The 243972-nt window shown below is 41.8% G+C and overlaps 5 protein-coding genes and 1 pseudogene across 16 annotated transcripts; 3 read left to right on the top strand and 3 right to left on the bottom strand.

Annotated features, from left to right (window-relative positions):
• Positions 1 to 27508: 27508 nt before the first annotated feature.
• Positions 27509 to 41771, bottom strand: Dr1 (down-regulator of transcription 1). Its single transcript, XM_070007691.1, has 3 exons — positions 41472 to 41771; positions 34670 to 34833; positions 27509 to 29523 (listed from the first exon to the last, which is right to left on the bottom strand). Exons 1-3 carry the CDS (start codon positions 41689 to 41691, stop codon positions 29377 to 29379), a joined length of 531 nt encoding a protein of 176 aa, XP_069863792.1. The 5' UTR covers positions 41692 to 41771; the 3' UTR covers positions 27509 to 29376.
• Positions 41772 to 60895: 19124 nt separating this feature from the next.
• On the bottom strand, positions 60896 to 143734 carry Ccdc18 (coiled-coil domain containing 18). Of its 5 annotated transcripts, none has more exons than XM_070007673.1 (30): positions 143645 to 143734; positions 140535 to 140710; positions 138905 to 139040; positions 135938 to 136109; positions 132791 to 132946; positions 128513 to 128619; positions 124138 to 124266; positions 123651 to 123747; positions 118972 to 119093; positions 114645 to 114936; positions 111122 to 111246; positions 109701 to 109861; positions 108221 to 108441; positions 105472 to 105582; positions 104615 to 104746; positions 104307 to 104441; positions 104102 to 104179; positions 103360 to 103476; positions 91535 to 91702; positions 88548 to 88690; positions 85658 to 85821; positions 84313 to 84526; positions 82594 to 82693; positions 82015 to 82131; positions 78074 to 78217; positions 75760 to 75963; positions 72651 to 72788; positions 69447 to 69647; positions 65414 to 65881; positions 60896 to 61054 (listed from the first exon to the last, which is right to left on the bottom strand). In XM_070007673.1, exons 3-30 carry the CDS (start codon positions 139036 to 139038, stop codon positions 61040 to 61042), a joined length of 4365 nt encoding a protein of 1454 aa, XP_069863774.1. In that variant the 5' UTR covers positions 139039 to 139040; positions 140535 to 140710; positions 143645 to 143734; the 3' UTR covers positions 60896 to 61039. The 5 variants fall into 5 exon arrangements, with proteins under 5 accessions (XP_069863774.1, XP_069863772.1, XP_069863776.1 ...); XM_070007671.1 differs by lacking the exon at positions 143645 to 143734 and adding an exon at positions 142582 to 142713; XM_070007675.1 differs by lacking the exon at positions 143645 to 143734 and adding an exon at positions 142582 to 142713 and having other exon boundaries at positions 108221 to 108438.
• On the top strand, positions 68239 to 68604 carry LOC138816981 (large ribosomal subunit protein eL39-like). The gene has a single exon (XM_070007296.1). It carries the CDS (start codon positions 68263 to 68265, stop codon positions 68416 to 68418), a length of 156 nt encoding a protein of 51 aa, XP_069863397.1. The 5' UTR covers positions 68239 to 68262; the 3' UTR covers positions 68419 to 68604.
• On the top strand, positions 142929 to 159408 carry Tmed5 (transmembrane p24 trafficking protein 5). The gene is made up of 4 exons (XM_070007685.1): positions 142929 to 143382; positions 149291 to 149388; positions 154753 to 154933; positions 156595 to 159408. Exons 1-4 carry the CDS (start codon positions 142960 to 142962, stop codon positions 156811 to 156813), a joined length of 921 nt encoding a protein of 306 aa, XP_069863786.1. The 5' UTR covers positions 142929 to 142959; the 3' UTR covers positions 156814 to 159408.
• Positions 146305 to 232827, bottom strand: Mtf2 (metal response element binding transcription factor 2). 8 transcript variants are annotated; one of them, XM_070007678.1, is made up of 17 exons: positions 232561 to 232827; positions 220792 to 220990; positions 220607 to 220688; positions 212565 to 212660; positions 211277 to 211377; positions 210790 to 210938; positions 207265 to 207360; positions 204244 to 204312; positions 203358 to 203481; positions 193053 to 193120; positions 189657 to 189827; positions 175525 to 175630; positions 175354 to 175406; positions 175139 to 175243; positions 173473 to 173788; positions 171853 to 171904; positions 146305 to 146764 (listed from the first exon to the last, which is right to left on the bottom strand). In XM_070007678.1, the coding sequence occupies exons 1-16, from the start codon at positions 232563 to 232565 to the stop codon at positions 171857 to 171859; spliced, it is 1788 nt and encodes a 595-aa protein (XP_069863779.1). In that variant the 5' UTR covers positions 232566 to 232827; the 3' UTR covers positions 146305 to 146764; positions 171853 to 171856. The 8 variants fall into 8 exon arrangements, 7 of the variants coding, with proteins under 7 accessions (XP_069863779.1, XP_069863778.1, XP_069863784.1 ...); XR_011368784.1 differs by lacking the exon at positions 146305 to 146764 and having other exon boundaries at positions 171391 to 171904; positions 172452 to 173788; positions 232561 to 232826; XM_070007677.1 differs by lacking the exon at positions 146305 to 146764 and having other exon boundaries at positions 171391 to 171904.
• Positions 159276 to 163757, top strand: LOC138816919 (endoplasmic reticulum resident protein 29 pseudogene; annotated as a pseudogene).
• Positions 232828 to 243972: the final 11145 nt, after the last annotated feature.

Here is a 243972-nt window from a genome sequence, read left to right as displayed (position 1 = left end):
GGTTTGAACTCAGGTTTGTGTTTGCAAGGCAGGCAATCCACTATTTGAGCTACACCCTAGCCTTTTCTTTTTCTTTTTCTTTTTTTTTTTTTTTTTTTTTGGTCTTTTTTTGTCAGTTGTAGGGCTTGATCTCAGGGCCTTGGCAGTGTCCCTGAGCTCTTTTGCTTCAGACTAGTGCTCTAACACTTTGAGTCACAACACCACTTCCAGTTTTCTGGGGCTTAAGTGAATGTAAGAGTCACACACTTTCCTGTCTGAACCGGTTTTGACCTGTGATCCTCAGAGCTCAGCCTCCTGAGCAACTAGGGTTACAGGCATGAGCCACCAGAGCCCGGCATAATTTTTTTTTCCAGTCCTGGGGATTGAGCTCAGCGCCTAGGTGCTGTCTGTGAGCCTCTTTGTGCTCAAGGATAACTCTCTACCACTTGAGCTACCTTTTCAATTTTTTTTAAGTCAAGATATGAAACAAATCTGGCAATCTAGAATTTGTAATAATTTATTTGTCCATATACAGCAATGTCTAATCATAAATCAATGCCTTGGGTTCGAGGAGACAAAATAAAGCTTTAGAAAAATTTAGTACCCACTAAATAAAATTCTCAGTACCTAAAGATCACAATCTCTCACATAAATAACATTTTCCTTACTCTCATTTTTGGGCCTGGATGCTGTCCCTCAGCTCTTCAGCTCAGTGCTCTACCACTTAAGCCACAGCGCCACTTCTGGCTTTTTCTGTTTATGTGGTGCTGAGGAATGGGACCCAGGGCCTCATGCATGCAAGGCAAGCACTCTACCACTGAGCTACTTTTTTTCCAACTCTTCTTATTCTCATTTAAAAGTCTTAAGACTATCCAGGCTCTGTAATCCTAATACTCAGGAAGCTGAGACCTGAGGATTGTGGTTCAAAGCCAGCCCAGGTAGAAAAGTCCCCCAGAGACTCTTTTTTTTTTGCGGGGGGGGGGGAGGGTCCGGTCGTGGGGCCTGAACTCTGTGCCTGGGCGCTGTCCCTCAGCTCTTCAGCTCAAGGCTAGCGCTCTTCAAAGTGTCACTTCCAGCTTTTTTCTTTTTGCTTATGTGGTGCTGAGGAATCGAACCCAGGGCCTCATGCATGCAAGGCAAGCGCTCTACCACTGAGCCACCTTCCCAGCCCCCCTCCTGAGACTCTTATCGCAATAAATTACTCAAAAAAGACAACAGTGGTGCTGTGGCTCAAATGGTAGAGCACTGGCCTTGAGCACAAAGAGGCTCAGATCACTGCCCAGGCCTTGAGTTTAAGCGCCAGAACTAGCAAAAAAAAAAAAAAAGTTTTTTTAAATTTTTTTTTTTTTTTTTTTGTCGGTTGTGGGCTTGAACTCTGGGCCTGGGCGCTGTCCCTCAGCTCTTCAGCTCAAGGGGAGCGCTCTGCCACTTGAGCTACAGCGCCACTTCCGGTTTTCTAGTGGTTTATTGCAGATAGGAGTCTCAAGGTCTCTCCTGCCCGGGCTGGCTTTGAACCGCGATCCTCAGATCTCAGCCTCCTGAGTAGCTAGGATTACAGGCGTGAGCCACCAGCGCCCGGCTGTTTTTTTAAATTTTTAAGTCTTAAGACTATTAAAATTGTGGAGTCAGTGTCTCAGTAGCAAAGCCAGAAAATCAAGCTAACATTAGGTTGGGAAAACTAACAAAGTGAGTTAGGCATATCCACTTTAGTGGTCCAGTGAAGCCCCACACAAGAAATGGAATCAAAATGGCATACTGATTCCATACCAGCCAAACGAAGACTGGTCTGGGCTACTTCATACTCATCTCTGCATCCTGTACTGCCAGATTTTCTAACCAAGAACTAGGAGAAATCCAGACTTCAAGGACATAGTTTAAGGTGGCTCACCCAAGAAAATTGAGAAATAGGAAGAAAGAGCCTCATAGCTTTTGAGATTCTATTTTTGAATCCAGTTAAAGTATCTTGTGTAATTACTCTAATGAGACTAGCCACTACATTAATGTTTACACTTACTATACATATGAAATTTGCTGGAGTCATTATATACTTGAAATCTGCTAATAGATAAGATTCTCACAAAAAAAATAAGTGTCTGGGGCTGGGAAGGTGGCTCAGTGGTAGAGCACTTGCCTTGCATGCATGAGGCCCTGGGTTCGATTCCTCAGCACCACATAAGTAGAAAAGCCAAACATAGTGCTGTGGTTCAAGTGGTAGAACACTTGCCTTGAGCTGAAGAACTGAGGGACAGCGCCCAGGCTCAGAGTTCAAGCCCCATCACTGACAAAAAAATAAAAATAAGTGACTGTGTGAGATGGTATGTTCAATGATTGTAGTAATCATTTACAATGTATATGGATCTCAGTTCATATTGTATAATATATACATAATTTTATTTGCCAATTATTAAAAAATTGATTAGTAAAAAAATGTGTTAAACTTGAAAAAATGTATGTAAATCATTTTCCACAAGATGATAATAGAGTTATACATACTTTCTGTGTGTGTGCCAATTTTGGGGCTTGAACTCAGGGCCTGAGTGCTGCCTGGATGCTGAGCTTTTTTGCTCAAGGCTAGCACTCTACCACTTGAGCTACAAGTCCACTCCTGGCTTTTTTAGGGATAGTTTATTGGAGATGATGGTCTCATGGACTTTCCTACCCAGGCTGGCTTCAAACCACCATCATCAGATCTTATATGTAGCTAAGATTACAAGGCATAAGCCACCACCACCTGGCCTAGAACTGTGCAGTTTTTAAATGCTTATCTTCAAAGCAGAACAAAAGTTAGAGATTTCTTTAGATGTCCATTGCACCTTCTTACAACTTATTCAGATTTTTCACTAGCTGTGTTCTTAAAGTATTCCTGTTTTTTCTAGTTTCTTTGTTTTATTGGCCTGTGTTGAAATTTTTTAAGGTATCCAAATTAACAAAGAGAACACAATTTAAAACATAGTTTTGCTGGGCACTGGTGGCTCATGCCTTAATCTCTGTAATCTTAGCTACTCAGGAGGCTGAAATCTAAAGATTATGGTTCAGAGAGTCCGTGAGACTCTTCAATTAATCACAGAAAAAGTCAGAAGTGGCCGGGCGCTGGTGGCTCACGCCTGTAATCCTAGCTACTCAGGAGGCTGAGATCTGAGGATCGCGGTTCAAAGCCAGCCTGGGCAGGAGAGACCGTGAAACTTTATCTCCAATATACTACCAGAAAACCAGAAGTGGCGCTGTAGCTCAAGTGGTAGAGCGCTCGCCTTGAGCAGAAGAGCTGAGGGACAGCGCCCAGGCCCAGAGTTCAAGCCCCACGACCGACAAAAAAAAAGTCAGAAGTGGTGCTGTGGCACAAGTGATAGAGTGCTAGTTTTGGGCCAAAGAGTTCAGGGATAACACCCAGGCCTGGAATTCAAGCCCTGGGACCAGCAAAAAAGCAAAACACTGTTTTCTGTTCTTATGAAATCCAATCAGGTATGTCATATAAATTTGGAAATAAAATCTGTATACAGGCTCACACAATCTAATTGTTAAATTTTTAGGAGTTTTGCAAATATATTGTTTAAAATGTTAATTTAGTACAGTTAGGATGAGAGTATCCCGCGGTGGTGACAAATGCCACAAGTCAGACTGTTTTTCCCCTTAGACAGCTGATGTTAAACATTGACATACCACTATATATTAATCTGTCATAGATTAACAATGAAGAAAATAAGCTACCACTGATGACTCACACTTGTAATTCTAGCTACTAAAGAGGCTGATATCTAGAGTATTGAAAATGTGAAGCCACCACAGGTGGAAAACTCCACTGGATTCCATCTCCAAACTAATTAACAAAATGCCAGGCTGGAGGTGTGGCTCAAGTGATAGTAATGAAGCTGAGTAAGCAAGCTGAACTGGAGGCCTGAGTTCAAATGTCATCTGCTGAGAGAGAGAGAACTAATGAAGGAAATAAAAGTGTACCATAGCTACTGTGTTAGTCTATTTCATGCTATAACAAAATGCCACAGAGTGGTAATCTACAAAAACACAAGAAGACTTTTTATCAGTTCTGGAGACTAGGAATTCTGTGGAAAGGTGGGCATCTGGTGAGGATCTCTGTACTGTATCAACACATGGAGAACAGTAGAGAAACAAGAAGCACAAACGAACAAGGAGGAGCCAATTTTTATTTTATAATAAACCTGCTCTTGCCAGGCGCCGGTGGCTCACGCCTGTAATCCTAGCTACTCGGGAGGCTGAGATCTGAGGATTGAGGTTCAAAGTCAGCCCAGGCAGGAAAGACTGTGAGACTCCTCTCTCCAATAAACCACTAGAAAACCGGAAGTGGCACTGTGGCTCAAGTGGTAGAGGGCTCACCTTGAGCTGAAGAACGCAGGGATACCGCCCAGGCCCAGAGTTCAAGCCCCACAGCTGACAAAAAATAATAATAATAAATAAACCTGCTCTGGTGAAAACAAAGCAAATCTCACAACATTTGTGCAAGCGGAATTCTTCTAAACACCTCCTAAAGATTCCTCTTAAGTTTAACTCTCAGTGCCGTTTCACTGGTGATTCAGATTCCAACACAAGCTGGATGCCAGTGGCTCACCTTTATAATCCTAGCTACTTAGGAGGCTGAGATCGGAGGAACTAGGTTCAAAACCAACTTACACAGGAAAGTCCACAAGACTCTTATCTCCCATTAACCACCAAAAAGTTAGCAGTGGAGACATGGCTCAAGTGGTACAGAGCAAATGAGCTAAGGGAGTGACTTCCAGCCCCAGTGCTGGCACAGCTAAAAAATTAATAATATTCCAACACCAAGAACTTAGAAGCAAATCACAGCAGTCTATCTCTGCTCCCCCAAATTTGTGTCCTCACATGTAACATCATCATCCCAACCTCAACAGTCTCGAAAGGCTTAACTCCTGCCCACATCAATTCCAAAGTGAAAGTCCATAGTCTAGAGTGTCCTCCCTATCAGATGTTAGAATCTAGGTGTGTCTTATCCTGAAGCAAACCCTCCCCGCAGCTGCAAGCCTGGGATATCAAAACAAATTATGTGCTTCCAAAATAAAATGTTGGGACAGGCAGGAGCCAGCCAGACATCCACATTACAGCAAGCAAGCCTAAAATCCAACAGGGAAAACAGAAGCAAGTCTTACAACTAGAGGATCATCTCCTCTGCTCACATTCGAGCAAAATAGGGTAGGACTTGGCTGCTAAGAACTCCGGCAGCCCAGCCTTGCTGGGCTCAGCCTATCCATCAAAGCTGAGGGGGTTGGTGGCTCTAGCCTGCGGCATCATGCTGCTAGTGGCCCTATGTGGGTCATCTTTCCACTGGGCATTGCCCTCACTGGGGGCTTTCAGTGGTGTCTGCATTCAAGCACCAAGCCCGTTTAAACCCTTAGACTGTCGTCAACATCCTGTAAGATCCAAACAGATGCCATCATAACCCCACAGCTTGAGCATTTTGCAGGTCTACAAATTCAATATTACCCAGGGCTGTTTGAGCCACAGCTGGGGCAGAGAAATGCTGGAAATCCAGTCCCCAGGCAGCCCTGGGGAACAAGCCCTTAGAGAGTACCCCAAGATCATCCACCAAAACCCTTCTGCCCTCCACCCTCCACTCCTACAAGAGAAAGAGCAGCCTGAAAGATCTTATATGCCTCTGAGCGGAAGTCATCCTCTCACTGTCTTGAATAGGTTCTGCGTCTCTTCTGATCCATGCTACCAACACTTGGCTACAGACTTGATGTTTTCCCCTAAATATGCCTTTTTATTCTTTACATGATGCTGAGCTGAGTGATCCACCAAAATTCATTCTCCCAAATGGGAGATATTAAGAGTGGAACCTAGCTAGGTGCCAGTGGCTCACACCTGTAAACTTAACTACTCAGAAGACTGAGGTCTGAGAATCACGGCTCAAAACCAGCCCAGGCAGGAAGGTCCATGAGACTCTTATCTTCAGTTCATCACCAGAAAACTCAAAGTGACACTGTGGCTCAAAGTGGTAGTGAGCTAGCCTTGAGTGAAAAAGTTCAGAGACAGTGCCCAGACCCATGACAGACCAAAAAAAAAAAAAAAGTGGAAACTTAATGATTATATTTGTTGTGTTTGTTTTTTTTTGTCGGTCATGGGGCCTGAACTCTGGGCCTGGGCGCTGTCCCTCAGCTCTTCAGCTCAAGGATAGTGCTCTACCACTTGAGCCACAGCACCACTTCCAGCTTTTTCTGCTTATGTGGTGCTGAGGAATTGAACCCAGGGCCTCATGCATGCAAGGCAAGCACTCTACCACTGAGCCACCTTCCCAGCCCCTTAATGATTATATTTGGAGGTTAGAACTCTGGGGTGTCATTAGGATTAGAGGATGCTAGAAGGATAGAACTGGCATGAAGACATTGGTGTGTTTGTGTGTGTGTTAAGATTTTAAGACTCACTGAAAAGAATAAGCATAGTTCACATTTTAGAAGGTTTTCTTTTTTTTTTTCTTTTTCTTTGTTGTTGTTGTTGTTACTATTGTAGGGCCTGCACTCAGGACCTGGATCCTGGCCCTGAGCTTTTTTTGCTCAAGGCTATCTCTACCACTTTGAACTACAATGCCACTTCTACTTTTCTGGTGGTTAACTGAAGAGTCTCATGGACTTTCCTGCCCAGGCTGGCTTTAAACCATGATCCCCAGATTCCTGAGTAGCTAGAATTACAGATGTGAGCCACCAACCAGCACCTGGCTGATTTTTGAGATTTTTGAGGAGTTCTTAACAAAGAGTTTATAGCAAAATCTCTTGGGATTATTTTTTCTGCCATTCCTGGGGCCTGAACTCAAGGCCTGGGCATTGTCCTTGAGCTCTTTTTGCTTGAGGCTAGAGTTCCATAGCTTGAGCCACAGCTCCACTTCTAGCTGTTTGGGTGGATAATTGGAGAAAAGAGTCTCAGGGACTGGACTTCCTGCCTGGGGCTAGCTTCCAACAGCAATCCTCAGATCTCAGCCTCTAGGGTAGCTATGATTACAGGTATGAGCCACCAGCACCTGGCTTAGGAAACTTTTAAAGGAAATTTGGTCTGAGGAGGCTCAGAGCAGTAGAGTGACCATCAGTTCTGTGCTTGTCTTCTTAGAATAGCTCCAAGACCCACAAGAAACTGGAAGTAGCACATAACTCTGATCAGAGCCTCTTGGAGATTGGAGTGAGCAGAATCCTCCTTTCTACTATTACTCCTTTGTACTACTTTCCTTACAATGCCCACAACTTTGTTTATTTATTTATTATTTTGTTGGTCTTGGGGTTTGAACTCAAGGCCTGGGCACTGTCCCTAAGTTTTTTCACTTAAGGCTAGTGCTCTGCCACTTTGAGCCACAACACCACTTTCACTTTTCTGGTGGTTAATAAGAGTCTCACAAACTTTCCTTCCCCGGGATGGCTTTGAACCTTGATCCTCAGATCTCACCCTTCCGAGTACCTAGGATTACAGGCGTGAGCCACTGGTGCCTGGTTGCTTTGTGTATTTAGTTTACAATTATAAAACAAACAGCGAAACCAACAGTGTCCAGGTCTCACTCTAGGCCTATCAAGTCAGAAATTTAAAATTCCCAGTGGTTAGAGCATAATGTTTATGAGTGAGCTTTGCTTACACATTAAAATCACACACATTTCTCTGTGGTATTTGCAAAACAAGCAACCCCCCCTCCCAAATACGCACAGCTCATACTCACACATACTGCTCTCTGAATCTCCCAGGATGGGTGGATAGATAGATAGATAGATAGATAGATAGATAGATAGATAGATAGATAGATAGATAGATAGATAGATAGATGTGTGTGTGTGTGTGTGTGTGTGTGTGTGTGTGTGTGTGTGAAAACAGTGAGTCACTCCAGGCGAGGCTAGAGTGATTGTGTTTAGAACTCAAAAGCTTCATCAACCCATTTGTATTCAGCGGTGGTGGAGACAGGAAACTGGTCCATGTTTGAGTTTAGGACTCAAAATATTAGTGTTTTCTGCCACTAGATTAAGCCATGGGGTAACTGAGCCTTTATTTATCCCCAAGTAACCTGCCTTGTCTACACTTTTAGTGGGTGAGGCCAAGGGTAACAAGGACCTGCCACTCCTGGCACCTTCTACTGTTCTGGTATCACAGGAATTTGCCCAGCCTGCTTCAAGGTGACAACCTGTTCACAATTAACTAAATCTATTCCCCAGGAAAGATCCTTGAATAGTCAAGGAAGGACAACAGTACTTCAGGATGGAACCCTCAATGCAGTCTATCATCAGCTGGACCATGTTCCAAGATTCCACTGAACAAGGACAGTCCCTTCATTACCTACCACCAAAGTAAAACTGGCCACAAAGAAGTTCTTTACTGGCAGACGCAATCTAAGAAAAAAGTACCTGTTTATTCCCTTGTCTTGGTGTTCTATTTCTGGCCCTTTGTGTCCAGAGGGAAAGAATGTCACAAATTACAGGCTTTCACCAGTTTATGCAATGCATTTTATGTTGTTCACAAAATGACCCTCGTCAATGAACCCATGTCCTAGAAAACAGTGCCTGCTATTTAACCTCTGACAATAGTTCTGGGGTTTTTGGAGACTTTTTTTTAGTACTTATCTTTATATTGTTATTATAAAGGTGATGCACAGCAGGGTTTTTTTTGCCAATTATCATTTTTTTATTTTTTATTTTTATTTTATTTGTGAACATACTGTATAGAGGGGTTACAATTACATGGGCAGGATAATGCATACATTTCTTACCAAGCATTGCAGCCTCCTCCTTTGTTTACCCTTCACCTCCCTTCCCAGCCTCCCCCCTGCACAGCAGGGTTATAGTTACTTAAGTCAGGTAATGAGTACATTCTTTTTCTTGGAGACTCTTCTTCAGACTCTGTATTGACTAATTCTGAAGTCATTATTCTTTGGCAGATAGTAATCTATCTTCCTGAGTAATAAAATATTTCGATTAAAAGGATTATCCAAACACTGGTTGCTGGTGGCTCACACCTGTAATCCTAGCTATTCAGGAGACTCAGATCTGAGGATTGGGATTTAAAGCCAGCCCAATTAACCACCAGAAACCAGAAGTGGAGCTGTGGCTTAAAGTGGAAGAACACTAGTCTTGGGCAAAAAAAACCTCAGGGACAGCCCCAGGCCCTGAGTTCAAGCCCCACAACTACCACTAACACCAAAATGATTATCTAATATGATCTCCCTAAAATCCTTAAGATGGGCTTTATTTTGTGTATTTGAGTTGGTTTTTAATTTTTTTTTAACTGTTTGGTTGTATTGATTTGGTATCAGTACTGAGGCTTGAACTCAGGGCCTTACATCTTGCTTAGCTTTTTCATTCAAAGCTGGCACTCTACCACATCTCCATTCCTGGCTTTTTGGTGGTTAACAGGAGACAAGAGTCTCACAGACTTTCCTGCCTGGACACACGCCAGTTCTGAGGCTTGAACTCAGGCTTGGGTGCTCTGGGTGCTGTCTCTGAGCTTTTTCATTCAAGGCTACCTATCTACCATATGAGCCACTATACCACTTTTAGCTTTTGGGTGGTTAATTGGAGATAAAAGTTCTCATGAACTGGGGCTGAGAAGGTGGCTCAGTGGTAGAGTGCTTGCCTTGCATGCCTGAGGCCCTGGGTTCGATTCCTCAGCACCACATAAGCAAAAAGAAAAAAGCTGGAAGTGGCACTGTGGCTCAAGTGGTAGAGCGCTAGCCTTGAGCTGAAGAGCTGAGGGACAGAGCCCAGGCCCAGAGTTCAGGCCCCACAACCGGACCCAAAAAAAAAAAAAAGTCTCATGAACTTTCCTGCCCCAGCAGACTTTGAAACTTGATCCTCAAATCTCAGCCTCCTGAGTAGTGAGGAATACAGATTTTTGTAACTACAAACCTTGCTTTTTAACTGTGGAGTCAGGACTGAGAATCTGTTTATTTTCATTCTCTCACTATGAGTTACTGGGAATGAAAATACATGATTTTCTGCTATTGTGATTTGATTATTTTCTAAAAACTTACCATATGGATATTTCCCCACTTAGATGAGAACACCTGCAAAGGTTTGGGTCAGGTCAGGCATGAGAATTAATATTGTCTTTGAGAATGAGTAATTGATCCTAAAGTGTATACAGGATCATCTCTAAGCTACATAAATCTGCTTCACTTCAAACAGCTTGTTTATCCTACTTAGATTCCCTCAAGAAAAAGTTTTAAATTCCCCAGAAGATAATACATCTGAATAGTGAAAAAGTATTCCTTATAACCAAATGTGTTCAGATTTTGTCAAAAACATATGATTATCTAAATATTTACAGTTCAATGGGATTTTTTTGGGGGGGGAGGGGTCTGGTCGTGGGGCCTGAACTCTGGGTCTGGGCACTGTCCCTGAGCTCTTCAGCTCAAGGCTAGCACTCTACCACTTGAGCCATAGCGCCACTTCCGGCTTTTTTTTTCTGCTTATGTAGTACTGAGGAATCGAACCCAGGGCCTCAGGCATGCTCTACCACTGAACCACCTTCCCAGACCTCAATGGGAGTTTATGGCACATTTTTTTTTTTTACTTCAGAAAAGCTCTACCAAATTACGAACTTAGTTAAATGTGAATATGTCCTATTTTATTCAAATCAGATATAGTTTACAAAAAATTTAAATGTAAAATGCTCATGTTCACCTTGCAGCTTAAGATGCCGTCTCTTTGCCGGACACCAGTGGCTCACACCTGTAATCCTAGCTACTCAGGAGGCTGAGATCTGAGGATCACGGTTCAAAGCCAACCGAGGCAGGAAAGACCGTGAGACTCCTATCTCCAATAAACCACCAGAAAACCGGAAGTGGCACTGTAGCTCAAGTGGTAGAGCGCTCGCCTTGAGCTGAAGAGCTGAGGGACAGCGCCCAGGCCCAGAGTTCAAGCCCCACGACCGACCAAAAAAAAAAAAAAAAGATGCCATCTCTTTAATAAATAATGTTTTTTTTTTTTTTCATGGAAACAATTATTCCTCACCCTACTTTTTTTTTTTTTTTTTTTGTCGGTCGTGGGGCTTGAACTCTGGGCCTGGGCATTGTCCCTCAGCTCTTCAGCTCAAGGCTAGCGCTCTACCACTTGAGCTACAGCGCCACTTCTGGTTTTCTGGTGGTTTATTGGAGATAGGAGTCTCACGGTCTTTCCTGCTTGGGCTGGCTTTGAACCGTGATCCTCAGATCTCAGCCTCCTGAGTAGCTAGGATTACAGGCGTGAGCCACCAGCGCCCAGCTTTCACCCTACCTTTTATAAAACACAAAAGTTCATTCCAAGTAGATTTTAATTCAAACTGTGAATGGATGAATACAGTGAATGAATATAGTGAAGCTTCTAGAACAATTATATGAGAAAATGACTAGTGTAGGCAGAGATTTTTAAGACAAAATATAAAAAGCACTAACTAATGATAAATTTAAATGATCAGAACTGGCTTTTAAGAGAATGAATATCTAGAGTATGTAATGAACTACAAAAATTAAGGGAAAGCCAGGCGCTGGTAGCTCACGCCTGTAATTCTAGCTACTCAGGAAGCTGAGATCTGAGGATCACAGTTCAAAGCCAGCCTGGACAGGGAAAGTCTATGAAACTCTTTTTTTTTTTTTTTTGTCGGTCATGAGGCTTGAACTCTGGGCCTGGACGCTGTCCCTCAGCTCTTCAGCTCAAGGAGAGCGCTCTACCACTTGAGCTACAGCGCCACTTCCGGTTTTCTGGTGGTTTATTGGAGATAGGAGTCTCACGGTCTCTCCTGCCCGGGCTGGCTTTGAACCGCGATCCTCAGATCTCAGCCTCCTGAGTAGCTAGGATTACAGGCGTGAGCCACCAGCGCCCGGCTTCTATGAAACTCTTATATCCAGTAAACCACTAGAAAACTGGAAGTAAGCTGTAGCTCAAGTGGTAGAGTGCTCGCCTTAAGCTGAAGAGCACAGGGACAGCATCAAGCACAGAGTTCAAGCCCTACGACCAACAACAACAACAACAACAACAACAACAAAGTTAAAGGCAGAAGAGAGGGAAATGGCAATATAGTGTGTGGAGGTGAATTATTAGCCTTTCTTTCTTTCTTTCTTTCTTCTTTCTTTCTTTCTTTCTTTCTTTCTTTCTCTCTTTCTTTCTCTCTTTCTTTCTCTCTTTCTTTCTCTCTTTCTTTCTTTCTTTCTTTCTTTCTTTCTTTCTTTCTTTCTTTCTTTCTTTCTTTCTTTTGCCAGTCCTGGGGCTTGAACTCAGGGCCTGGGCTCTGTCCCTGAGCCTCTCTGTGCTCAAGACTAGTGCTATACCACTTGAGCCCCAGCTCTACTTCTGAGTAGTTTATTGGAGATAAGATTTTCACAGGGCTCAGAAGGAGGCTCAGTGGTAGAGTGTTTGCCTTGCATGCATGAGGCCCTAGGTTCGATTCCTCAGCACCACATAAGCAGAAAAAGCTGGAAGTGGCGCTGTGGCTCAAGTGGTAGAGTGCTAGCCTTGAGCTGAAGAACTGAGGGACAGTGCCCAGGCCTAGAGTTCAAGCCTCATGACCGACAAAAAAAAAAAAAAAGATTCTCATGGATTTTCCTGCTGGGCTGGCTTTGAACCTCAATCTTCAGATTTCAGTCTCCTGAGTAGTTAGGATTGTAGGCATGAGCCACCATGCCCAGGTTTTTGTGTGTGTGTGTGTGTGTTTTTCCTCTGTCTCTCAAGACTAGGACTCTACAACTTAAGCCACAGCTCTACTTCTTGCTTTTTACTGGTTAATTGGAGATGAGAGTCTCATAGACTTTGCTACTCTGGCTGGCTTTGAACTGAGATCCTCTGATCTCAGCCTCCTGAGTAAACTGCGATTACAGGTGTGAGCTGCTGGCGCTTGGCTTACTTTAACTTTAGCTTTCTTTAAATGTTTATGTATGTAGATAAATAGCTATAGATATGAAGACTTGATCTTTTTAGGAAATTTACTTACCTTGTAAAATAAACCTGGTTTCAAAAAAGAATGTTAGATACTTTACAATTAGTTTGACTCTCATGGAAATTTTCAAGAATATTTCCATGGCATAAGTTGCACCTATGTAAAGCATAAATTGGGAATTTACTCATTGTCTTAGTTTTGACTGCCATCTAATGGTAGAAATGCCATACTGTGCAGAAGAAACCACACAAGCACCTTCACTTTGCCGGCAAATTTGTAGGACTGCTTTTTTCTATTCTCTGCACACAGTGTAAATATAAAGAGATTAATTTATGGCTTTTAAATCTGAAGTAACATAGAATATCCCATTTCCTTGCGTAAGAAGTTCATGACCCTACTTTGTCTTGACCACTTTATACTACTTTCAGGTCAAAGTCTACTTAGTACAAGCAAATATTTGAGTGCAACACAAAGCTTGGTATGTGTAACTCAGTCCTTAATAAAGCAATGCTCAGCATTGGATGAGGGTGCTACTGACCCTAGACTTTCAGCAGGATTTCTAAAGATATCACTGAAGTCTGACCTAAAAATTCTGGGCATTGTGATGAAATCTACATTTACAACCAAAGGAAAAAAAGAAAATTCTTAGGTAAGAGAATAGGCACTTTTTTAAGGGGGGGGGTCTGGTCGTGGGGCCTGAACTCTGGGCCTGGGCGCTGTCCCTCAGCTCTTCAGCTCAAGGCTAGTGCTCTACCACTTGAGCCACAGCGCCACTTCCAGCTTGTTTCTTTTTGCTTATGTGGTACTGAGGAATCGAACCTAGGGCTTCAGGCATGCAAAGCAAGCACTCTACCACTGAGCCACCTTCCCAGCCCCCTAGAATAAGCACTTTTTCTTTGTCAGTCATGGGGCTTGAACATTGGGCAGGGGTGCTGTCCCTGAGCTCTCCAGCTCAAGGCTAGCGCTCTACCATTTGCGCTACAGTGCCATTTCTGGTTTTCTGGTGGTTAATTGGACATGAGAGTCTCACAGACTTTTCTACCCTGGCTGGCTTTGAACCACGCTCCTCAGTCCTCAGATCTCAGCCTCCTGAATAGCTAGGACTACAGGCGTGAGCCACCGATGCCCAGCAAGAGGATAAGCACTTTTGAGCTTCAAGTTTTTGTGTTTTTTTTGTTTGTTTGTTTTTGGCCAGTCGTGGGGCCTGAACTCTGGGCCTGGGCGCTGTCCCTCAGCTCTTCAGCTCAAGGTTAGTGCTCTATCACTTGAGCCACAGAGCCAGTTCTGGCTTTTTCTGCTTATGTGGTGCTGAGGAATTGAACCCAGGGCCTCATGCATGCAAGGCAAGAACTCTACCACTGAGCCACCTTCCCAGCCCCGTGTTTTTTTTTTTGTTTTATTGTTTTTTTGGGGGGTCCGGTCGTGGGGCCTGAACTCTGGGCCTGGGCAATGTCCCTCAGCTCTTCAGCTCAAGGATAGCGCTCTACCACTTGAGCCACAGCGCCACTTCTGGCTTTTTTCTTTTTGCTTATGTGGTGCTGAGAAATCGAATCCAGGGCCTCAGGCATGCAAGGCAAGCGCTCTACCACTGAGCCACCTTCCCAGCTCCCCCCGTGTATTTTTTCTAGTGCTTTTCCTGGGAGTCAGGGCCTGAGTGCTGTCCTTGAGCCTTTTACTTAAGGCTAGCACTCTACCACTTGAGCCACAGATGCTCTACTGCCAGCATGTTCATGTGTGTGTGTGTGTGTGTGTGTGTGTGTGTGTGTGTATGGGGGAGGGGGGTGAATTGTAAATAAGTCTCACAGACTTTCCTGCCCAGGCTGGCTTCAAACCACAAGCCTCAGATCTCAGATTCCTGGGCAGCTAGGATTACAGGCATAAGCCACTGGCGCCTGGCATCGAGTATTTTTTTTTTAAACAAGAGGAATTTCCTTGGGCAAAGTCACTGGAAAGAAGCATTAAAGCAGCTAGTAATGTTTTTTGTCTGTTTTTGTGGGGTTCAGAAAATTTTATGGGGGAAAAAACCCGGAAGATGGAAAAGAAGAAGCCTTGGGAAGTCTTCTAGCACCCACCAAACTCAGTGTGCATACCAAATAGCCAAGATGAATATAGCTTCATCCTCCAGCAAAATAATCCAAACATAACCATTTGTTTTTTGTTTGTATCAAGAGCTTTCCAGAAGCCTGGCATTTAACAAGTACACAGTATTTAAGATTTTTTGTTGTTGTTGTTGTTTTTGTCTGTCATGGGGCTTGAACTCTGGTCCTGGGCACTGTCCCTGAGCTCTTCAGCTCAAGGCTAGCACTCTACCACTTGAGCCACATCACCACTGCCAGTTGTTGTTTTTTGTTTTTGGGGGGAGGGGGGGAAGGGAGGTCCGGTCATGGGGCCTGAACTCTGGGCCTGGGCGCTGTCCCTGAGCTCTTCAGCTCAAGGCTAGCACTCTACCACTTGAGCCACAGCGCCACTTCCAGCTTTTTTCTTTTTACTTATGTGGTGCTGAGGAATCGAATCCAGGGCCTCATGCATGCAAGGCAAGCACTCTACCACTGAGCCTCCTTCCCAGCCCATAGTATGTAAGTTTTTAAACTGTACATATTTACAAATATATCTAGCCAGGTGCTTGATGATTCACACTAGCTTCTCAGGAGGCTGAGATCAGATGATTATAGTTCAAAGCCTTCAGTGAAGAAACTGAGGGACAATGACCATGTCCTGAGTTCAAGTGTATACACACACACACACACACAGAGTTCCTCAAGAAGAGGGAAGGTTTGATTTTTCTGACACTCATTCTAAGAAATTACCATGCAGGTTTCAATTTAGACAGGTTTTCCTCTTAAGAAATTCTTCCTGATAACTCCTACCCACCCCTCCCTTCACATTAGATGTACTCCCTACATGCTTGCCATCATTAGTAAGATCTCTAGGAAAATGTTAAGGTCTTTGAGGAGTTGTGATTAACTTACCTTATATCCATAGAACTATTCCAGTGTTTGGCACATTGTAAGATTCATTCTAAGACCAAAATGAGATCCAAGCTACAGGCTGGGAATGTGGCTTAGTAGTAGAGTGCTTGCCTAGCATGCATGAAGCTCTGGGTTCAAATCCTCAGTACCACATAAACAGAAAAGAAAGAAAGAAAGAAAAGCAGGAAGTGGTGCTGTGACAAGTGGTCAAGTGTTATTCTTGAGCAAAAGAAGCTCAGGGACAGAGCCCAGGCATTAGTTCAAGTCCCAGGACTGGCAAGAAAATAAAAAGATCCAAGAAACTTCAGAAAGATGAGAATTTTCCTTAGAAAATATCTTGGGGTCTATTCCTGGATATGGTACTTCATGTCTTCAGACTTTAAGGTATTTTTGGAGGGGGGGTGGTGGTTCTGGGGTTTGAACTCAGGACCTGGGTGCTGTCCCTTAGCTTCATTGCTTGACTAGCATCCTACCACTTAAGCCACAGCTCCATTTCCAACTTTTTGGTGGTGAATTGGAGGTAAGTTTCTTGGACTTATCTGTCTGGGCTTTCAACTGCAATGGGGGAAGAGGGGAAGGGGCAGTCCTGGGGCTTGAACTCAGGGCCTGGGCACTGTCCCAGAGCTGCTGCTTCTTCTTTTCTTCTTCTTCTTCTTCTCTTCTTCTTCTTCTTCTTCTTCTTCTTCTTCTTCTTCTTCTTCTTCTTCTTCTTCTTCTTCTTCTTCTTCTTCTTCTTCTTCTTCTTCTTCTTCTTCTTCTTCTTCTTCTTCTTCTTCTTCTTCTTCTTCTTCTTCTTCTTCTTCTTCTTCTTCTTCTTCTTCTTCTTCTTCTTCTTCTTCTTCTTCTTCTTCTTCTTCTTCTTCTTTTTCTTCTTCTTCTTCTTCTTCTTCTTCTTTTCTTCTTCTTCTTCTTCTTCTTCTTCTTCTTCTTCTTCTCCTCCTCCTCCTCCTCCTCCTCCTCCTCCTCCTCCTCCTCCTCCTCCTCCTCCTCCTCCTCCTCCTCCTCCTCCTCCTCTTCTTCTTCTTCTTCTTCTTCTTCTTCTTCTTCTTCTTCTTCTTCTTCTCTTCTTCTCTTCTTCTTCTTCTTCCTCTTCCTCTTCCTCTTCCTCTTCCTCTTCTTCTTCTTCTTCTTCCTCTTCCTCTTCCTCTTCCTCTTCTTCTTCTTCTTCTTCCTCTTCCTCCTCCTCCTCCTCCTGTCCCCCCCTCCTCCTCCTCCTCCCCCTCCTCCTCCCCCTCCTCCTCCCCCTCCTCCTCCCCCTCCTCCTCCCCCTCCTCCTCCCCCTCCTCCTCCCCCCCCTCCTCCTCCCCCTCCTCCTCCTCCCCCTCCTCCTCCTCCCCCCCCTCCTCCTCCTCTTCCTCCTCCTCCTCCTCCTCCTTCTTTTTTGTCAGTCATGGGGCCTGAACTCTGGGTCTGGGCAAGTCCCTCAGCAATTCAGCTCAAGGCGAGCGCTCTACCGCTTGAGCCACAGCGCCACTTCCAGTTTTCTAGTGGTTTATTGGAAATGAGTCTCACAGACTTTCCTGCCCGGGATGGCTTTGAACCTCAATCCTCAGATCTCAGCCTCCTGAGTAGCTAGGATTACAGGCATGAGCCACCGGTGCCTGGCCCAGCGCTTCTTTTTTTTTTTTTTTTTTTTTTGTCGGTCGTGGGGCCTGAACTCTGGGCCTGGGCGCTGTCCCTCAGCTCTTCAGCTCAAGGCGAGCACTCTACCACTTGAGCTACAGCGCCACTTCCCCCAGCGCTTCTTTTGCTCAAGACTAACACTCTACCACTTGAGCCACAGCACTTCTGCCCTTTTCTGTTTATGTGGTACTGAGGAGTCAAACCCAGGGCTTCATGCATGCTAGACAAGCACTGTACCACTAAGCTACATTCCAAGCCCTAGTTTTTAATTTTAATAAGTCCAACTTACCAATAACTTCTTTCATAGATCCTGCCTTTTGTTGTTGTTGTTGCTCTGTGACAGCGCTCAAGGCCTGAGCACGGCCCTTAAGCATTTGTGTTCAAGGCAGTGCTCTACAATGAGAGCCACTGCTCCACTTCCGACTTATTCTGGTAGTTAATTGGAGATAGTCTCATGGACTTTCTTGCCTGGGCTGGCTTTGAACTGCGATCCTCAGATCTCTGCCTCCTGGGTAGTTAGGATTACAGGCGGGAGCCATGGGTGGCTGCCTGGCAGATCCTGCCTTTTGTATCTAAAAAGTCATCATACTCAAGGTCATCTAGATTTTCTTTCTACAAGTTGGTTTTTCTTTGAGACAGGGTCTTGCTATGTAGTTCATGCTGGCATTGAATTTACAGATCCTCCTGCCTCAATTTCCAGAATGCTGGGTTTCCAGATGTGTACCATCATCCTTATACACGTTTTGTGTGTAGGGGGGGTGCTTTTTATATTTTGTCAGTTGTGGGGCTTGCTCAGGGCCTAGGTATGTCCTTGAGCTTCTGTACTCAAGGTTAGTACTACACCACTTTGAGCCACAGCACCACTTCCTGCATTTAATATTTTAAGACTTCATTCTGAGTTAATTTTTGGAATAGGTGTTAAGTCTGTGTCTAGTTTGTTTGCTTTTTTTAAACTAGCTCTGGGCTTGGCACTCACTCAGAGTGCTCACAGCTGGTACTCTTACCAGCTGAGCCATACTCCCAGGCCTTGCTTGAGATGGAGATGGAGTCTCAAGGACTTTGAACTTCAATCCTTCAGATCCCAATCACTTCCCTCTTTCCCTTCTGTCAAGCTAGCTTTACAGGCATAAAGCCTTCTTTTCTAGAATGTGATGTCCAAATGTTTGAACATTGTCTGTCAGCTTTCCATTAGAGTAATAAAAAGTCTGAGATAGCTTACTTAAGTTTCAGAGGTTTTAGTTCATGGCTAGTTGGCTGTGTTGCCTGGGCTGGAAAGCAAGGAGTATCTAGCGCAGAACAGAGCATGTGAAGAAAGCTTATACACCTCCAAAGGACAGGCCTAATGAGCCTGGATATCTCTTTCAAGGTCATGCCCCATTGACCTGAAGACCACTAGGCTTCACCTCAAGTTTCCACCACCTCGCAATAGCACCACAGATCACCATTTTTGTTCCATTAATTATTTATATGGATCTATTTCTAGGCTCTAACCAGTCTACCGATCTGTCTATTCCTTTATAAATAACCACACTAGCTTGGTTATTGTAGCTTGCTGTTAAATATTCAAATGTGGTAGTGTCAGTCCTCTCACTTTGTTCTTCAATATTATAATGGCTATCTTGGTCTTTTGCCTCTCCAGATATATTTAATTTAATTAATTAATTTATTTTTTGGGTCCGGTCGTGGGGCCTGAACTCTGGGCCTGGGCGCTGTCCCTCAGCTCTTCAGCTCAAGGCTAGCACTCTACCACTTGAGCCACAGTGCCACTTCCGGCTTTTTTTTTCATTTTGCTTTTGTGGTGCTAGGGAATCGAACCCAGGGCCTCAGGCATGCAAGGCAGGCGCTCTACCACTGAGCCACCTTCCCAGCCCCTCCAGAAATATTTTAGAACCAGTCTACAATCCTATTCACAGGAAGCTGAGAGCTAATGATTGAGGTTCAGAGCCAGACTAGGTGGGTAAATTTGTGAGACTCATCTCCAATTCACCAGCAAAAGCTGTCACTGGAGATGTGGCTCCAGTGGTTGAGCACTAGTTGTGATTCAAAAAAAAAAAAAAAAAAACGGCAGGCAGGCAAACACTGATGCAATGTTAAAAATATGACTGAAATAAGGAAGGATTACCAGCAAGGCTAGTTAGGAGGCTCACAGAAGAAGCAGTCTCGGCTGTGAAACAAGGATTTGTAGTTTTTCAGTTTCCCAGGCAGTATGACCAATATTGTAAAAATAAATTCTATAGTAGAGATAGAAGCAGAGATCTGAATGTGATCCTTAATTTCAAAATTCTAAATAATGAGCCATGGCTATTAGATCAGGTTTTGTATTTATATAATAGAAAGCTTATTACTAGGATGAAAAATAGGGTATTATGTCAAGGGACTGGAAGGATCACTATGTGAAGACAGCCCAGGCACAAACAAATGTGAAACGCCCTCATTTCAGCAAATAAGCTAGGCATGGAGACACAGAGAGGTGATTCCAGATAATTGTGAGACCATAGGCCTACACTGGCCAAATTGGAGACCCTATTTGAAATATAGGTAAATTTAAACCCTTGTACCTCCCTCCCCAAAAAAGGAAAGAAAAAAAATGAAGGGATAGTAAGAGAAAAACAAAGGAGGGGGTAACAATGTTTGACAATAAATGTACTCATTACCTTATTCATGTAACTGCAACCCCTCTGTACAACATCTTTACAATTAAAAAAAAAAAAGGAGGTGCTGGGAAGGTGGCTCAGTGGTAGAGCACTTGCCTTGCATGCATGAGGATCTGGGTTCAATTCCCCAGCACCGCATAAGCAAAAAGAAAAAAAGCCGGAAGTGGCGCTTCGGTTCAAGTGGTAGAACGCTAGCCTTGAGCTGAAGAGCTGAGGGACAGCGCCCAGGCCCAGAGTTCAGGCCCCACGACTGGACCCAAACAAAAAACAAACAAACAAACAAATAAAAAGGATGGGAGGGGATGGGGAGAAATTCTAACAACTTAATGCCAGGTCACCCTTTCCTATAAGCTTTAAGGATGTGTGTGTGTGTGTGTGTGTGTGTGTGTGTGTGTGTGTGTGTGTGTGGTATGTGTGTGTGTGTGTGTGTGTGTGTGTGTGTGGTGTGTGTGTGTGTGTGTGTGTGTGTGTGTGTGTGTGTGTGTGTGCGCGTGCATGCGCACGCTGCTCCTGGACTTAAAGTTAGTGCTCCACCACTTGAGCCATAACTCTCCATCTGGCTTTTCTGGTAGTTAACTGGAGGCAAGAATATCACAGACTTTCTTGCCTGGGATGGCTTTGAAAGGAGATTCTCCCTTCTCAGTCGCCTGAGTAGCTAGGATTATAGGATTACAGTATGAGCCACCAGCACTCAGCTCTCTTCTATTTTGACCAGAGGATTATACAAATAAACTTTCTGAAACAGCTTCTCAAACAATATTTGGCATTCTGTATAACCCTAAATGAATCATTTAGTGGGCAGAAAAGAGAAGCTAGAAATATTACCAGACATTAGCTCTGCTTCCTTAGACTGAGCTCTACAATTATCTTGAAACAGTATACAATTTTACTATGTTCAGGCAGGATTATAATGCTTTAGCTGACCTTCAAACAAAAGCATAAAGATTTATTCCAAGCCAGGTGCCGGTGGCTCACGCCTGTAATCCTAGCTACAGAGGAAGCTGAGATCTGAGGATCAAGGTTCAAAGCCAGCCCGGGCAAGAAAGTCCATGAAACTCTTATCTCCAATAAACCACTTGAAAACCGGAAGTGGCACTGTGGCTCAAGCGGTATAGCACTCATTTTGAGCTGAAGGGTTGAGGGACAGCAGCCAAGCCCAGAGTTCAAGCCCTACGACCTACCAAACAAAAACAAAAACAAAAAACATTATTTCAGGGCTGGGAAGGTGCCTCAGTGGTAGAGCACTTGCCTTGCATGCATGAGGCCCTGGGTTTGATTCCTCAGCACCACATAAGCAAAAAGAAAAAAGCCGGAAGTGGCGCTGTGGCTCAAGTGGTAGAGCGCTAGCCTTAAGCTGAAGAGCTGAGGGACAGCGCCCAGGCCCAGAGTTCAGGCCCCACGACCGGACCCAAAAAAAAACAAAAACAAAAAAACCCCACATTTATTTCAATGTGCTTTGGAAAAAAATAATTTAGTGAAGAAAAAAATAGAACTTATAACTACTTAAACTGAGGTTCAAGCTTGATATTTCTTGTCAGATACAATTGTATTACTTAATTTCTTTGAATCTTAGTTTGCTCATTTATGTTTACCATACAGAATTAATTTGGTACATCTACTATTATATACACAACTATATATGCAAACCTAACTTAGAAAACATACCCTGTCCAGAGTAATAAATATTTCTGAAATCAATACCACTGTAAGTTCATTTAACTACATTACTCACAGAAGCTTATTAGCAATACAAGTGTTAAATGGCATCTTCTATGAAGAATAAAAAAAAAAAAACAGGCCATATTGAGACAAGTGTTTTCCCTCAGTAGTCAGGGACTCTTTAGAGGCCTTAGTGGCAGGCATGTGATTTCTTCCACGGGTAGGTGTATTATTTCTGATGTTACCTGGCTCCCCTCCACTTCCAATTCCTAACAAAAAACCACCCAGTCACGCTAAAACTTATTATACTTCTACTTGTATCTATCTATCTATCTATCTATCTCTCTTTTTTTTTTTTTTTTGGTCGGTTGCGGGGCCCGAACTCTGGGCCTGGGCTCTGTCCCTCAGCTTTTCAGCTCAAGTCTAGTGCTCTACCACTTGAGCCACAGCGCCACTTCCGGCTTTTTCTGCTTATGTGGTGCTGAGGAATCAAACCCAGGGCCTCATGCATGCAAGGCCAGCACTCTACCACTCAGCCACCTTCCCAGCCCCTCTATTTATATTTAAATAGTACTATTTATATAAATTACAGAGGCAAGAAATACATTAAGATAGGAAATTATAAAGGAAACATCAGGGCTGAACACTGGTAGCTCATGCCTATAGTCTTATCTGCTGAGATCTGGAAGATTGAGGTTCAAAGCCAGCCCAGAAAGAAAAGTCTGAGACTACATATCTAGCTAACTAGCAAATTGCCAAACTGGAGGCATAGCTTAAGTGGTAGAATGTAAGATGAACAAACTGTGCACCAGCTGAGCAACAAGCTGAGAGTGAGGTTCTGAGTTCAAAGCCTTTACATTATGCTGCTTTCCCTTTTCAGTTCTTGAGATATAGAACTGTACACTCAAAACTAATATATCAGGCTGGGTGCCAATGGCTCATGCAATTCTAGCTAATCAGATCTGAGGATTGCAGTTTGAAGTCAGCCCAAGGAGTAACCTGAGAGTAAAGTCCATGGAGACTGCTATCTCCAATTAACGATCAGAAAACTGGAAGTAGCTGTGGCTCGGTGGTAGAATGCTATCCTTGAGTGAAAAAAACTCAGGGACAGCTCACAGGCCCTGAGTTCAAGCCTCACAATCAAAAGAAGAAAAGAACATATTTCAGAAAACAAGCTGCATGGCTGGAATGTGGCTTAGAGATAGAGTGCTTGCTTGCCTAGCATGCATGAAGCCCTGGGTTTGATTCTGCAGTACCACATACACAGAAATAGTACCATGAATCAAGTGGTAGAGTGCTAGCCTTGAGCTGAAGAGCTCAGGGACAGGCCCAAGCCTAAAAAGTTCAAGCCCCTCACAACTGGCGGGGGGGGGGGGGAGGGAGGAAAGAGTACTGCTGGGCTGGGAAGGTGGCTCAGTGGTAGAGTGCTTGCTTTGCACACATGCCCCTGGGTTTGATTCCTCAGCACCATATAAGCAGAAAAAAACTGGAAGTGGCGCGCTGTGGTTCAACTGGTAGAGCACTGGCCTTGAGCTGAAGAGCTGAGGGGCAGCGCCCAGGGCCAGAGTTCAGGCCTCACAACCGACCAAAAAAAAAAAAAAAAAAAAAAAAGTGCTGGTGGGATAGTGAGTGGGATGTAATGGTTCTAAGGCAAAGAATCTTTTTTTGTTTTTTTTGGGTCCGGTCGTGAGGCCTGAACTCTGGGCCTGGGCGCTGTCCCTCAGCTCCTCAGCTCAAGGCTAGCACTCTACCACTTAAGCCACAGCACCACTTCCGGTTTTTTTCTTTATGCTTATGTGGTGCTGAGGAATCGAACCCAGGGCCTCAGGCATGCAAGGCAAGCGCTCTACCACTGAGCCACCTTCCCAGCCCCTCCCTGAGCTCTTTTGCTCAAGGCTAGTGCTCTACTACTTTGAGCCACAGCTCCACTTCCAGTTTTTGAGTAATTTATTGGAGATAAAGAGTCTCACCGGAACTTTTCTGATTGGGCTGGCTTTGAACTGTGATCCTAAGATTTCAACCTGCTGGATTACAGGCATGAGCCACCAGTATGCACCAGCTCTAAGCATTCTTTCTTTTTGGCCAGTCCTGGGGCTTGAACTCAGGGCCTGGGCACTGTCTCTGCGACTCTCTTGTGCTCAAAGTTAGCACTCTACCACTTGAGCCACAGCACGTCTGGCTTTTTCTATTTATGTGATACTGAGGAATGGAAGCCAAGGTTTCATGCATGCTAGGTAAGCAATCTACCATGAAGCCACATTCCGAGCCTTCTAAGTGTTCTTATTTTGAGGAAATAGGATGAGGACAAGTAGTTGGGTGCTGATGACTCATGCCCATAATCCTAGCTGCTCAAGAGGCTGCAAAAGGCTGAGATTGGAGTTAAGGTTCAAAGACAGTCTGGGAAAACAAATCCAGTTAACCAGCAAAGAGCCAGAAGTAGAAAGGTAGCTGAAGTGGGAGAACACCAGCTTTGAGCAAAACAGCTAAGCAAGAGGGCTGGGAAGGTGGCTCAGTGGTAGAGTGCTTACCTTGCATGCATGAGGCCCCGGGTTCCATTCCTCAGTACCACATAAGCAGAAAAAAAAAACCGGAAGTGACACTGTGGTTCATGTGGTAGAGTGCTAGCCTTGAGGTGAAGAGCTGAGGGACAGCGCCCAGGCCGAGTTTAGGCCCACAACCGGACACCCCCCCCCAAAAAAAAATAAGCTAAGCAAGAGCATGCAGCCCTGAGGTCAGGCTGGGTGACATTTTAAGTGAAAGAGCACTTGTACCATTATTCTTCTCTTCATTCCAGACAAGCTTACTGATGAAACTCTCTGGGCCAGAGCCAGGCACCAAGGAGAGTGGGGTAGGAGTTGTGACCAAGTGGCTGGGAACAAAGACTCCAGGTAGAGCAGAAGGCAGTTCCTGGGCTACCTAGCTTGAATAATTCTTCCTAATGGACATTTGGATATAAATGTATTTAAATAAGGCTCATATATTTTAATTATTAAGTTGTCACTTTTGTCGGTCATGGGGTCATGACAGCCTGGGCACTGTCCCTCAGCTCAAGGCTAGCGCTCTACCACTTGAGCCACAGGGCCACTTCCGGCTTTTTTCTTTTTGCTTATGTGGTTCTGAGGAATCAAACCCAGACCTCATGCATGCAAGGCAAGCGCTCTACCACTGAGCCAACTTCCCAGCCCCTAAATTAAAAATCTTGAGACTGAGTGGGGGATTACCCTGCAATAGTTAAAGGGCTGTATGTAGAGTCTAAAGAAGATCTGAATGTACAAGAGAAGATGATGTGTTAACAGTAGGTTTTGATTATGGAGGAATGGGTCCTTAAGCTCAAGAAGAGACAGGGCTGGGAAGGTGGCTCAGTGGTAGAGTGCTTGCCTTGCATGCATGAGGCCCTGGGTTTGATTCCTCCGTACCGCATAAGCAGAAAAAGCCAGAAGTGGCACTGTGCCTTAAGTGGTAGAGCGCTGGCCTTGAGCTTAAGAGCTGCCAGAGTTCAGGCCCCACGACTGACTAAATAAATAAAAAATAAATAAATAGAGGCAGTCATTTGAAGCTGAAAAAGATATCAAAACAGATTCTCCCCTCACTACCTTTATTTTTATTTTGCCAGTCCTGGGGCTTGACCTCAGGGCCTGGGCACTGCCTCTGAGCTTCTTTTGCTCAAGGCTAGCACTCTATCACTTGAGCTACAGTGCCACTTGTGGCTTTTTCTCTTTATGTGGTACTGAGGAATCGAATCCAGGGCTTCATGCATGCTAGGCAAACAATCTACCACTAAGCCACATTCCCAGCCTCCTCACCACCTTTAGAAAAAAAAAAAAAAAATCAATCCTTCCAATACCCTGATTTTGGCTCAATGAAATTGATTTTGAAGTTTTGATTTCTAGGGGTACAAGATGATTAATCTGTATCATTTTAAAGCACTAAGTTTGGTGATTTGTTACATATATCACAAAAATGATCAATGAAAGAGGCATATTGCTGGGTGCTGGTGGCTCATGCCTTTAATCCTAGCTACTCAGGAGGCTAAGATCTGAGGATCATGGTTCAAAGCCAGCCTGGTTTGAAGCTAGCCTGGGCAGGAAAGTCTGTGAGAGCCTTATCTCCAATTAATCACGGAAAAAGGTAGAAGTGGAGCTGTGGCTCAAGTGGTAGAGCACCAGCCTTGAGCAAAAGGAGCTCTGGGACAGTAAGTACCCAGGACCACAGGTCAAACCCCAGGACCAGCAAAAAAGAAAAAGACTTTTGGGAATGTTCATACCATTCTTTTTTTTTTTTTTTATGTTCATACCATTCTGTTTTCATCTAAAGACTAAAAACAGTAGTACATTTGATTTATTCAAACTTTATTTGTGTATGTTCTGTAGGTATGGCATATATAATTTTAAAAATTGTTTTTTTTTTTTTTTGGTCGGTCGTGGGCCTTGAACTCTGGGCCTGGGCGCTGTCCCTCAGCTCTTCAGCTCAAGGCTAGTGCTCTACCACTTGAGCCACAGTGCCACTTCCAGTTTTCTGGTGGTTTATTGGAGATAAAAGAGTTTCACGGACTGGACTTTCCTGCCCGGGCTTGACTTTGAACCGCAATCCTCAGATCTTAGCCTCCTGAGTAGCTAGGATTACAGGCATGAGCCACCAGCGCCCGGCTGGTACTTTAATACATTAATTTTATAATCTGCTGATAAAAGGTAATATTCAATGGGATGGGGAAAAATCATTAGAAAATAGAAATTATTTCTTCAAAACTACTGATTTTGCTTTTCTTTTCTTTTTTTTTTTTTTGTTGGCCGTGGGGCTTGAACTCTGGGCCTGGGCGCTATCCCTCAGCTCTTCAGCTCAAGGCGAGCGCTCTACCACTTGAGCTACAGCGCCACTTCCAGTTTTCTGGTGGTTTATTGGAGATAGGAGTCTCACAGTCTCTCCTGCCCGGGCTGGCTTTGAACCGCAATCCTCAGATCTCAGCCTCCTGAGTAGCTAGGATTACAGGCGTGAGCCACTAGCGCCAGGCTGCTTTTCTTTTCAAAAGACTAAAGTTCAGGGCTGGGAAGGTGGCTCAGTGGTAGAGTGCTTGCCTTGCATGCAAGAGGCCCTGGGTTCAATCCCTCAGCACCACATAAGCAGAAAAAGCCAGAAGTGGCACTGTGGCTCAAGTGGTAGAGTGCTAGCCTTGAGCTGAAGAGCTGAGGGACAGCACCCAGGCCCAGAGCTCAGGCCCCATGACTGGCAAAAATAAAAAAAATAAAAATAAAAAAATAAAAAAATAAAGTTCTGGGCTGGGAAGGTGGCTCAGTGGTAGAGTGCTTGCCTTGCATGCATGAGGCCCTGGGTTTGATTCCTCAGCACGACATAAGCAGAAAAAGCTGGAAGTGGCCCTGTGGCTTAAGTGGTAGAAAGCTAGCCAGGAGCTGAAGAGCTGAAGGGCAGTGCCCAAACCCAGAGTTAAGGCCCTATGAACAACAATAACAAAAAAAAAAGACTAAAGTTCTGATAACTAGTAACAAATAATTGTGATTTTAAAACCTAAAAATAAACTGTTGCTTACCTAGCTTTGTTATGCATTGGTCGTAGAATTATAAATTACAAAAAAAAAGGTGAAAAACACATTTTCTGAAATAACACTAAAGAAAGGAGAAAAGAGGTCAGTATATACTAAATGATCAAAATGTCTTTTGGTTTTAACATATCCAAAAGTAGTAAAAATGATAAGAATCTCCCGAAATAAGTAAATATAAGAACAATTTATAAAACACATCAGAATTTTATTGCTTGAAGAATACAGCATATGAAATCACAAGAATGTCAAAATGAAGTCACTAGACTTTAAACATATAATACATCATCAGATGCAGTAAAATATTAATTAACCTGAATCTGCATCAGAAAGAAAGAAGTATGGAAAAATATCTAAGTTGTTTACTTGAGAAATAGATACACTTAAAATAGAAAGTAGAAGGATGTTACAGTACAAATTAGAAAAGCCAACACTTTTTAACTTACTATTTTTCCTAGACTAGACTACCTTTGGTACTTAAAACTTTAAAAAAAAAAATTCCTTTTATCTTGTCCAAACATACTTCATGGAACTTCAGGAAGTAACTCAAAACAACTTCAACTTAAAAATATTCAGCAAAATTATTAACCTTTTTGTCATGTAGGGGAAACATATTTGATAAATGTATAACAATATTTCCCTTTATCTAAAACTGTAAAATGTGGTCATTAAGAAATCTAATACTTACAAACTTTACTTACTTAGCTCTCCAATTAAAATTGGAATCCTAGCAGCTAGAATCTATTTCTGGGCTTGTGAATATAGAAATTTAAATGACTTGGCAACTGACATAGGATTTAATTACTTCATATTATCTTAAGTGGCTTTTCTTTCTGTCTCTGACATACAAATAATATGCCATTTCTGCAATACACTGGATTCCTTTAACAATCACTACCAAACTTTATTACTGAAACCAAATTAAAGCTTCCTCCTTTAAGGAGCAGTTTGAAACTACTTAAGTTTCATACAGAGCTGATCAGTTATGACACACTTTCTTACACAACCAAACTTTTTAAAGCTATCATTCAATTAGGATGGAGAAAATAATGCCATGTCAAAAGATAGCGCTGGACTCTCTAAGCCATCTAGTCAAGAAAATGTATAGGTAGTGCTAAAAACAAACACTAGTAAACTACAACTACAAGTTAAATTAAAAAACAAACAAAAACCCTTTCTTATTAGCTTTCATTTCTTATTCCTAGCAAAGGTCTGAATATTCATGAATCTCAGTTAAACCAAAGGAACCCAAGCAATTGTTTCAAAGTCCCACCTATATACTTGAAAAATATAAACACAGATGGACTAAGTAAGCAAGTAATACTATTAACAAGCATTGAACTGGAGTGAAATATAAGAATCCTGGCAGTCCTCAAAACTGAGCAGTCTTTTTAAATATAATAGTGTAGCTCAAGATAAATTATACCATGATAGAACTAGCTTTTACCTCCACACAAAACAAAAACAAAATAAAAAAATGTAACTCACCAAATTTATGTTAACTACTATTGAAGACACTCCTTTCCAAGCTGAATGTCTTCTTTTGAGGTTTTTCTAAATAAGTATATTTATCTGAGCATATTCTTACTGCCTGCATATATATATACTCATTATTTAAAAATTCAGACACTACAGAAATGAACTCCTTTTTTCACCAACCTGATCCAATACACCACATCACACCTAATTTAAAATTCCCAATTTTAGTTTGGTTAAAAGGGTAGAGGAAATGTAAATGCAGATTAAGAGCTTTTGTATAAATTTCACTATATTTTATAAACTTGAAGTTTTCTGTTAACACTGTTTATTGATCAAAGAAAGGGCTCACTGCTATCCAAAATTTCATAAACACCATTAAAAATTCAAAATTGATATTATACTGAACCTTAAATTTTCAATAGTTCAAAGAGATAGTTTGTACATGTATAGCACACAATGTATGAAACTTAACAGCAGACACCCCTAGAATACCAATGGCAAGTCCACCAAGATGCATACAAAATTACAGATAAGCATTTCTTTCACTGTTTTCTTGTGCAAGGAAAAACATTTATAGAGGAAACAGAAACTCAGCTGGTGAATTTCAGATATCATCATCATCATCTTCGTCTTGGGAAGATCCTGCCTGATTGGATGCACTGGCTGAGGCAGCAGCAAGCTGGGCTTGTTGGGCAGCTTGCTGCATTTGAAGCCATTCCTGTTGGGCCAATTCTGCTTGTTGCTGTCTAGCCTAGATATTAAAAATACAAACACAAATAACTTTTTAAAGATATAAAAGCAGATTTAGCTTTGGTTAAATGTAAGTTAAGCCAATTAACATCCTTAATCCTTACCAAACTTGTATATTTCCAAACTACTATGTAGTTTAGCTCAATTAAAAAAACTGCAAGGCTGGGACTGTGGCTTAGTGGTAGAGTGCTTCCCTCACATTCATGAAGCTCTGGGTTCGATTCCTCAGTACCACATACACAGAAAAAGCTGGAAGTGGCTCTGTGGATTAAGTGGTAGAGTACTAGGTCTTGAGAAAAACAAGCTCAGGAACAGTGCCCAGGCGCTGAGTTTAAGCCCCAGGACCAGCAAAAACAAAGACAAAACAAAAACAAAACTGCAAAGGTTGACAAAAATCACAACAGTATCTCTTTCCATCTTCTTGTGTTTCTCTTTTTTCCTTTCTTCTGTCCACTCACATTACAATTCTGATGTAAATACTTAATATAAAATTTTTTCAGGCAGGGCTCCAGTGGCTCATGGGGCTGAGATCTGAGGATCATGGTTCAAAGCCAGCCCAGGCATGAAAGTCTGTGAGACTCTTCTCTCCAATAAACCACCAGGAAACCAGAAATGGCACTGTGGCTTAAGTGGAAGAGCATTAGCCTTGAGCTGAAGAGCTGAGGGACAGTGGCCAGGCCCAGAGTTCAAGCCCCATGACCGACCAAAAAAAAACCCAAAAACATTCTGTGGTTAAAGTTCTCCAGCACAATAGCTCCAAGTACTAGGGAAAGAGAATTGTACTTGAATGCAATAGCTACTCAAATATTTCTCAAAGAATCTTTATAGGGCTGGGAAGGTGGCTCAGTGGTAGAGTGCTTGCTTTGCATGCATGAGGCCCTGGGTTCAATTCCTCAGTACCACATAAGCAGAAAAAGCCAGAAGCTGAAAGCTGAGGGACAGTGCCCAGCCCAGAGTTCAGACCCCATAACCGACCAAAAAAAAAAAGAATCTTTATTTCTTACCTTTCATATCAAGAATATCTATAAAATCAAAGGAGGGGGTAGCAATGCTCAACAAGAAAGACACTCATTACTCATGTAATTGTAACCCCTCTGTACAGTTTCTTTACAATAAAATAAAATTAAAAAAAAAAAGAAAATCTAGAAAATAAAACTTTTCTCATCTGGGCACTAGTGGCTCACACCTGTAATCCTAACTACTCAGGAGATTGAGATCTAAGGATCACAGTTCAAAGCTAGCCTGGACAGTAAAGTCTCTAAGACTTATCTCCAGTAAATCACCAGAAAACTGGAAGAGGCACTATGACTTAGTCTTAGCAAAAAGAGCTCAATGCACCTAGGCTTTGAGTTCCCGCCCCATGACTGACAAAAAAGAAAAAAAATTATCAAACACACAGAACATTTTCTCATTCTTGGTATATTTATTCATTGACATTCCTTGAAATTTACTATTTTTTTTGGGGGGGGGGTCAGTTGTGGAGCTTGAACTCGGACTGGGCTGTCTCTTGAGCTTCTTTTTGCTTAAGGCTAGCCATAGCGCCACTCTTGGCTTTTTCTGAGTAGTTTATTAGAGATAAGAGTGTTACATAGAATCAGAGGGAAATGAGAAAACATATAACACAGGGGCCCATCAGCTGCACTGGACACTGATAAAAATGAACTAAGCAACTCAAAGGCAGCGATGCGAGGGAGGGAATGAGAGGTAATGAGGGAACAGCTTACACTAAGCAAAAGGAAAGAAATGTAAATATCACCTGATGTGGGAGAAATAGTTGTATTGTCAAAACTCAAACTTTATAGACCATGATAATGACAATTTGCCTTGTAAAGGTTAAAATGTGTTTGTGACTTTAACTAAGTATCACTATTCTACAATACTGTAATACGTGAAATTTATGTAATCACCTAATTTCAATAAAAAATTTTTTTAAAAAAGAACATTATAGACTTTCCTGCCTGAGCTGGCTTTAAACCTTTATCCTCAGATCTTAGCCTCCTGAGTAGCTAGGACTCTAACTGTGAGCCATCAGTACCTGGAGAAATTTACTGATTTTTGTCTACTGAAATTGTGTCCATAGAGCTGGAAGTGGGGCTTAGTAGTAGAGTGCTTGCCTAGAATACATGAGGCCCTGGGTTTGATTCCTCAGCAACACATAAACAAACAAACAAATAAATACCCTTCCTCAAAATCAAACTGAAATTATTTTCTACTCCCAGTATCAATCTCTATGTAATAAGCAGGCAGAAGTTATGCTAGTTATGGAAACGAGGAATTTAATGTAAAGGATTTTAAGTTAACCAAGTATAAAGCTAGTGACAGGCTGAGTGTCGGTGGCTAAAGCCTGTAATCCTAGATACTCAGGAGGCTGAGATCTGAGGATCACGGTTCAAAGCCAGCCTGGGCAGGAAGCTCTGTGAGACTCTTATCTACAATAAACAACTAGAAAACTGGAAGTGGCACTGTGGCTCAAGTGGTAGAGTGCTCGTCTTGAGCTGAAGAGCTGAGGGACAGCGCCCAGGCCCAGAGTTCAAGCCCCATGACAAACCTAAACCACCCCCCCTCCAAAAAAACCCCCAAAGCTAGTGAAAGGCAACTGGAAAAGCATGAAGAGAGCACTAAGATATTATAGAGGTGTCAACTACAGGGGACAGCCACCAATGCTATAACTGGAGAACAAAAGAAGAGGCTGGAATTTTGAAAGCTGTAAGTTTAAAGGAACAATCATATGGAACTGAGACTCATAACTCTCATTAAAGAGGCATAAATTAGCTGGTATTAATGACCTGAGTTTGGAGGACCCAAGGATTGGGATCCACACCCATAAGGGAGAGGGTACCAGGACAGGCGGGTTCTGTAAGTATTAAACAAAATTCTAACTGGATTCGTTTTCTGCTGCAGGACAAACTGGTGCAGCCAGACAAGTACTACTGGGGTGTGGTGGAAAACACAGGTAATCCTAGCATTTGAGAGGTGAAGGAAGGAGGATGTTGAGTTCTGGTCCAGCTTGGGCTACAGAGTAAGATCCTGTCTCTAAAATCAAAACCATGGAGCTTCATGGAACTCAGCTATGGTGCTAATTTAGAAGGGTTTACTTAAAATGATACTCCTCAGTTCTAATGGCTACTACAGTACCTTACAGGAATTCTGATTTTTTTTTTTTTTTTTGGATCCAGTCGTGGGGCCTGAACTCTGGGCCTGGGTGCTGTCCCTTAGCTCTTCAGCTCAAGGCTAGCGCTCTACCACTTGAGGAATCAAACCCAGGGCCTCAGGCATGCAAGGCAAGCACTCTACCACTGAGCCACCTTCCCAGCCCAGGAATTCTGATTTTTATTCTATCTAAAACACTTCCAACTAAGAGAACCTAGTGAAAGAGGCAAGAGGGAGCCAGGCATGGTGGTACTTGGCCATCATCATAGCACTAGAAGACTAAGGCAGGAGGACCTTAAATTCAAAGCCAACCAGGCCTGAATATGAAGCCAGCCTGAAGAAGTGGGACTGTGGCTCAGTGAAAGAGCTCTAACCTTGAGCAAAAGAGCTCGGGGACAGAGCCCAGGCTATGAGTTCAAGCCCCAGGTCCAGCAAAAAAAAAAAAAAAAAAAAGCCAACCTAAGCCAGTATTTCCTAACTAAAAACAAAACCAAGCCGGCACCAGTGGCTCATGCCTATAATCCTAGCTACTCAGGAGGTTGAGATCTGAGGATCATGGTTCAAAGCCAGCCCGGGCAGGAAAGTCCGTGAGACTCTTATCTCCAATAAACCACTCGGAAAACTGGAAGTGGGACTGTGGCTCAAGTGGTAGAGCATTCACCTTGAGCTGAAGAGCGCAGGGACAGAACCCAAGAACAGAGTTCAAGCCCCACGACCAAACAAAACAAAACAAAACAAAAAACAGCTGAAAATGTAGCTTAATGGTACTAGCAAGTGTGCGACTCTGAGTTCAACCCCTACCCCGCAAAATACAAAAATTACCTTGCCACCTTTTCTTGCTCTGATTATTTGAAATAGAGGAATATCACTAATGGTGCTAATCCTTCAGACTAGGTAGTAGAATTGTAACAAGAAAGTTTTCTTCCTTCTCTGCTTTATTATCCCTTTGAAAAATAATAAAGGTAACCACCCAATTTAACTGCAAAGTAAAAATGTTACCATATTTTCTTTATGCCATTAATCATAAAATCTGACTCAGGATTTTTCTTTTGTGTATATGCCAGTTCTAGGGCTTGAACTCAGGGCTTGGGAGCTGTCCCTGAGCTTTTGAGCTCAATGCTAACACTCTACCACTTGAGCTACAGCTCCACTTCTGGCTTTTATTTTGGTAGTTGATTGAAGGTTAAGAATGTCACCAATATTCTTGCCCATGTTGGCTTCAAACTATAAACATTAGATCTCAGTCTCCTGATAGCTAGGGTGAGCCACCAGTTCCTACTGACTCAGTATTCTTATTAGCCCAACATTTTAAACCTAAGGATGTTAGGTATAATATTTCTTCCCTTTTTTTTTTTTTTTTTTGTCGGTTGTGGGGCTTGAACTCTGAGCTTGGGCACTGTCCCTGCGCTCTTCAGCTCAAGGCGAGCGCTCTACCTCTTGAGCCACAGCACCACTTCCAGTTTTCTAGTGGTTTACTGGAGATTAGAGTCTCATGGACTTTCCTGCTCAGGCTGGCTTTGAACCACAATCCTCAGATCTCAGCCTCCTAAGTAGCTAGGATTACAGGCATAAGCCACCAGCGCCCAGCACTTTTTTCTTCTTTTAAATGATCATTCTGCCTGAGAAAATATCAAAGTAAAATCATAACAATTATTTCAAGAGGCTCTTTTTAATTTACTTTTATGTAAACCAGAGTCAAACTGGGAAGCTCTAAGTATCAGACTCTACAATCAAGTAATTATACAGAGACTATACTTTTTTTTCTTTTGTGCAGTCCTGTCAGACACTGGACACTGGCCTTGAGCTTTTTTGTTCAAGGTTAGCACTCTTCCACTTGAGCCACAGCTCCACTTCTGGATTTTTGGTGGTTAATTGGAAATAAGCATCTTATGGACTTTCCTGCCAGGGCTAGCTTCAAACCACAAACCTTAGACTTCACCCTCTTGAGTAGCTAAGATTATGGGCATGTCCACCAGTGTTCAGCATGTATTACTTACTTTTGCAAATAATTCCTGTTGCTGTCTTAACAACTCTTCTTCAGGAATGCCAAGGTTTTCCAAACGGGAACTAGCCTTTCTTCTTTTTAATGCAACTGTCTTGCATTCTTGTAAAACTTCTTTCACTTCACTGATGTATGAACCAAAGCCCAAACTTTCCAGTGCTAAAAAAAATGAAAGATAGTAAGATAACCAATGGAACATAAAGTTTTGTGCTATTTCACCCCCACCCTTCCATGTCGCTGTTTTCTAGTAATTTTTGTCTATTTTATAGTTAGACAGCAATTGTTTAGGTGGCTAAGATAAATTTTTATTAACTTCTTAAAGAGTAGATTGTAAATAAGTTAAAAGTAATGAAACATTTCAAAGAACAGACATTTACTTTTTCTTTCTTTCTTTTATGTGTCTATATTAGAACTGGAACTCAGAACCTTGGCACTGTCCCTTAGCTTCTTCTTTGCTCAAAGCTAGTGCACTACCACTTGATCCAGCTCCTAGCTTTTTGGTGGTTAAATGGAGTTGAGTCTCAAAAACTTTCCTGCTGGTATCAAACCACGATCCTCAAATCCTGCTGGTGTCACACCATGATCCTCAGATCTCAGTTTTCTGAGCAGCTAGGATTACAGGTAGAAGCCATCAGGCACCCAGCTCTTTCTTTCTTTTTTTTTTTTTGTTTGGTTGGTGGTGGGGCTTGAACTCAGGGCCTGGGTACTGTCCCTGAGCTATTTTGCTCAAGGTTAGCATTCTACCATTTTGAGCCACAGCTCCACTTCCAGCCTTTTGGTGGTTAATTGTAGATAAGAGTCTTAGATATTCCTTTCCCAGCTAGCTTTGAACCTCCATCCTCAGATCTCAGCTCCTGAGTAGCTAGGATTACAGGCATAAGCTACTGGCACCTGGCTCTCTAGTTTTTAGAAGACCACAGTATTGGGCTGGGAGGTGGCTCAGTGGTAGAGTGCTTGCCTTGCATGCATGAGGCCCTTGGTTCGATTCCTCGACACCACATAAATAGATAAAGCCGAAAGTGGCGCTGTGCCTCAAGTGGTAAAGAGCTACTAGCCTTGAACTGAAGAGCACAGGGAGGACAGAGTTCAAGACCCACAATAAAAAAAAAAATAGACCATCGTATTTCCTGTGAGGAAAAACAAGAGGTCCTGTAGTAACACATGGTTTTAAAGAAAATATCTTTTCTCTACCATTCAACTAAGTCAAGCATGAAGTCTTTAAAGAATTAAAAAAATTTAGCCAGGCATTAAAAAAATTCAAAAAATCTAATGTATTTGAATTTGTAATATATTTGTTAATAATGGCTTATGATTTAGCTTAGGGAACATAGGCTGCTAATAAAAGCTCTACTTAGCTTCAGTGGGATAAGAAGAAAGAATAATTTTTTTCCTTTGTTCAAGGTACCAACAGGTTATGCTGGTATAAGTATGTAACCCTAGTACTCAGGAGGCTGCGACAGGACCAGCCAAGTTAAAGGCCAGCCTGAGTCACACAGTTAGTCCTAGCTTAGAAAAAAAGTAAAAATTAGAAAAAAATAAAACAAAAATACATAACTCAGTATTCTCTATTGTCTTGTCCCCTTTATGGAAAGAATATAATATAGTTCTCTTAAAATACATTAAGAGGATGTAGCCAAAGTGGCTCTTGGCTCATCAGCTTGGTAAAGGATTCTGAAGACCTTTAGGAAGCATGCCCTCCATGGTTTCACTGCTCCCAGGTCAGCAGAGAATGAGTAATGGCAGAAAACAAACTCTACCACAATGTCACGTACTTAGCAGTATTCAGGAACAGCTGGGTGACAAAAGGAAAACATCATCCAGTGGCAGAGCACCTGGCAAGTATGCTTGAGGCCCTGGGTTCTAGCACAAACCCCACCAAGGTTAATAGGTCAATTTTAAGAAAAACTGATTATGTGTTAACTTACATAATGCAAATTAGACATATCCCTTTGGAAAAAATATCTGAATAACTATTTAAGCAACATAGAATCCTCCTTCTCCACTTTATTATGATTTCAATTTCTCTGCAATCACTCAGTTCCTCTAATTTCAAAATTACTTCACATTCACTTTCCAGACTAGATTGTGGTTTAGCTTCAGAGTAAGACTTCTTGAAGTGTGGTCCATGGACTTGTGCCAGATGGGTTTGTAATGGTTATTGCTTATAACAGTTGTGATAAGTTAAAAATCGAAATTCAAAGTAAGCATTTAAGAATCTTTATAAAAATTTGACAGTCTGGGCTGGGAAGGTAGCTCAATGGTAGAGCGCTTGCCTTGCATGCCTGAGGCCCTGGGTTCGATTCCTCAGCACCACATAAGCAAAAAGAAAAAAGCCGGAAGTGGCGCTGTGGCTCAAGTGGTAGAGTGCTAGCCTTAAGCTGAAGAGCTGAGGGACAGTGCCCAGGCCCAGAGTTCAAGCCCCACGACAGGACCCCCCCCAAAAAAAATGACAGTTTTATGTCTATTATTTTTCTTTTTTATTAAGTTTTTTATTGTGAAAATACCACACAGAGGGGTTACATTACATGAACAAGGTAATGAGTACATTTCTTTTTTTTTTTTTTTTGGTCCGGTCATGGGGCCTGGCCTATCTTTAAACTGCGATCCTCAGATCTCAGCCTCTTGAATAGCTAGGATTATGGGAGGTGTGAGCCACTGGTACCCAGCTAAAAAATATTTTTTGAGCGCCATATCTATCTTAATTTTACTAACTTCCCATATTTCTTGCAAGGCATGCACTCTACCGCTGAGCTACCTTCCCAGCCCCTAACTTCCCATATTTTTTTAAGTAGGTGCTCTACCATGTAAGCCACACAAAAGCATTTCTTTTTTTTTTTTCTTTGCCTGTAATGGGGCTTGAACTCTGGGCCTGGGCTCTGTCCCTCAGCTCTTCAGCTCAAGGCAAGCACTGTACCACCTGAGCCACAACGCCACTTCTGGTTTTCTGGTGGTTTATTGGAGATAAGAGTGTCATGGAGTTTCTTGCCCAGGCTGGCTTTGAACTGAGATCCTCAGATCTCAACCTCCAGAGTAGCTAGGATTACAGGCATGAGCCACTGGCACCCAGCTAAGCATTTCTTTAAAAACTTATAGTTTCGGAGCCGGGCGCTGGTGGCTCACGCCTGTAATCCTAGCTACTCAGGAGGCTGAGATCTGAGGATCGAGGTTCAAAGCCAGCCCGGGCAGGAGAGACCGTGAGACTCCTATCTCCAATAAAATCACCAGAAAACCGGAAGTGGCGCTGTAGCTCAAGTGGTAGAGCGCTCGCCTTGAGCTGAAGAGCTAAGGGACAGCGCCCAGGCCCAGAGTTCAAGCCCCACGACCGAAAAAAAAAAACAAAAAAAAAAAACTTATAGTTTCGGGCTGGGATGTAGCTCAGTGGCAAAGCGCTTGCCTAGCAAGTGCAACATCCTGGGTTCGATCCCCAGTACCAAAAAAGAAAAGACAAAAAAAATACAGTTAAAAAAAAAAAAAACCCAAACAAAAACTTACAGTTTCACAAAGCCAGACACTCCGTGAGACTCTCATCTTCAATAAACAACCAGAAAACCAGAAGTGGCACTATGGCTCAAGTGGTAGAGCACTAGCCTTGAGCTGAAGAGCTGAGGGACAGGGCCCAGGCTCAGAGTTTCAAATCATGACCCACAACTTCTCAAAACATCTTTTTCTTTTTTTTTTTTTGGCGGTTGTGGGGCTTGAACTCTGGGCCTGGGCGCTGTCCCTCAGCTCTTCAGCTCAAGGCGAGCGCTCTACCACTTGAGTTACAGCGCCACTTCCAGTTTTCTAGTGGTTTATTGGCGATAGGAGTCTCAGGGTATCTCCTGCCCGGGCTGGCTTTGAACCACGATCCTCAGATCTCAGCCTCCTGAGTAGCTAGGATTACAGGCGTGAACCAAAGGCGCCCAGCTTCAAAACATCTTTATAAATGAACTTATGCATAAAATCTACTTCAACTAGACTGGAACTTTCTGACTCATATTAAACTGAAGTTGGCATATACTAAAGTTGAACTATTAAATATACTGCTAGCTACAGCTGCACTTTTATTCCATCATGTCAATCAAAAATCTAAATATATGCTTGAAAAGAATAAGCTCTCCTCAAAAAAGACAGACTGTAATGTGTTATTAATTTTTGGAACCATCCCCACTAGTGTACAGTAAACAAATGTATTAGACAAATCCTTTGAAATCTTTTGCAATTTTCATTAAAAAGGCAACGCTGACTAAAGGTTCCTTTCTTTGTATGTTATAAAAGGAAATTATAGTAATTTATGTTGGAAAATACTGTGACCCATGAGAGTGATCATACACCAAATGTAAAAATAAAAACACAAAAGGAAAAATAGACAACTTGGTTTTCATTTTACTTGCTACTCAGCACACTAAACCAGCAGAAAACAATACTAATTTTAAGAATTAAATATGCAGCCAAGTATGGTGGTACATGTCTGTAATCTCAGCATGTAGGCACTGAGGCAGGAGCATCTCCAGGTATAGCCTGGGTTTAACAGCAAAATCCTTTTATTCCCACTCCTCTCTTCCTCCCACCCCACCCCCAAAAAACCAAATATACTTTGTCCTAGCAGTTTTTCTCCAATGTGCTGAAATGGCAGAGTACATACATCTTCCATTGTAGGAAAAAGGCTCAGAGTCTACACACACAGATAACAAACACCTATATATACATACACATATACATATACATATAATGTATATGCAGAGATCCTTGCAAGCAAGCATTTTATCACTGAGACATATACCCAGCCAGACAGGGTATATTTTAAATTTACTTTCAGGATACATAAAATATCAAAGTGAACCATTTGATCTTTTGTCCATATTGACAATAAAATATAGATAAGGTCAATATGAGCAGATGTGTTCTCCATTTAACAATAACTGCAAAAGTCAGAATATTATTACTATTAATATTATTGGTCTTGGGGCTTGAACTCAGGGTCTGGGGGCACTGTCCCTAAGTTCTTTTGTTCAAGGCTAGTGCTCTACCAGTTTGAGACAGAGTGCTACTTCTGGTTTTCTGGTGGTTAACTGGAGGTCAGAGTCTCATGGCCTTCCCTGCCCAGGCTGGCTTCAGAACTCAAAACCTCTGATCTTAGCCTCCTGAGTAGCTAGCATTACGGCATGAGGCACCAGCACCAGGCTCAAAGTCAGATTATTAAAAAGTAATAAAAATACCAGGAACCAGTGGCTCACGACAACACCCAGGCCCTGAGTTCAAGATCCTGGAGCAGTGCGTACACACACACAATAAAAATGATAGAGAAGGGTGTAAGGCACCAACTTTGATTCCTCCATCCATCTCTATCATAAAAATGATAGAGAACTGTTTATGAATGTGATTAAATTTGATGGATTCTTTTGTAACTCCAAAAGGAATAAAACTGTGATTTTAATTAAGATTATTACAAAAAAGTTATCACATCAAATTGAAGGCAACTTTAAAAAAAAAATCATTGTGACTAGTAATTATCCCTCACCAAAACCACATCAGAATAGTATCCCAAATCGTATTACTGAACTCATTCCTTTCCAAAATAAGAAGAAATGCACTCTTCAGAAGTACATTTCAATAGCTTAAGTGTGTGAATATATATGTAAATATATACACATTCACACACATATTATACAATACATATGCACATACACACACACACCCAAATTGGAATGGCTGCAGGAAAGGGAAAAGTTCCATTTTAAAAAATCATCTTTTGAGCAGCTATGGCAGTAGTATTCTTCTGTAATTCTTGCAATCTTGAGTAGGAGGATTGAGTTTGAAAGCAGAGTGGGCTACATAGTGAGACCCTGTACCATAAAGAAAAAACTCTTTCACATACGCTTTCAACCCAAGCTTTTAAGTCTTATCTCCAACGATCAAAAAACAAAAAGTTTTTACTTTTTTTTTTCCAGTCCTGGGGCTTGAACTCACGGCCTAAACTTATCCTTGAGCCTCTTTGTGCTCAGGACTGAAGCTCTACCACTTGAACCATAGTTTATTGGAGATAAGAATCTCACAGAATTTTCTCCCTGGGCTGGCTTTGAACCCTGATCCTTAGTTCTTAGCCTCCCGAATAGTAATCTTACCTAGGATTACAGACATGAGTCACCGGTGCCAGACTAGTTTTTACTTGTCTTTTTAAAAAAAAAAAAAAAAAAAGTAAAGAAAATGTGGAACATTCACTTTTTTCTTAAGACAAGAGGAGGACTTTGGTAACCTGTTGATGAAAGGTTCTCTGATCAAGTCATATTTTAGGCAGAAAATAGACTCCCTTCATTCAACAGCAATAAGAGTTATACTGAACTCAATCGTTAAGCCTCTCTCCCACCCACTTGCTGGGGTTGGAATCCAGAATCTTGTAGGCTAATCTAGCACTCTCCAATTGAGCTACACACAATCCCTGCCCCAGAATTTTTTTGTGTTCAAAAAGTGAAGTATTTCCTTAAAACTGGTGAAAAGGTCAGGTGAGGAAGGGATGCTCTGACTCCATTCATGCTTGAAGTTCAGTCTAAATTTTAACTACCACGGGAAAACATTCTCATGTTCAACTTTGTAAGCAGGCAATTCTGGTGGCTTTTAAGATCTGGTTGTAAACAGTATTTATTTTTATGTTTGGGTTGCCCTGCATTCACTGAATGAAAGGTGCGAAGAATGACACCAGTAGTTGTGATCTCCCTGTCCCTGTGGCTTCCTCATTAACAGAACTCAACAGTTAAAAGGAAAGAAGGTTTTTGACAGGCGACGGCCCATCTTCACCAAAACCCACCCAAGCCACTTACCTTGTATGACATGCTCTGGGGAGATGGTTTTCTTCTCCGATTTATTGCAGATCTCGTTGGCTTCGGAAGATATAAGGTGAATGAATTCAGTGCAGCAGTTCACCACCAGCTCGCGGGCATCGTTAGCCACACGGACATTAGGGAGAGTCTCTTTGATCATTTTATTTATAGCAGCTCTGGGGATAGTAAGGTCGTCATCGTTGCCAGAGGAGGAGGCCATCGTACCTTCCTGTCTGGTCGAGCCCAGACTTGAGACGCCCCCCTCCCCCGCCTTCCCCCTCCTCCGGTCCACTCCTCTGCCCGGACTTCTGCCCCGGCTGCCCAGAGAGCGATCCCGGGGAGGCCCCCGCTCGGAGGAGAGGGTGCCGAGACCAGGAAGGAGGCTCGGAGCTGTGGACAAGGCGGGGAGCACCCGACTGTGGGCGAGTTCCGCGAGGCCGAGGCGGAGGCGGGGGACCCCCGGTCGGGGGCGGGAAGCGCGGCGCTCGGAAAGCGGAGCGGCTACGAGGGGTCGTCCAAGCGGACCTCAACCGTGCCGGGGACAGAGGCAAGGTCCGGAGCTCCCGGCCTGGCCGCGGTACCGGGGGGACACCCAGTGGACTCGGCTCTACAGAACCGGAGTCGCCGCCGCCGCCGCCGCCGCCGCCAGCAGCCGTTGCCGCCGCCGCCGCCGCCAAACCATCCTCCAGACACCCGCGCCGCCGCCTCACAACATGTCGGCCGCGGCCGTCGCTAGAACCCCGGCGGCCGCGTGGGGACGAATACGGACAGAGCCAAGCCCGGAGGAACCGTAGTGTCGGTCGCTGCGGCCGTTTAGCCGAACGCACGTCGTGAAAGGCGAAGCAGCAGCAACGGCGGCCTCTCCGGAGACCGGAGAGGACAGGTTTGCTGGAAGCCGCTCCCGACACGCTTTGCGCCACCGGAAGTCTCGTCCCCTCCCTCCCGGACTGATTTCCGGGTGTGGCGGCGGCTCTGCCCCCACCCGCGCCGGCGGGAACCGCCCACACACGCCGGCCGCGGCCCCGCCCGATGTTCGGGGGCCTACGGCCCGGCCCGCGCCCCCGTCACGGAGCTGCTCTGCAGCTGGGCGCCAGGCCCAAGGAAAGGTGCGAAGGCCCGAGTGACTGGTCTCCGCCCTCCCGGGCCCGCGAGTGGGGACAAAGGCGCGGACGCGTGTCGCCAGATCCTTCTTGATGTCCCCTGACCGCCCCGACCGACGCTGGGCGGCCTGAGGCCCGCTCTCGCTTGTGGGGTGCAGCTTTGGAGGGGAAGAGCCAGGCGCGTGGGACCGGGCGGCGGCCCTCCGCCCACTTCCTCCGATGCACGGAGGGGTGGGAGGCCGGTCGCCGCCGCGGGCCGGGCCGGAAGCCGGAGCTCAGACCCCGCGGCGGGCCGGAGGTTCCCGCTCGGCCGCCCCGGGCGCCCCGTCCCGCCGCCTCGGGAGAGAGGAAACCCCGGGGTTCGTCGGGCCTCCGGCGACGAGGACCGGCAACGGTTTCCGGTTCCTTCCCTAGCTGCATTTTTCCACAAACGAAGTTTGTTCCGTGCTGCCACGTGGAAGCAGGGACTACGTGTCTGGATGGGGTGTTGTAAAAGGGTAAACCACTTCAATCCGTCGGGCACTCAAGTTCACCAGAGTCCTTTGGCCTTCATGTTGTAGATGCCACGCGGCTTATTTGGAGTGCTTTCCAAGACACAGCCTATCACGTTGTATTTTAGTTGCACTTGGAGAGCCAAGCGGGCCTAGCCCAGTCCTACATTATTTTTTCAGTTAACATTTTCTCCAGAATACTTGATGGCTACTTTTTCGTGGGGCTTGAACTCAGGGCCTGGGCACTGTCCTTGAACTCACCAGAACCACAGCGCTTCCGGCTTTTTCTGTGTATGTGGTACAGGGGAATCGAACCCAGGGATTCATGCATTCTAGGCAAGCATTATCACTAAACCACATTCCCACCCTGAGATCTTTTTTTATTTATTTATTTTTTTTATTGTGAAAATACTGTACAGAGGGGTTACAATTACATGGGCAAGATAATGAGTACATTTCTTATCAAGCATTGTAGCCTCCTCCTTTGTTTCCCCTTTCCATCCCATCCTCACCCCTCCCTTCCCCCCCCTCCCCAGATTTTTTTTTTTTTATTATTAGAAAGTACTATGTAGTGCTAGTGTTTGTCAGATCCGGGTCGTCTTCAGTAATAAAACACATGTAATATGGCTGAAATTTAATGTACCAATCCTTACAGGTATTTTAAATAGACTTAGTGTGCGTGTGAACTCAGGGTCTAGATTCTATCCTGTAGCTTCTTTTGCTTTAGGCTTGTGTCCTACCACATGAGCCATACCTCTGTAAGGTCGGTTCCTGGATGGTGAGCAGACTCCATCCTCCTAGCAGCAAAGTTTCCACCTAGTACCTGCATTACCTAGGCAACTGGCACACCTGAGAGAGGTCACATCTGCATCTGCTGAGGTCACATCTGAATTAGTTGTGGTCACACCTTTCTCCGCCCATACTCTAGATAAGGCTTAGCCCAGACCCTGACGCTCTCTTTCCCAGGTCTTTCCCCACAGCTTGGAGAGCCAACATGGCCTGGTGCTAGCCAGAACGATGAATAAACCTACCCTTACCTGAATACCACGTGCGTGGTGTGGTGAGTGGTGTGATTCTTACTGGGCAAGCTCTTTTTAAAAAACCTAACCTCCACTTTCAGCTTTTTGCTGCTTAATTAGAGAAAAGAATCTTGCCGGGCGCTGGTGGCTCACGCCTGTAATCCTAGCTACTCAGGAGGCTGAGATCTGAGGATCGCGGTTCAAAGCCAGCCCGGGCAGGAGAGACCGCGAGACTCCTATCTCCAATAAACCACCAGAAAACCGGAAGTGGCGCTGTAGCTCAAGTGGTAGAGCGCTCGCCTTGAGCTGAAGAGCTGAGGGACAACGCCCAGGCCCAGAGTTCAAGCCCCACGACCGACAAAAAAAAAAAAGAATCTTAATGGATTTTCCTACCCAGGCTGACTTTAAACCACAATTTCCAAACTCATCCTCCTCAGTAGCTAGGGTTAGACATAAGGCACTAGCTAGCACAGACTTGGTTTTTTGTTTTTTGGTTTTTTTTTAAGTCTTGCCATGCAGCTCAGGCTGGCCCCAAATGAATTCTCCTTCCTCTACCTCTCAAGTGCTGACATTACAGACATGCACTACCACACCTAGCATCCTTTTTAAAAAGGTTCATCTAGTTTTTAAAATGTTATACTAATTTTAGCACACTAGAGGCTATGAGAAAGATTACTTTTTCTAAGTTACAAATGTACTCATGTTCACAGTAGGGCTTGTAAAAAGAATCCTTGAGCAATACATCGAAGTTTTAGTTAGCAAAACTCTGGTAATCACTGACCCATAGATATTGTATCAGCTTTTTCTTGCCATTAAAACGCTGCTTCTGGGGCTGGGAAAGTAGCTCAGTGGTAGAGTGTTTGCCTTGCATGCATGAGGCCCTGGGTTTGATTCCTCAGCACCACATTAGCAGAAAAAAAGCTGCAAGTGGCAGTGTGGCTCAAGTGGTAAAACGTTTACCTTGAGCTGAGGGACAGCGCCCAGGGCCAGAGTTCAGGCCCCACGACCGGCAAAAATAAAAAGTAAAATGCTGCCTTGCCAGGTGCTGGTGGCTCAACCCTGTAATCCTACCTAAACACTCTGGAGGCTTGAGATGTGGGGATCATGGTTCAAAGCCGGTCCAGGCAGAAAAGTCTGAGACACCTATTTCTAGTTATACTCCAGAAAACCAGAAGTAGAGATGTGGCTCAAAGGGGTAGAGCACTAGCCTTGAGCAAAAGAACTCAGAGACAGCACCCAGGCCCTCAATTCAAGCCCCAAGACAAAAAAAAAAAAAATAGCTGTGTATTATTTCTTAGGAGTGTCTATATTAGTTGAGCAGCTCCTAAGTCAGCTGTGGATTGGGTAGGTGGCTTTATGGATTTGGGCTAGACTCACATAGTTTGGTAACCAACTGGCTGCCACCAGATTTAGAAAGGCCTTCTTTTCCATTCTCTGGCACTTTTCTCCAGCAGGTAAGCTTGGGCATGCTCTTGTGAGGAAGCGGGAACTGTTTACCTATTTATCTGTTTACTCAGCAGGTCTCCTATGTGCAGGGCACTGTGATGAGACTTGGCATCTAAACAGTAAGCTGAAGGGGACACAGTGTAGCAGGGCCATGATTGTGGTGTCACAGGCCCCCCAGCACAATGGAGGACCTTCCACATCAGAGCTGCTATTTGTTGTGGTTTGGATATGGTTTGAGGGTCCCCGATTCGGAGAGAGTGGAAACTCAATTCAGTTATGGTGTTCAGAAGTGGGGAGTTTGCCACAGGATAAGAATTAAAGCTGTTGGAGTAGAGTTGTCATGAGTGACTGCTGTGGCTTTATACAAAGGAAGGGAACTCAGGCACACACCCACTGCACAGGCGGTTTCCCTGTCTCTGGCAATGTGATGCTCTGCCCTACCTTGTGCTCTGCCAGCAAGGAGGCCATCACCACAAGAGGCCCCTAGACCTTGCAGCTCGAGAACTCTAAGCCCAGAAACCCTCTTCTTATTTTATTTTTGCCGTTCCCGGGGCTTGAACTCAGGGTCTAGTCTAGCACTCTACTACTTGAGTCACAGCGCCACTTCCAGCTTTTACTGTTTATGTGGTACTTAGGAATTGAATCCAGGGCTTCATGCATGCTGGATAAGCACTCTACTGCTAAGCCACATTCCCATCCCAAGGGTTGGTTTGTGTTTTCTTTTTTTCATCGGTTGTGGGGCTTGAACTCTGGGCCTGGGTGCTGTCCCTGTGCTCTTTAGCTCAAGGCGAGCTCTCTACCACTTGAGCCACAGCACCACTTCCTGTTTTCTGTAGTTTATTGGAGATGAGTCTCACAGATTTTCCTGCCCAGGCTGGCTTTGAACCGCAATTCTCAGATCTCAGCCTCCTGAGTAGCTAGGATTACAGGCATGAGCCATTGGCACCCGGCTCTGTTTTTTTTTTTTTTTTTTTATTGGTCGTAGGACTAAACTCTGGGCAGGTGCGTTGTCCCTCAGCTCTTCAGCTCAAGACTAGCGCTCTACCACTTGAGTCACAGCGCCACTTCCAGCCTTTTCTGCTTATGTGGTGCTAAGGAATCAAACCCAGGGCCTCAAGCATGCAAGGCAAGCATTCTACCACTGAGCCACCTTCCCAGCCCTCTGTTTTCTTTCTTTCTTTCTTTTTTTTTTTTTTTTGGGGTCCAGTCGTGGGGCCTGAACTCTGGGCCTGGGCGCTGTCCCTCAGCTCTTCAGCTCAAGGCTAGCGCTCTACCGCTTGAGCCACAGCGCCACTTCCGGCTTTTTCTTTTTGCTTATGTGGTGCTGAGGAATCGAACCCAGAGCCTCAGGCATGCAAGGCAAGCGCTCTACCACTGAGCCACCTTCCCAGCCCCTCTGTTTTCTTTTTAACTGCATTTGTCTTCTATTTTGGTATTTGGGATGGAACCAAGGATATTGTATACTTGCTAGACAAGCGCTTTGCTACTGAGCTACATCCCAGCCCAGCTGTAGAAGTTGCATCTTTAATAATGTACATATACAAAGTGGACATTTCTTTATCTCTAGTGAGGACATTTCAACATTTTAATGTCCATTCGCAGAGCTTTCATACAAAGCAACATGATAAGTCACTTTCATGGAATCAAATTTGCAAATGAGTTAGGCACTGGTGGCTCAAACCTGTAATCCTAACTACTCAGGAGGATCTGAGATCTCAGCTCAAAGCCAGCCCAGGGAAGGAAAGTCTGTGAGACTCTTATCTCCAATTAACCACCAGAAAACCAGTAGTGGCACTGTGGCTCAAGTGGTAGAGCGCTAGCCTTGAGCTGAAGAGCTCAGGGACAGCGCCCAGGCCTAGAGTTCAAGCCCTACAACTGACAAAAAAAAAAAAAAATTGCAAATGAATACTGTAAAATAAACTAGAACCTTGAAAGTTGTGTGTGCATGTGTGTGCACGTACCTGCGTGTGCATGCACATGTGCAGGTGAGTACTTAAACTCAGGGCCTGGGTATTATTCCTTAGCTTTTTCACTCAAAGTTGGTACTCTACCATTTGAGCCACAGCTCCAGTTCCAAATTTTTGGTCATTAATAGGAGATTAAAAGCCTCATGAAGGAAGCTGAGTGCCAGTGGCTCACACCTGTAATCTTAGCTACTCAGATGATTGAGATCTGAGAATTATGGTTCAAAGCCAGCCAGGGCGGGAACGTCTGTGAGACTCTTATCTCCAATTAACCACCAGAAAACTGGAAGTGGCGCTGTGGCTCAAGTGGTAGAGTGCGTGCCTTGGGCTGAAGAGCTCAGGGACAGGGTCCAGGCCCAGAATTCCAGCCCTAGGACCAGCAAAAAAAAGTCTTATGGAGGGAAAAAGTGGGAGAGTGCATGGGAAGGGGTGACATTGTCCAAAATGAAATGTACTCTGTACCTTACTTAATGTAACTGTAACCCCTCTATACATCACTTTTACAATAACAGCAATTTTTTTAAAGTCTCATTGACGTTCCTTCTCCAGGCTAGCTTTGAACCTCAAGCCTCAAATATCCCAAATAACTAGGATTACAGGCATGAGCCACCAGCGCCTGGCTCTTTTAAAAATATTTACACAATTTATACTTTCAGTATTAGAACTGGTGCTACAAAATAAAACACACGGCATAGTGAATTGTAAAAAGGCTGATCTTATTTTTTTATGTCAGTCATGGGGCCTGACCTCTGGGCCTGGCGACTGTCCCTCAGCTCGTCAGCTCAAGGCTAGCACTCTACCACTTGAGCTACAGGGCCACTTCTGCCTTTTTCTGCATATGTGGTGCTGAGGAATCAAACCCAAGGCCTCATGCATGCAAGGCAAGTACTCTACCATTGAGCCACCTTCCCAGCCCCACCTGACCTTATTTTCTTAAACCTAGCATATAAAGTTTGGATTTTAAGTGGAAAGAATTGATGAGAAGATTCCTGTTGCAGGAAGTTAGAGCAGGTGCAATGAGAAAGGATCTAGGAGGGGAAGAAGCCAGAGAGACATACTCCATGAAATGAAGAAAGCAGAATTATGGAGGAAAGTGAGAACCATTTTAAAGGAATTACCCTGAAGTACTGATTTGGAGCACAGCCATTATTTTATAATAGGAGACACAACATAAAATCAAATTTGTCCCTTGGGAGGGAAAAGCCTCTTTTCAGGCTGAATTCCCCAGCCACTTGGCTTGTTTTCATCACTGTAAATGAACACTGGGGAAAGAACAGGCTGAGTCTGCCAAGCAGTCCACCTGGCGTGTTCTGGTAACCACAGTGGAGCTCTTTTCCCAGTCAGGCTCACACACAGGACATGCTGGTTTTGATACCAACATTAATTTGTACCAAATGCAACAAAGTATGTCTGTCTCAAAGTATCTTATTAGAATATAAAGGGAAAAGTAAGTTACAGTTGTCAGTCTTTATAATGATCTAATAACAAATGAGATTTAACTTTATGAGATGGGTAGGACAGTACTGACCACAATGAGATTAATTGACCAATTATAGTATTTTTTTTTTGGAGTATCTCATAGTAAGTGGCTTAATTATGGCTAAATTTCAGGCAAAGTGGTAGAAACCTATATTGTTCTCAAATCTAGGTTACATTGTTCATCATTAACCTATCATCATCTTCACCAAAACTAAACTATGGCCATTGTAATAGATCAGAAATATAGAAGAATCCTTTTTTTTTTTTTTTTTTTTTGCCAGTCTTGGCATTTGAACTCAAAGTCTGGGCACCGTCTCTAATCTTTTGTGCTTCAGGCTTGTGCTTTACCACTTGAGCCACAGATCTGCTTCTTACTTTTTGGTGGTTAATTGGAGATAAGACTCTCACATGGAAGTGGCGCTGTAGCTCAAGTGGTAGAGCGCTCGCCTTGAGCTGAAGAGCTGAGGGACAACGCCTACGCCCTGAGTTCAAGCCCCATGACCGACAAAAAAAAAAACAACTATATAGAGCTGTCAGAACCTCGGCGATTGAAAACATTATTATGGGCTGGGAAGGTGGCTCAGTGGTAGAGCACTTGCCTTGCATGCTCGAGGCCCTGGGTTCGATTCCTCAGCACCACATAAGTAAAAAGCCGGAAGTGGCGCTGTAGCTCAAGTGGTAGAGCGCTCGCCTTGAGCTGAAGAGCTGAGGGACAGCGCCCAGGCCCAGAGTTCAAGCCCCACGACCTACCAAAAAAAAAAAAAATTCAGCCTCTTGAGTGTCTAGGAGGAGCCATCACACCTCTCTTTCCTGGCTGATAGGAAGTTTTTTATTCTACAATTACTATAGAATTGGCAGATCATTTTTCATGCATAAGGTACTACTTATATTCATTTTTCTTGTTGCTGTGGGAATGTTTTATACATAAAACATAACCGAGGTGATGAATTTATGCTCCAAAAAAACATATCAGAGCCAGGCACTGGTGGCTCAGACCTGTATCGTAGCTCAGGAGGCTGAGATCTGAGGATCCTGGTTCGAAGCCAGACAAGGCAGGAAAGTCTGTGAGACTTTTATCTCCAGTTAAATCACAGAAAAAGCTAGATGTGGCTCAAGTGGTAGAGTGCTAACCTTGAGCAAAAGAAATTCAGGGAAAGCACCCAGCCCAGAGTTCAAGCCTCAGGACCACCAAAAAAACAAAAGAGCAACAACAACAACAAAATATCAGAATATCAAATATGAAGTCAATAATGATGTCTTGCTTTAGATATAATGAAGATGTGGATATAATGAAGCTTATTCATATAATGAATAAGCTATAAGTGTTTATGTTATCATGAAGAAAATTAAGTTCCCCATGGTGCCAACCAATCTCACTCCAGCTTCAAGTCAATCACTCACTTGCTTAAAGGAAAATCAACAAATATGTAAGCAATATCTAATTTCTGTACAAAGTAATTATTACTGCTGAAAAACATTTGTTCAATTAAGGAAAACTAATCCAAATTAAAATTTTTGTGTGTGCTGGTCCTGGGGCTTGAACTCCAGGTTTGGACTCTATCCCTGAGGTTTTCTGCTCAAGGCTAAAACTCTAGCCACACTCCACTTCCAACTTTTTTTGTAGTATATTCGAGATGAGTCTCGAAGACATTCGTGCCAGGCTTTGAATTATGACCCTCAGATCTCAGCTTCTTAAGTAGCTAGGATTACAGTAAACCACCACCAGCACCTGCAAATTAATATATTAAGAATTTTTTTTGTTGTTGGTCATGGGGCTTGAACCCAGGCCTAGGCACTGTCCCTGATCTTTTCAGTTCAAGGCAAGTGCTCTACCACTTGAGCCATAGCGCCACTTCTGGTTTTCTGGTGTTTAATTGGAGATTAACTCATAGAATTTTTTCCTGCCCAGACCGGCTTTGAACTGCGCTCCTCAGATCACAACCTCCTGAGTAGCTAGGATTACAGGCAAGAGCCACCAGCACCAGGCTCAAATTACAGTTTGTTTGTTTTTTTTTTTTTTTTTGGGGGGGGTCCTGTCGTGGGCCTGAACTCTGGGCCTGGGCACTGTTTCTCAGCTCTTCAGCTCAAGGCTAGTGCTCTACCACTTGAGCCACAGTGCCACTTCCAGCTTTTTTCTTTTTACTTATGTGGTGCTGAGGAATCGAACCCAGGGTCTCATGCATGCAAGGCAAGCCCTCTACCACTGAGCCACCTTCCCAGCCCCAAATTACAGTTTTTTTTTGAATTACACTTTAATTTTGTCAGGAGCTTCATGCTTGCAGCAGGGATCCAAAGTGAGCTTCCAAGGGCTGGAGGGTCTTTACAATATCCTAGAAAAAAACTGAGGGGGGGAAAAAACTCAACCAACCAAACAAACCAAAAAAACCCTGAAGGGCCAGTCTCATAGCACAGATTTATTTTACCCTTCTAGAAGTGAGACTAAAAGCTGGAAGCACCTCACAATGGAGATCTCATCTCTCAGTTTCCCTAAAGCAGATCTCTCCAGGGCTTGAGTGTCCCTGGTAGTCTGACTTCGGAGCAGGTGTACCTGCCTTACTCATAGTGGAGGATACCAGAAACAAACAAACAGAAAAATCAAAAGCAATCTTCTGAGTGTTCCTCCACTTGTGATACCTCCATTGTGATAAACTCTAGCCCATTGGGGCTCACACCTTATTCATTAAAAATGGGGAACAGTGCAAATCTGTTACCAACTTTTTAGCCCAGACAGGGTCCTTTTCCTCCTCTTGGATTTGTGGAACCAGTAACACCTCTAAGCACCAATTGAATAGTAAAGGAGACTTTTATTCTTGCTGGAAAATAGAGGAAGTGGGAGGTAAACCCACAAATCTATTTCTCCTGATGGAGAGTTTAAAAAGCTTGCTCCAGCGGCTAAGGGGGCAGGGGAAGGGAAGTGAGGGCTGGAGAATGTAACAGGAAGGCTCCTAGGACATGGTGACAGCAACAGAGATGGAGGGAAGAGCCTAAACTCAAGGTAGATTTTGGAAGTTGGAACCTTCGAGACTTATCTGAGGTAGGTATTTATTGATGGACTGAATGTGCTATACAAGGAAAAGAGTCAACACCGGTGGCACATAAGCACATGTCCTGAGTGATGGAGTATGGATTTGTGTCATTTATTAAGATGAGGAAGGTTGGGAGTAATTAGATTTTGTGTGGAAGAGAAATATAATCGTGTGCTTTTGTTCATGTTATTTGTTTTTTAGCCAGTACTGGTACTTGAACTCAAGGCTTTAAGGATCAATTTTTTCACTCATGGCTAGTGCTAGCGCTCTACCACTCAAAGCCATGCTTCCCCTTCTGGCTTCTTGATTAGTTGGAGATAAGAGTCTTGTGGATTTTACTGTCTGGATTGACCCCAAACTTTTGATTCTCAGATCTCAGCTTCCTGAGTAACTAGGATTTATAGGAGTAAGCCACTAGCACCCTGCTGCTAATGTTAATTTTAGATGTTTATTATACACTGAAGTGGATATGATGAGTAGGCATTTCAGATATGTAAGTGTAGAATTCAGGCAAGAGACTGAAAAGCATGAAGGTATACAAAGTTCTTTGAGGCAATAGGACAGATGAGTTAATCTAGAAGACAAACTAGATAAGAGTTGAGGACAAAACTCTGTGTACTCCAGCATTTAGCATAGCAGAGGTGGTTTCTTTTCATGTTCCAAGCAAGCCTCCTGTATGTTCTCTGATCTTACCCAGCAGATAAGATCTGGAGCAGATTAACAATGAATGTAATCCTTTGATTCTCCTCTTGCCAATAAATGTGGTCTAATTCCCCCTCATGGAAATCTGGACTGGGTCACTGAGTTCACTTGTTTGATCATTAGAATTAATCAGAAGTGGCATTCTATGCCCTAAGAGACAAAGCCCTAAGAAGTCAGTTTCTGCCTATGGCCTTTGGAACATTTTTACTCTAGAAGCCTGAGTCACCATATAAGTAGGCCAGTCACCCTGAGGCTACCCTGGGAAAGGCCACTTAGGCTATTCTAGTTGACATTCTCAGATGAGCACAACTTTCCTGATACTCCTGCCAGCTATCAGACACGTGAATGAAGCAATCTTGGACTTTTTCCAGCTAAACCATCTTCTAACAAATGATCCCATATGGTATCACATGGGACAGAAGAATTGCCCACCAGGTCCTGTCCTAATTTCTGAGCCCCTGAATGGTTGAGAAGTCAGGGATAATTTGTTCTGCAATAACAGAAAACTGAAATACCTTTAGTTTTCTCTGGGATCTTATTTTATAGTATTCCTCTCTTATGACTTACCTTACCTTCTCAATACATACATTGTTACCAACGTTTTCCTTCTATACTGGTTGTTTCTCCTCAAACCTGTGAATATCCTTAGTCTTTTCTACCTTAATAAAAATCTTTTAACACTTGGCCAGGCACTAGCAGCTCATGCTTATAATCCTAGCTCCTTGGGATGTAGAGATTGGGAGGATTACTGTTTGAGGCTAACTAGAGCAAAAAGTTCACAAGACCCAATCCATTTCAATCAATAGCTGGGCATAGTAGCACATATTGGTTATCTGGTAGCCATACAGGAAGCTGCTTTCAGCAGCACTGGATTATGATTCTTTCAAACTATTGCAAAATTGTTTTACCATACTCCTAAAATTGATTTGAGTTCTCTAACAACCTCCAAACTGACAAAGCCATCAGTCTTAGGTCCCTGTATTTAATTATATAAATTTCTAAAGTTCTCATTGTGATCTGTTAAGGATGAGAGATGACATGGCTGGCCTACAGAACCGGAGAACTTGAATTAGTATAGCTAATAACTCTTCAGCTCAAGGCTAGTACTCTACCACTTGAGCCACAGCGCCACTTCCAGCTTTTTTCTTTTTGCTTATGTGGTGCTGAGGAATTGAACCCAGGGCCTCAGGCATGCAAGGCAAGCGCTCTGCCACTGAGCCACCTTCCCAGCTCCAGGCATGAGTTTCTTTATCTGGAACATAAGCACCTTACCACCAGAGACCCTAAAGATAAGGTAGATCTAAACTAGGTGGGACAGAATTGGATAGGTGAGGGGAAAAAAGTCTTTGATCTAGAATTTTGGTCCAGTATTTGAGCAACAGCAAGGTCAAACTCCCAGGAATAGGGCAGTGGTTTGTTAAAAAGGAGAATAGACCTGGGTGCCAGTGGCTCATGCCTGTAAACCTAGCTACTCAGTAGGTTGAGATCTGAGAATCACGGTTCAAAGCCAGCCTGGGCAGGAAAGTCTGTGATACTCTTTTTTTTTTTTTTTTTTTTTTGTCGGTCGTGGGGCTTGAACTCTGGGCCTGGGCGCTGTCCCTCAGCTCTTCAGCTCAAGGCGAGCCCTCTACCACTTGAGCTACAGCGCCACTTCCGGTTTTCTGGTGGTTTATTGGAGATAGGAGTCTCACAGTCTCTCCTGCCCGGGCTGGCTTTGAACCACGATCCTCAGATCTCAGCCTCCTGTGTAGCTAGGATTACAGGCGTGAGCCACCAGCGCCCGGCTTTGTGATACTCTTTATCTCCAATTAATCACTGGAAAACTGCAAGTGGTGCTGTGGTTCAAGTGGTAGAGCTCTGGCCTTGAGCTGAAGAGCTCAGGACAATGCCCAGGCCCAGAGTTCAAGCTCTACAACTGACAAAACCAAAAAGAAAACCCCTACTTTTTTTTTCTTTTTTTTTTTTTAGTTTTAGTTTTGTTTTTTATTTTTTAAAATTTCATTATACAGGGCTGGGAAGGTGGCTCAGTGGTAGAGTGCTTGCCTTGCATGCATGAGGCCCTGGTTTCAATTCCTCAGCACCACATAAGCAGAAAGAAAAAAGCCAGAAGTGGCACTGTGGCTCAAGTGGTAGAGTGCTAGCCTTGAGCTGAAGAGCTGAGGGCCAGCTCTCAGCGCCCAGGCCCAGAGTTCAGGCCCCACGGCCGGACCCCCCCCCCCAAAAAAAAATTTCATTGTACAGAGGGTTAAAGTTACATAAGTAAGGTAATGAGTATATATCTTTTTTTATTGTGAAAATATTGTACAGAGGGGTTACAATTATATGGGCAAGATAATGAGTTCATTTCTTATCAAGCATTGTAGCAGCATTGTAGCCTCCTCCTTTGTTTCCCCTTCCATCCCTTTGCATCCTCCCTCCTGTCCCCCCCGCCCCAAAGTTGTAAAGTTTATCAACATAACGACTTGTACATTTATTGTTGCAATGTCCTCCTGTATCCCTGTTTTAACGATTTGTTTTTTCCCTTCCTCTCCACATATACCAACATCATATATAGTGAAAGCAGGGGTTTTACCATGAGGGAGGGACATAAAAAACAACAAAGACATAATCTTATAAATATCAAAACCCCTACTTTTTGGAGCCTGTGTATCAACTGGGGAAGTTAAAGATGTTGATTTCCTGTATTTCCCTGGAGATTTGGGGGTTGGACTAAATGTTCTCATCCAAATAAACACACCAGGCTATTCTGATATAGGTGGTCTTCACGCCAGACCTTGAGAAACACCATCTTAAAGTGAGAGGAAGCTTGGATAGGGTATTCTGGGATATGATCATTCAATTATTTCATTTAATTAGCTTACTAATTTGTTCATAATTCTATCATCTTGACTCAACTGACATATTAGAACTGCTGGACTAAGTCTTTCTTTTTCAATCTCTTTTTTTCCTACTTCTCTTCTCCATGCAGCTTCAGGGCATTTCCTTTTCCATAGCCTTTATTTGTTGCTTTTTTTTTTTTTGTCAGTCATGGGGTTTGAATTCTGGACCTGGGTGCTGTCCTTCAGCTCTTCAGCTCAAGGCTAGCGCTCTACGACACTAGAGCAACAGTGCCACACTTCTGGCTTTTCCTGCTTATGTGGTGCTGAGGAATCGAACCCAGGGCCTCATGCATGCAAGGCAAATACTCTACCACTGAGCCACCTACTGAGCCACCTTCTCAGCCCCATTTGTTGCTCTTTTACGTGCGCACTGAAGTGGCAGAGCTCTTATATAGTTGTTCAGGGATCCCAATAGCACAAAAATATCTATAAAGCCTCCTTAAGGCTCTTTCAAATACCATGTCACTTAGCCAGGCACTGGTGGCTCACACCTGTAATCCTAGCTACTCAGGAGGCTGCGCTCTGAGGATCATGATTCAATGCCAGCCCGGGCAGGAAAGTCCATGAGACTCTTATCTCCAATAAACCACCAGAAAACCGGAAGTAGCGCTGTGGTTCAAGTGGTAGAGCACCAGCCATAAGCTGAAGAGCTGAGAGACAGTGCCCAGGCCCAGAGTTCAAGCCCCACAACTGACAAAAAACAAAATAAACAAAAAACCTGTCACTCTTGGTGCATGCTACTGGGAGACGAACGTTAAAGGCCTAGCCTAGATTTAAAGAAAAGGCACTGAGTGAGTTTGCCAACACTGAGAAATGTAGTTCACCATGGAGCCATAATGTAAGAGGTTAGCAGGGGAAATATGTAAGGAAAAAATGAGATAAGGCTGGGTTGTTGGCAGTAGGAATGTATAAGATTAGTATATAATTTACATACCACAAAGCATGTTCACTTCTTAAAGGTCAACTACAAATTAGGTCCTCAGTTTCCTGATAGGCAGAAAGACCTGACAGGATTAAAGAAGTTAATACAGAATTTCACATAGCCCTAATACACAGTAAAGTATCATTGTTAACATAATAAATCACAATTCCATTGTCCATGAATGTGGGATTGGGGCCTGAGAAATATCTGGGAGGGCTCAAATACACTATTCCTTTGGGTTGAAAAATGTTCTAATGGGGTTGGAGTTGTGGCTCAGGTAGTGGAGTACCAACCAGTGAATGAAAGTATCACATACCAAGTTTGAGTCCCAGTCTTGGGAGGAAAAAGTCTAAGCACAATATAGAAATTGGCCAGGAGGTGCTGAGAAGGTGGCTCAGTGGTAGAGCGCTTGCCTTGCATGCCTGAGACCCTGGGTTCGATTCCTCAGCACTACATAAGCAAAAAGAAAAAAGCCGGAAGTGGCACTGTGGCTCAAATGGTAGAGCGCTAGCCTTGATCTGAAGAGCTGAGGGACAGTGCCCAGGCCCAGAGTTCAGGCCCCATGACCGGACCCCAAAAAAAAGAAATTGGCCAGGATTCTTCTAAGATGAAATGCTTTTTATTATCATGAATTGACATAGGTCTGGGATTCTTCAGAAAGTTTAATTGGCTCACCAGTTAAACTTAATAAATGCCATTATTTATGGTTTAGTTGACCTACAGAAGGAAGATTTTTTTTTTTTTCTTTTGGTCAGTCATGGGGCTGAACTCTCGGCCGGGGTGTTGTTCCTGAGCTCTTCAGCTCAAGGCTAGCACTCTACCACTTGAACCACAGTGCAACATCCAGTTTTCTGGTGGTTAACTGGAGATGAGTCTCATGGACTTTCCTGCTCAGGCTGGCTTTGTTTCTTTTTTTTTTCTTTTTTGTCGGTCGTGGGGCCTGAACTCTGGGCCTGGGCGCTGTCCCTCAGCTCTTCAGCTCAAGGCTAGCGCTCTACCACTTGAGCCACAGCACCACTTCCAGCTTTTTTCTTTTTGCTTATGTGGTGCTGAGGAATCGAACCCAGAGCCTCAGGCATGCAAGGCAAGCGCTCTACCACTGAGCCACCTTCCCAGCCCTTACCAAGAACTCTTGACCAATTGAATAGTTAAGAGACATAAAGGAGCTTGTCATTATGTATGTGTCTGGTGCCCTCTAGTGGCTACTTATATTACCTGCAGGTGTATCCTAAAATGCACTCAGAAAATCAAAAACTGAGAGTAGAAAGCACCTAAAAGCAGAAGATGGATTCTAGGGGTTGGGAAAGCTGCTGGGGAAGGGTAACCTAGAGGGAAGGAGGCAGAAGAAGAATATATGGGCATCATGTACGATGTATGAAAATATCACAATGAATCCTATGAATACTGTTAATTATGATATACAATTTCTTATAATCAAATGATTTCTATAAAAAATTAGGAATTAAAAAATGTTAAACTCAATATAGATTTTTTTCAACATACTTTGGTAACAAAGATGGAGGAAAATGTAACATTTGTGTATAACGTAACTTTATGTAAAACTTTGTGCTGGGTTCTGGCATAGGCCTGTAATCCTAGCTACAGGCTCATGCCTATAATTAAAGCTACTCAAAAGGCTGAGGTCTGAAGACCACAGTTCAAAGACAGCCAGGTTATGAAAGTCTGTGAGACTCTTCTTATCTACAATTAAACTGCGTTTAAAAGCCAGAAGTAGAGATGTGGCTCAAGTGGTAAAGCGCTAGCCTTGAGCACAGAAGCTCAGGGACAGCACCTAAGCCCTGAGTTCAAATTCAAGGACTAAATAAATAAGTTCATGGACATCCAGGTGCTTGCTGGTGGCTCAAACCTATAATCCTTTTGACCAAAAAGGCTGAGTTTCACAGAAGCTTGTGGTTTAGAGTCAGCTCAGGCAAAATAGTCCATGAAACTCCATCTCCAAAATAACCATTAAAAATAGGACTGGCCAGACACCAGTGGCTCGTGCCTGTAAAATTAGCTACTTACGAGGCTAAATGGCTAGCTTAGTGGTAGAGTGCTTTCTATGAAGCCCTGAGTTCAATTAATTAGTACCACTAAACAGAAAAAGCCAAAGTGGCGCTGTAGCTCAAAAGGTGGAGTGCTAATCTTGAGCAAAAGAAGCGGTGTTCAAGCCCCAGGACTGGAGGAAAAAAAAAACAACAAAAAAACCAGGCTGAAACCTGCGGGTTGTGGTTCCAAGCCAGCCTAGGCAAGGAAGGTCCTTTAGACTCAAGTCCATGAGATTGTTTTCTCTGATTAACCACCAAAACGTTAGAAGTGGAGCTCTAGATCAAAAAAGCTCAGAGACAGTGCCCAGGCCCTGAGTTCAAACCTCGAGCAGGCTGTCTAAGTCTGCAGGAAGTAGCAAGAAACCCTTTTCCCTAACTGTAGTGCCAGTCTGTAGTCTTTTCATGCAATATTCTTATAAATTATCATGTAATAGTTATGTTGGCTCAATAAAATGAACTACTGGGTTTTCCTCCTTATTTTTTGAAAAAAATTCTTTAATTGATATTTCTTCCTCCAATATTTGCTAGCATGTACCAGTAAAACATCTGGCTGGGGCTGGGAAGGTGGCTCAGTGATAGAAGGCTTCCCTCACATGCATGAGGCCCTGAGTTCGATTCCTCAGCACCACATAAGCAGAAAAAAGCCAGAAGTAGTGCTATGGCTGTAGTGAAACAGCCAGCCTTGACAGTGCCCAGGGCTCAGAGTTCAAACCCCATGACCGCCACCCCCCAACAAAAATATCTGGCTGGCAGTATTCTTTGAAAGAATGTTTTAAACTGCAAACATAATTCCTCTCAGATTAGACTATTCACTTTTCCCACTCATTTGTGTTAGCTCTGATAAGGCGTACTGTTCAAGGAATTGTTCTGTATCATTTAAGTTACAAAATTACAGTATAAAGATATACTTAATATTTCCAAAATTAATGTCTGCAAGTATTCTATAATCTTCCCTTATTTCTTTTTTTGCTCTAAGACTAGAACTCAAATTCAGTACCTGATGCTTTTATTCACTGGCTGCCATTCTACCATGCCTTCAACCCTTCCTTTTTTTTTTTTTGTCGTCAGTCAAGGGCTAGAAAATGGGGACTGGACTGAACTTAGGGACTGTCCCTAAGTTCCTTTTGCTCAAGGCTAGTGCTCTACCTCTTTGAGCCACAGCTCTACTTCTGTTTTTCTGGTGGTTCATTGGAGATAAGAATCTCACAGACTTTCCTGCTTGGGCTGGTTTTGAACCATAATCCTCAGATCTCAGCCTCCTGAACTGCTAGGATTACAGGATTGAGATACCAGCCCACAGTTCCTTTTTTTTTTTTTTTTTTTTTTTTGATAGTCCTGGGGCTTGAACTCAGGGCCTAGGTACTGTCATCGAGCTTCTTGCACTCAAGGATAGCACTCTACCACTTGAGCCACAGCGCCACTTCTGGCTTTTTCTGTTTATGTGGTACTGAAGAATTGAACCCAGGGCTTCATGTATGCTAGGCAAGCATTGTACCACTAAGCCATTATTCTTAATAATGGTAATTGTAGTATCTCTTTCTTGACTAGTCTTGCTAGAGTTCAATCAATTTTATTAGTATTTTTAGTAAATCAACTTTTTTTTTTTTTTTTTTGCTGGTCGTGGGGCCTGAACTCTGGGCCTGGGCACTGTCCCTCAGCTCTTCAGCTCAAGGCTAGCACTCTACCACTTGAACCACAGCTCCACTTCCAGCTTTTTCTGCTTATGTGGTGCTGAGGAATCAAATCCAGGGCCTCATGCAAGGCAAGCACTCTACCACTGAGCCACCTCCCCAGCCCCAGTAAATCAACTTTTATCTGTGTTTTCTCTACTTTTTTTTTCTATCACTAATTTCTATTCTCAGTTTCTTCTTTATATTTACTCTGTGTGTGTGTGTATGTGTGTGTGTGTGTGTGCGCGTGCACGTGCGCGCGCATGCAGGTTATGGTGCCTGAACTCTGTGTCTGGGCGCTGTCCCTCAGCTCTTCAGCTCAAGGTGAGCACTCTACCACTTAAGCCACAGCACCACTTCTGGCTTGTTCTGCTTATGTGGTATTGAGGAATCAAATCCAGGGCCTCATGAATGCAAGGCAAGCACTCTACCACTGAGCCACCTTCCTAGCCCTTACTTTTTTGTTGTTGTTTGTTTTTGGTGGTTATGAAATTTGAACTCAGGACCTTGTACTTGCTAGGCAGGCAGATATTCTAAACCATGCCTCCAAAGCACTTAATTTGCTCCTTATTTGCCCTTTATTACTTAGTATGTTTAGTATGTCAACAATACATTAAGAAAAAAATAAAGAAATCACCAATTATAGACCAAATAAGATAAACTTCCACTAAGATACACTTAGCAAAAAATATTAAAATATAAAATTTATTCAAAGGCAATAAAATAACAGCTTGTATTGCAACATGTGCTACACATAATAATAAGTAAACACAGGACTGTACCAACAATTCCATTTCTTATCGAGTTGATATCTTCTTTTAATTATAAATTTTCTCCCTAGAAAAATGCAAATAATAGATTAATATTTAAAATATTTGAATATTGATTTAGTATTACAGTCCACTATAGTCAACAGACTATAAAGAGGGAAAAATATTAGTCAGTCAGCAAAACCAAGAATACAAAAGAAGTAAGGAGTTTTGGTTTGGATGGAAGGTAAGAATGAATACAAGGTTAAATTAAATTGACTTTAAAGCTCAAAATAGGGAACACTGCCCAGATCTGGTTACTCATGCCTATTCAGGAGGCTGATATCAGAAAATCAAAGTTTAAGCCAACTCAGGACAGAAATGTGAGACTCTATCTCCAAATAACCAGCAAAAAAGCCAGACTCAAGTGGCAGAACATCAGCCATGAGTAAGAAGCAAACCACCAAACTCAAAAAAGAAAACGAAAATAACAAGCAAAATGGGAATGTGAAAAATATTTAGACATTAGTGCCACAAAACAGTTTGACTAAAACACACAGCAAAAAGACAAATTGTCACATGAAATAAGGGAGTTAACACTAAATACTTCTCACAGCGGTTAAGAGCAGAACTCAAATTTCTCATCTATAAAATAGGGGCAATAATAATATCTAATGTAGTGACTCATATCTATAATCTCAGCACCTGGAAAGCTGAGGCAGGAGGATGGCGAATTTGAAGCCAGTCCAGGCTACAAAGAGAGTCTCAACAAACAACAAAAGACAGTAACGACTGCTCCAGTACAGTGCTGAGCCCATGACTGCCTGGAGGAGGCACCAGGGTTCAGGGCGAAGGATATGAAGGCTCCTCCTAGAGGCTCCTCCTTTTCTTAGGCTTAAGGGGAATCAATATTGGGAAGCAGTACTATCCCCAAGAGAACACTGTAGAGTTTGTGAGCATACATTTTAATTGTCATTATAAAGAGAAAGGATACCCTGCTTCCAGCATACAGTCAGTTGGGACAAATAAAGCCAGATGCCCTACATTTCGCAGGTAGATTCCACAGGACAAAACTAGCTGGCCATAATTTTATTAGATTTCCCTGGTCTGTTTATATTTTCCCACTCTCCATGTTAACTATTTCATATATGTTTCCTGCTCTTAAACTTGTAATACTTGACTGGGAATGTGGCTTAATGGTAGAGTGCTTGTTAAACATGCATAAAGACCTAGGTTCAATTCCTCAGTACCATATAAACAGAAAAAGCCATAACTGGAGCTGTGGCTCAAGTGGTAGAGCAAAAGAAGCTCAGGGCCAGTGCCCAGGCCCCGAGTTCAAGCCTCAGGACTGGCAAAAAGAAAAAAAATTACTATTTTGTTCAGCCTTATTGACATGTTTAAAACTAATATTTACTTCTCTAATTGTAGACAGTTTATTAGGTGAAGAGATATAGCAGCTACCTAGTTAGACATAGCCTTTAAGTACTAGGAGTTGGTACTGACTTGTTTGTACTTCTAGTTTTCACTTCTTAAATTCAACTAGATTAAAATTCCACTACAAAAAACATATGAAAGAGGAAGGCACCAGTGGCTCATGCCTGTAATCTTAGTACTCAAGAGGCTAAAATTTTATTTTATTTTTTTTGTTTTTGTTTTTGGGTGCGGTCGTGGGGCCTGAACTCTGGGCCTGGGCGCTGTCCCTCAGCTCTTCAGCTCAAGGCTAGCGCTCTACCACTTGAGCCACAGCGCCACTTCTGGCTTTTTTCTATTTGCTTATGTGGTACTGAGGAATTGAACCCAGGGCCTCATGAATGCAAGGCAAGCGCTCTACCACTGAGCCACCTTCCCAGCCCCATAAAATTTTAGAATTACAATTTGAAGTCAACCTAGGTAGAAAAGTCCCAAAGATCATTTGTCTCCCTGACTCCTCTTGCCTCTCTTTCTGCTATCTCCTATCACCATGTAAAAGTATATTTAGATTTAGTTAATTATACTTAACATGTAAAATCTGAATCCTTTTCTAAACATTAAAAAGGTTTTTTTTTTTTTTCTAGCTGTGCACCCAGTATCTCAGGCCTGTAATCCTAGCTACTCAGGAGAATGAGATCTGAGGATCACAGTTCAAAACCAGCCTGGGCAGGAAAGTCTGAGAGATTTCTTATCTTCAATTGATCACCAGAAAACTGGAAGTGGTGCTGTGGCTCAAGTGGTAGAGTACTGGCCTTGAGTTGAAGAGCTGAGGGACAGTGCCCAGGCCCAGAGTTCAACTCCATGACTGACCAAAAAAAAAAAAAAAAAATTCTAAGCTGGGTGTGAGTGGTTCATGCCTATAATCATACCTACTCAGGAGGCTGAGATCTGAGGATTGCAGTTCAAAGCCAACCCAGGCAGAAATGTCCCTGTAAGATTCTCTTTTTTCTTTTTTTGGTCGCTCATGGGTTGAACTCATGGCCTGGGTGCTGTCCCTGAGCTGTTTCATTTAAGGCTATCACTTTGAGCCACCAAACCATTTCAATTTTTTGGTGGTTTATTGGAGTTTCACAGACTTTTCTGCCCAGGCTGGCTCTGAATGGGACTCTTCAGATCTCAGCCTCCTGAGTAGCTAAGATTACAAGCATGAGTCACCAGTGCCCCTATTGGCTCCGTGAGACTCCTATCTCCAATTAACCATTCAAAATGCAAGTGAAGGTGTGGCTCAAAGTGGTAGAGTATTAGTCTTGAGCAAAAGATCTCAGGAACAGCACTTAGGCTCTGAGTTCAAGCCCCAGGATGGACAAAAAAAAAAAAGTGTTTTTTTTTTTTTTCTCTATACTTTCCAGTCACTTTTCTGTGAAATTTAGTTTCTCAAAGTTTTTCAGTTTCCCACTTTCTATTACTAAGGAAAAATGTATTTTCTTTCCTTCCTTCTTTCCTTCCTTCTTTCCTTCCTTCCTTCCTTCCCTCCCTCCCTCCTTTCTTTTCTTTCCTTCCCCTCCCTCCCTCTCTCTTCTTTCTTTTCTCTTTCTTTCCTTCCTTCCTTCGCCAGTCCTGGAGCTTGTACTCAGGGCCTGGGCACTGTCCCTGAGCTCTTTTTTTATTTTTTTTTTCAGGTAAGGGGTAGGTTTATTCATCATTCCAGCTGGCACCAGGCCATCTTGGTTCTCCACGTGGTGGGGAAAGGCCTGGGAAAGAGAGCTAGAAGAGCTGGGAAAGAGAGAGAGCTGCGAAAGAGAGAGAGAAGAGCTAGAAAAGAACAGAGAGAGAGAGAGAGAAAAAGCAGAGAGAGAGCTGAGAGCAGAGAGAGCAGAGAGCAGAGAGAGCTAGAAGAGAACAGAGAGTCCCTGAGCTCTTTTTGCTCAAGGCTAGCATTCTACTACTATGTGAACCACAGCGCCACTTCCAGCTTTTTCTGCTTATGTGGTACTGAGGAATTGAACCCAGGGCTTCATGCATGCAAGGCAAGCACTCTACCACTAAGCCACATTCCCAACCCTTTTCTTTATTCCTAACACTTTTACTGTATTTCTAATATTGACCTAAGGAAAGCACATACAAAATTTTCATAATATGGTATGCTTCATTCAAATACAGGTTGCCTTATTTCTAATACAGATCAATTTATCTCTAATCTGAAAATTAACTGTTCCAAACTTCAAAAGCTTTTGAGTATCAGTATGAGACTCTAAGTATAGAATTCCATAGCATACTAAAAATATTGTATGAAATTGCCTTTAGGTTATGTGTATACAATATACAAAATATACAAAACATAAATAATTCATGCTTAGGGGCTGGGAAGGTGGCTCAGTGGTAGAGCGCTTGCCTTGCATGCCTGAGGCCCTGGGTTCGATTCCTCAACACCACATAAGCAAAAAGAAAAAAGCCGGAAGTGGTGCTGTGGCTCAAATGGTAGAGCGCTAGCCTTGAGCTGAAGAGCTGAGGTATAATGCCCAAGCCCAGAGTTCAGGCCCCACGACCGGACCCCCCCCCAAAAAAATTCATGCTTAGACTGTGACCCCATGCCTATGATATCTGTGTGTGTGTGTGTGTGTGTGTGTGTGTGTGTGTGTGTGTGTGTGTGTGTGTGTGTGTGGTTGTATGCACCATGCACTGCTACTGGGACTTGAATTCAAGGATTGTTGCATAGCTGGAGCTCTACCACTTACTCACATCTCCACTTCTATCTCTTCACTGATTAACTAGAAATAAGAGGCTCTTCAATTTGTCTGTCTCAATTGGCTTTGAATCACAAACCTCAGATCTCAACCTCATGAGTAGGTAGGTAGTAATACAAGTGTGAACTATTGGAGACCTGCTCTATTATGTAAATATTACAAAATCTGGAGAAACCTGAAATGCTTCTGTTCTGGATAAGGAGTATTCAACCTATATTTGATTTTTCTTCATGTAATTAAAAAATATCCACTGAAGACAAATTTTCACATATTATACTGCATAAAATACATACCTGGGTTAAACCAGCACCTGTTTGCACAGAGGATTTTTTTAATAGTCTCACTTCTTTGTTTATATATCTTAGCATTCCACTAAGAGTACTAAAATCATTATTCTCAGAATTATCATCTTCTAGGTTACATGTGAGAGGCTTAAATGAATCTGCCTGAGTATAATTTCGATCTTTATGACTTTCATCTAATGTTGAAGGCTGTTGCAATTGCATTTTCTTTAAGTCCTGTAATAATTCTTCAGAAAGATCTTCATTACAATGACTTTTGAAACTGAGGTCACTGGCACTAATAGAACGACGTAGTTTTCTGCACTTGGAAAAAGATGACTGGGAATGTTTGATGAACTGTGAATCTTGAGTAACAGGTGTATTTTCTGATGGAAATGTGAATGCAGATGATAAAAACTTGATGTCTTCTGTCTTCTGATGTCCAGTGATTTTGGCTTGTAATCTGGTTAATTCTGATTCCTACAAAAAAAAAAAATAGCACATAGTCCATCGCATAATTTAGTTTGTTTAAAAAAATAACAACAAGCTGGGTGCCGGTGGCTCATGCCTATAATCCTAGCTACTCAGGAAGCTGAGATCTGAGGATTGAGGTTCAAAGTCAGCCCATCGAGGAAAGTCCATGAGACTCATATTCAGTTAACTACCAGAAAACTGGAAGTGGCACTGTAGCTCTGTAGAGCACTGGCCTTAAGCTGAAGAGCTCAGGAACAGCACTCAGCCCCAGAGTTCAAGCCTCACCACCAACAAAAAAACAACAAAACAACAACAGCTTATAAAATTTTAAGAGTTCTAGTCAGTCTGTACTTCTACAATAGATCTTGAGAGTTTTCCAAGTTCTATTTAAATCTCCTAATGTTTAAGATAGCCTCATTATGAGACATATGCTCATTTGAAATTTCTTTCAATATTCTAAGGAATTCTATAAATACTAGATTTGTTAGATAGATACTAGATTTTAAATGTTAATGATAATATCAATTTAAAAATTATTTTCTTATATAGATGCTGTGCAGAGAGATTCAGTTCCATCAGTAAGGTAATGAGTACATTTCTTGTCGAGCATGGTTACCCCCTCCTTTGTTTTTCTCCTACTATCTGTTCCCTCCCCCACTTCCTCTACTCCTCTTCTCCACAAAGTTGTAAAGTTCATTTCCAATGTAGTGTCTTGTGAGTATCATTGTTGCAATAGATAATATCATTTCTATTCAAGATTAAAATCTCACACTTAACCAAATGCTAGTGGTTCACACCTACAATCCAAACTACTCAGGAGGCTGAGACATTAGGATTATGGTTTGAAGCCAAGCTGGGCAGAAAGCTTGGTGAGATTCTTATATACAATTAACAAGCAAAAAGCAGTAAGTGGAGGTGTAGCTCAAGTGGCAGAATGCCAGCCTTGAGCAAAAAACAGTCAAGCAAGAATGCTAGGCTCAGCCAGCATGGTGGCTCATGCCTGTAATCCTAGCTACTCAGAAGGCTGAGATCTGAGGATTGAGGTTCAAAGCCAGCCCAGGGAGGAAACTCTGTGAGCCTCTTTTAAACCACTCAGAAAACCAGAAGTAGTGCTGTGGCTCAAGTGGTAGAGCACTAGTCTTGAGCTAAAGAACTAAGGGATAGCACCTAGGCCCAGAGTTCAAGCTCCATGACCAACCAAAAAAAAAAAAAAGGAATGCTAGGCCCTGAGAGTTCAAGACCTAGTACCACACCAAAGAAACAATCAAACAAGAACCGATCTAAAAGACCCTCACACCTAAAAATTTCTCAGTGGAAGTGTGAAGATTCACTATTTCTGATACTCTAATCTGAACACATACATGCAAAAAAAGAAAAAAAAAGATGCCTTTCAAACTTTCTAGTAGGAAATAAATAAATATATATTAGCTAATCTGTGTTTGTCTTCAATTCAAGAAGACCCTTTTATTATTTTCCTATGTCTTTTGTTTGGGTTCTCTGATCAAACTTCGGAATCAAAGGAAAGAAGCATACAATGACAAAACATAAAGCCTAGCCAGGTACTGGTGACTCATGCCTATGATCCTAGCTACTCAGGAGGATGAGATCTGAGTTTGAAGCCAGCCCAGGCAGAAAACTCCATCAGACTTTTATCTCCAATTAACCACTCAAAAACAAAGTGGTGCTGTGGCTCAAGAGGTAGAGCACTAGCCTTGAGCAAAAGAGCTTAGAGACAGCACTCAGGCCCTTAGTTCAACCCCAGAACCAGCAAAACAAACATCCTCATAAAGCCTAAAAAAATAATGAAGATATGACATTAAAATTTTACCCCCAAACATCTTGCTACGTATCTTAGACTGGTTTCAAACTCATCATCCACCCTCATAGCTTCCAGAGTGTTGGAATTATAGGCTTGTACTAACCATGAGCAGCTCTAATTTTTTGCTTTTTTGGTTGGTCATAGGACCTAAACTAGGGGCCTAGGTGCTGTCTCAGAGTTCTTTTGCTCAAGGTTAGCACTCAACCACTTTGAGCCAGTGTCACTTCTAGTTTTCTGGTGGTTAATTCAAGATAAGTCTCACAGACTTTCCTGCCTGGCTGGCTTTGAACCAGGATCCTCAGATCTCAGCCTCCTGAGTAGCTAGAATTATAGGAGTGACCTACCAGGGCCCAACTCAATCAATCACTTTTAATTGGATAGCTTATTTTTAGGTTTAGTTTCTAAAGTCATTATGCTAATAACTAAAACTATTTTAACTACAGTATACATTATCAAATAAAAGTTTAACACAAATATTTCAGCTCTTCAGGTCTTATATAAATCATCTTATAAGCTCTTCAGCTTTTGTTCACCATCCTGGTTACTGTGCCTTCCAGAGCTTCTCATCATGTCTTCTCACAAGACTTTCAGAATCAAGCAGTTTCTGGCCAAGAAACAAAAGCAAAATCGCCCCATTCCCCAGTGGATTCGGATGAAAACTGGTAACAAAATCAGGTACAACTCCAAGAGAAGACACTGGAGAAGAACCAAGCTGGGTCTGTAAGGAATTGCTTCAGATGCCCACATATTTATGCTCTACCATGAACCAGTCAAGCTGAAATGTCAATACTGCCTGGACTGACAGTTGGGCATTTTTTAAATTGATTTTTCTTTGGTTATTTTAATAATGGGCACAGTAATAAACATGTAATAAACATTACATTTGAATCATCAAAAAAAAAAAAATAAATCTTTTTTTTTTTTTTGGGTCCGGTCGTGGGGCTTGAACTCTGGGCCTGGGCACTGTCCCTCAGCTCTTCAGCTTAAGGCTAGCGCTCTACCACTTGAGCACAGCGCCACTTCCGGCTTTTTTCTTTTTGCTTATGTGGTGCTGAGGAATCGAACCCAGGGCCTCAGGCTTGCAAGGCAAGCGCTCTACCACTGAGCCACCTTCCCAGCCCCATAAAGCATCTTATAAGTGGTTAAAGTAGCAATTTTTTGTAGTAAATCTTACACTCACATTCTTTTGTTTTTGTTTTTTTTTGGCCAGCTGGGGGGCTTGAACTCAAGGCCTGGGCACTGTTCCTGAGCCTCTTTGTGCTCAAGGCTATCACTCACCCACCTGGGCCACAGCACCACTTCCAGTTTTTGTTTTTGTTTTGTTTTTTGTCAGTCGTGGGGCCTGAACTCTGGGCCTGGGTGCTATCCCTCAGCTCTTCAGCTCAAGGCTAGCGCTCTACCACTAGAGCTAAAGAGCCACTTTCGGCTTTTTTCTTTTTTGCTTATGTGGTGCTGAGGAATCGAACCCAGGGCCTCATGCATGCAAGGCAAGCACTCTACCACTGAACCACCTTCCCAGCCCCATTTCCAGTTTTTGAGTGGATTTTTCTGCTTAGCCTGGGTTGAACTGCTATCTTCAGATTTCAGCCTCCTGAGAGGCTAGGATTATAAGCATGAGCCACTGGTGCCCAGCCAAATTCAACTTTTAATAAGATAATTCTTATTTAAGCAATCCAATAATTGGCCATAAAGTGCTCTATAAACTACAAGATCAAGAAAAACTAATCAAGTGCTTTCATTATTTTTATCTACCTTAATAAGTAAGGCTTCATTTGCAGCTTCAATTACTTCATTCCTGTCTTGAACTTGTTGATGTAAATTGCTTACAGTGTCCTGAGCTTCTTCTAATTCCTGTTTTGCCTTCTCTAATTGTTCATTTAGCTGCTGAACAGAAGTCTTTTGAGAGTCAGCAGATATCTTCCATTTTGCATGGTTCTCTTGATGTGAAAGCATCTATAGTAATAAAATTGTAAACAGAAAAAAAGAAAATAGGATAAAGTTGGTTTAAAAGCTTGCTCTAGCCAGGCGCTGGTGGATCACACCTGTAATCCTAGCTACTCGGGAGGCTGAGATCTGAGGATCGAGGTTCAAAGCCAGCCAAGCAGGAAAGTCCATGAGATTTATCTCCAATTAACCACCAGAAAACTGGGAGTGGTGCTGTGGCTCAAGTGGTACAGCGCTAGAGTTCAGGGACAGTGACCACGCCCAGAGTTCAAGCCCCATGACTGACCAAAAAACCAAAACCAAATCAACAAAAAACTTGCTGTAGCCGGGCGCTGGTGGCTCACGCCTGTAATCCTAGCTACTCAGGAGGCTGAGATCTGAGGATCGCGGTTCAAAGCCAGCCCGGGCAGGAGAGACCGTGAGACTCCTATCTCCAATAAACCACCAGAAAACCGGAAGTGGCGCTGTAGCTCAAGTGGTAGAGCGCTCGCCTTGAGCTGAAGAGCTGAGGGACAGCGCCCAGGCCCAGAGTTCAAGCCCCACGACCGACAAAAAAAAAAAAAAAAAAAAAAAACTTGCTGTAATACTTGCTACTGTTACTTATTCTTAGAAAAAAGTAAATTCTAGCCCAGCGCTGGGGGCTTATTCCTGGAATCCTAGCTACTCAGGAGACTGGGATCTTAGGATCCTGGTTCAAAGCTAACCCGGGCAGGAAAGTCCAGGAAACTCTTATCTCCAATAAACCACCAGAAAAATGGAAGTGGCGCTGTGGCTCAAGTGGTAGAGTTTTTGCCTTGAGATAAAGAGTGCAGGGACAGCGCCCAGGCCTAGAGTTCAAGCCCCACAACAACAACAACAACAACAACAAAAAGAGGGGCTGGGAAGGTAGCTCAGTGGTAGAGTGCTTGCCTTGCATGCATGAGGCCCTGGGTTTGATTCCTCAGCACCACATAAGCAAAAAGAAAAAAGCCAGAAGTGGCGCTGTGGCTCAAGTGGTAGAGTGCTAGCCTTGAGCTGAAGAGCTGAGGGACAGAAGTGGCGCTGTGGCTCAAGTGGTAGAGTGCTAGCCTTGAGCTGAAGAGCTGAGGGACAGCGCCCAGGCCCAGAGTTCAGGCCCACAAATGGACCCCCCCCCCAAAAAAAAAGAGGGGCTGGGAAGGTGGCTCAGTGGTAGTGCTTGCCTTGCATGCCTGAACCCCTGGGTTCCATTCCTCAGCACCACATAAGCAGCGCCCAGGCCCAGAGTGCAGGCCCTACAACCCGACCCCCCCCCCAAAAAAAGAAATGTGAACTGGATACTTGATGAGATTAAGGAATTGCTCTAAATTTTTAGGTGCGGTGATGCTGTTGTGATTAATTTTTTAAAAAATTCCTTACAATGATATTTTACTGACCGGTTTGTTTATTTATTTATTTATTTATTTATTTATTTTTGGGTCCGGTTGTGGGGCCTGAACTCTGGGCCTGGGCGCTGTCCCTCAGCTCTTCAGCTCAAGGCTAGCGCTCTACCACTTGAGCCACAGCGCCACTTCCGGCTTTTTTCTTTTTGCTTATGTAGTGCTGAGGAATCGAACCCAGGGCCTCATGCATGCAATGCAAGTGCTCTACTACTGAGCCACCTTCCCAGTCCCTACTGACCAGTTTATAGATGAAATAAAGATAATTAGAATTTGTATGAAAATAGTATGTAGTTACTGTGGGAACTGGGGAATAGAAAGTGAGTGAGGTTAAATATATGTTGACAACACTTCTCAATATGCCTATAAGTGTCTGAATTTTATGCATGGTGTCCTGATATAATTACTAACAGCATTCCTTTCAATCTCAACAGTATTGCCTTTATATATAAGAAATGATCAACATGTTTATGGACTAGGTAAAATTGGTCATAAGTTGATAATTACTGAAATTGAGTAACAAATATAAGGAGATTTGGGGCTGGGAAGGTGGCTCAGTGGTAGAGCACTTAAAAGGGAAACATGAATGATTACACAGGTATAAACCACTGCAAGATTTTTTTTTTTTTTTTTTGGGGGGGGGTCCGGTCGTGGGGCCTGAACTCTGGGTCTGGGCGCTGTCCCTCAGCCCTTCAGCTCAAGGCTAACGCTCTACCACTTAAGCCACAGTGCCACTTCTGGCTTTTTTCTTTTTGCTTATGTGGTGCTGAGGAGTCGAACCCAGGGCCTCATGCATACAGGGCAAGCGCTCTACCACTGAGCCACCTTCCCAGCCCTGCCAGATTGTTTTTTTGAGGTATAGATTCTAATGTTTTCCCCAAGGATGGCCTTAAACTGTAATCTTCCTTTTTTCTACCTCCTTAGTCGCTGGGATTTTAAGTATTCACACCATACAAAAATCTCCATTGTTTTGTTTTGTTTCCTTTCTATCATGGTTACAGATGTGAGCCACTAGCACTTGGCATCTAGTTTTCTGTGTTTTGTGGTTTGTTTGTTCTTTCTAGTTGAAGGGCTTGAATTCAGTGCTTTTTTGCTCAAGGCTAGCACTCTGCTACTCTAAGTAGAGCCACAGCTCTACTTCCAGTTTTGGGGTGGTTAATTGGAAATAAGAGTCTCATGGATTTTCCTGCCTGGGGTGGCTTTGAACCGCAATCCTCAGATCTCAGCCTCCTGAGTAGCTAGGATTACAGGTATGAGCCATCAGCACCTGGCTTCCAGATTATTTTTTAGAGTCAATGATGATGAGTCAGGCTCTGGTCTAAGACCTTTACAATAATCCTGAAAGACAAACACTGTTATGTCTATCTTAGACAGGTTAGGTAACTTGTCCAAGGTCATATATAAGTGATTGGTTATGAGCCCGGATTTGAACCCAGGCTTGGCTTAGAACTTAAAAGCTCTTAACTCTATAGCATGTAAGCCCACTGGATATTAACAGAAAGCAGTATATTTAACTAGCAAAAATGAATATCACACTATGCCATTCTATAATGGACACTTATGAACTAGATTCATACTTTTGTCTTGATGGGCTTATTATTAAATTTTTATTTACCTCCATATGATAAGCTTCTTTGAGAGATTCTACTTCTGCTGACAACTTCTTGATTTCTGCTTGCATTCTTGCTTCTAAATGAGCTTCACGTACTTGAGATGCCCCCAATTCTTCTGCTAAATGATTTCCATGAGCTTCCTAAAAAAATTACACATTTAGCAGTCTATACAAACTGTTTATTAATAACTGCGCCTAAACCAATCTAGTACATTAACAAAAAGTCAAGTAATCTTTTATGCAAATCATATTATAAGTTAACATATTAAATGGCCCACTTTAAAGTCTACATATTTCAGAGACAACTGATAAGGAAGTATTAGTATATTGTTTGCATCCACTAGAGGTCTTTGAAACATATTTGTCATGGATGATGAGAATTACTGTAAGACAAATGCTAAAGAAATAAGCCTGTACGGGGCTGGGAAGGTGGCTCAGTGGTAGAGCGCTTGCCTTGCATGCATGAGGCCCTGGGTTCAATTCCTCTGCCCCACATAAGCAAAAAAAAAAGAAGCTGGAAGTGGCGCTGTGGCTCAAGTGATAGAGCGCTAGTCTTGAGCTGAAGAGGTGAGGGACAGCACCCAGGCCCAGAGTTCAGGCCCCATGACTGGACCTCCCAACCCCCCAAAAAAGAAAGAAGCCTTCACATGGAAAGTCTTAATGTGAAAATCAAGTTGAATGGTGCTTTTATTTTTGTTGTTGGTCATGGAGCTTGAACTCAGGGCCTGGTGCTGTCCCTGAGCTCCTTTGCTAAAGGCTAGCACTCTACCATTGAGCCATAGTTCCCCTGCCAGTTTTCAATGATTAATTGGAGATGAGAGTCTCATAGAAAGCTGGGTGCCAGTGGCTCATGCCTGTAATCCTACCTACTCAGGAGGCTGAGATATGGGGATCACCATTCAAAGCCGCCCGGGCAGGAAAGTACATGAGACTCTTATCTCCAATAAACAACTAGAAAACCAGAAGTGGCGCTGTGTCTCAAGTGGTAGAGTGCTTGCCTTGAGCTGAAGAGCTGAGGGACAGTACCTCGTCCCAGAGTTCAAGCCCCATAACTGACAACAACAACAAAAAAGTCTCATAAAAAAAAGAGTCTCATAGATTTTCCTGCTGGGATGACTTTGAACCTTGATCCTTAGATCTCAGCCTCACAAGTAGTTAGGATTACAGGTATGAGCCACCAGCACCAGGCAAGTTGTATTTTTTTGAAAAAAAAAAAAATATCAATGAGTGAGTCATAAGTATTTGAACTAATTAGAAGCAGACAAGATATTTGTAAAATACTGTGAGAAACGTATAAAAAAGCAACATGTTAGGCCGGGTGTTGGTGTCTCACACCTGTTATTCTAGCTATTCAGTAGGCTGAGATCTGAGGATCAAGGTTCAAAGCCAGCCCAGGCAGGTAAGTCCGTGAGACTCTTATTTCTGATAAACAATTAGAAAACCAGAAGTGGCACTGTGGCTCAAGTGGTAGAGTGCTTGCCTTGAGCTGAAGAGCTGAGGGACAGTACCTCAGCCCAGAGTTCAAGCCCTATGATGGACAAAAAACAAAAACAAACACAAACCAATAAACAACAACAACAAAAAAGTTATACTGATTTTAAATTTTCTTTTAGTTCTTCCTCTAAAGACACTAAATAATATTAAGTCATCATGGAATGAATGTGGTTTATGTAAAACACACTATAAATTCTCAAAAAAGAATGTATTCTCAAAAAAAATGCAAACATTCTTTTTGACATACCAAAAGAATCAGTTTGGCTCATATAAAAATATAGACAGGGACTGGGAATGTGGCTTAGTGGTAGAGTGCTTGCATGCATGAAGCCCTGGGTTCAATTCCTCAGTACCACATAAACAGAAAAAGCCAGAAGTGGTGCTGTGGCTCAAGTGGTAAAGTACTAGCTAGCCTTGAGCTGAAGAGCTCAAGGGACAGCACGCAGGCCCAGAGTTCAAGCCCCATGACCGGCCAAAAAAAAAAAATTTGTGAATTGTGGTAACATGTACATACAACAAAATTTACGTTCTGAGAACCATTTTGCTCCCACATTTCTTTTTTCTTTTTTTTTGGGGGGGGTCCAGTCGTGGAGCCTGAACTCTGGGCCCAGGCACTGTCCCTCAGCTCTTCAGCTCAAGGCTAGCACTCTACCACTTGAGCCACAGCGCCACTTCCAGCTTTTTTCTTTTTGCTTATGTGGTGCTGAGGAATCGAACCCAGGGTCTCAGGCATGCAAGGCAAGCGCTCTACAACTGAGCCACCTTCCCAGACCTTGCTCCCACTTTTCTGTAACAGAGTTTAACTAAGGGCCTCACTCATGTTCAGCTTGCTGACACTCTACTACTTAACCCACACTTTCAGTCCAGCTTTTTGATATTTTGACTTTTTTTTTTTTTTTTTTTTGGTCTTTTCTTTTTTGGTACTGGAGAACAAACGGAGGACATTGCACTTGCTAGGCTACTGAGCTACATCCCAGCCCTTTGTGAGTTATTTTGGACCTGGAGTCTTGAGGACTTTTCTGCTTGGGCTGGCTTCAACTTCTAATTCCCCCAGGTCTCAGCCTACTGAGTAGGGTTCTGAGCATGTTTTGTTTTGTTTTTGAAATAGTATCATACTATGTAGAGTCCACACTAGCACTGAACTCATGATACACCTACTTGAGTGTCCTGAATGGTGGAGTTACAGGAACCCACCTCTAGACCATACTACCATTTTAATGTTTTGATGCTGGTCTTGGGGCTTAAACTCAGAGCCTGGGCGCAGTCCTTGAGCTTCTTTTGCTCAAGGCTAGCACTTTACTACTTGAGTCATAGCTCCACTTCTGGATTTTTGGGTGATTAATTTGGAGATAAGAATCTCACAGACTTTTGTGTTTAGGCTGGCTTCAAACTGTGATTCTCAGATTTCAGCCTCCTGAGTAGCTAGGATTATAGGTGTGAACCACCAGTACCCAGTCTGTTTTAAATGTTTATAAGTGCATATTTTGGTGGCATTAAGTATATTCATTGTTGTGCAATACACAGTTCCTTTTCACAAAAAGTAAATAATACAGTTCTAAAGAGTCTAAAGATTTTAAGGATTTGTCAGAAATACAAAATAATTTAGAACAGGTATTACTTTCTCTTTAGAGAGCTGCTTTATGTCCTCCAGTTCTGTAGAAAGCCTTTCTATTTCTCTCTGTGCTTGGACTTGTTGACAGCGAGCCTCCATCAATTCTGTATGAGAGTTCTGCACCTGCTCCTGTGTTAGCCTCAATTCTTGCCCCAAATCTATAGCCTCCTTGTATTGAGTGGCAATGTACTGTTCTTGCTCTTTTATAACCTGAAAAACACAAGATCTTTGTAGGTCTCAAAGCTGATATAAACATTTATAACCTAGCCTCCTTCTAATTTTTTTCAATAAGTGAATTTTTTCCCTTCTAACTAAATGCCTATAAAATTTAACATATAATAAGTTTCATCCACTGTGAAATTGATATTGAGGGAAAAACACCCTTTTCAAAAAAATGGTAAAAAGTGGTACTGTGGCTCAAGTGGTAGAGCACTAGCCTTGAGCAGAAGATCTGAGGGACAGTGTCCAGGCCCAGAGTTCATGCCCCACAACCTGACAAAAAAAAATGGTAAAAAAAAAAAAAAAAAAGGGGGCCGGGAGGTGGCTCAGTGGTAGAGCGCTTGCCTTGCATGCCTGAGGCCCTGGGTTCAATTCCTCAGCACCACATAAGCAAAAAGAAAAAAGCCGGAAGTGGCGCTGTGGCTCAAGTGGTAGAGTGCTAGCCTTGAGCTGAAGAGCTGAGGGACAGCGCCCAGGCCCAGAGTTTAGGCCCCATGACTGAACCAAAAAAAAAAAAAAAAAGGTAAAAAGTATATAAAAATGCGTGAGAGCCAGAGTTCAAACTCCAAAAACATCGCCCCATATAGAAATCTACAATAAATCTTAAACTTTTTTTTTCAATAGTGTGATTTGAACTCAGGGCTTATGCCACTGAGCAACATAATAAGAATTTTTTTTAAACAATTTATTGTAAGATAGGTTCACCCTAAGTTTTTCAGGCTGGCCTTAAAAGTGTGATTGCCCTGCCTCCAAAGTAGCTGGGAGAATAGGCATTACCCACCATGCTGGTCAGAGCTCTTATTGATGTATGTTGCATGACTTTAATATATACAATTATCATTCTTTAACATTAAGGATGTAACATTTATGAGAGAATATACAATAGTACAAAGAGCAAAAATAGGCTAAGTCTCTAGCAAGGAATAGGTTGAGCATTTCTAATCTGAAAATCCAAACTCTGAAATATTCCAAAAAATAAGAAACTTTTTGAATACCAATATGACACAAGTAGAAAATTCAATACCATGAAATTGTGTCATGTACAACGTTGTTAAAAATGTTGCATAGTCGGGTTCCTGTGGCTCACGCCTGAAATCCTAGCTACTCAGGAGGCTGAGATCTGAGGATCACGGTTCAAAGCCAGTCCAGGCAGGAAAGTCCCTGAGACTCTTATCTCCAATATACCACTAAAACCAGAAGTAGCGCTGTGGCTCAAGTGGTAGAGCACTCGCCTTGAGCTGAAGAGTCCAGGGACAGCGTCCAAGCCCAGAGTTCAAGCCCCATGCCCGACAACAAATAAAAATAAATAAATAAATAAAAATAAAAATGTTGCTTGAGGCTTGAAACCAGCCAAAGAAGATAAATCTGTGAGACTCTCATTTCCAATTAAGGAGCAAAAAGTGGTAGAGTGCTAACCTTGAGTAGACAACACTTAAACGGCATGAGGCCCTCAGTTCAAGCCCCAGTACCAGCCCACAAAGGAAAGAAGTAGGGATGGAGGCATGCTTCAAGCAGTAGAGCATTTGCCTAGCAAGTGGAAATACCACACACAAAAAATTATATCCATTAGAGTATACAGACACTAATTTACTTGTTAAAAAGGTAAGTGGGTTAAATAGGCTCACCAAAATTCCTCTGGTAAGGTTAAGATAGTTGGACTCAACAACTGACAATAATTATTTGTTAAACTATTTTGTAGATTGAGTTCCTTGGGGACAAAAGATTGTATCTTATTAATACCTGCATCTTCAACTCTATAGCACAGTAGATTCTTAAAATTTATTGACCACACAAATATATTACTGTGATTTATTGTGTGATACATAACATGCCAAAAGTAAGGATACAAAGATACATAAGACATTGTCCTAAACTATCATAATAAAATATTTTAAAGGTCAAAGAAATGAATAGCATCGTATGTTCTCAAATAAAATAAAATAAAATAAAATAAAATAAAGAAATGAATAGCATCTAGCACAAACAAGTAGCCTAGAAATATTGTAGCACAGTTGCTGTATATTAAAGCTAAACAGATTAAGCCACTATTCATTTAAATCTTGTAAAATACTATTTTTTTGCTGGAAAATAACTTGCTTACATTTTCCATTTCTTTCATCCTTTGCTGTGTTCTTTCACTTTCCTTTTTCAGTTGACTTATCTCTTGCTCATTTTGTAGTATCACAAACTCTTTTTCTCGAAGCTGTTCTTTTGCATTTTGCAATTTTTCATTTAAATTTTCTATCTAAATTTTAAGGAGAAGGACATTATTAATAGATTAAATGAGCATAGCTGTTTTAAGTCAAACTTTAAAAGCTCCTATTCAAAAATATCCAAAAGCAGTCTGAGTGGGGCGGTACACATGTCTAATCTCAGCACTCAAGAGGCAGAGACACGAGCTGGGAAGGTGGCTCAGTGGTAGAGTGATTGCCTTGCATGCCTGAGGCCCTGGGTTCGATTCCTCAACACCACATAAGCAAAAAGAAAAAAGCCGGAAGTGGTGCTATGGCTCAAGTGGTAGAGTGCTAGCCTTGAGCTGAAGAGCTGAGGGACAGCGCCCAGACCCAGAGTTCAGGCCCTACAACCAGACCCCCCCCCCAAAAAAAAAGAGGCAGAGACAGAAAGGTCCTGAGTTCAAGACTAATTTGGGCTATATAGCAAGACCTTATCTCAAAATAAAATAAAAATGAGTAAACATTCATTTTTATTAAGACAACTATAATTTGAAACTAAGCCTGAGAATTCTTGTTTAATAAAATGCTTATATGTACACTTCAGTCTACTTAAAATATACTACAGGGCACTGGTGGCTTACACCTTTAATCCTAGCTACTCAGGAAGCTGAGATCTGAGGATCATGGTTCGAAGACAGTCTGGGCAGAAAAGTCCCCATGAGACTCTTATCTCCAATTAAACAGTCAAAAACCAGAAGTGGTGCTCAAGTGGCAAAGAGCTAGCCTGAGCACAATGTCCAGGCTCTGAGTTCAAGCCCCACATTGACATAAAAAAAAGATAAAGATCTCAATAACAATTAGCATGAGAAAAATCTCACCAAAAGAAATGTTACAGGGCTGGGTATCAGTGTCTCACACCTGTAATCCTAGCTACTCAGAAGGCTGAGATCTGAGGATCACAGTTCAAAGCCAGCCCAGTCAGGAAAGTCTTGAGACTCTTATTGCCAATTAACTACCAGAAAACTGAAGTGGTGCTGTGTCTTAAGTGGTAGAGGACTAGCTTTGAGCTAAAGAGCTGAGGGACAGTGCCCAGGCCCAGAGTTCAAGCTCCATGGCTGACAAAAAAAAAAAAAGTGTCCTTCCTACTTTGTTCTTTCCTCAGAAGTGAACACTAATCACTTGTAAATCCTTCCATCAATACATCATAAATATTCAATTGCATTAGATAAATATTCAGCTATGTACATATTATAAGAAAATGAATTCAATATATAAGAAAATTTTTTATCAAAATATTAAGAGGAGAAAAATAAATGTTCAGTACTATGATGGCTGTATTTTCTTCTTCTGGGACCAGACTTGAACCTTGGGTCTGAGTCTTTTGCTCACAGGTTGACATACCATCAGCCCCTATGTAATGTTTTTATTCTTGGTGTTGTTGGTCATGAGGCTTGAGCCTGGGACCTGGCACTGTCCCTGACCTCTTTTTTTTTTTTTTTTTGCTGGTCATGGAACCTGAACTCTGGGCCTGGGCGCTGTCCCTCAGCTCTTCAGCTCAAGGCTAGTGCTCTACCACTTGAGCCGCAGCACCACTTCCAGCTTTTTCTGCTTATGTGGTGCTGGGGAATCGAACCCAGGGCCTCATGCATGCAAGGCAAGCACTCTACCACTGAGCCACCTTCCTAGCCCTCCCTGACCTCTTTTGCTCAAGGCTAGCACTCTACCATTTGAGCCAAGCACCACTTTCGGTTTTCTTGTGGTTAATTAGAGGTAAGAGTCTCACAGACTTTCCTGCTAGGGCTAGCTATAAACTTCAATCCTCAGATCTCAGCCTCCTGAGTAGTTAGGATTACAGGCATAAGCTACCAGCACCAGGCTTGTAATTTTTTTGTTTTTGTTTTTTTAATCACATGTACTCTATAAACAAAAGACATCATAGCTGGGCACTAGTGGCTCATGCCTGTAATCCTAGCTACTCAGGAGGCTAAAGTCTGATAATCATGATTTGAAGCCAGAAGAGGAAAAGTCCCTGTGATTCATATACAATTAACCAACAAAAACCCAGAAATAGAATTGTGGCTCAAGTGGCAGATTGCCAGACTTGAGTGAAAAAGCTAGACAGTGCCCGAGCCCTGAGTTCAAGCCCCACTACTAGCACAAAAATAAACACTTGCATACATACATACATACATATATACATACATACATACATACACACATACATACCATAGCCAAGCACAGGAGTGTCGTCCCAGTTACTTAGGAAGCTTGAAGATGACTTGAACATAGGAGTTGAAGATTAGCCTTGCAAACAGTGAAATCTAAACTCAAGAACAGCCAGCATTTGCAGGACTCTCTGAGATCTGAGGATTGAGGTTCAAAGCCAGCTCCCAAAGGAAAGCCCTTGAGACTCTCTCTAACCAGCCACAAAGCTCTACTGGAGGTGTGATTCAAGTGGTAGAGTACCAGCAATGAGTTAAAAAAGCTGAGCAAGGGTCCAAGACTCTGAGTTCAAGCCCTAATACCATTAGAACAACTAACCAAACCAAACTAAACCAAAGAAAAAATACTATGTGAATAGGTATGTACAATTATGAACTTACTTTGCAAACAATATTTAGTTTTTCAGTACTGGGGTAGGAACTCAGGGTGTGGTGCTTGTTAGGTGCTGTAACCACTTGAGCCACACCCCCAGACTGTTTTGCTTTTATTATTACTATTATTATTTGTAGTCTTGAGGACTAAACTCAAGGCCTTGCACTTGCCAGGCAAGTACTTTTCCATTGAGCTTAACTGCCAACACCAACTTTTTGTGTGTATGTGTCAGCTGTGGAGCTTGAACTTGGGGCCTGGGTACTGTCTCTGAACACTCTCTCTTTCTTTTTTTGGTCGGTCATGGGGCTTGAACTCTGTGCCTGGGCGCTGTCCCTGAGCTCTTCAGCTCAAGACTAGTGCTCTACCACTTGAGCCAGAGCACCACTTCTAGTTTTCTGGTGGTTAATTGGAGATAAGAGTCTCCTGAACTAGCCAGGCAATGGTGGCTAACGCCTGTAATCCTATCTATTCAGGAGGCTGAGATCTGAGGATCACCTTTCAAAGCCAGCCCAGGCAGGAAAGTCTATGAGACTCTTATCTCCAATAAACCATTCAGAAAACCGGAAGTGGCACTGTTGCTCAGTGGTAGAGCGCTAGCCTTGAACTGAAGAGCTGAGGGACAACGCCAAGGCTCAGAGTTCAGGCCCCACAACTGACCAAAAAAAAAAAAAAAAAAGAAAAGTCTCCTGGACTTTCCTGCCCAGGCTAGCTTTGAACTGTGATCCTGAGATCTCAGCCTCCTGTGTAGCTAAGATTACAGGCATGAGCCACCTCATGCCCAGCTCATTACATTTTAACAAAGTCTCATGTTTTGCCTTTGCCAGTCTGGGCTCAATCCTTTTAATTATGCTTCTGAGTGAGATGAAATGTACATATCACTACACCCTGTTTTTTTTGTTTTTTGTTTTTTTTTTCCCAGTTCTGAGGCTTGAACTCAGGGTCTGGGCACTGTCCTTGAGCTTCTTTTTGCTCAAGGCTTGTACTCTACTACTTGAACCACAGCGCCACTTCCAGCTTTTCCTGTTTACCGTGGTACTGAGGAATCAAACCCAGGGCTTCATGAATGCTAGGCAAGCATTCTACCACTAAGCCACATTCTTAGCCCCTGTACTCTGCTTTTTATTGGCTGAGATGAGGTCTCTTGAAAATTTACCCAGTATGTCCTTGAACAGTATCCTCCTGATCTCCACTTCTCAAGTAGTTAAGAATACAGGCATGAGTTATAACTCATGGTCTGCTTAAACAATTTAACATGTAATTTAAAAATAATTACCTGTTTGTTGCACTCTTTAAGTTCTAATTCTGATTTTTCCAGAGTACCCTCTAATTTTATTATTTTTTGTTCCATTTCTCCTCTGTGTTCACGAATAGTCATATCCAAATGAGTAACCTAAAAATAAAAGTAATGAATTGTTCAATTTTATTCTAATGTAAAAAGTTGCACGGTTAGAATATGATTTAGAATTTTCTTTAGTGATATAACTATAAGGTTAACTAATCTCAAATAAATTATTTTTTTTTTCAATAAGGAAAATACTCAGGGGCTGGGAAGGTGGCTCAGTGGTAGAGTGCTTGCCTTGCATGCATGAAGCCCTGGGTTTTATTCTTCAGTACCACGTAAACAGAAAAAGCTGGAAGTGGCACTGTGGCTCAAGTGGTAGAGTGCTATCTTTGAGCTGAAGAGCTGAGGGACAGTGTCCAGGCCCAGAGTTCAGGCCCCAAGACTGACAAAAAAAAAAGAAAAAGAAAAAAAGAAATAAGCTAAAAATTGCCTATTTTACCAAATATCAGTGACTTCTGAAAGCTTGTGTGATTATGTATTAACAGAAAATGTCAATATAAGACAACCAACCTGAGCTGCTCTTTGCTTTAGCTCCCAATTTCTTTCCTTAAGGGCCTGATCCATTTCAAGGACTTCTTGCTTTTTGTCTTCAAGCTCCATCTTGCATGCTCTGCAATTTATTAAAGAAAAAAGAGATCAAAGCAAATGGGAATAATACTAGTATTCAGAACACTTATAAAAATGACATTACTTTTCCAATAAATTAAATGTTGTAAAATGTACATAGTTACCTCAAATTCAAAGGACTCAAAGATACAATATATGCAAAAAACAATTAAACATAAACAATTAAACTGTACTATTATTGACCATTTAAACTGGTTGATTTCATGGGTGGCTCAGTGGTAGAGCGCTTGCCTTGCATGCCAGAGGCTCTGGGTTCGATTCCTCAGCACCACATAAGCAAAAAGAAAAAAGCCGGAAGTGGTGCTTTGGCTCAAGTGGTAGAATGCTAGCCTTGAGTTGAAGAGCTGAGGGACAGTGCCCAGGCCCAGAGTTCAGGCCCCCAACCAGACCAAAAAAATAAAATAAAATAAATAAACTGGTTGATTTCTTTCATGTACCATTAATAATAGCTTAGCAAATATTTACTAGATGTTTTCTATTCTCCAAGGTTACAAGTACTGAGAATTTAATATTAAACAAGTAAACATCCTTTATTAAGAAGTTACATTTTAATAAGTCTGAGAGGAAAGAAAGACTTTAAATAATAAACAATTAAGCAAAAAATATCTAATTCTCAGTACTATGTTAGAACATGGAAAGGGTGATGAGATAGGATAGGGTAGTTTCCTTAGAAACAGTTTGGAAAGGCTCCGCTGAGGTAATGTGAAGGGCAAGAAGAATCTGCTATTAGAATCCTCATTTCAGGCATAAGAACAGCTGGTGCAAAAATCCTAAGGCAAGCCGGGTGCTGGTGGCTCACGCCTGTAATCCTAGCTACTCAGGAGGCTGAGATCTGAGGATCGCGGTTCAAAGCCAGCCCGGGCAGGAGAGACTGTGAGACTCCTATCTCCAATAAACCACCAGAAAACCGGAAGTGGCGCTGTAGCTCAAGTGGTAGAGCGCTCGCCTTGAGCTGAAGAGCTGAGGGACAGCGCCCAGGCCCAGAGTTCAAGTCCCACTACCGACCAAAAAAAAAAAAAAAAAAAATCCTAAGGCAGGAAGAAATTCAATGAGTTTCATACCATTCAGGAGAATGTAACAAATGCGATCAGTAAAGTAGGAATCTGACCATGTGGGGCTTCATATTCTAGGATAAAGAGCTTGCATACTTGTTTTTTTGTTATTTTTATTGGTCATGGGACTTGAACTTGGGGGCTGGGTGCTATCCCTGAGCTCTGTTGCTCAAGACTAGCACTCTACCACTTGAGCCAAAGTGCCACTTCCGGCTTTTTCTGTTTATGTGATACTAAGGAATTGAAACCAGGGCTTCAAACATGCTAGGCAAGCACTCTACCACTAAGCCACATTCCCAGCCCCTTTTTTTCATTTTTTTAGATCAGGGTAAAATGGTCAAAAGACTGAAGGTAGAATTATTAACCAATAGTAATAGCTGACTCAGTTAGATGGAACATGGGATGGAAAAACTTGAATGAGCCACAGTGAGCAACTAAGAAGTATGGACATGTAGAAGTTAACAAACGTTACTATATGAGCCAAGGATTCACAGTAACAAGGAAAACAGATACCTGTAATTGTGAAATGATTTTGTATTATTTAGTTTACCTAAGTTCAGCGGTAAGATCCTTTATAGTAGTATATTTTTCCTCCAGTGATAACTGAGCCTTTTGCAGTACATCTCTCAATTCCTGCAGCTGTCTTAGAGTACTTTTTAATTCTCCATGAGCATTGTGTAGTTCATTCTCCAATGCTTCCCGTTTCTGCACGGTTTCTGTTAGTTCAGTTTCAGTGTGGTGTTGTAACTTTTCTAACTCTTTCACTATTAAGAGAAAAGAATAAATTTAGAATTATATATAAACCATTAGTCATTAATACTTTTCAAAATAAACTCCCTTGTAACTTGTTGTTGCTAATAATAAATATGGAAAAAAGGGCAAAATAAAATGTCCCATAACAAAAAAGAACTTTTTTTTTTTTTGGGTCCAGTCATGGGACCTGAACTCTGGGCCTGGGCGCTGTCCATCAGCTCTTCAACTCAAGGCTAGTGCTCTACCACTTGAGCTACAGTGCCACTTCCGGCTTTTTTCTTTTTGCTTATGTGGTGCTGAGGAATCGAACCCAGGGCCTAATATACACAAGACAAGCGCTCTACCACTGAGCCACCTTTCCAGCCCCAAAAAAGAACTTTTATTTTGTTTTTGTCAGTCAAGGGGCCTGAACTCTGGGCCTGGACGCTGTCCCTCAGCTCTTCAACTCAAGGCTAGTGCTCCACCACTTGAGCCACAGCGCCACTTCCGGCTTTTTTCTTTTTGCTTATATGGTGCTGAGGAATGGAACCCAGGGCCTCAGGCATGCAAGGCAAGCTCTCTACCACTGAGCCACTTCCCAGCCCCAAAAAAGAACTTTTATTTTGTTTTTGTCAGTCAAGGGGCCTGAACTCTGGGCCTGGGAGCAGTTCCTCAGTTCTTCAGCTCTAGCTAGCACTCTACCACTTGAGTCATAGTACCACTTCTGGCTTTTTCTACTATGTGGTGCTGAGGAAATCGAACTCAGGGCCTCATGCATGCAAGGCAAACACTCTACCAGTGAGCCACCTTCCCAGCCCCCAAAAGTTAACATTAAAGTTAACATTCCTTGTGCCTTCCTGCCTGATCACCTCTATTTCTTACTTTATTTATTTATTTTTGTCGGCTGTGGGGCTTAAACTCTGAGCCTGAATGCTGTCCCTCAGCTCTTCAGCTCAAGGCCAGTGATCTACCACTTGAGCCACAGTGTCACTTCCAGTTTTCTGAGTGGTTTATTGGAGATAAGAGTCTCAAGGAGTTTCCTGCCCCGATGGCTTAATCCTCAGATCTCAGCCTCCTGAGTAGCAGGATTACAGGCATGAACCCCTACTCTACTTCTTAAACACAAATACACAGGAAGCTAAACTCAGCTAACAGGTGCTTACCAGTATTTGTTTTCTTTTCCAGCTCTGTTTTTGTCTGATCTAAGAGCATATCTAATTGAGAAAGATGTATTGCTTTATTTTCTCCATCTCGTTTCAGGTGCATTGTTTCTTTTTCCATTTTACATAGCTCTTCTTTGTATTGATCCATCTCTAGTTTTACTTGTCTAATTAAAAACAAACAATAGGATAAATAACATGGAAATTTAAAAACTAACTTGTCTGACTAGACAAAGTCTGTAACTTATGGGGGTACAAAATGTGTAGTTAGAATCTTAAATCAATATATGTATTTGTGATGGGCTGGGAAGGTGGCTCAAGAGCTGAAGAGCTGAGGGACAGTGCCCAGGCCCAGAGTTCAGGCCCCACGACCCGACCCAACAACAACAACAACAAAAAATATGTATTTGTGCCAGCATGGGCTCGAACTCGTGGTCTGGACATTGTCCCAGAGCTTTTTGCTCAAGGCTAGCATTTTATCCCTTGAGCCATAGCTCCACTTCTGACTTTTTGGTGGTTAATTAGAGATAAGAGTCTCATAGACTTTTTTTGGCCTGGGCTAGCTTCAAATCTTGATACTCAGATCTCAGCTTCTTAAGTAGCTAGGATTACAGGTGTGAGCCACTGGTACCTATTTTCTATCTAAAAACTATTTTAACTCATACTTCAGGAGAATAAGTTTTTGTTTCTTTTTGACAGTGGGGCTAGAGCTCAGGGTGTGGGCACTGACCCTGATCTTTTTTGCTCAAGGCTAACAATCTACTGTTTTGAACTACAGCACTACTTCTGGTTTTCTGAGGTCAATAGAAGATGTCTCATGGCTTTACAGCTGGGCTGGCTTTGAACTGGGATACTCAGATCTCAGCCTCCTGAGCAGCGAGGATTACAGGCAGGAGCCACTTTCAGTGACCAAAAATTTTAATAAATTACAGCTTCAGAAGAAAAAAAGTAACAGCAGAAAAAGAGAAGATCTTTTAGATAAGATTTTTTTTGGGGGGGGGGTCTGGTCGTGGGGCCTGAACTCTGGGCCGGCGCTGTCCCTCAGCTCTTCAGCTCAAGGCTAGCGCTCTACCACTTGAGCCACAGCGCCACTTCTGGCTTTTTTCTTTTTGCTTATGTGGTGCTGAGGAATCGAACCCAGGGCCTCATGAATGCAAGGCAAGCACTCTACTGCTGAGCCACCTTCCCAGCCCCTAGATAAGATTTTTTTGAAGCCAAGTGGTAACCTCTTATGAAGTTTAATCATTTTATGAGCTTTCCTTCATTTTAGAGCTTAGCCTTCCTCATTATAATACACAGCCTTCCTAGTTATAACCAAGAAGAGCTGGATATGGCTAATATACTTTATGTATGAAACTAGAACAATGAAAGCTGTGGAAATTGTTTAGAGGTAATGAATCCAATTAAGATACATTGTGGCCGGGCACCAGCGGCTCATGTCTATAATCCCAGCTACTCAGGAGGCTGAGATCTGAGGACCATGGTTCAAAGCCAGCCTGGGCAGGAAAGTCCTTGAGACTCTTATCTCCAATAAACCACTAGAAAACTATAAGTGGTGCTGTATCTCAAGTGGTAGAGCACTAGCCTTGAGCTGAAGAGTGCAGGGACAGCGCTCAAGCCCAGAGTTCAAGTCCCACAACCGAAGCTCCCCCCCAAAAAGATACATTGTAAACATATACTGAAATGTCACAATGAAATCTCCCTCTACAGCTAATACATAACAATAAAAGTGTTCTTTTAAGTCTTTTTTGTTTAGAAGTAAAAAACAGAATGGGTCAGAAAGCAAGTCATTATTTTCATTTTTCCAGTAGAGAAGAGAGCAAGGAGTTTCAGTGGAAGAGAAGCAAAGAGCAGAGAGTTGAAATTTTGAAAAAACAGGTGGTATAAAAGCTATCCTCTATGAAAAGTGGTAGGATGGTATTGTTTGGTCTCTGGGTCTGGGCGCTGTCCCTCAGCTCTTCAGCTCAAGGCTACTACTCTACCACTTGAGCCACAGCACCACTTCCGGCTTTTTTCTTTTTGCTTATGTGGTGCTGAGGAATTGAACCCAGGGCCTCAGGCATGCAAGGCAAGCACTCTACCACTGAGCCACCTTCCCAGCCCTCTTTTGGTTTTTAAAAAAAAATTATATTTTTTATTGTAGAAATACTGGACAGAGGGGTTACAGTTACATGAGTAAGGTATTGAGTGCATTTCCTATCAAGCATTGTTACCTCCTCCTTTGTTCTTCCCCTACCATCCCTCCCCTCTCCACCTCCCCAACTCCTCTCCATGCTCCCAAGTTGTAAAGTTCGTTTTCAACATAGTGTCTTGTACCTCTCATTGTTACAATGGGTCAACCTGACCTGTATCCTTTTTTTTTTTTTTGGGTCCGGTCATGGAGGCTGAACTCTGGGCCTGGGTGCTGACCCTCAGCTCTTCAGCTCAAGGCTAGTGCTCTACCACTTGAGCCACAGCGCCACTTCCGGCTTTTTTCTTTTTGCTTATGTGGTGCTGAGGAATCGGACCCAGGGCCTCAGGCATGCAAGGCAAGCACTCTACCACTGAGCCACCTTCCCAGCCCCTCTGTGAGACTCTTATCTCCACTAATCTACAAAAAAAGCCAGAAGGGGAGCTGAGGCTCAAGTGGTAGAATACTAGCCTTCAGCACAAAAGCTTAGGGACAGAGTTCTAGCCCCAGGACCAGCAAAAAAAAAAAAAAAAAAAAAAAAAAAAAAAAAAAATGGCATGAGAGGTATGAAAGAGATATAAATGAAAATGCTATAGGATCATAGACTAGTAAAAATTTTTTTCCTCAGGCAAATGTTTCACCAGTCAAGGTCTAATGTAGAAACTATGATACCACTGATATAATAATGCAAAGCTAAACTAAACTAACATAGTCTCATTTTACCTGGCAGTACCAGTAAGTTCAATGACTTTTTGTCTTTTCAAATCTGCGTCACGTGCAGCTGCTTCATATTTCTCTTCCATTTTTCTCAGCTTTTCAGAAGAACCTTCCTTTTGTTTTTGAAGCTCTTGTTCTAGTTTTGATACCTTTTAAAGCAATGTTCAGTAAACATTTTAAGTTCAATCACAAGAAAAATATTTTTATAAATATGCAGATCAGTCTACTGCTTAGTTTTAAGATGCTTTATAAAAATCAAAGCAAGGGGCTGGGAAGGTGGCTCAGTGGTAGAGTGCTTGCCTTGCATGCATGAGGCCCTGGGTTCGATTCCTCAGCACCACATAAGTAGAAAAGCCAGAAGTGGCGCTGTGGCTCCAGTGTAGAGCGCCAGCCTTGAGCTGAAGAGCTGAGGGACAGCGCCCAGGCCCAGAGTTCAGGCCCCACAACCGACAAAAAAAAAAAAAAAAAAAAAATCAAAGCAAGCCTGGCATAATGGTGCCCACCTACAGTCCTAGATACTAGGGAGATTGAGGAGCAGGATTGCTTGAGCCCACACATTTGGGACCAGTCTAAGCAATACTAAAGTAAGAATTGAGCAAGGGAGATACAGTTCAGTGATAGGCACTTGCCTGGCACGTGTAAGAACCAGAGCAAGAAATGGTAAAATTGAGTAATAAATAGTAAATGATATAAACAATGTCCTTTTTACTGTCCTCACATGAAATGTCCTTTCTTTTGTGGCAATCTATGTTCCTTTCTGTATAACTGGCTCATTCAGTTATTGGACTCTGAGTTTCTCACCTAACCACAAAATAACATGTGCATTTGCTCTTATCCATTCCCATTCTTCTGATCTACTAAAGGAGATATTCTTTAAAAAAAAAAAAAAGGGGGGGCTGGGAAGGTGGCTCAGTGGTAGAGCGCTTGCCTTGCATGCCTGAGGCCCTGGGTTCGATTCCCCAGCACCACATAAGCAAAAAGAAAAAAAAGCTGGAAGTGGCGCTGTGGCTCAAGTGGTAGAGTGGTAGCCTTGAGCTGAAAAGCTGAGGGACAGTGCCCATGCCCAGAGTTCAGGCCCCACAATCAGACCCCCCCCCAAAAAAAAAGTCAAACTAAAACTGAATTATGGGCTGGGAAGGTGGCTCAGTGGTAGAGTGCTTGCCTTGCATGCATGAGGCCCTGGGTTCGATTCTCAGCACCACATAAGCAAAAAGAAAAAAGCTGGAAGTGATGCTGTGGCTCAAGTGGTAGAGTGCTAGCCTTGAGCTGAAGAGCTGAGGGACAGTGCCCAGGCCCAGAGTTCAGGCCCCACAACCGGACCAAAAAAAAAAAATGGGTTGTAGGACTTGAACTCAGGGCCTAGGCATTGTCCTTATGCAATTTTTCTCAATGCTGGTGCTCTGTCACCTTGAATCACAGCTCCGCTTCTTTTTTGCTGGTGAATTGGAGATAAGAGTTATACAGGCTCCTACCCAAGCTGGCTTTGAATCACAATCTTCAGATCTTAGCCTCCCAAGTAGCTATGATTATAGGCGTGAGCCATCAGTGCCAGACAAAAAAGGAGTTATTCTTTATCCTATGTCTATAAGAGTTCTAGATTCATTCCAATCCACTTTTCTCAGGAACTTCAATGCTAATGACTAGTTTTGCTCTCTCCTGCATCTCCAATCTCTCTTTATACTGTTTGTTTCAATAGCATTTAAACATATTCAAGACCTTCCACTGTAAAATAAATAAATAAATAAAAAATAAAACATCTCAAACCCCAAAAGCTTTACTACAAACCTCTACCTACCACTTTTTCTTTCAACTCCTTCAATCTAACTTCTGAGTTTCTACATATTCTCACTTTCTCACTTCACATTTATTCCTCAACCCATAGCAAACAAGTTACCACATCAACTGTGATTAAATCACGAAAAACTTCCAAGTTGCTAATTTGTTGGTAGACTTTTCCAATTTTATTTGACATGATTCCAATAGACCATCAATCCTTCCTTTTACCATATCTTTCAGGGGTCTGTCCAAGTTAACATTCTTAGTTCTCATTCTATATTCTCTCTCTAGTTAATTTCAGTCACTTCATGTTTTCAATGAACATACACATGACTTAAGGGATCTCAAAGTCAATCTTCGCTTTTTACCTTAATATCCTCTTTCTCCTAAAAACCTCTCATTGGAGAACTAAGTACAAATTATAAGCCATGATTACCCATACTTTCAAGTTTTGAAAATATGTCCCCCTCCCCCAGTCCTGGGGCTTAAACTCAGGACCTGGGAGCTGTCCCTGAGCTAGCCTCTAGTACTCTGAGCCATGGCTCCAATTTTGGTTTTATGGTGGTTAATTAGAGATAAAGTCTCACAAACTTTCCTGCCCAGGCTGGCTCTGAACTATGAGTAGCTTGAGCAGCTAAAATTACAGGTGTGAGCCACCAGTGCCTGGCTCATGACTTTACCTATTTTTATTTTTTTTAAATTTAATTTTATTTTATTTGTGAACACACTGTACAGAGGGGTTACAATTACATGGGCAGGATAATGCGTACATTTCTTACCAAGCATTGCACCCTCCTCCTTTGGTTTACCCTTCACATCCCTTCCCAGCCTCCCCCCTCCCCGCCAATCCCAATCCTTCTCCCCCCCCCCCACTTTACCTATTTTTATAGTAATACTCTAGAGCAACGTGAAATTTATAATCAGCCATTTATACAACTAACCAAAAATCTCTTAATTATATTAAAGTTTTCTATTTTATATAAATAAAACTTTAGGGTCTGGGAAGGTGGCTTAGTGGTAGAGTGCTTGCCTCACATGCATGAGGCCCTGGGTTTGATTCCTCAGCACCACATAAACAGAAAAAGCCCAAAGTGGCACTGTGGCTCAAGTGGTAGAGCACTTGCCTTGAAGAGCTGATGGACAGCTCCCAGGCCCAGAGTTCAAGCCCCGAGACTGACAATAAATAAATAAATAAAACTTTAGCCAATTATACATACCTGTTTTTCAAGTTTAGTCTGAATGTCTTCTAATTCTCCATTTCTAATTGTTTCCTGCTGTAACATTTGCTGCTGTTGCTGAAGAGTATGTTGTAGAATCACATTTTGCTCAGTAGTCTCCTGAAGACTGTGATTCCTTATCTTTAGCTCTTTCTGTAAACAATATACCTAACAAATACACATAACACTATAATGACATTTTTCAAAGAACAAGCAGTAAAATGTAAATGCTGCCTTCTGAGTAATTATCTGGAGATAATTAATGTCTACTTGTGTGACAACTGTATTTATGAAAAAAAAACTCTCATTTTTCAGATGTGGAAATATATTAGAATCCTAGCTGCTTGGAAGGCTGAAATCTGAGGATTTTGGTTTAAAGGGAGACTGGGCAGATAAGTCTATGACATTTATTTTATTTTATTTTTGTTGGTCTTAGGGCTTGAACTCAAGGCCTAAGTGCTATCCCTGAGTATCTTTTGCTTAAGAATAGCGTTCTGAGCCGGGCGCTAGTGGCTCACGCCTGTAATCCTAGCTACTCAGGAGGCTGAGATCTGAGGATCGCGGTTCAAAGCCAGCCCGGGAAGGAGAGACCGTGAGACTCCTATCTCCAATAAACCACCAGAAAACCGGAAGTGGCGCTGTAGCTCAAGTGGTAGAGCACTTGCCTTGAGCTGAAGAGCTGAGGGACAGCGCCCAGGCCTAGAGTTCAAGCCCCACGACCGACAAAAAAAAAGAATAGCGTTCTGGGGCTGGGAAGGTGGCTCAGTGGTAGAGTGCTTGCCTTGCACGCATGAAGCCCTGGGTTTGATTCCTCAGCACCACATAAGCAGAAAAAGCTGGAATTGGCTCTCTGGCTCAAGTGTTAGAGTGCTAGCCTTGAGCTGAAGAGCTGAAGGCCCACCACCCGGCAAACAAACAAACAAACAAACAAAAGAAATAAAGAAAAGAAAAAAAAGAATAGCGTTCTACCACTTGAGCCACAGGCCCATTCCTGGCTTTTTCTGAGTAGTTTACTCATGGTCTTTGCTACCTGCACTGGCTTCAAACCACAATCCTCAGATCTTGGCCTACTGAGTAACTAGGATTACAGGCATGTCACAAGTGCCTGACTTGTGTGATACTCTTACCTCCAATTAATCACCAAAAACCTGGAAGTCCAAGTATAACTCAAGTGGTAGAGCACCAGTGAGTTCATGCTCCAGTACTGTCACTCTCTCTCTCTCTCTCTCTCTCTCTCTCTCTCTCTCTCTCTCTCACACACACACACACACACACACACACTCACAAATAAAGGCCTGCTTATAGAGTCGGCTCTTGGTTGGTATCTAGAGATGGAGATTTTCAGATGTTACTATGTGATGAGATTGTTTTGGCTGGATGGGACACTGCTTTCTTTATGGAAGTCTGCAATTTTGATATTGTCAAAACAACTATTTTGTGACCAGAACCTCACTAAAAGCCATAAGCTTTTGAATCATACAAAGGTTTGTCACATTTCAGTTACCAAAAAAAGCATGTTTTATATAACTGTTCCTAGAAGGAAGAAAGGACAGGTAGTTATGGATTGGTTTTATTCATTACCCTTTATTCATTACCCCTTTATTCATTACCCTTACTTAGTAGTAATAAAAGAAGGCCATAAAAGCACTACATAAATATTAAAGGTTATTATTTTACTGTTGTTATTATTGCTGTTTCTAAAATAATATTGGGCCATGTGTGGTGTTACATGCCAATAATCCCACCTACTCAGGAGGATAATGATCAAATGGTAGGCTGGGCAAAAATGCAAGACCCTATCTGAGAAACTAACTAAAAGTAAAAGAACAAGGGCTATGTCTCCAGTGGAGGAGCACCTGCCAACAAGTACAAGATCCTAAGCACCGGGGGCTAACGCCTATAATCCTAGCTACTTAGGAGGCTGAGATCAGGCTGGGAAGGTGGCTCAGTGGTAGAGCACTTGCCTTGCAGGCCTGAGGCCCTGGGTTCAATTCCTTAGCACCACATAAGCAAAAAGAAAAAAGCCCGAAGTGGTGCTGTGGCTCAAGTGGTAGAGCAATAGCCTTGAGCTGAAGAGCTGAGGGACAGTGCCCAGGCCCAGAGTTCAGGCCCCATGACCGGACCCAAAAAAAAAAAAAAAAGAAAAGAAAAGAGGCTGAGATCTGAAAATCGTGGTTCAAAGCCAGCCTGGGCAGGAAAGTCCATCAGACTCTTATCTCCAATAAATCACTAGAAAACCGGAAGTGGCGCTGTGGCTCAAGGGGTAGAGCCCTCACCTTGAGCTGAAGAGTGCAGGGACAGTGCCCAAGTCCAGAGTTCAAGCCCCACAAATGGCAAAATAAATAAATAAAAAAAAAATAAAAAGCAAACAAATATCTAATGTGCAGTGGAACACACCTGTTATCCCAGCAATTATCTGGAAATCTTTTGGCGTAGGAATTCAAATTCTAAAAATAACAATAGCTGAAATTATTTTTCTCAATAGTGTTTAAAAATAAATTTTTTTTTTGGTCGGTTGTGGAGCTTAAACTCTGGGCCTGGCACTGTCCCTCAGCTCTTTAGCTCAAGGCTACCACTTGAGCCACAGCACCACTTCCGGCTTTTTCTGTTTATGTGGTGCTGAGGATTTGAACCCACGGCCTCATGCATGTGAGGCAAGTGTTCTACCACTGAGCCACCTTCCCAGCTCCTATTTTTCTCAATAGTTTTAAAAATATGGTTGGGCTGGGAAGGTGGCTCAGTGGTAGAACACTTGCCTTGCATGCATAAGACCCTGGGTTCGATTTCTCAGCACCACATAAGCAAAAAGAAAAAAGCTGGAAGTGGCGCTGTGGCTCAAGTGGTAAAGAGCTAGCCTTGAGCTGAAGAACTGAGGGACAGCGCCCAGGCCCAGAGTTCCGGCCCCATGACCGGACCCCCCAAAAAAAATATGGCAATATATGTCAATTTCCTACAAAGGGGAAATTTTCTGGTTTTGTTTTGGTGGTACTAAGTATTAAATTCAGGCTTCATATTTGCAAGGCAGGTGCTCTATTACCACTTGATCTACTGTGCCATCCCTTTTTGTGTTGATTATTTTCAAGTGTGATCTCATTTTATGCTTAGGCTGCTCTGGACTGTGATCCTTCTACTTCTGCTTCCCCTACTCACTGGGAATCATAGGTGCTGCAGAGCTACTACACCTCGCCATTGTTTGAGATAGTCTCACAAGACTTGTTTTTGCTTGGGCCAACCTTGAATTGCCATCCCTCAAACTCTATCTTCCAATTTTAAGATTTTAGGATCAAGCCTAGTCTAAAGAAGAAGCTTTAGCTGGGTGTGGATGGCTCACCTCTGTAATCCTAGCTACTCAGGAGGCTCGGATCTGAAGATCACTTTTGGAAGCCGTTCCAGGTAAGAACATCCCTGACAGACTCTTATCTCCAATTCAACCAGAAGTGGAGCTGTGGCTCAAAGTGGTAGAGTGCTAGCCTTGAGCACAAAAGCTCAGGAACAGTGCCCATGTCCTGAGTTCAAGCCCTATGACTGACCCCCCCCCCAAAAAAAAAGCAGCTGAGATAAAATGATAGATCAACTTAAAAGAACTAAAAGGGCTAGGAATGTGGCTTAGTGGTACAGTGCTTGCCTAGCATGCATGAAGCCCTGGATTCAATTCCTCAGAGCCACATAAACAGAAAAAGCCAGAAAGTGGTGCTATGACTCAAATGTGGTACAGTGCTAGCCTTGAGCAAAAAAAGAAGCTCAAGGACAGTGCCCAGGACTGGCAAGCAAAAAAAAACAAAAAAAACAAAAAACCAGGGCTGGGAAGGTGGCTCAGTGGTAGAGTGCTTGCCTTGCATGCATGAGGCCCTAGGTTCGATTCCTCAGCACCACATAAGCAAAAAAGAAAAAAGCCGGAAGTGGTACTGTGGCTCAAGTGGTAGAGTGCTAGCCTTGAGCTGAAGAGCTAAGAGACAGCACCCAGGCACAGAGTTCAGGCCCCACAACCGGACCCCCCCCAAAAAAAAAACCAAAAAAACTACTAAAAAGACAGTAGGAAACAAAAAATGTACCAGGGAAACCAAGTTTAAAATCACATTCATTAGGGCTGAGAAGGTGGCTCAGTGGTAGAGTGCTTGCCTCTCATGCATGAGGCCCTGGGTTTGATTCCTCAGCACCACATAAGCAGAAAAAAAAAAAAACCAAAAGTGGCGCTGTGGCTCAAGTGGTAGAGTGCTTGCCTTGAGCTGAAGTACCCAGGCCCAGAGTTCAAGCCCCACCAAAAAAAAAATCACATTCATTAATGTAATGATGAAAAATGCAAGTGAATGAGAAAGAATTAAGACTGAGAAGTTAGATTTTCTATAGAGTTCTCCTATGTTGCCTATGTAAGTTTTTTTGTGTATGTGAAGACAAAGCCACTCTTTCAAAGCAAAAGACTTTTTAAAGTCCTTCTAAGAAATAGTGGAAGAGATTCTATGATTTGATTCTTTTTCTTCTAATTATTGGATAAACAAGCTGAGTACGGTTGGCACATGCTATACTCCCTTACTGCTGGGTACATACTGTACATACTCAGTATGTATTACTGGGTATGTACCCAGTAACAAGAGAGGTATAGATAGAAGGATTATGATCCAAGGCTAGCTCTGTGCACAAATATGACTTCTTATTTCAAAACAAAGTCTAAAGCAAAAAAGGCTGAGGGGTGCCTTAAGTAGTAAACTACTTGAGCTCAAACCCCAGCATTAACATGACCAAAAAAATAATAATAATAATTAGCCAGGCACCTATAGCTCATGCTTGGAATCCTAACTACTCAGGAAGCTGAGATCTAAGGATTATAGTTTAAAGCCAGCCCACACAGGAAAGTCTGAGACACATTCTCTCTCTCTCTCCCTCCCTCTCTCTCTCTCTCTTTCTCTCTCTCTCTCTGTTGGTTGTGGGGCTTAAACTCTGGGCCTGGGTGCTGTCCTTCAGCTCTTCAGCTCAAGGCCAGTGCTCCACCCCTTGAGCCACAGTGCCACTTCTGGTTTTCTGAGTGGTTTATTGGAGATAAGAGTCTCACAGACTTTCCTACCCAGGCTGGCTTTGAACCACAATCCTCAACTCTCAGCCTCCTGAGTAGCTAGGATTACAGGCGTGAGCCACCAGTGCCTGGCTGATAGTGTGCTTTTTAAGCAATGTGTTTTATTAACAAGAGTAAGTTTGCTGAGCTCTCAACATGAATAGCCCTTCTCCTAAAATATATACATTTTATTTTCCCACCTTCTATTGTCACCTTGTAGGTGCCTTAGTCTTGGCTTCTCAGGAGGACTCTGATGGCTCCTCTGTTGCAAATGACTTCTGGATCTTGTGTGTTTTAATACTATGGCCCAGTGAAGAAGCAATAGATCTTTAATTCAGACCTCTTCCTATTGCTATTCAATTCTGTCCTGACAGCAGTTACTCCTGCAACTGCCAGTCTGAGGTCAGAACTTTGGTTTACTGGTTACTGGGAAGCTGGACAGTTCCATTGCACTGAGGCTCCCACCAGCATAGAAGAAACTATTTGTTATTGATACTAAATCGCTGAATCCAGGTTTACATTTCTTGTTAAAATCAGTATGTTTATGAAAAAGTAGAGATGTGTTTAAAATTTTTAAAAAGTTCAGAAAAAATATATATTAAGAAATTAACTATGGGCTGTGAAGGTGGCTCAGTAGTAGAGCACTTGCCTTGCATGCATGAGGCCCTGGGTTCGATTCCTCAGTACCACATAAGCAGAAAAAAGAAAGCCAGAAGTGGCGCTGTGGCTCAAGTGGTAGAGCACTAGCCTTGAGCTGAAGAGCTGAGGGACAGCGCCCAGGCCCAGCCCCACAACCAACCCCCCCCCCAAAAAAAAAAAATAAAAGAAATTAACTAGCCAGGTGCCAATGGCTCAAACTTGTAATCTTACCTACTCAGGAGGCTGAGATCTAAGTATCATGGTTGGAAGCCAACCCCAGGCAGAAAAGTCCCCATGAGTCTCTTATCTCCAATTAACCACTCAAAAACTGGAAGTGGGACTGTGGCTCCAGGTGGTAGAGCACAGCCTTGAGCAAAAGAGCTTAGGGACAATGCCCAGGCCTTGATTCAAGCACCAAGTCTGAAAAATAAAAATATAAAATGGTAGCCCTCTGTATAACAAACACATTAATAGTAACAAAATTATTAAAAAAAATAAAAACATGGGGCTGGGAAGGTGGCTCAGTGGTAGAACGCTTGCCTTGCATGCATGAGGCCCTGGGTTCGATTCCTCAGCACCACATAAGCAAAAAGAAAAAAGCCAGAAGTGGCACTGTGGCTCAAGTGGTAGAGCGCTAGCCTTGAGCTGAAGAGCAGAGGGACAGCGCCCCAGCCCAGAGTTCAGGCCCCACAATCGGACCCCCCCCCAAAAAAAAAACACCTTTGGTAGGAGGGGGGAATGTTGGGTGGGAGGTGGGGGAGGATGGGAAGGGATGGGAAAGGGAAACAAAGTAGGAGGCTACAATACTTGATAAGAAATCTACTCATTATCTTGCCCATGTAATTGTAACCCCTCTGGAAAAATAAAATGTCTTTTATTGTCTAAAAAAAAATAAAAATAAAAAACAATAAAAACAAGCCGGGTGCCGGTGGCTCACACCTGTAATCCTATCTACTCAGGAGGCTGAGATATGAGGATCACAATTCAAAGCCAGCGCAGGCAGGAAAGTCTGTGAGACTATTATCTCCAATAAAAACCACTAGAAAACCAGAAGTGGGGCTGTGGCTGAAGCGGTAGAGCGCTCGCCTTGAGCTGAAGAGCACAGGGATATCGTCCAAGCCCAGAGTTCAAGCCCCATGACTGACCACAATAAATAAATAAATAAATAAATAAATAAATAAATAAATAAATAAATAAATAAAATAAAAACAATCACTTATTATTAAGAGAATGGAGAAAACAAAGAGAATGGGTACAGTAAAAATCAAATAAAAGGCTGGGAATTTGGCTTAGTGGTAGAGTGCTTGTCTTGCATGCATGAAGTCCTGGGCTCAATACCTCAGAACCACATACACAGAAAAAGTGGGAAGTAGTGCTGTGACACAAGTGGTAGAGTGCTAGTTTTTTTTTAAATTTAATTTTATTTGTGAACATACTGTACAGAGGGGTTACAATTACATGGGCAGGATAATGCGTACATTTCTTACCAAGCATTGCACCCTCCTCCTTTGGTTTACCCTTCACATCCCTTCCCAGCCTCCCCCCTCCCCCCTAGAGTGCTAGTTTTGAGCAAAAGAAGTTCAAGGACAGTGCTCAGGCCCAGAGTTCAAGCCCCAGGACAGGCAAAAAATAAATTAATTAATTAAATTAAAAAATTCCAATATCTAACTATATTCAATGAAAACTTTACAACATTGCTGTTATTATTTATATAAGCCAGTAGTAGAAAGAGGTTTCTTGGTAACAATTTGTACAAAAGATAAAAGTAAATAGTACTTGGATTATTTTCCATGTTTCATCTTATTAATTATCTACTCATAGATAGGCTCTTACTATGCTTCCAGGAGTCTTAAACTTATAGTCTTTTATGTCCAGGCTGGCCTTGATCTGTGATCCTCAGATCTCAGCCTCCTGAGTAGCTAGGATTATCAGTGTGAGCTACTGGTGCCTGGCTGCAAGTCTTTCTCATTTAGATATCTCACCAGCACTTCAGATTTCTAATTCAGGTTTATATTCCCAACTATTCTGAAAATCCTCTCAAGTTTTTTTTTTTTTTTTTTTTTTGTCGGTCGTGGGGCTTGAACTCTGGGCTTAGGCACTGTCCCTGCGCTCTTCAGCTCAAGGTGAGTGCTCTACTGCTTGAGCCACAGCGCTACTTCCTCCTCTCAAGTTTATATTGTCTGTAAGTACCTGTTACAGACTCTACTCTCTGATGTTGTCTCAAAAAATGTAAAGTTTCAACAAACTTTAGACTGTCTACCTACAAATTCCATCTCTGCCAAGTCCGTTTGTGCTGAACTGAAGGGAGGCAAATTGAGCAATTGCCAAGCTAATGTATTTTTTAAAATCAACCAGACACCAGTGGCTCATGTCTATAATCTTACATACTCAGGAGGCTATGGTCTGAGGATTACGGTTCAAAGCCAGCCTGAGCAAGAAAAGTCCATAAGACTATCTCTAATTAACTATCAAAAATTTTAAGTGGAGCTATGGCTTGAATGGTAGAGCACTAGCTCTGAGCAGACAAGCTCAGGAGCATCACCTGGGCATCATTAAGCCCTAAGACCAACATTCCCCCCCCCCCCCCACACACACACACGAAAAACTAAACTAAATAAAATGACACTTGACTTGCAAGCTGAGTACTGGCTCAGGCCTATAATCCTAACTACTCAGGAAGCTAAGATCCGAGGATTTCGGTTCAAAAATCAACCAGGGTTGACCAGAAGTGGCACTGTGGCTCAAAGTGGTACAGTGACAGCCTTGAGCAAAAGAGCTCAGGGACAGCTCCCAGGCCTGAGTTTAAGCCCCATAACCAACAAGAGAAAAAGATACTTGTATTTCAAAAAGTCAAAGTACACATGATTTTCTGGTAGTTTAGTTTTATATACTGAAATAAAGAAATAGATGGATACATGTTAGATATACAACAATCTTCATGGAAAGAGGTAGAAAGAATACATGAGCATGAAAGATTTCTTTCTCTCTACTTTTCCTTTCATTACTTTCACCTAACTGAAATAACATTGAGTCATTTCCATTTTTTGCTCTTTTTAGTCTGTTATTTAATTACATGATATGTTCATAAGCTTACTCCCCACCCCAACCCATCCCTGCTCTGCTTTATATATTATAAGAAACAGTATTTCTTTTTTTTTTTTTGGGGGGGGGTCCAGTCATGGGGCCTGAACTCTGGGCCTGGGTGCTGTCCCTCAGCTCTTCAGCTCAAGGCTAGTGCTCTACCACTTGAGCCACAGTGCCACTTCCGGCTTTTTTCTTTTTGCTTATGTGGTGCTGAGGAATCGAACCCAGGGCCTCAGGCATGCAAGGAAAGCACTCTACCACTGAGCCACCTTCCCAGCCCCAAGAAACAGTATTTCTTTTTTTTTTTAATTGTAAAGATACTATACAGAAGTTTACAGTTACATGAGTGAGGTAATGAGTACACTTCCTATTGAACATTGTTACCCCCTCCATTGTTTTCCCCCTACCATCCCTTCCCTCCCTACCTTCCCCGAGGTTCTTTTTTTTTTTTTTTTGATTGTGATTAAGTGATTACATAATTTCCCGAATTTCACAGTATTGTGGAATAATGATGCTCATTTAAAGTCACAAGTTCATTCTAACTTTCCTGGAGCAAATTGTCTATCACAGTCTATAACATATATTGGTGTACACATGTTATACACCATACATGTGATCAGCAGCATGGGGATATTTAGTAGTGGTTCGACCAGATGAGTGGGAGTTCTTTGTTTCTTAAGTCCTGTTAGTTTTGTCATATCACCTAACATTTTGGATTTAGCATCCACTTATCAGGGAGACCATGTACCGTTTGTCTCTTTGCTCTTGGCTTACCTCGCTCAACATGATTCCTTCTAGCTCCATCCATTTCCCTGCAAATGCCATTATTTTGTCATTTCTAATGACTGCATAATATTCCATTGTGTACAGATACCACAATTTTTGGATCCATTCATCTGTGGTGGGGCATCTGGGTTGTTTCCATATCCTAGCTATTGTGAACAGTGCTGCAATAAACATGGAGGTGCACGTGTCCTTGTATATTGGTTCCTGTTGTTCAGGGTAGATGCCTAGAAGTGGTATGACTGGGTCGTAAGGGGGGGGTCAATCTTTAGCTTTCTAAGGACCCTCCAGACTGCTTTCCAAAGTGGTTGTATAAGTGTACATTCCCACCAGCAGTGTAATAGGGTTCCTCTTTCTCCACATCCCCTCCATCATTTGTTGTTGGCTGAGTTGTGGATGTGGGACATTCTGACTGGGGTAAGGTGGTATCTCAGGGTTGTCTTTATTTGCATTTCCTTCACCACCAGGGATGATGAACATTTCCTCATGTGTTTCTTTGCCATTTTTATTTCTTCATCTGAGAAGTCCCTCTTTAGTTTCCTTGCCCATTTGGTAATTGGTTTGTTAGGTTTGGGAAGAAACAGTATTTCTTCGGAGCCCTTGCCCATTTGGCTGATGTAGCTTCACTTTTCCCCCTCTATGGCCCCTAGCTCCAGCAAGGCAACTCTGTTCTGGACTATGGTCATACTACCTCTTCATGACATCTTTTTTTTTTTTTTTTTGGGTCTGCTCGTGGGGCCTGAACTCTGGGCCTGGGCGCTGTCTCTCAGCTCTTCAGCTTAAGGCTAGCGCTCTACCACTTGAGCCACAGCGCCACTTCTGGCTTTTTTCTTTTTGCTTATGTGGTGCTGAGGAATCGAACCCAGGGCCTCAGGCATACAAGGCAAGCGCTCTATCACTGAGCCACCTTCCTAGCCCCTCATGACATCTTTTAAAGGATGACAGCAGATCCTTCTGAGTCACTTTAGCATGCTCTTTGGTTTCTCTACATATTTATTAATTACCTGTATAGTTATTTAATGCTCTGAATAAAGTTTTCTCCACCTCAAAATGGATTTGTAATTACAGGGTTCTGTTTTCCTGGCTGGACCTTTCTGATATATTCAAGTGAAGACTTACTGGGACCAAACATAAGACACGTGCAGTGCTACCACTTAAAAGGCTGAGACACAAGAATCATGAGTTCAAGGCCAGCCTGGGTTAAATAGCAAGTTCTAGGCCAGTCTGGGCTACATAATGAGACATGCCTCAAAATAAGAAAGAAAACAAATACCCACCCACCCATACACAAAAAGACAGATTCATGGGCAACTAAGAAAAGTTTCGTTTCTAAATCTGATTCTTTTTTTGTTTTTTTTTTTTTTTTGGCCAGTCCTAGGGCTTGAACTCAGGCCCTGAGTTCTTTTGCTCAAGGATAGCACTCTACCACTTGAGCCACAGTGTCATTTCTGGCTTTTTCTGTTTATATGGTACTGAGTAATTGAACCCAGAGCTTCACGCATGCTAGGCAGCACTCTATCAATAAGCCACATTCCTAGCCCAAAAGTTTTGTTTGTTTTTGCTGGTCCTGGAGCTTGAAGTTAGGGCTTGGACACTGTGTCTGAGCCTCTTTGTACTTAAGGTTAGGCTCTCTACCAATTGAGCCACAGTACCACTTCTGGCTTTTGAGTAGTTAATTGGAGATAAGAGTCTCACAGGGACTTTCCTGCCTGGGCTGGCTTTGAACTGGGATCCCCAGATCTCAGCCTCCTGAGTAGCTAGGATTACAGATGTGAGCCAGCTGCAACTGGCTAAATATGATTCTTAATTCTTCAAATAACTAGAAGGAACAAAAGCAATATGGAAAAGATTTAAAGGCTCTTACACTTCTAAATCTAAATGTTCTAAGTGTTACTCTTTTCATATTAGAACTTTTCTGTGATATTAGCTATTCTTATGATTCCAGAAATGTAAAGTGTCCTATCTTACGTGACATTAAAGTAACTTTTCCTTTATTGTGAAATTAATTTACATTTTAATATTAGTACATAAAATATACTTTTATAGTATATTGAAAATACTATTCAAAAAGAAACAACTTGGGCTGGGAAGGTGGCTCAGTGGTAGAACTCTTGCCTTGCATGCCTGAGGCCCTGGGTTCGATTCCTCAGCACCGCATAAGCAGAAAAAAAAAAAAGCCAGAAGTGGCGCTGTGGCTCACTACACAACCGGACCCCCCAAAAAAAGAAACAACTTGAAATTTTCATTATATATAAGGGAAATGTTAATTTACCTCTTCAGATTTCTTCTTCAATTGTTTTTCAAACTTTTCTTTATTTCCTTCCAACTGATTTAAATGCAAAGCAAGTTCTTCCTTACAAATTTCCAATGCTGAATCCAGTTGTCTGACCTAAGCAAATAAAAAGCAAAAATAACAAAAAACAGGAAAACAACTAATAGTAATGAATTCCAATTACATGCTCAATAATTTTTAGATGACTTCTTTGTTTGTTTGTTTTTTTTATTTTTGTTTTTGTTGGTCGTGGGGCTTGAACTCTGGACCTGGGCACTGTCCGTCAGCTCTTCAGCTCAAGGATAGTGCTCTACCACTTGAGCCACAGCGCCACTTTGTTTTTTTCTGTTTATGTGGTGCTAAGGAATTGAACCCAGGGCTTCATGCATGCAAGGCAAGTACTCTACCACTGAGCCACCCTCCTAGCCCATGCTTTATACTTTTTTTTTTTTTGGGGGGGGGGTCCGGTCGTGGGGCCTGAACTCTGGGCCTGAGTGCTGTCCCTCAGCTCTTCAGCTCAAGGCTAGTGCTATACCACTTGAGCCACAGCGCCACTTCTGGCTTTTTTTTCTTTTTGCTTATGTAGTGCTGGGGAATTGAACCCAGGGCCTCATGCATGCAAGACAAGCGCTCTACCACTGAGCCACCTTCCCAGTCCCTGTTTTATACTTTTATGTGTACAATTTTTACAATTCACAAGAATATCTCTAATAAGAAAAAACAAAAGAATCAGCATGCTTGCCTTGATAGTTTCTTCTGATACTTGGCTCTGTAATGCTTTCAAAGCTTCATCTTTCTTAATATTTTCCTTTTCCATTTCCTGAAAACACAAAAATTGAAAGGCAAAATATAAGGACATCAACACTTTCACAATAGAAATATCACAAATCATCTATTCAAGGTAAGTTATAGAAACATAAACATAAACTTTATAAAGATGACTTTACCCCTTTGCTTTCAGTCAGGAGTCTATCTAGTGATTCAAGATGATGTTGTTTACATATTATATCTTGTTGCAACATGGATATAGTCTTTTCTTGTTCTTTAAATTGTTGGTCTTTTTTCTCTAATTGAGCTTCAAGCTAAACATAAAAAACCAGTATTTTCATATTAAATTTAAAATTTGTTTGAAATACCTAAAATATACTGAAAAGAATACCCCAAGTAAAAGCCATTTTTACATGAAAATATATTAGTCAAGCAATAAATACACCATATTTCAAAATGAGTTTACACTATTTTAAAAAACACATACTTTTTCAATCTGTTTCTCCATTTCTCTATGCTGTTCAAGATGAATTTTCTTTGCTTTTTCAAAGGCTAAACAAATTTTCTCATGTTCTGTATTAATATTAGTTTCTAGACTTCTTATCTTATCATTCTTTTCCTAGAAATATAAAACATAGTAAAAGAATATAACTGAAAGCCAGTTTTACATGAAAATATATTAGTATTAGTCAAACAATAAATATAACAGACTTTATCCTTGAGAAATCACAATCGTTAATATTTCAAAATGAGTTTAAACTATTAAAAAATTCAAGAACATATAAAAAAACTAGCATTTCTTTTGTTTCTATTAGTATAAAAACGACCAAACTTGGATAATACATTGTTCTGTTAGCCTATTATCTTAAAAACAAAAAAATAAAGACTTTAATACAATTTATACTTTGTACCATACTTTAATTATGTTTTATAATAATGCTGTAAAAACAAACATGCTGCCACAAATTAAGTACCTAAAAGTCAAACTAAGTTTGAAGTAAAAGGAAAATTTTCTGGGTACGGTGCTGCATACTTGTAATATTTGGGAAAAAGAATCTAATCAAGACTAGTCTGGGTGACACAGAGAGACACAATCCACACACACACACACACACACAAAACAGTACTAGGAAGGTGGCTCAGTGGTAGAGTGCTTGCCTGGCATGCATGAGGCCCTGAATTCGATTCCTCAGCACCATATAAGCAGAAAAAGCCAAAAGTGGAACTGTGGTAGAGGACTAGCCTTGATCTGAAGAGCTGAGGAACAGTGCCCAGGCCCAGAGTTCAAACCCCATTACCAACCAAAAAACAACAACAACAACAACAACAAAGGTAAATTTTTACCATAAGTTCCTGTTCAAGTTCTGCATTTTTTGCTGCAATAGAAGAATATGCAACTATTTTTTCTTCCAGCTGTTTCTCTAGAGTTAAAAGTTGAGAACATTTCTTTGTCATCTGAAATAAATATTAAGTTAGTTTTAAAAGGTAAATCAAATACCTGTTCCTTTCTCCAAAGCTTTATACATTGCATTTAAATAAATTAGGCAGATTTATAGTAACAAACAATGTAGGCTACATAGAGAATAGATCTTTAAACCTCATAATTGCATAAATACTTAAGGAACAAGAGCTATTTTTCATATATATATATATTTTCATATATATATTTCATATATATATATTTTTCATATATATTTCATATAGTGAAAGGAAGGGCAGAGTATTGCACCACCTCTTTAACTATGGAATACATAATTAATGTAAGTCAGACACTTGTATATTCAAACAGAACTACACTCTAACCCATTTTTTCAAGCAAAAAGATCATATTTAGCTGGGCATCAGTGGCTCACGTCTGTAATCCTAGCTACTCAGGAGGCTGAGATCTGAGGACAGCAGTTAAAAGCCAGCCCAGGCAGGAAACTCTGTGAGACTCTTATCTCCAATAAACCACTCAGAAAACCAGAAGTGGAGCTGTGGTTCAAGAGGTACAGTGCTCCCTTGAGCTGAAGATCTGAGGAACATTGCCCCGGCCCAGAGTTCAGGCCCCAAAGACCAATAACAACAACAACAAAAAGATTATATTTAGTATCTAAGGGACACAAGAGTTATACTTGGTTCATACTCTGAAACCAAAACCTATGTTGAACACTGAACATACAAGGAGATCATGAATGTTTTGTGATATTTGAAAAATTTTATTCACTGAACAGGTATTCATTGACAATTCCTATATGCAAGCATGGTTAGATGTACTAGGGATCTATCTTTCTTTTTTTTTCTTTCTTTTTTTTGGGGGAGGGGGTCCGGTCCTGGGGCCTGAACTCTGGGCCTGGGCACTGTCCCTCAGCTCTTCAGCTCAAGGCTAGCGCTCTACCACTTGAGCCACAGTGCCACTTCCGGCTTTTTTCTTTTTGCTTATGTGGTGCTGAGGAATTGAACCCAGGGCCTCAGGCATGCAAGGCAAGCACTCTACCACTGAGCCACCTTCCCAGCCCCTGTACTAGGGATCTAATAGTGAAGAAGAGAGATTAAGGTCTTGTCTTATAAGGTTATATTGTGATAGAGAAAAACACATGAGCAAAATAGGTATTTTAAGAATTAGGAAAAAAGGTTGGGCGCCGGTAGCTCACACCTGTAATCCTAGCTACTCAGGAGGCTGAGATTTGAGGATCACGGTTCAAAGCCAGCCTGGGCAGGAAAGTCCGTGAGATTCTTATCTCCAATAAACCACTGGAAAACCGGAAGTGGCACTGTGGCTCAAGTGGTAGAGCGCTCGCCTTGAGCTGAAGAGCACAGGGACAGCGCCCAAGCCCAGAGTTCAAGCCCCACAACCAATAAAAAAAAGAGGAAAAAAGTAAACTAAGCCATGTAATAGAAAAGGACTGGCTGGGGGTAACTTCAGGTAGACGGCAAAGATGGCTGTGAGATGAATAATGAGAAGTCGGTCATGCAAAAGAAAAAACAAATACAGGAAACAGAAAGTATAGAAGCTCTAGGCTAAGTACAAGCTTGCTATGTTCTAGAAAGATGGCCAATGATACAGTCTACAGGCCCAAGTGTGGGGAGCCTTTTTTTTTTTTTAACCAAGGAGATGGTATCTAACCATTCCCCGCCCCCGCCCCGTCCCCCCCCCCCCCCCCCCCCCCCCGTTGGTCACAGGCCTTGAAACTATCCCTCAGCAATTTTGCTTGAGGCTAGCACTCTACCTCTTTGAACCACACCACCAGTTCCAGATTTCTGGTGGTTAACTGGAGATAAGAGTCTTGGGAGAGACTCTTTGGACTGCAATCCTCAGATCTCAGCCTCCTAAGTAGCTACGATTACAGGCATGAGCCACCGGTGCTTGGCTTCTCTAAGTCTTTTTTGTTGTTGGTGGTGGTGGTCATGGGGCTTGGACTCTGTGCCTGGGTGCTGTCCCTCAGATCTTCAGCTCAAGGCAAGCACTCTATCTCTTGAGCCACAGTGCCACTTTTGGTTTTCTGGGTTGTTTATTGGAGATAAGACTCTCACAGAGTTTCTTGCCAGGGCTAGCTTTGAACCACGATCCTCACAGCTCAGCCTCCTGAGTAGCTAGGGTTACATGCATGAGCCACTGGCGCCTGGCTATCTAACTCATTTTTTTTTTTTTTTGTCTTTTCTTTTTTGGTACTGGGGATCCAACCCAGGACGTTGCACTTGCTAGGCAAGCGCTTTGCCACTGAGCTACATCCCAGCCCTCTAACTCATTTTTAAAAGCAGTAATTACTATTAAAATTAGTACAAAGAGAGCAGTAATTATTTCTGGTGGTGGAAGTATCAATGTTGGAAAAAGAACTTTCTGTATTTTCAGTATGCTCAACAAGAATCTAAGCTGGTGTAAGGTAGTTTAGTTCCACTAAATTTGAGACCCATTTTCAGAGAGTATTTTCTTACTTTTAGCATAAGTCAAAACATGTTTCCCAATATGATTTTAAAAATTTTTTATAACTTAATATAGTACTATTTTCAAAAACCTTTTAACTCAGGACTTAAAGTGTTAGGAAAGTTCACAAGAATACCTTTCTTCCTATCTCAAAATTTAATAAATATACTCAGTTAATTCCAAGCTTACTTCACTTTCTAGTTTGCTAGAGTTGGAAGCTTTCTCTAGCAGCTCCTCTTGAATCAGCTGAAACTGACTAGTTCTGTGAGCCATGTTAACTTTCAAATCAGAATTCTCAGCTTCTATTTGCATCAGCTTAGTGCGCAGTTCTTCTATTCCAGTAGCAAGTCGTTGCCTCTCTCTTTCATATTGCTTGTTTATCTGTTGATTTCGACCTTTTACACTTTCTGCTAATAAACACAAAATCAAAATTGTTCTAAATAAAACATCAATAATTGAAATTTAATTTAAATAGTTGGATAATTTAATAATAAAATTTAGTTTGTGTGTGTGTGTGTGTGTGTGTGTGTGTGTTTGTTGTTGTTTTGGTCAGTCATGGGACTTGAACTCTGGGCCTGGGCACTGTTCCTGAGCTCTTGAGCTCAAGGCTAGCACTCTACCTTGAGGCACAGGGCCACTTCCAGTTTTTCTGGTGGTTAATTGGACGTAAGAGTCTCATGGACTTTCCTGCCCAGGCTGGCTTCGAACCACAATCTCAGCCTCCTGAGTAGCTAGAATTACAGGCATGAGCTACTAGTGTCCAGTTTAGTTTTTGATTCACAGAATAAGAGGGATAGAGAATGAAACATAAGGAAAACACATATATTAAATATGGTAATGTAGTTTCTAAATTCAATATATAACAAAGAAGACTCTAGAGCATTCACTTTTCTAGAAAGCTTAAGATTGTCCCTTGTGCCAGAAATTTAATTGTACTTTATTTATTAAGATTTTTTTTTGGCCGGGGGGGGGGGGTCAGTCATGGGGCTTGAATTCAGGGTCTAGAAGTTGTCTAAGAGCTCTTTTGCTCAGGATAGTGCTCTACCACTTTTTTTTTTGTCGGTCGTGGGGCTTGAACTCTGGGCCTGGGCGCTGTCCTTCAGCTCTTCAGCTCAAAGCGAGTGCTCTACCACTTGAGCTACAGCACCACTTCCGGTTTTCTGGTGGTTTATTTGAGATAGGAGTCTCACGGTCTCTCCTGCCCGGGCTGGCTTTGAACCGAGATCCTCAGATCTCAGCCTCCTGAGTAGCTAGGATTACAGGCGTGAGCCACCAGCGCCCGGCTTGCTCTACCACTTTAAACCACAGTGCAAATTCTGGTTTTCTGGTGGTTAATTGGAGATAAGAATTTCACAGACTTACCTGCCCGGACTGGCTTTGACCCTCAAATCTCAGCCTTTTGAATTATAGGAATAGCCACTGGTGCCAGCATAAATTAATAATATTTTTATGTAGTTTCTTTATGTGCAGTTTCAAAAGCTGCAGATAGCGTACCCTTCCCAGTCCCATCCTCTGAAAACTGGAGGTTAAAATACAATGTTGAGCTGGACGCCAGTGGCTCATACCTGTAATCCTAGCTACTCAGGATTCAAGTTCAAGCCCCAGGACTGGCCAAAAAAAAAGAATTCTGTTTATCATTTATGAAAATAATTCAATATAACATACTCACCTATTTGATTACCACGTAGTTTTACAGGTTCTGTTTCTAAAATATTTAATTTGCCAGTTTCTTGACTATCGTTACAAGCAATAAAATTCTGAGATAACTGATTCACAGTCAGATTTGCATGTAGCTTTTGAATTTCTGCCTCTTTCATTGCAAGTTTAATCCTGACATAAAAGGAAAACAGCCAAAAATTATTAAAAGATCTCATAGTATTTTTGCTTTAACCTTTAAAGTTGGGAAAAGCTTTAAAATTTTCATATTGGTAAACTTTTATATGTGATATGGAAATTTGTCAACTAAAATAGTATTATAAATTGGTTCTCACACCTTCCAAACTAGATAGAAATTAGTAAAGTTGAATAGTCAGACACCCCGTGACCACGCAATTTCAGTTCTAAAATTCAACTAAGATAGCCACATCAGTTTATCAGTTATTCATTAATATAGCTAACCAGAATGGATTTTTTAAATGATTCTGGATAAAAAAGAGAAAACTGAAAACAATATAAACATATATTGTATTAGTATAATATAGATAGAAAAAATATGCATCTAAAAATAGATGATGTATTTTTAAGGGCGAATGAGACTAGCAGTTAGAGTCGAAGATTATTACCCATCCTGTAATGTTCTATTTTTTATTTTAAAAAAACAGATTTGAAACAAAAATTACAAAATGTTAAAAAGAATCAATTCTAAATTGAGGAATCAATATAATATTATCTCAACTAAACGTATTCATTCTCAACTAAAGTTATTTTTTTTTTTGTTGGTGGTGGTTATGGGGCTTGAACTCTGGGCCTGGGCACTGTCCCTAAGCTCTTCAGCTCAAGGCTAGTGCTCTACCACTTTGAACCACAGCATCACTTCTGGCTTTCTGGTGGCTAACTGGAGATAAGATTCTCATGCTGGCTTTGAACAGCGATCCTCAGCCTCCTGAGTAGCTAGCATTACAGGTGTAAGCCACTGGCGCCTGGTTAAAGTTATTCTTTTTTTTTTTTTTTTTTTTTGCCAGTCATGGGCCTTGAACTCTGGGCCTGGGTGCTGTCCCTCAGCTCTTCAGTTCAAGGCTAGCACTCTACCACTTAAGCCACAGTACCTCTTCTGGCTTTTTTCTGCTTATGTGGTGCTGAGGAATCGAACCCAGGGCCTCATGCATGCAAGGCAAGCACTCTACCACTGAGCCACCTTCCCAGCCCCTAAAGTTATTCTTTTAGTCATCTACTTAAGACACAGGGCCTTACCACATAGTCCTGAGTTTGAGGTTGTCCTCCAACTCACTAGATAGCACAGCATGGCCTCAAACTTGTGATCCTCCTATCTCAGCATTCCTAAGGCTGACATTATAGCAACATGCCTGACAATTTCTTAACATCCAAATAAAACCATTATATTTGCTGAAACTTAAGATCTGAAAAGTATACCTCAATTCCGAAATCATCATTTTATTTGCCTCACAGCAGCCAACACAACTGTCTTCCTTGTGTGACAAACCACTCATCTGATGCTTAGAAAGAGGCGACTTAAAGCCAAGTATTTCTCTTTTAAACTGTAAGTTTAAAAACAAACATTTAAAACTTACATGTTTTCCTATTCAGAACTCAAGTCTGAAAATTTATATAAATTTAATGGAAACAATCTCAAGTCTATCCGTAAGTAGAACTTAAATTACTATGAAATTTTAAGATAATGAAAATCTGTACTTAAGCTTGAGTTACAGATCAATAAGAATGTATTTCATAACATAACATTATATACAAACAAATTACAGTGTTAAACACAGTATTTTCAATGTATATATAGCTAAAGTTATATAGCAGTATTTAAAATATGAATAAGATAAACAAATTTCAGAATAGCTATTAATGGTATTAGATGGTTTCCGAGCTTTTCAGTTCATAATTCCATGCTTTATAATAATTTAATATTCTTAAGAATCTACCATTCAATCTAACATGTATCCACAGGAAAAAACCAAGCATGATATATTTCTCTAATATCTTATCTTCACTCCTATCACTAACAAATTACCAACACAAACTCACTGAATTCCTTTGTATGTGTGTGTTGTATGTATGTACATGTACTGGGGCTTGAACTCAAGAGACTCATTCTTTGCTCAAGGCTGGCACTCTACCTCTTGAGCTACACCTTTACTTTTTTTTTTTTTTTGCCACTTCTGGCATTTTCTGTTATGTGGTACAGAGGAACTGAAACCAGGGCTCTATGCATGCATGCAAGCAAGGCAAACACTCCTACTAGGACACATTCTCAGACTGAACATTAAATAAATTCCACTTTTTAAAAGTTAACTGGAGGTAAGAACCTTAGATTTGTCTGCCCAGGTTGGCTAAGAACTATGATCCTCAGATCTCAGCCTCCTGAGAAGACAAGCTTACACGCATGAGCCATCAGAACCCAGCCTCCCTGGTTTCCTGTTCTCACTGATGGATATTTTAAAGTTCTGAGACAGTCTAGTAAGTACATGTAAAACTGCTCAACATAAGTTATCATTAAAACCACAGTGAGCCCGTGCCAGGGACTCATGCTGTTAATCCTAGCTACTCAAGATTTGAATGCAGCCTGAGCAGAAAAAATCTGTAAGACTATGTGGCTCATGTGGTAAGATTAGTTGAGACACTAGTTAACACCCACTGATTGTTCTCACCAAAACCAAAAAATAACAAATATTTCAAAGACATAGAGAAACAAGCACCCTCATAAATTGTTGAAAAGAATATAAAAGAGCCGGGCGCTGGTGGCTCACGCCTGTAATCCTAGCTACTCAGGAGGCTGAGATCTGAGGATCGCAGTTCAAAGCCAGCCTGGGCAGGAGAGACCGTGAGACTCCTATCTCCAATAAACCACCAGAAAACCGGAAGTGGTGCTGTAGCTCAAGTGGTAGAGCGCTTGCCTTGAGCTGAAGAGCTGAGGGACAGCGCCCAGGCCCAGAGTTCAACCCCCATGGCCAGCTGACCAAAAAAAAAAAAAAAGAATATAAAAAGATGTAGTCATTTTGAAAAAGTTTGGTATAAATCAACATATGACCAAGCAATTCTATTCAAAGGTATCTATCCAAGGAAAATAAAAACATGTCCAAACAAAGACTTCTTTTGTTTTGTTTTGTTTGTTGGTCGTGGGGCTTCAACTCTGGGCCTGCATTTCTCAGCTCTTCAGCTCAAGACAAGTGTTCTACCACTTGAGTCACAGCGCCACTTCTGGTTTTCTGGTGGTTTATTGGAGATAAGTCTCACAGGGTTTCCTGCCTGGGCTTGGCTTTGAACCCTGATCTGCAGATTTCAGCCTCCTGAGTAGCTAGGATTACAGGCATAAGTCACCAGCACCCAGCCACAAAGACTTCTACACAAATATTTTATTTTTTTGGTCAGTCATTGGGCTTGAACTCAGGGCTTGGGAGCTATCCCTGAGCTTTTTCCACTCCAAACTAGTGCTCTACTACTTTGAGCCACAGTAACACTTCAGGTTTTCTGGGGGTTTCACAGACTTTCTTGACCAGGCTGGCTGTGAACTGTGATCCTCAGATCTCAACTTCCTGAGTAGCTAGGATTACAGGAGTAAGACACTGTGCTAGCTATGCAAATATTTTTACCAGTGTTATTCATAAATTAAAATAACCCCAAATGTCTATCAATTAATAGTTAAATGAAATGCAGTATATCCATACAATAGAATACTATTGTATTCTAAAATAAAAATTACTCATATATGTCTCAATATGAAATGATCCTCAAAAATACTAAAAGTAGGGGCTGGGAAGGTGGCTCAGTGGTAGAGCGCTTGCCTTGCATGCCTGAGGCCCTGGGTTCGATTCCTCAGCACCACATAAGCAAAAAAAAAAAAAAAGCCAGAAGTGGCGCTGTGGCTCAAGTGGTAGAGCGCTAGCCTTGAGCTGAAGAGCTGAGGGACAGCACCCAGGCCGAGTTCAGGCCCCACAACTGGACCCCCCCAAAAAATACTAAAAGTATACATTAACAAGTATAAAAGACATATTGTTATGATTATATTCATATGAAATGTCTAGAAATACAAATCTGCAGAAGCAGAAACTATTAGTGGTTTCCCAAGGGTGAGATGGGAGAGTGCTAATTATAAAGGGACATAGAGATCTTTTGAGAAGAAAAAAATATTTGGAAGTGGATGATTGTTATAAAACTCACAATTTAAAAAAAACTATAGAATAATACGTTTTATTTTATTTTTTGTTGGTTATAGGGCTTGAATTACGGGCCTAGGCACTATCCCTAAGCTCTTTTGATCAAGGCTAGTGCTCCTACCACTTTGAGCCAGGCTCCACTTCCAGTTCTTGAATGGCTAACTGGAGATAAGAGTCTCATGGGGCCTTTCTGCCTTGGCTGCTTTGAATTGTGATCCTCAGATCTCAGCCTCTCCAGTAGCTAGGATTATAGGCATGAGCCACTGGCTCCCAGTTCAGAATGGTACATTTTTATTTATTTGTTTGTTTATTTATTTATTTAAGTCCTAGGGCTTGAACTCAGGGCCTGGGCACTGTCCCTGAGTTCCTTTTGCTCAAAGCTAGCACTCTACCACATAGGCCACAGCACTATTTCCAGCTTTTTTTGTATAGTAGTACTGAGGAATTGAACCCAGGGCTTTTTATCCCTGGGAGGCAAGTACCCTACCATTTAGCCACATTCCCAGCCCAGAAGAGTACATTTTAACAAGGTGACTTTACAGTACATATAAGAAATGTGACATCTGAAAGAGCAAAAAAGGAAGACCAGAAAGGCTAGTGTGTGGGAAGTAAGTATGGATTATATTGCAAAGAAACTTGGCTAAAAGTATAAACAAGCAGAAAACAGAAGCTAACAAAGCAATCACAAAGTGATGGTTTCTCATAAACCGCTAGAGTAAAATCTTTCCCATTGTATAATATACTACAGTGAATTTCTTTTCAGATATACTTACTGGCAACTGGGATATCATTTTTTCCAAACCTCTCAGTTCTACCCTTGAACTTTCAATTTCCTGCTGACACAAATCCAGTCGTTCATTCTGTGTTGCAATACGGACCTTTAATTCTCGATTTTCATTCATCAGGGAAAATTTTTCTCTCAATAGTTCATCCTTGCCTTCTAAGTCACTCTCTAGCTTCAGAATACTTTGTCTAGATTCAGTTAACTGTGTCATGACTTCAGAGTTTTTCATTGCCATAATTCTTAGTTTTTCTTTTACACTGTTATTTTCTTCTTTTAACTGCCTAAATTAAAAAAAAATCATTAAAGTGAAAATATCTATCCATTTGCAATAATAGTGTCTGTTTTCACTTTAAAAAATGTTTGAAGCCAGGAGATGGTGGCTCATGCCTGAAATAATAGCTACTTAGGATGCTGAGATCTGAGGATTGCAGTTCAAAGCCAGCCCAGGCAGAAAAGTCCCCTTAAGACTCTTATCTCCAATTAACCACTCAAAAACTAGAGGTGGCACTGTGGCTCGTGTGGTAGGTAGAGCACGAGCCTTAAGCACAAAGAAGTTCAGGGACAGCGCCCAGGCCCTGAGTTCAAGCCCCCCAAAAAGGACAAAAACAAAGCATAACAACAACAAAAAACCAATTGTTTGAGTTGGGCACTAGTGACTCATGCCTGTAATTCTAGCTACTCAAGAGGCTGAGATCTACAGACTGTGTTTTGTACCTAGAGAAAAGTCCATGAAACTCTTATCTCCAATAAACTACTCAGCAAAAGCTAGAAGTGGTGCTGTGGCTCAAGTGGTACAGTGTTAGCCTTGAACAGTGTCCAGGCCCTGAGTTCAAGCCCAAGGACTAGGAAAAAAAAAAAAGGAGGGGCTGGAAAGGTGGTAGAGCACTTGCCTTGCATGCATGAGGCCCTGGGTTCAATTCCTCAGCACCACATAAGCAAAAAGAAAAAAAGCTGGAAGTGGCGCTCAAGTGGTAGAGCGATAGCCTAGAGCTGAATAGCTGAGGGACAGTGCCCAGGCCCAGAGTTCAGGCCCCATGACCGAACCCCCCCCCCAAAAAAAGAAACTTACCAAGTAATGACATGACAACAAAAAACTATAGGTTGATATCCTTGATAAAAATAGATGTATAAATCATCAACAAAGTACTTCAAACTCAATGCAACAGCTCACTGAGAAAAATATTTACCATGATCAAGAGGAAACTATCCTAGAGACACAAGGAAGAAGGTTCAACACGCCCAAGTCAATAGAATGATAAACCATAGGGGCTGGGAATGTGGGTTAGTGGTAGAGAATCTGCCTCGCATGCATGAAGCCCTAGGTTCAATTCCTCAGTACCACATACACAGAAAAGTTTGGAAGTAGTGCTGTGGCTCAAGTGATAAAGTGCTATCCTTGAGCAAAAGAAGCTCAGGGACATTGCCCAGTCCTTGAATTCAAGGCCCAGGACTGGCAAACAAAACAAAACAAAAAACAGGTGTGAAAGGAACAAACCTCAACACAATAAAGGTCATATATAATAAGCATAGCTAACATTACACTGGATGAGGAAAAATTGAAAGCTTTCTCTTCATATATTTGGACCATAAGAAATATGAAATAATAAGAAAATAAGGTCTGTTTTCACTACTTTTCTTCAAAATAGTAATCAAAGTACAAGCCAGAGCAATCAAGTAAGAGGGAAAAAAAAAGACTTCAAAATTGGAAAACATGATGTCAAATTATCACTTTGTAGATAATATGAATCTACCAAATGTCTATTAAAACTGATGAAAGCTGGGCACTGGTGGCTCATGTCTGTAATCCTAGCTACTCAGGAGGCTGAGATCTGAGGATCACAGTTCAAAGCCAGCCTGGGCAGAAAAGTCCATGAGACTGAACTCTCATGGACTGAACTCTGAACTCTGCTTATGTGGTGCTAGGGAATCAAACCCAGGGCCTCATGCATGCAAGGCAAGCACTCTACTGAGCCACCTTCCCAGCCCCCATGAGACTCTTATCTCCAATAAACCACCAGAAAACTGGAAATAGTGTTGTGGCTTAAGTGGTAGAGTGCTTGCCTTGAACTGAAAAGCTGAGGGACAGCACCCAGGCCCACAGTTGAAGCCCATGACCGACAAAAAAACAAAAAATAAAAACAACTGATGGAAAAAAACCTAACTGATGATTTTAGTAAAGTTGCAGGATATAAAATCAACATACAAAAATCAGTAGTGCTGCTGGATGTCAATAATACTCAAATTCAACTAGAAATTTATCAACAACGACCATTTATAATAGTTTTAAAATAAACAATGTGCCTAAGCAGAGGTGAAATATCTCAACTAAAAACAGTAAAACACTGTTAAAAGAAATTAAAGAGGACACAAAAAATGCAAAGACATGCCGGGCAGTGGTGGCTCATGCCTGTAATCCTAGCTACTCAGGAGGCTGAGATCTGAGGATCTCGGTTCAAAGCCAGCCCGGGCAGGAGAGACCATGAGACTCCTATCTCCAATAAACCACCAGAAAACCGGAAGTGGTGCTGTAGCTCAAGTGGTAGAGCGCTTGCCTTGAGCTGAAGAGCTGAGGGACAGCACCCAGGCCCAGAGTTCAAGCCCCATGGACGGACCAAAAAAAAAAATGCAAAGACACAGATATGTATGACCTAGAATAATAATATCATTAAAATGTCTATACTAGCAGCCAGGTGCTAGTGGCTCACACTTATAATCTTAGCTAGTCAGGAGGCTGAGACCTGAGGATCTTGGTTCAAAAATAGCCTGGGCAGGAAAGTCTGCCTTTTGCTCAAGGCTAGTACTCTACCACTTGAGGCACACCATCACTTCTGGCTTTTCTGTTTATGTGGTATTGAGGAATCAAACCTAGGGCTTCATACATGCTAGGCAAGCACTCTACCGTTAAGCCACATTCACAGCCCTGTGAGACTCTTATCTCCAATTAATGAGCAAAGCCAGAGGTAGAGATTTGGCTCAAGTAAGAGCACCAACCTTGAGCAAGAAAACCAAGCCAGAGCTCCAGGCTGAGTTTAAGCTTCAGAACCAGAGCAAAAAAATAAAAAATAAATAAATAAACTACAAACAAATAGTGTTGGTACAAAAACAGATAAGTAGAGCATGGAATAGAATAAAACACCTAAAAATAATCCCACACATTTATAGACAATAGATCTTCAACCAAGAAGATGCATTGAAAAAAAAGACAATCTTTCTGATAAATAGTCCAGGAAAATGGGACATCCACAGGGAGAAGAATGAAACTTGTCCCCTATCTCTTATCAGTTGTGCTCTTAGAACTAATTCCCATCAACTTTCAAAGGTTAATAGTAATTGGTCTTTATCACCTTCTGAAATACAGGTACTGTCACTTGAGCCATAGCTCCACGTCTAGTTTTTTGGTGATTAACTGGAGCCTTAGACTTTCCTGCCTGGACTGGCTTTGAATGGAGATTCTCAGATCTCAGCCTCCTGAGTAGCCAGGATTACAGGCTTGAGCTACCAGCACCCATGAAGAGTGATGAGCTTTTTACATACCAGGTCTATAAGATCCATGTAGGATGTGTCTTTACTTCTTGGCTTACTTCATTTAACATTTTCTGTTCTTTTTTTTTCCTGCCAGTAATAGGGCTTGAACTCAAGGCTTAGGTTCTGCCCCTTAGCTTTTTTAAAAGCTCAGAGCTACCACTTTACCACTTGAGCTACATTATCACTTCTGGCCTTTTGGAAATTAACTAAACATGAGTCTCATGGATTTCCTTGCCCAGGTTAACTGTAGCTAAGATTACAGACATGAGTCATTGGTGCCTGGCTTCAACATTTTCTTTTGTTGGTAGCAATGGGATTTGAATTCAAGGCTTAAGCTTGCTAGATAAGACTACCACTTGAGCAATTCCCTTTACTCACCACCTACCTTCTGAACCCTCAACAAATAATAGTTACTCTTTGGGTCTGTTTCTTTACTTACCGAGGTTAGACTACATGATTCCTCACAATATAAAAATTTCTTTTTATTTGAATATCTTTACTAGCCAGCTAATGTAATCGTACAATATATCTGGGCTAATTTTGTCTAAAATATATAAAACAAATACATATGTTGGCTAGTATTAGCTTATAGTTACAAGTATGTTAACACTTATAATTTAGAATACACTTAAAATTTAACTATATACCTAAAAAAGTTTCAGTTATGAAGCTTATCTTTTTACAGTATGTAAATCTATAACCACAAAGTATTAAACTTTGTTTTTAAATATATGAATGTTTCAGTTTCCATTTCTACACAAAATATCATTTTCAACAATAGAATACTGTACCTTAATTTCTCTTTCAGAACTTCAAGTTCATTTTTATATGCACTACACTTTTCTTGTAGCCTTTTATTTTCTTTTTCACAGTTACTAAGATTTTTCTCTAATACTTCTTCTTCAGTCTGAACCTAAAACAAAAAATTGTTTTAAGTGGACATATTAATGAAGTCACCATAATCTTAGGTGTTTTAAACATTTAAGAAGTAGGAGGGCTGGGAAGATGGCTCAGTGATAGAGTGCTTGTCTTGCATGCTTGAGGCCCTGGGTTCGATTCCTCAGCACCACATAAGCAAAAAGAAAAAAGCTGGAGGTGGCTCAAGTGGTAGAGTGCTAGCCTTGAGCTGAAGAGCTGAGGGACAGCGCCCAGGCCCAGAGTTCAGGCCCCATGACCAGACCCAAAAAAAGAAAAAAAAGAAAGAAAGAAAGAAGTAGGAGTAGACTAAGTATTTCATATGTGTAACTTCTCAGTCTTACAGATGAGTGAAGTTACTGGGCAATATCTGTCCTGAAATCCTTCTAACAGAAATGAGTACTGTCACCTCAAAGCAAAAGGGCTCTGGCCAAACAAGGCAAGCAACTCAAACATGGATTTGGTATTCAACTTACTAATTTCAGAGCAAATATTTCAGAAAAGTCTTTTTGGTTTCAATTTCTTTCTTTTTTTGGGGGGGGGGTGTTCCGGTCGTGGGGCCTGAACTCTGGGCCTGGGCACTGTCACTGTCCCTCAGCTCTTCAGCTCAAGGCTAGTGCTCTACCACTTGAGTTACAGCGCCACTTCTGGCTTTTTTCTTTTTGCTTATGTGGTGCTGAGGTTGAACCCAGGGCCTCAGGCATGCAAGGCAAGCGCTCTACCACTGAGCCACCTTCCCAGCCCCTTTGGTTTCAATTTCTTACATAGGGTTTGGCACTCTTTCCAGGGTTAACTTAGACTATTAATTCTCCAACTTACCTCTCAAGTAGCTGGGACCTCAGACTTATGCTACAAAAAGCTTATTTTTGAGAAAGCCTCATGCTAACTTTCTGCCCCAGCTAGACTCCAATACTCCAATACAACGTCATCCTTCTCACTCTGCTTATACATAATGGTCAATCTTATTATTATTATTCAACTTGATTGGATTGAGAAATACCTAGGAGATTAGTGAAGCATAACTCTGATATATCTCTGATGACATTTATACAAACAATTAGACTATTAGATCTCTGAGTTAATGAAGGGATTAATCCCTATGGATTCCTAGTATGATAGCATTATTGAGAGATGCCAAAAAGTAGTGCCTAGTTGGATAAAGTAGGTCACTAAGAATGTGTCCTTGAAGGTTAGGTCTTATTCTTACTGCTTCCTGCATTCTTTTTTTTTCCCCCCTTCTTGGTAATCAAATGTAAACTACTCTGTTCTGTATACTTTCACTATGAGGTACAGAGACCTCTAAAAGTGTGAGCCACAATAAATCTTTCCCTTAACTTGTTTTGCCAAGGATTTAGTCATAGCTACGGAAAAGTAACTAATGTACCCCTAGATATTTCTAGATATTCCTCCTACTTAATATTCTCCACTTAATGAATCACTTCATTAAAAATCACTTCTAAGGGCTGGGAAGGTGGCTCAGTGGTAGAGCGCTTGCCTTGTATGCCTGAGGCCCTGGGTTCGATTCCTCAGCACCACATAAGCAAAAAGAAAAAAGCCGGAAGTGGCTCAAGTGGTAGAGCACTAGCCTTGAGCTGAAGAGCTGAGGGACAGTGCCCAGGCCCAGAGTTCAGGCCCCACAACCGGACCAAAAAAAAAAAAAAAAAATCACTTCTAAGACATTTAGATCCTGTAGGGACTTACTGCAAGGCTTTCAAAACAGTGATCTGATGAACTAATTTACACTTAAGATTTCAATATCTAAGGGCCTAGGAATGTGGCTTAGTGGTAGAGTGCTTGCATAGCATGCATGAAGGCCTGGGTTCAATCCCTCAATACCATATAAACAGAAAAAGCCAGAAGTGGCACTGTGGCTTTAGTAGTACAGTGCTAGCCTTGAGCAAAAGAAGCTCAGGGCAGTGCCTAGGCCCTGAGTTCAAGCCTGGCAAAAAACGTCAAGGACTGGAAGTGGTGCTGTAGCTCAAGTGGTAGAGCGCTAGCCTTGAGCTGAAGAGCTGAGGGACAGCGCTGAGGCCGAGTTCAAGCCCCATGACTGACAACATTAAAAAAAAAAAGTTCAAGGACTGGCCAAAAAACCCCCAAAGATTTCAATATCTAATAGATTTTACATTATATATATGTGAACACACACACACACACAAACACACACACACTCACTCAGGGCCTGGGCACTGTCCCTGAGCTTTTTTGCTAAAGGCTAGTGCTCTATCACTTGGGCCATAGCTTCACTTAAAATATATCTTTTGTACTACTAAATGGTATATTCAGGTATAGTGCAAAAGAATGTCAAATGACATCGTCTTCCTTGATCTTAGTACCTAATGTGGTTGGGAACTCAGTTTGTTGGATTCTGGCCATTCTTACCTTTGACCAACTATTACTCTCTTCCTCCTTTTGGCAATATTGGGGGCTTGAATACTGGGCCTTATGCTTACTAGGCAAGTGTTCTACATTCAGCCCTTTTTAGCACTGATTATTTTTGAGATGAGGTTCTTCTTGCCCAGACTGCAGTCATCCTATCTTAGGTTTCCTGCTGTAGTTAGGATGACATGCACAGGCCACTATACCCAGCTTCTTCAGTTGAAATGCAGTTCATAGACTTTTCTGTGCAAGCTGGCCTGAACTACAACCTTCCCAGTGATAGCGTCCAAGTTAAGATGACAGATATGCACCACTGTGACTAAGCACTAATTGAAAATAGATCAGTATTGTTAACTTTTGGCTTAGGCTAACCTGGAATGGTGGATTCTCCCAATTTCAAGCTCTCGAGTAGCTACGAGAACAGGCATAAGCCACTACTAACTTTTTCCTTCTTCTTTTTCTTTCCCTGTTTATATGTACTGCAGCTTTTTTTTACAGGCATCCAGCTTCTGTAGAATGTATTTCTAGAACGGATCTCTGGTCTTACTTCAATATCTGAATATTCAGCTTGTAGCCTTCTTCCATACACATTTTATTATGTGTATTTATTTAAAGAAATTATTTAAAGAAATTAAATTATTTAAAGAAATTAAATGTATGTAATAAAGTCATTGTCTTCCTATATAAGGTGAGTTCAAAGGACCTTCCCTCTGAAAGACAGAAGTGAGCCCTGCTAGGATGTCACGTCAAGGGAAACTGGTGGAAGGCTACAGAAAGTACTGTACTGTACCTTTCAGTAGGTGACTAGAATGAATCTTCTGCTTCTTCTCTAGCTCTGTCCACTTAATATTTATTTATTTATTTATTTTTGCCGGTCATGGGTCTGGGTGCTGTCCCTCAGCTCTTCAGCTCAAGCCACAGGGCCACTTCCGGCTTTTTCTGTTTATGTGGTGCTGAGGAATCGAACCCAGGGCCTCATGCTTGCAAGGCATGCACTCTACTGCTGAGCTACCTTCCCAGCCCCTCCACTTAATATTTATGTTCACATTTCTTCCTTTGCCTATCCATAGTGTTTTTCCTTTTCAGATGAAGAAATTTTGTGCTGACTGAGCCAGATGTTGGTAGTTTATGCCTGTAATTCTAGCTACTCAGTAGGTTGAGATCTGAGTATTGTGGTTCAAAGCCAGCCTGGGCAAGAAAAGTCCATAAGCCACTTATCTCCAATTAGTCACCAAAAAAGCCAGAATTGGAGCTGTTGCTCAAGTGGTGTGCTACCCTTGAATAAAAGATGGTCAATGACAGTGCCCAGTCCCGAGTTGAAGTCCCTAGGCTAGCACACACATACAAAAAAGAAATTTTGTGTTGATAATAACAGACTGGTGGGGCTGGGAAGGTAGCTCAGTGGTAGAGTGCTTGCCTTGCATGCATGAGGTCCTGGGTTCAATTCCTCAGCACCACATAAGCAGAAAAAGCTGGAAGTGGTGCTGTGGCTCAAGTGGTAGAGCGCTAGCCTTGAGCTGAAGAGCTGAGGGACAGTGCCCAGGCCCAGAGTTCAGGCACCATGACTGGCAAAAAAAAAAAAAAAAAAAAAATAACAGACTGGTAAATATTATCCTTAATTGGTATTTTCGATTTTGTTTTGTTTTGCTGGACATAGTGGTATATGCATGTAATCCCAGCTACTTGAGAGGCTGAGGCAGGAGAACCTTGAGTTAAGATCAACCTGGAAAGCATAGGAAGATATTGTCTCAAAAAAAAAAAAAGACAAAAATAAATTTAAGATTCTATTTTAGGGGCTGGGAAAGTGGCTCAGTGGTAGAGCGCTTGCCTTGCATGCCTGAGGCCCTGGGTTTGATTCCTCAGCACCACATAAGCAAAAAGAAAAAAAGCCGGAAGTGGCGCTGTGGCTCAAGTGGTAGAGGTTAGCCTTGAGCTAAAAGAGCTGAGGGACAGTGCCCAAGCCCAGAGTTCAGGCCCCACGACCAGACCTCCCCACCACCAAAAAAGATTCTATTTTAATATTTTATTATGAATAAAATCCTAAAAATTACTTTATTCTTTAAACATAAACACATTGCACATATATATATATATATATATATATATATATATATATATACCTTTATTTTTAAAAAATAGTAATACAAAATATTAAATTTGTACAACTGCCTCTTACCTTTTCCAGTTTTTCGGCCACTTTTTCTTTATATTGTTGGAAAGCTTTACTTAACTCTTCAGCATTATATAGTGCTTCATTCCTTTGTCGTTCAGCTCTAAAATTTAAAGACATATTGAGGGCTGGGAAATGTGGCTTGGTGGTAGTGTGCTGGGGTTAATTCCTCAGTGCTGCATAAACAGCAAAAGCCAAAAATTGTGGTGTTGTTCAACTGGTAGAGTGCTAGCCTTGAGCAAAAGCTCAAGGGCAGTGCTTAAGCCCTGAGTTCAAGCCCCAAGACTGGCAAAAAAAAAGACAAACTGAATAAAAGTAATTGAGTAGTTAAGTCCAAAAAAGTAATAAATGTTGCTTCATAAGGAATAACTAAAGAAGCAACATTTTCTGTACTAAAATTACTGAGGATGTAGTTGCATAGTAGAGCACTTGCCAAGCACAATTAAGGTCCAGGAACACAGCACCACAAAATAAACAGAAACATCTCACATACCTTTTTCCTTGTTTACTTTGTTCAAGTAAATCCACCTTCAACTTAATACATTCCTCTTTGCACTCCTGCAAACTTTTTTCCTTTTCAATTACCATTTTTTGACTCTGCTCTAATTTTTCTTCTGCTTCTCTAAAAATGGGAATTTTAAAGAAATTACTATAAATATACCAGAATAATGTAACATTAGGAATTCTATTACTTTTAAATCAGTGAGTTAAAAGAATACACACGTAATAACATAGAGTAAAAGGCATATTCATACTGTATCAACTAACTCATTTTTGTCAATAAATGAGGTAGTTAAACTCAGTGACTCATACTTGCTAGACCAGTATTCTACCATCAAGCCATGCCTGGAGCCCTTTTTTACACAAGTTATTTTGGATATAGGGTCATAAGTTCTGCTGAGCTTCCCACTGTAGCTGAGTTGATAAGCACATATCACCACACAAAATTTCTTCTGTTACAATGGGAGTCTCATGGACTGTTCTATCCAGACTGGCCTTGAACCTCCATCCTCCTGATCTCAGAGGCCCAAGAAGTTAGGATTATAGGCCTGAGAGAGGGGTGCCTGGGGTTGGGAATGTGCCTTAGTGATACAGTGCCTAGCATACGTGAAGCCCTGGGTTCAATACCTCAGTACCATATAAACAGAAAAAGCCAGAAGTGGTGCCATGGTTCAAGCCTTGAGCAAAAGAAGCTCAGGGACAGTGCCCAGCCCCTGGGTTCAAGCCCCAGGACTGGCAAAATAAGAAGAAGAGAGAGAGAGAGAGAGAGAGAGAGAGAGAGAGAGAGAGAGAGAGAGAGAGAGAGAGAGGGGTGCCTGGATTCAATTAAGAATCTTTTTGAGGGGCTAGGAAGGTGGCTCAGTGGTAGAGCGCTTGCCTTGCATGCTCAAGGCCCTGGGTTCGATTCCTCAGCACCACATAAGCAAAAAGAAAAAAAAAGCCGGAAGTGGCGCTGTGGCTCAAGTGGTAGAGCACTAGCCTTGAGCTGAAGAGCTGAGGGACAGCGCTCAGGCCCAGAGTTCAGGCCCCACGACCGGACCCCAAAAAAAAAAAAAAAAAAAAAAAAAGAATCTTTTTGAGGGCTGGGAAGGTGGCTCAGTGGTAGAGTGCTTGCCTTGCATGCATGAGGCCCTGGGTTCGATTCCTCAGCACCACATAAGCAAAAATGAAAAAAAGCTGGAAGTGGCGCTGTGGCTCAAGTGGTAGAGTGCTAGCCTTGAGTTGAAGAGCTGAGGGACAGTGCCAAGGCCCAGAGTTCAGGCCCCATGACTGTTGGCCAAGGGGCTTGAACTCAGGGCCTTGGTGCTGTCCCTGAGCTCTTTAGCTCAAGGCAAGTGCTCTACCACTTTGAGATACAGCTCTATTTCCAGTTTTCTGGTGGTTAATTGGAGATAAGAGTTTCATGGACTTTCCTGTCTGGATTGGCTTTGAACCACAATCCTCAGATATCAGCTTCCAGAGTAGCTAGGATTATAGGAGTGAGCCACCAATGCCCAGCTCAACTAAGAATTTTTTTTTTTTTTTTTGACTGTGGGGCTTGAACTCTGGGCTGGGCGCTGTCTCTCAGCTCTTCAGCTCAAGGCTAGCGCTCTATCACTTGAGCTACAACGCCACTTCAATTTTCCTGGTGGTTTATTGGAGATAAGAGTTTCACAGACTTTTCTGCCCGGACTGGCTTTGAACCATGATCCTCAGATCTCAGCCTCCTGAGTAGCTAGGATTATAGGCGTGAGCCACCGGCAACCAGCAACTAAGAATTTTTATAAGGAATAAAATAATATTTTCAAGCTGGGTGCCTGTGGCTCACACCTATAATCCTAGAAACTCAGAAAGCTGCTATCTGAGGATTGCAGAAAGCTGGTATCTGAGGGTTGCAGTTAAAAAAAAAAAATAGTTCAGGCAGGAGACTCTCATCTCCAATTAACTACCAAATTAATCATAAGTAGAGCTGTGGCTCAAGTGGTAGAGTGTTAGCCTTGAGTTAGGAGTGCAGGTTTGAGCCACAGCTTAAGTACCTGGCTTCTACTGTAGAGAGAGACAGAGACAAAGACAGAGAGAGAGAGAGAGAAAGAGAGAGAGAGAGAGAGAGTATGTGTTTGAGTGATGTCTCAGCATTTTTCCTAAAGGCTACCACTTTACCACTTGTGCCACAGCTCCACTTCTGGCTTTTTGGTAATTAATTGCGAGTAAGTGTATCACAGATTTTCCTGCCTAGGCTAACTTCAAACTTCAATCCTTAGATCCTCAGATTTCAGCCTCCTGAGTAGGTAGGATTATAGGGGTAAGCATCTCATGTGGTATATGTAGTGTACAAATCTGTTATCCCAACTACATGGGAAGCATAAACAGGAAGATTAAAGAAATGAAACCAAAAAGGAATTGGGACATGGTTTAACTGGCAAGGGATATGTGTACCAAGCACAGAGCCTTCAGTGCAACCCCAAACAAAAACCTTTAGTACCTTCTTGTATTGTAGCAATGAACAGAACAGGAAGAGATTTGCAATAGCCAAATATAGAAAAAAAAAACCCTAAGAATAAAATTTAAATAATATACACATATAGATATAAAACAAAGAAAATGTACTATAAAGCCGATAGACTTGCTGAGAGCTGGTGGCTCAATCCTGTAATCCTAGGAGGCTGAAATCTGAGGATCCCAGTTCAAAGCCAGGCCAGGAAGGAAAGTCTGTAAGACCTTTTTTTTTTTTTTGGGGGGGGGGGGGTCCGATTGTGGGGCCTGAACTCTGGGCCTGGGCGCTGTCCCTCAGCTCTTCAGCTCAAGGCTAGCACTCTACCACTTGAGCCACAGCGCCACTTTCGGCTTTTTTCTTTTTGCTTATGTGGTGCTGAGGAATCGAACCCAGGGCCTCAGGCATGCAAGGCAGGCACTCTACCACTGAGCCACCTTCCCAGCCCCGTCTGTAAGACTCTTATTTCCAATAAACTACTCAGAGAAAAAACAGAAGTGGTGCTGTGGCTCAAGCGGTTGAGCACTAGTCCTGAGCATAGAGAGGCTCAGGAAAGAGCCCAGGCCCTGAGTTCAAGCCTTAGGGACCAGCAAAAACAAAAAACAAAACAAAGCAAAACAAAAACAACCTACAGAATTGAAAGATATCTTAGGTATCTATTAGGCTCTTCTGCAGAACTTAATTAAAATACAGATTTCTGGTTACTGCCTTCCAGAGCTTGTGGTTCATAAGACTGAGGTAAGAACTGAGTTAGCATTTCTAAAAAGTTCCCAAACGATGCTAATACTGCTAATTTCATTAATTTTTTTTTTTTTTGTCCTGGGGCTTGAACTCTGGGCCTGGGCGCTGTCCTTGTGCTCTTCAGCTCAAGGCAAGTGCTCTACTGCTTGAGCCACAGCACCACTTCTAATACTGCTAATTTCAGATTAAAACTCCAGTAACCCTCCAAGAAGAAAGAAATACTGTACATTGAGAATCAAACAGCCTAGTAAACTATTTAGTATGTACCACCAATCCAATTTTATTCAAGGCAAAAAAAGAATCAATGATACAATAACTGATTCCTTGTATTTTATTTCTTACAAACATTGAAGTATTGAGTATATGGTAGCATATGAAGATTTTACTAGATGGTATGAAAAATGATTTTATTTTGGCAGCACTAGAGTTTAAAATCAAGGCCCTGTACTTGGTAATAAGCAAGTGTTCAACCACTTAGCCTTTCCTTCAGTACTATTTGTTTTAAACTCAAGGCCTCATACATGTTGAAAGCAATCTATCACTAAGATATGCCTGCAATTCACATGTAAAGAAAATGCTCTCGGGCTGGGAAGGTGGCTCAGTGGTAGAGCGGCTTAGCTTGCATGCATGAGGCCCTGGGTTCAATTCCCCAGCACCACATAAGCAAAAAGAAAAAAAAGCCGGAAGTGGCACTGTGGCTCAAGTGGTAGAGTGCTAGCCTTGAGCTGAAGAGCTGAGGGACAGCGCCCAGGCCCAGAGTTCAGGCCCCACGACCGGACCCAAAAATAAATAAAAAAAAAAAAAAAGAAAGTACTCTCACTAGGTTATCCCCACAATCTAATTCACATTTAATAAAGGGATGTAAATAAGCATGCCAGCTTAGATTTAGCCTTTTTAGTCCCTATTTGTAACATGTAAACTTTAACCAAGAGAAGTTATTATTGGCTTACAACAAGCTGTAATACATTACTAAGGGCCAATAATCTTACTGGAGTGGGAGTGAAGGATAAGTACTAATAAGACAGAATATCCAAAGGACTGAATTTAGTGGAAGAACACTTGACCTAGCAGGTATGAAGCTTTGAGTTCAATCCATACCAACAAGTAGAAAGAGATGTAAAAAAGCATAAATTTAAAGCTTCAAAACTATGTTTACCTTAAAACTTTATCTTGAGCCGAAACTTCAGCTTCCAAGTTTATAATCTGTTCTTCTAAGATCGGGACATTGGATGCCTGTTGTTGAACAGACTCAAGCACAGCAATCTGAAACACCAAAGCAATTTTTAAGACTACTTCATTTCAGGAAAATTATCTAGTTGGCCTTTAACCTTTTTCCTATCAGATAAGGAGGTCCAAATGTAACATTCACCCATCTATACTATTGATCAATATTTACATAAATGTATTATTACAATACAATCTCAGTATGTAAGCTCCTTCCATCATACCTAACTAGTATTAGTATTAATAATTTTGTATTTGGGAAAAACAATATCAACTGACATCATCTAAGATTAATTTCACATAAATGGGGTAATAAATACAAAATATCAGCGTATAAAATTATGTAAGAAAGTACTTATTGAGATGTTAATTATTTAAAAACAAATTTTAGAATGCATGCTTAGTAGAGAAAACATAATGAAGAAAAGCATAGTAATCCTATATCCTGGAAGATAAAGGAAGTACAACTTTTACAGCACAGTAGGAATCTACAACTTAAATGGTATGGAAGAGAACTATTCTAACATTAATAATCAAAATATCAATAATAACTATCCCTGAAAAGTATGGTTAGGACATGTAGGCATGAGGTACAATAAAGATAGGAGTAAAGTCCCAAACATTAAAGAAGATAAATTCCTATTCTCTATAGAAAAGCAGCAGAAAGTTTACTATCTGAAGACATGGAACAGGAGAGCCTGGGGTTCTAGGGCACTAGAAAGAAAGATGAGGAGGGAGGAAGTAGAGTGATAAACAGTAGAGTCAATATAAAGCTGTTAGCCTCAGAATTTCTTTTTTTTATTTTTTGACGGTCATGGGGCTTGAACTCTGGGCCTGGGCCCTGTCTCTCAGCTCTTCAGCACACAGTGAGTGCTCTACCACTTGAGCCACAGCACCATTTCCAGTTTTCTAGTGATTTACTGGAGATAAGAGTCTCACGGACTTTCCTGCCCGGGCTAGCTTTGAACCGTAATCCTCAGATCTCAGCCTCCTGAGTAGCTAGGATTACAGGCGTGAGTCACTGGCGCCTGGCTGTTGTTGTTTTTGTAGGACAGGGTTTGAACTTAAATTGTTAGGTAAGTTCTCTACAAAATGTTCATCTTAGGTTTTTGAAAAATCCTTTATTACATGTATTGAGTATATGAGGACCCTTTCAAGCTGGAAACTTCTGTTTATCTCAGTTTTTCTTGTATCATTCCATACAGTGATGGAATTTTCTTCCTTATATTTTGTTTTCTTAGATTTTTTTTTCCTGCTTACTAAGGCTTGGGTTTTGCCCTCTACATCTTCCAGTATTTTTGCTTGATAAATGTAAGCTATGTTTCATTTCAGTAGATTTCTTCAACATTGTTTTTTACACTTCTATTGAGTCTTTTATTTTGGCTCTTACTATTTTTTTTTTTAAGTTAATGACATCTTGATGCAGTATAGTTCTTTTCAAGGATTGGAGGCATGGCTCAATTGGTAGAGCGCTAGCCAATGAGAGACAGGTACTAAATTTGAGTTCAGGTCTCAGACTTAAAAAAAAACAAAAGTTAGCAGGACACCCACTGGTGGCTCATGCCTGTAATCCTAGCTACTCAGGAGGCTGAGATCTGAGGATCAAGGTTCAAAGCCAGCCCGGGCAGGAAAGTCTGTGAGACTCTTATCTCCAATAAACTACTAGAAAACCGGAAGTGGCACTGTGGTTCAAGTGGTAGAGCTCTAGCCTTGAGCTGAAAAGCACAGGGATAGGGCCCAAGACCAGAGTTCAAGCCCCATGACTGGCAAAAAACAAAAAAACAAACAAAAAAATCAACAACAACAAAGGTATATTGATATGAAATTTTAAAACATCAAAAAAAGAGGGAAAAATCCTAAAAAGCTACAAAGCAAAAAACAAATAGACACATAATTACATGCTAAGGAAAGAATTCACAAAAGCATCCAACTTTGCAAAGCAGCAGTGGAAAATGTAAAAACCAATGCTCTATAAATTCTAACATAAAATAATTTTCACCCTAGAATTTAATCATGAATTGGGAAGAAAATAAATTAACATATTTCAAACAGGCAAGGAAGTGACTTAAAAAACTCCAATTACAGAAAGATTGAAAAAGCAGAATTTTGAAGAGTGGATCTAATCAGAAAAGAAACAGTGCTACAAATGCCTGAAAACCATTCTTTTCCTACATTTTGTCATTTGGCCTCTGGAAATCTATCCAGGAGATAACCCAAACGCCCAAGAAGTTTTGTACCAGTTTCTACTTTTCTCCTTGGTCAGAAAAAAATAATCCCAATACTACTTTAGTATTTTAAAAACAGAAAAGAAAAATGAAGCTTTCCCAGACCTGTACTATTACACCTACTCACAAAATCTACACAATAAGCAAAGTGTGGTGCTGGGCGCCTGGCTCTAGTGGTAGGGCACCTGCACAGCAAGTGCTAAGGTCCTGGGTTCAGTATTGCCAAGAAACAAAATAAGCAAGAGTGTAAAAGTAAATAATAAAACCCCACTCCAATCTTCCAATCTCTCCTGAAGTAAACAATATGAAGTCTTTCTATTCTGTATTTTATTTTATTATTTTTTTGGGGGGGGTCCGGTCGTGGGGCCTGAACTCTGGGCCTGGGCGCTGTCCCTCAGCTCTTCAGCTCAAGGCCAGCACTCTACCACTTGAGCCACAGCGCCACTTCCGGCTTTTTTCTTTTTGCTTATGTGGTGCTGAGGAATTGAACCCAGGGCCTCATGCATGCAAGGCAAGCGCTCTACCACTGAGCCAACTTCCCAGCCCTATTCTGTATTTTATATGTCAATCTCACATACAAACATACAAAGTTTTTATAAAAAGCAAAAATAATGATTATGCACATATGTACTGCTCTGTAAAGGTTTTACACTACTAAATTAAGTAACTGTGCTGAGTATGTACAGACACAGTACTAAGTGCTTTATATATCTCACATCATTTAGACTTCATCATCTTCTCATGTTACATTGCATTTTGGTACTAATGTATATCATTTTTCTGAAAAAGGCTTTATTGCAACTACTTTGTAGGCATATCACAATTTACTTTACCAGGTCTCTATTATTGGACATGCCAAGTTCTTTGTTGCTGCTGCTGTTGTTTAATACAGTAAAAACATAGGAAGCTATTTAAATAGAGCAATCATTCCTCAAATTATGCTATTGTCACATAATAAAACATAATTCCATCAAAAATTATCAGTGAAAAGCTATAACTGTAGCAATGCTTCCAGCTTTTTCTATGATTAATTGGAGATAAGAATCTCATAGACTTTCCTGCCCAGGCTTGCTTCTAACCATGATTCTCAGATATTAGCCTCCTAAGGAGCTAGGGTTACAGGCATGAGCCACCAATGCCAAGCTATTTTTTTGCTTTTTAACTTTTCAAGTATCAAAATGTTTTCTCTTAAAAAGGTAGAAAAATAAGCTATCCTTTCTTTGAATAAGAAATAAGTACAGCTGGGCGCCGGTGGCTCACACCTGTAATCCTAGCTACTCAGGAGGCTGAGATCTGAGGATCATGATTCAATGCCAGCCTGGGCAGGAAAGTCCATGAGACTCTAATCTCCAATAAACCACCAGAAAACTGGAAGTGGCGCTGTAGCTCAAGTGGTAGAGCACTAGCTTTGAGCTGAAGAGCTGAGGGACAGCGCCCAGGCCCAGAGTTCAAGCCCCACGACCGGGGGGAAAAAAAAAAAGAAAGAAGTACATACAAATTGATAATTCTAAGACTTTAAGAAACTGATTTATGCTGGGTACAGGCGGCTCACACCTGTAATCCTAGCTACTCAGGAGGCTGAGATCTGAAGATCATGATTTAATGCCAGCCAGGGCAGAAAAGTCCGTGAGACTCTTATCTACAATAAACTACTAGAAAACCAGTAGTGGTGCTGTGGCTCAAGCAGTAGAGCACTCGCCTTGAGCTGAAGAGCTGAGGGACAGCGCCCAAGCCCAGAGTTCAAGCCCCACCCAAAAAAAAGAAAAAGAAAAAAGAAACTGATTTATCTAAATGCAAAACTATAAAGTCTACCTAAACAATTTTCAGATATAAAGGGAATTTCATAACATACTGACAGTGTTAGCATATATATACAATTTAATATCCGCATAAAATTTCTATATATAACACAAGACTATTTCTTCACAATAAATCTTAATGATGACTATTTTCTGTTGGCATACTCATCACTTCAAAGTACATACTTTTGCTTTTGACTGTGTTAATTCAAAGTGGACAGATTCTATTTTAGTCATTAAAGAATGATTCTGTGTGACCAAACAAGCATTCTGTTGCCGGAGTTTGTTAAGTTTCTCTCGAAGGCTTTTAATTTCCTGATCCATAGTTGATGAAAAAGATACCTTAAAAAAAAAAAGAGAAATTTTATTTTATTTGAAGATTAAATATAATTAATGGGAAATAACATCAAAATGGCATTAAAATAACAATAGGTCAAGAAAGTGAGTTAAAATATTAGTATCCACAATTTTTTTTTGGGTCCAGTAATGGGGCTTGTACTCTGGGCCTGGGTGCTGTCCCTCAGCTCTTCAGCTCAAGGCTAGCACTCTACCACTTGAGCCACAGCGCCACTTCTGGCTTTTTTCTTTTTGCTTATGTGGTGCTGAAGAATCGAACCCAGGGCCTCAGGCATGCAAGGCAAGCGCTCTACCACGGAGCCACCTTCCCAGCCCTTAAAATATTAGTATTCATAGAAATATGTGAGACAATCAGTACTCTCTACAGATGTTATAAGTATACTTAGGGATAACATACAAAACAGTGGTACATTTTATGAAACTACTCAGTATCATCCAGTAAAACCAACCAACAATATCATTCCTGGGCATAAAGTAGGTAGAAATTTTTATATTTTTGCACCTGAAGAAGTAAATGTAATCATAGCTACATTGTCCGTAAGTGGTAATAAATGAAAGAAACCCATATGCCACCTAAAAGTAAAACTTTGATCTGTACTTTGAAATAAATTATCTTAATTTTCATTAATTATGATTTTCAAAGCACTGTTTCTTTTTTTTATTTTCTTGAAATACAGAATTTTATTTAGAAACTGTTTAAAGTAGAAAAAAACCCTGTCAGGAAAGACCAGGTGGAAAATGGGTTCCCAATAAAATGGATTTCTGGGCAACAGAAGTCTAATAAAAGGCCACAAAAGAGAAATAGCACCACTGTCCTTTCAACAATGGCTGGTTACTTGCATTTTTGGCATTGTTAATCAATGAATCTGGGTTTCCCTCTGAATTTCACACAAAGCATGCACTACACAACAATTTTATCATAAAATACCTTGCTTTCTACACACATTTTAGGACAAGCTACCACCAGAAACAAATCAATACAAACACATCAGGGACTGAACAATCTCAGTAGTGGGTGAAAGCACTGTTTCTGTAAGTTAATTTTATCTATTTATTCAATGGTACTGGGGTTCAAACTGACAGCTTTGTGTTTGCTAGGCAGGCACTCTACCACTTGAGCCACATGTCCAGCTCTTTTGGATTTCATTATATTCTGAATAGTGCTTCATTTTTTTACCCTAACCCGACTGGACTACCATCCTCCCATCTATACTTTCCACCCAGTTGGGAAGTATATCTTTATATCAATTGAGCATGAAAAGGGAAGCAAAAGGATAAACAGAAAACTAGGAGGGGTCTGAAGACAGTGGTTTGAAGTCAGCCCAAGCAGGAAAGACCATGAGACTTATCTCCAATTAACCCCCAAGAAAGCCAGAAGTGGAGCTGTGGCTCAAATGGTAAAGTACTAGCCTTGAGCAAAAAAGCTCAGGGACAGTGCCAGGTCCTGAGTTCAAGCCCAGGACTGGTGTACACCTGTATGTACATATGTACATACAGACACAGACACAGACACACACAGACACAGACACACACACACACACACAAACACGGAGAGGGAAGGGAAGAAAGAAGCTGAGTGCCATGTCTCTGCTCTCATTTAAATCCTAGCTACTGGGCTGGGAAGGTGGCTCAGTGGTAGAGTGCTTGCCTTGTATGCATGAGGCCCTGGGTTCGATTCCTCAGCACCACATAAACAAAAAGAAAAAAAAAGCCAGAAATGGCGCTGTGGCTCAAGTGGTAGAATGCTAGCCTTGAGCTGAAGAGCTGAGGGACAGCGCCCAGGCCCACAGTTCAGGCCCCACAACCGGACCCAAAGTAAATCCTAGCTACTAAGCCAGCCATCGGTGGCTCACACCTGTAATCCTAGCTACTGAGGAGGCTGAGATCTGAGGTTCTCGGTTCAAAGCCAGTCTGGGCAGTAAAGTCTTTGAGACTCTTATCTCCAATAAACCACCAGAAAACTGGAAGTGGTTCTATGTCTCAAAACTGGGGGAGTGCTAGGCTTGAGCTGAAGAGTACAGGGACAGCACCCAAGTCCAGAATTCAAGCCCCACAACCAACCAAAAAAATAAATAAATAAAATTCTAGCTACTGAGATCTGAGGAAGAGTTCTAATGAAATTCTCTATCTCCAATTAGAAAAAGCTGGAACTGAAGTCCTGACTCCAGACACTGATAACTTTAGGGGTAAAGAAATAGTGTTGTGGGGCTGGGAAGGTGGCTCAGTGGTAGAGTGCTTGCCTTGCATGCATGAGGCCCTGGGTTCCATTCCTCAGCACCATATAAGCAGAAAAAACCTGGAAGTGGCGCTGTGGCTCAAGTGGTAGAGTGCTAGCCTTGAACTGAAGATCTGAGGGAAAGTGCCCAGGCCCAGAGTTCAGGCCCCACAACTGACCAAAAAAAGAAAAGAAATAGTGTTGTGTGGGGCTGGGAAGGTGGCTCAGTGGTAGAGTGCTTGCTTTGCATGCATGAGGCCCTGGGTTCCATTCTTCAGCACCACATAAGCAAAAAGAAAAAAGCCGGAAGTGGCGCTGTGGCTCAAGTGGTAGAGCACTAGCCTTGAGCTGAAGAGCTGAGGGACAGTGTCCAGGCCCAGAGTTCACGCCCCACAACCGGACCCCTCCCCTCCCCCCAAAAAAAGAAATAGTGTTGTGCTATCACATCACACTTGATCAAGGCTTAACAATGAATATATGTTACTTGATATATAATTATATATAGAGTGCTCAAATTGAGGGGTTAATTTGCTTAAGAAAAGATAACAAGTACATGCTTAAAAATAACTTACGTTATTGTTAAGACACAAAAGAACAATTATGTTTAAATTCTTGAACATCATGGTAAAGAGTATTAAAAATACATAAAAGGCATTTAGATAAAAAGGCAAAGAAAAACTATTTGAAATAGTTTTAAATACTTTAATAATTATTTTAAATACAAGTAAAGCTACTTTTAAGTAGACAAGTCAAAAAATAACCTTATCTCGTGACTTTTTTTGAAAATCAGTACTATCAGATGCTTTAGAAAGTTTCTTAAAAGGTGAATAATTCAAAATTCCTGAGTGGCAAGGTTGAGTAAGATCTTCCAAAATAAGCCTTTCTGATCTTGAGGGATTAGAGGTAAAATCAGAATTTTCACTTGGACTAGCACTAGAGAAAAAAAGAATATATAATTTAGTTCTTACACAGTATTTACTACAAATCGCTATATATTAAATAAAAATAGAAAATAACTGGCAATTATTCTGACAATTAGATACATAGTCAGGAACATAAGTCAATGTTTCTACTAATTTTTCAATAAGCCACTAGTTTTAAACTAGTTTAAAACAAGGTATCTGTTTCCTAAGCCTGTATGCTAGAATCATGTTAGGATTCAAATACCAGTTACAATAACAAAAGATTAATAAAGCCCCAAATATATAATTTATCCTGGTTCCTAAAACATTAAAGGTCTTTTCTTAATATGTACACATTATCTAATACCCCTTTTTTGCTGCTAAACTGAGAATTATATTAAAATGTTTAGAAAATTTTATCTTACATTATAGGTTAGGACACTGGCTTTCATGAATTATCATCTTTACAAAAAACTAACTGCAGGTATGGTTAACTGCCAGACACTGGGAAATTTGAGAGTGGGAAGACTTTGGTTCTAGGTCAGCTCAAGTAGAAAGAGGGATGGCATCTTTTCCTATAAAAAGCTGGATATGGTGGTATGCACCTGCCTGCTCAGCTACAGGAGCAATGTAAATAGGAAGATAATAGTTCAAGCTAGTCTGGGAATAAACTTAAGCCCTTATTTGAAAAACACTAAAGAAAAAGGAAATATAAGAAGGAAGGAAGAAAAAAAAAGAAAGAAGGAAAGAAAGAGAGAAAGAGAGAAAAAGAAAGACAGGCCAGGTGCTGGAGGCTCAGGCCTGTAATCCTAGCTACTCAGAAGGCTGAGATCTGAGGATTGCAGTTCAAAGCCAGCCCAAGAAGGAAAGTCCACAAGACTCTTATTTACAATTAACTACCAGAAAACCAGAAGTGGCACTGTGATAGAGCACTTGCCTTGAGCTAAAAAGCTCAGTTTAAGTCCCATGACTGACAAAAATAAAAGAAAATAAAATGAAGGAAGGAAGGAAGGGGTGAAATAACTAATTCTTGGTGTGGGAGGCATGGCTCAGTTGGTAGAGCAATAGCCAATGTGTGAGAGTGTCAGGCACCAAGTTCAAATCCCAGTCTTGTAACTTAAAAAAAAGAAAAAAGGACTAAGAGTGCCTTAAGAAGTAAAGCACTTGCCTAGCAAGTTAAGACCCTGAATTCAACCCCACCCCTCAAAAATGGATTAACTATCAGAGGTCCGTGTGTGTTTTCAAATATAATGTATTTGTGTATACATATTACATAATATGTAATTATATAACATGTATATGTATACACACTTTATACACATGTATACATATACATATTATATAGACATACATACATACATACATACATATATATATATATATATATATATATATATATATATATATATATATAAAACAGTGTTTCCAACTGTCAATTTAACTTTACTTAAAAAAAAAAAGTGCAGGGCTGGGAAGGTGGCTCAGTGGTAGAGCGCTTGCCTTGCATGCCTGAGGCCCTGGGTTCGATTCCTCAGCACCACATAAGCAAAAAGAAAAAAGCCGGAAGTGGCGCTGTGGCTCAAGTGGTAGAGCGCTAGCTTTGAGCTGAAGAGCTGAGGGACAGCGCCCAGGCCCAGAGTTCAGGCCCCATGACCGGACCCAAAAAAAAAAAAAAAAGTGCTAGGTGCTGGTGGCACATGCCTGTAATCCTAGCTACTCAGGATACTGAGATCTGAGGATCTTACTTCAAAGCCAGCCCCAGCAGGAAAGTCCATGAGACTCTTATCTTCAATTAATCATAGAAAAAGCCAGAAGTGGTATTGTGGATCAAGTGGTAGAATTCTAGTCTTGAGCAAAAGGAGCTTAGGGACATTGCTCAGGCCCAGAGTTCAAAGCCCAAGACAAGCAAAAAAAAAAAAGCCTCAGCCTATTGGCTTATGCCTATAATCCTAGCTACACAGGAGGCTGAGATCTAAGGATAATGGTTCCAAGCTAGCAGGAATATCTGCAATATTCTTAGTTACAATAAAGTACCAAAAAGGCTGACAGTGAAGCTGTGGCTTAAGTGGTAGCATGGCTAGTCTTAACCAAAAGAACCTCAGGGACAGTGCCCAGGCCCTAAGTTCAAGCCCCAGGACTGGCAAAAATTAATTAATTAATGACTCATCTCTTACATTATTTTTTCTCAACCAGAAAATTACTTGTAATTCCTTTCTTTTCACTACCATGAGTTTGTAAAAGTCTGTGAGAAACAGTACCATTTCAACAATTCATCTTTTTTTTTTTTTTTGTCGGTCGTGGGGCTTGAACTCTGGGCCTGGGCGCTGTCCCTCAGCTCTTCAGCTCAAGAGCTACAGCGCCACTTCCGGTTTTCTGGTGGTTTTTTATTGGAGATAGGAGTCTCACGGTCTCTCCTGCCCGGGCTGGCTTTGAACCGCGATCCTCAGATCTCAGCCTCCTGAGTAGCTAGGATTACAGGCGTGAGCCACCAGCGCCCGGCTTCAACAATTCATCTTTATATTCTCTTAATCTTATTTTTTTTTTTGTATGTGTGTGTCAGTAGTGGGGCTTGAACTCAGGGCCTGGATGCTATCCCTGAGCCTTTCTGTGCTCAAAGCTAGCACTCTATCACTTGAGCCACAGCCCCATTTCCATGTATTCTCTTAATCTTTAACACAGGATTGTACATACCATAGATACTTAATAAAGTTATGGATGAGAAAAATATATCTTATTCCAGGGACATATTTAAATATAACATATGACAATGAAATCTAAGCATTGTATAACTTAAATACTCTGAATTCAAAATGTAATTTTACTTACCTGGATAACTCTTCCCCCAAATTGTGCAAGTTCCATTCTGTTCTCTTTAGTTCATGTCTTAATGAAGCAACATTTGCAAGTAAACTTTCTTCTTCATTGTCTTTATTACAGTAATCTGATGAACTAGATTCCATTTCTTTTTTGAAAAAAAAGAGAGATCTTGTACCTTGACTCATTGTAGAAACAGGCCCCACGACCAGACCCCCCCCCCCAAAAAAAGAAACGGTCAAAATATTCCACAGTAATAGAATGAAACACATTAACACATGTCTTATATCAAATGTTGTGAAATCATTCATGGGAATTTAAAACAATAACAATGAATTCCTCTGCAGTGTAAAGTCACAATGGAAAGTTCAGTGCAATTTCTTTCTTTTTTTTTTTTTTTTTCTTTTTTGGCGATCGTGGGGCTTGAACTCTGGGCCTGGGCACTGTCTGTGCTCTTCAGCTCAAGACTAGCACTCTACCACTGGAGCCTCGGCACCACTTCTGTTCAGTGCAATTTCAATGGGACAAATTTACATTTTAGGGTCCAGTCATTATAGTTTCCTCTTTTCTAAGCATATGCAATCTTCCTAACAAGTATGTAAACAAAGCATTTTTACTCAATGTCAAAAATTAAGACTATGAGTAAACCAAATTAATTTGTTCAAGACCACTAAATGATCAAACCAACATTTATTTATTTATTTATTTTTGCCAGTCCTAGGGCTTGAACTCAGGGCCTGGGCACTATCCCTAAGAATCTCTGTGCTCAAAGCTAACACTCTATCACTTGAGCCACAGTACTACTTTCAGCTTTTTCTGTTTATGTGGTACTAAGGAAATAGAACACAGGGCTTCATGCATGCTAGGCAAGCACTCTACCACTAAGCCACATTGCCAGACTCAAACCAAGATTTGAATGTAGATCATCTGGATTAAATGATGTTTTAATTATTTAGCTGTACTTTAGTAATTTATCATTAGTTTATCTACTTCAATAAGAGATGCCTGGATTTTCATACTTGTTCGCAGGTCTGGGTATCTGACGTTATTACAGTCTTTCATATTTTCTTAGAAGGCAATTTGTGACCATATAAGTTATCTCCTCCCATTCACAATGGTTATACATTAAAAAAAAAATGTAAGTGATAATCATGGATCAAAACAATTTTGACAGAACTATATGAAGACAAGCATTTGTTTCTTCCACTGATGAGCCTCTCTAGGCTTGTGAAGACTCTTCACTGCACATGCACACAAAAATCACAATAATAACCAGCACTTTATTATTGCAATTATCAAAGTAAAAAAGTATTAGTATCTCTACTCATTCTCCAGATCTTCCTGCAAATATTACAATTTCATTCCTCTCTCAGGTCCCATTTACCTTTCCAGTGTAGCCCCTTTTATCCCCCTTAACGCTCTAACTAAATAACAAGCTCCATAAACTTAGAAGTCCAAGGTATTATGTTCAGGGCTGCAGTAGATTTAGAAAAGCTCAGTATTTTAGATGAATAAATGCCAAAACTAAGCTACATTTCCAGCTAACTGCCTTCATCCCACTAAAATAGTAGGTACATTTATTCCCCACTCAAATTTCTCAAATGTACGATGGAAGGTTGAAAAAACAAACTCATTATCTTACCCCAAAAATGTGGTAGGAAATTAAATGAGATGTTATGATTTCAGTAGAAAAACAGTTTATATCTTCTTTCCGTTTCCACAAAGTTGCATCTGTTCAAGTGAGAAGGCTTTCCTAGATCAAAGTGAATGGTTCAGGTTCCCATCCTGCTTTATCTATTCAACAATATCTCTAAATCCCTACAGGATGAAAGAGTTGAAAAAGCAAAAGAAAATTTGGGACAAATTAAGAAGTGCTGTTTCATAAGTAAGGCTATACATTCAACTTCTGTGTATTTTCATATAAATGTTTTCTTGTGAAGTACAAACAAATACATTTCTTTTTTTTTTGGGGGGGGGGGTCCAGTCGTGGGGCCTGAACTCTGGGCCTGGGCGCTGTCCCTTGGATCTTCAGCTCAAGGCTAGCGCTCTACCACTTGAACCACAGCGCCACTTCTGGCCTTTTTTTTCTTTTTGCATATGTGGTGCTGAGGAATCGAACCCAGGGCCTCATGCATGCAAGGCAAGCACTCTACCAGGGAGCCACCTTCCCAGCCCACGAATACATTTCATCTACAAACATTTTCAATTTCTTTCTTTTTTTTTTTTGGGTCCGGTCGTGGGGCCTGAACTCTGGGCCTGGGCGCTGTCCCTCAGCTCTTCAGCTCAAGGCTAGCGCTCTACCACTTGAGCCACAAGCCACTTCCGGCTTTTTTCTTTTTGCTTATGTGGTGCTGAGGAATCAAACTCAGGGCCTCAGGCATGCAAGGCAAGCGCTCTACCACTGAGCCACCTTCCCAGCCCCATTTTCAATTTCTTAGAGGGGCTTTTGCTTTTAAATAGCCTGGTCTGATGCAAGCTAATATCTCAATACTAGGGAGACTGAGGCAGGAGTAATCATTGCTTTGAGTCCAGGCTGGACTACCTAGCACGTTTAAGACTAGCCTGGACTAACCAGTGATACTTTAGTCTAAAAAAAGAAAAAAGAAAACTAAACAATCAACAAAATTACAAAAAAAAAAAATGACTGCCTCACTTCAATTTGCAATAGTTTAAAAAAAAAAAAAAGGCGGGCGCTAGTGACTCACACCTGTAATCCTAGCTACTCAGGGAGGCTGAGATCTGAGGATCTCGGTTCAAAGCCAGCCCAAGCAGGAAAGGCCGTGAGACTCTCATCTCCAATAAACCACCAGAAAACAGGAGGTGGTGCTGTGGCTAAAGTTAGCCTTAAGCTGAAGAGCTCAGGAAAAGCACCCAGGCCCAGAGCTGAAGCCCCATGACCGAGCAAAACAAACACAGAAACAAAAACACCTATCTTCATAGGCCAAGTGTTGAGCTGCACCCTTGTTCTAATAGCCATTTGAGGGTGGACACAGGTTCGTCTTCAGCCCCAACAAAAACTTAACAAAACCCTCAAAGGCTGAACATGAGAGCTTTAATGTGCTATCCCAGCCATTAAGGTATGGAAGTCAATATGAGATTGAATAAAATACCTAAGCTCCTATCCTAATAATGGAGACTGGAGGAGGGTAGTGGCTCAAGTAGCAAAGCACCTGCTACTTGAGCCACTTGAACTTGAGAGGGGAGGGGAGAAAAGGGAAGGGCAAGAAACTGTCAGTGTTGCCTGTCAGAACCCGGAAAGGCACACCATTCTACCTACAAAGTCACCTTTTATCTCTAACTAAGATTGCATATGTAAGGGCGTAAACGTACAACCATCCCACAGAAGACAAGCCTTTACACCCCCTATGTGTAACAAGATGGATGTGGTAGGGAAAAGAAAAACGCTTCCATTCAGGAAAGAGGTCATAGTTTCCCACAGCATTCTCCCGTCTCAAGAACGCTCGGTTGGACTCAATTTAATCCCACTTCCACGTGGAAAGCGCCGAGCAAAACTTGACATCATCCTTGCCACTAACATACAATCGGCACAGCAGCGTCTACAGGAGCCAGGCCCGGGCGGACCGTCCGCCCCTCGGGTACCCGCCCCCCAGGCAGGCCGATTTCCGCTCGTCCTCGGGTTACCCTCTCACCACCCAAGTCCCAGATGGAGAGAGACCACCCTCCCTCACCCGCCAGAGACGACCCTGCCCAAACGCGCCTCGTCTGCACTCGGAAGCCTCGGACCCTCTCCCAGGCCTCGGCGTGGAAGCCTCAGACACACGAGGCAAGGAACGAGCGAACCCCAGCCACCCCGAGTTCGAACCGCCGCGGGAGCCGTTGGGACGCTCCTCCTTCGTCGCAGCCCCGCCTCCGCGGTGGCGCCCAGTGCATGACGCGAAGCGCATGGTTTGCCGGGAATCGTAGTTGAAAGCGTAGCCGAGCGCTCACGCTCTGCTCGCCTGGGACTACATTTCCCACAATTCCAGCGACGGTGCCTATCGGGGTGTGTCCTGAGGGCGGAGGGAAGCCATGGGAACCTGCAACCGTCTGGGTGTGAGGCCCGGGGGATGGTTACGAGGAAGGGGGCGGAAAGGGGCCTCTGGCCCCGCCCTCAGTCCCTACGCTTCGGAGGTCAGCGCTTCCCCCTTGGCAGGATTCGTTTGTCGCCGCTGTGGCCACCAGAACTTTCTTCAGATTCTGGGTATCCCTGCCACGAGGAGCCCAGCCAGGAGCCGCGGAGACGCGGCGCCCACACCCCACACCTTCCTCAGCGCGCTCAGCCTGAGATCGCCCCAGCAGGGATGGGCGACAAGAACCGGCTGCCCTTCCCCGTGCTCCTCCTGGCCGCGCTGCCCACAGTGCTGCCGCCGGGGGCGGCCGGCTTCACGCCCTCCTTGGACAGCGACTTCACCTTTACCCTTCCGGCCGGACACAAGGAGTGTTTCTACCAGCCCATGCCGCTGAAGGCCTCGCTGGAGATCGAGTACCAAGTAAGTGCCGAGGCCTGGCCGACCTCCTTCCTTCAGCCCCGCTGCGCCGCAGCGTCGCCCTCACAAACTTCTTGGAGCCCTCCGGGCGGGGGGCGGGGGGCGGGGGTGGGGAAGAGGTGAGGGGCGAGGGCCACCCGGCCGCCGACTAGCTCCGCGCAGGCGCGCGTGACGATGCCGGGCGGGGCGGAGGCCCCCCTCTCCCCCTCCCCCCCCCCGGAGCCCGCGACCGACAAGTTTGGTCGGCCCTAGAATTGACGCTTACCCGTCCCCTTCCCTTTCCTCTGGTCGGAAAGAAGCCAAAGCCGATGATGTCGGTGGCTGTATTCTTTGTTTCTTCATTCTCCCAGCGCTCTTCTAGCCAAGCATACGCTCCGGTACTGAGCATTTCACCATTCTGAACGGATACACGTTCTCCTTTATCATTGGACAAAGTGGTGACACTGGTGTTTGGATCACTCCCACAATCTTCACCTAATTATAAATCCTTCCTGCTTTTACTTCAGTTAAGGATTTTTGAAATTGCCACCATGTATTTTTACTAATTCCGATTTTACATTACGTTGGAAGGGGTAATTGCCATATTTAATGGTAGAGTTGCATCTCAATTATATAGCCTTTATTTTCAGATCAAATAACATCAAGAAGTACACTACTTTTATCTTTTTTTTCACTGAACTTTGTTTACACGTCCCCCATGTCGTTTTCTTTTCGTTAGTATCTGTATAATTTATGAGAAAAATTGCCTTAATGTAGGAGACATTTTGGTAGGGGGTAATTTCTTAAAGGACAGTGATTCCACACAGTTATTTTATTTTTGTCGGTCGTGGGGCTTGAACTCTGGGCCTGGGCGCCGTCCCTCAGCTCTTCAGCTCAAGGCTAGCACTCTACCACTTGAGGTACAGCGCCACTTTTTTCTGGTGGTTTTATTGGAGATAAAAGTCTCACGGTCTTTCCTACCGAGGCTGGCTTCGAACCGTGATCCTCAGATCTCAGCCTCCTGAGTAGCTAGGATTACAGGCGTGAGCCACCAGCGCCTGGCATAGCTGGCTTTTTCTGTTTACATGGTACTGAGAAATCAAACCCAGGGCTTCATGCATGCTAGGCAAGCATTCTACCACTAAGCCATATTCCCAGCCCAAATGTTCACTCTGTAAGTTGATGTAAAGAATTTCTTAAGTACCAAATATTGTTAACTGTGGACCAAAATGAAATATTTTATATAGCTTTTATGGAAGGAACTTTACAATTCAGGTAGTTATAGATGCTTAAGACAGACACAGAGTAAAATATTTAAAGTCGTGTAGTTAGCAAAATTTAGGATACAACTTAACATTGCTTGATTTGAGTTGTGCTAAAATTTGTGGCAGGTAATTTGAAGGGAGTAGAGAGTTCTCAAGGAGCTTAATTAAAGGTTTAGTTCTCAAGTAGGCAATTTCAATAAAGTATGATTAAGTATTGCTAGAAGAGGGTCACTTCTCTGTGTTTCAGAAGAAGATTCCTACAGAATATAAAGTTAAATCTGGATACAGCCTCTGGTTTGAAGTTGATGACCGCTTGAACATGAAAATTACACACCTGTCCAGAAAAAAAAAAAGTAAAATCTGGAGAGATGCTTGAGATAGGAATGAAAGATAATGAGGTGCATTCCAGAAAAAGGAGAAAGATGATTAATATACATAATTCTTAAAAGGCATAGTATGTTTACAGCCAAGTATATATACAGAGTACAAGTACTGAGGGTTTTTGTTTTAAATTAGATTTTAAGAATGCAAAGTCTAGGGTAGGAGTAGCAGACAGACTCATTCTGAGTCCTGGATGATAAAACACAGCCCTATGTATCATGCTAAATAGTTTTTCCTTTATTTTGTACAAGGCCTTTGAAAATTGAAGCAATTTGCTGGCTTCATTATGCAAGAAGAATTTAAGGAAAGCAAAATTATAGTCAAAGTAACTAGAGGGCTAGTGAAATAGTTACAAAAAATTATATGCATCAAAAGTTCCTCAGTATTTAATCACAAATTATTCCTGTTATTTACCAGATACTGGTCTCTTGAATTCAATGCCTACATTCAAAATCCTGGCTCTTAAAAACAGCTGTGTGATCTTGAAGGAGTTATTTGGCTTCTTAAAAAACTGAGAGAATAGGAACTACCTCATGAAGTGTTCTTCAAAATAATTAATAAACCATTGAAAAGCCATTCCTGACTAAATATTCAGTGAATGTTATTTTACATTTATGTCTCTAGTGTTTTATATATAGCTTGCTTTAGCTTTATATTTTGTATCTTTAGTCAATATTTAAAATGACTAGCCTACAGAATGCCTGTGGCTCATCCTAGTTACTCCAGTGGCTGAGATCTGAGAGTCATAATTGGAAGCTAGCCTAGGCAGAAAATTAACCACCAGAAAACCAGTACTTTGGCTCAAAGTGATAGAGCACTAGCTTTGAGCAAAAGAGGTCAGAGACAGTACCTTAGGCCCTGAGTTCAAGCACCAGGACTAACAAGCAATACTTAAATAAACACACACACACACACACACACACACACACACACACACACACACACACACACACACACACACACACACACACACACACACACACACACACACACACACACACACACACACACACACACACACACACACACACACACACACACACACACTTTGTTCTCCAAAACATTCTTCCCTAAACAGAAATAGCATTGTAGGGATTTGCAGGGTGAAAATCATCTTTAGCCCTTTGTTTACATTTTTCAACTCCATGATTAAATTATTAGCAACTGTACATTACTCAGTTTTCATTTTGTTCTGTTTGGTTTAGTTTCATTGTCTTAGTTTAGGGTCAAAGGAAAATTTTCCTTCCACTCCTCCAAAGGTTGAAGTGAACTGAAGTTAACAGTAGGAGAAAAAAGTCCTTTATTTGGGCTTAGTTTTACATAACACGGGAGCCTTCAGAATAAAGACACAAAAATTCAACATTTTTATGTTATACTCACCCAGTACAGTATTCCTGTTATTTGAGCAACTTGCTTGATCAACTAAGGATTTTAGGTTCATGTATTCCTTCCCCAATGCTCTCCTTTCTTTATTACCTCAAAGTTTAGTGACTTAAAACAAAATGTACTCATAGTTTGTGCAAATCAGAATTACTTCTTACGTAGATCTTCTGCTCTGAGTCGCTTGTCAAGACTGCAGTCAGGCTCTACTGGAAAGCATGTATTTCCAAGCTCACTCACGGTTGTTGATAGGATTCCATTTCTCACTAGTTGTCGGAGTAAGTCTTCATTTTCTCACACTGTTAGCCATAGGCCTTCCTTGAGTCTTTCCTTGTGATCCTTTCCATAAAACTTGTTGCAACAGGAAAGTTCACTTCACACTGAGAAGTTAAAGAGGGCCATTAAGAGAGCTCAAGCTAGCAAGAAGTTACAGTCTTCCATAACCTAATCATGGAAGTCATTTCCATGTTTGCCACATTACACTCATTACACACAGAATGAGTACCAGAGGGGCAGGGACCATAGGGAGCCATGTCAGAATCCATCCCCCATACACATGGCTTAGTAGGAGTATATTTTATGTCAATCCTATGTGACCTAGGTTGAGGATATGATAGCTCTCCAAAACATTTTGCATTTGTTTTTCCTGTGTTCACTATGGAGGTGAGTCTTTCATAAGTGATTTCTCTGTTTGGGACTCTCTATAATCATGTGAATAGTAAATTTTGAACTACAAACTTCTTTGATGTGTAAGTCTCCAATTTATCTGGTGAGTTGTATTACTATGATTTTGAGGCCAAGATTCATGATCTTTTTATGGTCTCCAGATCCTGGTGGATTCATTTCTACCAACTCATACCTTGAAAGTACAATCCTTCAGTAGCTTTAGCCTACTTTTATTACCTATTTCCTACATAATTCATTTTCGAAATCTCATCCTGTCACGAGAATATTAAAGCCCACACTCCAAGCTGTGATGACTAAACAGTTGCCTTGCACAAATTCTACCACTTTGACTTTCATGCCTTTTGATCTTTTCCTGTTCAGCACAGATGTTATTTGACTGACTTTAAAGGAATAATAGTCACAATGTATTACCCTTTAGCTAGCCACACCAAGTGTCTTTGGAAAATGGCGAATTCAATTACTATACAGGTATTGACAGTCCCTTTATGGTAAATCTACCTTTTGATATATAGTATTCTGAATTAGAGGAGGTATATTATCCTAAAAGTGCTGTGGTTATATATAGTTCTGACAGAATTCTCAGGGAGAGGGTGCTTGCAAGTCTTTATTAGTGCTCTCATGGAAGAGGAATGCTGCAATCCAATGGTGGAGATGGAGAAGTTCAACTACTTCTTTTATAACTTTGTGTATTTCTTTGCCCTGGCTTTCCAGTTGAGAGGATTTGTTTTGGGAGATAACCTCCCCTTACCCCGCAGGCCCCCCTCCCTTTTTTTTTTGAGCTGAAGCTAGAAATCAGGGCATTTATCATGCAAGAGTTTTTAGATTACTTATATACTATTTTGCCAAATCAGATGTCCCTAAATTTTAATACGTTTAACTCAGCATCGAAATTTATCTACTTAACCAAAATTTTTTTTTTTGTCGGTCGTGGGCCTTGAACTCTGGGCCTGAGCGCTGTCCCTCAGCTCTTCAGCTCAAGGCTAGTGCTTGAGCCATTTCCCCAAAATTTGTTTTATTCCTAACCATTCATGTTACACTGAATTCATATGGAAGTTTAGTTTTAAATTGAGTTATTTCTTTTTGGCCAGTCTTGGGGCTTGAACTCAGGGCCTGGGCACTGTCTCTGAGCTTCTTTTGCTCAAGGCTAGCGAGTACTCTATCACTTGAGCCACAGCGCCCCTTTATGGCCTTTTCTATGTACGTGATACTGAAGAATTGAACCCAGAGCGTCATGCATGCTAGGCAAGTACTTTACCCTAAGCCACATTCGCAGCCCAAATTCTGTTATTTTAATATTTTTAATGTATTTTATCTTTTACAATTAGGTGTTCTCCTGGATTTGACTTCAGCTGATTTGCTTAATCTCTCTGAGCCTCAATTTCCTTAACTATAATGAAATGTGGGGATGGCGACAGGGATTTTGAAAATATCTACCTCAGAGTTGTTGGATTGACTAGAATATCTGTAAAGCCTTAGCACAGTGCCTGGCAATAAATGGTTGTGGTGGTGGTTATATTCGTTATGAAAATAAAATTTGATGTTCTTAAAAATTACTTTTGTGATTGGGCAGTGGTGGCTTATGTCTGTAATCCTAGCTACTCAGGAAGCTGAGATCTGAGGATAGCAGTTAGAAGCCAGCCTGGAAGTGGCACTGTGGCTCAAGTGGTAGAACACTAGCCTTGAGCTGAAGGATAGTGCTCAGGCCCAGAGTTCAAGCCCCACAACCAACGCATTCTACCACATGAGCCACAGCACCGCTTCCAGTTTTTTGAGTGGTTTATTGGAGATAAGTCTCACAGACTTTCCTTGCCTGGGCTGGCTTTGAACCTCAATCCTCAGATCTCAGCCTCCTGAGTAGCTAGGATTACAGGCGTGAGCCACCGGCACCCGGCTGCCTAGGTTTTAAATAAGTAAAAGACCAAGCATTTTAATTGCCTCCATGTTATGCAGGCTGCAGGGCTTCTCAATGACAGCCTATCTTAGGAAATTTAAGTAATATCCAAACTGCCTGAGTATAGGTGATGGCAACAGAAACATGTAAGAAAGGGAGATATCCCAAAAGTGAACACTATGCATATTCGGTTCTTTTCTAACCCACTGTACCTTTGGTGGCTTTCTTGCCTGTCTAGTTTAGGGGGAAATATTTACATCATATAACCTACTTGGTATCATTTATTTTCAGAATTTTTAACAGTTTCTTCCTGCGTGGTTTTCCACAGGTTTTAGATGGAGCAGGATTAGATATTGATTTCCATCTTGCCTCTCCAGAAGGGAAAACCTTAGTTTTTGAACAAAGAAAAACAGATGGAGTTCACACGTAAGTAATCTCTTTTATTTCTTTTAGCTAAATACCAGTGGATTATCTGCAGGGGCAGATAAATTTAGAAATAAATTAGGTAATTCAAAATGATCTGATACAGTGCTTATAGTGTACCATCTTCTAATCTAAAGCATATTCCGTTCATTCATTCCTTTGTCTCCATCCTTTTTCCCTTAGTTTCTTCACCAGTGTGCCACCACAGGATCAATATCCAGCTACCATTTTTCCTTGCCTTTTTTTTTTTTGGTTGTGGGGCTTGATTTCTGGCCCTGGGTGCTGTCCCTCAGCTCTTCAGCTCAAGGTTAGTGCTCTACCACTGGAGCTATAGCACCACTTCTGGTTTTCTGGGGCTTTCCTGCCTGGGCTGGCTATCCACAGATCTCAGCCTCCTGAGGAGCTAGGTTTAGCTAAATCTTTTTTTTTTTTTTTTTTTTTGCCAGTTCTGCAGACTGAACTCAGGACCTGGGCGCTGTCCCTCATCTCCTTTTGCTCAAGGCTAGCACTCTACTACTAGAGCCACAGGACCACTTCCATACATTTCTGTGTATGTGGTACTGAGGAATCAAACCCAGAACTTCATGCATGCTAGACAAGCACTCTATCACTAAGCCACATTCCCAGCCCCTTTTTTGCTTTTTGTTATTACAACTGGTTATAAAACATGAAATATTTACATTAAGTATTATTATTAAATATATGGCTATAGGAAGCCATAGACAGAAAATAAGAATTCAGAGTTCAACAAAAGGCCATGTATTATTTCTTCTTTCTCATTTCTTTTTTTCATATCTCATTGACATGGTTCCCTGTACTATTACTTTATAGAACTCTCTTTAATTATGTTCAAACTAAACTGAACTTATAGGGAGGAAAAGCAAATATGGAATAGCTAATATTTACCATAAGCTAAGATTGGCATGTTATATGCTTCTAAGTCTTTCAAGCCATGATAAGACAGACTCTTTGATTCCCAATTCCCATTTTACAGATAAAGACGCCTAGAGAAGTTAAGTAAGTCTGCAGGGACACACATGCAGGGTGGAGACAGGATGAAGCAAAACTTGCTTTGTACCATATGATGCTTAGAACATCCCTGGCACATAGCCTGTTGTAAGTACTAGCTATTATTATAACTATTGGTCTTCCTTAGCCAAAGTGCCTGGCATGTAACTGATACTCAGTAAACACTAAATATATGTGTAAATAAATTATAGGAATTAATCCTTATCCATCATTTTTTGGATACTAATTTAAAATACTTTAAAAGATGCATTTACTTATATAGAATAGAGAAATAGCAATTTAATTTTAGAAGTCATTTTAGAATCACTTAGAACTACCTTTTCTTTTTTTGTGTCAGTTTTGGTGGCTGAACTCTGAGCCTGGGCGCTGTCCCTCAGCTCTTCAGCTCAAGGCTAGCGCTCTACCACTCTTGAGCCACAGCACCACTTCCAGCTTTTTTTCTGCTTATGTGGTGCTGAGGAATCAAACCCAGGGAGGGCCTAATGCATGCAAGGCAAGCACTGTACCACTGAGCCAGCTTCCCAGCCCTTCCTCTCCTCTTTTTTGTTTTTTTTTAAATTTTTGCAGTGCTAGGTATCAATTCCAGGACCTTGCACATACTAGAAAAGTGCTATCCACTGAGCTCAACCCCTCATGTTTTGTTTTTTGTTGTTTTATTTTTGGGGTCCGGTTGTGGGGCCTGAACTCTGGGCCTGGGTGCTGTCCCTCAGCTCTTCAGCTCAAGGCTAGCGCTCTACCACTTGAGCCACAGCGCCACTTCCAGCTTTTTGCTTATGTGGTGCTGAGGAATCGAACCCAGGGCCTCATGCATGCAAGGCAAGCACTCTACCACTGGGCCACCTTCCCAGCCCCAACCCCTCATGTTTTGTCTTTAACAACCATATGAACAAAAAGTAGACTTTAGTTCATCCTTAAATTTTATTTATTTATTCATTTATTTATTTATTTTGGGTCCAGTCGTGGGGCCTGAACTCTGGGCCTGGGCGCTGTCCATCAGCTCTTCAGCTCAAGGCTAGCGCTCACTCTACCACTTGAGCCACAGCACCACTTCTGGCTTTTTTCTTTTTGCTTATGTGGTGCTGAGGAATTGAACCCAGGGCTTCATGCATGCAAGGCAAGCGCTCTACCACTGAGACACCTTCCCAGCCCACATCCTTAAATTTTAGAATAAAAAAATTATCAACTTTTATATCTACCCCTATTATCTGTTCTGTTACAGTGTTAAATCAAAATTAACTGTCAAAATCAGGCATGCTGGGCACTGGTAGCTCATGCCTGTAATCCTGGCTACTCAGGAGGTTGAGACCTATGGATCACAGTTCAGTCAGCCCGGGCAGTAAAGTCTCGTTTCCCACTAGAAAACCAGAAGTAGTGCTGTAGCTCAAAAGGTAGAGTGCTGCCAGGCACTGGTGGCTCACGCCTGTAATCCTAGCTATTCAAGAAGCTGAGATCTGAGGATTGCCGTTCAAAGCCAGCCTGGGCAGGAAAGGCTGTGAAACTCTCATCTCCAATAAACAACCAGAAAACCAGAAGTGGACCAGTGGCTTAAGTGGTAGAGCTCTTGTCTTGAGCTGAAGAGCTGAGGGACAGCGTTCAGGCCCAGAGTTCAAGCCCCTTGACTGGAAAAAAAAAAGTGTTAGCTTTGAGCAAAAGAGTTCAGGGAGTGGAGTTGAAGCTCCAAGATGACAAAAATAAAATAAGTCAAGCACCTGTGGCTCACGCCTACCTTTGCTACTCAAGAGATTCCTCTGTTTGACCGAGTGCTGGTCTAAAGGAGTGCAGCTGAAACTGTGACCAAAGGAGGCATTATGCTTCCAGAAAAGTCTCAAGGAAAAGTATTGCAAGCCACCGTAGTGGCTGTGGGATCGGGCTCTAAAGGAAAGGGTGGAGAGATTCAGCCAGTTAGTGTGAAAGTGGGTGATAAAGTTCTTCTCCCAGAATATGGAGGCACCAAAGTAGTTCTAGATGACAAGGATTATTTCTTATTTAGGGATGGTGACATTCTTGGGAAGTATGTAGAGTGAATACATCACTAAAATGGCATCCTGTGAAGCTGCCCATTCCATGGAAGTTCTGAGATCTTTCATCATGTAAATAATTTCCATATCTCCCTTTTATAATAAACTGATGGTAACTAAGCTAATGAAAAAAAAAAAAAAAAGAGATTGAAATGTAGAAAATTGCAGCTTGAAGCCAGTCTATGCAGGAAAGACTCCAAGTTTCCATCTCCAAAAATAACCATCAAAAATCTAAGCTGGAGCTGGGCGCTGGTGGCTCATGCCTGTAATCCTAGCTACTCAGGAGGCTGAGATCTGAGGATCGCGGTTCAAAGCCAGCCCGGGCAGGAAAGTTCAGGCAGGAAAGTTCGTGAGACTCTTATCTCCAATAAACCACTATAAAACCAGAATTGGTGCTGTGGCTCAAGCGGTAGAGCGCTTGCCTTGAGATGAAGAGCACAAGGACAGCCCCCAAGCCCAGAGTTCAAGGACCATGACCCACAAAAAAAATCTAAGCTGGAGGTGTGGCTTAAGTGGTAAAGCACCAGCACAACATGCAAACTGAGGGAAAATAGGAGTATTCTTGATTTATTTTGTAGAATTAACTCTAGTTGAGAGAAAAGAATAGAATATTTATTGGTTTTTGTTTTGTTTTGGTCAGCCGTGGTGCCTGAACTCTGGGCCTGTGAGCTATCTCTCAGCTTTTCAGCTCAAGGCTAGGGCTCTAACCACTTCAGCCACAGAACCACTCCCGGCTTTTTTTTTTTCCTGCTTATATGGTGCTGAGGAATCTAACCCAGGGCCTCATGAATGTGAAGCAAGCACTCTACCACTGAGCCACCTTCCCAGCCCCATGATTTTTTTAAAACCTTATTCCACAAAAGTAAAATGACTGAAGTTACACTAATTTTTCTGAAAATTATTTTAGCATAAATTGACTTTTAACTTTTGCTTTATAGGAGAAACTTTTTTTAACTAGTTCTAGTCCTTCAGATAGTACGGAATTTTTCTGCACTTTGCATAATAATGGGCTGAATTACCTCTGTAGAATTAAATATAAACAAGTTTTATAGAATTTTCCAGTAATTGGCATGTACAATTAAACTTAAAACTGGGTAGATAATGGAAGTCAGGAACCATGCTGTAGACTCTCTTCTATGACATGAAGATTGGTCTACAGTCCTCCAAGAATACCATTAATTGCAGTATTGTTTTACATTTTGTGTTTTCCCTGTGAGTTTGTGCTGCTTATGAGACTACCCAAGAGCCCAGTGATAGAAACAGAATTTTAATGAATAAAACTCAGGTTTGAGCTTTGAAGGGCTGCAAACCTAATTATTATATCTGAATGTTTTGCCTTTTTGACCAATAGCAGACCCTTTAAGAATGCCCAGTCTAAATGAACACTGCCCTTCAAGAGTCATATATACTGGCTATATAGTTATTGTAATAGAGTATTACATCTGCTGGAATGTTTTCCTTTGCAAATACCTCACAGCTGGTTTAGATCACTTAATATTCACATAATGTTTTTATTTTCCCTCATAAATTTGGCCTCCACCATATTCACCAGTATCTGTTCAACTTTCTTTCAAAGGTAAACTACCAACATTTGTCACAAATGAGTGTGTTTTTGTAGAACTAATCTATAATCTTTGTAAACTCTACTACAGAGCATTACTTAAATAGTTGGAAGCTTAGAAGAGACCACTCAGTACACTACTGCTTTTGCAAACAAAACAACTCAGTTTACAGGGTAATCTCAAAGAATATCTTAGTAATCATGCATGCATATGAATTGAACATAAAATAATTTTCAATAATGTATGAATATTAAACTTTACTGTCTTGTACTTGTCTTTTCATCCTATCCTTTTCCAAAAATTAGATCATTTAATAATCTTCACCAAATAGATCCCAAGTATGTCTACATTGGAGCTGGGAAGGTGGCTCAGTGGTAGAGCGCTTGCCTTGCACGCCTGAGGCCCTGGGTTCGATTCCTCAGCACCACATAAGCAAAAAGAAAAAAGCTGGAAGTGGTGCTGTGGCTCAAGTGGTAGAGCGCTAGCCTTGAGCTGAGGGACAGTGCCCAGGCCCAGGGTTCAGGCCTCACGACCCAAAAAAAAAAAAAAAAAAAAAAGTATGTCTACATTGCAAGGTCTTGAATATAGTTGTTTCCAGGTTCTTTCTCTAGAAGCTACAAGTTATCCTCCAATATAAAGAAATCAGTAGCTGCCCAAATACAAAGCATGTTTTTTCATTTTTTTTTAGTGTTAGTTTTTCCTTTGGTTCTTAATAGAAATACAGATAACTTAAGATGTGTCCTGTTTTCTATATACAGTATAGAGACTGAAGTTGGTGACTACATGTTTTGCTTTGACAATACATTCAGCACCATTTCTGAGAAAGTAATTTTCTTCGAATTAATCCTGGATAATATGGGAGAGCAGGCACCAGAAGAAGACTGGAAGAAATATATTACTGGTACAGATATGTTAGAGATGAAACTGGAAGACATCCTGGTTAGTATGATCTTATAAAGTATGATTAGTCACAGGGCCTCTTAACATGTGATAAGCATTAACATCTACATTATCTAGGCAGATCTGCTTCCAATATTTTCTCTTTTTTTTGGGGGGGGGGAGAGCTGAACTCTGGGCCTGGGCACTGTCCCTCAGCTCTTCAGCTCAAGGCTAGTGCTCTACCACTTGAGCCACAGCGCCACTTCCGGCTTTTTTTCTTTTTGCTTATGTGGTGCTGGGGAATTGAACTCAGGGCCTCCTGCATGCAAGGCAAGCGCTCTACCACTGAGCCACCTTCCCAGCCTCTGCTTCCAGTATTTTCTTTTGTCAAAAACAGGGACTTGAGCCCAGGTGCAGTCCCTGAGATTTTTGCTCAAGACTAGTTAGTTCTCTACTACTTTGAGCCACAGTGCCACTTCTGATTTGCTTGTGGTTAATTGGAAATGAGTCTCAGGGACATTTCCTGCCAGGGCTGGCTTTGGTCCTCAGATCTTAGCCACCTGAGAAGCTAGGATTACAGACATGAGCCACCAGCTTATGGCACAATTTCATATCTTAATTTTAAACCAAGAAATGGTAGCTTGTCCCTATAATCCTAGCTAATCCAGAGGCTGAGATCTGGAGGATTTCAATTTCAAAGCCAGCCTGGAAAGGAGTGTCCTTGACTGTTTTATCTTCAATAACTAGCAAAAAGCACAAGTGGAGCTCTGACTTAAGAATAGAACAAGAGCCTTAAACCCAGCTCAAGACAGAATCAAGGCACTGAGTTCAAACCCCAGTACCTGCACCAACAAGTAAAAAAAACTGGGCACTGGTGGCTCACACCTGTAATTCTAGCTACACAGGAGGCTGAGATCTAAGAACTACAGTTAAGAGCCAGCCTGGACAAGGAATTGTGTGAGACACGTCTCCAAGTAACCACCAAAAAAGCCAGGAGTGGAACTCTGCCTCAAAGTGTTAGATGAGGAACAAAGCTCAGACAGTGCCTAGGCCCTAAGTTCAAGTCCCTGGACAGAAAGAAAGGGGAAGAAGGGGGGAGAGAAGAAAAGCCAGGTACCAGTGGCTTATACCTTCCTGCCTATAATTCTAGCTACTCAGGAGATTGAGATATGAGGATTTCTGATTCAAAACCAGCCAGAGCAGGAAATTCTATAAAGCTCATCTGCAAATTAAAAACTACCTAGAAGTGGAGATGTGGCTCAAGTTGGTAGAGTGCTGGCCTGGAACAAAAACACTCAAGACAGTATCCAAACCCTGAGTTCCAAGCCCTAGGGCCAGCTGGGGGGGGGGGGGGGGGAGAGAAACACGACAATTTCAATGTTAGCTTATGTTCTTAAAGCCTTTGATAGTTTTTGTTTGTTTTCCCCATAAGACAGGCAACTAGAGGAAGGTGCTTATAATCCTAGCTACTCAGGAGGCTGAGAGCTGAGGATCACAGTTCAAAGCCAGCCTGGGCAGGAAAGTACATGAGACTCTGATCTCCAATAAACCACCAGAAAACTGGAAGTGGTGCTGTGTCTTACGTGGTAGCCTTGAGCTGAAGAGATGAGGGACGGCGCCCAGGCCCAGAGTTCAAGTCCCACAACTGACAAAAAAAAAGTATATTTTAAACTTAGAATGTCAGAGTACTTTGTATAGTAAAATTGCTTATTTATTTCCAGGAATCCATCAACAGCATCAAGTCAAGGTTAAGCAAGAGTGGTCATATACAAACTCTGCTTAGAGCATTTGAAGCTCGTGATCGAAACATACAAGAGAGCAACTTTGATAGAGTCAACTTCTGGTCTATAGTTAATTTAGTGGTCATGGTGGCAGTGTCAGCCATTCAAGTTTATATGCTGAAGAGTTTATTTGAAGATAAGAGAAAAAGTAGAACTTAAAAGTAAGGTTAACATAGAAAAAGGGGAAGTAGAAGGATGTAGTACATTGTTACAGTCCATTAACAGTCTTCTCCAAAATGTTTCAGGAATTATTAACTGTAAAACAAGGAAAATTTTTATGTGAAAGTCATCACTTTTCTTTTTATAGACCCAGTTGTTCCTAAGTGTGTATGAGCAAATTTAAATGTAAAATATACATTTTAACTAATAACTGCATTTTTCTAACTTTGAACACTGGGACTATAAAAAACACCAATCTTTCACCCAACTTTGTAAAACTATAGAAAATTTCAATGTATTAGGTTATAAATAATCTGTATGATTATGGGTTTGAATATAACAACTTTTCTCTACTTACACACTTATCTCTCTGAAAACATAAAAAATACAGCTCTGAAATAACGTTTAAAATCAATTGTTACAATATAAAATATTAGAAAAGTATTAGTTTTGTATACTTAGCTTATATCCACAAAAGTTGATGTTTTATTAATTCTTAAAACTCTTGTTTTATCTCTGGGAATTCTTAAAAACTCATTTTAAGAATTAAAAGGCGGGGCTGGGAAGTTGGCTCAGTGGTAGAATGCTTGCCTTGCACGCATGAGGCCCTGGGTTCGATTCCTCAGCACCACATAAGCAGAAAAAGGCCAGAAGTAGTGCTGTGGCTCAAGTGGTAGGGCACTAGCCTTGAGCTGAAGAGCTGAGGGACAGCGCCCAGGCCCAGAGTTTCAGCCCCCACAACTGGCAAAAAAAATAAATAGGATTGTCTCAACATTATAACTACAATACAAAATTTTATAATTAGTTATACAAAATAAATTTATTTTTATATTATCTGCTAACAGTGTTGGTAGTTACCTCATGATTAACTTTGATAATACATTATTTAGGAGGATTTACTATTGAAAGGACTCTAGTATATTGAAAGCATCTCTAGTATAAAAATATATCTCCTTTGAGTTCTCAAAATTATCAGGAACAAAGAACTAAACTAAACCAGAATATCTGATCCAAAATAAAACTTTTTCTATATAGAACTATAAATATATGTAAATAAGAGGCTAATTATGATATCCCAATTCTAAAATCTTTAGAAATTAATTTTCATTTCATAAGGCTATTTTGTACTTATCAGTCATTGTTTTGAATTACCTTCATAAATATTCAGGTACATGTTATGAGATAGAGCCTTACTTGAAGATTTAGCACTGAGTATATAAACTTATTAGTTTTTATCCCAACTCATAAAATCTCTTTATTTACACATAGTGAGGAATTGGAAAGAAAATCATGAGTGAAATACAATTTTTAAGTTACACTGATTGTTAGTGTTATAAGACTATATTATTAGAAACCTAAGAAATGGCACTGTGGCTCAAAGTGGTAGAGTGCCAGCCTTGAGCGAAAAGCTCAGGGACAGTGCCTGGGCCCCACGTTCAAGCCCACAACCAACCAAAAATAGCCTAAAAATCTGAGGATAGAACCCATCTGCAAATTATATTTTGGAATTCTTGATAAATAATGCTAAGTGTAATGACTTCTTCCAATTTACACTGAAGTGGCACAAGTATAAATAATATAAATTAGGCCAATAGGGAAATATTTCCCTATTCAGAGACCTTTTCAAAAATGAGATAAATATCTATTATGAGTTACCTTAATTGCCTAAGAAAATGTCTCAAATGACTAGGAAAGTTCTTGCAGCACAGGCAGTAAAATCACTGTCACAAGAGCCTTCTTTTTTTCCTTCTGTTAAAAGCAGGGTATAGATATAAACTACTGCATCTTTTCTATAAAACTGTGATTGAAAATTCTACCTCCTATATATGGCTGATACTGTACTGTATTCTAATCTTTACTTATCTAACCTGAAATTATGGTTATATCACCTTCTATAGATGTGATTTGTTCCACTGATTTTAAACTTATAATTCAGTAACTTCCTACTATATAAAGGTAATAATGACTTTATTTGGAGAACAAAACTTAGAAATACTGACATTTTATTTTTATAAACAAAAATATATTCAAGAACCAGATTAATAACTATTAATCTGAAAAGTAAAAATTGTAAATAAAGAACAAAAGTATTTAACATTTCAAAGGCATATTATCTGCTTCATATGATTATATTAATGTTACTTTCTGAGTTATAATAAATTCAAGTAAACTGCCATTGAAGAGCTCATTTTGTCTTTGGTTATAACTATATACAGTAAAAGACTGCAATATTTTAACAAAACGTAGAGTTCATTGTGATTTGCATTTGGACCATTATGAATGTGCTGTCCTTTATATGAATGTCAATGCACAGAAGTGTGTGAAAATATAGAAATACAATATAAATTGAAATGTAATTTTCTGAAGTATATTCATCCTTAATATGTCATCTTAAAACTCATGAAAACTAAATGCCTATAATTGTATACCTCAAATGAAAATGCTTTGTCTTCAAGTATGTCATGATTTTTAATCTGGTATGTAATAGTGCAGAGTTGCTCAAATTATATTACATGTGCGAACAGCCATCTTAAATGAACAGTACACTGGCTACCTAGCTGAATATACATAATAAAAACCATTGTAAAACTCTTACCTACCAATCATAAACAATAGTAACTTAATGGTTTCCTTGGTCTCAAGCTTTCATGTACTTTCCTTTTTTTTTTTTTTTTGGTCCAGTTGTGGGGCCTGAACTCTGGGCCTGGGCGCTGTCTCTCAGCTCTTCAGCTCAAGGCTAGCACTCTACCACTTGAGCCACAGCTCCACTCCCGGCTTTTTTCTTTTTGCTTATCTTATCTCCAATTAACCATCAGCTCTGTGGCTCAAATGGTAGAGCACGCCCCTTGAGCTAAAGAGCTCAAGGACAGGGCTCAGGACCAGAGTTCAAGCCCCACAACTAACACACATACACACAAAACAAATCCATTTCTAGACAAAAGATAAAAAGATAAATGTAATTTAGTATTTGCTAGGCTGTAAGAGAAGTCAGATCACTTACACTGCTGATGGGTATTTAAACTAGAGCCACACTGAAAAATATTCCAGGGAGTTGTGCATAAAACATACAGCACAGCATTTGTGTACTTGTACATATATTTATCCCTGAGAAATGAAAATGTGTTCAAATAAAACCACACAAACATACCATACTCATTTATAATAGAAAAAAACTAAAAACAAATGTCTTTCAAAAGTTGAATGTTGCCCTCCCAGGTGGCTCACGCCTGTAATCCTGACTACTCAGGAGGCTGAGATCTGAGGATCACCATTCAAAGCCAGCCCAGGAAACTCCGTGAGACTCTTATCTCTAATAAACCACTCCAATAAACAGGAAGTGGCTCTGTGGCTCAAGTAGTAGAGTGCTCACCTTGAGCTGAAGAGGGCAGGGACAGCGCCCAGGCCCAGAGTTCAACCCCCATGACCGACCCCTCCCCCCCAAAAAAGAAAGCTGAATGTTATATAAATAGAAATAATGTAGTGTATGAACTTTTTTTTTTTTTTGGCCTGTCCTAGGGTTTGAATTGGGGCCTGGGTACTGTCCCTGAGGCTGCTTTTGCTCAAGACTAGCATTCTACCACTTGAGCCATAGCACCCCCTCCAGCTTTTCCTGTAAATGTGGTACTGAGGAATCCAACCCAGGGCTTCATGCATGCTAGGCAAGCACTCTACCACTAAGCCACGTTCCCAGCCTGTATATGAACTTTTGAGATTAGCTTTTTTTTTGGTTGGTCTTGGGGCTTGAACTCTGGGCTTAGGCGCTATCCCTCAGCTCTTCAGCTCAAGACAAGCATTCTACTGCTTGAGCCACAGCCCCACTTCTGGTTTTCTATTGGTTTATTGGATAAGAGTTTCATGGACTTTCCTGCCCAGGCTGGCTTTGAACCTCGATCCTCAGATCTCAGCCTCCTGAGTAGCTAGGATTACAGGCGTGAGCCAATGAGGCCAGGCTTAAGATTAGCTTTTAAATCCCTGAACATTCCTTTCAGATCCAAATTGTTTCATGTAATAGTAGTTAACTCTTGGAGTGAGAAACAAAGGTATAACTTAATGGTATAGTCCTTGTCCAGCATGCGGAAGTAGTAATCACCAGTTCCCCCAAGTTCTTTTCATCACCACAGAGCATATCATGGATGTATTTTAAGTTTAGTCATTTCATTCTTTACTGAAACGAATCCATAAGTTCATGTAGAATAGCAAAAGACCTAGAATAGCCAAAGCAATTCTAGGCAAAAGAAGCAATGTAGGGGGTATCACAATACCAGATTTCAAGCATCTACTATAGAGTCATAACAAAAACAGCGTGGTATTGGCACAAAAATAGACCCAAAGACCGAGGTTTCCCACCACGGGCTCCTGGAATCCAGCGTTCTGACTGCCGCCATGACCCAAACACCCTTCTCTCCCCACTGCATCCCCTCCTCTTGGGACTCCTCCTCCTCTCTGCTGGGCAGGTCGGCAACAGCCTGCACACCAAGGGTGCCCTTCCCCTGGACACGATCACTTTCTGTAAGGTCATTCCCAAAAAGCAAGTTTGTCTTGGTGGAGTTCGACAACCAGTTAACCCTGCAGTGAGAAGCAGGATGAGTTCAAGCGCCTGGCTGAAAACTCGGCCTCCACTGATAATCTCTTGGTGGCAGAGGTGGGGATCTCAGATTACGGTGACAAGCTGAACTTGGAGCTGAGTGAGAAATACAAACTAGACAAGGAGAGCTACTCAGTTTTCTACCTCTTCCAGGATGGGGACTTTGACAACGCAGCCCCCTATAGTGGGGCGGTAAAAGTTGGAGTCATCCAGCACTGGCTAAAAGAGCAAGGGATCTACCTGGGTATGCCTGGTTGCCTACCTGTGTGATACCCTAGTGGGAGAGTTTATCAGGGCCTCCAGCATGGAGGCTCGCCAGGCCCTCTTAAAACGGGCAGGACAACCTCTCAAGTGTAAGGGAGACTGAGAAGAAGTGGGCTGAACAGTATCTAAAAATCATGGGGAAGGTGTTAGACCAAGATGAGGACTTCCCAGGTCTGAGAAGACCCGGATCACCAAGCTGATTGAGAAGAACAAGATGAGCTCCAAAAGAGCTTAAACATCCTAACTGCCTTCCAGAAGAAGGGGGCTGAGAAGGAGAGCTGTGAAAGGCTCGAGTTTCCTAGGGTTTGCTGGGGATAGGGAGGGGAGAGTTACCTGTTAGCCTTGAGACCTATGTGGGATGGATGGGGAAGGGTGGGGAGAGGGGTTGGAAAAGGTGTTATTAAACCTGAGCCCTGAGTGTGTCTGTTCCTTATCCAACCTTGGGCATCTCTCAAGCCCATCTGGGGAGAGCTGATGGCTCCACTCAGACAGCCAGTAAAAGGCCCCCTGGGAAGGAATTGGTGCTATATAAAGAGGGTACTGTCCATATCTACTACGAGAAATTTCTGATCCAATAAAAGTCCATGTGTTTGGTTAAAAAAAAAAAAAGACCCAAAGACCAATGGAATAGATTAGAAGACCCAGAAATAAAACCACATACTTAAGAGTATTTGACAAAGGAGCAAAAGACTTACAGTAGAAAAAATAGCCACTTCAATTACTTATGCTGGGAACTGGGCATGCAGAAAACAAAGTGAGCCCCAGCCTATCACCATTCACTAACATCAACTCAATGCATTAGACCTCACCATCAAACCTGAAACTCTGAAACTACTACAGGACAGAGTAGGAGAGACACTAGAATTTATTGGCACAGGTAGGATCTTCCAGAACCAAGTTTCACGGTAACAACAAATTGGAGACTAGACAAATAGGACTACCTTAAAAAGTTTCTGCACAGCTAAAGAAAACTACCAACAACTGGGATATTTACCAGCAATATATCAGACAAAGGCCTAATACCTATTATATACAGGGAACTTAAGAAACTAAGACCCCCAAATCTAACAACCCAATCATTAAATCGGCAAGGGAACTAAAGAGACTTCACTGAAGAGAGAAAAAGACAAAAAAAAAAAAAACAACAACATAAGATACCCCTGTCAGAATGGCCTGTATCCTAAATTCAGACAACAACAAATGTTGGCAGGGGATGTGGAGAAAGAGGAACCCTACTGCACTGCTGGTGGGAATGTAAACTAATACAACTACTCTGGAAAGCAGTCTGGAGGTTCCTCAGAAAACTAAACAGACCTCCCTTATGACCCAGCCATTACCAATCCTAGGCAGCTACCCTGAGCAACAGGAACCATGATACAACAAGGACACATGCACCTCCATGTTCACTGCTGCACTGTTCACAATAACTAAAATATGTAAACAGCCCAGATGCCCCACTATAGATAATGGATCCATAAATTGTGGTATCTATATACAATGGAATACTATGAAGCCATTAGAAAGGACAAAATAAGCTGGGCCCTGGTGGCTCACCCTGTAATCCTAGCTACTCAGGAAGCTGAGATCTGAGGCTCACTGTTCAAAGCCAGCCTGGGCAGCAAACTCCGTGTAAGACTCTTATCTCTTATAAAACACTAGAAAACCAGAAGTGGCGCTGTGGTTCAAGTGGTGGAGCACTGGCCTTGAGCTGAAGAGCTCAGGGACAGTGCCCAAGCCCAGAGTTCAAGGCCCCACGACTGACCAAAAAAAAAAAAAAAAAAGGGGACAAAATAATGACATTCACTAGGAAATGGATGGAACTAGAATAAATCATGTTGAGCAAAACAAGCGAAGATCACAGAGATAAACAGCACATGGTCTCCCTGATATGCAGATGTTAAATTAAAAACATAACGACATATGAAAAGGAAAAGGAAACAGAACTCAAGAAACAAAAGGAGCCGGGCGCTGGTGGCTCACGCCTGTAATCCTAGCTACTCAGGAGGCTGAGATCTGAGGATCGCGGTTCAAAGCCAGCCCGGGCAGGAGAGACCGTGAGACTCCTATCTCCAATAAACCACCAGAAAACCGGAAGTGGCGCTGTAGCTCAAGTGGTAGCGTGCTTGCCTTGAGCTGAAGAGCTGAGGGACAGCGCCCAGGCCCAGAGTTCAAGCCCCATGACCGACAAAAAAAAAAAAAAAAAAAAAAGAAACGAAAGGACCTCTTCTTAATTAGTCTCATTTTTAGATGACTTTTTTTTTTTTTTCCTGTTGGTCATAGGGCTTGAACTCTGGGCCTGGGCACTGTCCCTCAGCTCTTCAGCTCAAGGCAAGCACTCTACCACTTGAGCCAAAGACTACTTTCAGTTTTCTGGTGATTTACTGGAGGTAGTCTTACAAGACTTTCCTGCCTGGCTGGCTTTGAACCAGGATCCTCAGATCTCAGCCTCCTAAGTAGCTAAGATTGCAGGTATGAGCAACTGGCGCCCGGCTGACTCTGTTCTTGATCCAACATATGGTAGTATATACAGGTGCACATCTTAGGGAACTAAGGGGAGGGTATAGAATCAGAGGGTAAAGGTGAAAAAATACAACAGAGGGGCCCATCAGCTGCACTGGACATTATGAAAGTGAACTAAGCAACTCAAGGGCACCAATGGGAGGGAGGGAATGAGAGAGAAAGAGGGAACAGCTTACACTAAGCAAAAAGAAATAGTTGTATTGTCAAAGTTTGTAGGGTTCATAAAGCTTTATATAGCTTATGGGGCTAGGAAGGTGGCTCAGTGGTAGAGCGCTTGCCTTGCATGCCTGAGGCCCTGGGTTGGATTCCTTAGCACCATATAAGCAAAAAGAAAAAAGCCGGAAGTGGCGCTGTGGCTCAACTGGTAGAGCGCTAGCCTTGAGCTGAAGAGCTGAGGGACAGCGCCCAGGCCCAGAGTTCAGGCCCCACGACCGGACGCCAAAAAAAAAGCTTTATAGCCTATGATAATGACAACTGGCCTTATGAAGGTTAAAATGTGTTTGTGACTTTAAGTATCACTATCCTACAATACTGTGAAATTTCTGTAATCACTTAACCTCAATAAAGAAACTTTTAAAAGTTTAGTCAATTTTTCTGGGTGCTGGTGGCTTATGCCTGTAATCCCAGCTACTCAGGAGGCTGAGATCTGAGGATCCTGGTTAAAACCAGGCTGGGCAGCAAAGTCTCTGAGACTCTTACCTCTAATAAACTACTCTGAAAAAGCCAGAATCGGAGCTGTGGCTCAAGTAGTAGAGCACTCACCTTGAGCTGAAGAGCTCAAGGACAATGACCAGGCCTAGAGTTCAAGCCCCACAACAGACAAAAAGATAAAATTGGGGGCTGGGAAGGTGGTTCAGTGATAGAGCGTTTGCCTTGCATGCATGAGGCCTTGGGTTCGATTTCTCAGACCACATAAGCAGAAAAAATCCGGAAGTAGTGCTGTGGCTCAAGCCGAATTGTTGAGAGACAGTGCCCAGGCCCAGAGTTCAGGCCCCATGACTGGCAAAAAATAAATAAATACATAAAAATAAAATAAAATTTACAAAGTTTTGTAAGTTACAATTTAAATATTTTTCACAATGGTCTTATTTTATACTCTTGGATTCTGGAAAAGAACTGGCAAAAAGGAACTGGCAGAAACCAGACTTTAGCCTCCATAAAACCTAAATGAGCCAATAGGCTTTACTTATCTAAAATACTCTCAAACAGGTTTTACTTCAAAATTTCCACATCTCCTCAGAGAAACAAGTTTAACTTCAGGGTTATTTAAGCAAAATTAATATTTTCAAAGAACCTAAATACCTTTTCTGCTTCTGTTGTCTCAAATTCTAGTTAGAAATAAGTTACTTCGGGCTAGGAAGGTAACTCAGTGGTAGAGTGCTTGCCTTGAATGCATGAGATCCTGGGATTGATTCCTCAGCACCACATAAGCAGAAAAAGCTGGAAGTGGTACTGTGGCTCAAGTGGTAGAGCTCTAGCCTTGAGCTGAAGAGCTTAGGGACAGAGCCCAAGCCCAGAGTTCAGGCCCCACACCAACCAAAAATATAAATAAATTACTTCACACTAATAGAATTAAAAACATCATTTGGATCATTGTTTAACCCAAATTATAATCCACCACTAAGCACATAATACTAACCCTTCTTTTAATTTATTTCACTTAAATGGAAATTTCAGTAATTATAATGAACTTATGTTTATTATATAAATTATAATATACTGAACTATCTAAGTTAGTGTTACATAAATATATAATAGCAATAACATTTGTAAAAATTTACTCAAAAATACTATTTTTTAAAGCAAAGTAAAACCTCAGAGAATATTCATTTTTTAAAAACTATTTACACTGGGAGAAATAAAGGAAGAGACGTCATTGTCCCCAAAAATGTATTCATTACCTGACTTATGAAGTGGTAGCCCTATGTATAACACTTAAAAGCAACAAAATTATTAAAACAACTATTTACCAACTCCAGGCATCAGTGGCTCACTCCTGTAATCCTAGCTGAGGAGGCTGACATATGAGGATCACGGTTCAAAGCCAGCCCGGGCAGGAAAGTCTGTGAAACTCTATCTCCAATAAACCACCAGAAAACCGGAAGTGGCACTATGGCTCAAGTGGTAGAACGCTAGCCTTGAGCTGAAGAGCTGAGGGACAGAGCTCAGGCCCCAGAGTTCAAGCCCCACAACCAACAACAACAAAAAGCACAAAGACACAAGTAACATACATAAGGAGGCCCATAGTAGACAATAGGCCAGTACAGACCTTCCTAGATCAAGAACTCAAGTCATTTGAAAAAAAGCCAGCCAGGGGCTGGGAAGGTGGCTCAGTGGTAGAGCGTTTACCTTACATGCCTGAGGCCCTGGGTTCGATTCCTCAGCACCACATAAGCAAAAAGAAAAAAGCCGGAAGTGGCACTGTGGCTCAAGTGGTAGAGCGCTAGCCTTGAGCTGAAGAGCTGAGGGACAGCACCCAGACCCAGAGTTCAGGCCCCACAACCGGACCCCCACCAAAAAAAAGAAAGAAAAAAAGCCAGCCATTTGCTATATAGCACTGATTTTCTGTATGTTCTTTGAACTCAAGTCAACACTGTGATACCTAAGGAAAGACATAAATCTATTTTTGCCTGATAAGGATTTATCTCCACTAACAACTGTCAGACAATAGGAAAAAGGTGATTGAACACTTTTTTTTTTTTCCTTTGTCGGTCGTGTGGCTTGAACTCTGGGCCTGGGAGCTGTCCCTCAGCTCTTCAGCTCAAGGCTAGCGCTCTACCACTTCTAGCTTTTTCTGTTTAATGTGGTGCTGAGGAATTGAACCCAGGATTTCATGCATGCTAGGCAAGCACTCTACCATTGAGCCACATTTCCAGCTCAGACTGAACACTTTTTAGAAATATAATTAACAATGCAGAATAATGACTTAGCAGGGATGTTTTAGTCCAAAAGTATATTTGCCCTATCTATAAAGATCATCTTTGAACATTCTGGACAAATGAGTTACTAAGCATCCCATCTTTATACTCATTTCTAATGTGGTTCAAAGCCAGTCTGGGCAGGAAGGTACCTGAGACTCTTTATCTCCAATTAGTGACCAGAAAACCAAATGTGGCACTGTGACTCAAAGTGGTAGAGCACCAGCCTTGAGCTGAAGAGCTCAGAGACAATGCCCATGTCCAGAGTTCAAGCCCCACAACCAAACAAAAAACAAAAAACAAACAAAAAAAAAAAGTCCAAGGATAGTACCCAGGCCCTGAGTTCAAGCCTCATAACTGATAGAAAAAGAAAATTCAAAGCCAATTTAGCAGAGGAATTTTGTTGAAAATGAGGTGGAAAGCCTAGCACTGGTGGCTCACACCTGTAATCCTAGCTACTCAGGAGGCTGAGATCTGAGAATCACAGTTCAAAGCCAGCCCTGACAGGAAAGTCCACAAGACACTTGCATCTAAAACACCAAATAGTCAAAAGCTGGGGTCTAGCTCAGGTGGTAGAGTGCTAGCCTTGAGCAAAAGAGTCAGGGACAGCTCCTAGGCTCTGAGTTCAAGCCCTAGAACCTCGGCCCCCCTCCCCCCAGTCTACCCCCTTCTCTCCCTCCTCTGTATATATACAAAACACACATGTAGAAAGAGAAAAAAAGTGAGAAATGGTTAATTTGTACTCTTACTCTAATTTTTTTAAAAAAATATTAGAGAATGTTTATTTTATTTCATACTCCACTATAGTACTTTAAAAAGTGTTACCATTAAATTTTAGATCTTTTTTTCTCTTACTCTAATTTTAAATATAAAGACAGCATATAATCTAGCCATTACTGTATGACATCTGGATATTAAAACTTAAAATTGCAAAAACTGTACTTGCTCTCATTTACCTATTTAATAGTTGAAGATTTCTCCCATGTAAAGACTTTGACTCAGACATTTGGCTTCCTAATGTTGTAGAAGAAAACCTTAAGGATCAGAAAAATTGCTAAAGTTTTTATCTTCCTGATAAAGGAATATGGCTGATTAACTGCCACAAAAACAAATCAACAATAACAAAAAAACCCAAACAACCACTAAAGTGGAGTTTGGGAGTACTGTACTCAAATATATTAAGAAAATTTCTCCATAAAAGCTTTTATTCTGGGAAGGAAAGAGGGGCAGAGTTTACTACTTCCCAGTGGGAGCATTTTATCTTCTTTTGCTGTTATGTCTAGAACTCTAGAACCACATCACAAACATCTGCTAGCTCTGCAGATCATGCCCCAGTGGAATTCAATGAAATAACCAGTTCTATCTCCAATACAGACAAATAGAAATCTTCTGTATACATGGTTGGAACTAAATAAGAATATTTGGAATACATTAAAGAGCATTCACCATGTGCACATACATATGTGCTTACCCACTGAAACCAATGCAACCCAGGACCTTATGCTTTATGCTCTCACTGGCTTTTCTTGCTCACAGTTGGTACTCTCACTTGAGTCCTTCAGTCCAACATTCCCTAGGAAGATCTGACTTCATCACCCCTACATTAGAATTTATACAACCGTCGGGCAAGGTGGTGTATGTCTATGATTCCAGTACTAGGGAAGTAGAGGAGGATCATTTGAGAACAGCTTGGGCAACAAACATAATGACAACTCATCGCAAAAGAAAAAGGATAGTGGCGCTGTGGCTCAAGTGGTAAGCGCTTGCTTGCCTTGAGTGAAGAGCTGAGGGACAGCAACCAGGCCCAGAGTTCAAGCCCCAAGACCAACAAAACAAACAAAAAAAAAAAAAAATCAAAAGAAAAAGGACTTATGCCGGGCTCACATCTGTAATCCTATCTACTCAGGAGGCTGAGATCTGAGGATGGCAGTTCAAAGCCAGCCTTGGCAGGAAAGGCCATGAGACTCTTTTCTCCAATAAACCACTAGAAAAAGTGGTGCTGTGGCTCAAGCAGTAGAACACTCGCCTTGAGCTGAAGAGTGCAGGGAAAGCACCCAGGCCCAGAGTTCAAGCCCCAGCCCAACAAAAGAAAAAAAAAAAAAAGGAAAGAAAGAAAGAAAGAAAAAGGATTTATGCAAGGAATTCAAAAGATTCATAGTCTGCTCTGGAGGTCTACTTAACAGTCTAAGAATCCATATTCATTATCTAGTACCAAAGTTTTTACAGAACTGTAATTGTTTTTAATTTAAAAATGGGATTAAATTAAGCAAGATGTAGGATGGGAATATGGCTTAGTGGCAGAGTGCTTGCCTAGCAAGCATGAAGCCTTGGGTTGGATTCCTCAGTATCACATAAACAGAAAAAGCCAGAAGAGGCGCTGTGGCTCAAGTGGTAGAGTGCTAGCCTTGAGCAAAAAGAAGCTCAGAGCCAGTGCCCAGGCCCTGAGTTCAAGCCCCAGGACTGGCAAAAAAGAAAAAAGAATTACCGCCCCCCCCCCCCAAATCAAGATATATTATCTTTTCTTTCTGGAGTTTGGGGACAAAAGTTCTACCACTTGAGCCATAGCTCCATTCCAGATTTTTGGTAGTTAGAAATGAAGTCTCACAGGCTTTCCAAGCTGTCTCTGAAACACAATCCTCAAATCTCACCCTCCCTTTGTACCAAGGATTACCTAGGTGCACAGCTTAGGGGCCAAGCTTTTTATTAAAAGAGAGAGAAAAAAAAAAAAGATAGGATAGGATAGGATAGGATAGGATAGGATAGGATAGGATAGGATAGGATAGGATAGGATAGGATAGGATAGGATAGGATAGGATAGGATAGGGGAAGGAAGGGGAAGGGGAAGGGGAAGGGGAAGGGGAAGGGGAAAGGAAAGGGGAAAGGAAAGGGAAAGAGAGAAAAGATAAAAGACGAGAAGATAGAAGAAGAGAAAAGAAAAAAGAAGAAAAGAAGGGCCAGGTAACTGTAGCTCATGCCTATAATCCTAGCTACTCACAGGAAGCTAAAATCTGAGGATCACAGTTCAAAGCCAACCCCAAAGCCAACCCCAGGCAGGAAAGTCCATGAGACACTTATCTTCAATTAACCACCAGAAAACCAGAAGTGGCACTGTGGCTCAAGGGGTAGAATGCTAGCCTTGAGCTGAAGAGCTGAGGGACAGAGCCCATGCCCTGAGGTTCAAGCCCCATGACTAACAAAAAATAAATAAATAAATAAAAATGAAGAAAAAAAAGAAAAGTAAAAAAAAAAAATTTTTAAAAGGAAATCTCAGCCAGGTGCCGGTGGCTCACACCTGTAATCCTATCTACTCAGGAGGCTGAGATCTGAGGATCACCGGGAAACTCTTATCTCCAATAAACCACCAGAAAACTGGAAGTGGCTCGTTGTAGCTCAAGTGATAGAGCACTAGCCTTGAGCTGAAGAGCTGAGGGACAACACTTAGGCCCAGAGTTCAAGCCCCACGACCGACCAAAAAAATTAAAAAAAAAAAAAAAAGGAAATCCCTTATTTGAAATCTGACAACTATTTAGGAAAAAAGATGTAGAGGTCAGGCACCATGGCTCATGCCCATAATGCTTACTACTTAGGTGGCTGTGATATGAGGGGTCAAGGTTCAATATAGGGATTGAGGTTTCACACCATCCTGGGCAAATAAATCCAAGAGACAGGGCTGGGAAGGAGACTCAGTGGTAGAGTGTTTGTCTTGCATGCATGAGGCCCTGGGTTCAATTCCTTAGTACCACATAAGCAGGAAAGGCTGGAAGTGGCGCTGTACCTCCAATGGTAGAGCGCTAGCTGAAGAGCTGATGAACAGCACCCAAGCCAAGGGTTCAGGTCCCACAACCAACCAAAAAATTAAAAAAAAAAAAAAAAATCCAAGAGACACTTATCTCCAAATAACCAGCAAAAAAGCAGAGCAGGAACAAGGCACACACATGAATAAATATACAAGTGCACACACGCACAGGGAAAGGGAAAAGGAAAGGGAAGGAAAAGAGCTAAGTTAAATGTGAATTCTAATGTTTAGGCCCACAGGTACTGAGACAAAATATCTTACAAATACGAAGTGTACAAGCTGCCTAGGTGTTATTTTTTAAGACCATCAAAAATGGGCATGCAATACTTATGACATGGAGAACAAAGCAAAATAAAAGCATGTTTTTTAAAAAAATCACCTCAATAGAAATAGTATTGGAAAATCCTTACCTCTGAAGCTAAATAAAAGCAGTTAAATGCTGTACCAGTGTGTATTTTCAATTGAATACAGAAGCAAAACTCATTAGCTCTTTAAAAAATACACACATTTAATGTTGGTCTGTTTTAATTCTAAGTAAAGCAATTCCAAAAATACAAACTGAACATCAGAGCCATGTGAGCCACCATGATAAAATAAACAAACATTCACAACAATTACGTCTAAAGACAATTCAGCTTGATAAATCATCTTCCAAGTATGTTTAAAGAGAGAGCTACTAAAAATACTGCTGGTGTTCAGTTAGAATTAAAGGACTCAGGGAAAATGAAAGAATATGATACAGATGGAGTGAATAGGGTTACACGGGATTTACATTTTCCATTACCCCTAGATATAAACAAACATTCAAAAATCAACACAAACTCTGTGTGTTATTCAAAATATTGCAGCTGCAGGAAAGGCAACTTTAAATTAATAGCTAGGGGAAAATCAAGTTTTGGTGGAGGTAAACAGAAGTGACAGTTTTCATGTAGCACTTTTGTAAAGCTCATCTGTACCTGGTCAGCCAGGAACCAAATGCAGGACGGCGACGTTCTCTGCTTCTTTTGGCTATAATGTGACAAGAAAAAGTCATCTTTTGAAGATGTTTAAGGAAATAAAGCAACTTTCTTTATAGACAATCAAATAATCAATTAATGGAATAAATAAGTACTAAACCACATTTTTACCACTCTGTCATCACTACTCTTTACATATTTTTCATTTTGGCAGCAAATTCCCCCCAAATCTTAGCCTAAAGTCCACCAATCACTTTTAAAAGTAAAATTAATAGCCACCAAAATAAGAATATTCTTCTGTTTACTCTTTGGCTAAGAAAGAAAACAAACAAAACAAAAAGAAACAGGACAATTCTAACACTGGTGATAAAAGAAAACTGGTCTTTTTACATGTAAAATAAAGTTATCAATTTAAATCTTGGTACATTTTATAAAAACAAGAGGTAATGTTGTAATAAAACAGCAGCAGCCTCAGCTGGCAACACACTGTTTGTTAACCCTGTGCAATAAAATACTTTGTTCACACTACACTTATTCAGACATGACTAACAGTTACTACAGACGTTTCAGAAATCCCCGTGGGACTCCTATAGACTTACTGTTCAAACTGAGAGACATTTACAATCATAATGTGCCATGAAAACTTGAAAATGTTACTTCTAGTAGGAAATAATGTCGATGTTACTTTAACTCGTTTCAGGTACTGAACAGCTGAGTCACAAGGACTCACAGTGAAAGCATTCTAGAAGCCCAGAACACTGGTGTTCAAACCTTCTAAGACTTGTTTGACACATTTCTCTTCATACATAGCAAGCAACAGCACCCAATGAAAGCCTGAGAAGAAATGCTGCTGTGTAAATACTGCAACTATTCCTGAAAAAAGAATTATGGGATTATATACTCCAAAGCTGCCAATTCCCATAATTTGTATTGCATAGGTCACATAATCACACACATATATATACACGGCCGTGTATATATATGTACATGCAAAGAATATATTAAGACGACAATGAAGTCTAGTCACAGAGCAATTTACAGGCTCAATATATTTTTTACACTTTGCTTGAAAGAAAATTTCAATTATCTTACAGTCTTTCGGTAGGCATTATATACACTGCACTTTATGAAATCTAAAAGGTAATGAAATAAATTTTTCCAACATTCTGGTAACAAAACAGACAATGTTCCTCCAAGTACTTGTGCTATCTACATGATCTGTTTGCTGTGATAACCACTAATCACAAAAACTGACTCAATGAATTAGAGAAATTATCTAATACCATGCATGTGTTGGAATCATATTTAATATCCTATCCTAGCAACATTCTACAAATCTGAAGATTTAAAAAATTAAGTCTCTGTTCTGATTTTTAAAAGATATCTTTTTATGACAATATCCATAACAGTGACAAGTACATGTTAAGGCTAGTATCATCTCCTCCGTGATGTTTTTTTTTTTTTTTTTGGTTTTGTTTTGTTTTATTAAGAAAGATAGCAAAAACCAGACTCCTTTAGGGCTCTAAATAGTACCTACAGAAACTGAGAGTGCAGTGAACATAATGTTCAGTCCTACAGTCAGGATGCAGTTGCTCCTTCCCACTCCACAAGATACTGCACCTTTCCATCAAGTGTCACCCGACGAGCCAAAACTCGGTATTTTTCGCCACATGCTATTCTACCTGCAGCACCAAAATAACTAGTAATGGAGTTTTTCAGATGATTGAGTTGTAACTCCTGATCTGCTAAGTTATTCAGAATCTCTGTGTTGAGTTCCTCAAATTGATAATCTTCTTTGCCTTCATCATCTTTTACAATTTCTGAGTTCTGCGTCTGGAGTGCTCTTCTTGGAAGACGACCTCTTCTTCTACGCAAATGTGGTATTGCAGCAGGCCAAGATCTTCCTGTGCGAGTTCTTTTTCTGGAGTCAGTCAATCTACAGAAAAGACCATGATGATCTAAGAAGCTGATTTTTAAAACTCTAAATTCAAAATGCTTTCATTGGTGGGGGGGGAAGGATGGGAAGGGAAAACAAAGGAGGCAACAATGCTTTATAAGAAATGTACTCATTACTTTGCACATGTAATTGTAACCCCTCTGTACGATATTTTCATTAAAAAAAAAGGTAGGCAAAAAAAAATGCTTTCACTTACAAAAATATTCATATATCCGCTCTCCCTTCTCTTTTCTAGCTCTCTCTCTGCTCTTTTCTAGCTCTTTCTCAGCTATTTCCTTCTCTTTCCCAGCTCTCTTCTCTTTCCTAGCTCTCTTTCCTACCTTTCCCAGATACTCTCTTTTCTAGCTCTTTTCTCTCTTTTCTAGCTCTCTTTCTCTCTCTCTTTCCCAGTTTTCTCTTTCCCACCTCTTTCCCAGCTCTCCAGCTCTCTTTCCCAGGCCTTTCTCCACCATGTGGAAGACCAAGATGGCCTGGGGCCAGCAGATAAAGGGCTTAAAGTCAGGATAGGTGGGATTCCTCTGTGTTTTTTTTTTTCCTCTTTTTTCTTTTTGTTTTTCCCTTTTTGCTCTGAGGAATACCCACAGTTCTGACGGCCTTTTGCGGGGGAAAAAATATATATATATTCATATGTCCAATACAGTCTTATTTGAGAAATAAAACAACCTTTTTACTGCAAAGCACACCTACATAATAAAGACATCAAAAGGATTAATAGAATGCAAACTTCTAAAGAATTTACGAATTTTACTGTATATTCTAAAAGCAAAAATAGTCTGTTGACTGGGGCTGGGAAGGTGGCTCAGTGGTAGAGCACTTGCCTTGCATGCCTGAGGCCCTGGGTTCGATTCTTCAGCACCACATAAGCAAAAAGAAAAAAAAAAATAGTCTGTTGACTTAACAATGTGATGAGTCTATCATAGCAACTGCTTTTCAAAAAAATTCAAACTAGACCAGGAGCCAGTGGATTACACCTGTAATCCTACCTACTCTGGAGGCTGAGATCTGAGGATCGCAGTTCAAAGCCAGCCCAGGGAAGAAAAGTCTGTGAGACTCTTATCCAATTAACCACCAGAAAACCAGAAGTGGAGCTGTGGCTCAAGTGGTAGAGTGCTCCTCTTGAGCTGAAGAGCTGAGAGACAGTGCCCAGGCCCAGAGTTCAAGCCCCTCGACTGACCAAAAAAAAATTGAAACTATCCTCCCTCCCTTTTTTTTTTTTTAAAGGACTACAGGCATGAGCATGAAACTATCCATTTTAACTGCTAAAACTTATTCAGTCATTACAAGAACCTAAAAGAAAATTAAGGAAGAAAAGAAAAATAAAATACCTACCCATAATGCCTGGAAATGCTAGACGAGGTAGTTTCTTTTGCACTGGAAGCACCCGTGAAATCCACATCTGAGGTATTGGACGAGTGTGCAGTTCCCTCAGTCCTCCTGAGACAAAAGAATTTAAATGGTATAACAACTATATTACATAACAATAGAAAAACTAATTCCCTCAAAAAGAAAATTCCTAAGAAAGAAAATAATAGCTTTCTATTTACCCTATAGAACAAGGTAAATCCAACGTAGGGTTCTCAGAAATGGATTCTTTATCCTAGAAATAAAAATATATACTTAAGACATGGATCTACAATAACAGGAAGAAACACAAACTTCTCAGTAACTTCATACATCTTTACTCTCTTAGAAGATATGCCAAAAATTCCTCTTACCAAAGTTGGCTCAGCAGTCTTTTGAATCATTTTTCTTGTATATGGACCAGGAGGACGACCTACAGATTTTTTCTTTCCTTTTTTTTCTATTCCATTGCTAACTTCTCTAAAATGGAAAAACATTATGCATTAATCTCTCCATAAAAAGCGTAACTTTAAATATAATTACACACATGCAATTATATTTAAATATAATAACACATGTATTTTATTTTTATATTTTATATTAATGGTAACATGAAAATTACATTAAATAAGTTGGATTTATACATTTATTCAAGTGTGTAGTAGATAGTATATTCTAATTTAAACAAATAACATTTTCACTTGGGTATTATGAAAAGTTTAAGGAAAAATGGGCTCATGCTTGTAATCCTATCTACCTAGGAGGCAATCTGAGGTTTAGTTTGAAACCAACCCCGGCAGGAAAGTCCATGAGAATCTTATCTGCAATTAACTACCATTCTACCAAAGTGGTAGAGTGCTAGTCTTAAGACTAGCGCTGGTGGCTCACCCTTGTAATCCTCGCTACTCAAGAGGCTGAAATCTGAGGATCTTGAATCAAAGCCAGCCCGGGCAGGAAACTCCAAGAGCCTCATCTCCAATAAGCCACTAGAAAACCAGAAGTGGCGCTATGGCTCAAGTGGTAGAGCGCTCCCCTTGAGCTGAAGAGCTGAGGGATAGCACCCAAGCCCAGATTGTTCAAGCCTCACGACCAACCAAAAAGAAAAGAAAGAAAGAAAGAATAAAAGCCCAGGCCCTGAGTTCCAATACCAGGAATGGCAAGAAAAAGAAAAGGTTTAAGGGAAAAGGTTCTCCTTACTGTAATTCTGGAATTTACATGCAATGGAAATAAAGATTTAAAAAGCAGGAACAACTATACTGGATGGAATATTTTCATCTTTCTAATAGTTTAGTTAGGTTACTACATGGAGGATTTTTCAAGGATTTATTACTTAAAAATTAATTGACTATAAAATTACTTATTTACCTCATAGACATATCTGTTAAAATTACAGTATCTATTAATAGAAGCTGCCTTTAGAGATGTGTATTAACAAATTCCAGAGTGATTGTATCTATAAGAAAAAAAACAAGGCACTAGCAATGTGGCTTAGTGGTAGAGTGCTTGCCTAGCATGCATGAAGCGCTAGGTTCCATTCCTCAGTATCACATAAGCAGAAAAAGCTGGAAGTGGTGCTGTGGCTCAAGTTGTAGAGCACTAACCTGGAGCAAAGAAAGCTCAGGGACAGGGCCAAGACCCTGAGTTCAAGCCCCAGTATGGGAAGGGGGAAGGGGGAAGTGGGGGAGGGGGAGGAAAGGGAAAGGGAAAGGGAAAGGGAAAGAGAAAGAGAAAGAGAAAAGAGAAAGGGAGCAAGAAAGAAAATTAAACCAGAGTGGCAGAATGAAGGCGAAAGTTGTAAGGAATTCTTCATCCTGGGAGGGAGTCACTGATAAATCAAACTTAGAAAGAATTAGAAAAACATTTTTTAAACACAGCCAAATACATAGCACAGCAAAGGGAAAAAGTCCATTAACTTCTAATTGAAGGGAAGAAAAAAGAAGTAATTACAATATACCACACATCTATTCCATTTACTCCATCAACAAACAGCAACTCTAGAAAGGAGATATTAGGTAACAGGGATATGAAGGTATCCTATGCTGAAAGGAGGATGCATCAGATAGTTAGATAAATATGTATAGAATGTGTATAGTTGACAAATATGTATACATACAAGCTACTAAAATGGGAGAAAGGTACTATATAACAGGCTAGAAAGAGGTGAATGGAGATAACTGGGAAACCCCTATCCCTCTAGATGCGAAACTAAGGTCAGAGAATTAAAGTGCAAATATGAGGACGGAGAAAGTAGGAAAGAAAAAGGACCAGACGCATATAATCACAAGACTCAAGGATAAGAGGGATGCGATCTGCCTTTATTTGGCTGGGGGAGAGGGAGGTCCTGTTTAAACTTGGGGCCTGGACACTGTGTTTTGTTTTGGTGTTTATGCAGTCTCATGGACTCTCCTACAAAGTCAGGCTTTCAACTGCAATCCTCAGATCTCAGTCTAACACTTAAAAAGGACCACTATACTAAAAAACACTTCTCAAACTAAAAGGAGCAATCTATAAACACAGCCCAGAAGAAACTAAGAATAGACTAGATAACTGGACTCTTATCTAGTGGTATTAGATGGTAGAAGAGCTGCCGAGAATAGAGCATCCTATTAGAATCAAAGCAGTGAAACAAAAAGTTTCTGGCTTTTTTTTTAATTTGTGCAGGTCCTGAGGCTTGAAATCAAGGCCTGGGCACTGTCTCCTCCCCCCCTCCCCCCTCCCCAGCATAGTTGCCACTCTATCCCTTAGGCCACAGCTCTACTACTAGCTGTTCTGAGGTTGTGAGTGGTTAATTGGAGATTAGAGTTTCACAGACTTTCCTGCCTGGGCTGGAGCTAGCTTAGAACCACAAAATTCAGATCTCAGCATCCTAAATAGCTAGGATTACAGACATGAGCCATCAGTATCCAGCTCTTTGTAGAATTCTTTTCTCCTCTAATTTATAATAAAGACAATACTGGTACAGGATTACAGTGACAGAATTAGTAACAGGAATAGTTAACATTTCCTTCCTTTAGGGAAGAAACATTAAAATAATATTTATCTACTCTATTACATATTTCAAATGATTATGATATATTAGCAACACTTTGTCATCCTATTCCCTTAACTCTACAATTAACTTCTTTTTTTTTGGGGGGGGGTCGTGGGGCCTGAACTCTGGGCTTGGGCGCTGTCCCCGTGCTCTTCAGCTCAAGGCAAGTGCTCTACCTCCTGAGCCACAGCGCCACTTCCGGTTTTCTAGTGGTTTACTGGAGATAAGAGTCTCATAGACTTTCCTGCTGGGGCTGGTTTGAACCGTGATCCTCAGATCTCAGCCTCCTAAGTAGCTAGAATGACAGGCGTGAGCCACCAGAGCCCGGCTACAAATAACTACTCTATACCTTTTATTTACTTAAAAATTTTTTCTGTACTACTCAAGCTATTTTTTTAAGTTCATATTCCATTGAGAAAATATTCTCTTAAGATAGAAACTGCTGGGCACTGGCAGCTCACATCAGTAACCCTAACTATTCAGGAGGCTGAGAACTGAGGATTGGGATTTGAAACCAGCACAGGCAGAAAAGTCCCTGCCAGACTATTATTTCAAATTAACCACTGTGGAGTTGTGGCTTAAAGTGGTAGAGAACTAGCCTTGAGCAAAGAGCTCAGAGACAGGACCACCACCACAAAACAACAACAAAAAATTCAAATCATCATCCATCTGTAAAAATAACAATCACTAATCCCAGTACCCGCTGCAGCTTTCATTCACAATTTACCCTCCCTGCTTTCTTCCTCCTCAATCAGAATTCTTGAAAGTCATTTTCTCCTCCCTTCACTCATACACTCTTATTATTCTGAATATACCCATGTCCTTTCCATGTAGGAGAAGCCTACTTTTCACATTAAAGTGAGAAGCTGCCTCATTGAACAGCATTTCAATCCATTCCAATCTACCTTATATCTTTACTACTCCAAACAAATTATTTTTGTCCAGGCCAAATTTATTTGTCTAACAATTTTCTCTCATCTTTATCTATCTTTCAAAAACATCCTATACGTGTATATATATATATTTTTTTAATATACTATTTTTCTCTAAATACTCCCTTTCCTTTTGACTTTCATGACATCAAACTTTCCTGGTTTCATGGGGGGGAAGTGTGACTCAAGGGTTAGTGCACCAACCTGGAGTGAAAAAGCCAAGTGATTCAAGACCCTGGGTTCAGGACTGGCAAGAAAAAAGAAAAGAAAAAGCCAAGCAATGGTGGCTCATGCCTGTAATCCTATCTGCTCATGAGGATGAGATCTGAGGATCACATTTCAAAGCCAGTCTAGCCAGGAAAATCTGAGACTCCTATCTCAAATTAACCACCAGAAAACCAGAAGTGGCACTGTGGCTCAAGTGGTAAAGCGCTCACCTTGAACTGAAAGCTGAGAAACAGTGCCCAGGCCCAAGTACAAGTTTTTATTTTTTTATTTTACCACTTCCAAAAAAACTGGGGGAATAGCAGTATTGGGGTTTGAATCAGAGCCTTGGCCTTGCTAAGTTTAGGTCTTTTCTCAAATGAGGTCCTGTGTTTTTGCCAGGGCCAGTCTTAGATCAAGATCCTGATACTCATGGCTCTCCTACCTAGATGGGATTATAGGCATAAACCACTTGTTTGTTGGACAGAGGTCTTAAAACTTTCCCTGGGCTGGACTCCAATGGCAATCACCCAATCTCTTAATTTTTCTAGTAGCTGGAAACTACATGCATTCACCACCAATCTTGGCACTTCCAAATTTATAAATTATACTAGAACATTATTTTTGTTTTGTTTTGTGCCAGTTCTGGTGCTTGATTTCAGGGCCTGGGCACTGTCCCTGAGCTTCTTCTTTTTTTTTGTTTTTGTTTTGTTTTTGGTCCGGTCGTGAGGCCTGAACTCTGGGCCTACGCGCTGTCCCTCAGCTCTTCAGCTCAAGGCTAGCGCTCTACCACTTGAGCCACAGCGCCACTTCTGGCTTTTTTCATATGTGGTGCTGAGGAATCAAACCCAGGGCCTCTGGCATGCAAGGCAAGCGCTCTACCACTGAGCCACCTTCCCAGCCCCGTCCTTGAGCTTCTTCTGCTCAAGGCTAGCACTCTACCACTTGAGCCACAGCGTCACTTCTGGCTTTTTCTGTTTATGTAGTACTGAGGAATCCAACCCAGGGCTTCATGCATGCTAGGCAAGCTCTCTACCACTAAGCCACATTCCCAGCCCCCCAGGCTTGTCTTCTTCTCTTTCAACTTGTTCTGCAGATAGTTTCATTCACTCTCTTGGCTTTACCAATCAGTTTCTAAATTTACATTGCCTAGTTCATTTCCAGAAACTCCTTACTTATAAATCTATTCACCTATGTATTTTATATCATTCAAATAAGCATACACAACATCAAGTTCAACAAGCAGAAGCAGAAAAATGCTTCAATATCTTACAAAAAAAACAGGTGGGGATTATAAAAAATGACATTCCTAGAGGGGGGGACCAAGATGGCGACGGGGCAGTAGGGAAACGCCAGTTCTCTCCAACCAAAAAGAGAGTTCGAGTTCCAACGCTTAATCTCCCCAAGAGACCGACAACAACAAAAAGACGAACACTCAGAGAAAAACCAGAGGTGGAGAATAACAAAAAAAGAGAGGAAAAGAAGAATTTCAGAACAGAGAAAAGCGAAGACCCCTCCCCCAACCTTTACTGGCCGCGTGGCAGTGCGCCAAGCCGCCAGCCAGCTGGCCCGGCGGGGGCTGCGGGAGCCCCAGAGACACAGGGGGCCGCTTTCAGATCACCAGGTACCGGTTTGCAGAACAGCGGATCGCCAGGAACAGAGAAACCTACCAGCCGGGAGTCTCCACGAGGATCCCACCCCCACTCTCCACCGGAGCAGAGAGGCTCCATCCCGCCAAACAAAGGGACCTGTCGGCAGACCACCTGGCTGATCGCGAGGGGGTGGGGGGGCGCTCGGGCCCCAGAGGCACCGCGAAGAAGCTGCCTGAGCGTGGACACTTTTGACCCGACAGCTTCGACAGAGGCAGAGACAGAAAAGAATCACACAGAGCCACCACCGCCCAACCCAGCCTGCAACCATCCCAACTGAACTCGGATTGCAACAACAACTGACGACCTACACCACACAGAAACAACCAGCTCCAGGGTGAGTACCCCACAGGGGAAGTGTATCCCTCAAGGGAGACCAGAGCTGGAGGGAATCCCCAGACCCTGACCTAGACTCCCTACCCCAACACCCGGACCACAGGACCCACTAAAACTGGGAACTGTTTGAGAACTCCACCAGCCCGTGGAGCACACTCAGCTGGCCAGGCTAGAGCAAGAGCGCCCCTGGAAGGGAGCTTAAATGCCCAAGCCAGGAACAGCGCCCCTGGGTCAAGACTACCAACAGTAGAAGAAATTTGAACTGTGTCCCCCAGGCTGCATAACCTAGGTGGTATACACATCAGAACAGGCCTAACGAGCGCGCTCCAGGCTGGGGCCTGGTTGGGCCGGAACCAGGCCCGGGGATCCGGCGCCTGAACAACACAACCAACTCCTCCCAACTGAAGTAAAAAGCTGAGCATTCGCCTCAACAGAGGGGAGAAAACCAGGAAACAACACTCCCCAGGAAGCACGCCTGTGACAACAAAAGACCTGGAGACCCAGGACAAGAGAAGCCCAAACCCCACCAAAACTCCACCCATATACCCTAGACTGGGAATTGGGCAACACAGGCTGCCAGCACCTGATAGTAAGCAGGAGCTCAGACTGTTAAGGCGGCTCAGCAATAGAGTGATAGTCTTGGATGTATGAGCCCTGGATCTGATTCCTCAGCATCACAAAAGCAAAAAGGGTCAGAAGTGGTGCTGTGGCTCCAATGGTAGGGTGCCAGCCTTGAGCTGAAAAGCTGAGGGACAGCACCCAAACCTAGAGTTAAGCCCGCAACCAGCCCAAAACGAACAAACAAAAACACATCAGGAGCCCATAGCAGACTCCAGTATTTGGGAGAGTGCATCCAGAGCATCTGATCTTCACAAGAGCACCCGTAGGAGCAAACACAAGCAGTCTAGGCTGCTCAACCCTTCCAAAGGCGGGAACTGCCAGCAATCTACAGCAGAGAGCTGAGAATCCTAAGTAAGTCAGAATAGCAGCTGGAAATAGGCTCCCAACAGAACCCAGATCAGGCACAGACTCTCTCTACCAATACAGAATCAGCAACCAAGCAAAGACAGACACACCAAAACAAAATTGCAGAGCAGTCTCCTGAACCTCCATGCGAAAATCACAGAGAAAAATCACAAGGTTTACCACCACCCAGGACAGCAAGCTCACCTCAAAAGCCAGCAGCCACGCAGGGGAGAGCCCCAGTGGGAGCAAAGCAGGAATGGAAGACAAAAGCTACATCCAAGGGTTGCTGGAGGCAATGACTCAAGAAATAAAGTGAGAAATTGATCAGAAATTGAAAGAGCACAAGGATGAACTATCCAAAGAGATACAGGGTATCAAACAAGAGATGCATGCAAAAATAGAAGCTGCACAAACCTCAGTAAGAAGTGAGATAAATGCCAAATTAGAGGTAATGCATACCTCATTGATAGGTGAGATCAGTACTCTGAGAACCAACATTGAATCCATAAAGGGATCCATTTCCTCCATGCAAACCACAATAGAAGCCACTGTCAACAGAGTGAATGAAATGGAAGGTAGAGTGTCAGATACAGAAGACAGAATACACCAACTGGACCAAAAAGTGACATATGGAAAAATCACTCAAATTAAACCAAAGGGAAATTCAAGAGCAAGCAGATAATGCTAAAAAATTTAACCTTCGCATAATTGGAGTGGACGAAGGTGAGGAATTCCAGAGCAAGGGAATGCAACACCTATTTAACAATATAATCAATGAAAATTTTCCCCACCTCAAAAACGACCATCTTAACTACATCACAAAAGCTTATCGAACACCCAACAAGCAAGACCCCAGGAGAAACACTTCTAGACACATTATAGTAAAAATGATAGATATGAATAATAAGGAAACAATCCTGCATGCAGCAAAAATGAAGAACGAGCTATACTACAACGGGAAAAAAATAAGAATCACTGCAGATCTCTCCACACAAACAATGAATGCAAGAAAAGCCTGGGAAAGCACCATACGAGCCCTTAGAGCCAATAACTGCCAACCCAGACTGATATACCCGGCAAAGCTAGCATTCACATTCGATGGAGAACTGAAAACTTTTAATAGCAAAGAAAAACTAAATGAATACATAAACATTAAGCCAGCATTACAAAGAATTCTAAGAGGGGGGACACAACCTGAAGAAAGCAACCAGGAACTGGGGCCTGCCCCAAACAGGCGTTACTCAAAGTCTAACTGAGCAAGCACAGGAGGAAAGGAAAGAAGAAAAACTTAGGAAACGGAATGGCAGGGACAACAATGCATCTCTCTATACTTTCTCTTAATATAAATGGGCTGAATTCGCCAATTAAAAGAAAATGAACTGAGGACTGGATCAGAAAACAAGACCCATCCATCTGTTGCCTTCAGGAGACCCACCTCTCAGCCAAACATACAAACAAACTTAGAGTGAAGGGGTGGAAAAGGATCTACCAATCAAACGCCCCCAGTAAGAAAGCAGGTGTAGCTATCCTGATATCTGACAAAATAAACTTTTCATTAAAATCAGTACAGAAAGACAAGGACGGACACTACATATTAATAAAGGGAACAATCCAAGAGGAGGATATAACCACCATCAACTTATATGCCCCAAATATTGGTGCACCCAGATATGTCAAACAAATGCTCTCAAACTTACAGAATAAAATAGATCCCAATACGATACTACTAGGAGACTTTAACACACCACTCTCACCAAAGGACAGGTCTACCAACCAGAGGATTGGCAAAGAAGCTACCGAATTAAGAGAGGCCATACTCCAAGCGGAATTAACTGACATCTACCGAGTATTTCACCCTAAAACAACACAGTACACATTCTTCTCAGCAGCTCACGGAACTTTCTCCAAAATAGACCATATCATAGTTCATGCAAGGAACTTAAGCAAATACAAAGGGATCGACATAATCCCCTGTATCCTATCTGACCACAGTGGAATCAAGCTAGCTCTCAATAACAAAGCATACCACAGAAATTTCTCTAATACATGGAAATTGAACAGCACACTCCTTAACAATGCCTGGATAACAGAAGAGATCAGAGAAGAAATAAAGCATTTCCTACAACTCAATGAAATTGAAAACACCTCACAAAGAAACTTGTGGGACACAGCAAAAGCAGTCCTGAGGGGCAAATTTATTGCCCTCAGTGCCCACATCAAGAGAATGGAGACAGACCAAGTAAATAATCTCATGTTGCAATTAAAACAGCTAGAAAAACAAGAAAAAATGGGACCTAAAGCTACTAGACGAAGCCAGATAACCAAATCAAAAGCAGAGATTAACCAATTAGAAAATCAGAAAACCATAACCAAAATAAACCAAACAAAAAGCTGGTTCTTTGAAAAAATAAACAAAATTGATGGCCCATTGGCTAGATTAATTAAAAAAAGAAGAGAGGAAACCCATATTAATAGGATTAGGGATGCCACGGGAAACATCACCACACGTACCCAAGATATCCAAACAATTCTAACAGACTACTTTCAAAAGCTATACTCTCTAAAGGAAGAAAATGGGGCAGAAATGGATGCATTTTTAGAGAAATACAAGTTGCCCAAACTGAGCAAAGAAGAAGTTAACCAATTAAATAAGCCAATATCCTATAATGAGATACAGGAAGCTATCAAAAGTCTTCCAACAAAAAAAAGCCCAGGACCAGATGGATTCACAGCAGAATTCTATAAGACCTTTAAACAAGAACTAATACCCATACTCCTCCAGCTCTTCAGAGAAACAGAGAAGGAGGGAGCTATCCCAAACTCATTCTACGAAGCCAATATCACACTCATCCCCAAACCAGGCAAAGACCCAACCAAAAAGGAGAATTACAGGCCAATCTCCTTGATGAACACAGATGCAAAGATCCTTAACAAGATTCTAGCTAACAGAATCCAGAAACACATAAAAAAAATAATTCACTATGACCAGGTAGGCTTCATCCCAGAGACACAGGGATGGTTTGACATACGTAAGTCAATAAACGTAATCCAACATATCAACAGAGCCAAGATCAAGAATCACATGATTATCACCACAGATGCAGAAAAGGCCTTTGACAAAATTCAACATTCATTCATGCTAAAAGCTCTGGAGAAAATAGGAATAGAAGGAACATTTCTAAGAACAATAAAAGCCATTTATGACAGACCAATAGCCAATATTATACTTAATGGGGAAAAGCTACAACCAATTCTCCTAAAATCAGGAACAAGGCAAGGATGCCCACTGTCTCCACTCCTCTTCAATATAGTCCTAGAACCCTTAGCCAGGGCAATAAGGCAAGAAAAAGACATTAAAGGGATCCGCATAGGGAAAGAAGAAGTTAAACTATCCCTTTTTGCAGATGACATGATACTATACCTCCACGATCCCAAAAACTCCATCCCCAAACTCTTAGAAATCATAAATCACTTCGGCAAAATAGCAGGATACAAAATAAACCCACAAAAATCAGTTGCCTTCCTATACACTGATAATGTACAGGAAGAGAGGGAAATAAAGGAAGCAACCCCATTCACAATAACCTCCCCAAAAATAAAATATTTAGGAATTAACCTAACCAAAGATGTAAAAGAACTATTTAATGAGAACTATAAAAAGTTAAAGAAAGAAATTGCAGAAGACACTAGGAAATGGAAAGACCTCCCATGCTCCTGGATAGGCCGACTTAATATAGTAAAGATGGTAATACTTCCAAAACTAATATACAAATTCAACGCAATTCCTATTAAAATCCCAATGACGTACATCACTGAAATACAGAAAACAGTCCAAAAATTCATATGGAACAACAAAAGACCTAGAATAGCCAAAACAATTCTAGGGGATAAAGACAATATGGGAGGGCTATCCATGCCGAACTTCAAACTCTACTACAGAGCTATAATAACAAAGACAGCATGGTACTGGCACAAAAACAGACCCGAAGACCAATGGAACAGAATAGAAGATCCAGAAATAAATCCACAGGCCTACAGCCAGCTGATATTCAACAAAGGAGCCAAAGACATACAATGGAAGAAACACAGCCTCTTCAACCGCTGGTGCTGGGAAAACTGGGCAGCCACATGCAGAAAACTAAAAGTGGACCCCAGCCTATCACCATGCACCAACATCAACTCAAAATGGATTAAAGACCTTAACATTAAACCTGAATCTCTGAAACTACTGCAGGACAGAGTAGGAGAGACACTTGAACTAATAGGCACAGGAAGGAACTTCCTGAACAGAGTCCCAGGGTCACAACAAGTTGGAGAGAGACTCAACAAATGGGACTACCTTAAAATAAAAAGCTTCTGCACAGATAAAGCTATCACAACCAATCTAGAAAGACAACCAACTAATTGGGAAAAAATATTTACCAGCAATATATCAGACAAGGGGTTAACATCCTGTATATACAGGGAACTCAAGAAACTAATCCCTCCCAAACCTAACAAACCAATTACTAAATGGGCAAGGGAACTAAAGAGGGACTTCTCAAATGAAGCAATAAAAATGGCAAAGAAACACATGAGGAAATGTTCATCATCCCTGGTGGTGAAGGAAATGCAAATAAAGACAACCCTGAGATACCACCTTACCCCAGTCAGAATGTCCCACATCCACAAATCAGCCAACGACAAATGCTGGAGGGGATGTGGAGAACGAGGAACGCTATTACACTGCTGGTGGGAATGTACACTACTTATACAACCACTTTGGAAAGCAGTCTGGAGGGTCCTTAGAAAGCTAAAGATTGACCCCCCTTACGACCCAGTCATACCACTTCTAGGCATCTACCCTGAACAACAGGAACCAATATACAAGGACACGTGCACCTCCATGTTTATTGCAGCACTGTTTGCAATAGCTAGGATATGGAAACAACCCAGATGCCCCACCACAGATGAATGGATCCAAAAATTGTGGTATCTATACACAATGGAATATTATGCAGCCATTAGAAATGACAAAATAATGGCATTTGCAGGGAAATGGTTGGAGCTAGAAGGAATCATGTTGAGCGAGGTATGCCAAGAACGAAGAGACAAACAGTACATGGTCTCCCTGATAAGTGGATGCTAAATCCAAAATGTTAGGTGATATGACAAAACTAACAGGACTTAAGAAACAAAGAACTCCCACTCATCTGGTTGAACCACTACCAAATATCCCCATGCTGCTGATCACATATATGGTATATAACATGTGAGCACCATTATATATTACAGACTGTGATAGACAATTTGCTCCAGGAAAGTTAGAATGAACTTGTGACTTTAAATGAGCATCATTATTCCACAATACTGTGAATTTCCGGAAATTAAGTAATCACTTAATCACAATCAAAAAAAAAAAAAAAAGAAGAACCTCGGGGAAGGGAGGGAGGGAAGGGATGGTAGGGGGAAAACAATGGAGGGGGTAACAATGTTCAAGAGGAAGTGGAAGTGTACTCATTACCTCACTCATGTAACTGTAACCCTCTGTATAGTATCTTTACAATAAAAAAAAAAAAAAGATGCTAAAAAAAAAAAAAAAAACAGGTGGGGAATTGGTGCTGTGGCTCAAGCGGTAGAGAACTAGCCTTGAGCTGAAGAGCTGAGGGACAGCACCCAGGCCCAGAGTTCAAGCCCCAGGACCAAAACAAAACAACAACAACAACAAAAACAGGTGGCATGTATGTTTGCAAAGTATGTTGGCATCTTGGTCAAGAAATACTAATATCAGTTAATTTGATTTCTTTCATAAATTTAATTCATTAGCAAATCCAATCAATTCTGCCTCCAAAGGAGATCTCTAATCTATTCTCTATCTACTCCTGAAAGCAATCATCAGCTCTCTTTTGCCTACACAAATATATTTTTTTTATTTTCTCTTTTTTTATCTTACTATATCCATACTATTTTCAAAGCAGCATTTAATTCAGGCCCTGGTGGCTTATGCCTATAACCCTAGATACTCAGGAGGCAGAGATACGAGGATCATGGTTTGAATCCAACATCAACACAGCAAAGTCCGTAAGACTCTTACATCAGATTAATCACCAAAAAGTCAGAATGGAGCTACTGTAGTTCAATTGGTAGAGGGCTAGGCCTTGAGCAAAAAAGCTCACGACCTAACCTAGGTTCTCAGATTAAGCCCAAGGACAGAACGGGGCATGGAGTGAGGGGTATTAAATTTGCTTATATTACATTTTAGGTGACTCCCTCATTAAATCCTTTTTTTTTTTGGGGGGGGGGGGTGGATCCGTCATGAGGCTTGAACTCTGGGCTTGGGCGCTGTCCCTGCCCTCTTCAGCTCACTACTGCTTGAGCCACAGCGCCACTTCCCGTTTTGCAGTGGCTTATTGGAGATAAAAACAGTCTCACAGACTTTCCTGCCTGGGCTGGCTTTGAACCAAGAGCCTCAAATTTCAGCCTCCTGAGTAGCTAGGATTACAGGCATGCGCCACTAGCGCCCGGCTTTCCCATTAAATTCTTATGAAACTACAAGACCCTATGTGACCAAAACCACCCACTCTTCTTAAGGTCCTCTATACTCCTTAGTCATGCCAGTTTTCTGTGATTTGCTAGAAGTTGGCTCCTGGCTTTGTACTTGTTATTTCTGCTACCTGGAATACTTTTCTTTATCTTTCCCACTGTTAGATAATTTTTTTTTGGACAGTTGTGGTGCCTCAACCCTGGGTCTGGGCACTGTGCCTCAGCTCTTCACTCTACCACTTGAACCAAATTGCCACTTCGGCTTTTTCTGCTTATGTAGTGCTGAGGAATCGAACCCAGGGCCTCCTGCATGAAAGGCAAGCACTCTACCACTGAGCCACCTTCCCAACCCTAAATAAATATTCTTTAAGTTCCAATTTATTTGTTAAGCATTAACATTAAACTCCTGTTTAAAGTACAAAGTACCCAGAATCTACTGATTGCCCAACTCTAAAACGGTATACGAATTCTAAATGGTAATAGGATGTACAGTAATTATTTTACAAATTAATTACCTTTGTACCCCACTACAATGTAACCCTATGAGGGCAAATGGAAAAATCTGTATCATCATTATATCCCAAGTCCTTTAATAAGGCATTTGGCAATTGTGCTCAACAATTGAATAAAAAAATGAGGAAACAGACAAACAGGCCAGTACTTAAGCTGTTTGTTTAAATCAACAGGTTCAATTTCTTGAAAGCATAAGGCCTAAAATAAACAAATAGCTAGCAACAACTCTTTGTGCCTTAATCTAATAAAGAAGTTATTGACAGGGAAAAAAAATAACTGCCACTTGTACTTTCAAATATATTTTTAGTTACAATAAGCTAAAGAGAAAAACTAAATGACAGATCAACTTTTACCTTGAATCAGATATAGGTTTGGATGCCTTTCTGCCTTTAATTTTAAATTCATGGGATGTTCCTTCGGGTTCTTTCTCTGCTTTGAAAGCCACATTTGGTGGCACAGGAGGAACACGAATTCTCAACCCAAACAAATGCTTCTTCTTCTTTATTTCCTTCCCAGACATAAACCTAAATTTAAAAAAAATTAACTAAAATTTTAAAAACTGAAATATATACATAGTAGAACCTAAGTTGTAACTTTTAGATATAAGGCCCTTCCTTATACATAAAAACTCACCGAATACTACAACCCAGAGCCAGTCCACAGTAGAACATCAAAGGGGAAAGGACAGGATCAGAGAAGGGAGAAAAGTTCCTGTCTACATTTTTTTTGGGGGGGAGGTCACTCATGGGGCTTGAAATCTGGGCCTGAGCGCTGTCCCTCAGTTCTTCAGCTGAAGGCTAGCACTCTAGCACTTAAGCCACAGTGCCACTTCTGGCTTTTTCTGTTTATGTGGTGCTGAGGAATCGAACTCAAGGCTTCATGCATGTGAGGCAGGCACTCTACCACTGAAACACCTTCCCAGCCCCATTTATTTTTTTAAATCATGGCCACTAAACATGGTATGAGCCCATGGTCCCAGGCACTTGGAATACTAAACTTGAAGGATCACCTGAACCCATGAAGTTTTATACATTTAAGTTTTGAGATAGGGTCTCATTATATAGCCAAGGTTAGCCCCAATTAGTGATCTTCCTGCCTCACTGTCCTGAATGAGAGCACAAGACCCTGAGTTCAAGCCCCACTAGGGGGATGAAGGAGAGAAGAGGGGCATAGGAGAAGACAAATACTTAAAGCAAGTGCCAATATGTTTTAAATGTCCTCTAATTTTAGGGAAAAAAAAGTATCTCAAAAAAAGTTTATGAGGCTGGGAAGTTGGCTCAGTGGTAGAGCGCTTGCCTTGCATGCCTGAGGCCCTGGGTTCGATTCCTCAGCACCACATAAGGAAAAATGAAAAAAGCCGGAAAGTGGTGCTGTGGCTCAAGTGGTAGAGCGTTAGCCTTGAGCTGAAGAGCTGAGGGACAGCGCCCAGGCCCAGAGTTCAGGCCCCATGACCGGACCCCCAAAAAAAAAAAAAAAAAAAAAAAAAAAGTTTATAAGGGGCTGGGAAGTTGGCTCAGTGGTAGAGCGCTTGCCTTGCATGCCTGAGGCCCTAGGTTCGATTCCTCAGCACCACATAAGCAAAAAGAAAAAAAGCCAGAAGTGGCACTGTGGCTCAAGCGGTAGAGGGCTAGCCATGAGCTGAAGAGCTGAGGGACAGGCCCAGGCCCAGGCCCAGAGTTCAGGCCCCACGTCCGGACCCAAAAAAAAAAAAAAAAAGTTTATGAAAAGAACTATTTTATTTCAAGTGGAACTGTGCACAAAAAAAATAGGGAACTGTTAATAACCTAAACAGCTATTATTATAGTAGGATTCCATCTTAGCTCTAAAACCTCCCTAGTCAGGGAACCTCTACCAACTGTGTAGAACGCATGATTAAGAATTGGAGGTTGCTAGACGCTGGTGGCTCATGCCTGTAATCCTAGCTACTCAGGAGACTAAGATCTGAGGAATGCAGTTCAAAGCCAGCCCAGACAAGGAAAGTCTATGAGACTCTTATCTCCAATTAACGACCAGAAAAAAAGAAGTGGTGTTGTGGCTCAAGTGGTAGTGTTCCCCTTGAGATGAAGACCTCAGGGACCATATACAGAGTTCAAGCCCCAGGACTGACAAAACAAAAAACAAAAAACAAAAAACAAAAAAGAATGGGGAGGTCTAGGAATGTGGCTTAGCAGCTAGCATGTGGCTAGCATTCATGAAGCCCTGGGTTCAATTCCTCAGTACCACATAAAAAGGAAAAAAAGGAAGTGGCGTTGTGGCTTAAGCGGTAGAATGCTACCCTTGAGCAAAAAAGAAGCTCAGGGAAAGTGCCCAGGAACAGAGTTTAAGCCCCAGGACTGACCAAAAAGAAAAAGAAAAAAAAGAAAAAAAGAATGGGGGGCCTCATTTGATCTCAACAGAAATGGATGGATTTGACATACTATATTGGAACCAGAATTTGTCATTCCACCAATATTTTTCTCTCTCTTTTTTTTTTTTTTTTGGGGGGGGGGGTCATGTAGCCTGAACTCTGGGCCTGGGTGCTGTCCCTCAGCATTTCAGCTCAAAGCTAGTGATCTACCACTTGAGCCACAGCACCACTTCTGGCTTTTTCTGCTTATGTGGTGCTGAGGAATCACCCAGGGGCTCATGCATGCAAGGCAAACACTCTACCACTGAGCCACCTTCCCAGCCCTCCCACCAATATTTTATCAGTTGCCTTACAGGTTGCTTAGATTCTTCAATGATTTAGTCACTAGTAATAGACACATTAATTAATGAAAATTACTGGCAACTTCAAAACAGCAACTTATAAGAAAATTTGCATAATTTAGTAGTTTGTTGGAGTCTATATAAACACATTTGTAAGATTTTTGTGACAATCTGAAAGTATTTTCATGAAATTTAAATATGGGGCTGGGACTCTGGCTTAAAGGTAGGGTGCTTGCCTAGCATGCATGAAGCCCTGGGTTCCATTCCTCAGTATCACATTAACAGAAAAGGCTGGAAGTAGCACTGTGGCTCAAGTGGTAGAGTGCTAGCCTTGATCAAAAAGCAGCTCAGGCACAGTGTCCAGGCCCTGAGTTTAAGCCCCAAGAATGTTAAGAAAAAAAAATATATATATATATAAATATGCTGGTTTTTAAAAAGGCAGAAATTAATAAGAATATAAGAAAATATCACTTAATTATCTCAGACAGCTCAGACCAGTAATACTACCACCTTTCTATAACAGGTAGTAATACAATAATACAACTGCATTATAAAAATAAGCAAATTACTAAATACGCTTTTTCAAAAAGAACAGACCAAATTCCCTTTGAAGATACTGATATGACTCCCACGTACCCATTCCCACAAATAATCTTTTTTGTTTTTTGCTGGTGCTGGGGTTTGAACTCATAGCCTGAGCACTGTCCCTACGCCTTTCTGTGCTCAAAGCTAGTGCTCTACCACTTGAGCCACACCCCATTTCTGGCTTTTTCTGAGTAGTTTATTGGAGTTGAGTTTCATGCACTTTTCTGCCCAGGCTGGCTTTGAACAGCAATCCTCAGATTTCAGGCTCCTAAGTAGCTAGGATTATAGGCATGAGCCACCAGGACCTGGATTCTTTTTCTATTCCTCAATAATCCCTGCTTTACTGTGCCTCCAATATGTAGACATTCAAAGTTTCAAAATGGTAAAAACTTGTTACATACATCAATCCTACAATTCTTATCTATTCTTTACACTCAGTAACTGTCTCCTTCACAGAAATACATAAATCAACTTACATGGTCTTGTAATCATTTAATGCCTCCAGAACATGCTCGTATCTTTCAGATTTTGGTGTGTCTGCCAGCTGTGAAATATTAAAAAACAATTAAACATGGTACAATGTCATCTATTTGAATATACAGGCATTAGACAGAGGCAATTTGATGAAAGGACTAGAGAACTGACTACAGAACTGACTAGTTCTAATTTCAGGTCTATACTACGTGACCTACTAGGGCCATTTCACCTTTCACAACTTATTTTCTTACCTACAAAAAAGAAAATAAATTTTGTACTGTATTATTAGTTCATTATTTGAATTAAATGGTATGCTTAGGAATTAAAAAGATGTTATAAAAATGTCATTTTTAGTATTAGTGGTTCCTGATTTCCTTTAATTCTATGACTTGAAGAAATAATATGCTAGAAGTATTTTAAGATTTACCATAAAGATCCTAATATATATCAAGAGGGAGAAATATAAAAAGTAGTGAGAGGGCTGGGAATGTGGCTTAGTGGGAAAGTGCTTGCCTAACATGCATGAAGCCCTGGGTTTAATCTCTCAGTAACACATAAACAGAAAAGGCTGGAAGTAGCACTGTGGCTCAAGTGGTAGAGTGCTAGCCTTGAGCAAAAGAAGCCCAGGGACAGTGCCTAGGTCCTGAGTTCAAGCTCCAGAACTGGAAGAAAAAATAAGTTATGAGAAATATAATTTATTTCCTGAAACTTCTACTATTACCATAATCTCTATTTTAAAAAATACTGTGAGGGGCTGGGAAGGTAGCTCAGTGGTAGTGTGCTTGCCTTGCATGCATGAGGCCCTGGGTTCGATTCCTCAGCACCACATAAGCAAAAAGAAAAAAGCCGGAAGTGGCGCTGTGGCTCAAGTGGTAGAGCACTAGCCTTGAGCTGAAGAGCTGAGGGACAGTGCCCAGGCCCAAAGTTCAGGCCCCACAACCGGACCCAAAAAAAATAAAAAATAAAAAATACTGTGAAACTGGGGGCTTTTATTTACTAACTTTGAATGTAGTTTTGCTTTAATATCCTAACTTTGTAGAACTTACCTCATTCTAAATTGCTCATAATTTTCTGTCATCACAAACCATTTTAAAATCTATATATTCAATATTAGAAAATATTGTTTTTTTGGGTTTTTTTTGTCAGTCATGGGGCTTGAACTTTGGGCTTGGGCACTGTCCCTCAGCTCTTCAGCTTAAGGCTAGTGTTCTACCGCTTGAGCCACAGCTTCACTTCTGGTTTTCTAGTGGTTTATTGGAGATAAGAGTTTCACAGAGTTTCCTGCCCGGGCTGGCTTTGACAGAGATCCTCAGATCTCAGCCTCCTGAGTAGCTAGGATTACAGGCATGAGCCACCAGCGCCCGGCTTAGAAAATATTCTATTTGATCCACTATGTCCTTCCCAATCCCTGCCACTGCCACCAAGATTTTTCTGGGTCTTCTTCAAAGTTTGGGCTCATTTATTAAAAAGTAAAAAATTAATGACAAAGGATCATGATAAATTAAAGCCAAAAAATTAAAAAAAAAAAAAAAAAAGCACTTTGAGCCAGGCGCTAGTGGCTCTCAGACCTGTAATCATAGCTACTCAGGAGGCTGAGATCTGAGGATGGCAGTTCAAAGCCAGCCCAGGCAGGATAGTCCATGAAACTCGTATCTCCAATAAACCACCAGAAAACCGGAAGTGGAGCTGTAGCTCAAGTGGTAGAGCACTCACCTTGAGCTGAAGGGCATGGGGACAGCACTTAGGCCAGAGTTCAAGCCCCACGACCAACAAAAAAAAAAAAAAAAAGCACACTTTGAAGATACCACACTTGACTTTTTTTTGTGCCACTACTGGAGCTTGAACTCAAGGCAAGCGCTCTATCACTTGAGCCACAGCTCCACTTCCAGCTTTTTGGTAGTTAATTGGAGAAAAGAATCTCACAAATTTTTCCTGCCCAAGCTTCAATTCATGATACTCAGATCTCAGCCTTCTGAGTAGCTAGGACTACAGGTGTGAGCTACTGTGCCCAGTTTCAGTTGATTTAAAACTACAGTAGTCTGTTCTTTTACCAAATGAAACTGTCTTGTGGACTTCCTGCCTCGGGTAGCTTCAAACTACAATCCTCAGATCTCAGTCTCCTGAGTAACTAGGATTACTGACCTGCGCTACAATCTCTTTCGTAAGAGAATGAAGCCTAGTCATTCAATCTTGGCTTAGCTATTACCATTGACAAAAGGTTATGGACCTATGGAAGAAGCTAGTTCCACAGGTAGGTAAACCCTTCCATTGCTTTTACAAGATTAATTCTGAAAGTATCTAAAAACAAGCATTATTTTTAAGTATGAGATTAGTTTTTAACAGATACAATATTTATTTACTTTATATAAAGTTTTTTGCTAATTAATTCTACCTTTTCCCTGCTTCTTCCTATCAACCTGAATAGAGAAACTTACCAAATGAACTACTATCAAATTGAATGTCTTGTTCTATCTTCACTACTATTTATGCCTAAAAGATTCTTTTAAAATGTCATTAATGGAGCTGGGAAGGTGGTTCAGTGGTAGAGTGCTTGCCTTGCATGAGGCCCTAGGTTCTATTCCTCGACACCACATAAACAAAAAGAAAAAAAGCCAGAAGTAGTGCTGTGGTTCAAGTGGTAGAGCACTAGCCTTGAGCTGAAGAGCTGAGGGACAGCACCCAGGCCCAGAGTTCAGGCCCCACGACTGGACCAAAAAAAAAATTAAAATAAAATAAAATGTCATTAATGCCAGTGTCCCCCCCTCCCCCCTATAATCCTAGCTACTCAGGAGGCTGAGATCTGAGGACTGCCATTTGAATCCAGCCTGGGCAGGAAAATCCGTGAGACTCTTATCTCCAATTAATCACCTGCAAACAGGAAGTTGTGCTGTGGCTCAAGTGGTAGAACACTAGTCTTGAACTGAAGAGCTGAGGGACAGTGCCCAGGCCCAGAGGTCAAGCCCCAAGACAGACAAAAAAAAATAAAAAAAAATAAAATAAAAATATCATTTTTTTTTTGTTATTAACTCCATTTTTCCAGATGATCCTTTCTCTTGACTCTGACATGCTTTCCTAAGATGGGGAGGAAGGGAGGGGACCTTATCCTGAGTATGGTCCTCCATTGGTCTCCCTCATTGATTACCATACTGTTTGTTTTAATTACAGATCAAGTTTTCATCAGCTCACATTTTGTTACATGAAATCAAGTTACATTAGATCTACACCCTAGAATTTAACAAAACACTTTTGTTAGACTTTTTTTTGTGGGCCAGGTGTGGTACTGTGCACCTGTATTACCAGCTACTTAAGGAGGCAAGGGTAAGAGTATGGCAGTCCAAGGCCTGCCCAGCAAAAACTTGAGAGACCCTACCTAAAAAACAAATGAAAAAGGAAAAGGCAGAGCAATGAGGAGTAACTCATGTGGAAGAACACTTTCACTTTTGGTCCTGAGTTCAATTTAAAGTATTGGAAAAAATTTAGCAAAATTGACCTGATTTCTGAAACCATTTTTACTTTAGGAAAACCACAATGAACTTTGCTTTCTTACATTTATTCTCATAATTTCTCAGAATTCTTACCTATTTTAAATGGCATTCTCAGAAGTATTTTGCACAGAACTACACTTTTCAGAAAAGGATCCAAAGCTCATTTTTCTGTGTTTTGCAAACTAAAATTGCAACTATAATAAATCAGAAGTCAGGTACTGGTGTCTCACACCTGTAATCCTAGCTCCTTAAGAGGCTGAGATCTGAGGATTGACATTCAAAGCCAGCCCAGGCAGAAGTCAGTGAGACTTTTTTTTTTTAATTTTGCTTTATTGTAAAGATGCTGCATAGAGGGTTACCATTATATGAGTAATGAGCACATTTCTTGTACATCAGTGAGACTCATTCCCAATTAATTAACTACCAGAAAACTAGAAATGGCACTGTGACTCAAGTGGCAGAGTGTTTGCCTTGAGCTGAAGAGCTCAGAGATAGTGCCCAGGCCCCGAGTTCAAATGCCACAACCGATTAAATAAATAAATAAATAAATATTTCGAAATCAGACCATCTACATTAGAAAAGTATCTTATAACCATTAAGTTTTCATAGTACCTATTTTAACAGAAAAATCTTTTTTTTTTTTTAATTTGTGTTATTTTTGGATATGGGAGGAAGGATTAGGTTTTGGTTTATATTTTGATACAAGATCTCACTATGTGACCCAGGCTGGCTATGAACACCACATACTACTATCTCAGGCTCCCAAGTACTTTATTGCAGGTCATGGTACCAAGTTCAGCTCCTTTTTGCTCCTCCCCCTCTAGACACTATTCTAACATTACATTTATTTTCTCTAAAATATTTATGTATTTAATTTATAAATTTCTATAAAAACATAAGTGTCATTATTTCAAGGGTAATTTCCTTTCAATAAAATACCTCACAACTCTCAATACTGTGTTTCATGACATATAGACAGAAGTTTCAGTAACTTACTAATACTTTTTGTCATTATATAACATTTAAGGTCCCATGTATTTTTGCTAATCAGATTTATTTTCACCATGTCTTGGTTATTTTAATACATTTTTTGTCTGCTCATACTTCCACCTTATTATTTCAACTAGTTTTACCTATGTCTCTTTCTCCTTCAAAAGTAGCACCACAGCCGGGTGTCAGTGGCTCATATCTGTAATCTAGTTACTCAAGAAGCTAAAATCTGAGGATCTGAGGCTAGCAGTTCCAAGCCAGCATGGGCAGGAAAGTCCAGGAAACTCTTACTTCCAACTAACCCTCACAAAACTGGAAGCAGTGTTGTGGCTCAAGTGATTCAGTGCTAGCCTCGAACACAAAAAGACTCAGGGACAGCACTCAGATCTTGAGTTCAAGGGCCATATCCAACCAAAAAAAGAATAACTATCACCATATATATTGTATCAAATTTAGTGTTTGGGGATTATTTTTAGGGGAAAGGGGTGGTAATGGGTTAGAACTCAACACTTCACACTTGATAAACAGATGTTCTACTTCTTAAATCTCTCTGCCAGCTTAGAAAGTGGGTTATTATAGAATTAAGATTGAAAATCTTTTTTTCTTTTTTTTTTTTTGGTGGGTTATGGAGTTTGAACTCTGGGCCTAGGCGCTGTCCCTGCACTCTTCAGCTCAAGAAGAGCACTCTACCACTTGAGCCATAGTATCACTTCCAGTTTTCTAGTGGTTTATTGGAAATAAGAGTCTCAACAGAGGACTTTCCTGCCTTTGAACTGTAACCCTCAGATCTCAGCCTCCTGAGTAGCTAACGATTACAGGTGTGAGCCACTGGTACCCAGGTAGGTTTGAAAATCTTATTAGGAATCAGACAACTGACAATAGGCAGATTCTGAAAAGTTTTTTTTTTTTTTTTGGTCCTGGGGCTTGAACTATGGTCATGGGTGCTGTCCCTCAGCTCTTCAGCTCAAGGCTAGCGCTCTACTGCTTGAGCCACAGTACCACTTCCAGTTTCTAGTGGTTTATTGGAGATAAGAGTCTCACAGACTTTCCTGCCCAGGCTGGCTTTGAACCAAGATCGTCAGATCTCAGCCTCCTGAGTAGCTAGGATTACAGGTGTGAGCCACTGATGCCCGGCATCTGAGAAGTATTAATATCTCGTTTTAAAATCTTTAGAAGCAACCTGCTACAACTGAAACACCCTAAAATAAAAATCTCAAGTATTTATTGCTGTAACATTACATTGCTATTTAGCATTTTTTTTTTTTTTTTGCCAGTCCTGGGACTTGAACTCAGGGCCTGGATACTGTCCTTAAGCTTCTTTTGCTCAAGGCTAGCACTCTACCACTTGAGCCACAGCACCACTTCCGGCTTTTTCTGTTTATGTGGTACTGAGGAATCAAACCCAGGGCTTCATGCATGTGCTAGGCAAGCAACCACTTAGCCACATTCCCAACCCTAAAATTTAGCTATTTTATTACTGAAAAAAATCTTTTGGGACTGGGAAGTTGGCTCAGTGGTAGAGCGCTTGCCTTGCCTGTCTGAAGCCCTGGGTTCGATTCCTCAGCACCACATAAGCAAAAAGAAAAAACCTGGAAGTGGCACTGTGACTCAAGTGGTAGAGTGCTAGCCTTGAGCTGAAGAGCTGAGGGACAGTGCCCAGGCCCAGAGTTCAGGCACCACCACTGGATCAAAAAAAAAAAAAAATTTTTTTGCCAGTACTGGGGCTTGACATCAGGGTCTGGACACTTGCTGTCCCTGTGTTTTTCTAATTCAAGGCTAGCCCTCTACCACTTCAGCCACACCTCCAACTTATGGCTTTTGGGTGATTATCTGGATATAAGAGTCTCATGCAACTTTCCTGCTGAGGCTGGATTAGAACTTCAATGCTCAGATCTCAGATTGCTGAGTAGCTAAAATTCCAGGTGTGAGCCACTAGTGCCTTGCTCAAAACAAAACAAAACAAAACAAAAATCAAAACATAGCAGTTGCTGGGCACCAGCCAGGCCTGTAATCCTAACTATTCAGGAGGCTAAGATCTGAGGATCACTGTTCAAAGCCAGCCCTGGCAGGAAAGTCCATGAGACTCCCTGCCCCCCCTTCCATGAGACTCTTGTCTTTTTTTTTTTTTTTTTTGGGGGGGTGTCTGGTCGTGGGGGCTGAACTCTGGGTCTGGGCGCTGTCCCTCAGCTCTTCAGCTCAAGGCTAGCGCTCTACCACTTGAGCCATAGCGCCACTTCCGGCTTTTTTCTTTTTGCTTATGTGGTGCTGAGGAATCGAACCCAGGATCTCAGGCATGCAAGGCAAGCGCTCTACCACTGAGCCACCTTCCCAGCCCCCTTCCATGAGACTCTTATCTCCAATAAACCACTCAGAAAACAGAAGTGGTGCTGTGGCTCCAGTGGAACTGAAGAGCTGAGGGACAGTGCCCAGGCCCAGAAATCAAGCCCCTCTATTGACAAAGAAAAAAAAATTTTTAAACGAAAAAAACATAGTGGCTCGTCAAAAAGAACTATACAATCTAGACGGTATTAAGGTACTACTAAATCACAAAAATGTATAAAAAACCCATATTCAGATTATCAGAAGACTCTGGTAATCTCCTGAGAGTTTTTAAGAAGTCAACTAAGAGCAAAGATATATGATAAGTTAAATTTGTCTTTCTAGATTAAGTGATTATCTCCAAAACAAGTGTCTAATGCCTTTACCACTTGAGCCAGGTACCCACCCTTTGTGCTCAGGATCACCTACACTATGCTCTTATTTATGCCTCTTGGTTAGATGGTATGACAAGAACATGCCAATATGCCAGGCTTTATTGACAGAGATGGGAGGATCTTACTAAATAACATTTTGCCTAGGCTAGCCTAATCTTTATTGCTACCCTTCTTATCTCTACCTCTGGAGTGGATAAGTGAGCCACTGAGCCAACCCAAGTGTATTAGTATTACCAAACCGCTAGTAAAAGAAATCACAGCTAGGCACTCTGCACACATGTGCGCATGCGCGCGCACACACACAAATACAAAAAGATATACATACGACGAGTAACAGAAATAAAAGCCTAAGATTCAATGTCACTATTGTCTTACAATAAGGTAATTATTCTAAGAAATGTGTGGTGTTTTTATTTTAATAAAGACAAGGAATGGTTTGAAGTGATTACTAGTCACCAAATACACTATTAGAAAGTTAGCTTATAAGGCTGGGAAGGTGGCTCAGTGGTAGAGCGCTTGCTTTGCATGCCCGAGGCCCTGGGTTCGATTCCTCAGCACCACATAAGCAAAAAGAAAAAAGCCGGAAGTGGCGCTGTGGCTCAAGTGGTAGAGCACTAGCCTTGAGCTGAAGAGCTGAGGGACAGCAACCCAGGCCCAGAGTTCAGGCCCCACGACTGGATCCAAAAAAAAAAAAAAAAGTAAGTTAGCTATGGGACTGGTAAGGTAGCTCAGTGGTAGAGCACTTGCCTCACACACATGAGGCCCTGGGTTCGATTCCTCAGCAGAAAAAGCCAGAAGTGGTGCTGTGGCTCAAGTGGTAGAGTGGCCGCTTTGAGCTGAAGAGCTCAGGAACAGCTCCCAAGCCCAGCGTTCAGGCCCCACAGTGACCAACCAAAAAAAAAAAAAAAAAAAAAAAAAAGAAGAAGAAGAAGAAGAAGAAGAAGTTAGCTTATGTAGTTTCTCTTTCTCTTTGCTGTGCTGGGACTGAGCTTATACATTTGGCAAGTGTTATGTCACTGGGCTACCTTTCTTATTTCTAAGACAAAATCTTAGAGGCTACCGACAATGATAACAAGTATTGGCATACTACAAAATTTCTCCTGGAATGTAGGAGAGGTTCAGTTGAGTAGATACCTGAAATTCAAAAACTAAACTGTTTTCTTTTAAAAAAGCTGTCATGCTGGGTGCTGGTGGCTCATGCCTGTCATCCTCATTACTCAGGAGGCTGAGATCTGAGTCCAGGCAGGAAAGTCCCTAAGACTCTTATCTCCAACTAACCACCAGAAAACCAGAAGTGGTCCAGTGGCTCAAGTGGTAGAGCACTAACCTTGAGCTGAAGAGCTCAGGGACAGCACCCAGGCCCAGAGTTCAAGCCCCATGACCCACAAAAAATAAAATAAGCTGTCATTTTTACCTAATTTTTTTCCAGACATCTTAACTTAAATGTATACATCTTAATAAAATTTGTAGCAGTAGAAATATATGCAACTTTAATGTTTTTGTATATATTGCCTATTATCTACTCATCAAGTAAACTACTGCAGAATTTGAGCACGTGACACAAAATACACTATTCAAGTAAACAAATGTATCTTCATGTAAAATGTTGAAAGGGTCATGATTAGAAAGACTTTTAAGGTGAATGCATTGGGCCATTAAATGTTAAGATGAGAAACACTAAGGTAACTACTAATGTCTTACTCCTGCTTTGTTATTACTAATTGGTTTACTAAACTTATCAAACTTTAAAGCCATCTACTTTCTAACTTGACTTTTTTTTTTTAATTTAGTTTTCAAGGTGATGTACAGAGGGTTTTCAGTTTCCTACTTAGTGAGTACATGTCTTGTCAAACATTGTTATTCCCTCCTTGGTTTTTCTCCCACTTTTCTTTTCCCCCACTATCTCCCCAACTTGACTTTCAAAAACTATCTCATCAGGAAACAAGAATTATTATTAGAGTATAATACACAATACTCAAAACATCTGTATCAATTGAATTTGGAAATACCTTTGTTTTTTACATTAGCTAATGTGCTAACTCAACAAATGTGCACGTTGCTAATACCCCATGAAACCTCAAAAAGAAAAAAAAAAGTTCCTTAATATTCTATTTAATATGAACTTCATAATTCATGCCAAAAAACTATAACAAATGCTGAAATTCTCCCTAAATGTCAAATTCGTTTGTACATTTAACCTCAAAAGGTAGTGCAGGACTATAAAATACATTTAATTCTACACAGTTTACAATGTTTCAAGTTTTCAATGAATAGTTCATAATTTATATGTAAATTTTAAATAAATGCTAAAAAAAAAATTTTTTTTTTTGGGTCCGGTTATGGGGCCTGAACTCTGGGCATGGGCATTGTCCCTCAGCTTTTCAGCTCAAGGCTACCACTCTACCACTTGAGCCACGGCGCCACTTCCGGCTTTTTTTTTTCTTTTTGCTTATGTGGTGCTGGGGAATCGAACCCAGGGCCTCATGCATGCAAGGCAAGCACTCTACCACTGAGCCACCTTCCCAGCCCCTAAAAATTTTTAAACTTATTCATTTCTTTCCTTTCTATTCTAGTTAAAAAAATGCTTTAATGAACATACATATTCTTTGTTTTTCAAGGCTTTGTAAAACCAGCATAAATGTTTCTAGACTGAGAGAATAATCCCCAACTCATCTGTCTTTATAACTCATTACACTAATGCTATGATTGGACTGACCATTTCTTGAAGTCAGTTATTTAAAGGAAACCAACTAGATGAAAGAATTCCTTATACCTGTAAGTTTACAGAAAACATAAAAGGAAATGGAATCATCAGTAAGATACTTAACAGAAAGGATTTCTCCTGCCCTCCTATCTTTAACTACAATGATTCTCACTTCAAAGCATGAAGATAAGTCAATTTACTTCCTCCATTTATAATCTTCCAGAGTCAACCCAGTAAACAAAGAATGAGGGGGTTGATTCTGATGACCTTACCAATGCTAAATCTCCCAGAACTAAAAATAAAATTCAGACAATCTTATTTGTCTGACTGGTATGTGTCTTATTTGCTTTTTATAAAAACAAACAAAATAGACATCAAGTAGCTAATAAAATTAGCTCTATGGCCACCTACCTCGCCAGGGTGCAATCTATCCCAGTTTTCATTAATGTATGTCATAAGCTCAAGTTCAGAATCAAAGTATTTCTTCTTGTGAATAACACTTAGGTTGTAAAGGCATAGGTGTGCTATATCTACCCTGGAATCCAAACATAACCAAAATATACGAAAACAGTGTTTTGAGTTACTGTTCAGAAATCACACAGTTTCTTAATAAAACTTGTACAATTAAAAGAAGTAATTAGGTGACAGAAGATCAAACTCCTAAGTCATATTCACAACATTTAAATCATTATGCATGGAAAAACTGAAAAACATTAGCTAAACAGTTATTTATCCTAAATAAGAAATTATGAACTAGAAGATAAATTATTTTTAAAATGCATTCAAAGAAAGGTTTGATAATACAATTAATCAGTATCTGTTGTATTCGCTACTACATATAAGATACACAAGAGCATACTTTACTAGGTTTTTAAAATCTAAATCTTGAGTTAAATCTTATCTGTTTGTTCCTAAAATACATGTAACACAATGAAATTTGTGAATACTTAGAAATATTTTATTGGTAAATCTCCCCAAATTCATTACACACCCCACAGAAAAGCTGAAAGTCACATTGTTTACCCCACATCTCTTGTAATATATCAACTCTGAAGGTACAAAAGTAAAAACATTGACTAAGAATTTCAAACCTAAAATGTCTGAAAGCTACATTTACTCCTTTCAATTATGGATAGTGATACTAATTTAGCAATAAACATGGATAATCCTTGGTGAAAATGGATTAACATTTGAGGATAAATAAAATAAAGCCAACTATAAAGAAAAACAGTTTTATGTATGCCCAGTAAATGTAGGTTGAAGAATTTTTTTTTAAGCAGAAATGTTCTCTGCTTACCACTGTAGTGGTAGACGTTTGAGGTATTCTGGTCCAGAACTGCAGACAGAACAAATAAATGTATAAAACCTAAGGAAAAAAGAAAAAAAGTTATATACTAAGTAATCAAGAGAAAATATAAACTATTTTAATATTATATTCTACAATCAGCAAATAAGGATATTACTACTCGTATAATTTCAATTCAGATACTGTCTGTGATTTAACACATTTATTTTGCAATAACAAATAAAGAAGCTGGGCACCCGTGGCTCACTCCTGTAATCCTTACCTACTGAGGAGGCTGAGATCTGATGATCCTGGTTCAAAGCCAGCCCAGGCAGGAAAGTCTGTGAGAATCTTATCTCAAATAAACCTCTAGAAAACCAGAAGTGGCGCTGAGGCTCCAGCAGTGGAGCTCTCACCTTGAGCTGAAGAGCTGAGGGATAGCGCACAAGCCCAGAGTTCAAGCCCCAAGACTGACAATAATAATAATAATGATGATGATGATGATGATGATGATAAAACAACTTGTATCTGGAGAAATTAGATAATCTATTTAACCATTCATCAGACACATCTGAGCTCACCGATTTCCATACACCCATAGTTTAGTAATGGCTCATATCTGCCAAGAACTGAGATGACTGCTTCTATATACATTATTTTAGCTGATACTCTAAATAACTTGGTAAGATAAAAGTCCAAGAAAATAAGGTAACATTCCTAAAGTAAAAAACACAGTAATATGCTAGCTGGACTCCAGTGGCTCATGCCTATAATCCTAGCTACTCAGAAGGCTGAGATCTGAGGATGACAATTTAAAGCCCCAATCTTATCTCCAATTAACCACCAGAAAACTGGAAGTGGCACTGTGGCTTAAATGGTAGAGTGCTAGCTTTGAGCAAAAAAAACTCAGGAACAGTGTGCTCAGGTCCTGAGTTCAAGCCCCATGTCCGACAAAAAAAAATAAAAAGTAATGCTTTTATATAAGGCAAGGTTGAAACTTACATTTCTTTTGGGGGGGGTGGGGGGTCAGTCATGGGGCATGAACTCTGCACCTGAACGCTGTCCCTGAGCTCTTCAGCTCAAGGCCAGGGCTCTACCACTTGAGCCACAGTATCGCTTCCAGTTTTTCTGGTGGTTTATTGGAGATAAAGAGTCTCTCGAACTTTCCTGCCTTGACTGGCTTTGAACCGAGATCCTCAGATCTCAGCCTCCTAAATAGCTAGGATTACAGGCAAGAGCCACAGGGCACCTGGCAAAACTTTATTTTTTTTTGTCAGTCCTGGGGCCTGAACTCAGGGCCTGGGCAATGTCCCTCAGCTCTTTAGCTCACAGCTAGCATTCTACCACTTGAACCACAGCGCCACTTCCGGCTTTTTCTGTTTATATGGTACTGAGGAATCAAACCCAGGGCCTCATGCATGCAAGGCAAGCACTCTACCACTGAGCCACCTTCCCAGTCCCAGAACTTTAATTTTTGCATGTCAAATTTTCTGTTCTTTTTTTCTTTCTAGAGCTCACTATGTTATCTAGTCTACTATTAGAAAGAACATTATGTCTCCCTTTAGAAATTGTACCTAAGATACAAATTGTTTACATAACAAGATCTTAAAGATGTGTTTTGTTTCGTTTGCCAGTCCTGGAAACTGAACTCTGGGTCTGGGCACTGTCCCTGAGCTTCTTTTGCTCAAGGCTAACACTTTACCACTTGAGCCACAGCACCATTTCTGGCTTTTTTTCTGTGTATGTGGTACTGAGGAACCGAACCCAGCGCTTCATGCATGCAAGGCAAGCACTCTACCACTGAGCCACATTCCCAGCGCCAAGATCTTGAAGTTTTATGCAATTGTCCATCATACACTTTCATTGATGTTCTTGAAGGAAAACACCAATAATAATACAGTATAGCTCAGGACAGGTGGCTCAGGGCTGTAATCCTAGATACTCAGGAGGCTAAGATCTGAGGATGATGGTTCGAAGCCAGCCAGGCCAGAAAATCCATGAGACTCTTATCTCCAAAAAACTACTCCAAAAAAACCAGAAATGGTGCTGTGGATCAAGTGGTAGAGCACTAACTTTTAAGCCTGAGAAGCTCAGGAACAGCACGCCCAGGGTCCTGAGTTCAAACCCCAGAACCAGCAAAACAAACAACAACAAAAAATATATCACAGCACTACGGAACAAGAGAAGTAAAAATCAATGACAATACTCAAAAGGCTTTTTGGAATGACATTCAAAGGCACACTTATTATTTGTTCTAAAGTGATCCTTTCACAAATCATTGTTGGCTCATGCCTGTTAATTCTAGCTACTCAGGAGGCTGAGATCTGAGGATGGGGGTTCAAAGCCAATGGCTCCTGTCCATTCCAATCCCTCCTGATTGCTCCCTCTCCCCACAAGTCCATGAGACTCTAATCTCCAATTAACCACCAGAAAACCGGAAGTGGAGTTGTGGCTCAAATAATAGTGCATTTCCCTTAAGCTCAAGAGCTGAGGGACAGTATCCAGGCCCAGAGGTCAAGCCCCACAACGAAGGAGGGAGGGAGGGAGGGAGGGAGGGAGGGGAGGGAGGGAGGGAGGGAGGGAGGGAGGGAAGGAAGGAAGGAAGGAAGGAAGGAAGGAAGGAAGCTCAGAGATAGCACCCAGAACCTGAGTTTCTCCAGGACTGTCATTAAAAACAAAACAAAATCTTCGGGCTGGGAAGGTGGCTCAGTGGTAGAGCACTTGCCTTGCATGCATGAGGCCCTGGGTTCGATTCCTCAGCACCACATAAGCAAAAAGAAAAAAAGCCGGAAGTGGCACTGTGGCTCAAGTGGTAGAGCGCTGGCCTTGAGCTGAAGAGCTGAGGGACAGCACCCAGGCCCAGAGTTCAGGCCCCATGACCGGACTCAAAAAAAAAAAAAATCTATTTTTAAAACTATAAAACCACAAAATTACCAAATTACAATTACAAACAAAACCAAGTTATGCACGCACGCACACACACACACACACACACACACACACACAAAATCAGTAAAATTGAAATGTTCTTACCTATCTCCAAATAACATTGGCTTTTGAAGGCATTGCACACAAGCTTCATGAAACCACTGCTTACATTTACAGCACTGTAGCATTTTTAAATACCAGCTATTAAAAAAAAGCAGAAGTTAGACTTATTACTAGTTTTTAAGGGAAAGGAGAATATATTTTGAAACAGAATCTCACTATTATACCCTATTGACTCTTAACTCCCAATTCTTCTGCCTCAGCTTCCTGTGTGCTTGAATTACAGAATGTAATCCATGTGTAACTAAAATTATTACCTTTAATTTTATTTTGTCAGTTGTGGGGCTTGAACTCTGGGCCTGGGCACTGTCCCTCAGCTCTTCAGCTCAAGACTAGCACTCTACCACTAAAATTATTACCTTTTATTTCATTTTGTCAGTTGTGGGGCTTGAACTCTGGGCCTGGGCACTGTCCCTCAGCTCTTCAGCTCAAGGCTAGCGCTCTACCACTTGAGCCACAGCAACACTCCCGGCTTTTTCTGCTTATGTGGTGCTGAGGAATCAAACCTAGGGCCTCATACATGCAAGGCAAGCACTCTACCACTGAGCCACCTTCCCAGCCCCTACTTGCATTATTCTTGCATACAATTATGAAAAGGAAAATAATTCAATAAACTTGATTAACAGCCGGGCACTGGTTGCTCATGTAATCCTAGCTACTCAGGAGGCTGAGATCTGAGGATCAGGGTTGAAAACCAGCCCGGGCAGGAAAGTCTGTGAGACTCTTATCTCCAATTAACCACCAGAAAACCAGAAGTGGTGCTGTGGCTCAAGTGGTAGAGAGCTGGACTTGAACTGAAGAGCTGAGGGACAGGGCCCAGGCCCAGAGTTCAAGCCCCACTACCCACAAAAAACAAAATAAACTCAGTTAACGTAATTAGAAATCTAATCTGTGAGCCTGGCCCTGGTAGCTCACACCTGTAATCCTAGTTACACAGGAGGCTAATATCTGAGGATGGAGGTTCAAAAACAGCCCAGATAAGACCTAAGACCATCAGTAAGACTCTTTTCTCCACTTCTCACCAGAAGTGTTGCTGTAGTTGAAATGTAAAGTGGTAGGGACAGCATGCCCATGCCCAGAGTTCAAAGCACAGGATCAGCCCCCCCCCAAAAAAAAAAGAAACAAACAAACAAACAAAAGAAAAGAAAGAAAGAAATGTAATCTCTGGCCAGGTGCCGGTGGCTCCTGCCTATAATCCTAGCTACTCAAGAGGCTGAGACCTGAGAATGACAGTTCAAAGTCAGCCCGGGCAGGACAGTCTATGAAACTCTTATCTCCAATTAACCACCAGAAAATCAGAAGTGGGGATGGGGCTGAAGTGGTAGAGCACAAGCCTTGAGCTGAAGAGCTGAGGGATAACACCCAGACCCCAGAGTTCAAGCCCCATGACTGACTTTAAAAAATAAATGTGGGGCTGGGAAGGTGGCTCAGTGGTAGAGCGCTTGCCTTGCATGCCTGAGGCCCTGGGTTAGATTCCTCAGCACCACATAAGCAAAAAGAGAAAAGCCGGCAGTGGCGCTGTGGCTCAAGTGGTAGAGCGCTAGCCTTGAGCTAAAGAGCTGAGGGACAGCGCCCAGGCCCAGAGTTCAGGCCCCACGACCGGACCCAAAAAATAAATAAATAAATAAATAAATGTGATCTCTGATTCTTTCAATCATAAAGTCTCTCTGGCAGTTTGTTTTGTTAGTCCTCCCAAGTAACTGGGACCACAGACATGCCTGACAATACTCTTCTTGTTCATTGAGACGGAGTGGGAGGGTTTCCTCAAAAATTTTTAGCTCAAGCTAACTTGGAAAATGATCCTCCTGAATGTCTAGTATTACAGACTTGAGTGACCATGTGCATTGTGACAGGTTTAAATATATACATGTATATATAGATATGATTCAGACAGCTGAAGATGCTAAAACTGACTCTTCATTTAAGTAGGATATCTCTCTTTTCAGTTAGTACTGGGTTTCAACAACCACAATTAAAAATAATCCAAATAAGGGGGGTGGAGGGGTGGGGGAGTGGGAGATGGGAAGGGGAAATAAAGGAGGAGGCAATAATGCTTGATAAGAAATGTACTCATGGGGCTGGGAAGGTGGCTCAGTGGTAGAGTGCTTGCCTTGCATGCATAAGGCCCTGGGTTCAATTCCTCAGCACCACATAAGCAGAATAAGCTGGAAGTGGTGCTTTGGCTCAAGTGGTAGGGCGCTAGCCTTGAGCAAAAGAGCTAAGGGACAGTGCTCAGGCCCAGAGTTCAGGCCCCGTGAACAACCAAAAAAAAAAAAGAATTAGAGCCAGGCGCTGGTGGCTCACACCTGTAATCCTAGCTACTCAGGAGGCTGAGATCTGAGGATCACGGTTCAAAGCCAGCCCGGGCAGGAGAGACCGTGAAACTCCTATCTCCAATAAACCACCAGAAAACCGGAAGTGGCACTGTAGCTCAAGTGGTAGAGCACTCGCCTTGAGCTGAAGAGCTGAGGGACAGCGCCCAGGCCCAGAGTTCAAGCCCCACGACCGACAAAAAAAAAAAAAAAAAAAAAAGGATTTGAAGGAATGTACTCATTACCTTGCCCATGTAATTGTAACCCCTCTGTACAGTATTTTTACAATAAAAATAAAAATTTTAAATTTAAAAAAGTAATACAAACACTTCCAACTAATGTTTTTTCTTCTAATAAATGGGCCCCACATTATTTGTAAGCCATACATAGTTGGCAAAGATAAGACTGTTATTAAATCAGGTCATTAATTTGTCAACTAAGTAATGAATATTAATAATATTCCAAGAATTCTGCTAGATGCCAAAGCTAAAGTGATCAGCAATTATCAGACATAGTTCCACAAGCTTAAAGGATGATGGCTCCAGGCAATGGTGGCTCTCCCCTGTATTCCTAGCTACTCAGGTGGCTGAGATCAGAGGACTGCAGTTCAAAACCAGCCCGGGCAGGAAAGCTCATGAGACTCTTATCTGCAATTAACCACCAGAAAACCAAAGCGGCCCTGTGGTCCAAGTGATAGAGCACTCACCTTGAGCTGAAAAGCTCAGGGACAGTGCCCAGGCCAAGTTCAAGGCCCAGGACCAAGGGGCAGGAGGGGGAGGGGGAGTGCCTGGTGCCAGTAGCTCATGCCTGTAATCCTAGCTACTCAGGAGGCTAAAGATCTGAGGATCGCAGTTCAGCCAGCCCAGGCAGGAAAGTCCGTGAGACTCTTATCTCCAATAAACCACTAAAAAAAAACCAGAAGTGTCCATGTGGCTCAAGCAGTGGAGCTCCCGCCTTGAGCTGAAGAGTGCAGGGACAGCACCCAAGCCCAGAGTTCAAGCCCCACAACCAACCAAAAAAAAAAAAAGAAGACAAGCTGGCACATGCCTATAATCTGACTACTTAGTAAACTGAATTACCAGATTTCCAGTTCAAGACAACCTGAGACCCTGTCTCAAAAAAAGAAAAAGAAAAAAAAGATAATGAAAAATAATAAGCAAGTCAGTTATTTCAAGGGCATTAAAAGATATTTACTTACTCTCCAGGTCCTCCACAATAGCAGTAACACTGCTGGACATTGGTTTTATGGCCTGCATCCCATTCAAGGTCAGCCACACTATAAGGTAATGTCTGCTTCATGACTTGTAATGCTTTGGCATTTGGTCCTTTCTTAAGTGCACCACCCCTCTGTATTTTAGAGGGGAAAAAATTATTTTCAAGAGGGAAAGTGAAAACTTTAAATACTAATATTTATAATTTCATAATTTAAAAATGTCTGACACTTCTGAAAGTTTAAGTTTCTATCAAATCACAAACTAATTGATAATCTACTTATTTTGTCTTCTTTCAAATCACTGCCAATTCCCATACCGCTATCAGAAAATAAACTCCAAGTTACTTCAAGATCATTAATCAAGTAATTCTAACTACCATTGACTAACTGCTTAATCTGATTCAAAAAGACTTTGTATTTCCAATTATTTCAATGATAATATCTTATATATCCCATTTATCCACCAAGATACCTTTGTTGTTGTTGCAAAAACACACTGCCGACAGAGCCATTTTTCATCTGAATCAATCACACTCGAGTCAATATGAGGTGTATGACACAACTGATGATACCCTTAATATCAAAAAAGAGCATAAAGCAAATTCTATTGTATTAATAAATAATAGGATTTCAAGAGGGCAATTCAGTATTCTTTCCTACATTACAACTAATAAACAGGATAATGACTATAAAAAACAATCTGAAGCATTTTTAAGTCATAAATCTACATAAGGGACATTGAGTATGCAATAAAACTTTTCTGCAAGATTAAGAAAAATTAGTGTTTACCTTGGCCACACTTATCACATATAACCATTTCATGTTTATTGCAGCACTGTTCGCAATAGCTAGGATATGGAAACAACCTAGATGCCCCACCACAGATGAATGGATCCAAAAATTGTGGTATCTATACACAATGGAATATTATGCAGCCATTAGAAATGACAAAATAATGGCATTTGCAGGGAAATGGATGGAGCTAGAAGGAATCATGTTGAGCGAGGTAAGCCAAGAACGAAGAGACAAACAGTACATGGTCTCCCTGATAAGTGGATGATGAATCCAAAATGTTAGGTGATATGACAAAACTAACAGGACTTAAGAAACAAAGAACTCCCACTCATCTGGTTGAACCACTACTAAATATCCCCATGCTGCTGATCACATATATGGTATATAACATATGAGCACCGTTATATATTACAGACTGTGATAGACAATTTGCTCCAGGAAAGTTAGAATGAACTTGTGACTTTAAATGAGCATCATTATTCCACAATACTGTGAATTTCCGGAAATTAAGTAATCACTTAATCACAATCAAAAAAAAAAAAAAAAGAACCTCGGGGAAGGGAGGGAGGGAAGGGATGGTAGGGGGAAAACAATGGAGGGGGTAACAATGTTCAAGAGGAAGTGGAAGTGTACTCATTACCTCACTCATGTAACTGTAACCCTCTGTATAGTATCTTTACAATAAAAAAAATAAAAAAATAAAAAAATAAAAAAATAAAAAAATAAAAAAATAAAATTACTTACCTTATGTCAAAAAAAAAAAGAGCATAAAGCAAATTCTATTGTATTAATAAATAATAGGATTTCAAGAGGGCAATTCAGTATTCTTTCCTACATTACAACTAATAAACAGGATAATGACTATAAAAAACAATCTGAAGCATTTTTAAGTCATAAATCTACATAAGGGACATTGAGTATGCAATAAAACTTTTCTGCAAGATTAAGAAAAATTAGTTGTTTACCTTGGCCACACTTATCACATATAACCATTTCATTGGGAGCTTCTGAATACTCTTCTTGACATATTGTACAGACCATTTCCCCACTTCCAGTGGCTCCTGGAATATTTAAAACACAGTCATGAAGATTCCACACAGGAATTGAAACCCTTTTGTACAACTACTTATAATAAAAATTAACCTAGGGGCTGGGAATGTGGCTCAGTGGTAGAGTGCTTGCTTAGCATGCATGAAGCCTTGGGTTCCATTCCTCAGTACCACATAAACAGAAAAAGCCAGAGGTGGCGCTGTGGCTCAAGTGGTAGAATGCTAGCTTTGAGCAAAAGAAGCTCAGGTACAACACCCTGGCCCTGAGTTCAAGTCCTAGGAATTGGGGGAAGTGGGGAAGCTAGGTGCCAAAGGCTCACATCTATAATCCTAGCTACTCAGCTAGGAGTGTGATCTGAGGATCACAATTCAAAGCCAGTTTGGGCAGAAAGGTCTTATCTCCAATTAAGCACTCAAAAACCAGAAGTAGAGCTTTGGCTAAAAGTGACAGAATGCTAACCTTGGGCAAAAAGAGCTCAGGAACAGTGCCCAGGCCCTGAGTTCAAGCTCCATGACTGACAAAAAGACAAAAAGCAAAAGCAAAGAAACACAATGAATTTCTTTTTTTTTTTTTTTTTGACCCGGTCGTGGAGCCTGAACTCTGGGTCTGGGCACTGTCCCTCAACTCTTCAGTTCAAGGCTAGCGCTCTACCACTTGAGCCACAGCGCCACTTCTGGCTTTTTTTTCTTTTTGCTTATGTGATGCTGAGGAATCGAACCCAGGGCCTCATGCATGCAAGGCAAGCGCTCTACCACTGAGCCACCTTCCCAGCCCACAATGAATTTCATATAAAACTTTTAGGGTTAGTAGGTAGCTCAGAAGGATAATGTTTGTTAACTAGATTAAAATGTTTCACAACAATGTTTCACAAAATACAGTACACAACTAACTTAAGATACTTGTGTACCAAAGACAAACGCTGGCAGGGATATGGAGAAAGAGGAATCCTACTACACTGCTGGTGGGAATATAAACTAATACAACCATTCTGAGAGTAGTCTGGAGGTTCCTCAGAAAACTAAACATAGACCCCTCACCCCCATGACCCAGCCATACCACTCCTAGGTAGCTACCCTGAGCAACAAGAACCAGGATATAACAAGGACACATGCACCTCTATGTTCATTGCTGTACTGTTCACAATAGCAAAAATATGGAAACAACCCAGATGCCCCACTATAGATGAATGGATCCATAAATTGTGGTACCTATATACAATGGAATATAATGCAGCCATTAGAAAGGACAAAATAATGGCATTCACAGGGAAATGGATGGAACTAGAACAAACCATGTTGAGCAAAACAAGCCAAGATCAGAGAGGCAAAGGGCACATGGTCTCCCTGATATGTGGATGTTAGATTCAAAACACAATGAGCTATGATAAAGTAAACAGCACTCAAGAAACAAAGGACTTCATTAATTTGTCGCACTTTTAGATGACTCCAGGTTTCTGACCTTACGTATGGTACATATGTGCACATCTGAAGGAAGATAGGAGGAAGACACAGAATCAGAGGGAAACAGTTGAAAAAATACAACAGAGGGGCCCATAACCTGCACTGGACATTGATAAAAGTGAACTAAGCAACTCAAGGGCAGCAATGAGAGAATGAGAGAGAAAGAGGTAACAGCTTACACTAAGCAAAAGGAAAGAAATGTACCAATTACCCCATTTGGAAAAAAAAATAGTTGTAGTGTCAAAGTTTGTAGAGTTCATAAGCTTTCTAGCCCATGATACTGACAATTTGCCTTGTGAAGATTAAAATGTGTTTGCGACTTTAGCTAAGTATTATTATCTCACAATATTGTGAAAACTGTGAAATTTATGTAATCACTTAATCTCATTAACAAAAAAGATGCTTGTCTACATTAATAATTTAGTTAATAATTTTATGGAAAGGGAATAATTTAAATTAGTTCCCAAAATGTAATAAGTGTAAGGGTGCACGTGCGCACGTGCACATGTGCGTTTGCACGCGCGCGCACACAAGCACACGCACGCACACACGCACACACACACACACACACACACACACATACACACACTAGAATTTTACTAATACATCAAGAGTATGTCATTTGCAAGGAAATGGAAAGACCTAGAAAAATTTAGGATAAGTGAAGTGAGTCCGTCTCAGAGAGACAAAGGATACATGCTTTCTCTCATCTACGGAAATTAGGTCTAAATTATAAGTGCCTATGTAAACATACACAGGATCATGTGCATATATACGCAAGTACATTAACTAAAGTGTAGTATATCTAGAAGAATTCCAATCGTGTAACCTCTTTGAACAACTAACTTACAGTTTAACCAAATGAATATTGAGAAGCTAGAACATGCTGATGGGAGTAAAGGGGTACAAACGTAGTCATAATATTCAATGTACATATATGAAAAAGGAACTGAGGGGATGAGTGAGATTGGGAGAGACTCAGAAGAATGATGGAAGGGGCGATACTAATTCAAGATGCATGGTACTCACAAACTGACATGTTGAATTGAAATTCCTTTGTACAGCTAAAGGTAATTTTTTAAAATCATAACAAATATTATAAAATAGAAAAAATAAATTTGTTCTCAGGCAGCATCCCCTATTATTTATTTATAATATTCACACTCTTGGAATTAGGTTGGGGACTGGAGTTTGAGAGAACTTCTGAGAAGACTAAAGCCACTCTGCAGAATACATTTCTACCTCTGTGCATGAATTCACTCAAATTATATCACTAATATGATCATGGAGTAGAAGATATGGAAATGATCTCTTTCTTAGAAGACTCAGTTCTTTTATAAGAGACTGGACACCAATTACTGTACCTTTGAAATCTAGAAATATGATGTAAAATGGGATCTAGAGAATGACAGTTTGAAGTCCATAAAGCCTCCAGGCGCCGGTGGCTCAGGCCTATAATACTAGCTACTCAGGAGGCTGAGATCTGAGGATTGCGGTTCAAAGTCAGCCCGGGCAGGGCAGAAAAGTGCAGCAAAGTCCTTGAGACTCTTATCTCCAAAAAACCACTTGAAAACCGGAAGTGGTGCTGTGGCTCAAGTGATAGAGTGCTTGTCTTGAGCTGAAGAGCTGAGGGACAGCACCCAAGCCCTGAGTTCAAGCCCCACAACCGAAAAAAAAACTGAAGTCCATAAAACCTTGGTCTCAAAAAAAAAAAAAAAAAAGAGCAAAGAGCAGGGATGGAAGCATGACTGACTTAAGGGAAAAGAATAGCACCAAAATAAGCAAGCTGAGCAAGCATGAAGTCCACTAAGTTCAAATCACAGTACTGCCAACTACAAAAACAACAACAAAAAATCATCAAAAGAATTTAATACAGCCGGGTGCTGGTGGCTCACACCTATAATACTAGCTACTCAGGAGGCTGAGATCTGAGGATCATGGTTCAAAGCCAGCCCAGGCAGGAAAGACTGTCAGACTCCAATCTCCAATAAGCCACCAGAAAACCGGAAGTGTAGAGTGCTCGCCTTGAGCTGAAGAGCTGAGATAACACCCCCACAGTTCACGCCCCATGACCGAACAAAAAAAAAAAAAGAATTTAATACAATTTTAATCACAAAACACAAACTATTGGGGGGGGGGCGGGTCGTACGGCTTTAACTCTGGGCCTGAGTACTTGTCCCTCAGCTCTTCAGCTCAAAGCTAGTAGTGCTCTACCACTTGAGCCACAGTGCCACTTCCAGTTTTCTGGTGGCTCACTAGAGATAATAAGAGTCTCACAGACTTTCCTCACCAGGCTGGCTTTGAACTGGGATCCTCAGATCTCAGCCTCCTAAGTAACTTGGATTATAGGAGTGAGCCACCAGCACCTGCCCAAATTATCATTTTTAATATTCTCCTCTTGTCTATTTCAATAGTAAAAAAAGTGTATATGTTTATATAAACAATAATCAATATTCACATTTTTGTGCTATGAGCCAAGCTCTTGAGATACTTTAATTCTGGAATTCACTCAATAAATAGGTAAATAACCCATGCAAATGGGTGAAGAAATTCAAATCCATATGTACCAGAATCCATGTTCTCTCCACAAGAATCTTCTTTTCACCATTATTATGTATCTCTATCACAGAATCTCTATCACATACACCACTTTTCAAAATTATAATTGCTAATAGCTACATAGCATTTCATCTAGTGAAAAGAATTTTTTTTTTAGGGGAAAGAGGTCCTAGAGCTTAAATTCAAGGCCTGGGTGCTGTCCCTGAGTTCTTTTGCTCAAGGCTAGCACTCTACCACTTTAAGAAACAGTACCATTTCCGTTTTCTGGTGATTAATTGGTAATAAGAGTCTGGTGGACTTTCCTGCCCGGGCTGGCTTTGAACCACAGCCCTCAGATTGCAGCTTCCTGAGTAGCTAGAATTACAGGTGTGAGCCACTGGTCCCAGCTAGGATACTAATGGTTGTCTTGTATTTTTGCTGAGAGAGAGAGAGAGAGAGAGAGAGAGAGAGAGAGAGAGAGAGAGAGAGAGAGAGAGAGGGGAGAGAGAGAGAGGAGAGAGAGAGAGAGAGAGAGAGAATGTGTGTGTGTGTGTGTGTGTGTGTTTGCTCTCTTTTCAACTTTGCTTCCTGTTATATTTGACAGCACTTGCTCTCCCATAGCTTCTGGGTTTATGACTCCAGTCAAAGAGCAGAACAGAGACTAATCTAAAGGTGAGGGTTCTCTGGAAAGGAAATGATAGTTCTACACTGAAATAGATGCCTAAATTAACTCCCACTAAACCATGCAGACTAGTAACAGAGGGCAGTTCTTCCAAACCAGAGGGTGCTAAACTACCAAACAACGTGTACTTATCTCAGAAAACAACCCTGAGCTGCTTGGCAATTATCTCTACTTGTGAAATTCAAGTATTTTTTTTTTGTCGGTAGTGGGGCTTGAACTCTGGGCTTGGCCGCTGTCCCTGTGCTCTTCAGCTCAAGGCAAGAGTGCTCTACTGCTTGAGCCACAGCACCACTTCCGGTTTTCTAGCGGTTTATTAGAGATCAGAGTCTCAGGAACTTTCCTGCCCAGGCTGGCTTTGAACCGATATCCTCAGATCTCAGCCTCCTGAGTAGCATGAGCCACCAGCACCTGACTAAGTACACTTTTTTTTTTTGCCCGGGGGGGGGGGGGGGGGGGGCGGTGTCCGGTCGTGGGGCCTGAGCTCTGGGTCTGAGCACTGTCCCTCAGCTCTTCAGCTCAAGGCTAGCGCTCTACCACTTGAGCCACAGCGCCACTTCCAGCTTTTTCTTTTTGCTTATGTGGTGCTGAGGAATCTAACCCAGGGCCTCAGGCATGCAAGGCAAGCGCTCTACCACTGAGCCACCTTCCCAGCCCCAAGTACTTTTTTTTTTTTACCATAAAGTTTACAAGAACTTTCTGGCCTGTCTTACTATATAAATCAAACTCACTATAAAGTCTTGGTCTTTACATCTTAGAAATACCAAAGTACTAGGCTACAAACCAAGTGTCTTTGAGCTATTGGGGAGGCTGAGAGGGAGAGGATTGAGATTTTAAGTCATTTCAAATAGGGGGGGAAAAATTTTTTTTTGGTCGGTTGATAAGCTTCAGGGACTGGGCCCTGTCTCTGAGACTATTTGTGTTCAAAGCTAGCGCTCTACCACTTGAGCCACAGAGCCACTTACAGTTTTTGAGTGAAGATAAGAGCATGGGGACTTTTCTGCCCAGTCTAGCTTCAAACTGTAATCCTCACATTTCAGCCTCCTAAGTAGTTAGGATTACACATGAGCTAACAGTGCCCAGCCCAAGTAGAAAAATTCTTGAGAACCTATCTCAAAACTAACGTGTAGGGCTGGGAAAGTGGCTCAGTGGTAGAGTGTTTGCCTTGCATGCATCAGGCCCTGGGTTCGATTCCTCAAAACCACATAAACAGAAAAGGCTGGAAGTGACACTGTAAAGTGCTAGCCTTGAGCTGAAGTACAGCACCCAGACCAGAGTTCAGGCCCCACAACCAACCAAAAAAAAAAAAAAAAAAAACTAACAAGCAGCAGGGCATTGATGGCTCTAGCCCGTAATCCTAGGTACTCAGGAGGCTGAGATTGAGATCTAAGGATCAGGGTTCAAAGCCAGCTAGCTCCAGGAGAAATTCAGAAAGACTCTTATCTCCAATAAACCACTCAGAAAACTGAAATGACACTGTGGCTCGAGTGGTAGAGCACTACTAGCCTTGAGCTGAAGAGCTGAGGAACAGGGTCCAGGCCCAGAGTTTAAGCCCACAACCGTACAAAAAAAAAAAACTAGCAAGCAAAATAAGGCCTATGAACCAAACAGTTCTGAGGAACACTTTTAAAAGAAAGTCCCCAGGGACATTTCTTTTTAACTTGTTTGCTTTTTTGGTCCTTAGCAATACTTGGGGGCTTGAAAGTAGAGCTTGCACTCTCAACTCAGCTTTTTCACACATCGTTAGCACTCTACCATTTGAGCCATGGCTCACCTTCCAGCACTTTGCTAGTTACTTTGAGATTTAAAGAAAAAAATCTCTGGGCTGGGAAGGTGGCTCAGTGGTAGAGCGCTTGCCTTGCAAGCCTGAGGCCCTGGGTTCGATTCCTCAGCACCACATAAGCAAAAAGAAAAAAAAAGCCAGAAGTGGCTCTGTGGCTCAGGTGGTAGAGCACTAGCCTTGAGCTGAAGAGCTGAGGGACAGTGCCCAGGTCCAGAGTTCAGGCCCCAAGACTGGACCAAAAAAAAAAAAAAAAAATCTCCAAATTTGGAGACAAGATTTGACTGCTTAGCCGGGCGCTGGTGGCTCACGCCTGTAATCCTAGCTACTCAGGGGGCTGAGATCTGAGGATCACGGTTCAAAGCCAGCCCAGGCAGGAGAGACCGTGAGACTCCTATCTCCAATAAACCACCAGAAAACTGGAAGTGGCGCTGTAGCTCAAGTGGTAGAGCACTTGCCTTGAGCTGAACAGCTGAGGGACAGCGCCCAGGCCAAGAGTTCAAGCCCCACAACTGACCAAAAAAAAAAAAAAAAAAAAAAAGATTTGACTGCTTGGGCTACAAATGTGACTTATGTCGTAGAATTCTTGCCTTGCATGCATGAAGCCCTGGATTCAATTTCTCAGTACCACATAAACAGAAAAGGCCTGAAGTAGTGCTATGGCTCAAGTGGTAGAATGCTAGCCTTGAGCACAGAGAGGCTCAGGGACATTGCCCAGAACCTGGATTCAAGTAGCAGGTTTAAAAAAAAAAACAAAACTGTTTTGAACCTTGATTCTTGGGGTTGGGAAGGTGGTTCAGTGGTAGAGCACTTGCCTTGCATGCATGAGGCCCTGGGTTCGATTCCTCAGCACCACATAAGCAAAAAGAAAAAAGCCGGAAGTGGCGCTGTGGCTCAAGTGTAGAGTGTTAGCCTTGAGCTGAAGAGCTGAGGGACAGTGCCCAGGCCCAGAGTTCAGGCCCCACGACTCAACCCAAACAAACAAACAAACAAAAAAGAGTAAAATGGATTTGATGTTGGTATAATTTGTGGAGGGGAAGGGAAAAAAACAAATCGTTTAACTAGGGATACAGGTGGACCCATTGCAACAAAGAGATGTACAAGTCGTTATGTTGAAAAAAATGAACCTAACAACTTTGGTCGGGGGTGAGGGGAGAATCAGGTAGGGGGAGGGGCGGAGTATGGGAAGGGATGGGAAGGGGAAACAAAGAGGAGGCAACAATGCTTGATAAAAAAAGTATTCCTTGCCCATGTAATTGTAACCCCTTTGTACAGTATTTTCACAATAAAAAATAAAAGAGTAAAATAGCCAAGTGATCCCTAATAATTTTAGGGATAATATAAGGCAACGTGACAACAGACAACAGTTCACTAATCTAACATATTAGGTGAAACTTTCAGTGGGCAGGTCCCTTCACTGCACAGCCAACGACAGAAGCTGGCATATTGCAAAATCAAAATTTAGCATAAAAGATGTTCAAGAGAAATAGTAGCACCTGCCTGTTTGAATGTCCTTCCAGAGAACCCAGGATTTAGAACTGTCTTCAAATATGATGAAGCAGCTCTGTTTCAATACATTTATCTGTAATACAGAGGAATTTGATGATTTCTTAAACATGTAAACATGAAGTTAAATTAAAAATCATTTAAAATTTTTACTTCAATAAAAACAAAACATAACTTGCCTTTTTGATAGTTCCAAGATAAAACAAGCCATCTGACCATCTAGCTAGGACATCCTGACCCTCTTCAAATTTACATGCTGGCTTTTTGGTTTTATGTCCATCCTGTAAAGACAGCTTGGTCAAGGATGTTGGGGTCTTTTGGTTTCGACGTAAAGGAGACCGCTTGTGGACCAGTGAATTACCTGCTCCTGTAGAGTCTCTGTTTGGAGAATACAAGACCAAATAAAATTTAAAGAACTTTTACCATGACATATTTGACATGTTAATCAAATATTTTAGTCTATTAAACCCATTAACTTGAAGGAAATAGAACAAGTACTTCAAGTCACAAATACTCCCCAAATAAGTTTAAAACAAAATAATAATTCTCAATACCCATTCATTACTTTAGTCCAAAGTAAGACTACAATTCTGCAAAACTCTACCATAAACATATTTGAGCAGCTGTCAACAGCTATAAACTGAGGCAAGCATAGCACAATTATGAAGAAAAGCTGTCTCGAATCTCATGGCTGTGTTTCAATAAAGAAAGAGAATTGGGCCAGGTACCAATGGCTCATTCCTATACTATGCAAGAGTTGAGATCTGAGAATCAGGTTTCAAAACCAGCCTAGGCAGGAAAAGCCCATGAGACTCTTATCTTAAATAATTCACAAAATACCTGAAGTGGTGCTGTGGCTCAAGTGGCAGAGTACTAGGCTTGAGCAAAAGACCTCAGGGACAGCACCCAGCCCAAGTTCAAGCCCCACTACCAGCACAAAACAAAAAAGTGATTTAAACCTTATGTCACTTGACAATTAAGATATATTAACTATGGAGGGCAGGGCTGGGAGTGTGGCTCAGCGGTAGAGTGTTTGCCTAGCATGCATGAAGTCCTGGGTACCACATAAACAGAAAAAGCCAATAGTGACATGGTGGCTCAAGTGGTAGAGCGCTAGCCTTGAGCAAAAAGAAGCTCAGGCTCAGGGACAGTCCCTGAGCTCAGGACTGGCCAAAAAAAAAAAGTCTAACTATGGAGGGCAGTAGATGGGTGTATTTACAATAGTAAATATACTATTATAACTACTATACAGGAAATAACTACTAAATTTACTCTTTTTTAAAAAATTAAAAAAAAATTAAAACCACAAATTTCACAAAATTGCATCCAAATGAAGTACATTTCAATGAGAATATTGAGCTTTAAGACTGGGAATGTTGCTTAGTGGTAGAGTGCTTGCCCTGGGTTCAATTCTTCAATACCACATAAACAGAAAAAGCTGCAAGTGGCTCTGTGGCTCAAGTGGTAAAGTGCTAGACTTGAACAAAAGAAGCTCAGGGACAGGACCCAGGCCCTGAGTCAAACCCTAGGACTAGCCAAAAAAAAAAAGTTTTAAGCAAAGATCTCAAAATGATACATTTCTACTTCAACAAACCTAAAGACAAATAATTATGTATGAATAAGACACATGAATTAAATGAGTAAGTGTAATTTACTTACAAGTTTATTCTATACAACATAGCATAATGCTACCAATAATTCTCTTTTCAGTTATCAAGTAATAGTCTAAACTTGATTCATAATTCCAACTCTATCATTTACCTTAAAATATAATGAAGTATAATATTTCACTGTTCTGATGTAAGTTGTTTTACTAATTAAACATACAATGACAACACAGAGAATGAAAGAGCATGAATATGGTTGAAATAGATTGTTTACAACTATGAAAATGAAACAATGTAAACTACTAAAATTATTTTGGGAAGGGAAAAAGAGGATAGGGAGTGAGATTAACTAGAATACATTGTAAACATGTGGAAATGTAACAATGAATCCTCTCACCCATATAACTTATATAGGATAATAAAAACTAAATAAAGGGAATGGGAATGTGGCTTAGTGGTAGAGTGCTTGTCTAGCATGCATAAGGCTTTGGGTTCAATTCCTCAGTACTACAGAAACAGGAAAGGCCAGAAGTGGCACTGTGGCTCAAATGATAGAGCGCTAGCCTTGATCTGAAGAGCTCAGGGACAGAGCCTAGGCACAGAGTTCAAGCCCCACAACCGACAAAAACAAAAACCAAAAAACTACAAGTATGTGTAAACTATGCCCACACATTCATGTGCAAGTTTAAAATTGCTAAAATTGATTTTACTACATATATAAGACTCTACCCATAATTCAGGCAAGACAATGCAGGGTTTTTATTATAATAAAGCAAATCTTTGGTCCTAAGAACAAGGAAGAAGAAACAAAAGAACAGTATGTCCTGACAAGCTCCTAACTTTGCCTGAAGAGTTAGAAGAAAAAAAAAACTTCCAAAAACGCAAGTATGAACTGATCCAAATTATGAACTAAGGTCACAAAATATAGAAGGGTAGCCAAGAAGAGTTCAGAATTAACAAAAGGTAAAATCAGGTCTTTCATTACCAATATCAAGTGTCCTATCCACAGAATATTAAATCAACTACTAGTGGTAAATTATACTTCTAGAGATGATTCAACTTGGTTAAGTTTCCCAGGATGGTAATAGTTGGCTATTGATATTGTTGACTTTGAGATAATAAAATGCTGCAGAACAACTGTTCTAGCATTGTTTTGTATCAGAGAACCTTGGTTTTTTTGTCGGTCATGGGGCCTGAACTCTGGGCCTGGGTGCTGTCCCTCAGCTCTTCAGCTCAAGGCTAGCACTCTACCACTTGAACCACACCAGCTTTTTCTGCTTATGTGTTGCTAGAAATCGAACTCAGGGCCTCATGCATTCAAGGCAAGCACTCTACCACTATGCCACCTTCCCAGCCCAAGAACCTTGTTTTTTTTAACTTACAACTTGTATTTCTTTTTTTCCAAATTCTTTATTTTGAAAACTGACAAAAGAAGTCAGGCACTGGTGGCTCACATCTGTAATCCTAGGTACTCACGAGGCTGTGAGCTGAGAATCAAGGTTCAAAGCCAGGCCAGGCAGGAAAGTCCATGAGACTCTAATCTCCAATTCGCAAGCAAAAATAAAGCTGGAAGTAGAGCTATGGCTCAAGTAGAAGAACATTAGCTTTGATCAAAAAAGCTTAAAGAGGGCTGGGAAGGTGGCTCAGTGGTAGAGTGCTTGCCTTGCATGCATGAGGCCCTGGGTTCGATTCCTCAGCACCACATCAGCAAAAAGAAAAAAGCCGGAAGTGGCGCTGTGGCTCAAGTGGTAGAGCGCTAGCCTTGAGCTGAAGAGCTGGGGGACAGTGCCCAGGCCCAGAGTTCAGGCCCCACGACCAGACCCAAAAAAAAAAAAAAAAAAAAAAAAAGCTTAAAGACAACATCCAGGCCTTAAGTTCAAGTCCCAGTACTGGCAATTTTTGCTAATGTATTTGGATGTTGCACACATTGATAGCCTAAATTTCTTTAAAACAAAGAACCTTCTCTTATATAATCTTCAGACCATTATCATATCAAGTAAACTAAACACTGGTACATTATTAAAAAAACAATCTATATTCATTTTTTCCAACTTGACCTAAAAATGACCTTGACAGGACTAAAAGCAGGTAGAGACACAAAGGTTTAACCACAAACAAGGTAAGCTAGGCAGCCCTATTGCCAACAGTCTGGCAATCCTAGAAGCAAAATAAGCATACAGTTTTTGAAATCTTTAAATCCAGCAGGAAATAATGGTTTGACAATGACTCTGGCATCACTGTTTGGCACTGGAGAAGAAGTGGCTATCTCATAGTTCTATAGCCAGTTGCTATAGGGAGCCTATCATTTGAGACTGAGCTACTCTGGGAACCTGAAAACAAGAATACCAAAGCAACAAAGCTTGTCCCTGGGGACAAGCTGCCACAGTGCTTGGGCACTAGAGGCAGTTGAGAAAGGAGACAGATTGGACAGTGACCTACTGAGTTTAAGGAACAAAATTTGACACAGTCAGTGTAACAAGAGTGAACTCCACAGCTTGAAGATTCCTACAGAGACTAAGAGGTCCAAGCCTGTGGTCAGCACAGGCTCAGCTTCTAGAGAGTTGTGCCTCATTGATGCATGTGGTTTGTTGCAGGTTAGGACAGAGAGCTCTGAGACCAGGCCATGAAGGTTTTTTGATTGCTGCTACTTCCTATATCCCTCAGGATAGTTTACTGAAAGACAGAATGTGACAGCCCTAAGACAGGCAGGCAAAGTGCCAGGTTCCCGTGGTTCACCACCTCCAGTGTAGGTCTCAGTGCCAGTTGTATCGCCCACTCTCCGTGGCCTGGATATTTGCTGTCCTGGTGCACAAACAGGGGGCCCTCTGGTGTGAGTTGGAATCTGACCAGTACACAGGCCACAAAGCTCACTGGAGCCAGTAGCAATTCCCAGCATGCAAAGAAGAATGCTTCTATAGTGAACAGAGCCCTGAGACTGACACCTTAACAGAGCTGGCCTTGTCCACTGGAGCATCAGCCTGAAAAGTGAAAACTGACAACAGTAAATTCTAACTAGGACTCACTGACCACACATACACCTCTCACAGATTCCAATAGTCAAGGAGCCGGAAAGGAGCTTCTCCAATACTTTGTCACCTTTCAACTTTTTTTCCAACATCTTTCATATTGTAATAATATTTTTATTATTTATGGGGTTTTTTGTTTTTTTGGTTGGTTGTGGGGCTTGAATTCTGAGCTTGGGTGCTGTGCCTCAGCTCTTCAGCTCAAGGCTAGTGCTCTACCACTTGAGCTACAGTGCCACTTCTGGTTTTCTAGTGGTTTATTGGAGATAGGAGTCTCAGGGTCTTTCCTGCCCAGGCTGACTTTGAACCGTGATCCTCAGATCTCAGTCTCCTGAGTAGCTAGGACTACAGGCGTGAACCACCGGCGCCCGGCTTAATTCCTCTTCATGATTTTGCCTCATTTTATTTACAAGAGATTTTGGGTTGTTTGCACACTTTCTCACTTCTCCCTTCTATTGTAGTTCTAAGGTTTAAACTCAGGGTCTCACATTTAGTAGGAAAATATGCTATCATTTGAACTGTACCCACAAGTCCTTCTTGCTTTAGGGTAATTTTCAGATAGGGTCTTATTTTGTGCTTGTAGCCCAGTTCAGACAAATCCTCCTACCTATGACCTCCCATGTAGGTGGGACAACAGAAACATACCACACCTAGAATGCTAGTTGAGTTGGGTGAGGATCTCACCAAGTTTTTGTTCAGGCTGGCCTCAAACAGCAATCTTCACAATCTCCCCCTGTATAACTGGAATTATAGGTATAGATTACCATACCAGCCTTAATTAATTTATAACTTTATAGTTACTCTATATTATTCTTGTAATTTCCTTTTCTGGTTACTGGTAGTCTAATAGTTGGTTTTAACTGTTTTTAATTATAGTAATCTATCTGGTTCCTTTTGTGTCACTACAGTTAGAGCAGTTTCTTTTCTCCACTCTCAGTGGTACTAGGGTTTAAACGCTCAAGAGGTGGCTCCTAAACATACCTACCTCAAAAAATTCCAGCACACTAGCCAAACAATGGAATCAACTAAGGTACCTAACAACAGATTAAATGATGTGGTGTGGGTGCATATGTTTGTGTGAATGTTATATATAATACATCTGATGGAACATTATGGTCATAAGGAAAAGGAAGCCAGCACTGGTGGCTCACCCCTATAATCCTAACTACTCAAGAGGGTGAGATCTAAGGCTAGCAGTCTGAAGCCAGCCTGGGCAGGAAAGTCCATGAGACTCTCATCTCCAATTCTCAACTGAAAATAAAGCTGAAAGTAGAGCTGTGGCTCAAAGTGATAAGGCACTAGCAATGAGCAAAAGAGCTCAGGAACAGCACCTAGGCTCTGAGTTCAAGCCCCACAACCGACAATAAAATAAAAAGCAAAATGAAATGCCATTTGCAAAGAAACAAATGCAAGTAGAGTACAACTTAGTGAGATAAATAAAAAACAAAATATCGTATGCATTCATTAAGATGTGGGAGCTAGACCTAAAAGCCATACATACTAATGAACATGTACCAAAGGATATATATCCACAGACATAATTACTTATATGGATAAACTTAGAACATGAATCAGGCTAACAGACTATTCAGGAGGAGAGAAAAGAATGGGAAAAAAAAGTAAGTTATTTTGTAGTATGTTCCAAATTATCTATGAAGCAATATAGAAAATCTCAACAAAAGCTAATGACCAATAGGGCCAGAAGGGGAGAAATAGATTCTGTTGGTGGGTGGGGACTTTGTGGGAGAGTTTTGCAGGAGGGGAAGAGGCTGAATACTGTTGAAATAATTATTTGCAACTATGAAAATGAAACAAGGAAACCTGTTGGGGATATTAAGGAGGATTAGGAATATGATGAAGGGAGTGAGACTTATTGGAATACAGTGTTAAGATATGGAAATAGGGCTGGGAAGGTAGCTCAGTGGTAGAGCGCTTGCCTTGCATGCATGAGGCCCTGGGTTCGATTCCTCAGTACCACATAAGCATAAAGAAAAAAGCCGGAAGTGGCGCTGTGGCTCAAGTGGTAGAGTGCTAGCCTTGAGCTGAAGAGCTGAGGGACAGCACCCAGGCCCTGAGTTCAGGCCCCACGACCGGACACACACACACAAAAAAAAGATATAGAAATATAACAATGAAATGCAACAAAACAAAAGCAGAAGAGATGATCATCCTAAGAAGCATGCAATCATAACAAAAATAATAAATATGAAAAGAACAACATGATTCTTCCAAGTTCACCCCTCAATAACTTGATCTAAAGACTGATATTTAGAAATACCTAAGACTTGCGGGCACTGGTGGCTCACTCGTGTAATCCTAGCTAATCAGAAGATTGAGATCTGAGGATCACAGTTCAAAGCCAGCCCAGGTAGGAAAGTCCATGAGACCCTTATCTCCAAATGAGCCACCAAAAAGGCAGAAGTAGAGCTGTGGCTTGAGCACTAGATCTGAGTGAAAAAAGCTCAGGGATAGTGCCCAGGCCAAGTTTAAACCACAGGACCAACACACACACGCACACGCACACGCACACGCGCACACACACGCGTGCACACACACACACACACACCTTGCATTTTAGTAAACTGGGAGTAGATGCAGATTGACTGGCCAAAAACACAAGCGGATTTAAAGATGCTATAAATAACTATGACTAGCAATTTGTTTAAATCATTAATAAAGAATCTCCCTATCAAAAAAAAAAAGTTCGGGCTGGGAATGTGGCTTAGTAGTAGGGTGCTCATCTAGCATGAATGAAGCCCTAGGTTCAATTCCTCATTACCACATACACAGAAAGAAAAAAAAAGCAGGAAGTGATGCTGTGCCTCAAATGGTAGAATGCTAGCCTTGAGCAAAAGAAGCTCAGGAACAGCGCCCAGGCCCTGAATACAAGCCCCAGAACCAGCCAATTTCCTAACAAACAGACACAAAATACTTACAATCAACATCATAGTAAAAAATAATATTAGTAATGGGTGCCGGTGGCTCACACCTGTAATTCTATCTACTCAGGAGACTGAGATCTGAGGATCACAGTTGAAAGCCAGCCTGGGCAGGAAAGTCCACGAGACTATCTCCAATTAGCCACCAGAAAACCAAAAATGGCACTGTGGCTCAAGTGGTAGTGCGCTTTGCTGAAGAGCTGAAGGATAGCACCCAGGCCCAGAGTTCAAGCCCCATGACCAACAAAAAAAAAAAATTTTTTAAGCTGCTTAGGGATAGTGGCCAGGCCCTAAGTTCAAGCCCCAGGACTGGCAAAAAATAATAAATAAAATAAATAAGCAAAATAAGCCAGATACTGGTGGCTTGCACCTATAATTCTAGCTTCTAAAAGGCTGAGATTTAAGGATTGTGGTCCAAAGCCAGCCCGGGTAGGAAAGTCAGTGACACTCTTTTTTTTTGGGTCTGGTTGTGGGGCCTGAACTCTGGGCCTGGGCGCTGTCCCTCAGCTCTTCAGCTCAAGGCTAGTGCTCTACCACTTGAGCCACAGCACCACTTCTGACTTTTTTCTTTTTGCTGATGTGGTGCTGAGGAACCGAACCCAGGCCTCATGCATGCAAGGCAAGAGCTCAACCACTGAGCTACCTTCCCAGCCCTAATGACACTCTTATCTCTAACAAACTACTCAGAAAAAGTCAGAAGTGATGATGTGGCTGCAGTGTCCAATACAGCTCTTGCCTTGAGTACAAAAAGCTCAGGGCCAGCCCCTAGTCCCAGGACTAGCAAGAAAAGAAAGAAAAAAACAGGCTCAAGCCTATAATCCTAGCTCTTCAGGAGGCTGAGATCTGAGGATTGTAGTTTAATGGCAGAAAGTGAGTGTCACTCTCATCTCCAATTAATCACCAAAAAAAGCAGGAAGTGGAGCAGTGGCTCAAGTGATAGACTGCTAGCCTTCAGCAAAAGCAGCTCAGGGACATTGCCCCAGGCCTGGAGTTCAAGAACCAAGACTTGGCCGGGTGCTGGTGGCTCACGCCTGTAATCCTAGCTACTCAGGAGGCTGAGATCTGAGGATCACGGTTCAAAGCCAGCCCCTGCAGGAAAGACCGTGAGACTCCTATCTCCAATAAACCACCAGAAAACCAGAAGTGGCGTTGTAGCTCAATGGTAGAGCGCTCGCCTTGAGCTGAAGAGCTGAGGGACAATGCCCAAGCCCAGAGTTCAAGCCCCACGACCAACAAAAAAAAAAAAAAAAAAGAACCAAGACTTGCAAGCATGCTCACAAAAGGAAGCCTAATGAAAAGTCTTCAATTCAAATCAGAGTTAGATATTAAACAGAATATATAATAAAATTCTGAACAGAGAACTAAAGCAAAAAGAATAAGTTAACGAAGTATTAAGCCTATAATCCTAGCTACTCAGGAAGCTGAGATCTGAGGATAGGGATTCAAAGCCAGCCAGGGAAGGAAACTGTGAAACTCTGATCTCCAATAAACCACTCAGTGGTCCCGTGGCTCAAGTGACAGTGCACTACTAGCCTTGAGCTGAAGAGCTGAGGGATAGCACCCAGGCCCAGAGTTCAAGCCCCAAAACTGACAAAAGAAAAAAGAAAAAGGGGCTGGGAAGATGGCTCAGTGGTAGAGCGCTTGCCTTGCATGCCTGAGGCCCTGGGTTCAATTCCTCAGCACCACATAAGCAAAATGAAAAAAGCCGGAAGTGGCGCTGTGGCTCAAGTGGTAGAGTGCTAGCCTTGAGCTGAAGAGCTGAGGGACAGCGCCCAGGCCCAGAGTTCAGGGCCCACGACCGGACCCAAAAAAAAAAAAAAAGAAAAAAGAAAAAATTATTAAATAAATCTGTATCATTTAGAGAAAAAAAACTTTAAGCAGGTTGTTTCTATAATGCAAGTTCAAAAATTGCACATTTCATCCTGATAAACGTAATTTTTAATGCCCATTAATAGTATAAATATTCAGTATCAGGAAATAGATATTTTGTTTGTTTTGTTTTGTTTGGCCAGTCCTCAGGGCCTTGGGCACTGTCCCAGGAAAGAATTCTACCATTAAGCCACATTCTGAGACCTAGGTGCACGTTTTTTTTTTGTTTGTTTGTTTTTCTGGTCGGTCATGGGGCTTGAACTCTGGGCCTGGGCACTGTCCCTAAGCTCTTTGGCTCAAAGGGAGCGCTCTACCACTTCAGCCAAAGCACCACTTCCAGTTTTGGGGTGTTTAATTGGAGATAAGCAGCTCACAGATTTTCCTGCCAGGGCCGGCTTTGAACTGTGATCCCTGAGGATCACAGCCTCCTGAGTAGCTAGGATTACAGGCTTGAGCCACCATGCCCTGCACCTGGGTGCATTTTTTATGTTTCTATTTATTTATTTATTTTGCCAGTCCTGGGCTTAGACTCAGGGCCTGGGCACTGTCCCTGAGTTTCTGGCCAAAAGCTAGCACTCTACCACTTGAGCCACAGCACCACTTCCAGCTTTTTCTGTTTATATAGTACTGAGGAATCAAACCCAGGGCTTCATGCATACTAGGCAAGCACTCTACTACTGAAGCACCTTTCCAGCCCTAGGTGCATGCTTAATTCAAATTCTTAGAACATTTTTAGCACTTCAGAAAAAATTGTAGGGGCTGGGAAGGGGCCTCCAAGGGTTCAATTCCTCAGCACCACATAAACAGAAAAAGCTGGAAGTGGCACTGTAGCTATGTGGTAGAGTGCTAGCCTTGAGCTGAAGAGCTAAGGGACAGCGCCCAGGCCAAGAGTTCAAGCCCCACAACTGACAAGCAAGAAGAAAAAATTGTAGGTAAGTTTTAATGTGTGAATTCAAATACATTTTCATATGGAGGAATTCAAAACAAAAGACAAGGTTGGATTCGATTCCTTAGCTCCAGGACTGGAAAAAAAAATGCATTCCTTCTCAGGCTTCACTGCAAATATTTGGGAGTGTAAATTACATTCTCAATAGAAAACATAATGGTCTACATCAAGAAATTTTAAATCAATTCTTTCCTTGCTTCAACTACTACTAGGAACGCACCGCGAAGACTAAAGAAAAACAAAAAAAAGGTTCCATTTTAAGCACTGTCCAACATCCTAAAAGGTCACTTCGAAATTTAAGTGTATTTTGTCTACAATAAATATTTTTAAATTTAACTGCTTTTGCAATTTGCTGCTTTAAAAAATTAAGGAATCTTCAAAGGAAAATGAAAACATGGACGCCAAAACAGCTTGTACACAAGGTAGAACACAGGAGGGTCACATGGAAGCAATCTGAAGGAGAAAGTACTTCTGGAGCAACTGAAGTCAAATTAAATTAAGACACTATTTACATATCTCTAGCTCTGTGCTGACCTCATATGGTGCTTTCCTATATATTATGCACAGGTCTACCTATGTTTGCATACCTGAATTCGTATTGTATAGTTTCTATCTTTAATCGAAGTTAAACATTCCACGGTCCTTTTCCCATTGTTCACAAATCCTCACTATTCCTCAAATCACACCCCCCTCCCCAATAAATCCATCTGTTCCTGCTAATGGCTTCCAAAGACATAACCAAGAACACCAGATTGTAAAAGAGTTCTGGCACTAACGAAATATTATGTTAAGAAATCCTGGCTAATTAGTGGGAAAAAAATCCTTTAAACCAATACCTTTCACCAATAGGTTATGAAAGTGAACACAATACCTATGATAAATTTAGAAAGGGAGATAAAGTAGAGCTAAATTGAACAGAAGAAATGTCTCAGATTTGGGGGCGCTCCTCAGACTTAGGAGCCACTCCTCAGATTGGGGGGGGCACTCCAAATATATGGTACCTGTTCCCCTTTAAGCCTTCCAAGCTGGCTTCCACGCTCCACTTCAGTGTTCCCCAGATCCTTAGATTCTCTGCAGCCGGCTCACTAGAACCCCCCTTCCTCCACTTCCACCACCCTTTGGTTTTCCAGAGCTACTTCCCTTAGCGACCCCCATGGCCCCAGGCAGCCGCTCCACTAGGCCCTCGTATCTTCCTCAGTCCCCCATTTCCTGGCGGCTCCTCCCCTCGCTTCCCCAGCCCCTCGTCACCAGGTTCAGCCAGCCCCATCAACCGACTCCCGCCCCCAGGTTCCTTCCTGCCCTCCACACCAGCGCTTCCCCGTCTCAACGTTTGACGGGTTCGCCGGGCAGCCTGGCACCTCCTTGTACCCCCGTTTTGTCCAACCGTCTACAGACCGACCCCTTCTTTCAACGAAAATGCCACCGCCACGGCACCCACACACGGGAGCCCCCACCCCACCTCGGTCCTCCATCTTTCCCCCGTCCACTCGCGTCCTTTCTCCTCCTCCCCGGCCTCCTGCGGGAGAGCCGGCCCCGGCCGCCGGCCCTGGCCGCCGGCCCTCACCTCATTCGGTCACTTCAGTGGTGCCAACCGCTTCATACAGGAAGGAAAACACAACCCCTCTCGGCCCCGCGGGCGCTTCTCCGGCGAGTCTGAGTCCTGACCGGGCACCGCCCCACCGGGAGCCCCGCACATACGCGGGAACAAACCGAGGTCGGTGGGGAGGGAGACGAGCGAGCGTTCTCACACCGGCCTCAAACACAGACCACTTCGCTACAGCCCCTCGCCATTTTGGTTTCCCGCGGACTGCCGGTGCATTCTGGGAGCGCGGAGCCACACTGGGGCCGAATGGCTGCGCTCCAGGGCCGTGGAGGGGCGGGGACTACGCAGCCCGCGCGGAAGAACACGGCGTCCTGCGTCCGCGGCCGGAGATGAACAAAGAGGGACTCTTTAACGCCGCCGCAGCAAGCCGGGTTCTTCCGCCGTCGGCGCCGACACAATGGTGAGAGCAGCGCCCGGCGGCCGCCGGCGCTCCTTTCTCTGCCGGCGTCCGGCCTGACCTGCGGTGTCCCCGAGGAGAGCGGGGCTCGGCCCGTCGTGCGGGGCCGGCTTCCTACGGGTGGAGAACACCTGCGCAGAAGCACGTTTCTTTCACCTTCCGGGCCCCTGGGCAAGGGAGGAGGTCCAGGGCCTCACTTTTTACTCTGCAGCCTCGCACTCCTTATGAGGACCTGCTTCCTTGGAAGATTGTCAGACTTTTTCTTTTTCCTTTGACGGTGAAAGGAATTGAGGGTGGGGGGGGGAGGCTAACCCTCCCCCCCCAGCCGTCCCCCCGCCCCACCCGCTTTGCTAACCTGCTTTGCAAGCTTCCCTCCTTTGTAGTGAAATCTGAAGATGCTGTCGGTGCAGTTGCGGTTCATTTTAGGAATAGAGAACTTCGCTTCTAGGGCAGCCTCAGATCTAATGCCCACTGGGGTCCCAAGTTACAAACTACCCCCTCCCAGTGCTTATCTCTTAGAATGTGAAGGTGTAACCCGGCTCCTTTTTGTAACCACACGTAGTACCTTTATACTTCAGTGGCAATATTTTTACATCATTTCATGGTTTCTGTCCACTATTGTTTCACAGGGATAATGAATGCCCTGGGTTATGGGTGTTGGTTTTTTTGTTTTGTTTTGTGTTTTTCCTCTCTGAAAAAAAGTAGCTCTTGTGGCCTTAGCTTCCTTTGTTCATTGTTAAGAAGGGGTTCCCTGAAACTAGGTGCTCCAGATCTGACAGATAAATATACTCGTGTTATCCAATATGGATGCTTTTGTTCCGTTATCGTTCGACATTTTTAGCACTCCGGTTATATTTTCCTCTTGCTTCTCCTAAATAATGGTCTTAATCTTTTTAAGTCTTTCTTCAGCTTCTCTGTTTCAGCTACCTTATCTTTAGGACTCAGGATCCTGTGCTTAGGTAACTTCTCCAGCCCCGCCCCCTCCCTTCTGGCCCAGAGGCTTTCAGCAGTAGCATCAGAAACAGCTTCCCCTCAGGCAATTGGTGAAAGAGTGTCTCCCATGAGTCACCCCACCATAAACTGCCCTCTATGGTAATCTAGAAGGTATGTCCTCTTCCAGTGGATGGATTGTGACCCATTTGCCTGAAGCACAAGTACCCCTCATAGGCTTGAGCCACAAGCACCTGGAAAAACATATATTTGGTCTACAAGCACCTGGTAAAAACATACTTAGTCTACAAGAACAGAGTTAAAAACTAGCTCCCAATGGCTCACACCTCTAAGTGTACCTACTCAGGAAGCTGAGATCTGAGGATCACAGTTTGAAGCCAATCCAGGCAGCAGTAAAGTCCAGGAGACTTATTCCAAATTAACCAGCAAAAAGCTACAAGTGGAACTGTGGCTCAAGTGATAGAACACCAGCCTTGAGTTGAAAAAAAAAACTAAGGCAGTACCTCAGCCCTGAGTTCAAGCTCAAGGACTGATACAAGTACCTGTATGTCTGTGTGCGCGCACGCACGCTCATACACAGGAAATGAGTTCAAATTGCCCAAATTAAAAAAATACTAGAGGGGCTGGGAAGTTGGCTCAGTGGTAGAGCGCTTGCCTTGCATGCCTGAGGCCCTGGGTTCAATTCCTCAGCACCATATAAGCAAAAAGAAAAAAGCCAGAAGTGGCGCTGTGGCTCAAGTGGTAGGGCACTAGCCTTGAGCTGAAGAGCTGAGGGACAGTGCTCAGGCCCAGAGTTCAGGACCCACAACCGGACAAAAAAAAAAAAAATACTAGAAATATTATTTAAATTCTATAGACACTAGAGTCCAACTGAACTGCTCACAGAGACAAAAGATTTATCCTTACCAGACATTTATTAAATTATTGTGACCCTCAAGGAATAATCAAATGGAAAAAAATGCATGCAGTAATAAGACATATTAAGTAACTAAATGCTGAATATGCGATGAGTATTGTAATTGTTATATGTATAGGTTGGTTGGTTGGTTTGCTGGTTCTGGGGCTTGAACTCAGAGCCTGAGCCCTGTTCTGGAGTGTCTCTATGCTCAAGGCAAGTGCTCTACCACTTGAACCACAGCACCACTTCCAGCTTTATCTGTTTATGTGGTGCTGAGAAATCTAACCCAAGGCTTCAACCATGCTAGGAAAGTACTCTACCAGTAAGCCACATTCCCAGTCCCTGGTATATGCATTTAGAAGAATAAGGTTGGCATAAAAGGCCTTCATTCCCTCAACAGTCACTTTTTGCACATATCAAAGAAGCTATAGGGGCTGGGAAGGTGGCTTAGTGGTTGAGTGTTTGCTTTGCATGCATGAGGCCCTGGGTTTGATTCCTTAGCACCACATAAGCAGAAAAAGCCAGAAGTGGTGCTGTGGCTCAAATGGTAGAGCACTAGCCTTGAGCTGAAGAGCCGAGGGACAGTGCCCAGGCCCAGAGTTCAGGCCCCACAACCGGCAAAAAAAAAAAAAGGCAAAGAACCTATAGCAGACCCAAAATGGAGTCATTCAAGCAAAAGTTCCACATTCCAAGCAGAAACCTGAGTTGTTTACTTAAAAGATCTGAACTTTGGCTGGGTGCTGGTGGCTCACAGCTGTAATTTTAGCTACTCAGGAGGCTGAGATCTGAAGATTGTGGTTCAAAGCCAGCCCAGGAAGGAAAGTACATGAGACTTCAATTAACCACTAGAATACCGGAAGTGGCACTGTGGCTCAAGTAAGTGGTAGAGTGCTCATCTTGAGCTGAAGAGCTTAAGGACAGCAGCACCCAAGCCCAGAGTTCAGACCTCACAAGGGAAAAAAAAAATCTGAACTTCCAAGTAATCAGGAGAGATAAAATAGTCAAATCTAGGACTGGGAATGTGGCTCAGTAGTAGAGAGCTTGCCTAGCATTCCTGAAGCTCTAGGTTCAATTCTTCCATACCACAACACACTGAAAAAGACGGAAGTAGCACTGTGGTTCAAGTGATAAAGTGCTAGCCTTAAGCAAAAGAAGCTCAGGGACAGTGCCCAGGGCCTGAGTACAAACCCCAGACCCAGGACTGGCAAAAAAAAAAAAAAAAAAAGTCAAATCCCACTAAGACAACAGAATCTATATCATATCCTTAAAAGAAACTAGGAAATTAACCTTGAAATGATCAGTTTAGCCAATGGTGAACTGACATCTGCCATCCCAGTATTTGGGAGGCTGTGACAGGAGAATTTTGAGTGTGAGGCCAGCCTGGACTACATCACAAAAACCTGCCTCCTAATTGGCAGCTTCTCTTTTTGGTCTGATTCCTGAACCATCAATTAAGAAGTCCACTTCTCTCAGATCATACTCAGACTGAAGTCACATGTACGGCTCTGAATAGTCTCTGTGGAGCCCAGCCTTTCAGCCCTCCAGGCAATGTGAAACACAAATGAACTGACTTTCAAGCCACATACTTGCTAAATACCAAAAAGAACCTCAGTCAGCACCACGTGGAAATGCATCATGCAGCTGAGCTCTGCCCCAAATCCTAACACAGGAAATCTTCAGGTACAATGAAAATATTCTTTTTTTTTTTTCTTTTTGCCTGTCCTGGGGCTTGAACCCAGGGCCTGGGCAATGTTTTGAGCTTCCTTGGCTCAAAGTTTGCACTCTACCACTTGAGCCACAGTGCCACTTCCAGCTTTTTCTGTGGTACTGAGGAATTGAACCCAGGGCTTCATGCATGCTAGGCAAGTACTCTACCACTAAGCCACATTCCGAGCCATGAAAAATATTCTTTTAAGGGGCTGTTTACGTGGGAGACCAATTTTTTCATCTGTGTAGATCAAGGGAACTTGACTAGATGATCTCTAAACTTCCTCTTGTTCTAAACTACGCTAACTCTATCCCTTATTTGGTGATCCATCTGAAATGAAAACATTTTTTATCTGATAAAGGAAAAAGCATTTTTGTAAATATTGTTATTATAAAGGTGATATACAGAGGAGTTGTAGTCTCATAAGTCAGATAAAGAGTATATTTCTCTTTGGACAATGTCTCCCCTTCCCTTGCCCTCTCCCAGAAGGAGAAAAAATTTAATTCATTTATAGAACTGTGAGAGTGCAAGGAAAGGGGTCACATTCTCCAAAGAGAAATGTACTCTTTATCTGACTTATGTAACTGTAACCCTTCTTTTTTTTTTTTTTTTTTTTTTTTTTGTCGGTCGTGGGGCTTGAACTCTGGGCCTGGGCGCTGTCCCTCAGCTCTTCAGCTCAAGGCAAGCGCTCTACCACTTGAGCTACAGCGCCACTTCCGGTTTTCTGGTGATTTATTGGAGATAGGAGTCTCACGGTCTCTCCTGCCCGGGCTGGCTTTGAACCTCGATCCTCAGATCTCAGCCTCCTGAGTAGCTAGGATTACAGGCGTGAGCCACCAGCGCCCGGCAACTGTAACCCTTCTGTACATCACATTTATAATAACAACTTAAAAATTAAAAATAAAGTAAAATGAACCCCTGTACAGATCAGGGCTCCTGAGCCTGGCCAAGGTTTTGAGACTTGGGTAAGAAGAGAAAGTAGGGGAGAGGGTGGAGATGGGAAGGGATGGGAAGGGGAAACAAAAGAGGAGGCAACAATGCGTGATAAGAAATGTACTCATGGGCTGGGAAGGTGGCTCAGTGGTAGAGCGCTTGCCTTGCATGCATGAGGCCCTGGGTTTGATTCCTCAGCACCACATAACCAAAAAGAAAAAAGCCGGAAGTGGTGTTGTAGCTCAAGTGGCAGAGCGCTAGCCTTGAGCTGAAGAGCTGAGGGACAGAGCCCAGGCCCAGAGTTCAGGCCCCACAACCGGACACAAAAAAAAAAAGAAAGAAAGAAAGAAAGAAAGGTACTTGCTCATGTAATTGTAACCCCTCTGTATGGTATTTTCACAATTTAAAACAAAAGAGAGAGCGAGAAAGCAACAGCTCTTTCCATGCCAGAGTAAAGAGAAGATGGGGTCAGAGCTGCACAGAAAGAGAAGAAATCTGAGGTTTTAGGAGCTGAATAGCACACTGGAGCATGGCTCAAGCAGTAGAGGGCCTGCCTGGTAAAGTAACAAGCCCTGAATTCAAATCGCAGTACTGCCAGAAGAGAGAGAGATGATCATCATCATCACCACCATACCAGTGAAGGTTTCTATGCTCCAGGAAAGGTGGTAAGAGACGGGACTTGAGAGGGGGGAGAACTGACTTGCCAGCCCCCCGCCTCCTACTAGTCATTCCTTCTCCCTTCAGGATGTCAGTCCCCTTCTTTGCATGTCTCAGTTGTATGCCCAAATACTGCAATGCTTTGTCCTGAGTTCAACAATGAAACTCCTGGGTAAGAGGCAACAGTACTGTGGCCTGGACATAAAGCTAGGGGCTGCTAAGTTGTATCACTATGAAGTTACTCAAAAAGACACATCTGAGCCGGGCGCTGGTGGCTCACGCCTGTAATCCTAGCTACTCAGAAGGCTGAGATCTGAGGATCGAGGTTCAAAGCCAGCCTGAGCAGGAGAGACCGTGAGACTCCTATCTCCAATAAACCACAGGAAAACCGGAAGTAGCGCTGTAGCTCAAGTGGTAGAGCGCTCACCTTGAGCTGAAGAGCTGAGGGATAGCGCCCAGGCCCAGAGTTCAAGCCCCACGACCGACTAAAAAAAAAAAAAAGACACATCTGTAGCAGGGTGCTGGTGACTGGGGCCTGTAATCCTAGCTACAGTAGGCTGATACCTGAGGATCTCTGATCAAAGCCAGTTCATGAGACTTATCCAGAAAAAGCCAGAAGTTATCCTGTAGCCCTAATGGTACAATGCTAGTTAGCCCTGAGCTAAAGGAGCTCAGGGACAGTGCCCATGCCCTGAGTCCAAGGACAAGAAAGAAAGAGGGAGGGCAGGAAGGAGGAAGGGAGGGAAAGATCTAATGGTGCTAATACCATTATTAAAGTTTATTTTGACCAGGCCCCTGCCAGTGGCTCACGCCTGTAATCCTAGCTACTCAGGAGGCTGAGATCTGAGGATCATGATTCAATGCCAGCCCAGGCAGGAAAGTCCAGGAAAGTCCGTGAGACTCTGATCTCCAATAAACCACTAGAAAACCGGAAGTGGCACTGTGGCTCAAGCAGTAGAGCCCTTGCAGGGACAGTGCCCAAGCCCAGAGTTTAAGCCCCACGGCTGACCAAAAATGTTTACTTTGCATACTGCATGAAATAATGTGTACATAAATGCTTTATTTTGGGCTGAGAAGGTGGCTCAGTGGTAGAGCGCTTGCCTTGCATGCCTGAGGCCCTGGGTTCGATACCTCAGCACCACATAAGCAAAAAGAAAAAAGCCAGAAGTGGCTCTGTGGCTCAAGAGGTAGAGCGCTAGTCTTGAGCTGAAGAGCTGAGGGACAGTGCCCAGGCCCAGAGTTCAGGCCCCAGGACCGGACCCAAAAAAAAAACAAATTTCATTTTTTTGTTTTTGTTTTTGTCAGTCATGGGGCTTAACCTCTGGGCCTGCACGCTGTCCTTCAGCTCTTCAGCTCAAGGCAAAATCTCTACCACTTGAGCCAAGTGCCACTGGAGGTTTATTGGAGATAAGAGTTTCACAGTCTTTCCTGCCCAGGCTGGCTTTGAACCGCGATCCTCAGATCTCAACCTCCTGATTAGCTAGGATTACAGGTGTGAGCCACCAGCGCCCAGCTCATGGTTTTTCTCTTACAGCACTTATTACATATGTAACTGTCGTATTTAACTCAACTGAGCTGCTGGAGGGGTGGAGAGCTTCATTTTTCTCTTGAAAATTCACCTAGCAAGAATGTGAGCCAGTCCTGGAAATGTGACTTAATGGTAGAGTCCTTGCCTAGCATGCATGAGGCACTCAGCTCATTCCTCAGTACCACATAAACAGAAAAATCCAGAAGTGGTGCTGTGGCTCAAGTGGTAGAGTGCTAGCCTTGAACAAAAGAAGCTCAGCCCAGGCCTTGAGTTCAAGCTCCAGACTGGCAATAAATAAATAAATAAATAAAACGAACATGAGCCACAAAGTAGCTCTGACATGAATGGTAATATCAATATCATTTAGTTCACAATGTTGAACATTTTGCATGTAAAGGACTGGGCTGTACACCATAAACAGTCAATTCAAGCATTATTTTAAAAAAACATATATAAGTCAATCTGGAGTACTTAGTGTCTGGAGATCTGACATTACTAAGTAATTGAGGGAGGAACAGAAACATGGTAGAGGGTGAATTTGTTCAATGTGTACTGTGTGCATGTAAGGAAATATCACAATGAAACTCTTATGTTACAAATGTATACTGATTCAAAAATTAAAAAAAAAAAAAATATATATATATATTTGGTCAGTCGTGGGGCCTGGGCTCTGTCCCTTAGCTCTTCAGCTCAAGGCCAGCGCTCTACCACTTGAGCTACATCACCACTTCCGGTTTTCTGGTGGTTTATTGGAGATAGGAGTCTCACGATCTCTCCTGCCCGGGCTGGCTTTGAATCTCGATCTTCAGATCTCAGCCTCCTGAGTAGCTAGGAGTACAGGCGTGAGCTACCAGCGCCCGGCCTAAAAAATAAAATATTTCTAAATTAACATATATGCAAACCAGTGCATCTCCCAAATAAGGATGCTTTGAGTAAAAGCATACAACTTGAATATTAAACCAAAAAATAATTGAGAAGTAAATGAGAAAAATTCCAGGAATGAGGCCAAATTCAGCGTAATCCCATGAAAAATAAAAAGCTGGCCAGAAGGACTGGAAGTTTGGGTAAGTAGCAGGACACCAGCTATGAGCAAGCAAATTCAGTAAGCCTATAGCCTTGAGTTCAAGACCGATACTGGCAAAAAAAGAAAGAAAAGGAAGGAAGAAAGGAAAGAGAAAGAGAACAAAAAACAAGGATAAAGAAGGTGGTTGTGTCTCACTGTGAGAGGCTTCGTAAGACAAGGGTATTGCCTAAGACTTCCCGGACTGCGGGAGTCATCAGTGCAACTTGAATAAGCTTCAGGCAGAGGTCTATTGCTTTGCTGTTCCTTGGAAATGGAGACTAGAAATATGTCCAGCTTCGGAAGTGGCTCTGTAGTTCAAGTGGTAGAGTACTAGCCTTGAGCTGAAGAGCTGAGGGACAGCGCCCAGGCCCAGAGTTCAGGCCCCACAACCGGACCAAAAAAAAAAAAAAAAAAAATCTTCATTTGGAGTGCTTTACAGTTTCCTCAGGAGAGAAATTAAAATAACCTGTTCCACTATCTCAAATAAGGCTCCGTGGGAGAGTAAATCCCCACAACTAAGTACTGACTAAAACATGTCTTCCTTATTAGACATCAGTGCCTCATGCCAAGAGGCTGAAAAATGAGTTCAAAGCTACCTCAGACAGAAAAGTCTATGAGATACATTTTTTTCCCCCAACTAAATAGGGAAGCACAAAAGAGGAGGATTACAGTTCAGACTGGCCTGAACACAAAGCCTATACAAAAAAATAAACCAACACAGAGCAGGGAATGGGACTTAGTGGTACAGTACTTGCCTAGCATACATAAGTCCTGGGTTCTATTCCTAAGAACCACATAAACAGTGGCACTGTGACTAAAGTATGCTAGCCTTGAGCAAAAAGAAGCTCAGGGTCAGTGCCTAGGCCTTGAGTTGAAGCCCCAAGACAAGAAAGAGAGAGAAAGAGAGAGAGAGAGAGAGAGAGAGAGAGAGAGAGAGAGAGAGAGAGAGAAAGAAAGAAAGAAAGAAAGAAAGAAAGAAAGAAAGAAAGAAAGAAAGAAAGAAAGAAAGAAAGAAAGAAAAAAGGTGAGTAGGGAAAAGCACATTGAGTTGGAAAGGCATTTCCCCAAAGAAAAGGTTGCTGTTCTGAGTTGTTAAACACTTTGAGTCAACTAACATGCAGTGAAATTAAACTTCCCTATAATAATAGTAGTAATAGACCAGGCAGTAGTGATTCACCCCTTTAATCCTAACTACTCAGGAGACTGAGATCTGAGGATCATGGTTCAAAGCCATCTAACTTAGCAAAGTCTGTGAGACTATTATCTCCAATTAATCACAGACAAAGGAGAAGTAATTACAGAAAAAGCAAAAAGTGGTACTGTGATAGAATGCTATCCTTGAACAAGAGAAGCTCAGGGACTGTGCCCAGCCCCCAGAGTTCAAGCCCCAGAACTGACCAAAAAAAAAAAAAAGGGGGGGGGCTGGGAAGGTGGCTCAGTGGTAGAGCACTTGCATTGCATGCATGAGGCCCTGGGTTCGATTCCTCAGCACCACATAAGCAAAAAGAAAAAAGCTGGAAGTGGCGTTGTGGCTCAAGTGGTAGAGCGCTAGCCTTGAGCTGAAGAGTTGAGGACAGCGCCCAGGCCCAGAGTTCAGGCCCCACAACCGGACCCAAAAAAAAAAAAAAAAAAAAACCTAGTAGAAATGATTACTAATAGTAATATGGATTTTCATATAAAACAGTATTTATTAGCTGGGCACCAGTGGCTCACACCTGTAATCCTAGCTACTCAGGAGACTGAGGTCTGAGAATCACAGTTCAAAGCCAGCCCAGGCAGAAACGTTCATGAGACTCTGATCTCCAATAAACCATCAGAAAACCAGAAGTGGCGCTATGGCTCAAGTGGTACAGCGCTAGCCTTGAGCTGAAGAGCTCATGGACAGCACCCAGGCCCAGAGTCCAAGCCCCACAACCAACAACAAAAAAGTATTTATTGAAATGAGCTCCAGGAATTAGAAAAATACAAACAAGAAGGTTTTTTTTCCCTTTGTTGCTGTTTTTGTTTTCTTTTTGTCTTGTTTGGGGGAACATAAGCGGGGCACAGAAATGAAGGGACAAAAGGTAAACAAACTCAGCAGTGCTACTCAACACTTTGTTGAAAATGAACTATATAAGTTGTGGGTAGGACGAGAGGGTAAAACTGGGAACTAGTGAGGGAAGGAGTGACAATGTCCAAAAAGAAATGTACTCATGATGGGGCTGGGAAGATGGCTCAGTGGTAGAGCGCTTGCCTTGCATGCATGAAGCCCTGGGTTCGATTCTTCAGCACCACATATGCAAAAAGAAAAAATGCCGGGCCGGGCGCTGGTGACTCACGCCTGTAATCCTAGCTACTCAGGAGGCTGAGATCTGAGGATCGCAGTTCAAAAACAGCCCAGGCAGGAAAGTTCATGAGACTTATATCCAGTCAACCATCCAAAACAGAAGTGGCGCTGTGGCTCAAGTGGTAGAGCGCTAGCCTTGAGCTGAAGAGCTGAGGGACAGCGCCCAGGCCCAGAGTTCAGGCCCCATGACCGGACCCCCCCCAAAAAAAAAAAGAAAGAAAGAAATTCTACCTGAAGCAGAATACATTGAACTATATAATACTAGGTATTAATATTTAATTAGACAAATGTACAAAAAGGAATACAGGAACAAATAAGGTATATTTATGAACCAGTTTTTACCACTATTATCTACTTCATGGCTATCTTCATGCAAGGGAGTTTTGTTTTCTTCTTTATATTTGTATTTCTTCTGCTTTATACTGTGATGATATTTTCAAATGAGTAATTGATGGGGCTGGGAAGGTGGCTCAGTGGTAGAGCACTTGCCTTGCATGCATGAGGCCCTGGGTTCGATTCCTCAGCGCCACATAGCAGAAAAAAAAGCCAAAAGTGGTGCTGTGGTTCAAGTGGTAAAGTGCTAGCCTTGAACTGAAGAGCTGAGGGAAGGACAGCACCCAGGCCCAGAGTTCAGGCCCCACAACTGGACCCCCCCCCAAAAAAAAATCAGTAATTGAAAACTCATATTGACAGGTGCCAATGGTTCTCATTTGTCATCCTAGCTACACAGGAGGCTGAGATCGGAGGGTCAGTATTCAAAGCCAGCCCTGGTAAGGCAGGAAAGTACATGAGACTCGAACCTCCAATTAGACACCAAAAAGTTGTAATTTTTTTTTTTTTTTGGTGTGGTCATGGGGCCTGAACTCTGGGCCTGGGCACTGTCCCTCAGCTCTTTAGCTCAAGGCTCGCGCT

Source organism: Dipodomys merriami, unplaced genomic scaffold, assembly GCF_024711535.1.
Source record: "Dipodomys merriami isolate MVZ:Mamm:240054 unplaced genomic scaffold, mDipMer1.0.p SCAF_7, whole genome shotgun sequence".
Lineage (NCBI taxonomy): Eukaryota > Metazoa > Chordata > Mammalia > Rodentia > Heteromyidae > Dipodomys > Dipodomys merriami.
Note: the sequence above shows the minus strand (reverse complement) of the source record. Positions and strands in the feature narration are given on the sequence as shown.

Bases quoted from the DNA above. Each gene is read 5' to 3' on its own strand.
- Dr1 (XM_070007691.1), bottom strand. From the start codon at position 41,691: ATGGCCTCCTCCTCTGGCAACGATGACGACCTTACTATCCCCAGAGCT. The intron at 34,834-41,471 runs GTAAGTGGCTTG...CATTTTTTTTAG, and splicing joins CCCAGAGCATGTCATACAAG to CACTGGAAAGTTTGGGCTTT. The intron at 29,524-34,669 runs GTAAGTAATACA...TTTAATATCTAG, and splicing joins AACAGGAATTATTTGCAAAA to GCTAGACAGCAACAAGCAGA.
- LOC138816981 (XM_070007296.1), top strand. From the start codon at position 68,263: ATGTCTTCTCACAAGACTTTCAGAATCAAGCAGTTTCTGGCCAAGAAA.
- Ccdc18 (XM_070007673.1), bottom strand. From the start codon at position 139,038: ATGGAATCTAGTTCATCAGATTACTGTAATAAAGACAATGAAGAAGAA. The intron at 132,947-135,937 runs GTTATTTTTTGA...TTTTTTTTTAAG, and splicing joins AAAAAAAGTCACGAGATAAG to GTATCTTTTTCATCAACTAT. The intron at 103,477-104,101 runs GCAAGCATGCTG...TTATTTGCTTAG, and splicing joins TATCAGAAGAAACTATCAAG to GTCAGACAACTGGATTCAGC.
- Tmed5 (XM_070007685.1), top strand. From the start codon at position 142,960: ATGGTTACGAGGAAGGGGGCGGAAAGGGGCCTCTGGCCCCGCCCTCAG. The intron at 143,383-149,290 runs GTAAGTGCCGAG...GGTTTTCCACAG, and splicing joins CGCTGGAGATCGAGTACCAA to GTTTTAGATGGAGCAGGATT. The intron at 149,389-154,752 runs GTAAGTAATCTC...TTCTATATACAG, and splicing joins AAAACAGATGGAGTTCACAC to TATAGAGACTGAAGTTGGTG.
- Mtf2 (XM_070007678.1), bottom strand. The intron at 220,689-220,791 runs GCAAGTTATGTT...TCTGTATTACAG, and splicing joins ATCTTGGAACTATCAAAAAG to ATAAATGTATTGAAACAGAG. The intron at 189,828-193,052 runs GTAAGTTGATTT...TTTTAAATTTAG, and splicing joins TTAAATGATTACAAGACCAT to GTTTATGTCTGGGAAGGAAA.